The sequence below is a fragment of the Diadema antillarum genome, unplaced genomic scaffold (genome assembly GCF_040938485.1).
Source record: "Diadema antillarum isolate AM-2024a unplaced genomic scaffold, OU_Dant_1.0 scf00000083, whole genome shotgun sequence".
NCBI lineage: Eukaryota > Metazoa > Echinodermata > Echinoidea > Diadematoida > Diadematidae > Diadema > Diadema antillarum.
This window is the reverse complement of record NW_027270972.1, coordinates 1,110,636-1,391,959: the sequence shown is the minus strand read 5'-3', so window position 1 is coordinate 1,391,959 and position 281,324 is coordinate 1,110,636. Positions and strand designations below refer to the sequence as shown.

The 281,324-nt window shown below is 37.0% G+C and overlaps 1 protein-coding gene and 2 long non-coding RNA genes across 3 annotated transcripts; 1 reads left to right on the top strand and 2 right to left on the bottom strand.

The window, feature by feature from the left end:
- Window positions 1-42,411: 42,411 nt before the first annotated feature.
- LOC139717816 (uncharacterized) lies at window positions 42,412-203,592 on the bottom strand. Its single transcript, XM_071629314.1, has 23 exons — window positions 203,381-203,592; window positions 175,359-175,421; window positions 136,350-136,414; window positions 113,356-113,418; window positions 111,275-111,339; window positions 107,015-107,038; window positions 94,535-94,578; window positions 91,930-92,014; window positions 89,482-89,525; window positions 83,522-83,584; window positions 77,814-77,856; window positions 76,637-76,693; window positions 72,384-72,454; window positions 55,354-55,409; window positions 53,479-53,593; window positions 52,696-52,711; window positions 52,162-52,202; window positions 51,257-51,281; window positions 49,628-50,359; window positions 46,409-46,545; window positions 45,638-45,724; window positions 44,659-44,808; window positions 42,412-42,715 (listed from the first exon to the last, which is right to left on the bottom strand). Exons 1-23 carry the CDS (start codon window positions 203,441-203,443, stop codon window positions 42,608-42,610), a joined length of 2,217 nt encoding a protein of 738 aa, XP_071485415.1. The 5' UTR covers window positions 203,444-203,592; the 3' UTR covers window positions 42,412-42,607.
- Window positions 203,593-231,248: 27,656 nt separating this feature from the next.
- On the bottom strand, window positions 231,249-234,324 carry LOC139717837 (uncharacterized). The gene is made up of 4 exons (XR_011710003.1): window positions 234,240-234,324; window positions 233,414-233,526; window positions 232,117-232,245; window positions 231,249-231,284 (listed from the first exon to the last, which is right to left on the bottom strand). It is a non-coding gene; the product is annotated as an uncharacterized lncRNA (long non-coding RNA).
- Window positions 234,325-243,203: 8,879 nt separating this feature from the next.
- Window positions 243,204-280,948, top strand: LOC139717845 (uncharacterized). The gene is made up of 3 exons (XR_011710006.1): window positions 243,204-243,364; window positions 246,662-247,116; window positions 280,878-280,948. It is a non-coding gene; the product is annotated as an uncharacterized lncRNA (long non-coding RNA).
- The last annotated feature ends 376 nt before the right edge of the window (window positions 280,949-281,324 follow it).

Genomic DNA, 281,324 nt, shown 5'->3' with positions numbered 1-281,324 from the left:
ATTATTATTATTATTATTATTATTATTATTATTATTATTATTATTATTATTATTATTATCATCATCAATATTATTGCCCTCTCACCATAGGCACTGAGTGATCAATGCGACAAGCATAATCATCCTGTTCAGTTTGCAACGGTGTACATCGGCCGCCAAAATTCTGTGTGCCGTCTACTGCAAGAGGATCTTTACACACGGTACATCTTAAATGGCTCGGCATTCCAAAATACGACTCGGTTGATAGCAGAAATACTATGGCACGCTTCTTACAAATTGTCCTTTTCTGATCATGTTTGTAATGCGTGAAGTGCTAAAAGCTTGTTTACAACTGATCTCTACTTCCTCTGAGGATCAGCAATGGATTGGAAAAGAAAAAGAAACAGTATTAGTACCTCAGCGTAGAGGGAGCACTTGCAGATAATAATTGCAACATCTTTTGCTGAAGTTCACCAGGCACAACATTGCTACACTTCGATAAAGTGAATACCAAAATACGTTGCAAGTACAACTTATGCTGCTTTGTCAAAAAACGTTTGAATCGCTCTACTTTGTAGAAACAATAAATGGGGCCTAAATATATATGACTGAATAAAACAAAAATATTCATTTTACAATTATGCAGATGGCTGTATGTATATAATATACAAATGTGTTTAATGTATATATATATATATATATATATATATATATATATATATATACATATATATATATGGTAATTTGTAGTCTACGTGTTGGTAAAATAATACAAAAATAGACACACAAATTTTCTTGCTCCTCGACATGATAAAGGGCGAGGAGCGCGAAAATTTGTGTGTCAAGAAATAAGTTGTTGGTATTGACAGCATGAGCTTGAGTCCTATTCTGTTTTTGATACATTATATGAACATAATATATATGTATATATATATATATATATATATATATATATATGATTTTGTGTGTACATATAATTATATGTATATACGTGTATAATTATATATCATAATGTGTAAATGTTATCAATATAGTGGTGTGTGTGCATTATATTTATTTCTTTTCCAGACTACTATCAGTATACACGGCAGATGTGGTCGCATTTAATAAATCCTCACAAAGAAAAATGAACGCTAATCAGAACCAGATTGGTCAGACAAGATTTGTTTGGTTTATTTTTTCATTCTGCTTTTTTTTCCAACACAAACATACAAACAAAATTACACATGACACTCACTGGACACATAACTGAACGCAAAGTACAATGACGAAATAACATACCGATACAAAATCAAGAACGTTTTGATGAAATCGTGATATTGATCTCTTGGAAATGATAAATGAAAATACAGGAGACCCCCAGTCGCCTGATTTAGATGGCAATTTTGGGAAAACGAAGTATAGAGCTTTAAGATTTCTTTCTACTTCCTTCGTCCTTTAACGCTAACTCTGTGACACGACGAAATAGTGACAATTCAATATTGAAGTTTGATTTCAATGAAAAGTATAAAACTTAACAAACGCAACAGTAAAAAAAAAAAAATCCATATAAATCGCATTGTAAGTAACAAAAAAAGTTGCGGAAAAAAGAGAAGTTGCGCATTTCCTCGCAAAACAATGTTGCCTGTATCGGTTCTAAGCACGTGAGCAAATCTATATCTGTCTCACATTGCTTTCTTAAATAATTTGAAAATGGTAATTTTCATAAATAATTTAAGCATTCTAAAGGCTGCTGTTTTATGCAAACTTCATCACTGTTTATACCTTTATAATTAAGAACAACTTAAAGTATCAGTGAAGATTTGAGTGCAAATTAAAGGAAAACTTTTGAAGGCCACGTGACATTATCGTATTTACCAATGATTTGCATATTTGCTTCATTTTGACTGACGATTTTCTCCAGTCTCAATATGTTTACCTCATTCAACTTTATATTCAAGCAAAACTGTAGTTATCATTAAGCAGCACATACTTTTTGAATTTATTTCTTCTCATTTCCTTGTTGACTTTATTCTGATACAGTGTTACATTTTTATATTACTTTTTTTTTTACTGTACATGTTCAATGACCGGCATTGCACTATAAATTATCAAATATACATATATCATGTACACATAACATAGGCAGTTACTCTGAAGAAAGTATTTACATTTAAATTATAGATATTTACATGCACTTAGTGCTGTACAGTATAGACGCAAAGTTTACCATCTGATGTTAATTCATCAGTGGTTCAATGAAGACACAAATTGTGTTACGTTAAAATGCAAACTTAGGGTCCTTACGGTAAAGTAGGAACAAGTGTACTTTAAATATATTTCAGTAATGAAAAAAAAATTACCTGCCTGCAGATTCACGATAAACTTTTCAGAGTCTACATATAAAGATATAAAAAAGTGTGTGGCTTGGATCATGTTTTGGACACATTATATAACCTAGATAAATGAAGCAATTCGTCCTGATCTATATACTCATTTTGCGAGGGTATTCATGTGCAGCTCTATCGTGGAAAATTGACAATCTCAACGTTGTAGTAGTATATTGACACGGTTTTTTATCGTGTGCTGTTCGTTATTCCGAAGGTTCGCTATTCCGAAGGTTCGTTATTCCGAAGGTTAGTTATTCCGGAGATTTGTTAATCCGAAAATGAATTCGGAATAGTGAACCTTCGGAATAACGATCTTCGGACTAAAGAGCCTTCGGAATAACGAACCTACGGAATAACGAGCTGTCATCGTTTTATCGTTACTTAAAGTGAAACCGAAACTGAAACTGAAAACGTAAGGCGATGTGTAGGCAATTATGTCCATGATATCTTAACCTATAGGCCTACTTCTGAAAGATCATAAATTACTTGTACAATAACTAGTTTAATAAATCTCTGAAACTGTAACTTTCAAGTGTTGCAAAATGTGCGAAAACTATGATGTGAAAATGAACAACAGTTCGATTCCAAGTCCTTTGAACACGATCTCGAAACACCCTGCGTCAACTAATGCAGCTCTGCGTTCAAACACATCTCGTGGTATAATACGTGAAGATGAGCAGCTTCGAACGATGAGCAACAGCAGACATTTTAGAATGAATTAAGCTATTCATGGATTCCCGCGTTCCACTTGACTTTGTTTCTCTGATTTCCTTTGACAAAAGAGCACGGCATCAATTGTGATTAATATCAAACAATTGTTTGCATTCTTTACATGTACTTTTCTGTCTATACTACTGTTTTTACATTGTCATGAGTCATCCTAAAGGGATGGTATCAAGCTTGGATGGTATAGTATTGGTGGAGATGAGGATTGGGCTTTTAACTTTTTGTGAGATACCAAGAAACCACTTTTGAAATAGTGCAAAGCATACCATTTTAAGTGGAATTCAAACTTTATTTGATGAAATCAGTTTTGGAATGGCTGAGATATCCAAAAAGAAAGTAAAACAAAGTGATTGTAATAAAAAGTGGGTCTCACCTATTATTAGGATTGCTCTGTTTTGGATATCTCAGCCATTTCAAAACCTATTTTCATTAAATAAACGCTGATTTCCTCTAGGAATTACATGTTCTTTCAGATTTTATAAAAAGTTTATCATCATCTCACCCAAGATGTTAGAAACATGAAGTTAGACCTCAACCAAAACTATACGATCCCTTTAAGACTGTACACAATCTAGTACTGTAAATCTTTGAAGACCATGCATCCTGCCAACGTGATTTTTGGCAATGCATCACTAGAATAGGAGCACGTACGTGAGTCTCCTAACAATGTTGAATATTACTCAAGAATACCTTTCAGCAATTACTCTTAGTACTGTTTATGTCATATTCCTTTATCAAAATACGCAATCGACAAGAAAATAATATCTTTACCTGTTTTTCCTTCAAAAAAATTGAAACGGATTTGTTTCCGCTTTGGAATCAATTCATCATTGAATACAACTGGCGAGTGTATTGCCAGAATGTAGTTAAAAATATAATGTATTCACCCCACACTCCTTCAAAGAATAGTTCTACCTCTCCGATAGGCAAGGCACAAGCAATATTTCGTAGGGCTTGTCATTGTCATGAACAAGTTTACGTCACAAATCAACAACACAAAGCAGCCATTACGACACTTTCGTTTGTCAGTTGCACGACTGGTGTTTGGAGATCCTAAGGTGAACGGTGACACTTGGGATGGGCAGCTGCCGTCCTCACACAAGAAATGTTGTTGTTGTTGTTCTTCTTCTTCTTCTTATTTTCGTCCCTGCCGTGCTTGTATGTGGCGCGGGAAACGCGCACATACTTTTTTTTTCACACTTGTGTTATCGATGCCTGTGACGATGACTGCGATTGCGATAGTTTCAGCCGATCCTCCTCCGCCGATTCCCTCGATCGGATTTTGAAACAGACCACTAGGTTGATCACAATGACTATCACCATAGCAACGATGAGGACGGCCGCCAGGATGATAATGAGTGTTTCGAGTTGAAACACGGTTTGGGCGACGGCGGGTTCTAGAAGCCGATAAAAAGAAGAAGAAGGGAAAAATACATATTATGAGTAATGATCATAGTCACATTCATGTCATGAAAAGGGTAAAGACACTCAACAATTTTTACTGAAAGAATCTCAACACATCAGTATAATTGGGTCTCGTATCATCGTCTGTGTTCTTCCGGCATACCGGTAGAATGAAAAAGGATTTTTTGTCAACCAGATAATTATGTCTGTGACGTGAATTTCGTCGTCTTTAATTCAATCTGTAAAAATTGCATTCATTATTTCACATCGCTCCTGTCATAAGCACTGCTTCTGCGGCTCTGTTCAATATTGTCCAAGACATTATGTCCTCACATGAACGCCAACTTAGTTTTGGCAAGCGTTGAGGTATATGCCTATACATCTGAGTCTGACTTTGGGATTTCGTTTGAAGTTGGGTCTGAGCATGAGTCTTAGTGTTAGATTAAGTTTGAGTCTGAGTCTGATTTTGAGTCCGAGCTTGAATTTAATGTTCATTTTGGGTCTAAATCTTGGTCGTAGGCTGATTTTGAGATTGAAGCTGACGCTGAGAATCTGGGTTTACTCTCGCACTTTGAGTTTTGGTGTGAAGCTCAGTCTGAGTCTGATTTTGAGCTTGCGTTTGAGTTTGAGTATGCATTCATAAACACAATTCAAGGTAAAAATCAACTCTCTTTGTTTTTGTGGGGCAGCCATTCCACAATGGGGACCACCTTGAGACTTCCGCTTGTACAACTTTCAAATGCTTCAAATTTCATGAAAACATGAATATGAAATCATTGTTCAGTGTTGTCTACATTTCACCCATTATTACCCTCGATACAGTTTTCTTCTATGGAGAGGACCCCCTTTTCGTACCATATTCTAATACATCAGAAAAACTTACAGACATGCAAACAAACAACAACAAAAAATCAGGAGTTGCTTCACACCCAAAACTCCCAAAACTTTATCTAGATCACTATAAAACAGCATAAAGATTAAGTTTGAAATTGGCGTGAGGTTGTCAATAGGGATTCTAAATAGACGTAGCTTGGGTATCCGCCTTCGAAAATTCCAATACGTTTGCTTACATTTTGAGGGGGGTCATATTGGCATAAATGGGTCAAATGTTGGCAATGCTCGCAAAAGATGCAGAAAGCCTCCGTATCAGAAGATGGCTTACCTTTTGATGGCCGCCCATGTATCCTTTCCGTCGGGGACATGCCATTGGAAATCACTGAAGCGCCATCTGCATAGACAAAAGTGGATGGAATAGGCCTTGTATTATCGTATTAACATCATACAATAGTTTTGCTACGAGCGAAATCAGGCAGCAGAAACAATAACTATGAGGAGGTCGATGGGAAATGAAATGATACGCCCACATTATACTTTGGTCCCATGTTCTTGTATAAAGTAGTTTGACAAATATACTTTATTATGTTGCACACACACACACACACACGCACACAACAGTAATAAACACAAAATGGTGCGTGATTACATTATATATGTATGTGCTTATGAATGGGTGTAATAGTTAATCGTGATCTTACATAATCATTACAGTCTTAATTAAAGATAAATGTTATTTATCAAGTAGTGTTTTTATGTGAAAGGTCAATGACTTCTGACCTTTGACGTGGGTCAGATTTAATCCTCCAAACAAGACGTTTCAACATTTGGCTATGATGCAACAATTTTTTTTGTGTGTGTCAGATAATCAAAGAGGAAGACTTACTTCGTTCAGCTGTCGCTGGTCGGGATGAAGTGGCAGAGCCTGCATTTGGGTCGATGCAGGCCTTTCGGCCCATGTCAAAGATGTGTCGGGGGTTGCTGCAACGCGACGAGCACTGTGTGTCCTGAACTTGAGAACAGTTCGTCTTTGTGGCGATACCATCGGGGCACATGCTGCAAAAATTGCAGAAGTAGTACCTGCAGGGGTAGAAAGCACCGAAAAACAACGCCTTAAAAAGAAATGTAAAACACCAATATCAAGAACAATATACTCTTGTGACGTGTTATAAATAAACGCAACAAGATCAGCAAAGATCAGTTTGCCCTTCAGCAATCAATGGAATGGCGCCACCTATCGCTTCTGCCGAGGGATGTGGTCTTGCAGTATTTCAATATCATACTAGGACGGGTCCGATATACGGAATAGAAGAACAAAACAAAGAAACATACAAATACTCAGTGATAAACAACAAAAAACGAATCATACATTTCTTTAGCCTCATGTGCTCAGATGCAAGATTTAGACTTTCATTTGCATAGCAACCTGATTTCCGTGACGACAGCCGAATGTGCGTCAATTTCAAACAAACAGAAAGCAATCTTTGTTAAAAATACTCTGACGAGAATCTTTGGAGCATGCAAGTTCATTCATCGACTCTAACAATGATTAATGACGTCATCAGCATTCAGGAGTCTTTGAGGGTAGTCTAATATTTGTCTGTGCACATAGCTCCCTATTATCGTCGGTGAACAGGCGGGTGGAAAGAGAGGTGGCGGGGTGGGAAACTACTTTTTAAATATAGGCATGATTCCTATAGCAGCGCAATCCAAATATTGACATTGATACAAATGATATACAGCTTTTATGCAGTTTATAGGAATGATTATATACTTTTCAGGCAGGAGGAGCGTTATCATTCTTGGGTTCCCAAGGATACGCAACTCTCCCCCCCCCCCCCCCCCACACACACACACACTTAAAGTGGTCCTATCGACAATTTCAAACAAAACTTCAAAACTTATTAATTGTATATAGATAGCATATGTTTGTTAAATTTGAATCTATTTATGCAATTATGCCAGATGTATTAGCAACTTTGATCTATTATGTACTTTTATATATGATGATCATTGCAGAGTAAAATATTGTACTTGGGAGTGTAATGTTTGTTGGTATGTTTTGTATCATGGTATAATTTGTTCTGTAAAGCGCATTGAAATTCTTTTCAAGTCTGAAATGCGCCATGTAAAAACTTGCTATTATCTAAATAATCTTTCTCTTACCTTAACTTAAACAGTTGAATTTCTTTTAACTTACACTTCAAGTGTGAATTGCACGAATAAAAGTTTCTGCTTTCTGAAGCTATTGCTTAAAATCAAAATCAAAATGGGAAAGACGCATCTCTAAGCACGCAGTAGATTAGATAAGATAAAGTTTGCTGGCAGTGATAAAACATTATCATTCCCTATAGCAACTCTGTATGCCTCAGCAACAACAAGAAAACTCAAGTTGTAAAAAGTAACAACTTTCCTATACACATAAACACACACACACACACACACGCATGCATTTTCTAAGGAACATCCGGCTGAAGTGCTGAAACTGTATGCAGAATATTAGATATCAATGCAAGAGTTTACGCACGACCAAAACTTTCTGACGTCACTGATGTATTCTGCTATCGAATCTCTGAAGGGCGTTATTCATTCATGGGTGGACCATGAAAAAAACAAAACAAAAACTTGGGCACAATGACTGATGACGTCTTCAGCACAATGGCTTCTGGCGCATTTTGCTAACTTGGTGCTCATCGGTCCGTACTATATGTTTTGTCAGAGTGTTTTGGAGGGTTGGTGGGAAAAAACAAATGGAAAACACCTCAAACTTTTCCATTCATGGGAGCGTGATATGTGGAGTCCCAATAGAATCGCGTCACAATGTGGTCTCTCAACCATTTCAAAAAAAAAAAAAAAATTATGTTGTCAATCTGCAGCAGGCCCCTACATCGACGAGGAACTGTTCAGTCTTTTTTGTCACCAGGTTTACATTTTCTAACATGATTCGTGAGATAGAGTAGATACATACAAAAAGAATAGTAAAGTTATGTTATGTTTTTTTTTGTGAGGTAATGAGAAACTTTTTATGAAATATGAAAGAACATGTATTTTTAAGAGGAATTCAGCGTTTATTTGATGAAAATTGGTTTTGAAATGGCTGAGATATCCAAAAAAGAGCGATCCTAATAAAAGGTGGGACCCAGCTTTTGTTACGATCGCTTTGTTGTACTTTGTTTTTGGGTGCCTCAGCCATACCAAAAGCTATTTTCATCAAATAAACTTTGAATTCCTCCTAGAATGATATCCTCTGTACTATTTCATAAGTGGTTTCCTCTGGTATTTGGAAAAGGTTAAAAGCCAAATTCTCATCTCCACCAATACTAAACCATCCCTTTAAATATCCAGCGTCATTTTACTTGATGCCCTTTTGACCTTCTTTGAATAGACATTTAATTCGTTTGATATAAAGTTTTGGAAGTCAACGGCATATGGGCATATGAATGCATGACACAGTGATAAATAACGATTCACACGATCACACGTTACAGTACTTTGTATATGGGCACAACATTCACTGTGAATACTTTGTGACTCTGTTGCTTTATTTGATTTTGTTTAGTAGTATAATTTCATATCGCATTTCCTTCCTTTCACGTGCGCATAGACACTCCTCGGTCACCAGGAGCTATATTCTACTCTGCACACTCACTACAGTTCACACAAATCAGTGCTATATACATGAACTTTGCCCGCGACAGTCATGCACATTAACAAGAGGGGTTTATCAGAGTGCAAATACATTGTACACTATTCACACAGCATGGCATGATTTAGGCAACTTCTTTTGGGAGAAGTTCTATTGTTATGATAGTGCGAGGGGCTAAAAGAACGATCGAGGATACCAACATTGACGTCAATTGACGTCAAGTACATCAAACAAATCGTGCGATGATATATAGCGGTTATAAGTTTAGAACATTCTGTAATGGGAGATATTTTTAGCACATTGCGTATCTATTTAAGAGTATCATATCTAGGGGCCTACTAATCGACCAGTATATTAAGTCAATACATGAAAATGTGAGATTTACTTGTGCAGATAACATGTTTCAATTCCACAACACATGGTCATTGAATGAAAAAATATATATATATTTGATAACTATACGAAGCAATGGTTTTGTCAGGCTAATCATGGGCCTATATATCTTATTCGCAAAGTTTATAATCCGAATGAAACAAACATTAAGAAATCAATACCATAAACTATATGTTTGCTTTGTTATCTTATCTATTGTTTTGCTTTGTTTTGTTTCGCATTTTCGTTGAGGTAGCTGTCGCTGCTATTCTTGCAAGATCATGTCAAATCGCTAATTAGCGCTCACAGATAATGCTCGCCATAATAAAACGATATTATTTTCAAATAATGGCTTGCGTATAAAGTTCCCAGAGCTTGTCGCGAGGGTAAAGGAGGAGAGCGAGTTCGGGTGGAAGTTTGCAGAAATTGGTATGATAAACAAACGAAACTTACCTTAGTTTTACGGTCCTGTGCCTTGTGACAGTCATAACGTGGTACTCGTTCAGGTTTTCGAGCGGGATCTCAGACTTGGGCACGACCACGGCATATTCACCGCACCGACACTCGGGAAATCGCCGGTGCGGTCGGCCTATGTGACAATCAACGACTGATCTCAAGTAGTCTGGAATGGGCTCTTTCTGAGTTCTCTGGACTTCTTCTGCCAAGTGGTCGCTAAAAACGGCAGAAACGACGGCATTGGTCATAATCGTGACTAATAAAATTACGCATGTTGCTTCAGAAGAAAAACCCATGGTTGTATGACTAATAGATGACTGTACAATGTTGAAGATGATGACGAGTTCTTTCCAGTACCTCCGATCCCACTGATGCTCTTGCTGGAGACTGCTGAATTGAAGTACAGGTACTCACAATCGACAAGATCCAGCCCATTCAGTTTCGCGAACTTTACGCATGCGCCGTAGTATCGTCAAAAGTTTCCGCAACGGCGTCGTTACTCTTGTACAAGACGCTTCGTGTTTCTCCTTGACAAAATTTCCCGTGTGTTTAAAGTTTTATTCATAATGAATCATTATGGTTGAGCATGTTGAAGTGAGACATTGCCATCTAGTCTTTCCCAGCCTTTCAAAGTAAAGTATAGTGGGTCATATCTTTTGTTTTATTTGATACGATTGATTTTGATGTACATATATCTCCTTTTAGATTAACACTCACGGGCCACAATTGATAATAACACACAACTGCTATGAACAAAGATAATTTTTGTTAAAATAATCAGTATGGAATCACTATTGGTTGAGTTATATCGGTGAATTTCAACCGTTACTCGTAGTTATTAGGTAGCATGTTGGCAATTCACTTTTCCGGACAATAATTGAATTAGCAAACGCGGCTTGTACTAAGACTCGTGAGCTTACACTTCAGTGAACTCCAATAGATAGGAAAAAACTTAGACGTATTGTTATGCTCTAGGATTGGAAAACTACCGGTTTGCCATTGTCGAGGGGTGGGTTTCCATCACAGGTGTATTGTCAAATAAATCTCGAATGTAGGAAACCTACCAGCTACTACACATAACTGTCGTAGACCACACACACAAACAAATAAACAAACAAACACACACATACACACACACACACTCACACTCTCATTCACGTACACGCACGTACAGAGACAAGAGGGAGAAAGAATATTCAAAATCAAGAATACAATAAACACAAATAAAAAAATAAACACAATTTTGGTAACACATCATGGCATATCATGTTTACACACATATACACGCATATTCACACAAGTATGTTGCATATTTCAATACCAATTTCAATTTATTTTCATATTTCTCCATAGAAATACGTCAAATACAACCAAATAATATGATACGTGATATCCACCCAGGATGCACAACAAAATATTGCAAACATAATATAGAACATGGTGGTTGATCTGTTAAAGTTTGAATCTATGTATAAATGTTACAGAAATATGGTGGAACCTACTTAAAAGTAAGCTTGTTAAGCACAAAACCTAGCTTAGAGCAAACTTTTTAAGCGTTTATTGGCAGAATGTGTAATATAAATTCGATTACGCGATTTCTTTCGATTTATATATCGTACAAACTTTGCTTGTTAATGGGACCCTCCATTTCCATCCCCATTGTTATTTAACTGTTACTATGCAAAGTACTAAAAAAAGGTTATGTTTTCATCATTTTATTACTAATTTTCACATGTATTTTTTTAATTTACGCTTTTGCAATTATTACAAATATGTTCTGCTAATACATTGTATTTCATTTCTCTGTTTATTTGATGGAAATGAAATCAGATTTGAACTTTGAACCTTGAACTATTATGTTTTCTTCATTTTATTACTCATTTTCAAATGTATTTTGTTAATTTACGCTTTTGCAAATATTACAAATATGTTCTGCTTATACATTGTTTATAATTTCTATTTATTTGATGTAAATGAAATCAGATTTGAACTTTGAACTTTGAACTTTGAACTATTAATGAAGTTCGATAAAGATCGATACAGTTGGAAGGATAGGGGAATTGAGGAAATAATGTTGGCACATCATGTACGCCTCGACGTGGGCTTGGACCCGGTAAGTTAATAGTTTAGGCCTACTGTCGACATCTTTGTGATGGTTCGGCGGCCACCAGAAATAGATGTCAGCCCACCATAATCTAAGAAATGATATAGTTTGGTGGCCGATATGGCCATCAAATTTTGTGAGTGTATACACTCATCCAAAATAAGAGAGAACATTTCACGGCTCAGTGGTGGATCACATTCCTTGCGCCACTTTCAGCCTATACCGCAACAAGGGTTGCCAGCTCGCCGGTATAAATTCTTCACAGCCAAACGTGATGAACGTAGTCTATATCATTGTGGTCAATTCGGAAAAGGATTTTATTATTTTATTTTTCACAGCCATATTCTATCTATCTAGAAATAGAAGTGAGTTAATCGCTATGTTAAATATACAGTAATCATTATTTTAGGTATATGTGGTGTCATGGAAAAAAATCATGAGATGCCTCGATGAAATGTTGAATTTGCTAGACTTGGTGAACTTAGTCATATAGAAAGTGACATTTGAAGGCCGTTATCATACCTGCTGATTTCACATAATCATCATGGTTTATGATTATTCTAATGTTTTGTGAAATCATTAATCTAATTCTCACTCTTTTCTTTCTAACTTGTTGGTCACAGTACGTGGTATCTGAACCCCTTTATCATGTGTGTCAATTCATATTTAGCTACATTACCACGGTTCATTTCTATTATATTTCTATGTTTTTTTCATTTTATTTTTGGGGCCAACAGGTGTAATTGTCGGGCCACCAAAACAAGATTGAATGATTTGAGGCCACCTGGACTGCTCCAAGAAACAAAGACTAACTGTCTTTTTCTGTGTCTGAGTCCCATGATAGATTACATCTTATAGAGGGTTATGAGTTGTAGTAGCACATATTGAAATGTGAAGACGGTATAATATATCAGATAGGGTTATTTACGATAATTTTTTTTTTGATAGCAGACTTTGTTGGTCTACGTTTGTTTGTTAAGCCGTTCACATGTACTTATACTTTCTGAGCTCCTTCCCTTCTTTGCCCGTCCTTCATTTATCATCCTTTTTTTCTACTGCATTTTCCTTCTTCCTTCTTCTTCCTTCTCTGCAATATTCTTCTTCTTCTTTTTCTTCGTACCCCGCACATTTACAGCTAATGTATGACGATTGGAGTGACTTTGGGAGTAAGAAATTAGATAAGATCAGTATAATAATTGTGCATTGTCTTTTAATGAGCATTTAATATCTATTTCATTTTACTTATGGAAATTAATGTTTGATAATTTTAGAAAAGTATGAGTTATATAACGTACATTTTAATGATTATTATTATGTTCAAAGACATTTTAACTTTATTATTAATCAATGTGTAATTATTTCTTGAATCCATGTTTTGTCAGTTGCAGTTTTATCTCTAACCTTTTGCTTTTAAATGTTATGTATTGTATTTTTCATGTTTTTCCCCTTCTGCAAGGACCTCATTGAAAGCAAATTTATAACTGACGAGGATACCCTGATTAAATAAAACTGGTAATAAATAAATAAGTAAATTATTAACATGTGCTCTTTACATAAAGACATCAGCTAGATTTGCTTGGCATTTTCTTGTGAAGAATCTTTATCTTAACGAACAAACACACAACTCAAAATAGCCTCAGGGATTTCATTTTGCGTTATGTATATATATATATATATATATGAATTTTAATTAACATGCGTCAGAGAAATTTAGACATTCCACGCAAATCAGACTTAAAGTTTGGGACGCGTTATGCTACCGTATCAGAAGAAGAACGAAGTAAAACAGGAGGATTACAAGATTGTAAACGAGAATTTGTAAATGGATCAGGAATATTCCATTCATCAGGCTGACATTCCAAACGGGTATGAAAGCAAACACAGACGTCATGGTCCGTCGAGCTACCATTTCCTTAAAATAGGGTCTCTGTACTATGAAATGTTCTTTACAGACAGTTCCCATGGTGATAACTATTGACACTGACGTAATTTACTGAAAAGATCGCTTTGTCCTGGTTTGGACGAGTCGCTTGAGGCGGGTGTGGCAATTTTAACCCCTGTATTTATTAGGTCATGAGTTGAGCAACTTTCTTTTCTGCTTACCGTAGTTTTTATTTTTATGCTGATGACACCGTAATGGCGAAAAAAGAAAGAAAGAAAGAAAAAGAAATGAAGAGAGAACCCATTTCTTATGAACGTTCACCCTTGACGCTATTCATTATGGAATTCAGGTAATACATTCCTCTACAAGCCATTCTAACCATGTAAGTGAATCAGACATGTTTAGGAGAAAAAAAAAAGAATCTTGTAGAAACTTTCTACAAATATTTGATTCATTATTTTTTTTTTCCAAAAAGAACATGATTCGACGATTTTGATGTCATCTTCAACTTACAAATCCTGAACCCACAATAGGCCTAATAAGCAAATTTTCTTACAGCGGTATTTCATTTGGTCATTTGCAGACGACAATGACACATGCATGACACTATCCTGTTAGGATTTGGTATTTTACGAAAACGTGCACACTGTCATAAATATATGAATTGCTATTAATAGAAATGTAAATAAATGAAAAGATAGACATAAGATACAAGGTGCTGAATGGTATACTGACAACATTGTTGGCGGTGTTGATAGACATTTCGAAGAGTTAAATATTATTTAATGTTTTTTTATTCATTTTCGCGTAATTTTATCAACATTTAGAATTATACATAAAGCAGGAAAAGGACAAACGTATCATTAGGTCTGGTAACTCATATTCAGCTGCAACTGCTATTGGTACTGTATGTTCGTCTTACATTTGGGCCAGCAGTATACACAATGAGACATACATCATGCACGCACAGTCTTTCAATTGTGTTCCATATAGGGACTTTAAAAGAACTGCACTCAGAGTAATGACTAGTAGAGGAAGTCTAAGCGATAGTGATGTTTAAAAGCGCTCATATTTCACAGTCCGATCAGAATTCTATGATAATGTAAGAACAAAATATCATAGATCAGATTCTAGCAGTTGTCATGATAAATTCACGAATCGAGTCCTTTTCTGATACACATAATAATTAGTAAGCAAAAAGTATGATTATTACTTATTTCTGTACCATAGAGTCAAATGTGCACAAATCTCAAGTACAAACCTATGGACAGGTGATGTGGCACACAAACGGTTAAGTAAGAAAATGTACATGGGCAAGCAAATGCTTTCAGATACACAATGTAGATCCCCGGGAATACATCACCTAAACATGTTGTAACATCAGTCCCTTTTTTTTTTCCCGGCTGCTAACGTTAAGCTTATTCTTTTAAAATTTCCTTCTCTCATTTTCCTCTTTTCTCAGATGTGGCCTAGAAGGCACTCTCTGTACTACAGGCGATTAGAGGCTCTGACGCTTGGTGGAAAGCGCTGAAGTTCATGAAAAATGACGCACATGGCGCTTTCAGATAACTAGCGTGAACAGTACATAATACAACCATACGATAATCAAATACGACAAGTTATCGGAACAATGATGTACAAAAACAATCAAAATGCAACTTATACATAACGAAACTGATGTAAGAACATAAGCTTGAAAAACCGAACATACACTAATGTTGCAGTAATGTGTACAAAAGACATCATTGTAATGCTCATACTTCATTCACAATTAAGAATTGAACAGATATGTCTTTAGGAGTTGCTATAAGTAGTTGCTCGACACAGATGTTACAAAACACACACACACACACACACACACACACACACACACAAACACACACACACACACACACACACCAAAATACATGTACTTCTAACATGTCTAAAAGTTTTCTGGTGTTGCCAGACAAATTCAAACAAACTCGTAATGGTCACAGTTTTCGATGGGCATCCAGCTCGCCGTCAGCAGCGACTCCTCGTTGAATTTCTGACAGGTTCCCCTCGTCGTGGTGGAGAGAGTGCCCGACGATGCCGACATCGAGTGACGCAGGAAGTTGAAAGAGACACAGTGGGCATCCATGATACATGCGTTGGCACATCTGATCAAACTCCGTGCTTCGAAGCCGCTGACCTGTGAGTCGCCGGCCTCGACCAGGCAATGGCCGGCCGTACCGGGTTCTCGAACCACTTGCATTACCCTGGTGATTGATTCCAGACTGGTACCATCCCCTTGATGCAAAGTGAGACAAAAATGATTTAACTAAGTATAAGACAGGAAAGCTAAACCCAAAGATCAATATAGATTGAGTGAAAGCAGCAATATTGTTAGAATATTCACAAAAATTCCACAAACATTATTTTTTTTCAAGAAAAGTAGGGCCTACACATTCCAACGATTTGTCATGGACATAATTCATGTTAATGGTAATATTGTTTGCCCTGCTTTCTGAAAGTAAATCAAGTGCTCTTTCGTTGTGCTAGAAACGTGAAAATATGTTGAATTTTCTTTAAATTCTCTTTACTGTCCATAATCATATGACGCCATGAATTGTAGTAGTCTTCTTATCCAGGGATGACGGCACCGAAACGTTAAAGATTCATAACTTTTGAATCGATTGTCTGATTTTCCTGAAACTCTTACTGATGTGTTATACTAAAATTGCTGTTTTCATTCAATCCACATTTATATTTGGGTCTAGGTTTCCTTTAATTATCGAAGCAATTGTCCTTGATGTTGACAGTAACTCATTCTCTAGAATCATTTAGAATTGAACCATAAATCATAACGAAATGCAATCTCAATACGGTCATCAAATCAATGAAGTCGATCTAGCTAGGTCGTGTCAAACTGACCAGTTTGTCATCAAAAGTCACCTTCTGATTTGGTTGGAGAAGCAATCGTTTGTCATCATGGAATAAAGAACGAAAGAAGGAAAGGGAATTTAAGCAGTTCGAAGAATAAACAACGCGTTACTGTAGATTAGTAGGCTTTATAATATTATGGACTAGAAGTTTCCATAAAATGGCTGAAAAACACTTTCAACTGATAATCCCTCAGGAATAAAAAAACAACACAAAAGCAACAACAACAGATTTCTCCTCTGCCCTACAAAATGACCTATTGACGGGCATCCCGTTCTTGGAAAGTCAGTCGAATCCTTAAAGCGCTTTGATCGTTCAGCTCTAATTCCCTTTAATTCAATCTACTTTCCATTCCTTAGTCAGCAATGTCCCTCGTTTCGAGAACTGCAATGTTGCAATGAAGTGCTCGTAATAACACAAGAAAAAATACCCCAGTAACATCAAGCGAGGTCAACCTTCCAGTACGACGAATTGTTGTAAGGACATCTCTCGAAATCCATTGTCCAACTTTCTTGAAGCTTTTACTGATGTGTTCTACTATTATTGCTGCTTTCATTCAATCCACATCTACACTCATCAAAAAAAAAAAAGAGAAAAGAAAGTAAACGCTTTTTCAAGTTTATATTTCTCATAGAGCATTTGGCTAAATGTTAATGTACTATATACCATATTGAAGGTAATTTAGTTGGCTATATCGGTCTGGTAGATCGATAAAAAGGCAAATTTCATGCATGAGTGAACATTTTTGTTTTTCTCTTCCAAGGCACAAACGTAAAAATTGCAAAAATGAACAAGTTGTCATTCACACGTAAGTGCTCTTCCATAATATAACAATATGAACAAAAGACAAATATAACACAATTAGATAATAAACCTTTGATCTCTATTATATCTTTGAAGCCCAAATATCAATAAAGGTAAAAAATAAGGGAGAAAATGAAGAATCTTGGGTCAATTTCAAATTCAAATGAAATAAGAGAAGAAACAATATTAACAAAAATGGTAGAAATGGTAGGAATATTGTAAATAATATTCGGTTCCTAATATTTTCTGCAAAATCTTCTATGGAAAATATTAACTCGAGAAAGTGTTTACTTTTTTTTTTTGCTGAGTGTATATTTGGGTTTAGGTCTCCTTTTAAACTATCAAAGCACTTGCTCTTAATGTTGACTGTAACTCATTCTCTTAAATCATTTAGGATTGAATCATAAATCATAATGATGTGCAATTTCAGTATCTTGTTATCGAATCAACAAAGTCGACCTATGTATAAGTCGTGTCAAACTGACCTAGCTGTTTGTCATCATCAAAAGTCCTCATACGAGCCGTGTTTTGATTTGGTTGGAGAAGCGATCATTCCTCTTAACATGGAATGAAGAATGAAAAAATGAAAAGGAATTCAAGCAGTTCGAAGAATAAGCAACACCTTACTGCAGATGAGTAGGTTTTATATGGACAAGGAGCTCTCATTTAATGGCTGAAGAACATTTTCAACTGATAATCCCTCAGGAATAGAAAAACAACAATAGATTTCTCCTCTGCCCTACGAATGACCTATTGACGGGTATCCCGTTCTTGGAAAGTAAATCGCTTTGATCGTTCAGCTCTGATCCTCTTTTATTCAATCTATTAGTTTCCGTTAGTTCCTTTGTTAGCAATGTCCCTCGTTTCGAAAACTGTGTTGCAATGAAGTTCTCATAATAGCACAAGCAAAAATACCCCAATGACAGCAAGCGAGGCCAGCTTTCCAGAAGGAGGAATTGTTGTAAGGCCATCTATCGAAAAAGTCTTTCAAGAATAACGAAAGGAGATTACATTGCATGCAGGGATCAGTGATAGCAAGGGGAGAGAACTGAGTTTCTTGGCAATATGACCCCCAGCCAAAGAAAACAAACAAAAATCAACAACCTGCATTACCACTTTATTCAATTATGCACGCTAGGTTTCCAAATCATTATGTTACACCATGTTTTCTCCGGCGTCGTCTTAGCCTGCAGCTCATAGTTGCCATGGCAATAATCCAGACATGCTGGAGCAACATGGTCAAGATAATCCTAATAAAGTTGTCATTTTTATTACAGTGACTTTCATTGATATCTCTATTATCTTTTTATCATTTTGATTTTTCCTTGATAACTCTGTGTGTGTGTGTGTGTGTGTGTGTGTGTGTGTGTGTGTGCTTTTCCGAATAACGAATCTAATTTCAATTTCGGATTAACGAACCTTCATTCCGAGTAACAAACATCACCCGTTGTAGATACTGGGATCTACTGTTTGCACAATGACTATAGGACAAAACACAAACAAAATAAAAGTCACTGAGTTACGAGTAGGCCTATATGCTAACCTTCAGTAAATCGAAGGCAGGAGGACTAGTTCCTCGATACAGCTAATATTGATCTATCTCTTTGAATATCAGTCAAGGGCGAGTCAGTAATCAGCTGAAGATAGCGTTCTGGATTATAATGACCCCCTTTATGTATGGTTCGGTGTAAAAATGGCAGAGGTAAAAATGGCAGGGGTAAAAATGGCAGAGGTAAAAATGGCAGAGGTAAAAATGGCAGGGGTAAAAATGGCAGGGGTAAAAATGGCAGAGGTAAAAATGGCAGAGGTAAAAATGGCAGGGGTAAAAATGGCAGGGGTAAAAATGGCAGGGGTAAAAATGGCAGAGGTAAAAATGGCAGAGGTAAAAATGGCAGGGGTAAAAATGGCAGAGGTAAAAATGGCAGGGGTAAAAATGGCAGAGGTAAAAATGGCAGGGGTAAAAATGGCAGGGGTAAAAATGGCAGAGGTAAAAATGGCAGAGGTCAAAATGGCAGGGGTAAAAATGGCAGAGGTAAAAATGGCAGAAGTAAAAATGGCAGGGGTAAAAATGGCAGGGGTAAAAATGGCAGGGGTAAAAATGGCAGGGGTAAAAATGGCAGGGGTAAAAATGGCAGGGGTAGAAATGGCAGAGGTAAAAATGGCAGGGGTAAAAATGGCAGGGGTAAAAATGGCAGGGGTAAAAATGGCAGAGGTAAAAATGGCAGAGGTAAAAATGGCAGGGGTAAAAATGGCAGGGGTAAAAATGGCAGAGGTAAAAATGGCAGGGGTAAAAATGGCAGAGGTAAAAATGGCAGGGGTAATGTCAGAGGTAAATAATTATGTCAGTGGTAAAAATGTCAGAGGTAAAGTCGTCAGTGGTCGAAATGTCAATGGTCAAAATGCTAGAGATAAAAATGCCATTGATAAAAATTTAGTCGTTGAAATGCAAAAGGACGAGGTAAAAGTGACAGATTTTTTCTTCTTCATGTTTCTGACACCTTTCTCGCAATACGCGCTTTTCGTGTTTTCTGAAATAAAGCACGGGGGAGACCGGGGAGAAATGGGACACGAGAAATATGTGACACTCATGTAACTTGAAAAATGCTCGGCCAGTCAACAATCCAATTATATCAGTAAAAAGATGAGCCTCGGTACACCTGAAAATTGACATTAAAAAATATTAACCACTATACAGCTCTACAGGTATCTTGTCAGTAAAATATCAAACTTACTTTAGATCTGGTAGGTCCTATACTATTTTAATATAGGTATCTTAATATCAGTGTGCAAACTTCTGAAAATAAAATTGCTTGATAACAAACATGCAGGTATGAAAAATTGGCAGGGATCTTTTACTGTTTCTGTTACCACTGGGAGAAATTTAACAGGGCAGTGTTACAGTTATCCCCGCGGCACATGTAAATTCTACTTTGGTCATGATGGTTATCCAATTTCTTTCCAGGTTGTCTCATTTCTCCCCGCTTGATGTCCCGCTCCCCCCAAATTAGGGGTTAAAGAAATAATTAATGACACGAAAATGTTTTGGGGTATCACTATAAAATACTCTTAGTGGGGCAGCTTAGCAAACCTATCGTGCATTTTGGGATACAAGCACCAAATTTAGCACAAAATGTACATTAACATATTGCAAACATTTTCAGATATTGGGCCACTTGGAATTCTCTCTTTCCGCCATATTGAATTTCAAAATGGTCGCCATTTGAAATCTACAGTTGCGATTATCGCAGGGTCTAATGGTGCTATTGACCTGATTCTGGTGTGTTCCGGGAGATACGCCCATGCTTTGGGGCAACAGCTAAGTTTGAGAGGCATCAAACATTTACATTTTTTCGCCTGCGGATTCTTTCAACAATAGTTGAAAGAAATCCAATGGCAAACTATCGGTTTTTACTCTCACTAGAACAGTCTATTGCTAATGTTCCTCTCCAGTTTTAATAGGCATAAGTTTGTAAAATGACCACAAAGTGTTCATTAAACTTCGAGATATTTGTTTTTGCGTCATGTGATACTTGTAATAATGTAATAAAATGTTTTGCAAGAGCTTACTTATGTCTGCCGGTACATCTGCTATAGTTTTTTGGTTTTTTTTGCGTTTTGTATTTTTACTTGTACATTATGTCGCGATCAGGCCTTGTGAGATAAATAGACTCCTACGAAACATGAATGTGAGAAAATAACATATAGAACAGATGACAATTTAACGGTTTGCCTCGACTATGTCTCCTTCACTTCTTTACACTAAACAGTTCAAAAAATGAAAAATAATGACAATATATATTTATATATATATATATATATATAATGACAATAGCCTGGACGTGAGCGGAATTCGTTTGTGTAAGGGTGTGTATGTGAGAGTATGTACATGTGTATATCTGCGTATAGAAGTATATGTTTATACCAAAAGTGGGTTCGTGCGTGTGTGTGTGTGTGTGTGTGTGTGTGTGTGTGTGTGTGTGATAACTTCATTGGGCGAAACAATGTAGGATTATACTGTTTAAGGGCTTTGCAGCATTGTTGCAACCCCCTTATAATGATAGATAACATTAATAATAATAATGATAATAATAATACTGAATAATAAAAATAATTTCCCATAGGCCTACTAGGCTCTCAGCTGGTTTATCATTCCTCTGAACAGACAGATTACACCACTGCACTTGAATCAAACTCAAATACTCAATCAAACTCAATCAAATAGAGTGCTATAATCTTTTTAAAACATAATCCAATAAACTTTCTTCAAATCTGCAGTTTGGATTTGATAATTCGATAACAGTTTGATCTGGCTAGGTTATCATTCAAAACCTCTTCATACGCTTATCTCTGACGAAATCACTCTCATTACTTCTAACATTTTACCTCTGCCATTTTTACCTCTGCCATTTTTACCTCTGCCATTTTTACCCCTGCCATTTTTACCCCTGCCATTTTTAACCCTGCCATTTTTACCTCTGCCATTTTTACCTCTGCCATTTTTACCCCTGCCATTTTTACCCCTGCCATTTTTACCCCTGCCATTTTTACCTCTGCCATTTCTACCCCTGCCATTTTTACCCCTGCCATTTTTACCCCTGCCATTTTTACCTCTGCCATTTTTACCCCTGCCATTTTTACCCCTGCCATTTTTACTTCTGCCATTTTTACCTCTGCCATTTTTACCTCTGCCATTTTTACCTCTGCCATTTTTACCCCTGCCATTTTTACCTCTGCCATTTTTACCCCTGCCATTTTTACCTCTGCCATTTTTACCTCTGCCATTTTTACCTCTGCCATTTTTACCCCTGCCATTTTTACCTCTGCCATTTTTACCTCTGCCATTTTTACCTCTGCCATTTTTACCTCTGCCATTTTTACCCCTGCCATTTTTACCTCTGCCATTTTTACCTGGCACCTTATGTATATGCTTGCGTCTATTGTGATAACTCTTGGAATCCACAAGGAAAAAAAAAACATTCAATCGTTTGAACTCCTGTCACGCCTTTCCGATAACTAACTTTTAGATATAAAATAGTAGGTAACCGTGCTATTAATACTCGGTTCCATGGTAACCTGCTGACGTAAATGATTTTGGTAGTCTATTCGAGTGTGCAAATAGAGGACTTTTTATGGCGGATTGCTTTCTTCTATCTCTTTTGATAAATCGGTCGTAATGGTATGCTTTGTGATGGTTATCAGAGAGCGCGCCGCTATGTTTACTTTCGTTTCACTCTGGGCATGAGTGCGAAGCGTAGTCTCGTCACTATTGTCTGATTTCCGATTGCTGAACTCTGGAATGGGTTCACTTGGTCTTCTTTCAATTTGTCCACTTTCCAGTTCATCTAGCAACACTTCGGCTAAATTCACTTGGTCTACTACCAATTTCGTTTAATGCCCGTTTGGTCTACTTCACACTTGGTTTAATGCCCAGTTTGGCTACTTATCGTTTCGTCTAATGACCAGATGGTCTAATTGCAGGTTTGTGTCCTTGGACTTTTTCCAATTTTGTCTGATAAATTGTGGGTATTAGACGACGTGGGCATAGCCCATCAGGAAGTACAGACCAAATGGTAATGAGGCTAAGTGGCTATTGCACTGAATGGTCATTAGAAAAACTGGTTGTAGACGACACAGGATTAGACCATGTGGGTTGAGACTAAATTGCTATTAGACGAAGTGAGAGTAGACCAAGTGATAATTCACCCTGTGGAATATCCTGTCATCGTTCTTGTTCACCCAATAATGAAACGAGTTATGTCAACAGCAAAGTTAAGAACATGTGAAAAAAAAATACTTACCTCCAAATCAGACAGGATTGCAACTTAATATTAGAATTAATGCGTAAAGGGATGGTATAGTTTTGTTTGACATGGGGATTCAGATTTTAACTTTTTGCGAGATAATATAGAAATCACTTATAAAATAGTACGTAGCATACAATTCAAAAAGGAATTCAAATTTTATTTCATGAAATTCGGTTTTGAAATGGCTTAGAGATCTAAAAACAAAGTAAAACAAAGTGGTCCTAATAAAGGCTGGTCCCACCTTTTATGAGGACCTCTTTATGAGCGTGTTTATACAGAGAAGCAAAATAAGCGCTCATGCCGGCTCATGCCGGCTCACGCGAGAGGACCTCTCGAATTTTGCTCTGTATAAACACGGCGTATGCCGGCATACGCCGCCAAATGCAGGCTCATGCGAGAGGTTCCGTCTGCCACCTTTTGAGGTGGCCGATGCGAGAGGAGCCTCGCGTATTTTGCTGTGTGTTTATACAGACGACCGAAATTCGAGAGGTAACCGGAAAGCGTGTATTTTAATATCTGTCATGATCGAACCACGTCTTCTCCTTCTTACTGAAAAACTGGATTTCAATTGATCATTTGGCCGGGTGGTTGTCAAGAGGAACGTTACAAGAATGACCTTCAAGCTTGGTGGTCCTGATGACTTTGCCGGTGCCATCTTGATTTTTTTTTTCATTTTTTCCCATCATGCAATAAACTGCACTGCGAACGTGACCTATGCTTGACCCCCAAATTTGAGAGGTCCGGTTCAGCTGAGGTCCGGTCTCATCGGCTCGCATCGGCTCGCATGAGCCGGTATTTTGACTTCTGTATAAACACGAGAAATAAGCGCTCATTCGGGAGGTAAAATAACCGGCTCATGCGCGCCGATGCGAGAGGCTCCTGTATAAACACGCACTTTGTTTTTGGATATCTCAGACATGTCAAAACCGAATTTCATCAAATAAACTTTGAATTCGTCCTAGAATTGTATGCTCCTTAATATTTCATAAGAGGTTTGTCATCATCTCTCAAAATAAAAGTCGGAAACATGAAGCCTCATATAAACCAAAGCTATACCATCTCTTTAATTGTTAAGATTTCATTGATATCATTTGGCATTTTCGTGGGTTTTTTTTTCACATCTACAGTGGTATCTTGTTTTACAGTGTTCTATCTATGTTCAGATCTGAAGCAATTCTGAATCTTTATCAATTCCGGATTTGTCGTACCACACATTGTTTTGACTACATGGGCTAAGTAACACAAAAAGCGCCCCAAGTTATTGACGTAAGTATACTGTGGTTGCATGCGATGGAAAAAAAAAACAGAGGCATGAATGACTGGGTGAACTAATCGCAGATTCAGGGATGCTGAGTGGTGTTATAAAAACATTGATGACTGTAGTTTCAAGCTTAATGGCAGATCAAGGGATGCCAGGCACGGGGACCGGGGGGGGGGGGGGGGGAAGGGGGGGAGGGGGGAGGGGGGAGGGGGGAGTGGGGACACGGAGAGATGGATCATTTTTTTTAATAGCAATTTCAACTTCTCTCAAAAATCTTATGACAGACTTCCAGCAAACGTGGCAGAAAGCATCCCTGGAGTTTTTCTTTCTCTCTTTTTTTTATATTTTATTCGAAGGAATAACAATTAGGACCCGTGGGGTGGGGCAAAGTCTTTGATATTGGAGATTGTTTTTTAAAAAAAATCTACTATGGAACCAAAAGTGCTATAAATATCACACATTGTTATGACTATACGGGCTACATTGTTAGTAACACAAAGAGCGCCCCTGCATTGACGTAAGTACTGTGGATGCATACAATGGAAAAATAGAAGAACACACCCAAGAATAGCTCAGCGAACTTATTTGTTGTCTGCGACCGGGAAGATTTGATTCAGTACCCTCGGCACATCTATCTGAAGCAATTTTGAATCTTTCAGATTTCATATTCCTCCAGACTTATTGTATCACGTACTGTTTTGACTACACGGGTTAATCAACACAAAGGACCTCCCTGAATTGACGTAAATAAATTCAGGGTGAAAAAAAATAAAAGAACACACGCATGAATGACTGAGTAAACTTATTTGATAAGGAAGTTTCGATTTATTCGGGTCGAACTCTCATTATACATGTTGAAAACATGACAACAATGGCGTCTGCTCTACCCCCTTCCCACCACCACCAGTACCCCAAAAATCATAGACCAGTATTTCATCGAAAAACATCCAATCATACTCCTTACCAAAGAGCTAACAAAGTATGACTTTCGATTTGTATGTCCATCCATGGCATACCTTAACTAGAATGTGGAAATGAGAAGATATCACCACTTGTAGGACTGATTTGTTAACAAGTCAGAACCTTTCAAATTTAATATTGTCCCAGATCCAATTAATAATTATCCCCCCCCCCCCATTTTGTGGAATTTCATTGATGATATACACAGATACAGCTGAACGTTGTGTGTGTGCGTGTTTGCGCGCGTGTGTATGTGTGTGTGTGTGTGTGTGTGTGTATGTTGTGGGGGTGGGGTCAAGGGTCAATGTTACCTCACTCCCACTCCACCTCCCCCCCCCCCCCCCCCCCCGTTTCCATGGGAAGAATTTCGTGGTAGAACCCTGTGAAAGGTTTTCTTCGGTTGTCCCCCTTTTTGGCGCCCCGTATCATCCTCCCCGGTTCCGCGGCCCCGATTTAATGATAATGTAATAATTCATACACACATAGATAATAAGAATATATCAGGGTTCTACACTAACTTTTTTTGTCTGGTGGCCCGTTTAGGCCACTAAAATCTTAATATCTGAAATTTTGGTGGCCCGAAAAAGATTTGTAGTGGCCAGAAATAAAAAAAAAAACACAAAACAATCAAGTTTGAATTTTATAGTTTCCTGATGGGGCCACCAAAAGATAGATTTGGTAGCCGACACCAATTTTTAGTGGCCCCGGGCTACTGGACAACAATTTTCGAGCCCTGCATACATACATGTACACACGTGCATTCACATACTGATTTGTGCATATACATAATACACACATACAATACATCGTACTTTACTTTGTTTTGAGGATACTTTCGTTAGAAATGAAATAAAGTGAATGAAATGAACACGCGTACATACATACAACATTATTGTTATGGATTGAGCTGGCTCCCCCCCCCCCCCCACCCCTCCCTGACGGTCGCTATTATAGCTTCCCCGATACTCACTCTCACAGACTGTGTTCATTCCCGTGCCGCAATCCTTGTCGTTCCACTTCGTTTCTTTGGTCCTGTCGTCGGGAGACTTGGCCACGATCGTCATGCAGTCCTCGTCCAGCAGGTCATTCGGCTCACCGGGTACCCAGTCTGCCTCCAGTCACGGGAAAGTCGCCCATCAAAACAAACAAACAAACATAAACAAAAACAAAAAAACGAAGGTTTTGAAGGAGACCTCCAGATGACTTTCAGACTTCCTTTTTTTTTTTGAACAACTATAAATAAAACTGGTTAAACTGGGTACTCGGTTTCAGAATTTATAGTGATTGGGATGAGGAATACGAAATAGTTTTCACAATTTAAAGCAAATCACAATGAACGAGGATGATGACATGGCAGCTCCACCTAATGAGTGGAGCTCAATGAAGCAGAATACAAGAAGAAAGCATAGCCTGCATACATTTTATACAGATGAATGAATGAATTACATTGCTACATTTCTGAAATAATTACTAGTATGTGAGCCCCCTGTGTCATTATCCTCGTTCAGTGCAATTTGTTTGGGATTTTTCAGAGTCGACTGGTTTATCTGCTCAAGGACCTTAAACAAATAGGTAGATACATGTATTGTAATGAATTACATTGCTACATTTCTGAAATAATTATGTGAGCCCCCTGTGACATTATCCTCGTTCAGTGCAATTTGTTTGGGATATTTCAGAGTCGACTGGTTTATCTGCTCAAGGACCTTAAACAAATTCCACAAATCAATACATGAAGCTGTCGATTTATTTACTACATGATGTGAAATTATTAAAATTGTCTAGACTTCCGCTTTAATGTTAGAGTAGTGCGAAACAAATTCGATGCGATCTCTCACGATCTTCACCCAAATATCTTTCTATCACTTCGACCAATATATGGCCGACTTAATGGATCCCATTATGTAACATTATGTAATGCATCAATGTTACCTTACCTCATACAACGACAACAGTAACAGCCGCAACAACAACAACAACAACATCGGCATATATTGCTCATATATTCCTGCTAATGTACAGGGTTGTTACAAGTTGTTACGTCTCAACAAATTTTGATATAGAGCTTTGTTTGGCAAGTTTACATCATGGTATAATATCATCCAAAAAGTCTATAACACCATTCCTTGAGTTGGCAGTGGTGGGGTAAATCGATAATATTATTATTATACGAGCAATAGGCCTATTACATTGCGATGCAATGTCAGTAAAATTATCACAATCCTTTGTAAGACCTTGCATCAATGTACGAAGTTTCTAAGACTACCACATTTTAAAAGTATCGGCACCAATTAACCCTTCGCAAAAGCCGATATCTACCGGTACTTTTGCTACTTACAGGCACAAACCTATTATTGCAGACAAATGTATTGTATTCATGCCAAAAGCTATACATCATCGTTGCAATCAAATTTAGATTCAAATTTGCATCCCTTTGATATAGGAGACAGAAAATAGTTTTAATGCAAGTCAAGTCCGGCTACATGCAATAACATTTAGGCAGCTACAAATTATGTTTCTAAATTTGTTACTGCTCAGTAATTTGTTACTGTTCGGCTGCTGTCAGTAAGATATTCTAGTGCTAAAAAAATCAAAATAACTGATCAAATTCAAAAAATGCATTACGTAATTAATCTACTTATGTTGATCTCTCATATTATCTTAAACAATGCCATCATATTAGAAAAACCAAAAAAAAAGTATTTACATTCACATTTTACAATACAAACATAAAGCTATCATTTTCGATGGATTTAGCGCCTTTCGGAAGCAAGCCCTTCAAATATCCTTAATAGTGTGTGATTAATTTTGTTTTATTGTTGTTGTCTTTGTTTCTTTTTATTAGGAGGAAGTGTTACAGACAATGGTGGAAAAGTGGCGTCGTGAAATCTAGAAAGGCGTAATCGTCCTGAAAAATGTTTCAAAACGCTGTATGCAGTGTATGGTAACGCCTCACCTCGATAGCTGCTGTCTTTGTTGCAAACATAAGTTTTCTCCACGGCTCTGTCGTTACATCCCACCCAGATCTCGTCGGAGAGTGCCCCGTAGTCCTGCCTCGACTCCAGCTGCTCCAAGACGTGCGCCGACTCGTCGTGACTCGTGGGTACGAAGACGGCCCCGCCCAGCTCGGCGCATCTCTCCACGGCGCCATCCCAGTTCCGCTTGGTGTCATCCAGGTACCAGTAGCAGCGGGAGCGGAAGACATCCCACCCGGAGGGGCAGGCGTGGTCCGCTATGGTGCGAGTGATATTTTCAGCTGCAAACAGAAACAGCTGATTGGTCTAATTCTAGGGTCATCAATTAGCTCTGTATTTACTCTTTTCGAAGACATTCTTTACAAATCTCTGATGTATGGGAAATAGTCTTCCCCACGCTTATCATCACTGAAATTTTAATACAATGTTCCACCTTCATCTTTCCTTCAGACGCGCTAACGCTTTTACTAGATTCAAATCGTTGCATTATTTTATAACATTCCTTTACGAAGGCTCAAATTGATTATTCCTGGAAATTTGTTTCATAGAATATCACTAAACCTACATCCATCTAGTAAAAAAAAAAAAAAAATGAGTTGCTTTGTCGTGATTAATAGATTTGGTGAAGAAAGGCATACAAAGCATTAGATCTCCCTATATTATGCACTCATTCTGGTATTGAAAAGGTATTCTCTACAATTTATGTAAAAGGAAGGGATAAATATACAAATTCCACTTATATCGCTTATTTTCATGCTTCACTGTGATGTCATGATAATTATGTAATCAAAATACATACCAAACGATCGCGTTACCCAAGTGGGCACAGTGACCATCAGAAAGATGAAGTGGTAGATTTTCTCCATGGAGACAGTTAAAAGGAGGACAAGTTATAATGGAGGGGGAGTTTAAAATCCCTTGATCTCGGAGAGACAGAAGTGGAATGAATTTTCTCTACACCTACGAGTCTTTTTCCTTCAAACGAAGCAGGAGGAAAACGGCATTCAATGTTTAAGAAACATTCTCGATGTCATGTACACTCACAAAAGGGACAAAGAAAAAGAGAGATAGAGAGAGAGAGGGAGAGAGAGAGAGAGAGAGAGAGTGTGTGTGTGTGTGTGTGTGTGTGTGTGAAGGAGGAAGGCTGGAAAGCGAAATATGTTTATTACATAAGAATAATATTAGAAAAATGATTGACAGAGCAGGCTGACGCTACATTTTGTTAAGTGCGGGTGGATACGTGTCCGCACATAATTCATATATATATATATATATATATATATATATATATATATATACATATGTGTGTTTGTGTGTGTGCGTGCGTGTGTGTGTGTGTGCGTGTGTGTGTGTATGTATGTATTCCACACTTTTGTGCAGACTGAGAGATCTAAAAAAGGAAAAGAAAACTTTAATAAAAACAAGCAGCTAGAATTGTAATGGTCATGATGGTGTATGCAAAATGCAAGAAGTACTATCAGCATAGAGCTACTCCATGTTATCTGGAAACCAGCAAACGGTGAATCATTTGTGTACTTTGCAAACACATCCTAATCGAGTAAAGTCCTCAAAATGCGTCGCTCGATGGACAAAATTGATAGAATGATGGAAAAAAGAAAGAAATATGGCCGGTAATAGGTATGGGGCTAGGTAGGGCGTACGTCAAGTTCGCATAAATTTTAATCGATGAAACTATGTAAACATTTGTTTTTCTGTCCTTCGTCATATCCAGAAGTCATCAAAGAGAAGTGACTTGTTTGCTAGCCATTAAGGCCAGTCACCATTTTGTATCCCAAGCACGTTCTCCTAGCATGCTGTCTACGTTCAATATTATTTTCTTGACCATATGGGGGAGTTCTCACGTGCTCTGTAAACTGTAAGTTTTGTAATTTGAAATGCTATGAAACGTGGTAACAAAAGTCTCGTAACTCTTTTTTTGTTTTTTAATGAATGGGAATAATGCTTTTGGCAAAACCAACCAACCGACCAACCAACCAAACAAACGAACAGACTAACAAACAAGCTTTCCGTGAGATGATGTGTCAAGATAGCCGTTAGTTTCAGAATATGCCGGGTGTGTTCAACTTTTTGTGTGTTTTGACTATATCGACTGACACAGGAAACGCAATACCATTGTGCGCACTGTCCAAAGTCCCCAGCACAGAAAGGATCTAACGACAATGGTATATACAATGATCATCTTTCCTATTCTGACGTAGTTCCAGCATTGTCCCATTGTCTTCGACATTAAGCAAGAGTTCCCCATTTTTTTTTGTACAAATATTCATGGTCAATAACCAACTGTTGTGCTAGTCTGCCCGTGAACCCATTGGACCGGCTGACGTCGGAAAACCTCAAATATGCCTTGCATATCCGGGTTTCCCACATAATAATAGAGAGGTGTTTACATGTGGTACGTGATGGAGAAATGATATGAAAAGAACTTCGGTAGCCTACATACTTCTAAAGAGGGATTCTATATACTGCTGTTCTGCGATGGGCATGAATGCCCCGGTACCCCCTCCAGTTTGTAATGGCTTGGTATCCTGTTAACTTTGGGTCTGATTTCACATATTTACTTTAATCAAATCCATGATTCGTATTTAGTTCATTAAAACAAAATAAGCGCGGAATATTCACACCTTTAGCCTTTGCGTTTCGTAGCTCAGCGTGCAAAATTAAATGTTTGTTGATGCACAATGATGTCTCATGTAGATTTACGCATGTAGTTGAAATCTGTAGAGGTTCTAATCCATGAACTATCATTGTTAATTCTGGCCTTGGAGTCCTCCAGAAGAGGATTGCGAGATTATGCATAGTGAATTTTCCTTCCTCTTTGCTTATCATGTCACACATAATCAATTATGAATGGAAGCTGGTTACTGGCTTTACTTACTCTTTGTTACTTGGTTTTAGCATGAAGGCTCCCTGGCCGCTTTGACGTATGATAAGCTGTTACCTGGTAAATCTTATTATGGACGGGAAATAACGGGTCATGGAAAGGTAAAGTTGAAAACAGTAAGAGTGTTCGAGAAGAGATAGATACCGTAGTTAATGAGAATGCAAGGGGTCGAAAGTTTATCGGAGACGTTGCCTGGTCGTCGGCTGGGTGATAATGCGGGTGCACGTCACGAGACCGACACCCATGAGTCATACAGCCCACGAGTCATACAGCTCACAAGTCATACAGCCCATGAGTTATACAGCTCACGAGTCATACAGCCCACGAGTCATGCAGCTCACAAGTCATACAGCCCATGAGTTGTACAGCTCACGAGTCATACAGCCCATCAGTTCGACACTATAAGCTAGCAAGGCCCACGAGACCGACACATTAAGCCCCGTGTTGTATCTGTCGAACTCGTGGGCTGTTTTTAACCTAGTGTCGAACTCATGGGCTTTATTTGCCTAGTGTCGAACTCATGAGCTGTATGAATCGTGAGCTGTATGACTCGTGGACCTGTTTTCAATGTCGAACTCGTGCGCTGTATAACTCGTGGGTCTCGGTCTAGTGGAATGACCCCGATAATGCCTTTCTAGCACTGATGATGATGACACTTTGATGTCTCAGAAGGAGCTGCACACGGTTTCAGCATTTTACCCCCTTCTGGAGTAATGTCGTTCCATTCTTCTATCATTTTGCTTGTGATTGCTCCGATCATTCATCAGTGTGCACGATTCAATGATATAATATGGCAATTCATATAGTATAGCATTTGACTGTGATTTCATATACACGTAATTGTAATACTGTTGGCACGTATGAAATCTTATCCGAAATTATTATCGTTGTATTGTGAATCCATTGCCCCTACATACGAAATGAATTTGCCCAGTGGCCATACGATGCGATATATTATAGGCAACCCTAAAAGAAACTTGCCATGCGTCGCGGTTGAAAGAAAAAAACACACACACACCAAAAAAAAAAAAAAAAAAAAAAAAAAAAAAAAAAACATTTTGAAACTTTAACCAGACGGGAGGTTCTTAAAACGTAAAAATTTTGAATATCGTAAAATCGCTGTTTCAGTATTTCAATTTTTTGTTTTCTCCCACAGAAGATCGCTTTAACTCATTCTACTCGGCTTAAAACAGTCTGCGACTTCAACAGGCTAACCTGTTGAAAAATCACACAGACTTTTCCCTACTGAAAAGAACATAGTGTACCACGGTGTGAACACTTTGTGAACACAGTGTGAAATCTCTTCACATCGTTAAATTAGAGCGTTTCAATATTGTGAACACATTATTGTGAATCATCGATTCAGTGTGAAACAGAACGTTACTATGTGAACACTCTGTAAAAAACAAAACACACCACAGTGTGAAATCATCTACACACTGTAAAATTTGAGTATTTTCACACAGCCGATTATGTGGACACGTTGTGAACACACTGTGACACACAGTGTTCTTTCCAGCAGCGTTGCTTGGCTGGAATATCTGGGTGACGGTGGAATAATTTCACCCCGTGAGCATATACTGCATGTAATAACGTAGCAGAATAATATCATGATCATCTGGAATTTAAAAAGCGAAAAAGTATCCCACTTATTCAAAGGACATTGATAAGCTACAGTAACACAAAGAACACAATAAACAAACAAACGAACAAAGAAGCTCGATTCTGAGTACAGTTATATTTTATAGTTCCCTCAGAGCATTGAATAATTACAATCCATTTCAAAAGATTTACAGACATTTCTTTCAATTCATCATACATATTGACCAATGTGGATACCATGTGGGGAAAGGGGGTACCGTAAATATACTCTATAGAGATACTACAGAAAAAACATGTTGATATTCGCATAATTACAAATGGCTTTCGATCTATACAAACTGCATGTACCACTAGCAAATCCAGTGCTGCTATATCAAAATATTTTTTTTTTCTTCACGTAGTTTGAAAACATACAAAATGCTGCATATTAGGGCTTTCTTGCATGACATCACAACAAAATTTTGACCAAAAAAAAAAATAATCCCACATATATATTTAGAATTAAAGAAACCTAAGCACGCATATCGACATATCCAATTTATACTGTAATCAAATTGAGAGAAAGGACGACTACTCAAAATGATATCGCAAATTACACAAACATCTTACAAATTATATCCATCGCTTAGTCTATTCAAGGGGTGCTAGGATTTCTGATAGACACTGTGGCTTATGACAAAACGGTATGATGTTCATTGCAAACTTTTGCAAGATTTGATAATCACCTTGTCGTATTGTCAGTCAAGAATAAATCAGATATCTTTGTTGATAATAGACCTGCACCACACCCTATCATGGATTTATCCAAAGGGCAGATGAGAATTTAAAGGGGGACAAAATGCAAACGATTAACTGCCCATTGCAAGATTGCAGTATCATTTGGTAAGAAATTTGACACAAAGTGGCAAATACTGCGGTGCTTTTGTCAATCCACAGACAAAATCCAACCTCACAGATTTCTACTTTCTCCATCGACTCTCAGTCCTGTAAAATTCTTATCACCAGTTACAGAGTTTTGAGTTGTATTTAGCCTACTGCAAAGTTAATTTTTATACCCAAAGTTCTTAAATAATGTATTATACCTTTTTTACAATTGAATTAAAACATAATTGAAGTTGCACATACATTTTGTCTCATTTTGCACTTTGTATAACAAAAACAAAAACAGAACTTGCCTTAAATTTCATTTCTCTCACACATAACATGAGCAACTCTTTCATTCACAAGACAAATTTTAGCTTCAACATAGCAATATAACACAATGCTTATGTATGGTGTTGCGTTTACATCGTCAAAAAATGATCCAAGTCCAAATTGACCTACCCCAAAACAGTGAATATAACAATATACACCAGGCACTTCAATTAACCCTTCCTGTGCTAGGAATTTGGGGAATGTGTGCAACGCTATGGGGTTTTCAATGTCAGTTGCCACTCAGAGCATGCAAAAGGTTAACCTACATACAAGTTATTCCAATGGACACTTCTTGATCATTTGGAGGATCAGCCCTATACACAGTATTTCAAAACTTATGAACACGGTGTCATTCAAACCAGGTCTAATGTGATCTAAACTGTACAGTAAAATCTTCCCTCATGCCTACATGGCATCAGGAAGAACTATTAGTACTCCAATCACTTTTCTATAAAACTCATTCTTTAAACTGAATTAAAAGATACAAATATATCACTCTTGATAACACAAAATATATCAAAAGGAGTTCTAGTATCAAACGTATTGTAATGAAACATACCGATACTGCACCATTCTATCGATTCTATTAGTGTTTGTAATGTTACCCAGAAGAGAAGTAAAATACTCTCCCATTTCCCAGAAAAAGCTAACAAACCAAACGACAAAGTAAATGGATAAGGCAGAATATTGCCATGACAACAAACCAACACTTACATTTATGAACATGAACATTTAGTGAAGGAATATCTATACCGGTAGGCACAGCACCCTCAATTCCATGTCATCAAATGCACTAGTTTGATCTCAAGGCAAGAAGTAATCTATGGTCATAAATCTTAATCAATATGCACATTACCTTATCAATCAAGATACTTGGCAGGTTCACAAATGTACAGGTGATAATTCTCTATTCAGCAAAGTACCGCAGAATGCTTATTTGATGTTCCACATATCAATAAGATTGAATGAAAACAATGACAGCTTTGAAAGTCATTTAGACGCACCAATTTGATCCCTCAAAATGAACTTGTAGTACATTCCACTTTTAAATAGTCATTGCGTCAGCTGTTAAAACAAAAAAAAATAACTGAACATGCATTGCATTTGATTTGATTACGGAAGTGTTCAAGTGGTCACAGATACATGTAGTTTAAAGAGGAATCACAATTCATATTCATACACACGCACCATGCCATACAAACAACAAAACACCAACAAACAAAAAGTGCTACTGTTTCAGCAAATCATATCAAATCAGCCAAGAATCATCAGGAAAATTTCACAAAATTTTCCTAACAAGATAAAACAAAATACCTGATATACATCACAGAAAATCACACAGCAAAGAGCAAATCCTATGTCAGACAAGGATACCTCATTGCAATCATTTTTTGATTGCATCGTAACAGAAGAGCTGACTGGACCTGGTGAACTTGTGAAGGAGAAAGACACTGCTACACAGAAGTGGAATTCACGTTCATGAGTTGAATGCACAGTCACATGCAGAATTCACATTCACACATGGAATTCACATTCAGAAGTGGAATTCACATTCACAAGGGGAATTTACATTCACACATGGAATTCACATTTATACATGGAATTCACATTCACACAGAGAATTCACATTCATACTAGAATTTACATTCACAAGTGGAATTTACATTCACACATGGAATTCACATTCAAAAGTGGAATTCACCTTCACAAATATAACTCACATTCACACATGGAATTCACATTTACACGAGAAATTCACATTCACATGTGGAATTCTCATTCACACGGAGAATTCACATTCATACCTGGAATTCATATTCACACATGGAATTTACATTCACACATGGAATTCACATTCACACATGGAATTTACATTCACAAGTGGAATTCAAATTCACAAGTAGAATTCACATCCTTACGTGGAATTTACATTCACAAGTGGAATTCACATTCAAAATTAGAATTCACATTCATACATGGAATTCATCACTCATTGCAAGGCTTGAAAACTGAAATTCGAAAGTGAACATCTGGATTTGTATTATTTTACTACATATTTTCTTTTGAGAGATAAGTTACGAAAATTGCTTTTGCTGAATGAAAGGTCACCTACAAGTCAAAAGGGTATTTTGGGACACAATAATTTATAAAGTAAAAATGTGAAAAAGTAGACTGTGCTATTTCCATCGCTATTCATGTTCCTTCGTAAATGAGAGGCATGTTGCTGAAATAGATCAAATATTATGAAAGAGTTGAATCAAAATAATAAAAAAGACCTTCATTGATTAAGGCTGTAAAGTTTTGAAGTAAAAGAGAAAGTCCATAAGGATATACATAGTGTTAATAAGACATACAAACAAAGTTCCTCATTGAATTGAAAGAAAAACAAAACAAAATGAAACAAAATTCAACAATTGCAGCCTCAAAGTGGAAAGATTTTGAGCTGCCTAGAGGCAAAATTGTCATGGACTGGAAGACAGTGTAACAGCCATTATCAAATTTCAAAATTTGGTGAACATTTATTATCTAAACTTTCCTGAATCATTTTCTTCATCATGTTAAGCATGATCAATTTCTTAACTCTTACAACCAGTTTGAAATGAAATGGTTAATGAAGAATGCTTCTCCAAAGACAAACTGCTTTAGAAAATAGTTACAATATGGAAGTTTCAGACGTCAGGCAACACCTTTAAAGGGGAAGGCTAGTAACCGATCAGTGGGAATCAGTCGGAATGCTGAGGGATGATTGTTCCAATCCTTGTGGGATTCACTTAAGAGTACATTATATATCTACTGTTGTGTGAAAATTATTTGCTTCAGAACGGTCTCATATTCAAGTAATGTGCAGATTAATGCCCCGTCACTGACCAGGCACGCTAACCTGGAAACATTAAAACTGCACAGTACTTGAATATGAGACCATTCTGAAGCAAATAGTTTTCACACAACAATAGCTATAAAATGTACGCTTAAATGAATCCCACAAGGATTGGAACAATCATCCTCGAGCATTCCCACTGATTCCCACTGATCAGTTACTAGCCATCCCCTTTAAGAGACACATTAAAAACAAAAAAGAGGATCTTTTTCATTCTCTAAACAGCACAAGTTAATTAAAGTCACAAAGTTGCAGTACCTCTTGATACTTTGCCTTCTTTTCATTATGTCTAAACACTTAAAGGGGCTGTTGATGAAGAGGATATAAAAAGTGCTTCATATTCAAAGCGCCTCTTTGTATCTGACATACAGTGCAGCGTGAATGTACCCTGATTTGACTTTGCTCTTCACAAAACTCTACACACATGTCCGTGGAAAGCAATATCATGAAACAAATCAACTTTTCCACTGGTATCATTGGCCAAAAAAGAAGCTACATGCCACTTTATAAACATAATCATTGTGATAATGCATAAATATGTAAGCAGAATTAAATGTCAGTCAGTGCCTTCATAACTACTTGCAAGTTAATGCTGCACAAATGCTTCACAGCAGCAATTCAGTATATATTCTCATCATTTGGTCTGAAAGCAATTATATAACAGCCAAGAAGTTATTACTTGAAAGCATTAGCGTACAGCTGCTCTTTTAAAAATGACTGCCAACATAACATGGGGTTTACTCGTATGGCATGGCAAAATGCTATTTTGCCCCATACTATACATATATGATTTAATATCACATGGGATTTGAACAACTATACTTGTACTTTTTCATGGGCTTCTTGAAGCATTTTGCAGCTTAGCAGCATATGGTATAACATCATGATCTGCATTATCCCACAGCCACACAATACATTGTGGCTGCTTTGACAAGTCTTTCCACTATCACATCAGTAAGACAATATCATTCACAATTTCACTCACTTTACAAATCTGACATCATTGGTTAGTAAAAAGTTCACAATCACATTAATTTCCTATCATCGCCCCTGCCAGTAGGTACAAACTCTAATGGATATGTCAAAACTCAAAAGTATGGATCATATAATAAGCATTAAATAGCATGAAATCAGATATCAGAACATTGTGGTAATTTGTGGCCTGTGAATCAGAACACAAATAATGTTGGAACCTACCTACGGCCGACCAATCTTTTATTCGACTCACAATAATTAGCCTTACTTCAACAGCACTGTACAGCTTTGGCAAATATTTCATAGCTAGTTTGCAATGGAAACAGATTTATGGGCTTACGCATGACTTATCACATGATGTATGTGCCAGAACACTGACCAATTAACATCAGACTGCAACGTTCAAGGGATTTGGAGCTACCTGATGTGTTTCTAGGTATATCTGCAAGAACATGTTCTGAGAGAACACACTGCCGTCTAAAAGAGTATGCAGTGCATACCAGTACGTATCTGTAGATACAAGGCATTCATTTTGCTAAAATAAGGCACATGCATAAATGCTTGCAAAACAAGCTTTGGGTGTATGATCATGTACAGACCAATAATTTTACATTTATTGCATTTTTACTTTCATGCAAGAAAAATATACACTTAAAAGGCACAAATATACATTGTATAATTTGAAGTCTCTCACACTGGGCACAGCCCCAGAATTTTTAGAAAAATAGTTTTCCTCGTTGAATAGATAGGAAAATAAACATCCTCAATGTAGTTATTAGTGCTGATTCTGGTAGAGAACTTCAGTATGTGATCACTAATACTAACACCATTCTGGTACTGAATCATGGATAATACCTACTTTACCATCTTAACAAAATAAAGAGAAAAAACAAACACAAGGAGTCCCCTCTAAAACAAACAACCAAAAAACAATAAAACAAAAGAAGAGGGAAAACAAAAATGAAACTGAGACAGACAAACAGACAGACAAACAGACAGACAGACAGACAGACAGACAAAGAGATGATCCAGTAACTTAGAAATGATGATATGCTCACCAACTAACATTCACTATGGAAAACTAGCAGGAACCAGAAACAGTGTTTGAAATGACAGCATTTGGACAAATCTACATGACTACTCATCCAAGGTACAAATGCATCTATGTGAATTATACTTATTCCTCTTATCAAGAGAAGGCAGCAGTTATTTGGCAAAAACCAAACAAACAAAACTCCAACTTATTGGAAGGTCACGCTTGCAAGATTAGGGAGAATACATAAGGCACATAGAAATTGTATGAACAAAAGCAAATAGCCCCTCCTGAAAAGCAAATCTTTTAATACTCTTATTTCACATTAATGTTCATGCCACAAAGTATTAAGATAAAGAGAAAGCAATACAAGCCAGTATTGAACTTTATTTGTATAAGAAGTTGGTATCCTTAAAAAGGCAATCAATCAATTTGGGAGATCATAAGAACCTTTTTTTTTTTCCTACCGTATCACAAGGACTTTGCCTCTATTGAATCCTCTATGTAATGTGTGCTCTCTCGGCATATCAACAGATAACAGTTTGGAGTACTGCTGAGTGTCTAGGTTGATAAAAGTATATTCACAAATGACAAATGATATTCTTAAAGAGACTTCACACCTGATTCTTCACTTATAAAGCAAGAAGAATGAAGGCATTCCTTGAGCATTATGTCTGGTCGAGTTTTCAGAGCATCATTCTCTTGTTTTCAAGAGATAACGGAAACCGCGGATAAATGTTTGTTTGTTTTTTTCAGTAGTCTTAATATCTGATTCCATATCATACAGATGAAATTTACACAATCACTTTTCAAAATATATATTCAAAATTGATTATGCAATCTTTGAAAGCACAAAATATGACATGACTCAATTGCAAATGTCCAAATATCAATATTATACTACATCTGCTCTATAGAGCTGATAAGTAGGGTCATAACAAATAATGTGAGGGTGAAACTTCAAAGAAATCAAATGAAGATCCACAGAAAACGTGGGCATTATCTTTATGGAAAAAATGAAATAATTCCATGAACTTGTGAGTTTTCATTACTAAATCTGAACCATGAGGACATATAGGCCCTATCGCTGTGTCCAGCGCAGCACTGTTGGTACATTCCCAAACTACACCACTTGCACGTCTTAACGCAAGGGCCATTCTCACTTGCTAATATTGCCAAAGATAAGCATGCCACTTGAATAACTCTTTTGGTCACATTCGAAATACAAGCTGCAATTACGTTTGCTCTCAGAATTTCGCTGATGATCGCGAATTCACTGCACTTGCCCAAGACGCATTATTCTGCCTATTCTGGGAATGTTAAGTTCACACAGGAAATTTGTGAGCTGGACATGCACACTGATCAGTGGACAATGCGTGTCTTTGAAATGAAGATTACCAAAACTGGCACTAAGCATTGGATGTTGTGCTAACGAACCCTTGTTGGATAAGATTCACAAATGGCTTATACTTGCTGGAATTTAAAAACTTGTAAAATATTCCGTAGGTTTTCACTCATAGTATTGTACATGTACTTTCATGTCCAAAAAGGAAAAATCACAAACAAAACTTGATGAGGTTCCACATTGATGCAGTAGTGTAAAAGGCCCTTACTGTGACTACCTGCACATGTTGACATAGGCTCTGTGATAAGCGACTTATTAAGTCTCCTGGGTATCGATTGGGTGTCTATGTCAACATTTAAACATGCTTATCATTACCTTTAACTTTATTGATACTGTGACAGTATCTTGCTGATCAATGACGTAGGTACACAGTAGGTAGTGTGATGATGTAATGGCCTATTTTAAGCCCTATTAACCGTCAACGGAGTGATACTAGTTATGAGAAGTCAATGAGCACTCACCACCAACAATTAATGTCTGCTGCTTGAGCCCCATGTATTTGCAATTCTTACACACAAAAATTGAGAAAGAAAAGGAAGTTTCAGCAGTGAAATTCAACTCACATCAGAAAAAAGACTGTGGATACTAACATTTGAGCTACAGGTCTGTGCTCTTGCTCAAAAAATGTCACATCAAATCTAGATAATAAAATGATTCTGCGCCTTTTCTGTCAGAGAGGAACAAAATAGGATTGTATTTGAAAAGAGTCACTTGTCGCAATGTGATAAAATAATATATATCATAAATAGACTAGCGATAACATTCTATGCATTTGTTAAAACTCGGTTGTTGAAGAAAACTAAAATCATTGACAAAAATCTACCAGTAAGCTATTAAAATGTATGTGATAACATTCTATGCATCTGTCAAAACTCGGTTGTTGAAGGAAACTAAAATCATTGACAAAAATCTACTAGTAAGCTAAATGTATGTGATGACTACAGTATTTGATCTCTGATCTGAAAAGCAAACAATGTTAGATTAGCTGCCGTATCACTTTGAATCAGCTCATGATTTCTTTAGCGTTATTGATACATCTACACCATGTAACCACTCCTTGTATCTTTAAAAACAGATACCTGCTGGTCACAAGGCAAGGTGCAATAAATATCACAGTATATCTTGAGCCGCGACATCTTTTAGCTCATTAAGGATGACACTCATTTTAGACCAGCCTCCACACATCTGGCTTATTTCATCATCAAATTACCTACTGCCATCAAATTACTGCAGCAAAAAGGAACCATCTCTGACAGACATAGGAAATTTCATATTGGTAAATATGAATGTATGCTGTCTTAGTGGGTATACATTTTCATTTGTCAACACACAAACGGAAAAATTATGACATGATAATGGATATGCCTCAAATGAGTAAATCAAGAGTAAACATTGTGGTTTTTAGGCTACAAGTACATATTGGAAAGTAGTCATCATGGGGCTATGCTTTACTTTTCCAGTGCCTTGTTACAGAACAGCAAAGAAAAATAACTGATAGTTAAACCAAGAAGAGCTAGATCTTCTAATTTCATTTCTTTTTTTACCAGTGCACTACTCACAACACGCCTTACAGTTCACATGAAAATGAGAACAAACGAGTTACTGCAACAAGGAAACATGGACGCATACATGTTACTTTGTCAGGGCTAGCTTGGTGTGATCGTAATCAGCGCTGTAGCCATAGTAACTTCACAGCAAATGAAAGAGACAATGAGGTTATAGATGAAATGGTTACAATGTTCAAAACACAGCGCAATAAACAAATGTTTTCTGCAAAGCTTCATTGTCCATTATTCATCTTCACCTCTGTAGTAGCAAAGTTTCCCTTTTGTAGTCCTGTCAGAAATCTGGAAGCTATTGTGCAAGGCGATATTGCTGTCACAAACTCGCTTTGATCCACTGGACAAGGACTTCACGTTTTCATCACCAATACAGGCTCAACTCCTGTGCTGCTAGCAGGACTAGTCCCACACACAGCAATCCCTACAGGGGACCAGCCCTCCCCCACTGTCAATACACAGTATGGATATCTTCCACGAGCGGTACACTTATTAAAACAGAGTTGCCTGAGGGTTCGGAGTAGGCGACAAAAAGGAAAAATAGATCTGAGAGTCCGTCGGAAGGCAGGTGATCGGTTGTCAGAACCTGGGCGCCGGGATTGTCAACATCGTTCTTCCTTGGTCCTGCGCCAAGATGAGTGGGTTGGTCATGTGGTGCTGAATTAGCTGAACAGGTGTGTCAAATGCCTGCATACAAATTGAAGAGAGTGGAATTATGGGACATGCATGAGAACAACAAAAAATGTGAATGACTCCTCGTGGTTTCCCTGTGGTATTCTTTTAAAACTTAAAGGGGATGTTTCCCAAATATACATGAGAATTGAGTGAATGCAAAAATATTGATAGTTAAGACAATGCAAAGTTTGATAAAAATCAGAAAATCCATGCAATAGTTATGAATTTTTGAAGTTTTGGTAACACCGTCACTAGAGAAGAAGACGGCAAAAATTTGTGATGTCAAACACGAACATTGATATAAATGAAATATGAAGAAAATTCAACACAGTTTCATTTTTCTAGCATTATGAAAAGCACTTGGCTAACTTCTTTCATATATAAAGGCAGGTGGAACAATATTACCCTCAACATATGTCAGTAGCAAGTGGAAGGAATGTGTACTTTTCATACTACACAAAATTTTCACCACAAAGCCTGTAAGTACACATGTTGTCAGAAAAATTGTGATACTGGTTGCAGCCACATAATTATGCAAATAAGCTGAGGTGGTGATGTTATACCAGCTCACTACTGTCCCGCTGCTTTGTGGACAAAACTACCACTGAAATTTATATTTGTTCTTGGTTAATGACTTAATAGAAACTACAACACTTCCTCCTAAAGGCCTGTTTTCACAGAGCACACCAATGATTTGTAAAGGATGCGAATGTCAAAAAAATTGCAAAGTCCAACGTTTATATTTATGCTGCAAGATTTCTACCGAATGTTTCCAGCATTCCAGCTTGAGATATGTTCGCGATTGTTCTAAAAAGTGCATCAAGATTTTGTCAGTTGCACATAACCTACCCAAAGTGTGCATGGCAATGGCAGAATCTTTGTATAACCCTAACTTTGCCATTCTTTTTTTTTTTTTTTTTGCATTCTTCACAAATCAATTACTCGCTCACTACAAAAAGCCCTTAAGAACCAAGTTATTGCAGTATAATAAAAAAATTGAGGAAAACATGAACATTTTTCTCTCTGATTTCATGTCAAAATTAAAAATTTAGCTGCAATATGACGATGCCTCTGTATGACAATGAAAGCCATGCATGACCAAAACATTATCATCTCCTCTAATTTTGCATGTAGTTGCTACTAATATCACTATAATATTGTGAATATATGCAAAATTTCCATATTTCTAAATATTTCATTATTTCTCTTTCTTCAGGGAAGAAGCAACTATCATTATATCATCGGCTGAGAAGCAGAAGGACGCTATCACATATTTAAATTTGAGCGTAAATAAAAACGAAACGATAAATCTTCATGAAATAAAAGTTTATTTAATCAAAAGTGGGTAGATTTATAAGCACTGCTCCAAATATTTGGTAAAATAGCACCCTCGTGCTTTTGATTTTGAACATTTTACTGAAAATGAAAATAATTAAAATTTGACACCATAATGTAGAAGAGATCAAGCTCCACAATGTGATACCAATAATTCAATACCCCCAAAATTGCGATAACACCCTTCTGGTTGTCAACAGATGAATTTTTTTTTTTTAAATTCACCTCATCCATCAAATATTTATATACAGTTGTATCTTGTACATGGTGTGGGATTAAACATTGAATGGTTAAAGGTCTATAGAACTAGAGTTAATATAAACCTGTAAGCTACTTCACATGCATGCATTGCAGTGGACATTATGGCCCAAATTCACAAAGGTGGCTTGAACTTAGGCCACAGTACATATTTAGACCACAGTCTAAAATAAGCACGAAATAGGCGTACATGTACCTTTGACATGCGTGTATCAATGCGCGTTTGCTACTGGACGTCTGTTGGCGTATGCAATCTGTCACTTATATTAATTTACACAGAAGAAGTTTACATAAACCATGGTTTCAATTGTACCATCTTTGTGAATTTGGGCCTAACGTGTGTTTGTTTCCTGGGGTCTCACAATTTCGTGATCCTTCTGACTCCCGAGGGCGTACTTCCTATCCATCCTGTGCCTGATCTGGAGATTCCTCACCCGACCGTTGTACCACAGCGAGAGCGAGAACGGCTTGTTTTGCCTGTCTTTGCCCGGTCTCACAACAAATGCCCCGTTCTTGTTTGAGATATGGGAAGTAGAAGAGAGAGAAATGGGGGGGGGGGGGGAAGACAGAAAAATCATAACACTGGTAAAAAACAGATCACATCAAGTTTATTCCAAAGATAAAGCTTTTCTTAGGAATCAACGTGTTAGCACTCCAGGGGGTCACAAACTATGCACACAAGGCCAGAAAAAATATACACATATACGTATGCACCATCTGAATATACATATATTTATAACAGAAGTAATTAAGGAAACTCCGTAAAAGATGCTGTTTTAACCTGTTGAGGACGAGTCCCAAGTATACTCGAGCAAGCATCTATGGGAAATGTGTGTTGTAGCAAAATCAAACCATCCTCAACGGGTTAACGTTTCTTTCTGCTTGTTTGTTAAAACGTCTCTCACAGAGTTTCCTAATGACTACTGTTGTGAACCAATGTCTTCTTAGACTCCGAGCAGATATATTGATATATGTGTGTGTGTATCTTAAAGTGTCTTGAGTTTGACTACTGATTTAATTCTCTAGAAATAATTCTTTTATTGTGATTTATGCAAATTTGTTTTCAAATGGATGACGTTTGCATTGAAATTTTCATTTGCCTGTTTCATATATATTCAAGTGAAAGTTAGTTAATCATTTGAGCAATTAATACGTCTTAAATGAAAACAGACTACAGAAAGAAAAGTGTGTTTGGTCTCTATTCATTCATACAGCCATTTATTCTGAAACTAACCAAGCAGTGAAAAGCATGTATCTTTCAATGGAAGACACATTCTCCTATTGGAATTAATATTCCAATAGGAATATTAATTAAAGAGAGTGCAGCTGCATAATACTCACTCTCCTGCAATTTGTCAGAATTCTTTCCGACTCCACCCGATCGATGTCCGCGTGGTACCAGGGATATCCTTCTATGCCATCGTCAGGCTGAGAAAAGATATTCCATTTGATTCAATTCAATTTCAATTTTGCAACAACATTTTTTTCATTGAACAAAATATAAACAGAATAATCAAACAATGGCTTACTTTCTGTGCAAAGTGAACGCAATTCCATAATGTATAGATTTAATCTCAAATAAGAAGATAATTTAAAAACATCATTGAAAATATCCGCCTGATGATTCTTTCAAGTTTTTAAATACCCTGATAATCTCTTAACAGCAGCTATCAAGAAGATGTAAACCTCCTTTTGTGTGTATATAATTAAGAGTGAGTCAGGGTGCGTTCACTGGCCCTTAGTTTGAATAACAGGGCCCCATTTCTCCAAAGTAGGGGTCACTGAAAGTTGGATCTTCTGTCACTTACTTGTAAGGAACATCTCATTTTGAATAGCTGCAAATCATTTTAAAACTGGGAATCTCATCCATCAGAATATAACCTAAACTAGAAACTTTACACCGGTGGGGGCAACTTTTGGTTGGTATTGTGATACGCGACCCTCGATTGTCATGGAAGTGTAAACACAAAGCAACAATGTAAACATTTGATCTTTTCTAAATACAATATTGTTAAATGGGTCATAAACAAAATGTAGCATTCTCTATACAGAAAAAAATGATTGAGACATAAATAAAACAGCGACACCAGAAAAAGGTTGAAGCGCCCTAACCCCAGGATTCACAGGAGGTAATGGTCGGCTCGGCTCACTGGGAGGAGGCGGGGTGACTGCTCTAGGCACAGGTGGAATGTTCTTTCCGGCAATCTTCATCAGGGAGGATTTGTTTGGTTCCAGACCTGGTGCAGGAGCTGTGGCAGGGAAATATATGAGCGGAATGAGCCATAAAACAAATGCTTTGCCAGAATCGTATTGACAAGAATTACATATGACTATAACAATGTGACCATGCATCACAGTACCAACAAAAAGTCACATGCACTGATTTTATGTGAGGACTGAAAATAGGTGAACTGGGTCAACCTAGCCAATCTTGAGTTTTTCATATTTTCTGAAAGAGCAAGTCTTCTTCTACATTCTGCTAAAGATTGGGATCATAAAGCGAACAGGAAATTGTGCTTTCAGCTATTTTTCTCGGAACACTTTTTGTAGAATAGTGTGACTAGGTGTGATTTCAATATAGAGCCCCCTTTTCATTTCTTTAAAATCCCGTACATACTCTTCACTTTCAACTCTGATAACTTCAGAAAGGATAATGCTACTACTTTGAAATTTTATATCAATCATGGACAGCGTGAGTTAATATAGCATGCTCAATTTCAGCTTAATTTTGATAATTCCTTCATTGTTGTTGCTCTGGTCTTTAACATCCTGTTTTTTGTTCCATTCATCGCACAGCTGGCACGGCTTAGTAAAGATTAATCGCTTGTACAGACCCTGTACTTCAGATCCTATTTTCTCAGTTCACACTTCTCCGGAGCATGTGCTTTCGTTCCAATATTGGGGTAGGTTTGGAGAGTCCATTCAAATTGAGTTATACATCATTTTAAAGCTGAAAGTCTGCTCTTTTAGAATCTGCTCTCAACAAAAAATCCATGCCTGGTGACTTTTTGTTGGTTTTATGATGCAGGGTCACATATGACTATTTGTGAATACATAATGATTTTGAAATCATGTTACAGCCTGTGCCCGTGCTCTTCTGATGGAGCAACCAGTATAATATTTTGTTCAACAATAGTACCTGCATCAAAGAAGAATATTAAAGACTGCAAATCACAATGACTACCACAATGTGAATTTACGCACTGCAAAGGTCGACAAATTTACTTCACTGCAATAAGCTTCGCGTTTATCACTGGTTCCACTAATCTCCAGCACAATTGTACACGGTACGTATATCACAACTCCAGGAAGAAATATTACCAATAACTGCAGATAGAAAAATATAACAAAGATAATAAAGTCTTCTCTAAATTCAAACAAACTGACAAGGCTCACTTAGTCAAATTAGTTTTCTTCCCCTACCAAGATCAAAGAATAAAAATGATAAGGAAAAAAGCCGGGAAAATATATATATAATATTGGTGTGACCACACACTAAAAAAACAAACAAAAACAAAAACGACACTTCGATGTTCACTACTGGAACAGCTGCATAATTTCTCTACTCATTACTGCCAATTTAAGATATCTCACAGATTCAGCCACTCAGTTACACTCGAATAACCAATTTACCTGTAACTTTATTTCATCGCACTCACACAGCTCTAAAAACACATTCCAAACTGAACAAAGTATAACTTTCAATGTCATATAACCTGTTAAGTTCCTGGGTAATTTTGCTGCTGAAAAATTTTAATTATTAAAAAATTTATCAAAAACTATCCTGTCGCAATCAAATTGGCAACTCTAGATATTAACTAGAAATATCACTGAAGGTGATTAATACCCCCGCCCCGTGACGACAGTCTTACCCAAGGAATGATCTTTACTTGATCTTCCGCCATTAATATGCCGTTACCATGGCAACGCAGCTTCCGACACGTCCAAAAAATATGTCTTGCACATCTTCCCACCAAGACCAATGTGTGTGCCACATTTCATGAGCTTCAGTCGAATACAGAGGAAGTAGTTCAATCCGCAAGATCTTTCCTTGATCTTCTGCCATTTATATGCCGTTACCATGGCAACGCAGCTTCCGACACGTCCGAAAAATATGTCTTCCACATCTTCCCACCAAGATCAAGGTGTGTGCCACATTTCATAAGCTTTGGTCAAAAAACTGAGGAAGTAGTTAAATCCGCAAGATCTTTCCTTGATCTTCTGCCATTAATATGCCGTTACCATGGCAACATACTTTCGGGTACTGTCAAAAAATGCGTCTTGCACATCTACAACCAAAGGCACACATCTGTACCAAGTTTCATGGAAATTGGGCAAAAACTGAGGAAGTAGTTTGCAACACAAAATTTTCCATCATTTTGGCTCATAATATGTGAGCTGTTACCATGGCAACATACTTTTTGTCACTGTCAAGAAATGTGTCATGCTGACCTATATCCCAAGACAAACATTCAATATGAATTCCATGAGAATTGGAAGAACACTGATGAAGCAGTTTTGCCATGAAGCATTTTGCCCTATATTTTACCAATAACATGCCGTTACCATGGCAACGCACTTTTTGCCACTGCGGAAATATGTGTCTTGCACATTAACATATTCAGATGAACATCTGTCCCTAATTTCATAAAAATTTATCAAAAACTGTGGGAGGAGTTCGCGACGCAAGATTTGTGCCCATTTTTGCCCATAATATGCCGTTACCATGGCAACGTACTTTTGGGTACTGTCAAAAAATACGTCTTGCACATCTACAACCCAAGGCACACATCTGTGCCAAGTTTTATGGGAATCGGTTGAAAACTGAGGAAGTAGTTCGCGACGCAAGATTTGCAACGGACCGACCGCCCGACCGCCCGACCGCCCGACCGCCCGACCGCCCAACCGCCCAACCGACCGCCCGACCGACCGCCCGACCGCCCGACCGTCCGCTGATTCCTATATACCCCCTTCAAACTTCGTTTGGCGGGGGTATAATTATGCCATCCCTTTGAGTCATTAGATGGAATTGGCTACGTTCTGGAAATTTGTACAAAATTAGGAAAATATGAAGAAAATTTTCCAGTTATGGACAGAAACATTAACATAAATCATGAAAAAGTGGTGCATATTCTAGGATAAGTTTAGAGAAGAAGCAATTTTGAGGATCTTGCTCAATTCTGCAACCAAACTTAATAACGGTAATATGATCTAAATAGGACTCAAATGAAAGTTCCACACACAGCACAAAACCAAAGAATTGGGACTTGACGGATCAAAACAAACAAATTGACCGATATAACCTGGGAGATTTAAGAGTACAAAACTTACGTGTAGGTCGGTTGGGTTGAGCAGGTAGAGGGGGCTGGGTGGGGATGGGAGATGGGAGGGGAGGTTGCGTTGGAAGTGTTGGTAGGGGTGGCATGTCGGACCAGGTTGCTTCGACGCCGGGCTTTCCGAATTTCCTCGGCGGTGGTGGCGCGCCGTCGCTTCCGCTCGAACTGGTGCTACCAATGGATGAGGCAGAGGTGGTGGATATCGTAGACGCTGGCATGCCCGTCCTCCTTGGGCTGCTAGTAGGAGGTGTTACTCTCTGTATTAAATTACTGCTTGAATTGTTTGACCTCTCTGGCTTTTGCCATGGAGTCTTTGCAAACGGCCTGTCTGAGTTGTTATTGTCAGTGCCCTCAAATCTGTTCAATAGATTGTTCACTCGGCTTGACACGGAAGGTCCCGAAGAGAAGTTGCCGTTTTCCTTGTCACTGTCGCTCATTTGCGTCGTCTTGGGCAGTTCCGGTATCCTTGGGTTTGGTGGTGATCGCGGCCTGTCTCCGTTGGGCATGCCGGGCAGGAGATTCGAGTTGGACGTTTTTGATTCCGGGGCGTTCCAGCGGTTAACTACCGGGGAGGGGCGCTGGGGAATGGGCGGTGCATTTCCCTGGGTGGGGGAAAGGGATCCAGGCTTTGATGGACGTGGTGGGAGTTTTGCCCCTATGCTCATAGCAGGTACACAGGGGAGTTCCCTTCTCTGAATGCTTGGTTTCTGTGGTGGTGGTGATTGTACTGCAAATCAAGACAAACATTCAGAGAACCTGTTTAAATCTAAGTTTTACTTACCCCCACCCTTTAAATCAATATCTTGACATGTTGCTCCTTTAAAGAATGCTTCCAGTTTAATAAAACAAATCTATCCTACAATAATAGTGAAAAAAATTGTGCCCAATATACAAAGCCAACATCCCAATATCAATATATAGGCGTCTATCCATTTCATTGCACTCAATGAACTAGTAACATGTATACACTGTAAGTCAACAAAAGAAAGCCTGATGAAATTGCTAAGCACCAAATCTTCTACTCTGAAATTACAAGATTCCCAAGACTCTGAGCTTGTCAATAATTTGTCCCATTTATTTCCAAAAACATATCACAGAAACAGAAAGAAACTAGCCACGAAGTGTACACAGCTTTGAGAAAATTAGATTTGAAGAGTGGGTACACTTAAGCATGCAGGAATGAGGCATAAAAATACATCGGGCCCATAGAAAAATTGTGCTAACAAGCTCCATAAAAAATGAAAAATATCAAAATTCATAGACAATCTCGCTCTATAAAATTTGGAGAGGATGCAGTTGAAATATCAAAGTGTCAAATTATTGATCGAATTTGTTATTTTTTTCAGCTAAATCAGCCTAGAAAACTGACAAAAAGACAAATTTATCTCACAGTGCTTGGGGTATACTTATACTCTTTATTATTACTACTCTTCTGGTAACGCAAATTAAATAACTATGCCTGATGAATTTCAAACAATCTCATTGGTGAGGATTTATTCTTTGAAATAAGATATCCCATCTTTTGGATATTTTGACTTGTTTGCTCTATAAAATCCTACATGATTTTGTGTGTGTGAGTGTGTGTCCATCTGTCTGTATATGTTCAATACAGTGTGATTCTCACCTCCTGGCTCCAAATAATTTTCATCCTGGAATGGAAGAGAAAGAAAGAAATAGAATGTAAGTAACTATTTGGATAAACAACAATTTCTTAACCAGTAGAAGACCAGTTTCGAGTATACTCAGGGAAGTGTCTGTGGGAAATGCGTGTTGTAGCAAAATCAGTTCGTCCTCAACAGGTTGATACTGATGAAAAGTGTACGGTACTACCACAATGATAAGCACATGTCACCCTCCTAATCCCTCTTGTGTAAATACCCAATGTTGCTTTCATTGTCACTCAAAGTTGGCTTTAGATATCATCCAACATGGATCAAATTATAGCTGTATGCTATGCACTGATCCAGATATCAATTTGTGTATATCATCACTATGGTATCCTGCAGGCTGGCCGCAACATGTTGCGATATCTTTTGTGCATTCTGATTCAATATAGGCGTGGGACATGGCAGTCACAGTGGATCGTGCTACCAAGGCGGATTGGTGAATAAACAGGCTTGGTGAAAAGGAGTGAAAGTGCCTCTTATATTCACATTATTTCTTACATGCTGATAATGTCCTGCATTCATCATGCATGCAACCCCATTCACCAACAAGAGTCTGGATGCAAAAGTCGACAGGACTTCTAGTATTTATCATCTCCTCATCATCATCATCAATATTATCATTATCATCATCAACATCATCATCATCATCATCACCATCATCATCTCATCATCATCATCTCCTCCTCATCATCATCATCATCATCATCATCATCATCATCATCATCTCATCATCATCATCATCATCATCATCATTGTCAGCGCCATCATCATCTCATCATCATCATCATCATCAACATCACCATCATCATCATCATCATCATCACCACCATCATCACAGGGATCAATTCTGCTCAGTACTTACTTCGTCTGGTTCGATGTAATTCTCTGCTTCATCATCTTCTACTGTGAAAGATCAGAAAATAAAGAAGGTTGGCATGGAGACACAAATGCAAGAAATACTGACATACTCTTTATCACCCAGTCACCATCACTGCAACATATTATAACGTAATCATTACATAGTATGATGGCAGAAAAATTTATGCACATTAAAGATATGATATTCATGTGACAATACCGATAACCTTGATATAGGCAGAAAGCAATTTACAAACATTTGAAAGGAATTCTCAAGCACACCATTTAGGCCATGTCTGTGTGCTTCTGATTGAATCACACACCTGCCAACCCTACAATTCAGTTAAATATGAATATCTGGGAGAAAATGATGCAAAAATAGGAGTTTTCACCATTCTCCCATACATCAACATTAGCGGGTGTGCACAAAAATGAGAACCCAAGGTGGTATGAAGCTTCTTCTTTAAAAACTAATTAGAAATGTTCCTAATTATTAAATGGGAAAAGTTGGCATGTGTGCAGTCATGGATTGGCTTACCTGGTACAGCATATTCCTGATTGCAGAGGAAAGAAAGAGAGAAAAATGATACAGTCAGACAGTCAATTACGGGTCATATGTCCTTTAATAAAGCAAAACTCTATCACACACACCTATCTAAGAAATAGCTAGAAATGTGCACCACTAAATGACTTTTAAAAATATATGATTATCAAGTGTAAATTCAGGATGATGTGACTCTTTGGAGGAATACAAATAACAACCCCAAGATACTGATGATAATGACAATAACGATGATGATAATAGTAATGATGGCACTACTGCTACAACTACTTCAACAACAACAATGACAACTACTGCTACTACTACTACTACTATTACTACTACTACTACTTCTACTACTACTACCTATTAGTAGCAATTATACTACTGTTATCATTATTATTATCATCATTATCATTATTATCATTATTATCATTATTGTTACTATTATCATCACCATAATTGTTATCATGATGATTATCAGTATCATTGGTCAGAAATACAGCAACACTCACTGAGTTAAAGCGATCTAATTTGATAGGTGTCCTCATCAGTATGGTGTCGTACTGACCCTTTACACATTATATTCTGTATACCCTGATACTGTATCTACACCGTACCTGAATTTGTCATGTGAACGTAAGATGGTCAGAGGTTTCAAGATATAAAGCACTAACATATCATAATCATGCTATGCTGTGTCCAATTTGATGATAGAGGGAGAAGGGGAGACGTAGGGGAGACCTTTCTCTCCATCTCAAAGGGCCTAGTGACACCAACCTCTTCTGTCTCTATGGGCTCCACCGGCTTTCTGCTGGGGATGGGCGGGGCCGGAGGCTCGCTACTCACTGGGATGTTGATCCGGTTGATGGGAGGACGCACCCTGTTCTTGGGTCTTTGGGAGTGGAGATGGAGGGAGTGAAAGAAAAGAGGTACAAAATCATCTTTTATATAACAAGAGTGATCTAGGGAGGAGCAGATGATATACTGCATGTCCTTCTCTCCCCCCCCAAAAAAAAAAAAATAATAATAATAAATAAATAAATAAATAAAAAATACAAATAAAAAATTACAACAGGACCCCTCTGCAATGATAACTTTGAAAATAGTTGATCAATCCAAATACAATTTCAGGGTATGAAACTTTAACTTACTACCCACATCTTACAGAAAACCCCATCTGATTTGCTTTAGTGGTCACAGAAAAATGAGGATTTTTGTAGAGCATGTAAGGAATCCCTTCCCTCCAAGTTCTGTCCATTGTGTTCACACATTAATATGCAGTTCCAAGAGCATGCAAGTGCTAAACTTGGAAGAATCAGACCCATGACATGCAGCACAACCATCCATATTTCTCTGTGATCACTTAACTAAATTGAACAGGGTCTTTTGCAAAATATAGGTAGAGATGTTTTATATTTTTAGACCATGAAACAGCATTCAGACAGTTTAATTGTATTGGAAGTTATCAATGTAAAAATCTCATTGTATTTTTTTTTGACATAATGTCTACATTTATCTTTTTGTTGTTGTTTCTTTGAAGCAATTTGTGCCTCAAGGAAATATCTACCATGAATAAATGTGGTGAAATACAGGACCACCTAAAGAAAACTATACAGAAATTTAGGAAAAACATTATTTGAATGTGAGGAACAGGTCCATATTAATATCTAGTCAATGAATCAGCTGACAGTATTTTTTTTCTGCAAAGCAAAATAAGGCTCCAAGAAATATGAAACTTTGTATTTCAATAAACAATTGTTTTAGTTTTTGTGTCTTTGGCAATTATCTTTTTTCATGTGGGGGGGGGGGGGGGGTGGGGGGTTGGATACTGTTTGAATTGATTATAATACAAGACTGAACTTATAATTATGAAATGTAAAAGTGTGTGCCCGTCAATGCTGCTTTGAGTAGAATTCATCCTAAAAACTTGAACAGCTTAAGGAAGTCTTGTATCTCTGGGAAACAGTTCAACCAGAAATTCATTGTCTGTCTAAATATGTCAATATCTTTGATAATCCCATTAGATCCACTTGCTAATGCTGGCAATGAAACTATTCCATTAGTCAGTATTACAGTAAGAGTAGCTCTGATTGGTGGGAAGGTTGGGATTAGGCAGGATTAAGATCAGGGTTGGGCCGTCACAAATTCCACTCTTTGCTACGTCTTAATTAGCTATTAGAACACTGGAGAAGGTTTAATCACTATCTTTAGGCATTATCTACCACTTGCAGATGAAACAAAAACCCAGCTTTAGTGCTTTAAAATAGTGCTAAAATGTGAGTTAGGATAGAAACAACCAATTTAATAATTTTAATCAGTTAATCAATGATAAGTATTGTTAAATATACAAAATGTGAACAATACTTATAATAAAACTGTTTATAGAATAAACCATCCACAGTAATGGTTTATTGTGAAAAATAGTGATATCTCCTGACATATTTTAGGCTTTATTTCAAGATCTTTATATGATAGGATGTTTTGTGATACAACTGACTGACACATTTTTTAAATCACTGCTCCCAATGGTAAACAATACCACATCCTCCACAGACACAGGTTCAAGTACATGTACGTTGGAACAATCCTAAACTGGTTCAGACTGGTAAATACCAAAGTTTTTTTTTCTTTCTTTGTTGTAAAGCTACATACATTTCAGGCATTCTTGGTCCTGGAGCATTGGTTACCAGTCTGTTGCGCTGCTGGCTCTGTGGAAACAGAAGAAAGATGAGAAAGAAAGAAGACAAATTAGGGTGTGTTTATCTAAAAATTTTCTGAGGCAGAATCATGATCCTGAATGTGTTTGAGGCATGGGGCTTAAACAAACAAACATGGAACCAGCAGCTTTGAAGTCCCAACCAAAGGGCTAGGCAAGGAGGGTGAAGTAGGTGCCCTACACTGTACAGTTGCTGCAGCCATGGTGGTTGCTTCACACACTGGGTGCCACACACAATCCCTACTGGATACACTGGAATGTATGTATGTAAATCATTGATAATATGATTTGACACTCTCTAGACTTGGTATCATTCAGCATTAGATGAGGTAGTGGAATAAGGACGTATGTAGCATCAGGAATCACAGAGCAGAAACGACTAGGATTCAAAGGGCAGGGTGGAGGTAATAAGGACCTATTATGTCACTCCATATTCTTTCAATATTTTTTTCTTTCAGCATACTATCTACTCAGCACAGACATTCAGCTCCATTTGAAATTTATTTATAGTGACATAAACAATCTTTCAGTGGACAAATATGATTTGATTTTTAATATGCCAGACATATAGAGGTCAGGGAGGGTTTCCCCTCAGAACAATACGGAGCAAAAGGGGGGCTCACCAAACACCCCACCAAGGGGTGAGCTGAGAGGAGTTCGGCTTAATTACCACCCACTGAAATTAGCGCCCTCCGGAGGGGCAAGTCCGAGGCCCAAATGTCAGAATAATTACCGGCTTCCGAGAGAGCTTGCCGGGAGAGGAAGCCACGGGCTAACTTGGCCTTGTCTGCGCTCCGGCCACAATTGGAGATGTCTCCCTATTTTAAGGGATAAGTCTATCTCTTCCTCGTCCTCCTTCACCTCCTAACCAATTTCCCCTCCCCCCTCCCCCACAAAGAATTACACAAAAAAAATGGGGATAGCTGTCACAGGCCTTCCTGGGCAATTCTGGGCAATTTAGCTTGCAGACATGAAATCCAAATGCTGTCAAAGAATTGGTGAATTCCTTATCTCATCAAAGGGACTTTTTTTTAGAAGAAGCATGCTGTTGGATGTGAATTCATACACTATCCTCTTTATCTTTCTATCTATCTACTGTAAAACGAGGAATTATGTTCACGTTCCATTTAATTTTGCGAGAGCCAAGATATGCGAGATTAAAATGCATGTGAAAGTTCTTGTCTACACTATATGCACTGAGTGGAAACTCACGAAAATTTCATGCCACAAAAATATCGTGTTTTACAGTATCTATCTATCTATCTAATATACAGTGTATACAAAGCTCGGTGGCCATTAAACCTGTCGAAATCTATGGCTACATCAACTGCTCCTTCCAATTTCTCATTATACAAATATATATAATATATATGTTACCATTATTCCTTTGTATCACATACGATGTATTATATATTACAATTGCGCTACCTATTCTGTAAAAGAAATAGCAGGGAAAGTATTCTTCATTCATAATGTTTTTGCTTTTATCTCACAAGTCAGACCACAAATGCAATGACATCAAGAAGTCACAACCTGTACCGGCCGAGTCACCATTGATTCATACCACTTGTATGATATATACACACAGATGTCGAGTTCAAGCTTGTAGCAAAAAGAAAAACGCTGTTGATAGCACTCAATGTGTGTATTCGAGAGAGAGAGTGATACAGCATGTAACAGGACCAAAACTGAACTGCGCAGACTGAAGAGCTTCACGACCTCCAACCAGGCTTTCCAAATATTCTATTTCCTGCAGGCACTTAGCACTTCTCAACCCAAGTGTCTCTGAAGACTCTCAGTCGCACTGTCGTCACATTGCATCACGTCGTGACATCCAATTATGCAACAATCACCACACCTTTCAATCACCACTGACAGCGCTCGACAGAGCCCTAACTAAAAATGTACTCGCCGGGAAAACTGTGGCGCGATATTTTTAGAGAGTGCCGGCAGGCTGGGCAAAAGAACAGCAGCTGATTAATCCGAGGGCACGGATTTATTCCTGACATCACTCAGCTGCCTTGTTGAAGAATTGCAGCAACTTTTTTTTTTCACTGCTTGCGGCTGCTCCGTCCAAGTCGAATAATGAGCGAAGGATATCCACATAATTTGTGGGCATTTGCAACGAATGCCAATCTTACGACATAGTAATTGCTCTACGTTAGTGAATAACACAGGCGAATGCTGGTGTTTTGACAGGAAACCTTACACTGAACAGAATATTGGGTCACCTTTTTAGGGTAGAATTTCTCACTAAACTCTGTGCATTTCAGTTGCAGATGCAGATTAATCTGACGGATGAGGAGTTGCATTAAAGATATGTGCAAATACAGTGACGGGGGTTTAAGAGTGCTTGTATATAGCAATGTAATCACTTAATCAACAGCTAGTGTATTGATAATTCTTTTAAGTTGAAACAAAATATAAATCACTTGACCTCATCCCCCCCCCCCCCCCCCCGTCTCTCTCACACTTCTTCATCACATATCTTTTTACCACAAGGACTCATATCGCATTTCTGCTAAATAAAACATACATATGCATACCTGCAAGAATGATCAAACTTTTAAAGAGTAGCCACTCCCTATCCCAGGGGTGGAAAAACCACTACCTTGCCTTAGCACGGAAGGAAGCACAGGCTTGTCGGGATTAAGTCTGGATTTTCACAATTAGGTAACCCTCCCTCTATGTCAATATGACTGGACCTATTTAACACTGGGACCTTGGCATTGCCATGTTCCAACCTATTAATCAACATTTGTCAATTCAGTTGATGGCATGGTAAACAACCGGAACTCTTTTTTCTCCCCCCCCCCCTCCAAAAAAAAAAAAGGGGGGCGGCGGGATGGGAAGGGAGGGGTTATCATTAGTCATAAAAGTTACAAGTCTCTTCCCCTCGATTGTGTTTTCCTTTCGAGATGAAATATTTTTAGAAGGAATGGGAAGAACAACATAGTCACTGAATAAAAGATTACCTTCCAACTTTAGCAGTAATTAAAAGAAATATCTAAATAAATGGTGGCTGAAAAGAACACACTCAATATTTTCTTTTATCTTTCCATCTTGCATACAGATGTATCTGCTCCCAAGAGATATCTGCATACTATTAAGCTAAACATAGACTACCCACAAACATAACCCTAACCCTACTCCTACTATGTAGTCCTCACATCAAACTATTAACTTAAGACTCTATCACAACCCTAACCCTAACCCTAAGTCCTTGGAGAAAATAAGACCGGAGCAATTGCCGCAGGAGCAAATGTTGTGTCACCATCTGAATTCACGAACATGTTACAACTGCAAGCTTGTACAGTGGACAAGTGTGCTCCACTGAAAACAAACTACAAGTCATCTACTGGCAGGTGGCCAAGTCTGGTGGAAGTCAAAATCTTGTTAGTTTCATATCTTCTGATGATTATCCTTTAGCTGTGTGCTATCCAAAGTGTATTTTGGCTCTATATGTCCAAGGAAGGAGTGTCCTCTCACACTTAACCCATAGAGGATGAGTCTGGAGTATACTCGGGCAAGTATCTATGGGAAATGCATGTTGTGGCAAAATCAGCCAGTTCTCAGTGGGTTAATAGGGTAGAATGGCTCTTTTCTTCATATATCGCAGAGATTGCAATGATCAATGAACTTGAAGAGCACATTTAAGATTTGAATATCTGCCATCTCTTTTGACAGAGGAGAGATCTGGTCTAACCTGATGTATTGGTCACCTGGATGTAAAGACCACTTGTCCACTGCAGTCACTATTAAAATAGAATTCCTTTACAGGTGGACTGTATGTGGTCTAAAGGACATGTAAAGAGTACCTGGTACCTGGTCTCAATGATACTGTTTTCAAAATTCTTTTGGGGGCCCTTTGAGCTAAATTTGACTACATCATGACAAATTATAGATATGCTACCCACTCAAAATGTGTTGGTGTCTTTCAAAACACTACAAGAACACAAAAGTGACATCTTGGGAACAATAATCTATGTTGATATAAAATAAATTCTATGATTAAAAACTGAACAAACAATGCCCGTCACCCTTTAGATGGAGACTGATAAACACAATCTTGTTCATACATAAACAAATACAACTAAATGGGTACCGGTACCATTTTCTCTTACACAGAGTAGGTAGAATGGGTTTTGGAACAAGTCAACATGACACGGGTATGTTAGCTTTCTTGCATTTGTTAAAGATGAGTAGCTAACAGCCTAACAAAACTTGGAGTTCAATAGTTGAATGTAACCTGCATGAAAATGAGCGCATTATTCTAATTACTGTGCCACTTTAACCAGGACTCTGCAGTCTTGGTAAGCCCTTTGTGTGATTTGAGTACTGATTGGCACAGACAGCCCCATGTCATTGTGCGGACTGTCCAAAGTCCCTGGAACAGAAGAATCAAAGGTGATCTTGCTACATGCATGAGGTCACAGATGTCATTGGAACCAGTGCAAGAAAATGTGAATATTGGCTAGAAATAGACAGCGTGTTCAGACGCAAAAAAAAAAAAAAACTAAAACAGTATAGCTGTATCAAAACGGTATAGCTATGCGATGAATTTACATGCCTGAACACTGACTAATAAAACATTGTATAACGAAACGACGTATAATGAAACGACGGTCAGAGCATCGTTTCGAACTAGAACTCGATAACGAATCAGCATTCCATCATGTCCATATGCATCTTAACATATGGCAACCAAAGAACGGTATAACTGGGCAGGACTTAATGTGAGCTTGCTCGAAAGGTGACCCTATTCTTCTCACTGGCGGTGATGTCATGACCATAACAGGCGCAGTGGGAAACTGCACATCTATTCGACGTTTTCCAGAATGGTCAAGATTAGCGTCTGACAAGCTACACGATGATTCTTTATACGTTGTTTCGTTACCAAGTTTTGGCATAAACTCGCTTGCGTCTGAACAGGGGGAAAGTAATGATGCAGAGATTTTTTTTCATCGTCTGGATGCCATCTTGATGTTCCTCTACCCTTGAAACCTCTTCCTACCCCCAGAGGGCAGCAGACCTTTTTAAGACTCCTGTTTACCCACATAATTGATCCCCAAAGCAGCTCCCGTCCTCACCTCCTAAAAACTTCCCTCCTCCCAAATATACCTGACACAGATTCCGGCAAATGTATCCAGTCTCTACAGAGGAAATTCTTGGAGACATTTCTAAGTGCAACGTTAGGTCATCGACACAAAATAAACTGACTCCACTGAACTTTGCTAATCGTCAAAGTCCACTGCGAATCACCACTGCAGAAAAGCAAACCCTTCTCCCCCTCCCAAATCATTAACATTCTTCATCCTCCCTCCCCACACTGGCACACACCCATCCTCTCCTAACACAGACACTAACACATGACACTAACACAAGACTACACTAACACATGACATGGATCCTAACTTATCTGCTGCATTCATTTTGCATTTCCAATCAAGAGTTTAACTGAGTGCAGATATAACTAATCTGCAGATATAACTAATCTACAATTATTGGAAAATCATACAACAGTGGGTTTTGTTTTTTCCTATTTTGTTTTTGACAGCGTGGAGAAGGGTGCTACGTAACTTTCACCAAAGCTGTGTACCCTCTTTTTACTGAGAATCAGTGCAAATGATTAATTCTATCTTGCAAAAGGAAATGGTTCCCTTGTTAAAGCAAACACCATAAAAAGTGTCACAGCTCAACATTACTCACTGATATTCTGATTTTGTGTGTATGTGTATTTTTTTTCCATCTTTTAGTGGCCCACTCTGGGCTAGTTTACTTCATTGCACTCTGAAATAATGACCAAAATATAAATGACTTTCAACAGCTCTATGCCTTTGCAGAGACTTCAACCCAAAGCACCTTCTGATCTGGAGATTCTCCCGCCTGATACCCCTAGCAAACGGGAGACTCCAAGTTGATGTGTGCGAAGTTCCTAGGGTTCTAGATGCTCTCTGGTGCTATCTAAGGCTTATTTTTTTCAACATACAATAGCAATAAGTAAGAAATCCTTTCTAACGGGAGACACAGAGCCAGGGCGGGAGAATTTAGATCTCAAGCGGGAGAACGGGAGATTTTGCAAAAATGGGTTTTCAGCGGGAGATCTCCCGTCGAAAACGGGAGAGTTGGAGTCTCTGCCTTTGGTCTATGGAGGACTCAGAAAGAAAGGCACACCATGGCACATTTAGCAAAATGGAGGGAAGGCTTTCTAAAGCACAGAACTAACACATAGGACAGTCTATGACATTTAGGTCATCACAACAATGCTAGTTGAATAAGATATTAACCCTTTTCACCCTACATCTATGTTAATCCAAACCATTTTCATACCTGCTGTCAATGTTAAATTCATTTAGGTGAAATCTCCAAGTCTCAAACATTATCATTCACTCCCCAAAACTATGTATTTAGTAGTAGAAGGCTTCATGGAACACCACATATTCTTTCTTGGGTATGTGTGTGGCTCCAGAGAGAAAACGATAAGAACCCAAACCTTGAGAATGGGTAGGCCCGGTTCAGGGCCACATACAGACCCAAGAAAGAATTATGTGGTGTACAATGAAGCCTTCTACTACGAAACATTCTACTGCCATGGAAACCTTCAAAGATTTTATCCAAAAAATGGTCATACAAACATACATTACGTATACTTTGTAAGAAGCAGCATCTATGCCTTTGTGAATGACCCTAAAACACATTTGGTTTCTTTAAAAAAAAGGGAAACCAGCAAAGAGGCAATCTTTACTTATTATTTTCAGCAAAGGTGGTTGTTATTGGCGTTTTGTCCCCCATCAATGGTGGACTTCAGACTTCTCTGTTTTTTCCTATTTACTTTACTTTTAACCCATTGAGGATGGACTGATTTTGCTTCAACATGCATTTCCCATAGAAACTTGCCCGAGTATACTCGGGCTCGTCCTCAACAGGTTAAGGTTTGTCAGCATGTGACGAGAACTGTAAAGGTGTCTCTCTATGAAACATCAGACAAGTTTAAACAATGATTTTGTCAGCAGTTTCAGAAAGACTAACTATTTTGATAACTTGGCCATCAATGTGTTTACGGCATTTTTCATCCTTTCATCAAATTTCATCCTTGGCATGTTGTCATGAAGTACCAAAATTTCACTTAAATACCGAGTCTACTGCTGCCAACTGGCTCTCTGCAGCTCTTTGCCCTTTTCTGTGATAGGAATGACAGTTTTTACCTTCTATTTTTTTTAAATGATAAACACAAGCAGATGACACGAGGAGGAGCTGTAATTATCCCTATATCAAATCATCACATAATGGTTATTGACAGTGGGACACTCCAAGGTGCCAAAATACATGAAGTCAATCAAGATGTTGTTTGATAACACTACCTGGTAATGATGGTGATAAAAATAATGATATGATAACCTGGTATAAACTTCCTCATAGCTTCTGAAGAAAACCAAAAGCACATTATAAATGTGGATTCCATTGAGTGAAAGCAGCAATATTGGTAGGAACACATTCGTGAAAGTTTGAGGAAAATTGGACAATCAAGTTAAAAGTTATGATTTTTTTTAAATTTATTTTTGGAGCCGCCACTGCTGGATGAGCAGATCACCACAATCTTGACATCATTAGGGACAACTTTCGATGGTAAAAACAAGTTTCCCTCGTGGAATGAATTGGAATTAAATGGTTCATCATTTCTAGGCCATTTCTAAGGTCACATCTATCCCTACTGTCCTTTTATTGTAAATTTCAATTTTTTGCAAAGCTAATGAGAGGAAACTACACAATGAATAAGGTCAGCTCTATCTAGCCAGGTTAATTGAAACCAACTCTAACTGGCACCAAATGTATGGACACTTCCAAATAGCCCAAAGTCATCTTATTTACTCCAGTCGACAAATCCTGGCAACATAAAATGCCAAGTCCAGTAACTTTTGATGAAGTAGTCACATATTTTGCTGGGACAGCAAGCCCGGAAAAAGCTAGACTGCTCATAACATGGGGTAAAAAAGCAACATCATGGAATTGAATCCTTTTTTGCTTTGATAGCTACATGTAACTATATGGATTATGAGCAAATACAAATTTCTGGTGAGTCTTAAATGATGTGTTTACTGTACTATCAAGCTCTCCGTGACATATCTTGCATTGATCTTACTGCTGAACATCATGAGCTCACACATGTCATCCATTTTACACCCATACATGTATGCCTTGTTTGGACTGTATTCAGGTAATACTTCACTCTCACTCAAGTTTATACATGACTAGAATGCTGACTAATGCTGATCAAAACTTGACATTTTTCAAACAGCAGTCTCATACTTTACACGTCACGCAAAGACAGGACCTCAGCACACTCTGTCCTGCTTTTACCATGACTTGCAATCTTGTCCGTGGAGCTTCATGAATAATTTCTCTTCATTTTATGCTCAAGATTTTAATCCAACTGACATCTGGCATTTGAAGTAGACTCTTTCCAGGATGTTAATCTTATTGCCAGTATCCACATGCCGAATTCTGTCAGTGTGCTTTTAGCACATGTTGAAAATTAGAAAGAAATCTATTGGACAATAAAAACCCATAGGTCCTGGAAGAAGGCTAAGGTGTGTTACCAGAAGGTGGACTGTCCAGATTAAGTACTTCCCACTGGTCATTCCTGTCTTTGTTTGACCGGTAAATGATTACATCCCCCTCTCATTAAATCAGTGTTGCTATTTAGATGACAAACGGCGCAGAGCTTGCGCCCCTGCCCTCCAAGGCAATTCACACCCTCACTGGATATATGTGATATGATTTGCCTTTGTCAAAAATGCTTGCTCCAGACTTTCACATGAATGTTACTATCACATAATTGTAGATGATACTACATCAAGAGCAGAGGTGATAGCATTTACTTCTACAGTATATACATGGAACTGATTGAAAAATAAACTTAATAACAAATAATGAAATTATCATTATTTTGACAGAAACTAATGATAATGATGAGGGTAATAATAAAATATACTAATATAATGACGATGACAATAATGATGAATGACAATTATAAAAACAAGAAGAAAATGAAGATAATGATAATACTAATAATGATAATGATAATGATTACAACAATAAGAATACATAATTTGATAATGACACCTTGTACAAGATGCGGAGAAATCTGAAAGTAAATGGTGAAGCTTTTGCAAACAGCAAAAGGGTTTCCTGTTTCTGTTCTCCATACAAAAAAAAAATGACACCATTCTTGAGAACTAATCTTGGATGCCTGCATGGAAAGACTTCATGCTTGGTTTTGACAGATGAACAGTGTGTGTATACTTCAAGCTATCGACACAAGGTGAACTAACAGAAGGCTAATACATTGTACTTTGGTCTCCACTGACTCACACATTCTAATTTTCACTTTACAGTGTGTGACTTCCTGTATGGCCTTCGGAAAAAAGAAGAAGAAAACAGGCCATGACGAATGAAACCATTTTAGCTCAGGCCAGCTCGTAGACACTAAAGAACAGCAGGGCAATGTCATGGATAGGAAGTGGTGATGATGCAAAGGGCTTTAAGTGTCTTTCCTATATGGAAGGTCAGAGGTTCAAATCTCATGGGGACTCTCCTGATTTGCCATTGGCTTTCTCTACATCTATTCTTGGATGCACTTACATAAAATGTAGAAGCCTTAGAATTTTTAGTGCCTTTTTTTGTCTTTTCAAATACCTTGAGAAATTGCAATCTCGCAAATACAGACAATTGCTTTTATAATACAAAGTTCCAGGAAGATACCTTAACAGATTTAGCAAAAAAAAAAAAAAAAAAAAAGTTTTATTTATGTATTTGAGGATCTGTAAGAAGCACAAATTATCGCTAATTGGACAACTAAAAAATAGCAGGGTCCCATTGTGATTACTATAGCTATACCTAAGCATGGATAAGAGAGCACACTTTTCAACTGAGAAATGTGAAGAAACTCTGGTTAAAATGCACAATGGCATATCTCTACAAGAATATGAATACACAGAAAATAGGGGAAAAATGAACAAAAATGGAAAAAATAGTCACACTGACAAATATCAATAAGATGTACAAGCATATTCTTCTGCAGAAATTAAAACTGCCTACTGAATGAGGACAAATTCGGAACATGAATCTACATTCAGCAAACCTCTCCTCACAATATTCTCACCACCATGCAAGCCTACAAAGATCATTATGAATCTATATGTTAACCCATCCAGGGCTACTCACTTTAAAGGGGAAGTCACCTTCAAATTAAGTTTGTTTGAAAAGAACCAAAAAAAAGTACAAAAAACAATGATAGGATAGAAGCAGGATAGTTTGACCAAATTCTGATGAAAAACAAGATGTTATGAAATTTGGATGGTATGACCAATCAAACAGAAATTGATGACTCTGTGATGTAGCATGTGAGCTCACTTTTCCCTTGCTCTGAGCAAAAAATGCCATAAAATTCCTGTTTATTTTTAATAAAGATGATGGAATATCTTTTGTCCATGTGGGCTTGTATGTGTACAATGAATGTATTACGGGCGCATTTACCCCTGGAAATTTACTTGATGGGGCAAAGCAAATTTCTTATATCACAATATAGAGGAAATAGGGCATAGGCTCATGAGTGACATCACAAAACTGCCAATTTGTGTTTGATAAAGCACAACTTCAAAATATCAAAACTTTCATACTTTTAATTTGCTCAAACTTTGCTCAAACTTTCACAGTCCTGTTCCTCTAATTTTTCTGCTTCTAGTCACACAAATTAATATCAAGGGTAAACTTCCCCTTGAAGACCAGCCACTAAACCCAATTAAGCTTTCAGTGCCATTGAATTGCGCAGAAGGGTGACTCAAGTGTGGACAATATGAACTAGGCAAAGAAACAATAAACTTTTTTAACATTCCCATGTTCCACAAACAGACAGACAAACACATACATACACACACGCACACAAAAATATGCACAATCTCAGCTGCAGTGGTTCAGTAATTTTCAACGGAGGACAAACCCGGTCACTTCAGTTGATAAAGGGTCAATCGAAGACAAAAGGAGGCAAGGTGTAAAATAATCTGAATAACTAAATGAACAACTTACCATGAAACATCTCATCAGTGAATTAACTGTTGAGATGAACAAGTGACTAAAGTGCACAGTACCAAATGTAACAACAAAAATGGAGCACACTTCACGCAACAGCCAGTACATTTACTGTAAAACATGATATATTCGCGGCATGAAATTTTCGTGAATTGGAGCCGACAGCCTTTTTCGTGGCATGAAATTTTCGCGAATTGCTACTGGCATTCAATGCATGTAGTGTAGACAAAAGCTTTCGCGTGCATTTTAATTTCGCGAATTTTGGCGCTCGCGAAATTCGCGAAATTAAAGTGCACGCGAAAATTCCTCATTTTACAGTACATCTGCTGGCAAAACGATAAATTCCTCAGAGCAAGGGAAAAAAGAATGCATACAGATATACACTCATTCACAATATCTCTCATACACATGCAGGAACAAAATATGTATGTCTGAAATTTTCTGCCTACCATGGCCAGAAGCTGAAAGAATTTGAAACTCTGGGCAACTGCCGACTCGGCCGAGTACATTCCTGACTGCATTTTCATGATGCTGAAAGATCAGGGTATCTCCACACCGAAGAAAGGAGGAGAAAAAAAGTAGGAGAAAAAGAAGCTGCTCTCAAGGTGGAAAGCTCAAGAAAGCCAGGTGATCCCTATCAGTCAGGGCAAGAGGACTGCTTTCGCAGGAACCCTCAGAGTGCTTCCGAACCTGTCCTCCCACACACTTGAAAAAAGGCCGAGGCAAAAGAGGCTGCTGGGGAACAGTAGATTAGCCCCTGGTACGCCCTGTCCAAGAGTGACTTCCAACAGGATAGCCGCAGAATCAAATCCAATGAACGCTACCAGCCTGAATGAACAATCTGCACACCTCTACTAGTGCTAGGGTTCTCTTGAGGTGTGGGGTGGGGGGAGGGGGGAGAACCCTTCACTATATTCTGATGCTCCTCAGTGGGATGGGAACCTAAACACTTCACAGGAAGCTCCCATAGAGTGGCAACACATCCTCCTTCAATTAAAACAAGCCGCAGCCTCCGCGTGTTGATTAATCCCACCGTAAGATGGGAGGAAAGGCCACGGAACCAATGAGAGCGGCCGCTAAGTGGGGCTGCAATCTAGTCTGCCTTGACCAGACATTCCCTGGGATGAAATGCGACAATTACAAAACACAAGTTGACCCAGCCCATAAACAATGGAGCAACAGACAGAATCAACACATCCACAGAAATGCCCCAAATGATGTAGAATTCACAATTTAGTCGAAAAAAGGGTACATACAATGTAAATTCCTTTACTTACCCATGGTGATGGGTGGAGCCAAACATTTATACACATACGTTACTCTGATACACCATACCTTGTATGCATGCTCCGTCTGCACACACAGGGACATTTACCTTGTAACAGTTGCCTTGTACAAGTCCCTGATACAAATAATAACAAACCAACATCATTTCACATTGATGTCACTGCCAACAACTACTTGCAGAGAACACAGAATAAAGCTTACATGAAATCGCCAGCGGGCAGTCTCACGGAGAGAGCGCCTGAGCGCGTATTCGCTGGGCGTCCAAACGTCGAAGGCAGCCATGTCAACACCGAACTCAAAACTGCATCCCCTTTGACAATGTGTGCACGGCTGGTGCGGTGCACTCTTCACGGACTCCTGCAAGCACAGTGATCCGTACACGACATGTGGTTTTCTTGGCACGATGTGTGATGCTGACTATATCTGGTCCAAACCGCTGCTTCAGTCCGTAGCTCTGAGTCACTCCAGAAAAATCCCCACTCAAACACTCTGTGCAGTTGCCCTCGCCTCGTCCTTTGACATCAGGGTGTGGGCGTGCAGAACTAATGGGATTTCGGACACCATTGGCAGGGGGGACAGGAATTTGGGTGAGTGGGAGTATCATCCATGGGAGGAACTGCAACACACTTATGTGTGTCGTCATAGCAACTCTATGACAGGTGGCAGATGGACTCGTCAAGTGTTCATCATCCAAAGGTTATGAAAAAGTAAACTGTTATCATCCTCCCCTCTACAGCAAAATCCTTCCGAAACCCCCTTCTCCTCTATAGAAAGATTAAATACGCCATTACTGGCTATGAAAAAAACAAACAAATTCAAAATCATTGCCAAGTTTTGCGAGGTCTCAATTTTGGGCCAGTCATGACCTCTCTGCCAGTCATACAAAAAAAAAAAAAAAAAAAAAAAAAATTCTTGGCCGTATCTGTATGCTCCATTTGTACTGGACAGGAAGTTGGACAGGAAGCTGTAGTGGGCATACAACAAATTTAACTCTCTAAATATTTTGGGTTTGAATAAATTCAATTAAGTTTTTGGAAACCGTACAGCATGTTCTTATCATCAGGTGGCAAGATAAAGCTCACTGCAAACTCATAAAGCAAAGTAATAATTGCATCAAAATTGTCAAGCAAACTTGGATTACTTGTCAGAAAGGAACACTGATTTCTCAGAGGTGACTTTATACAAGAACATTTTGGGGAGCTTTTTGTATTAATTTTTTATTGTCAAGCTCAGTCCTAATAACTGAAATATTTTGTGCTCAATTTCACCAGCTGCCAAATTTTTCAAAGAAAAATTATGCATGTCTTGGGCAAATAACTCTAAGCAAATTTGTCAGGTACAAGGCTAGGTGCTTCCCTCTAGAGAATGCTGGAAAACACATTTAGAAAAGCATGCATGGCTAAAAATGGATGTGATACTATCTATAAACTATTCTAAGCTTTAATTCCAATAAAGCTGTAAAGAACACAACTTTAAGATTTTACTTCATATGTCACACAAACTGAAAAATTAGAGCATTGTACATTACAAATAATTCCAAAGTTAATCAACATACATTTCATTTACCAAAGAGGTAATACTACATAAAGAAAGAGTGATAACTTCACTGCTGCAGAGTGCCATATGTGTTCATTGACAATCACATGTCACTGATTTAGTGATTCCTTTTATTGTCTTCAACATGTGAAACTTGTCTGCTGACGGCTCTTATTGAAATTTCCTCCTTGCAACGGAAAAAAAACAAAACTTGTTCGTGGCTACTCGATCACTCCCGAGGCAAAATCCTGATGAACTTTATCGGGCTTCCACGCTGCCCTAAACATAGACATCCATCCCGTATCACTCGAAGACAAACATGAGTGTTTTCCAGGATAACCTCTAATGCCTTCTATCACCAGACAATGGTTCTTTCAACATCACAGAATACAAGTCGGCAGCGAAACCTGCAAAAGGGCGTCTGGATGCATCCAAAACAGAATCTAGAATTCCCCCGGGTGCTTTGTCTATCTTTCCACGGCTGTGTCCTGGCCCTGAAACTTCCATGCAAGTTCTAGTCAAAAACATTGGGGGTTTTCAGACTGTAAGATGTTGCTCCTTTGTAATCATATCATGAAACATATTCTCTCTTTTCAAGTTTAGAATCATGACCTGTTCAGACAAGACACAGACCTGCTGATCATCCCCTGCAATGCAGCAGCAGTATTTTTGCAAACCCTGTGGGATGCAAATCAAACATGCCACTCTTGACATGTTTTCTGGAAGAGTATGTACAATCAACCTTGCCTACAGGTAAGTTGAATCTATTTTGGACTAAAGAAATAGCTTCAACTTGGAGAAAATTTGACTCATGCAGGATCAAAATAAATAGAATGTAAACAGAAGAGGACTCAGAAAGACCTTTGACTTAGGCGATTATTCGACTAATGCGAGGTCAACTTAAGCAAGGTTGACTGTATGTGCATGCCAACACCATGGCAGTTATTCTCCACCTCAGTCCTATTATAGCCACCTTACAGTTTTACCTGTCAACACGCATTCGTAATAGAGCAAATTTTGAATGGCAATCACCTCCAGACTGTGACTGGCCATGAACATGATTCAAGATTGCTTTCAGACTATAGATAACCTAGAATCAAGTAACAAGTTTCTAGACACGTTTTACCAATGGAAGTCTTTGAGAAGTCTGAAACCCCTCATAGTCTGATATGTGTTTACATCCTAAGCAAGACTTGAACTTTTCCCTCCAGCAAAAAGAAGACTCATCCGTAGATTTGTCTGTGACTGATGACAGCAGTCGGAGATGGACCACTTTGGTCACCATCCTCTGGAGAGTCTGTGCTTGCTTTGCGACAACATCAAGACCCATTTCTGAAATTGAAGACGTCCGTGTCATCCTTTGAGGAAACAAAAATTTCGGTCTCCAACATGCATGTACGTGACTGCATTTCCTGTTGTGTTGATTCGTGATTCCATTGGTTCATTGTTCTTTCTGTCCCTTTTGGCTTTCCATAGTGAACATCTCTCTCTCTCTCTTTTCTCTTTTTCTCAGAATGCTTTCTCAGTTAATTAAGCATTGGTATTACTATGTCTGAAATGTTCAGACTAGTCATGACTTCACCAGTGGATGAGACCTCGTTTGACAATTAGCCGGACATCAGAAGGCTTCCCCTTCACCATGTCTGCCAATGTGCCCACATCCAAATCAGGGAGATTTTACACAGCAATCAGGAAGATATCTGTGTGTTACATGCATTTCAATGGGCAAAAATAATTCCCAAATCAGGGAGATTTTAATATTCTCTTATTCACACATGAACAGATTTTGACGTTTTCAGGGAGACTCGTGCAGAATCAGGGAGACTTGGCAGCTCCCCTTCACTAATGACCTTGACACTGATCCCAACTTGCCATGGCTCCTTCTCTCTCCATGATTTCGAGTCAGACATTTACTGTCCTCTCTCATTTACCACCTTCATTCTCTCTCCCTCTGTCTATGTGTCTATCTTTCTTCCTACAAGTACAAAATGACCCTCCCTCTAGATCCTTGCTTGACATTTCAAGCCTTTAATCACTTGGAAATGACCTTAATTTCCGACAAAATTTTCACCTGAAAGTACTCATAGTCACCTTTGTCACCTTTACCATGAACTCACAATGAATATCCCTTCAAGAAAATGCTTTTCCCGTTTAAAGCTGCCCACTCTTTTAATCCCTTAGTGAAGAAATAAAGTTTTAATTTGCTATTGTTATGGATTTTCCAAAAATTTATCAAAATAGGACGTACTTGTGAGTAACTTCATTTCGTGTTATTCTTCTCAGAACTAGGATTCTAGACTATCATTGACATTGTGTGTTTAGCTTGTCAGCAAAGGGATTGAAATAGTTCAGCACAATTTTCTTTTCCAAACCAGTATGTAATCTTCTCATTTGATGTTTTCTTTCCATGGTTAATATCTGTAAAAAAAAAAATGATCTTCAAAAAGGCTAAATCTATTCCCCTGGGGGTAATGCAGCAACACAAGTGTATTCAAGACAACTTTTAATACCCGATATGAACAATACTCAAGAAGGCAACACATGCCTACTTCATTCTTCCATATCACAGTGATGTTGCTTTGCAGCTGATAATGCATACTTCTTGTCCTCCCTTGAACAATATCCTTTTTTTTCAGCCTACTCAACAAACAAAACATAAGTTCTCCACAAGGGCAGTTCTTCCTGTGTAAATTACAAGGCTGCATTATCAATTCTAAGGAAGTATTTAGTTGGTAACAACATTCGCCTATTATAAGAAGGTCTTCTTTTTCCAGGGTAGCCTCTTCAGTGTTGCCACTGCTCTACCAGAGGGCCCTGCCATTATCATTACCCTAGCATTGCCACATACCCATTTAAACATCTGGGTACAGAGGGACATGGTGGGAAAAACACCTTGCCCAAGGACGTCAGCACTTGGCGGAAATTGAACTGGTGTTCTTTGACTGGGAGTCAGGAGTCTTATCCACTATGCCACAGTGTCCCCCCCACATAAGCACAATAAAGTGAGGATCATAATGTTGCCATGTTTGTTGCAATCATGTCAAGTTTCACTCACCGGTGGTGGTTGTCGAGGAGGTGGTGCTGATTGATGGGTATCCGGTACATCATCTGGAATGTCATAGATATCTGTGAGAAAGAAAGAAAGAAAACAGAGACTTCAATATCAAGAACCATATTTTGTTCAATGTAATAAACAAAAACAAAAAAAAATGATAGCTAAAGTCTCCGTTTCCCACACAGTACCTTCTGAACAGTTTAATAAAACTTTGACTAGGTTTTATTTCTAAAGCAAGGGTGACTGGAGTCTTACAATGGCTACTAAGGAACTCACACTGTTAAAGTGGATATATTCGTGTGAGTATTTTTTTTTTTTGCTCTCAGGTAAGATAAATTTCGCATGTTTTCAATTCTGCAGAATCAAGACACCAACTACAGAGACACATGGCTAGCAAAAATATTTGCGTGCTTTTAATTTAGGCTAGTTTCTGGTCGGGTGAAATGCACGAAAATTTCAACACCGCAAAATGTCCACTTTTACAATTCTAAATCAGGCAGCAAGGATATAGGCAACTTTTTGGATTATTTGGAATAATCACATTAAACCTTAAAGCAAGTTATCTCTTTGAAACAAAACACAGATAGGAGTGTATTTCTAAAAAAAAGTTATGTACACAGTAATTTGTATGGTGTTTAAAATCTGTATTTTTTTTTTTTTGCGCATTAAAATGCACCATAGTGTATTATGTTAACCTGATATTCTGCTCTGGATATACATCTGTACAGTGTGTAGTAATTAACATTGAAGTCTCGAGAGTTTTCTGGTTTGATCTCTGTGATTATCCTCTAACACTGCCAGAAGTGTAATTACCACCAAGGGTATTTCTCAGTATGAGTACTAAAAGTACTATAATTACTGTAGGAACAACTACTACTACTACTAGTGCTGCTGCTGCTGCTGCTGCTACTTCTATTTCTAGCATTATCACAACAACAACAACAACAACAACAACAACAACAACAACAGCAACGGCTTCTTCTATTACTACTGCTACTATTACTACTACTACTACTACTACTACTACTACTACTACTACTACCACTACTACTGCTTCGGCTGTAACTATTATTAATATTTCATGTCAGCCTGAGATGCTTCTCCATCTGTTTGGATTGCTTCAGAGTACTGAACTCCCTACAGGTCCCTCCATAACACAGGGGTGTCTCCTAGTATGTACACCACAAGTGCTTGTTTGCAGGAATATTCACCACTCACTCTCACATTCCTTTCCCCACCAAAACTTGCCATCTGCTTGTCAAGAATGCTCCAAGGTCTTCAGTATGATGCACATTGTTATCAAATCATGTCTTGTACTGCCTCTACATACAGTCTAATATCTCTCAGCATCCACGTATGCCAAGATGGTTCTCCAAGATGTGCATTACAAGTGCTGCATTTCAGAGCAAATCCATACTACAACACCTACAAGTAACTCAAGGTAATGTGTGACCTCAGCAGCATGATGATCACATCATGATTGTGGCTAGCAGTCTAGATATGTCCTCTAAAACTGACCTACCAGTAATTTTGGAAAACTCTTTCCATGTCCCTCCATTACACAAGGGTACTACCTGTAAAACCAGAATTGTTCACGTGTATTTTTATTTCCCGTATTTTGTGAGAACCAAGATTCATAAAATGAAAATGCACACAAAAAGTTCTTGCCTAAACTACAGTATATGCATTGAATGCCAGTAGCAATTCTAGCAAATTTCATGCTGTGAAAAAGGCCCAAGAAAAAAGATTGGAGAATCCGGTCCAGTTAAGTAACAATATTGCATTTGTGCAGCAAGAACCAGTCTACTCTCATCAGTTGTACTAGGGCCCTGTTTTATGAAGAGTTAAAATTGATTATAGTTGATTTCAACTGTAAGTCTATGGCAGCCTGTGTGGTAAGGAAATTTAAAATTGATTTTACCTTTTGATAAAACGGGGCCCTGGTAATAAGAATGATAATGCAGACGATGACTGCATGCTTCAGCTTTGTGTACAATGGTGCACCTGTGCTCAGTGTTTGACACTGATTAACCCGTTGAGGATGGACTTATTTTGCTACAACACGCATTTCCCATAGACCACTGCCCGAGTATACTCGGGACTCGTCCTCAACAGGTTGATTATGTCTTCTCTAGTTTTGTTTGTATGACAGTGTAGCAAGAAGTCTAGCAGTGATAATTAAGTAATTAGACTGGAATGAATAGCACAGCTGGCAATGAAAAGCACTCTATTTATTCATTTATTCATAAATTTATGTTAGGTTGGCTTTACATTCCTCTATGATTTCAAGTTGCCAACACACAAGAATCCCCTTGTCATACAAATGTCCATTAAAAAACTGCTAACTGATTTTAACTTTAAATCATATCGTCATCACGTTGTAGAGCTCGATCTCCTCTATCTTATGGAGTCAATTTGCAATTATTTCACTTTTCAGCAAAATGTTATAAATCAAAACCACAAGGGCACTATTTTACCCAACATTTGGAACAAAGCATATAAATCAACCCACTTTTAATTGAATAAACTTTTTATTTCATGAAAATTGATTGTTTTGTTTTTATTTACGTTCAAATCTTAGAATATGATAGCGCCTTCTGGTTCTCAGTCGACGATATGGCAGCATGATATCTTATCTAATTAGTGAATACAAATACAATCAATCCTTCTTTAGCAACCACCTGTATATACATGTAATAACCACTTGCCCATTAAAGATCGCTATATTTCCCTCTCGAGCATTAAACATTCATATGTAAATGAAACTGTTTATAAAGACATTTTTTTGTCTCCCTTTGGGCAACATGCATGCCCAGGTTTCAATGTATAATATTTCTTCTTCCTCTCCTGTAAGCAATCTGTCAATTTTAGCACCGCATCTACACACATCATTGTTTGGTGTTGTTGCCACATGATATACCTGTAACTAACAAATTAAAGACCAAAAAGCGAGATTGGCTCACGTCTCACATTAGCTACCAGTAGGTGCCAAAAAAAGCCTCACTACCAAAAGATATAAATGTATACAGTAAATTGCCCAGATTTATTGGGTAAACAAAGCTCCCAACGAGTGCCAAGTTCAGAGTGCTAATTTTGTAGTCTTCTTATTTTTTCCTCCAAACTTGAAAGAGCCATACTGTTTCAATTACTCAGAAAGCATCCTCTCTTTGTCAGCATTTATTTCCGCAAAGGCCTATTCACACAAAGAGGACAGCTCTCCTTTTCCTTTCGGCATTAGTCCAAAACCAGAAACTTGGCTCACTCATAAGGCTTGGTAACCCACAACTTGGTGCAAATACCACATGTTCATGCCCTTTCTCTCTGAATAGTAGAAACCCAGAGTATGCAAGTCAATTACATCATCTTTGGCAGCAAAATCAATGTGCCAAATCACAGAGCGGCACTCTTATTCTTGCAAATTGATGCAATCCTCCCCTCCCCCTCCCCCTCCCCCTCCCAATGAATCCTGAAAATTTGGTGATGTCCCAGTACATGAGGGATGAGATCAGTCAATGAGAGAACTATGATGGTAGCCACTTTAACACTACGCAGACGTAGTTCAAAGGACATGTGATATCTCTAATACCAGTATCATTTGTAGTCAATCTTTGACTTTTCTTTACGATCTTCATTACTAGTATCTTAAGGGTGACAATTTAAGATTCAAGATCAAAAAAGTACAATATTGAGCAAAAAAAAAAAAGACAGGACATTGGAAAGATGTAGGACAATGGACTTTACCAAAGCCTACATGTATCTCTTGTCTGAAAAAAGAGAGAAAAGAGAAAAAAGCTGTGAATGAAAGCACATGACTTCCTCCTCATGAAATGTCAGCAAACTTCAGATGACATCTACCTCTCCTGTTAACCCTTTATGTGCTTTGAATGCCAACTGACACAGAAAATCCTATAGCATTGTACACACTGGACAAAGTCCCTGGCACAGAAGAGGTTAAGAAAGCATCTGGGGGCATTTCGCTAAGTGTTTTGACTGACAAACTTGTCAGACAAATTTACTCTCAGCCATTCAGATGCGAGGATTTCACTTGATAGTAGCCTATACCAGTTTGTTAGAAAAAAATATTTGAAAAAAACACTTCATGAAATGCCCTCCTGGTTTCAACTGACCAGTTGTGGCTTAGGAAATTGTGATCTGACTATCAGGAGTCCACCACATCAACCTTCAGACCCCTAAAACTTTCTTAAAATGCACCGAGAATGAAGTACGGTCACACTAGCACATGAAGGACTTACCATCCCCATCCCCTTCTGACGCATCAGGAATATCGTACACATCATCAGCATCCTCTTCTACACAGAACGTGAAAAACAAAGCAGAGGAAGGTTATGAGTTTACATGATTAAGATGTCACTGGGCACCTTAAGAGCCAAATGTTGGCTTTGGATGAACAGCAAACTAGACCTGTCATTCAAAAGCAGCACAATATTCATAGCTATCCAATGCTGTGAGCCATTGGCTATGATTTTTTGTTAAATGAATTAAAAAAAAAAACACACACCAACACATAATCTTAATTGACACAAATATATTCAATGGATAGTTTGTAACATCATAGACTGCTCAATTCACCAAACATTTGCATGGCATATATATCAGACAGGCGAGATTGCCCCCTTAAAAATGTTTGAATAGGGATGAATAGGGGTTTGTCAGGCTCCTGTTTCACATAGAATTGGTAATTGGGAGGCATTGTTGAATCCCAAAGCTTGATTGCATTTGGAATTGAAAAGTAAGAATCCAGTCAAAATAGTGCAGTAGTTACGCAAAGTTGTTTGAAATGAACCGTACTGTGTCGTATTTAAAATTGCTTAAAAGGGACTGTACAGTACTGGTTGAGGTGGGGATTCATGTTTTGAACATTCCTAAGTGAGATAACGAAAAGCATCTTATGAAATATGAAAGAGCATACAATTTTAAGAAGGATTCAATGTTTATTTGATGAAAATTGGTTTTCAAATGGCTGAGATATCCAAAAAAGTGCTAATAATAAAAGGCGACATGCCACAACTTTATTAGGATCTCTTTGTTTCACCTTGTTTTTGGATATCTCAGCCATTTCAAGACCGGTTTTCATCGAATAAACTTTTGATACCCCTTAGAACGGCATGCTCTTTGACATCTCATAGAGTGGTTTCTGAATATCTCGCAAAACGTTAAAAGCTAAATCCTCACCTCACCAGAACTGAACACTCCCTTTAAAGCCATATGAGATTTAAACAGTTTGAATAGGTATATGATATTGATATTAGCATGTGTTGTCAAATTCACGAGCAAGTGAGAAATCATGAAATGTTTCAAAAAACTGACCTTGCGAAAATAATGGTTTTATACAGTATGCCATACCCAAAAGAAATTGTTGTAGACCAGATATGCTAAACATTGTAAAATTGATTAAAAACATGAGCATACCTGTTGGAGCCAAGTACAGATCATCCTGATTGCATGCTCCCGACTGAAAGAAATATTGAAGCAATTGGAAAATATACATTTATACAGAAATTGAATAAGCTGCAGGTCAAGAAAATTCATGAGAAACTCAAGGAGAACATGACACGGACATGGCCTGCAGAGTAAAATATTCATCATTACTCTCTTTGTCTCTGGCACATGTATAATCATCATGATAAAATCACAGGGTGAAACAAAAGAGAATCATGACAGCATTTATCTTTCTTTAATAAATCAAAAAAGACAACTCTGAATGACTGCCAAATATAACAGAATTAGAAGAATACCATTCAAATGTTCTTGCTACAAAAGAAAAATAGGTGTAGTGTTATCATGCTTTACATGTTTAGACAGCAGTGTCTATAACAATTTTGTTGTGCCATAGATATGCAATGTATGAATTGATTTCAATGTTTATTCTATACATCACTGAAATGAAGGCATGCAGTTTTGACAAGGAATCAGAGGTATTGCAACATTAGATATCACATCAATAAGACTCTGTTCTATCATTTCATCTCTTGCACATGAGTTAGGCAAGAGTCTTGTAAAAGCATATTAAAGTGCCCCAGCTACTCATGTTCATGTGTTACAGCTGCACATGTTATACTTTGCAGAGTTTTGTAAGTTTGTATATACACTTAAGCAGTATTACGGAATGACTTCATTCTTCTTTCAATGATCATCGCATCCTTTGGATGATTTGATATCATAAAAATGAAATGTGAATAATATCAACAACAAAAAAAATACATGTGCATGCCTGTGCATATGTGTGTGTGTGTACATACATGTGACCACTGTACAGAGCTAGAGGCCTGAAAATAGCATATGAAATGCCTTACAGTACAACAGATGCAAAAAGTCAGATCATTTTTTTTACTTTAATTGCAATGAGAAATTAAATGTCCTTCGAAATCCCTTTTGATTAAATTTGCCATTCCCCTGAGGCATCTCTCAAAGTGGATTTTGGTTTTTACAGCAACAACAAATAGAGAAAACCTTTTCCTTTAATTACCTTTGCAAGTAATAAAAGTTTCCTTTCATTATCTTTGCAAGACAGCACATCATAAAGTAATTTATGGCTTCATACTATTTGATTATGTGACAAAGAATAAATATTAGATCTATGCCATTCATTTTTATTCATCGGTGATACTGTAAAGCTTTAAGAACCAAGCTGTACAAAGACTATCTAGAATGATATCACACACACTTAGTATGTTTTACATTGCCAACATATTAGTGCTGCAGTACATTCACTGTAAATTTCATAATCATAGATGTAAGACCACAATATTAAATGTATCATTTAATTTAGCATCTGATAAGATCACCTGACAACTTCAGCAAGAACCTAAAGCATGCTTCCATCATCCATACTTAACCCCCCCCCCCCAAAAAAAAAAAAAGAACTACTGTGTTGCTACCCATTTCTCCCAATAAAAAGCAGGTTATGTGACTTAATCAAATATTTGCATGCTTAACTCATTTGTATAACACATAAAATTCACACCAGTAGCATTATACCTACAAGCACACTGTATTGATTTGATTGACTGATTGCAAGCAAAATTGATAAGCATGAGAGAGGATCAACTTGTTAGTGCAGTATGTGAATATATACCTTCCATATATACAAAATAATAGGTAAATTAGTAGATAAGACTGCGAATGTACCTTACATACAATTGAACAGGTGATTAGTAGATAAGACTTTGCATGCAGAGGAGCAATACTTGAAAAATACTTAATTAGGATGGTTACATGGTAACCAATACACCTCACATCCACAGCAAAATGAATGTCCATCTAGCATCAGTGGCTCACTTTCAATTATTGCACTTCTTAACAGTACACTCTCATCACATTCACTTTCAGGAAGTGTCATTTTTTTTTTTTAATTTACACATAAGATCACAACTAAATTTGAAATCAGTTTTGTGATCACAGAGGTAAGAACATAATTCTGCGATGTCATGAAAGAAAGTTTGCATCAGCATTTTTTTTTTCAGTGGTTGACAAAAGACTGGGTGAATTGACTGGCTCTCAACCTTGTGCAAGTTCAGCTTTTTAAAAAATGTGGTTTTCATAACCTTGGGCAACTGCCCTGCATCAGTTTACCAATAGATACTGACTTAGGAAAAAAAATATCAAAACATGGGACAGTGCTTAAAAGAAACGTCATAGATTATGCCAGTCAATCTCAGTTTAAATTCACAAGAAGACCAAGACACAATTTTTGAAATTCATTTCCAAAACTTATCACAAACTATATATTGTTATCATTAACAACTGAACAAAACTGTGAAAAAATCCAAGTTTTTAGCTCTAAATCTATGAGCTGATTATCACAGATAGATATTGCCACATGATTCCCAACCAAGAACAGCAAGTATGATTTCTACAGACTGGTTGGCAAACTACTTGCAAAAGTGATATACTGCCCTCTTTTGTCAAAGGACTGGTAGATGAGGCAGCAGCTTTGCCTTGCTTTAACCTACAGATCATGTTTTTTTCTCATCTTCTTCTTCTTTTTTCAAAGCCAAAATTGAACATCAGGATAAAGCAAGCTTTAAGCATCTATCAAATAGCAATCAGGAACATCAACAGAAAAAAAGCAAAAGCTGAAATATTAGTTCTCAGTGGTACTACAAAAATGTACATCATTTTACATGTCACAGCAGAAGTAAAGCATAAGATGCAAAAATAAGACAACTGATGCTCAGACATAGGCTCTTATTATCTTTCTGTTCCAATGCTAAATTTTCTTGTCTACTTGCAGAAAGCAGAAGAACATATGGAGAAGACAGAAGTTAAAACCTAATTTAGGATCAGTGGAATATTTGGTCCATCACAGTATTATTCACTGTGCAATAAGCTGTGCTTATTTGCGACAAAAATGCATAAACACCAAGTACTTAATTAGTTTGTCTAATCTTTACAAAATTAGCATTAACACACTATGGAGAAAATGCAGAAAAACAGCAAGATTTAAGAGGTAAATGGCAATATAAAGCACAGCATGACAGAAAAAAATGGTATCTTAAGTTGTTCAAAGAAAATAAATAACATATTTAGACCTTTAAAAAAATCATGTCAGTTTCTACAAGCTATTATTGTCCATCTTATAAAAGAGGTGTCAAATTTATCACATCATCCTTTGGGAAATATCTCCTAGATACAGTTGAAAATTGAAAAATGAACTTCATATTGCAATACTTTCTCTCATTTCGTGCTGTTGTGTGAAACCTTAAAGGGCTCGTACAGTTTTGGTTGAGACCTAACTTCAGGTTTTTAACATTTTTGGGTGAGATAATGAGACACCTCTTATGAAATATAAAAGAGCAAGTAATTCCATGAAGAATTCAACGTTTATTTGATGAAAATTGTTTTTGAAATGGCTTAGATATCCAAAACAGAGCAATTCTAATAAGTGTGGGACCCACACTTTATTACAATTACTTTGTTTTACTTTGTTTTTGGATGTTTCAGTCATTCCAAACCCGATTTTCATCAAATAAACTTTGAATTCCTCTTAAAATGGTATGCTCTGTACTATATCATAAGTGTTTTCTTATTATCTCGCAAAAAGTTAAAAGCCCAATTCTCATCTCCACCAATACTGTACTATCCCTTTAACAGATTAAATTATTACAAGTTCTCATCAATAAACCATGGTCTGGTATTATCATGATCCCTCCAGTACTGGGCACAATTCCTGAAGCAGGTTGTGATACACTTGGTCCTTTTCCAGAAATGAAACTGGTTATATGATTCCATGTCAAACAAACAAAATGTTGCAATAAGGAAAAATGTAGTTTGGTAAACAATGGGAAGAGTGTAGCATGACATGGCAAAACAAATTGAAGCAATGATGTCTCAAGAGAAAGGAAAAAACTGAAAGAAACTGACTCCATCATGCTAACAGAGAACAGATGATGATTACAACAGACATATTATCCATATGGAGTGTCACTGGTGGATGGAAAGTATACTGCCCATGTTATCATAAAAATTGAAAACTACAGAGGGCAACTGAGAGAAGTAGTTTATGGCAACTGAATGCCATAACAGTGAATTCATACATAAAATACTAGGTATTTGATCAAGTACGAAATCAAATGTGGCACAAGTTATTGGTATATTTTGATGTTTTAGATGACAGCTTTGATATTCAAGACTTGACGTGCAGCATTCCAGCAGCTCCTATTGCTGCCAAAGTTTTTATTAGAGAGGACAGTTTTTGAGACATGCAAGGTGAATGTAACTTTCTCAGAGTATCAGTTTTACAAATCAGGTATCATCAGATGACATAACTGAAACCAGTCTAACATATCGTGACAGTATCATTAACGTCAAGATAAAAATGCTACTAAATGTTCTAGTCTTACTTTTATTTGATTGACAGTTAAAGCTTATTATGCCGATTTTCATATTCTACTTTGAAAAATATCTTGTACACCTGTTGAAATTTGTTGATCTGAAACAGAGTCATATGTCTGAAATTCTCTGTACAGAAGTACTTTTGACACTACAGGATGGGCTATCCAGAATTTCTTTACAGATATCAAAGATATGTCTGCTGCTAAAATAGCATTAGAAAGGAGCTATACTTCATACCTCAAAGACAATGATGAGTACAGACAGCAATTTCACTTGAACAGTATTTGGAATATTTCTATTATCTTTTCAGCCAATAAAAAAGAATCCAAAAATGCATTTATCTGTGGCTATACCTCAACTGATAAATTTCAACATCTAACATCATGTCCATTTGGGTATTGACTGATCACAGGTGAATTCAAAATTGATTTGATATGATCCATTGATTCATCACGGTTTCATCCAACACCGCACTGGAAATATTTTCCCATAAGCATGCACAGTAAATTTGGAAACTTTGTTTGCAAGTTTTAAGAAAAAATAATAAATCGTTCACCAAAAATTAACAACAACAACAACAACAAAGAATTTCAAGCTAAGGCCTCCTCTGTGATGTCAATCAAAAGATTTTGTTTAAAAGTTTCTTCAACCTCAAGGAACACATGTGCAACTATACATGACAACCCACTCCCCCCCCCCAAAAAAAAGGCATAAAGTGCAGAAACTAGGTATCAGCAAAATGTAATAAATAAGGAGAATGAAATGACAGCCATAGGTGCCTGAATTTATTCAAATAGAATGGTACTAGTCAGTAAATGATGGTACATACTGTAAAAGTGGATATTTTTGCGTGAGTAAGATTTTGCATTCTTGCAGGTAAGATGAGTTTCACACGTTTTTAATTCCACAGAATCAAGACATCAATTACTGGAACATATGGCAAGCAAAAATATTTGCATGCTTCTATTTTTGTGCTCATTTCTGGTTGCGCAAAATGTGCAAAAATGTTAACACCACAAAAATTTCCACTCTTACAGTATAAGAAATCAAATACTTATAGTTAAAGCCAGCCTCTTCTCTGTAAACATTCTATCATTTATGTGGGATGAGAGTAGGATGCGAGAAAGTAAGCTGTTAGAAAGCTATCCACAGTGTTAGCAGCATTGCAGTGCGACTATATTTCATATGATACATAGTGAGCAGAACATATGAGTGTTTAAACATCACGGCGCATGTTGTGATGATCCCATAATCCCTTTGACGGGAGGAAGCAATGTCATCACCTGGTCTTGTGGCGGGACTCTACCAACGCCCCTTTCGCTCATTTTGCGCATGAGGCCCCTTTGCTGGATTACCATGCAAAAAACAACAACAAACAAACAAACGAAAGGGAGAAAACAGACAATAAACGATAAAAGCAGAACAATGGTAGACAGCTGCTTTTGCAGTACACGACTGTACTTTTGCAGTACACGACTGTACAGGCTCAGGTGGTGCCCACCTCATTTTTGTTTGACTATACAAGCGGAATACTTTTCAAAGACCCACTGCCTAGTTTGATATAAACGTCTCACAAATCTCGGTGACAGCATAAAAGTGACGAGAAAATGTCCATTACTAAGCACAAGAAGCAGGCATGGTTGGTCCGCATATTTTTCCCCACAGTTATGTGTGCACAGATTTAACTTATGAGTGTACTGACCTGCAATCTACAAGTGAAGGTTATGTACTTCAAAAAATGCACGTACATGCACAAAAGCCGTGCACCACTACACTATCACAAGACTTGGTATTATTTGATGAAAATAAAACCTTGATGAAAATACAACCTACTGCCGACTATGAAATCAAATCCACTACATATATTATAATAAAAATATATTATATTACAGGGTCTACAAAGCATTATAAAACAAAGAAGAGAGAAAATATCTGTAGATCTATGTACAACAAAAGAGAATGATTCTTATGATTCATGCCATCTCATGTTCTATTGCATACATGCCAGACATATGCATGATTGCTGACTGCTTTATGAATCAGTGCATTGAGCATGACATGAATGCATAACTCTATGACACAACAGAAAACCATGCCTTTCATACAATTTGATTCTTTAGTCACATTCAGACAGTGATCCTTAACCTCGAGGATAGCTATCTTCGAGGATAGGCTCGTATATTAAGCACAGTGTAGACGCACTCTTTGATAGCTAACTTTAAGGTTAACTCAAAGATAGCTATCCGCAAGATATCTCAGGGTTAGCACTGTATCAACGAGCCGTGGGGGTGTCCCCACTTGTACTTAAGCATCGCATGGACAGAATTTAAAATCTCATCCTCAAAAAAAAAATATTGATATCATAAATTACGTGTATATTCCTTGCATCTTGCATGGATGAATTTAGTAACATCCATCTATCTTACTTGATACTTCATTTACACTTTTTCTGTCATTCTTTGAACATTGGGGACTGTCAAATTCTGTCAATCAATTTCACGTAAATGACATTCATCATTTTGATTCTTCATTAGTATCAGCTACTAAAAAAAACCCAACACATTGATATGTACAGAAATCCATGTGCATTGTGAAATATATCATCATGAGTGTAAGTTAAAATTCTACGCTGTCATCACCAGACAGCTCAGCTGTATCCTTCTCTGAAACCTATTTCATCAATCATGAACTACCAACCCATTTTATCAATCATGAACTATCAACTCATTTTATCAATCATGATCTATCAACTCATTTTATCAATCATGAACTACCAACCCATTTTATCAATCATGATCTATCAACTCATTTTATCAATCATGAACTACCAACCCATTTTATCAATCATGATCTATCAACTCATTTTATCAACCATGAACTATCAACCCATTTTATCAATCATGAACTACCAACCCATTTTATCAATTATGAACTATCAACCCATTTTATTAATCATGAACTACCAACCCATTTTATCAATTATGAACTATCAGCCCATTTTATCAATCATGAATTACTATGCAAACATTACACTTCAACAGTGAAACTCTACAAGTATCACAGAAACCTTGTGTATTCTTGCTGTTCAGTAAAATACACAGTCAGATAAACAGCTTGTATCTCAGCTATATATATAAGACTTAGGCTGCATTTATCTAACTCGAGAGAGAGAGAATCACATTTCAGATGTTTCAGATGGCGTTTATAAACATGGTTTTAAAACCCAATTCTTGGGGTGCCGCGTTTATCTAACTATCTTATAATTGCGATTTGAGTATTGTCACTGTGGAGCTGCTTAGCGTCGTTTGACCCAGGAAGGAGAGGTCAACTGAGGCACACACTTTTTTGTATTAATTACCGATGGCATGTATATCATAAGTAGACCTTGACAGCTCAGAGATATACAGTATATGCATTTCAAAATAGCAATGCATTTATCTACTCCCAGAAAGATGATCATGGTCTCAAACGCGTTTCAAATCGCCCTTTGAATGACGTTTCAAATTGGTGTTTCTAAACTGCATTAACCTATCACCAAAAATGCCGCAAATGCATTTAGCATGGTGATTCTGCCTCAGACATTATTTTGTTTTTAGATACCGTAAAGTTCCGTGTATAAGACGCACCCGTGTATAAGACGCACCCCTAATTTCGGACCTAAAATTATAAAAAAAACAAAACACGAAAATGTCCACGCAAATATTGCGTGTGTCCTACATATTATTTCAGCTCAATATTTCCCTAGAATGCAGCATGTATTTGCTCTATTTTTCGTTTCCTTTTATATTTTCTTTTAACGGTATTCATCGGATATCAACAAAATATGGAAGACGCAAAATGCGAGACTTGTCTCGGTACTCACTAGCTATTTGTTTCGCCTTTCAATCGTGGTATATGTGTCATGCATATCATACTCATGAGTAACAGTACGATCTTTGCTGTCATACATAGCAGAGGGTGTCTCGCATATTGACGCATGTCAGAGTGGAAGGTTCATTACGAAAAATAAGAAAAACATCAACAAGTGTAGCAGAGGGATCATACGGCAAGACGTACGGTGCGTACGGTAATTACACTCATGCACTGTTACCAGTAACATGTGTGTCTCTTGTACCATGCTTGTATGCACAGTGCTAGCCTTTTGCAAAAGGCAGCTCGCTATGATTTCAGCACAAGCACACAGAGAGCAATGGACTTGCACACACAGCGCGCAACGGGCAAGCGCGCTTCGATCCGATCGCTGTGTGCACGCGAGTCCATTGCAAAAGCCTCTCTGCATAACATGCAGCTGCTGCCTTTGCCAAAGGCTTGCTAGCTAGCTAGCTAGCTAGCTACAGCACAGTGTAGCTATGCTATCCTAGCTGGTCTTGCACTCGTGAAATGAAGAGCAAACGAACGACATGGATATGCATGCATGCTTCACACATCGTTCATATTTACGGTGACATAGTGTCGATCCTACTCCGTATTTTACAGCTTTTGTCTATGGCCATATTGATACTAGTACATTGATAAGTTTTACGGTATCGGTAATTTAGTAATGATACCTGTACATCGCGTATTCCAGCTACTAGGTTGGCTGTTGGTAGCTTGGTAGACTGACATCGGTAGCATACAGCAGTGCTGTATAGTGTTACAGCTGTTGTCTATGGCCAGATTGATACATCGTTACTGCACAAGGCCGATGTAAGTTTATCTCGTATTTGCAGCTTTTGTGTGTGTCCAGATTGAAAGATCGCTCTTTTATCCGTAAGTTCTAGTGATTGCTTACCTTCCAAACGTCGATGGGCATACATGGCCCCAAGTTGGCCTTATAAAATTGGGTGTACATGACGGATTTTTTTTCCGTGATTCGACTGTACCCGTGTATATGACGCACCCCCGATTTTCAACGTTTTCCGACGAAAAAATAGTGCGTCTTATACACGGAACTTTACGGTAAACGCACCCAAACTCTAGGGTCTACTTTTTTCCCTCGGAGTGAGATATCTTTACATGTTTTCAACATCAAAATTCAGATCTACAAGGCTGATCCATGTTGAGATCACTGATGATTATGTACAGAATCCTACAAACCACTGGCTTTCTCATTTCTCTCTACAATCTGGAAAGTCTGAAAGGTAGACTCATATCAGAGCAGAGAAACCCTCTAAAGCTTGCTCTCATATTCGACACTTCATACTTAATACCCAACTGAAGGGGAAATCCGGACGATGTTTACATTGACTTTGATTAGAAAAAAAAAGGATATGTCAAACTAACATAACAACAAAAACTTCATTAAAGGACAAGTCCACCTTCATACACCTACATGTGGATTTAGTGAATGCAGCAATATCAGTAGAAAACATCAGTGAAGATTTGGGGGAAATCGGACAATCCGTTCAAAAGTTATAAATTTTTACATTATTTGTGCAGTCACTGCTGGATGAGAAGACTACTACAGTGTATGATGTCACATGCTTAGAACGATATAAGGAGAAAATAAAAAGAATTCCACAAAAGTTTACTTTTTGAAAAAAGTGCACATTTCCTTGACTTGTCATATTATTCCTCCTGCCTTCTGAAAGAGGGAAGTCAAGTGTTATTTTATTATGCAAGAAAAGTGAAAATATGTTGAATTTCCTTTTATTTTCTTTCTATCGTTGTAGACATGTGACATCACAAGCTGCAGTAGTCTTCTCATCCAGCAGTGATGGAGCAGAAACTTTAAAAATTCTTATTTTTTTGAATGGATTGTCTGATTTTCCTCAAACTCTCACGGATGTGGTCTAGTAATATTGCTGCATTCACTCAATCCACATGTCTATGAAGGTGGACTTGTCCTTTAACACAATAACACAATTGCTCTGTATAATGACTTTTGCAGCAATAATATTTGTCTTTGTGTTGATAAATAGATAAGCATAATTCTTGATTACTATTTGCATTTACTATCATCTACTCATCCATTTCCTTGCTTCCAATCTTTTTTTTCCCATTTTTTTTTAACTCTGCATACTAGCTGGATACTGTAAAAGTGGACATTTTTGGGCGACTAATTCTTTGCACTCTGCCAGGTAAGAAGAGTTTTGCACACATTTAAATCAAGACATCAACCACTGGAAGATGTGGCAAGCAAAAATATTTGTGTGTTTTTATTTTCGCACTAGTTTCTGGTTGTGCCAAATGCACGAAAAATTTCAACACCACAAAAATTTCCACCTTTACAGTAAACCAAAAATGAAATTCCACCGGTAACTAAAATGTAACAGCATGTAATAACACTCTCCTTTAGTCAAGGAATACAAAAGATAGTTTAAGCCATAAGACCAGTGAACGGAGGTCAAAAGGTAGCAAAAGGTCACGATGGGATTGCTAAATTGTGCACAAGATTTCACAAGGGAGGTTAACTTTTTATGTGCCACGTTCGCACGCCCAACTCAGTCGATGGGGTGCCAAGTTTGCATATTTTGCTCAAACGCCTAATCCCACCCAAACCAATCAATAAATTGCCAAATGCCTATACCTACACTTTCACACACAATTCCATTCTTCAAACAGGTAGCTTGCATTGCCTGTTGTTTGAATATGTAGCAGTGTTCCATAAGTTTGTTTTTTCTTCTTCTTTTTAGTGAATTCTAATTTTTTTCTTGCTGTTTTGTCTGCAAAAGCCATGCCTTCCAGACCTTGAAAAGAGCATAGCATAGTAGCAGCTACTGCTGTGCTCATCATTTACAAAAAAAAAAAAAAATATTCATAGCTTTGTCACAAAATCCACCTTGCTGCAAAGCTTGGAACTTTCTTGGTTCTCCTTGACTTTGCTCAATGCATATGTAGAATGAACTTTTCTATAAGAAAGTTACATGGCTTTGGAAAACAGAGCATTTTCCAAAAGTGCTTGTGCAATGCAGTCTCAGAATAATGTGGTACACAGGGGGTTACCACTGTGACACTGGAAGATTTAAAAGGATATTAACTACCTTGCAAAATGGAGTTCATTAATAGAGTAGAAGCTTATCTGTACTGGAAATTCAACTGAAATTGGTGTCAAACTTTTGATCTCAATACAAGATGTGCTCATCATATTGTATTGTGATCAAAAGTTTAACACCAATTTCAGCTGAATTCATAAAGTGTGCCATTTTTGCAAATAGTTTACATCACGAAAGGAGAATGGTTTTTTTATATACTTCTCATGGAAGGATTGGGGATGACAGAGATTTTAGGAGGAAATGAGGCCTTGGGGGAGTATTCAACTCACCAGTTCCGTCAACTGTGAAGATGTCTGTGATCCGCCCCAGGAGGCTGAACAAGGTAAAAGAAAGAAAAAACACAGAGTAGAGAGAGGGGAAACAAAATTAACATCAGAGAAGAATCATTGCAATATGCCGCCCTCTGTTGGGCATTCTCAGACAACTGCACAAGAATTCCAATGACTTCCGGAGGAATTCTTGTCCAGGAGTTCATCTGAGTACATCCAGAGACAGGAAATATTATCTGTGTGCTGAGGGTCGCTTCAATGCATTTGACGTCATGACGCTACCTGCCTTGAGTGATTGCTATGATGACACTGGCTAAAACATTGATGCCGCTTCTTTCTCAAAAATCAAGGATTCAGGAGTGTAGTTGGTGGCTAATAGAAATCATAACTTGTCCAAGCTCATGCACATCACATTTCATACAACAGGCACTTGATCTTGTTATGGCATCACTTTAAACAAATGCAAAATCTGTTCATGCAGAAACCTGAATATGATAAGGAATTGAATACTTTATTTTGTACATTTATTTCACTTGCCCCTCTCGTAGTAGCTCCCTTAGCACAATATCCCATGATAACAAAACTCTCACTATGATAGGCCACAACATTTCAAATCACCTGTAGTGAGTATTTGAATGACTATGGGTGATGATGATTACTGTCATAATGACAATGATGATTATGGTAATCATAATTATGATCGCACAGGAAGGCAATATGATTGTAATGATGACAGTACTATTGATGCTTTACTTTCAACAGAAGTATGAACAAAAGATACATAAAGTACCAAGTAATGTGCAAGAAATCGTAGCAGAAGGAATGTAAAGACAACCATTGGTGAAAAGGAAAGAAAAAAGAGGACAAAAGTGACATCATGAGATGGTACACAGACAGAAAACATTACAGAGAAAAGGGGTATATTTGAAATATGAGGAAGAGGAGAACAAAGAGGAGGAGAGGGGGATAAGAGAGGAAGGAGAAGGGGGCATGAAGAAGAAAGAGCATGAGATGGAGATGGAGGAGGAGAAGGAAAAGGGATAAAAAGGTAGGAGAATGGAACATGGAGAGAGAGGAAGAAGGGAAGGATAAAGAGATGAGTAGGAGATGGAAGCAGAGGAAGAAGGCATCAGACAGGATAAAAAATAGGCAATGGATTGACAGAAGTGGAGGTATGAGTGAGGACAGAGATGAGGTGGAGAAGATAAGAGAGGATGAAGAGAAAAAGAAGAAAAAAGAGCATAAGATGGATGATGATGATGATGATGAAAGGTTGATGAAGGGACGGATGAAGAAACAAGAGCAGGAGATGGAGACAAAGGAGGAAGTTGTTAGAAAGGACGAAATGTTGGAAATGGATCGACAGAAGAAGATAAGGGGTGGGTTAGGAGAGAGAGAAGGTGGAAGTGGAGTGGAGGAGGAGGACAAGAAGAAGAAGAAGACAGTGTTGGGGAGGCTGTGGCTTCAAAGGACGAAGAATGGTACGCAAAGGAGGTACGGACAAACAAAGAAAAAGGAGGATGGAAGGAATGAGTTGACTGCAAAGAAGGAAATTATAAAGGATGAATGAGAGGGGAGAGAGAGAGAGTAAAAAAAAAAATAAGGAAGAAAAGAAAGGAAATGATGGAGCTTGCCACATGAGAATATTGCAAAATTATGAATCTCAAGGTGTTTGCATGTGGCTGAGAGCCAGAGGTCTTGAAACTGTGTAAACATTGGACATCTTCCCTAGTCAACATTATGCTTTCTTGAGGCTCTATGTTCTCAGTAAATTTCCAAAGCATACAGGGATCCACATCATATTTCAGTCAGCATCCTATCTTTATCACAGTTTTGTTTTGTTATTTGTTGATACAGTGTTTTCAATGCCCACACGTGGTGAGCTGTGTGATACAGTTTAATCACAGTTTCTCATAGTCTTGGTGAACCACATTTTCACACAGAATATGACAGCTAATATCTGCAAAGGCTGTATGCTCTTAGAATCATGTCACTTCTCACAAGTAATGTCTACAAATCTTATTCACACACAACACTCTGCTTAAAATTCCAAGATTCTTTCCTTGTAACTTTGGCTCTGATCCCAGAATTGACTTTGGAACTCTTGAAATTTCCACTATTAAGGGAGAGAACAGACTCCACTTCAACAATGTTCCAAAAGTTTTCTTTCCTTTCAATGGCAAGTAAAGAAGCAATATACTTCCCTATCCTATGCTGCTTTGCTGTGTCTATAAATCTTTACGATTATAGGGATATACAGATACATCTGCAATGCTTTGCCTTGAGAATAACTTCTGGTTAAAACTATAGGCAGAGGTGACTCCAAAAGAGTATTATTCATGTGAAGCTCTTTCAACCAATCACTAGAGGATAAATTTTGATCCCAAATATATAGATATGTATTAAAATACACACATACATCTACATAGGCCCATATGGGCCCATTACCGTTCAAGTTTTGTCCCGGCCGACTCGGGATTGGGGGACCTCTTGCCGGCTCTTCACTCGGCTCCATGTAGTTTGAGTCGTCACTCTGCAGAGAAAGATGGACGAGAAAAGATGAATGGATGAGGTGTGAGTATACCCACATGAGCAGACAAAAAACAAAAACAAACAAATCTTAAACAATTCAAAACAAGGGGAGAGAGCAGTTCTACATGTACCTTGTGATGACACTAACCAGAACAATTCTCCAAGTTCCAAAATCTACACTGAAAATAAATCCACAGACTTAGCAGCCCCAACTCTGCCCCCAAATGTGGTCAACTCTAATCCAAAAATAGCACTCTTTCATTTCTTAAAGGTAAATGTACATTCTCCATATTATATATTTTGTAATATCTCTGATGGAAGGTTCAAGAGAAACTCTTGCTATTGAAAAACAATAGCGATGTTCATCATTATAGTCCAAATGCTTGATAACAAATACTTACCACAGTGACAGTCCGAATACAGAAGCGCAATGGCTACTGCATACTAGTAATCAACTCACTTTGAGCAATGTGGAAGTTGTAGCTAAAGTTTTTAGGGGCTGTCCTTTTTTGACAGTGCACATACGTTTTACTGTCAGGATTGATGTTATCAGCTCGGAGACAAATTCATCACCATGTTACTATCTGCTGATTTGTTTACTCTTCCCAGACAAAGTCCATGGACAGTAACATAGCAAAGTGTCACAAACTCCACATTTTTCTCAACAATTCAGTACAGAGTATCACAAAGTTGGCAATGGCTGCTGGCTGTTACAAATCAGCCACAATTATTATGAAGATTTGATGTAACAGTTGGTAACCAATATCAAGTAATACACCTGAAACATTTTAATGTTACCATGACACTGATGCAGTATAACTGGAATATTAGATCTCCAATTTAAAGGGGACTGATGCAATAATAAAACAAATGTGACTTATTTCATTTCATTCAATCAAACATTCAGTTTTTTTTTTGTATATCTTAATTTCCAGAGCAATAAAACAGTCTTCTTTTTGGGGAAAAATATAAATAAAAAAGGAAACATTATTTTTGTGAGAGAAAATCTGACTTGACATCAACCACTGTCACAGCTAGAAATGCTGGATCATTTTGTCGTTACTCAAGGAATTATGCGTAATACCAGGACACCTGATGATGTAATGACAGATTCAATTCATTTCAATTCAAATGAAATTTTATTTCCAATAGTCACATCTTTCCAAGATGAGGTGAGGAGGACCAAATTAATGATACAAGTTTCATGTCTGTTTGATGTTGGAATGTTTCAATTTGAACTGATGAATGTAGATATTAGTCACTTTCAAGTATTCACTTCGAAAATGCACATATCTAGGTATTAGTACTGACTTTAATACTGTGTTCAAACCACACATTTTCATGAGTTTGAAACTTTCGTGAATTTTGAGGGGAGCCAAGATTCACGAAAGCAAAATGCCCATGAAAGTTTAACAAAAATCCCTGTATTACTAGTACATGAAAGATACTCATAATTGTTTTCATGCCGGCAATTAGCAAAAGTTTCATGCCATGAATGTTTCTAGTTTTACAGTACTTTGAATTGAAATTTCTGTGATGTCAGGCACATGTTGATAACTTAAAGGCACATGGTCCCGGTGGTTTAGTCAAATGCGTACGCGGGTGCACGGCGCAATTTTCCTATAGAGACCTATGCTATCGACTCCTCTTTAGCGGTTACGCTGTGGCCCACTTCCCCGAGTCTGAAGAAGTCCGATTCACTGTAGTCAGTGGTCCGATCACAGTTCGGCTCACGATTCGGCTGAGGGGGATGACAGCTTTAGCAAACTTCTTTTGTGATGTCATAATAAGAAGCACATATGCACGCACCCTGGCATTAATGCACACACCCTGGCATTACTACAGACTGCGCGATGTGCATAGAAGATAACAAAGGCAACGTTACTTAGCAACACCTACACACTTTATTCTTGATGACAGCTCAACTTCGGTAATCTTTGTATCAATGCTAACGGTGATCGGCAGTATCATCAACAGCGCCCTCTACACTATCGGGACTATGCACCTTTAACCCAATGAAAACTTGTCCCTAGAACACTCGGTCTGGTGTCTAAAAGATATTTGCGGTAAAGCACAGTCCACTCTTCCTCAATGGGTTAATACTGCAGGGATAATGTTCACATAAGGATATCTAATCCCTGGGCCTGTTAGGAGAAGTAAACAATTGAGAAGGAGACTGTTTCTTATCGACTCCAAAAATATGCATTTATGACGGATATGCCAAACCATAAATTTTCAGCAAAGCGTCAATCTGTGTTTCATCCTTCATGAAAAGTTTGTGAAGAAATTTATGTCATCTTGCAATGCTTGTGTTATATTTGCACATTGAAAATAAACCAAATGTTAAAGTTCTTCCGGAGAAAAGTTTAATGATGCTAACATCAAAAATTCAAAGGCAGGAAGATGTTTTAATTACTAGCAGGTAAACAATGCTTCCGTCTAATGTCCCCATTGGCATTATGATACATACAAAAAAGAAAAGAAAAAAAAAAAGAAACTCAAGTGATTAAAAAGAACTTACTTGTACATCATCTTCATCATCCGTGAAACAGTCAATGTCATCGTCTGAAAGAAACCACAAACAAACATAATGTGAAAGAGACATGTCCATTTGATTCAAGACCCAAAGCTGTGAAGTGCTTTTCTCCAGAGAAAACCAAAACCAGCCATGCTCACTTAATCCTGAACATATTCTGTTTGTCAATTAAAAAGAGAACTGGACATTAGCAGGTCTTTTCCCCTCTCATATGAGTTGTACTCTATGGAGAAAGAAAGAGGGCAGATTGTTCAACTCTTAGGAAAGACACATTGGTTCTTTTATGTATGACTACACGTACATATGCATACATGTGTATATGAAGAGTTTGTTCGCAAAAACCGATAAGTCCACTTTTGAAGTTTTTGAAGTACGGTATCTGTCATAAAGTGCAAAATAATACCTTTTAAATGATATATTGGTCACTATATACAAAGGTACATTTTTTGAAGTTATGGCCAAAAGAAGCAAAAATTTTCTTATTATTCTCTTTATTTTTCTTGACCTTTAATCACAAATATCTCCATTTGGCAAATATGAACTTATCGGTTTTTGCGAACAAACTCTTCATATGTAAATGAATATGTGTAATGCACTACAAAATCTTTGGGTTATTCAAAACCTATTTCTATCCATATGTGCTACTACCCCATTGTAATATGTTGATACAGTACTAAATATTTTGCTCCTTCTAAGTTGTCACTCACACTTGGGTGACATTTGCAAAATATCATCTTTTTGGCATGAACGCAGATATTTGGTATCTCATCAGAATCAGGTGCATGACTGCCAAAAGTGATCTATTTTGGAAACCAGTGGGCTATGATTTCTAACCTTTGCATCCATCCCATTGATATTCACCAAAACATCAAAGACATTCTGTAAAAGGGCATTTGCCATCAATTCATCTTGTCATCTACAGGTCTGTATCCAATAACATGAAAATAGTTGCTTCCATGTTCATTTCTACATGACATGAAATAACACAACTAATCACTTTGAAATTGATGAAGCTTTCAACCCTACAGGACTGCACCACATTATTTTGAATATTATACTGGTAGTTATGATGCTAATGTGTGATGCCAAGACCTGGTTAAATAGTACTCTTAAATGTGATGATTGACATCCATTTTCCAATGATATATCTCATTACGTTATATTGTTTTAGAATTACCTCAATCCCAGAATGAGTTAGCAATATTCTTATTCTGATCTAGCACACAAATGGCTTTCAAAAAATCTCATAGATGTAAGTTCTCACAACTAAGAGGCATACAGGAGCTATAAACTCTGAAGTGTTGTGTTTTGTCAACAAATAATAAGAATGTTTTTGATGATATGTTCAGCTCAATCTTTTTTAATGGAATTACTAAACAAACTGCTGGTCCATATGTAAAGCAAGAATATAAATATGTATCACACATATATAGTATGAACACAATGACCCATCAAGCTACATGTATATGTACAGCAAACTAGGAGCTTGAAGAAAAGAAAAATGAAAGCTTATGTGTAGAAGGAATACAGTATCAAAAAATAGCAATGACAATGACTTTCTTTTTGCTGTGTGGTTTACTGTCTACGCTTTTTGAACAGCAATGACAAAAAAAAACTCTTACAGCATTTTCACTTCATTTCCTGAAATTCAAAAAATAAAGTTAAATGAGTATTATTGACACCTTATATATATGCAAAAGACACTGTGACAAGACAAAAACATTAGAATAGCTCTAGAGAGAAGACATTTAACAAGGAAGGGGTAGACGAACCAGTTACCAAACATAAAGATGCGATATACACAAACAGGAATGATACCTGAAGATAGACATATGATAACACATAAATGCACTCACATGAGTATATTTGCGGTAGTGTGCACTTGAATATTGAAAGCAATTACTTCACTGTAGCAACCATTCACGACTCCTCCTGAGTCATGAAAATAGTGCATTTCATAACAGTTGACATCTACAGACTCGTATTATTCTTTTTATGACATGTTGCATTCACGACATCTGAGAAAAAAATGAAGAATATTGCACATATACCAAATCTTTAAAAACTGAAATAACACCATGTCAGTGTAAAGGGAACTGCACACCTTCAAAATACAAGGAAGTTAAGTGAGAAAACACAAGATCAGCATGTGTTATTGCTCTCTCATATGACCTCAGGCTGCTCAAGGTCCAAATTTCAGATATGACTTTATGCTATGACAGGAGTACATGCAACCATTTGTCCCGGCTTTTAAAGTCAGTGAGTGCCAGGGGTGAAAAAGACAGACCAGTGCACAGACATCCGCTGCTGCACAGACTTCTTATTGGAGTGCACATATGCTATAGATGGGAGTGGTTAAAACAGTGTTGAATGAAGCATGCACATGGAGATAAGCTGTGGAATGAAGCTGTGAGAAAATGACACAGAAATGTGCAGGATTAACATGCTGGAATGTCTGCCATTGATAATTCCTCGCAAAAACTGTATTTCCACAAAAAACTTCTGCTTGTGATAAGTCCCACCTCTTCAAGTGCAGCAAAAAAAAAAAAAACAAGTTTCTGTAACATGACATGTAAAGAAAATGTCGGCCAACTTGTGACCTACCAGGGGCACAATTTAATTGGTGGTTCCCTGTGTGTCTGTTTGTGTGTGTGTTCAAGCGTAATGATGATGATGATGATGATGATGATGATAATAATAATAATAATAATCATAATCATAATCATGACCATAATAATCATAATAATAATAAGATAATAATTATCATAACAATAATAATAATAATAATAATAATAATAATAATAATAATAATAATAATAATAATGATAATGATAATAATAATAATAATAATGTAATCATAATAATTCATATTCATATAGCTCATGATATATGTAATTATCATAAAGTCTCTATGCGCTTGATACAAAATATACAATCATGAATACCTGAACAGCATTTGACACTTAACTCTCTGTATCAGCCTTGTAACAGTAACACAGTGCTCCAAAATCAAGACATTATTCTCCTCAAGACAATATGAACAGGGAGGTGGGACCTCCCTGATATGAAGTAGAGAGATGAAATTGTCAAATATAACTCAGCATCAATAGTCTCACACCAGTTTAGTCCTGATCACAAGGTGATGATATATAAACCAGGGTAACCAGATACCTTGATAAATGCATTGATAACCAGTCTTCTACTTCCAAAAAACAACTTATAAGTGAATTTTTATCAGTGACAGTGGTCATAACAACATTAATGATGACCATATTTATGGCAATGTTGTAGAAAGAATGATAAGCAGGGGTTAAGTGTTTGAAATTTGTATCATTGAAGAAATATTGATAAAAAATGTTATTTTATAAGTCTTTGTAGTTAATGAGAGTTATCATAACTTTGACATAGATGAAAATTAATCATTTCATAACATGAATATTATACATGTATGATCACTAATATACCTACTATCTTCATCATTATATAACACTTGTCATATTCCATTTTCTAATATTATGCACATAACATACTTAATGTTGTTATTAGAACTGTTACTAAACTAAAAATAGTTTCTGAAAGACAAGCACATACAACTACAAACAAATGTGATAGAAAGACATCAACATACTACAACTTAATGAAAAAAAAAAGATTTCAATGATGCTGGTATGTTTATTCCAAAATCTTAGTGGAAATAAGAATTTGGTTATATGATCTTCAACTTCTCAGTATGAACTTACAGCAGGATATTGTACATTCTATGTTAAACAATCCTTTAATTTATCTGTTGATATAATTCTGGTAATATCTTGAAATTATTGTAAACTTACTTTACAGAAAGGCATTTACACTTCTACCACTAGTGCAGAGAAATAAACAACAAAGAGAAAACTACTTTATATACTTGTGTATCATGCAGAATCAAAAATATATTTTGAAGTCTCGGACCTGACCACTGGTGTACTGAGGAAACACTCCTAAATTATCTAAAAGATCAAATCTCACTAAGCTTATAAAAGTCTTCTCAGTGAATTATACATTTTCATCACTAAGTTCTAGTGAGAGGAACTTAGAGCTAGGTTTGATTGCATGAGATCAAGGTGGGTTAATCAAGTAGGGTGGAAGAAGCCTAGCGGATGGGACTGGATGCTCTTCCAAGGTCACAGGGAGGGAGAAAGTTGGACCAATGAAAAAGGAGGGAGAGTTACAAGCTACTGAAGTGAGGAGTTTTTTTTTTTTCTACAAGACATTCCCAACATGGAAATCTGATTTGTTGTACTTATGGTAATATGCACTTCAAAGGACTGAACATTATCATTCTTAGTAAAAGATATGCAGTAAAATTTAGAGTTGCTAACTCAATGACAAGATAAAATTTCTGCAGTAAAATCCTCCCCCCCCCCTCCACACTTATGGGTCAAGGTACTACCAAAAATAATGGTTTCAACAGAAGTCATGGAGGTTTGACAAAACTAATTCAAATGGTGACTGTTCTGTTATCACTACAACAAAATTCCTGCTAACAAGGAAGACATGTTTTTTTTTCCTATGAGGTGGTCTTGTAGGGATCAGTCAAGTGGAAAATACATTGTAGTTCCTTTTCTTATCTTTTTCCAACTTTGTTAAAGATTGGATTATGACAAACTACATTCAGAGAGGAACTCTTTAGTAAATTAGGTTTATGCCACATTTTATTTTGATATGAATTGATTCTATTTTATTTGACTTTATTTCTGCATTCCTTTTCCATACATGACTATGACACAAAGTCAATAGAACAAAATTATTGAGTGATATTTGAATTTGATGGTGAAAATACTTGGGAACAAGTAAATGGTCGACTTACATGTACAGCACTATTTCATGATAATACAAAATGAAGAGGACCTGGGGGGCGTTTCATCAACGAGTTCGTCGGAGTTTTCACCGACAAATTTGCTATCAGCCAATCAGACCAAGGATTTCATTAGCTTTTGACAGTTGTCAGTATAAATCCTTGCGTCTGATTGGCTGATAGCAAATTCGTCGGTGAAAACTCCGACGAACTCGTTGATGAAATGCCCCCCAGGTGTCATTTTATGCACATTCAAAGATATTAGATAACTTAAGATATTTTGTTTTTCAACTTAAATTAATTAAGCATAATTAGTTTTGAAGTGATATTTTGATAATGTCAACAATTCTTGAAATGAACAAAAGTGCCTTTTTGGACCACTCTTCACGAAGGCTGGTCCATAAAAAAAAAATTACCACTATAATGTGGAATTGGAAAATCTGTGAAATGTCTTATCTATGCAAAATACAACTAGAGCATTTCTGTAGTTAGGTACTGTTATCTTTTTATCACAAATTTTACTCTTCATTGTTACTGTTTGATATGTTTGAATAAAAATATGTCTTTCATCTGAGCTCTATTATGATCATATACCATTATATAATTATTTCAGTTGCAGATATATCAAACACCTCCGATAAAATTGCTAAATTACTAATCCTTAAATTGGCAGTACATTTACGATAATTAAAGTTAAAGTGTTTCCCTCTCAAATTTAGATTTTCAGGATTGTTCTGATTTGGTGCAGATTGAATTAATGCAACCAGTTACACCATTTTTTTTTCTCTCTCAAATATAAGATGTGCTGTAAAATTCGGGGTTGCCAATTTAATAATGGGAAGAAGATTAATTCTGCAGTTGAAATTCCCCCAGGAGTTTAGGGATTAGCAGAAATATGTACAATGTCAAATAAAAACTTTGCCTTTCACTGCACCCCAGATCCTCTGAGGGGCAGGCATGAAACAAAGTTTCAACTTCATCAAGTTTGGTATGATGTCACTAATTGCTGCCAGGGACAGTGACAATAATAATGTTTTCACATCTGGGCCAGATTAATCAGCGTGTGCATGGCCTCAATGTCCTAAAACATCTCAGTATGGTGTGATTTCTCCTGATTCAGTCACTTTAGGGACAGTGTTATTGTCATACTGATACTTGATCACTGACTTGGTATAATCAGTCATTCATATATACATATAGAACATTCACTGCAAAATTTGAGTATAGGTCAAAGCATTTTGCTACAGGCAGGACACAAATTACAGCCCTTTAAAAGTGGGCCATGCTGACCTGGTACAATAATGTGATCATATTCGGTGACTAAAAGCCTCTGGACATTTTTTTCTTTCCAAAATGTTATCAAGTAAACAATAATATCCACCATAGCAATCACTTCAATACTGTAAAGCAGGCATGCACCCGCAAGAGTGAAAAACACTTAAGCTGGCATTCTACAGTAAGCTCTCGAGAGAAGCACAGCATCTTCTGCATAAGTAACAAAGCCAGTGCTTTAAGTAAAATGGGGCAACTTCTTTGAATTTCATAGCAGAGTTAAGTCAGAAACTTAGCAATTGTTAAGAGAATGTGCAAAAAGGACTATAATTAGGATTATGAAGATTAAAGAGCAGAAGGGAGGGTGCTAACTTAAAGGCAATGTCATCAGCTCATGCTCATGCAGTTTGGTACAGCAGGAATTAGTCTTCCTTTTTAACCTTCTTAATGTTAGCATGTGGGTATCATTAACAAAATTTAGTGTTTTCCTTTTCACAGTTTGTTAAAGATAGTAGAGTTCTTCTGTCTGTGGAAGCTTGAAGCAACTGCAGAAAGTGTCATGGAACAGAGCCCTGGAAGAAGGCTATTGTCCCAAGACCTGCAGAAAATCTTACTTAACAAAAGTCTGGACAAAGGCAACTTGCCTCTTGCTATACCAGCAGCTGGCACCTTGTTACAGTGTAAAGAAGAAATAAAAAATAAAAATGACCTAGATTCTTATGTGTGGTGCTGCTGTCATCAGGAACAGTCAAAATTAGTACAGAATAACTGTGTGAGTAAGTTCTGAATCCTTTTTCGATGAAGTCGCATCTACCAAATAATCTTTGCGAGAACACGTCAAGTTTGCAAGCACTCCAAAAATATCATCCAACTGAAATTCTTTTTAAAAAAGAGAAAAAGATTACAATGTGCTGCTCTCTGCAAGCGGAAGCGTAGCAAGTGAGATCTTTAGAAAAGCTCTGTCTCACCTTCAAACTCATCAGTTTCATTGTCCTCTCCCTCTCCTACTTGAGAAGTTGCAAAATATTTGAGAAAGTCAACAAAAAAATCAAATGCTATTATGACAACTGTCATTAGCACCTTGCCACACACACACACACACACACACACAAACACACACACAGATGCAAATTCTACAGTTTGCTCAAGTTAATAGTCAAAGCAGTAGTTCATATATTATGTTATTGGTAATTCTACTTTCTTTATTAACGAGAGCCATTTGGCTGCTCCTATTCCTAATTTGTGGAGTGGAGTGACTTCGGGTACAGAAAGTGCAAATTTGCAGTCTGTATAGCACAACTATGATCTGTACGATAAATGCAAAGGAACAAGTGGGAGTTCTCTTTCCTTTTTCTTCTTTTTTTTTGTTAATGGCATATTTCATTCAATTATTAATTGGTAGGCAAATCATAATGGGATAACCTTGTATAGCAATGCATAATCATCCGTGATGATTTGTAATTTTAGGGAGATGGTACACATAATTACATCAATGCACATGCACATGGCAAACCCGGTGCTTAAGTGTGAGGACTGCGGTGTTTGTTTTAAAGGGATCGTATAGTTTTGGTTGAGACCTAATTTCAGGTTTCTAACATTTTTTTGGTGAGATAATGAGAAACCTCTTATGAAATATGAAAGAGCATGTAATTCTATGAGGAATTCTACGTTTATTTGATGAAAATTGGTTTTGAAATGGCCGAGATATCCAAAAAAGAGCGATTCTAATAAAGTGTGGGACCCACACTTTATTACGATCGCTTCGTTTTACTTTGTTTTTGGATGTTTCAGTCATTCCAAACCCGATTTTCATCTAATAAACTTTGAATTCCTCTTAAAATGGTATGCTCTGTACTATATCATACGTGTTTTCTTGGTATCTCGCAAAAAGTTGAAAGCCCAATTCTCATCTCCACCAATACTGTACTATCCCTTTAAAGTGTACCAATACCCTGGAAATCAAACTTGTAAACAGCTAGAATACACCTAACAAGTCATAATTCACCTGTGATAGCCCCCAAAGTATACACATTTCGATAAATCAGATCATATCTCTATAACAATTTGGCACTTGTGCTCCACGCGTTTAAGTTCTGCTCCATGAGGGCCGGTACTGATGGGTGCGCATTCTAGCTTTACGCGTACATTTTTACAAATTCACTCAAGATAACTGCATGGGCCAGAGGCAGCTGGTCATGCACATGCATTGCATATCGTTGGTTGAGAATGATAAAGGCGCTAAGTTGCCACTAAAGCCACTGTATTCAAGGCACCTGAAATGCCCTTATAATTCTCACCCAACAATATAACTATCGTTTGAGATGTATTTGGAAAAAAAAATATCGATTGCGCAATTACTGAATTGAAAAAATCAGGTAATCACCGAGTCTATTTCAAGTTGTTTTCGTTCTTGTATACCCTTTAAAACTTACATTTAACCCCCAATAAATAAAACTGGGAGTGACAAAAAATTCCAATATTTTGCAGAAGGCATGTCTCAAGCATATATTCTACAAATATAGCAAACATAATAACTTAGGGTATTGGTACATTTAAGCTCAGTCGAAGCAGAAATAGGATATCAACTACAAGCGCTCCACTGCAGGCATTAAGTACTGATACAAGTACAAACACATGTGCAAGCACAGTTTTCAAACGATAGAATGGTAGTGTACTTGGGAATGTTAGAGAAAACTTTATGATACTATTCTTCTAAATAACACAATAGAATTAACACATGTAACGAGCAATTTAGGTATAATTTTGTTTTTAGACTAAGCCAATTTTTCGACTTGTGCAAGGTCGACTAAGGCATGGTTGACTATTGTACATGTATATCATCATTTGTATGTACATGTATGATATGTCATTTGTTTCTTATGTGGTACTGTATTTCATTTAAAGACAAAGTCATGCAAAGGGACAATAAATATAAAATAAAATCATAACAAAGACAGCTTTCCCAGCAGGTTTTGTTTCTATTCATTACGTCTTGCACTTTTTACTCTTTCCAGCAACTTTACACATTCATATCACTTTGATGTTAATTATGTCTGCCATCTGTAGCAAATCAAAGCACTTTAACTTCGAGGAATCTATTGTCAGCTTTGCTGTTGTTGAAGGTTATGTACAAGCACCAAGATGAAAACTGATAATTAAAGGAAAGGACTATTCTTTCAGAAGTGATTGCAACTCAAGTAGGTTCCATGTCCGTATCTGAATAGACATGTGAATGGCCTCATTTTTTAATGACATCAAAACTTTGGCAACTATAAGTAACACTGTATTGTTATTTCAAAGCATAACCATTAGGGGAATTTCTGCTTGAAAAACATGATACCAGAACAACAGCAGAGTATCTATACCTCTATCAGTATTGAAGTTATGAAAGAGTCTAGAGAAGGCTTAAGACTATCTTTCAAAACTACTCTTCCTCTATTACATGTACATCATAAAAGGATTACAAACTTAAACTGGATAACTGCGAGATCTTGACATCAAGATAATTGCATGAGGAACAAACACTTACAACAGTCAATAGGACTAAAGATAACTGACATCCAATACAATTAATGATGAAAACAACACTAATGCTAAGATCACATGACATATGGTCCTGTGGCAGAAAACAAAGACACATTAGTTACTTATAATTGCTTTTGACAATTGTATTTTTGATCATGCTGCCGGTAGAGAGCGAAAGCACATTTGCTTTTTGAGGTGAGGTACACATCAATGTATTTGTTTTCATGACATGGCCATTCAGTATAGAGCTGAGCGAAGCCATTTAGTGAAATATTAGGAGGTACACGATAGACATAGTGGCAGTATTTGGGTGTTAGTTTCAGTGCAGGCTTCCAAGCCAGAAATGGTGAGCTTTTCTGAGTGGTGCAATGTTAGCAGTGAGAAAATTACTGTACTACTTTATCTGGCTGGTTTTTGTCAGACTTGCAGTTCAGGGTAATTTGTGGGGACATGTGGTACAAGAAGTGTACAAAACACTGCCTGTTAGTCATCTGATAGTTGCATCAGGACTAGTAGTAATTGTATCATTCTTTTTTGAGGTTGCTGTGATTTTCTAGTGATACATACCATACCAACATTTCTAATCATTTGGGGGCTTCCACTAACTTAAACAAATTATGATGATATCAAGATCTTCTGAAATCTGGTAAAATAGTCCAACCTCAAATAATCTCAAACAAAAATATTTCAAACACTTCTCTTACCCCCCCCCCCCCCCCCCCCCCGGGGGGGGGGGGGGGGGGGGGAGAAAAGAAAGTCTGTGTAAATAGTAACAGAAGAACTAGGATAACAACTATGACTAATAACTTAAAGGTGGTATATCCCATTCGCAACAAAATTTTGCATGGTTGAAGAATACTGGCTCCAAACATTGCATATGAAATCTTATAGTAATACACCTTACAGTTTTCTAAAAAGAAATGAAAAACTTACTCCATGTTATTTCAGAATTTGCTCCCTTTTGTACCAAGAATAACAGTTGGAATATTTTTTTTTAGGTCCAAATACATTCACCGAAGAATGATAGTATTGTTTGCCCTCCATCATAAAGAAGCTTCCAACTTTATTATTTTGAAGAAAGGCCTGAATTACCGACCTTCCAGGTTGCAAAAAAGGGACACATGAACTTTACGCAATAAGTGCAATTTCAAGTACTGCATTGAAATGTGCATGCTAACACTTAAAATTTACTTTCTACACAGAAAGAGAACATATTTCTCCTGCACAAAGACAAAAACCAAAACTGATGAATTAAACAATAAGTGCAAGTCCAAGTACAGCACTAAAGAGTGAATGACAGCACTTTGGATTCAATTTCTACATGAAATAGAATGCGATATTCCTCCACGACAAGTAAAATGATAATGCATTGTCAAGGCACACTGTCAAAGCATGTTTTGATGAAATGACTATATGCACTTTGTATCCAAAGGTTTTGGTCTCAGTTTGAACTCTTGAGGAGTGACCATAGCTGTATATGCAGTCTAAATGATTTTACTTTCGCAAGTATAATCACTACGTGCACAAAGACAAAATCAATGATATGAGAAGTGTTTGCTAATGATTTGATGTGCCATGTACGCATATCGATCAAATTTGGTTGTATCTTTTTTCTGCTGTGTTTATGTAGAGCTTGTGCTACATGCTGCAAAGAGATGTAGATGGTATTAATTCATTGATGGTATTTTATGGATTCAAAATGGATGAAAACTAGGCACTGAAAATTGGTACTTTCCATTTTTGCATTAATATTTCTTTCATACATTTGCACCTAAATTCCCTCTTTTGAAAACAAACATGCTACCAACACATACGTACAGTGCAGTGTGATTTCAAGCAGAGGGGAAACAGTGAAACATGTAGCAGCACTTCAAACACAAAGATTATGTGCACAAAGAAAACTTGTAAAGGTCGCCCACTGATAGACATAAATGTCAGGGCCTTGAATACCAAATTCACACATAGAAGGCAAAGATGGCCAGTGGGTATCTAGGACAGAAACTTTGTGCTGAAAATGATATAAGAAACCTTAAAAAGGGGAATTTCCATCCTGATATTATTTTGCTTTGTATGAAAACAGAACAATTAGTAAACAAGATCAGTGAAAATTTGGGGGAGAAAGCCATACACAGCCATAAGTAAAAGTTACAAAGTGTAAAAGTTCAGAGAGTAGAACAAATTTGCAACTCTGTATGGAATAGCTTTGAATTTAATTTAAAGTACACAATATTTTCCCATTTTTCTCCCATGATAAACTTTCTCTTGACCTGTTCTAGGTATGAAATAACAATAATATGTTTTAACATGTCCTCCTCAATGGATAAGTTCTGTCAGTGCTCAAATTTTTAGAAATATGAGAATTAGTGAAATCTGAGGGGGGAAAAAAACAGAGAGCTGTTCACCACCTAGATCACACAGTTGCAAAAATTTGTCTTAATCTCCAAAATCTTATAATTCGTATTTTTTTTTTTTTTTATAATTCATAACTTTTTTTATTTTGCAAGTCCAAGTTTTTCCCAAGATTTCACTGATTTACTCCCCTGATTTTTTGGTTGTCATTCACAGCAACATAATCCCAGGATGGACTTTCCCTCTCTAAGGGCATCAGGCCAACATAGAGGGTGCAAGAGAAATGTGGGTGTGGCAGGTTGACAGGCGATAGTGACAGATTGAGGATAGCAGCTTTTTGGATAGACAGAAAACTCGGAGGCAAGGGGGGTCATGTATAGGTGCATTGCAAGACAACAGTCAATGACAAGGTGAACTTTTGATTGATGGGAGTAAACACATTTAAATGAAGAAACGCTCAAAGAAGATATAAACTGTCTTCTCACCCTCTTCATTGTCTGCGGGATCTTCTTGCGTACATTACAAAGAAAACAAAAATGAAGGAGATGCAAATCAAATTGATAGTCAAACACAACTGAAATACATAGATTCGTATTTTAGATTCAGCAGTTTGCACAAAACATTACCATCGCACAGAGGAGAGCACACACGTTTGTCTTTACTATTAATTGCATCATCAAACTATACACGCTTTTGTGTTGATTGATGATTTACTTGCGGCAGCAATTTTATTTGTTGGCAATCAATTGGTAAATCCATGGCCATGGATTGCACACCAATATGTCACTGGTTCATTTGCTGGTTTTGGAGCTCCTCAGTTTTTTCCTCTGTTTTTGTGTGCCAGTCTTATTACCCTAATCCCTCCCCTAATAACCTTGACAGTGAACTTGGTGAAGGTGACAATTTCAGCTGCTACACATTTTATGAATAATGAAGGTCAACATAAGACCAGTTGCTTGTACAGTAGATTCTACCCATGTAGAAGAGTAACCAAACACTCACCTGGGAATTATCTGACGCAGTGACAGTATAAACTGGGGGTAGGCCTACCTGATCAACTGGTGTTTTCATGATATAGACCCAGCTAGTTTGTTTAAAGCCCTTCTATTCACCCTCCCACAAACCCTGTCCTTGTAAACCTTTGTTTTTCATTTGTCACACCCCCGCCTGCTCTTGGCGACATACGTGGCTGTCCACCCTCTGGCTAACAGGAAGGGTCAAGTAATGAGCATCACCGTATTTCCCCTTCATCAGTAGCTCGTTTCCACAGTGATTGATATCAAATTAGACAGGCCACTTCGTAACACATGTTCCGCAGAAAAGTTCCTACGTGTGTCTTCTGTTTGAACTCTGAGTGCTTGTCCAGGACCGATTGCGTCACCCATTTCTCATGAAACACCTTACAATATCTTTTTTCTTTCAGGAGACGATAGGGCCCTGGGAAACTGAAAGGGGCTGTGATGGTACATCAAGTGTCAAGACTTCGCCCGAACTTGGCGCTAATACTTTCTGGAGGACCTCCAGTGCAAATCCGAAACGTTTCAATCAAAGCAAGGCTCATAAAATGGTTAGAGCAAGCAATGTAACTCTGCCCAATCTATATTCCAGGAGTGAAGGTCCAAAAAATGGCTCTAATTTGCCCCATATAATGTCCACAAACCTACCACAGACACGGCACAGTGAGGCCTGCCATCAAACAGCATAAACATAATGCCACTTTCACATAGACCCGAAATTAAAACTTTTTTTTTTTAATTTTGCATTTTGCTATATAGATGCAATGCAAAATCTGATCATTTTTGTGCATGAGATAAGAAATCATTGATTATTGAAATTTACATCGTGATGCAAAAATCAGTCTTATGTGATTTACAAATATATATATATATATATATATATATATACATTTTGTATCATGATAATTTCCTTGCGTAGAGTGTGTGAATGGCATGGGGAGATTTCATCAAAATCCAATAATGCAACTCGCCACAGTAGGTTTGCTCACTTGGATGCCAAAGGTCACATTCTGGTCACTGTCGATTTTTTCTTTTTTTTAAACTCTAATTTGCCCTGCAAAGCATGCATATTGAACAGTAGCAAATAAAATCACTTTTAGCATCACAATGCAGAAATCATTCAATCATGTGTGTGAATGCAGCTACTGTTTTGAGAAAATCAAAGGATTCAAATACTACAGTACATATCAATTTTAAGCACTATGGCAACACAGCCCTAGACCTTAGAATTGACAAAGGAATTTCAAATATCGAATTTCCGATATTTGAAAAAATCTGATATTCTTCATGTTCAGCCAAATCAACTGCAAATCCTCGTACAGTTTCATGGCTTTAACAAACATTATCACTGTATTGAGATAACGGGTTAAACTGACTATCATAACAATGTGCTCAATTATTTCGGCACTCTCCTATCATTCAGTGGTTATATCAGTCACCTTCTGTTTTCTTGTCAAAATTAGAATTATATCCACTTTGATACATTTTGTCGAGACCGCCAAGATGTAGGAGGAAAAGCAGACATAAAAACTTGTTGAAATTGCCATAATTTCCTTTTCATTTATCTTTATAGACAGCGCCCTCCCTTGACAGGCTGTTGCGATTGACAGACAAACTTTCGAGTCCCTCACACCACTTGACATGTGACTCGTTTGAAGACGACTCTTTCGATGCAGCTCCCCTTGTGTTTGCAAACACACCATCACTCACGTGCCTTTTCCTCCTTCACGCACTCTTACAGCAGTTCTTGCCTCCCGGCCATAATTGAATTTGCAGATACCAAACAGTGGCCTGTCAAATTCAATCAGTTGTCAAAATGGAGGAAATTCTGGGCTCTTTGGTGCCAATCTGTTAGGTGTGCGCTTTCACATGGTTTCATTCATGCCATGCATCATCAGATGTTAACGGCACTGAAGGTCTCTTTAAAGCTTTCATAGGATGCTGGATCACTTATCAGCTTGAATTGAAAATTAAACACTTTGCTTGACTGACTGATATGCTTTGATTTTGATATGGAAATCACAATACCAACATTCAAATCATAGCCCAAATATACCTGAATCCGGATGAAAAAAATATTGGAGAATACTTTCACTGCCTTTTATCAAAACTGTTCAAAAAGCTTGACATCAGAAATGGCAAGAAGTTGGGTTCTGCAGTTAAAGGGACTGTACAGTACTGGTTGAGGTGGGGATTCATGTTTTGAACATTCCTAAGTGAGATAATGACAAACCTCTCATGAAATATGAAAGACCATATAGTTTTAAGAAGAATTCATCATTTATTTGATGAAAATTGGTTTTCAAATGGCTGAGATATCCAAAAGAGTGATAATAATAAAAGGCGACAGGCCACGCCTTTTATTAGGATCTCTTTGTTTCACCTTGTTTTTGGTTATCTCAGCCATTTCAAAACCGATTTTCATCAAATAAACTTTTGATACCCCTTAGAATTGCATGCTCTTTGACATCTCATAGAGTGGTGTCTGAATATCTCGCAAAATGTTAAAAGCTAAATCCTCACCTCAACCACAGCTGTACACACCCTTTAAGTGTATGGATGGGTCAAAGAATGTGTTGTGTGTCTATATTCTTGACCTTTTAGAAAACAAACATAGATATTATGTACAAACTGTAATGTCAGCTCAAGCCTGTCTATTGACCAGGCAAACACATCATAAGAATGAATGAATGAAAAAAAGACAGGAACATGCAGAAATGAATATGAAACCAGACATTAGTCCTTGATTTTTTATTATATTTGTTTGTTTGTTTGTCTCTGCTAAAAAATGTTCCATTTGATTCTGTGATGCCATTCACTACAAGTCCTCCTTTTTTTTTTCAAAAACAAAACAACCAACACACTTGTGCTACAAGACGCCATATTGAAAATTAATTGATTGATTCTTTTATTCCAGTGGGTATTAACATATTTTATGTACATTATTGATAGCATTGTATATTGTATAATGTGGTGCTTGGAAGACTTAAAAATATTTTCCAAGATGAGCAAAATTAACACATAAAGAGATAAAGAGATTATCATGACTGGAGTTTTGACCAATGATCTTTCTGCCCATTACATCTTTTTTATCCTGATAAAAACAAAGTGTTTGGTTAGCATGCAATATATCAGTCATGAACTGAGAAGCAGGCAGCATAGTAGAAATAACATCCATCATATTTTGAAAAAACAAACAAAAAACAAAAAAGGACATGTTCATGTAACTGTAAACCATTCTGAGTAGAATCCCAGGGTCTATTTACAGTTTCACTTCAATTAAAGCATTGTCCGACCTGCCTCTTTTAAATGTGATAGAAGTATTAATATTCCAAAGAGCTTTACTCAGAAGAACAAGCAGGAAGAATCCCAGTGCAATGTGTCTGACACACTAAAACAGATCTATAGGCAAAATTTGTAAGAAGACACAACAGAGTCACGTAATTCACTTCCATCCTTCTATCTTCACAAAATTTTGTGGGAATATATCTGAGGCTTCCTTGAGAATTGTTTATACATTTCAGGGAACACATTTTGATAGTACTGCACTGTAACAACACACAGAAAGCACATCCAAGTGTACAGTTACCAATGTCCTAACAAGGATAATTCTTAACTGTGACCAACACTGACATTACAAATACATGAGTAAAGTTAACCCTTAATCTTGGCCCCAATGTGTTTTGGCTATGAGCAAGGGAAGGATCTGGGAAGAAATGAGTTAATTACCTTTCTGTGGGAAGTAGTCTCTAGGTGGGGTCTGTGGTGGACCTGGCTGCATTGGAGGCGGTTTTCTGTTTTATGGGGAAGGAAGCAAAAGTATGAATCCGCATCAGCAAAGGTAGAAACAAAAATCAAAACACAAATAAATAACCCCTCACCTCTACAACACAAGCTCTGTAATTCAATTGATAGGCAATTCTATGATTTCAAAAAGTATTATTCAGGTAATATATAGGGTATTTTACACTAGCAACCGATAAAGTACATTACAAACAGTTTTGCATCTAGATCACTTCCAGGTCTGCCATGCAACATACACCGTACTTTGAAATCAACAACAACATTCAGATGAAAGTTTACAGTATATGAGAATCAGGTAGTTAGGAACATCCAGCCTAAACAAAATTTGATTTCAGAGAAGATGTAATGCAATTCATGCTTCCCATTGCACAATGCAAACTTTCTAATATTGTCCTTTCTAATATTTGTCCATTGTCAACAACATCAACAACAACAACAATGAAGAAGACAACAACAACAACAACGACAACAACCAACAACGATGACGACAACAACAACAGCAACAACAACATCTGCCCCTGGATTGGCCAGACATGGCTCCAAAGACATTGAATATTTCTACCATCATTTTATGTAGTAACCAGAATGGACATATGTATGTGTGATGTGAGGATTAGTACTATTTGTAAAATTGAGCTGTTTTAGAAAATTGTGCAATCACACATTATTTCAAACCTTACAATGACTATGGGTATTTATTCATTTATTCATTCAGTTTTATTTGTCAGTTTCATTTGACAAAAAGGTAATTAAAAAACATATTTTATTCACTGGTTGCATAGTTAACTTTTATGGCAAATAAACAAGGTTCTCAACATAATGCCAATATGCTATGCTTTGATAGTTGGAACATTTGGCTTCCTGGATTACATGAATATTTAGAGTTCATACCCACTCTCTGCTTACTACATAAAAAACTTTACCTTTTTAAGTGGAATCTCTCGGTTTATTGTATGATACAACTCAGACTTTAATTCTAATATTTTTACAATGGAATAAAACAGCAAGTGAACTTTTCCCTCATTCTTATTCATATTCCATCTTTTCACTCTGGAAAATATAACTATGCACTGGTAACTGTAGCAAGATTTCTACATGAGCCTACCAAGCTGCGGTATAGTGGATTACTATTTCTAAGATATGTAAGAAGAGTAATCAAAGCCCTTTTTTCAGTCCACATTTTTACCCATAAAGGCCAAGTTCTATTAAAGGAGTGTCATCATATCATAGAAGAACATGTGATGTTCAGTCTTTATGCCTTTGTTATATGAGACATTAAACTTAAATTTGCACTAGCTAATACTGGGAAACATTTTCTTGGAAGGAATGTATCAAATGCTGTATGATGTGAATCTCAGTCCACAGTCCATTATCTATTGGAAAATATCTTATGTCCCCCTCCAAATATCAATTTGTTCCGATACCAGGATACATTTCTCAGGAAACAATACAAGGAAAAATATCCTCCAGCAATAAATGCCCAGTTCTATGAAATACCAAAATTGGGAATTCCGCACAATGTTAAGAGTTGTATTACCCTTTGCAAAGTGTCCTACGTCATGTAGTGAACGTCTCCTTTTAAAACTAGTTATGCACAGGTGCTTATTGTTCAATTTTTAAGGTATGAATGAATGGATATACATCCTCAAGTAAAATCGCTAATATCATTGTTCAATTTTCATTCTTTCTCATCCAAAACTGCACTCTTAGACACAATTTAGTAACATGCATTGTTCACGTAGCATGGCTGTGCACTAACCCATTTTTTTACTGGTCCAACCTGTATGGCGGACCAGTAGGTACCCAGTGTTTCCATTTTTTACTGGTCCATTCCTGAAAAAGTTACTGGTCCAACAGTGATTTTTACTGGTCAGGGACCATCGGACCGATGCCAGTGTGCAGCATTGCAATTAGCATATTCTTCATCTTATGCTTAAAACAAATGTACCACCACACAATGCTTATTCAAATGTACTTCTAAATTAAACACAAATTTGGAATCTTACCTTTTCTGTAATCGGTTGCTTTTTGCTCTTGACTTGATGATGTTGATATTCCTCCATAGCATACTGTGTAAAAAAAAAAAGAAGATTATCACAAATTAACTTCTATAACAAATATATATATTCAACATACAAAATATATATATTCAACATACAAAATATATATATTCAACATACAAAATAAATCAATGACTTCTTATATCATTGAGAAAAAATACTTATCACAAGGTTGAATAAAGACATAACAGTTCATTCTTCTTCCACGAGTGAAAAGGGTGCAGACATAAGCAATGATCCAATCACATGATACTTTTGCTTCAAATTAACAATATTCAAAACTTTACAGCAACCACTAAATAAAAAAAGTTTATTTTTTCCACTAAAATATATTTCTGGCTTAATAGACATTAATACTGGGATGCAAAAGACTGCAGTGGTAAAAACAGATGTAGTTCTTGTTTTTCTAGCATGTACTATACTCAGAAATATAGTACAATAAGATATGGAAGCAAAATTCCGAACTACAAAATAGGCGCTGAACAGATGGATGAGCCTGAATCTGATATTTACTGTGTAGAGTTGACTGCAAAGATAAAATTTTCTCCTGCATAAGTCCCATGATCTTCTACAAGCATAAAGATTCTAGCTGCAGAACAGAGCAGGGAATTATGTTGGAACTTCACTTTTAACGCTAACCGGACTATCCTCATTTTTTTATCAACAATGCATACAGTACTCAACTTCATCTCATGATATTATCTCAAGCCAGAATCTACACGTATTCTCAGAACTCTTAAATGGTACCGTATGTGATATCGTAGTCACACTTAAATCTCTGAAGAATAAAGTAGATGGAAATACACGTGTTTCAGAGTTCCATTCACACATAATATGTTTCCTTTTCTCCGTCTTCCTATCTTTCTTATCCCCATCTCCCCCCACCCCCCATCTCTTCCAATAAAAATGCTTACAGCTGCATTGCATTATGCGAAGGGTCTCTTCAGGCACAAAGGAAACGGTACCCATGAAAAATCTTATTCTCAGAGGCAACCACGTTCTTAGATAAAGTGTTTCACATCCTCTGAAGCATGACATGCTTCTAGAAAATCATCCACATGGTAGATATCTTCCATGAAAATGGTGCATCATAAGTGTGGCTCACTGACTTGATGGCCCCAGATGGGTACTAGAAAAGTTATCTTGCCAGAAAGTGGCCACATTTGACTAAAACTGGCAGCTTTGTTACATTAATTGTCCTGTAACTATGAAGCCTGATAAAATCACAGGCATTTACAAAAAGCAGATTGGTATGATTGAAAACTGAAGGAAAAAAAAAACACACACACAAAAAAGGACATTTGATCAGCTAAAATCTCAAAAGACTGATACAGCAAACTACCATTTCACAGTTTAACAATGTTTTAAAACGTGAAACTTATGATTTCTCACATAATATGCAAAGACAGTGTTCTGAATTTTACCTTTTGTGTTTGTGCATCTAACCTCCTATTCCTTGTGCATCTAAAGCTTTAGTGCTGATCACCAGATCAAGCACAAAGCAAATTTATTTATTCCTCTAGATCAGATTTTAACCTTAATTAAAGTTTTAAGAGTAATTCAAAGTGTTGGATGATATAAAGCTTTCATGCATTACTCTTCACCCGTTGAGGGCAAGTCCCAAATATACTCAGGCAGTGTCTATGGGAAATGCATGTTGTAGCAAAATCAGCTCATAGACTCAACGGGTTAAAAAGAAATACCATATAGATTTCAAAGTGGAAGTGAATAATCTATAAAAAAAAAAGGTGTGAGTCTAATCCTGAATATTGAGAAAGATAGTACATTTCACACATATCCACCATATAGGGTCACCAAACTTTATTTTAAAAAATAAGGAAATTAACATAAAGAAGAGAAAACATCCCAATATCAAAAGTTCAGCATGACCCTAGAATGCCCACTGAAGTTACATGTATAATCTTAAATATCCCTCCCCTATCATGCAAATCCAAGGCCTCAGGAAGATATCAGAAATTTGGCTCAAAATAACATTATTATCTGTGTTCAGGCTCTGTGCTGACAACCATGCTTTTCTTCTGAGGTAAATTATTACTTCAAGGCCAGCATGTTGAACATCAGATATGAGCAACACAACATTTTTTACAACAGGCACAAAAGGCAATACCAATGAATTATTGCATACTTCTCATTTTTACTTTAAAAAAAATGTTTACCATATTTAAAGATTTGACATGTAGCTGACAACAGTATACTTTGGAATTATTCCCAAATATTCCTAGGAATATGTAGGAATGGAAAGAATATATGTTCATGTACTCCTAGGAATACATAGGAATGATATGAATATATATCCCTATATGTTTGGGGTTTTATAATCTTCAAACTAAGACATCATTCCATCTATACAAGATTTACAACTTTTATATTTCCATGCTGTGAAGACATCCAATTAATCAATATTTTACAGTCTGATGGTTATTACAATCACTGACACTTTTACAAATTGTAAATCAAGACCTAGCACACACAAAAAGTTTGAACTGTAATCATATTTCTTACACCTACAGCATAGTTGGTCATATTGTCATCAAAAAATTATGTTGACTACCTGTTATAAACCTTTTCTGATACGTTTTATACTTTATTAATACATCTTAAAGCAAGACAGGAAACATCGACCATAAATATTTTGGGGATTTGGCGAAAATCTTTTTATAAATGTCCAAAATGAATGAATCCATGGCAAGAACTTTAATCCTTCTGGGCAACATGTTGACAGAATGCTAAAGCCAACCAAAATCTCCCCAGATCGTAAACACCCATATCAGGCTGCATGCGTGGGACAGCGGGGTACAAGAGTAGCAGACTGCAAGACTAACAGTTGCCGAAGGCTATGAGGGGCCGTGTTCTCTGCCGAACTGACTTGTCATTTTGCTGAAGGGCATTTTGGCACATCTGCAGCTCTTAAAGGTTACCATAACCTGCCTTCAGCACTGGCAAACACAGGCAAAAACTCCTAATTTGGTGTAAGTTTTATCAGCAAGCAAAATTTGGCACAAGTATTCTGATTTAGTATACTCCCAAGTTTTCTGATTTAGTATACTCCCAAGTTGTATCAGTTCTGAATCAATCGATGAGAAATCAAAACTGATGAAAGATTTGTATAGCTCTAGGAGTTACTCAATTAGATGTAATGCTGCTTAGTGTATCTATAGGTCGTCAGTTATTGTATCTGGATGTTGCGAGAAAGAATTGGTAACAGAACAGAGGAAGAGGCATTGTAAGTGTGAACTCAACATTTCTGGGTCAAGTGACGTATAATAGAAGAGATTGATTTCACCTCTTATTTCAGTGACTCTGTTCACACTAGGAATCATTTTGGTGCTAGGTCAGACAAATGATGGGTTACCTTTGAAATGGCTTTAGGGTTTATGGAAAATGATAGACAATATTGATGATAATGATTGATTTTAACAAGTGTAACAAAATTGCAAAAAAAAAGTCTCTGAGTGCCAGTGAGTATGGCATAAAGATTCTGTGTATCCTCGAAGGGCTAGGTGTCCAGTCCCAAAATACCCATAGATTTGAATGATTTGGACTTTCTTGTATTAACACAGCTCTATCAATTGTTGGTTCAGGTAAAATGCCCTTAAATTTTATGTGCCACTGATGCTAAGGCAAGAGTCCTTTAAGTTTTTCCAAGATCACAAAGCTTTGAATGAGGGAGAGGGAAGTTGCAATAAAAGGCGGTTGTTGGAACAAGGAGGCAAAAAATAATACAATGTAAATGTACACAGAAAAAGGAAAAGGTGCCATGACTGTTCTTTGGAGAATTCTACCTGTTAGCATGACTCACAGTCTACACATAGCATGTAGGTTTTTATGCTGGGAAAAGCATCTCGGACCCTCACCTCAAACACGCGTTCCACTGTGCAGAACAAACGTAATTCTAACAAGTCCCACTCCCTCTGCGGATCGGAGTCGTTGGTGTCACAAAAGTGCAATTAACGTGATGGTAATCTCTCACCTAATTCCCTATGACCACACTGCGGGTTCCTTCTACGAAAAGAGATCCGCAATGGAGTTTCCTATGAACAGATGTAGGTCTAACTTCGACTATCTTATGTCACTGCTATGATATAAAAGACCTGGTTACTCATTCAAGACTTTGAATTTTAACCCGTCGCAGACGAGTCCCAAGTATACTCTGGCAGGTGTCTATGGGAAATGCATGTTGTAGCCACATTGGCTCATTCTCAATGGGTTAACTTCTGTCCACATGACATCTTAGACCCTTAAAGGGACATTTGACCAAACATATATTTGGATTCAATGAATGCAGAAATAGTAGAAAAACACATCAAGTAAGTTTGACAAAATTGGACAATCTGTTCAAAAGTTAAGAAATTGTTAAGTGAAGTGAAGTGAGCGTCCCATTGTGAAAAAAAAGTGTTGATGATGATATACAATACCTTCATCCAGAATAAAGATTGATTGTCAGTCTTTTGCATAGTGGGACACTCGAGTTCGTATCTGTACAAAGCTAGCTCGCAGAAAACAATGCGTCCACATGAATTTCACGTGCCAATATACAGTACATGTAATACAATCGTAGGAAAAACATACAAAGCAAAGACACAATGCGATGTCATATTGAGGGTACATTAATAGAGCAAACACTTTGACAAAAAATTGAGAAACTACTTGAAATTCAGGGGACAATCTTCATAAGCAGAGCTTGACTAGGAAGATGGCCCCAGGTAATGTTGCAACATAAAATAGACTATCATAAAGTAAATCTTGCCACTCACTCTATGTTTGAGTTTGAGTTTGAGTTTGAGTATACATGTATATATATTTTTTTCACCATGGGTCACTCATTTCAGCCAATGGCTATTCTTCTGTGAGTCTATGTAGTTTACCTCTTTATGTGTCATGGTGAAAACCCCCTGTGTGCCATGTTATTCTGAGACACCAATGTAGTCATGTTTCAGTAAAACATTCTGTTTTTTAAATCTAAATAACTTTTATAGATTTTTTGTTAACCTTGACATGTAATGAGCAATGTTGTAGAGAAAATGCCAAGCTTTGCTTTCGTGTAAATTATATGACAAATCCATGTTTGTTTTTCAGCCAAATGACCAGTAGCTGTATCACATTATTGTACAGGCATTTCCACTTTTGCACACAAACCGTGACATAAACTTAAAATTTACTCGCAAATCCAATCAGGAACACAACTTGATAGTCAATTGCCTGATAAAATGCAAGCTACATGTGACAGGAACTGAATCGTGAGCAACGCTTTCATTGTACTGTGGCGTTTGGCGATTCATTGATACGTTAAGGCAAGATGTGTTTGAGTAGAATATGCGAACTTGGCATGCCGTCGACCAAGTAGGGCATGAGAACGTGGCACATAAAGAGTTAGATAGTACAGTTACAGAATACAACATTTTATACATAGTATAGGAATTATAGAGTGTATGTGTGTGAGTGTGTGTTTACAAACATAGTTCCAATACTAGGCTTCTCTAAACCAGTAAACTGCATGCAAGATTAATAAAGAAAAGAAATGATATTGAGTAAAAAAAAATCACTCACACAAATACTGTTATGTGTTATGTGGATGATGTCAACTGATTTGTTTGTTTTTTCCTTAGAAAAAAAAAACACCTCAAAATACAATGCAATGTAAGGCATCTTCTTTAATCATATGGCATGTGAAAGAAGCCATCATTAAGGATGAATACATATCAAGTCTAAACAGAGGAAACTGTTTTAATGCTGAACAACTGAATAAAAAATTACAAACACGATGGTATGTGTGTGTACATTGTGTGTGTGTGTGTGTGTGTGTGTGTGTGTGTGTGTGTGTGTGTGTGTGTGGTTACAGCTCTGCTTCATTATGCAGAATCCTCAAAAGCATTTACTATTGTATAGATATATATGCCATATATTTAGGGAGTCTAATTTCTCATGAAATGGAAGTTCATGACAATTTCACAAGTGGTTAAATTCAAAATCATAGAGTAACATACTGAAGGGAGAAATGTACATGTATGTGTGCATATCACATTCATATCAAGGTCTGACTTAATAACTTTGCATGCTGTTAAATTAGGGAATGGCACCTAACTTGTGAAATTCACGAAAATAAAAAAATTGAGAAATCTAATGTACATTATCTGAAATAACTAAGAAAACTGTGTGTCAGATAATGCTGTGCTTCGCCATGTGCAATTGTTCCATGATCACAGAGCTTGCCAAAATACCAATACACATTCTGTTGTCACTCAAACTCACACAGTGGCCAGTGTAGGCTGCATGCAGCAACTTCAATGCTTGCAAAAGGTTGTGGGAAAAAAAAAATTGTACACATTGGTCTGATTTGAGAATAAACTTGCAACATGATTCACTGCCACACAGCTAATTGCAGCCATGAAGATTACGGGAGATAAATATAGAGTCGTGCACATTGCCTCCGTCTGCGGGCACCAGGGTTACGAGAGGAAGCAGTTCACAGTGTGGTGGGAATATTCGGTTGACTTCTGGAGATTTTAATAAAGTTTTGTGTGTCCCTATTTGCAACCCTGAGAATTAGATTCCTTTCATAAGTTGGTATATTATACAAGTAGGTAATTCAGACCTTTCCTAATAATAACAGAACTGGAAACATCCTTATGAATATTCAAATGAGCGAGTTGATGATGTCATCAGCGATGTCATTCCCTCACGATTTTTCATGTAATTCAGAATATTACTATTTTCAGCTAAAACAAGCAAAAGCATAATTATTCCCATACCATGTATATCAGAGATAACATTTTACCCCCTTTTTCGAGGGTGGTTTTAAGGTAAGTTTTACATCTGGACAGCTGAAATATGAGATTTTTGTCATTTCTGTATATGAAATGAATAAGAAATTGTGAGAGCATGACATCAACACCTTGCTGATTTCAATATTCATATTGGTTGGTGAAGAAGTATTTTCCCAAAAAAAATTGAAATTTCAAAATGTCAGAACTTCCTTATTTCTTATTTGCTCTTAATCATTTTCAGCACTGTTCTGCAGGGATTTTTTTTTCTTCCTTATGGAAGTGATAAAATATTGGAGTGGATTTCTTTTTAAGGTCACCAGATGATGAGTGAAATAAGATAATTGAAAATTTTTAATGGTCACTTGTCTGTCAAGGTGTTAACTAGAATGGCCACCTCTTGTGAATTATACTCCTCACCTGATAAGTTGATAAAATTTCCTTTATTTGACATTTCCCTTGAAAAAAACCTTAATTATTCAATGACTACAAAAACAGCAATATTTTTGGCATATCTTCTGAAACAGAAGTCAATACTTTCAGAAAAATTTAGACATATCAAACATGGTCAATCTATATTTCTATATAAAGTGGAAGAACCTTTTGTAAGAGGTATCAAGACATAATGGTATGATAGATGATATGATCACTTGTGAATAAGCCCCAACTAATGTCCATTTTTCTCATTCTACTTGGATTTTTGTAGATTGGTGAGAGTAACACCAAGCATTCTGTATGTAACAATTATGTGTTTTACGATTATTTTCCTTCTCAATGTTTATGTGATGAATGAAAATACAGAATTCACACAATCAACTCTACCAATCTTATTGTGTTATTTAATCACTCCATAGGCATATCTGGGATAGATACAATGTATGTACTACCGGCCAACAATATTATAACTCTAGGGTGCTCCAAATATTTGGGGGAGTTGCTTGTTATAATTTTTTTAGAGGGCATTAAGTTATGACTGATACATTATTTTCACAATCATTTGTTATTGGTTGCATCATTGATATAATTGACATTCGAAAGATCAAAATTTTCCTTTAAATTCTTTGAAGTGTCTATTCTAGTTGCTATACTCTCTTGTTCTTATTTCGCTGCATTGTCATTCAAAACACTATGCTTTTCCAGGATGAATCTTTATTCAACCTATCAAATCCTGGGGAATTTTGCTGCAGAAATCATCATTTGCCATCATTAAATTGGCAACATTAGATAAAGCTGGTTAATTTTTTTAAGGATCTGCACAAAATCAGAAGGAAAATCAGAACAGAAATTTGTCAAGATGAAAATCTGAAGTTGAAATTCAATCTTTTACAATGCATTGCCAATTTAATAATCAGTTACAAAATTTAGCAATTTGAATTTGGGAAATGAACTAAGCAATTATAGACAATGAATGACAAAAATGCTAAAATGAAAAATGATTTTTTTTTTTACTCTACCTTATGAACATCATCAATTAAATATAATACAATATTATACTAGAAAGAAACAGCACTAAATCACAGAAATATAGTTCCTGAGAGGTGATGGGTTAAACACTGATGATATCTCTAATACATCAGGGAGGAGGACTAATTGAGGGGCATGGTGCATGGAATGAGAATTTCCCATCCTCACAGCAGTGGGTAATTGTCTCATCACTGTCAAGCAAAATGCAAACCATTTCTCGGCAAATGTGCTAACTACCTATCGATGGCGGTATAATAGCAGTGCTCGATCTGGGCCATAACACCGTGCTCAGTGACCATGTTCCATGATGTGACACATCCTACTCAGTAATTGATGATGCCAATTCAATTTGCATCGCCTGAACACTAATTAGAGGTGTGATGTATTGCCTTGTATAGTGCATGCTAGTTTGGGGATGACCAGACCTAACATTCCACTGTACTAACTTCAAGAGTCAGTGGCGGATCCAGAGGGGGGCGCAACCGGCGCACACACCCCCCCCCCTTTATTTTTCGTTTAAAACAAAAGAAATAAAAAGAAAAAAAATGAAATCCGGAAGTGGCACCAGAAATATTAGTCACGCCCCCCCCCCCCCCCACCCCCCCTTACAGAATTCCTGGATCCGCCCCTGAGAGTATTCATTAACACTCTAGTGTGTATGATACATGTATGTACTTGCCATAAATTCTTTTGGGCCATTTGATGTTTGCATGTATCAAAGGTTAGGTACACACCTGTGTTCACCAAAATAATTACTGTAAATGTCAATATTTTCATGTGATTAATTTTTCGCGCTACACGGCTCCAAAACATATTTGCGGGTTGTTGAATTCACGTCGCACAATTGTCAATCCATTCACAATGTGCAGAAAAATTTGTGAAGATATTTTTGCAGGCTTTAGAATTCCCGCTTGCCAGAAGTAGTGTGCAACAAGCGAAAATTAATGTACCTCGAAAATGTCTGCGTTTACAGTACTACATGAGGTTTGATTTACTTTGGCTCAATTATCAAATTCATTCTATAATCTTAACCCGTTTAAGGATGGACTGGTTTTGTTACGACATGCATTTCCCACAGACACCTGCCCGAGTATACTTGGGACTTGTCAACGGGTTAAAAACATTTATGAGTTTATGATATAATTAGGGAGCTTTAGATTTTAGACGCGCGGACGTTCAGAGGGAAAAAACATGTTCTGAGCATGCGCAGAAGCGCGCGTCAAGTCGATCTATTTTTAGCTTGCGTCGCCTGAGTGTTTCACAACACGTACTGGGCTATTTTTACGTCCGCACAGTTTGCGACGTAGAGAGCTACTTCATGCACCGATCATATGGGGGCGCAATTTTATTTTTTATACGTTGCGTCCCAGCGTAATCTAAAGCTACTTTTCTACACGACGCAGGAGAGAGTAGAACATCCAGCGCACTCGTCGTCTCAAACGTCTGCGCGTCAAAATCTAAAGCTCCTTAATATCAATTAAATTCAACAGATGTGATGCCTGCTAAAGGTACAAAGAAACTGGCTCTGAAAATAGTGCAGATACTGTGGCAGTTTCACACCTCAGGGTGCACATACTAAGTGAGCTGAAACATAGCAATTTTCCTGCTTGAGATCAATGAGTATGCAATAGTGCATGAATTTTTTCTAAATATACCTGGTAGAGCCAATATTTATCAATTGTTCAAGAGTGACCCCCCAAAACAACATCTTGTGACATTATGATTCAATGTAATGTTTATAAACAAGACTATATAAAATAAGATCAAATAATATTGAGGCCACACATCCCGGTCTATGTGGTGTTTCTTTTTCCTTACCCATAATGCACTCCATCACTTTGTATTCACTACTTCTTAGTTTCTTGATATCATTCTACTATAGTGACATTACAAATTGCTGTAGCTTTCTTATGATAGTTATGGTGACACATGAATTTAACCATAATATGAATTTATAAAGTTGATCGTCTGACTTTCCCCCAACTCCACTGATGTGTTCAACTGATAATTCTGTATTCACTGAACAAGATATTTCAGCGACAGGAAATTTTTGAGAATTGCTACTGGCATTCAATGCATATAGTGTAAACAAGAACTTTTGTATGCATTTTAATTTCACGAATCTTGGTTCTCGCGAAATTTGCGAAATTAAAATGCACGCAAACATTTCCGGTTTTACAGTATTTTATGTTTGGGGGTAAATATTCCTCTTTAACCACGAGGGACTACATGATCACTATGCAACAGGGAATGTGATACAATTACACTCTTATGGCAGCATCTACCTCAGTGACATTGAGACACATGATAATATGGATATTATCACACCAAGGAACAATTTCTGATGATCTTTATGGCATATTCTTTGTCTTTAAAAGGTCATGTTTACCTTTGGGAGCAGTGATTTAAAAAATGTTCAAGATATCACATTTGATGCATATGTGTAGATTTGTTGTATTACAAAACATCCTACCATATAAAATTTTTGCAATAAAGCCTAAAATATAAAGAGATAAATAAGCATTTTTCTCAGTAAACCATAACTGTAGACGGTTTAGTCTGGAAACATTTTTATCATAACTATTGTTCACGTTTTGTATATTTAGCAAAAGTAACGATCATACTGATTCAAATTTTTACAGTCATTGTTTCTATCCCTTACTCACATTTTAGAACTATTCTAAAGCACCAATGCTGGATTTTTGTTTCATCTGCAAATGGTAAATTATGCCTTTACACACACAAATCAACAAACTGTAAACACTGAATATGCCTACAAACTCATCAGATTTAAATGCATAAAACATCTGTTTGGAAAACCACACTTTTGTCATGTTAGTTTCTTTCCCACCAAGTCCTTCTACCGTACTTCTAAACAGCACTCAAAGACTTAAAATAGAAGGAGGTTGCAGACTTTTCTGTTTTGCCATATTCAGGGGCTACGTGTATACATCCCTTTTTAATGTGTTTAGAGCAAGACACAAGAAATGACTCATTCCAGGGTTGGTGGGACATGACAATATGAGAAGATTTGTAGAACACACTGTTTACACTGCGGACATTCTATTTTGACATCCTATGGGACGCCTTTCAGACGTTGCCTTCCTGCACTCCGACAATGGTGCAAGATCTATCTATACATTAAAGAGTCATCGGACACACCCTGAATGCACACACCTACAGCACACATGTACAAACATGAACATGCATACATGCGCATAACCAGGCACATTGATTATAAGCACACACAAGCAAACACAGTTGTCATGAATTTTTTAAACAGGGTTGAAAAAATATGAATTGAATTTCAACACCAGTACGTGTTCCATATAATATGCCAAATGCTCTTGTTACCAATCAGTGCTGTAACTTCCCTGAAAAAAACAAAAAACAAAACTAACATCTATTTTCATTTCAAACACTGAGGCACCATCTCTTAGGGATAAGGTAGGGAAACTTAATTGTCAATTTTATATATGTATACATGGGAGGAGAAACTCCATTAAATGTGTAATGTTTATTATTCTGAAGGTTTGTTTATCTGAAAATGAAATAAAATTTGTCATTCGGAAACAGGTATACATGTAGTCCATATACCAAGATGGTCATTAATCCGAACATGAAAAAGGGTTTGATAATGCAAACATTTGTGATACTATTCTAAAGATTCTTTATTCTGATGTTTCATAATTCCAAAAATGAATAAGGTTTATCTTAAAGTCTAGTTTATCCAAAACTGAAATAAGGTTCTTTATTCCAAAATGAAAAATGGCTCATTTTTCTGAAGGTTCATTAATCTGAAAATGAAATAAGGTTTGTTCATCCGAAAAAGAAAAGAAGGTGTATACTAACAACCTTTGAAATTATGAACTTAATTTTGTTTTCAGATTAACAAACCTTCAGAATTACTAACCTTTTTTCAAGTGTGGATTCGACAAACCTTTGGAATTATGAAGCTTATTTCATTTTCAGATTAATGAACCCTAAGAATAATGTATTTCACTATTCGAACTGCAAACCTTCAGAGTAATGGATCTTTTTGATTTTTGAATTAATCTGACCTTCAGAATAACAAACCTTTAAATAGGGATAACAAACCGTAACTCACTTACTGTGCTTATTTTCAGATCACTGTTCACTAAGTTATGGATCACTATAGCATATCAAATGGCAAGCAAATATTTTTAAAAATGAATAAATTGGGGTGGAAAGAAAGAAAACACAAATTGGGTGGGGAAAATGAATAAAATGAGTGGGAATTGAGGTAGGCTACAACCTTCTGGCCCTGGTCAGGCACTACTTAGTAGTTCATGAATAGTTATGAATATTCATGATACATGTGATCAATGATGACATCATAACAGGTACAGAGATATGACTGTCTGTGCTTATGGCATTGATTGAAGCTGCACTTCATGTGGTCATTTGTACGTAACTCTTCATTTTGAGTGCTCTATGGAGAGCTGGTTGACATCTGGAGTAGACAGCCTCTTGATAGACAGTCAATCAATCAAGAATCAGTGTCACTTCAAATTGATTTTATGTCAGCCATGAATTACTTGATAAATGAATTATCAAAGAGTTCAAGTCCAAGAGTCTCATACAGCATATAAGCACCTATGAATCTTCAGACTGATATATGCAAACAGTTCTTAATTTGATTTCAAACTGTCTTGCTGTACGGAAAATAAAACCCATCATTTGTATATGTAGACTGAGAGAATTAATGCAGACATGTTAGTGGAACACGTACATCAGCAAAGTTTAAAGGAGACCTCCGGATGATTTTCAGATTTTTACATTTGAAACAGAGTTTCTGAATTCATGATAATTGGGATGAAGAACAAGAATATTTTCGAAATTTATAACAAATTGCAATGAACAAGGATGATGACATGGCAGGGTCACCGTAAGAATGCCTGAGTTGGGGCTCAAGGAAGCAGAACAAAAGAAGAAGGCATGCATAGATTATACACAAGTGAACTCGCAAGCAAGCGGTTTTGTAATGGAATTACACTGCTACATTTCTGAATATGTGAGCCTCCAATATCATCATCCTTGTTCAGTGTAATTTGTTTAAAGGTTTTTCAAAGTATTGTTTCTCTGCTTAAGAACCGTAATAAATTCCAAAAATTTATACATGGAGCTGTTGATTTATGTACCACATGATGTGAAATTATGAAAGTCGTCTGGAATGGCCCTTTAAGGAAAACCAAACAATCTGTATAAAAGTTATGAATTTGTTAAGTTTTGGTATGTACTGCCACTGGTAGATAAAACATTACAATTCATGGTGTCACAGTCTGACAATGATATAAAGAAAGTATGAACAAAATTCAATAAATTTTGCATTTTTCAAGTGTACTGAAAGAGCGCTTGGTTTTCTAAATGCCTCTTTCAGAAGTTGGGGGTCCAATATTACCCTAGACATATATCAGTAACAAGTAGAAAGAACAACATGTACTTTTCATGAAAAATGGAATTTTTCAAAATGCATGATAGCTTTTGAACAGATCTATAGGCCAATTTTCCTAAAACTTCACTGCCGTGTTCTATTAATACAAGTAGTGATGCATCCAACCATATATTGGGGTTTCATTCCCCATTTATAATTTGCTGCATTTATTCCTTGGTGAAATCCAGGCAGGAAACTGTAACAGGCCACATGAGACAATTAAAGTTTTCAGCACATTCCAATTTGTGCGATTTTGACAACAATCAGTTGTAGATGATGTTTTACATGTTGCAAATAGTACAGACCATATGCCTTCTCACTTTGAAGTGCTTATCAATATTACACCCCATAAGCTGAATGGGTGCTTTCAACCTGACCTGCCAACATGACGAAAAGCTCCTCAACCTCTCAATTATACCTCAATTATTTAAATTACCGTATCCTAACAGAGAGGATTAGCGCAACCCAAATATCTACCACTTTGGCTGCCTATGAATTGAAAACAACATTTGCTATTTTAACTATGCAATTGTACAAGGGTGGTTTGATCTAAACTTGATTTACAAACTTTTCTGTCTTAAAAAGAGCTATGAGCACTGCTTCCTATATGCTTGAACATATTTCACCTTTCCCGGGCCACATTGTCCTAATACTGTTAACTGTAAACTCTGCATGACACGCATATGCACCATTACTCACATCCAAATTTAAGTGTTTCAGTATAAAAAAAAAAAAATCCCTTGGTGGATCCAAGTGCTACTATGTCTCCATTCCTTTTGTTTTTGTTTTGATGGGGTACTCATTCTAGATGGTTAGCTGAGAACTTAAAGGTAGTGTTTACCATTGGGGGCAGTGATTTAAAAAATGTTCGAGTAATCACATTTGATGCATATGTACAGTCAGTTATATCACAAAACATCCTATCATTAAAAAAAAAATGCAATAAAGCTTAGAATATGTAACAAGATATCACTATAGGCGTGTCTTCATCAGCCCGAAGTTTCAAAATAGCGCGCTATCTTGCGGTTACCAAACTAGTCCTATGTCAAAATAGCGCGCTATCTGTGTAGTGAAGACGCAAATAGCGCGCTATTTGATCAGGAAAATTTCCCCCCAAATCTTGGTCTAGTTCGTCAACTAGAGCGCTAATTCGTGAAATAGCGCCCTATTTTGGGTGCGTCTCCATCAGTCCGAAATTTTCTCGATCCCTCACCGCTTCTGGTTAGCCAGCTGGCAATGGAAAGCGCATGTACAAGCTAGTGACTGTGTATAGTACATTACACGCACGGTGTATTCAAGGATCACATGTGTGTACTATAGGCCTACTGTTGTTGTCATCTTTAAAAACAGGGAGGTGATTTCTCTCACCTCCCTATTAAAAGTCAGTGCCATGCATGCTAGCTGTTTTTTTGTAAACTTCTTCTTCTGGTCCACTCTACCTTAGCTGAAGATTCTTGCAGATTGTGTGCATTTTGGATTTGTTTAAGCATTGCAATTTTGTTAATTTTGTTAATTTCACATAAGATGCCTCACCGGCCAGAAGAAATGGTAGCGTTATTAATATCCCTTTGGAGAGAATTTACTGTACTGCTCACCTCCCTGGTTGTAGAATCGTACATACGGTGATATAGGAGATTTTGAGCGGGGAAATCCACTTTCGAACCGCGAGCCAGGCAGAGTAATATTGCAAAGTGCGCATGCGTCAATTTTCGGACTAATTTCCTGAAGCAGGTTGTTCGAGCTGATGAAGACGCACATTCCCTGTATCGGGCTATTTTCTAAGACCGCAAGATGTCCCGCTAGTTTGAACTTCGGGCTGATGAAGACACGCCTTATTTCTCTCAATAAACCGTAACTGTAGATGGTTTATTCTAGAAACAATTTTATCATAATTATTGTTCACATTTTGTATATTTAACAATACTTGACATTGACTATACTGATTAACATTTTTACATTGGTTGCTTCTATCCCTAACTCACATTTTAGAACTATTTTGAAGCACCAAAGCTGTTTTTTTTTTCATTTAAAAATGGTAAATAATGTCTTTAAAGGGTTCCTATGAATGCAACAAATATTTCCACCTCTTAATTACATAATATACTCCCATTAACTTTGGTAAAACCTGGTCTCACCTCAAAAGGTTAACATGCAACTTCAGAGCACAGTATCCATTTTAACATCATTTAAGAAAGTATGTTGTACTGCACTTTAATACTCCAATAGACCTTACATTTGATTACTGCTACAATATCATTATAGCCAATGGTTCATATTATCCATCATTTAGTTACCCTAGAGTGTATTAAATATCTCATCTCCCAAAAATTCTGAAGTTTTGGATTTTTAAGAAGACACACAGTGCTAATAACAAGCATGGAAAAAAGTTTCACATATGGCATGCTGGAAGTCTGACAAGTCCCTATATCTCATACCAGTACTCTATGCAAGGACATGGAAATGTAAGCCACACTACATACCATAGTGCAACCAACATTATTCAAATAAATGAAACTGAAAGAAACTGTGTTCTGACGGCACAAAACAATTGATATCACACATTACTGTATGTTGTTCAATTGTATATGTTTTGTATCCAATATGAACATGCTCCTATTACAATGAGGTACTGTGCCAAGCTGACACATGAAGGCACTGTATACAACAACAATATAATGTTTTAAAGGGATCGTATAGTTTTGGTTGAGACCTAATTTCAGGTTTCTAATATTTTTTTGTGAGATAATGAGAAACCTCTTACAAAATATGAATGAGCATGTAATTCCATGAGGAATTCAAAGTTATTTGATGAAATTTGGTTTTGAAATGGCTGAGATATCCCAAACAGAGCCATTCAAATAAAGTGTGGGACCCACACTTCATTACGATCGCTTTGTTTTACTTTGTTTTTGGATGTTTAAGTCATCCCAAACCCGATTTTCATCAAATAAACTTTGAATTCCTCTTAAAATGGTATGCTCTGTACTATTTCATAAGTGTTTTCTTGGTATCTCGCAAAAAGTTAAAGCCCAATTCTCATCTCCACCAATACTGTAGGCCTACCATCCCTTAAGTACTGTAAAACCAGAAACATTCACAGCATGAACTTTCATGAATTGCAATGCATTGTCTAGACAAAAGCTTTTGCAGGCATATCATTTTTGTGAATCTTGGCTCCTCACGAAATTTGCAGAAGTTTCATGCATGCAAAAATTTCTGGAGTTATGCAGTACATAGTGAAAGCTTCCTCTTGACAGTCTTCACATGTTGAAGAGGGTTACAGTTGGTTCTTCCAAAGGTTCCCTATTCGGAAAGTTTGTAATTCCAAAAATGAAGTGAGGTTTATTATTCCAAAAGTTCATTATTCCAAAGGTTCCTAATTCTGAAAATGAAACAAAGTTAGTTATTCCAAAGGTTTGTTAAACCAAAAATTAAATAAGGTCTGTTATTCCAAGGGTCTATACATCTGAAAACAAATATGAAAAAAGGTTCATTATTACCAAAGTTCAGTATCCAAAAATGAAATAAGGTTTGTAATTCCAAATTTCATTTAAAAGTATGCACCATCTCTTCATTTTGGGAATAATGAACTTTATTTCATTTTTGGAATAACAAACTTTTTTTAAAATTCAGACTAATGAATCTTCAGAATAATTAATTTCTAATAACTAACAACTAATTTCATTTTCAGGTAAATGGACCTTTGGAATAAGACGCCTTATTTAATTTTCGGAATAATGAGCCTATTGATAATGCTTTAAATGCTGGGATTTACAAACATTTCTTTTTTTCAATTCTGGATTGGTGAACATAAAGTATACAGAATTTGTGTATTTTGGAATGATGAACCTTATTTCACCTTTTAATTTAAAACAAATCCTAGTGGGGCAGATATGTGAAAAAAATGTTCACATCCGGCGGAAAGTATGAAATTTTGCACATAGGGGTATTTTGGGGTGCTGATTTCAAAAATTGCCGGATCCAAGAGATCTGGCCTCGGGGTCGGCCGCCATTTTGAATTCCAATATGGCCGCCGTCAGAGATCCCTATCTTCAGTTCTGAATGACATAAGCCATTGGAATTTGATACGTAAAAGCATGGTGATATGGTAACTTCAATAACAGACTTATTTGACATGTCTGACAAGCTGCACGGCAGCTAATTTGAATTTTCTTACATAGTTACCATGTTGGAATGCTGAAAATCTCTATCTTGGCTTTGTAAATTAGGCTACCAGATTAAGCGCGCGTTTGTAACTGATTGAGTGCGCAGTGCTGTATTTACATTGTGACGTCAGTGACAGGCGCATTATGCTTCATTTTTGCTGCACTTTTTGGCATGCCCGTGAATGTTAGTCGTGATATTTGTCTTCGCAACCATATTTGGAATTCAAAATAGCGGGCATTGCGTTTGTCAGACACATCACATTAGTCAATTCTTAAACTCAGTATGTTGATATACTTGTTTGCACCTAATTTCAGCGCCACTCACCACTTAGAACTCGAGATAATGATTTTGAACATTTCATCGAGGCGGCCATATTGGAATTCAAAACGGCGGCTATTTGATGTTTGTCAGACATTTCAAATTAATCTATCATCAAATTCAATATGTCAAAACGCTCTTGTGTACCAAGTTTTGGTACCACAGGTCATTCAGAACTGAAAATAGGGATCTTTAAATTTGTTTTGTGATGGCGGCCATATTGGAATTCAAAATGGCTGCCGACCCCGTGGTCAGATTCCTTGGATCCGGTAATTTCTGAAATCAGCGCCCCAAAATACCCCTTTATGGCAAATTTCATACTTTCCGCCGGATGTGAGCATCTCGACCAATTTTTGTTACATATCTGCCCTACTATTCAGAATATATAATGAACAGCACCCATTCAAGAGAATAGCAACTCTTCTATTAACAGGACAGAGTGAATGGTCATGGTTAAAGAAATTGTGCCATATTACAGGACATAATTTTACCTCATAGTAAAGTTTACCTCAACAGTGAATTTATAATGGTGATAATTTTACCATTTTACCAATCTTAGAAGAGCAAAATCAATATCAACTCACTTGATTTTTTTTTTGCAACAAAATCTAATGTGAAGGGATGTTGATGAATACTGAGCATACAAATCCTGCTCACTATAAATGAGTCCACATAAACATAATATTAGTTTTAAAGGGGTAGATGTGACGATCATAGCCAGAGAAAAAAGTTGTTCCTGCATGTAGAGTTTGTCTGGCATGCGACCATGTGACTTCCTTGTGATGACTGCTTTACGAACGCTCGGCACTTCCAGCGAAGACGGACACATCAGCCTGTGCAATGTAGTCAGCTGTTTTGTGACAAGCCACTGTGTACGATGAACCCCTGATTTGCCCCTGTTTGATATTGACAAATTATCTAAGTCTCAGGAGTAAGTGACTGTCAAGTTTTCCAGTATTCAGAGCATGGATGCAAATTATGATCACTTACAATATTCAAAAAAGTATATAAAAGGGGATGTACATTGGACATAAGTCTCAATGAGTTTACATTAGTCTGGCACTCCACAAATATTCTCAAATCATTGTACACTTTTTAAAATGTATGTAAATCTCTCTTTCATCTTGTACATATATTTTGGATGTGAACTATGCATGATCACAGATTTAAAACTTTTCATTTCTCAGAACCCAGAGGAACATTTAAGACTTCTTCTTGTCTGAGTGTTACCAAGTCTCTTTTTACAGGCTCTCCTCACAGAACATAAGAGAAACCCATAAAGTTGAGTAACACTTTGTATAAACTATAATATCATGCTGATTATCGTGAGATCATAGAAACAAAGGAAGCTGCTACTTTCTAAACCAGACATAGGCACCCTTCAGTGCATGTGTGTGTGTGTATTTATATGTGTGTGTGTGTGTGTGTGTGTGTGTGTACTGATATGCACGCATGTGCGTGTGTGTGCATATTGTGTGTGTATATATGTGTGTTCGGTTGCCAGGTTCATATCATCCTTGCAATTTAGCCCTATTTTTTGTATTTACCAGACATAACTTTTGACATGCTTGTCCTGGTTATTTGCTAGTTTTCTGTTTGAAAAATATATTTCAATAACTGCACAACAAGAGTGTCTTGTTTTTCAAATGTGCACACTTGAGATATCGAGATATTGAGATACCACTATTATTATCGCAAGTATTATTGCTACTGTACTCTTATTATGTCAACATTATCATCAGAATTGCTGTTCCTATCTCTACTACTACTATCATCATTATTATTATTTGCAGCATTTTTTATGTCACCATCATAATTACCACACTCTACAAATTTATATGTTGTTGGTATTTTGACAAACATTTACACACTAACAGGTTGTAAGGCAGCATTTCACCACTGCTAAGTGCAGTGCTAACACACATGCATGCCTCTGGCACCTTCAAATAGTACCGAAACTACGACAGCACTTTGACTCAGGGCACACAGGCACACAAGGATGACACGATAAATAACACATTCTCCATTGTTTTCCTCGGTGCTAACGGCGAACAATGGGAAGTCGAGGGCAAGAGACGAGCAATCAGCCAGGAACACATGAGCTGTCTTCTCTCTCATGTCTATCCTTGATGAGTGATAGGCTTGCTTGCAATCCCAAAAATTACAATCACTTCTGTTAAACTGCTATCTAACATAAAATAAATCAAACTTCCTCACAACCATAGAGGTCCATAAACCCAAAATTCTTGCCTTAAAATCCCTTTAATCAAAATCTTACAATATCAAGAACTGTATTTGACTTTGCACAATAAATGATTATGCCACAAAACATAAGATTTAAAAAGAATGATAACCAAATATTTTGGAACAAATTTGATGATGCTCTCAAAAAGCATTGAAATTGCCTTTCTTTACATCACACCTCAACAGTTCTTGTATCATCCTCGGCAAATGATTATTGTAATTAGTAAAGATATATATACATATATATATTTTATTTTTTTTCCAATCGACAAATTTGGTCCACCAACTTTCATATCCTCTTCCAAGGAGGTTATGTTTTTGCCAGTGATGGTTTTTGTTTGTCTTCTTGTTTGCAAAATAGCTCAAAAAGTTATGACTGGATTTGGATGAAATTTTCAGGAAAAGTTGATAACGACACAAGAAAGAGATGACCGAATTTTCGTAGTGATCAGGATCACTGTCTAGATCCAGGAATTATTTTGAATTTTAAAAAGATTCTTCATTGTGGGGACATCACAATGTGGGTGGAAATGAGCTGCTTGGTAGAGGCTTGGCACTCTCTGAGTGCTTTTGCAATTATTTGCTTCTTGTAAACCCCACATTTACGGCACTGATGCAATTTACTCTTTTTTCATACTCTCATTTGTCTCATCTTGTTATGTCTAGTCTTATTGTTTCTTCTTGTTGAATTTATCGTATTGTGTCTGCTGTCACTTCTTCCAATACTTGATTTGATAGTCTAGAAAAATTTGATCAACACATAGAGACCAAGTATGATGATAATCTATTGAATGTTTGTTTGTTTTTTCACCAATTCCAATAATTATATCAGGATATGGGATGGACAAATGAACATCCAAAAACATGAACTGAGCACCCTACATGATGAGGAATGAGTATCAAAGGTACTTTAAAAAACTGAACTGTACCCTTTTATTAAGCATAGTGTGACCACTGCATCATGTTGTCTGAACATGTAATCTATCTTTTCATTTTTTTTGAAGCACCATGAGCACCGAAAGGTGGACCTGTGCGCTGTACAAGTAGCCACTATTATCATTATTATCATTATTATTATTGTTGTTGTTGTTATTGTTATCATTATCATTATCATTATTTCTATTATCATTGTCATTATCTTGGAGTAGCCCATACCTGGCAAACACAAGTATATGGAAAGATTATGATAAACAAATGATATACAAGTTTGTCAAAGGATTTGACAAGCTACATTTGAAGAAAATACAAGGCAAGACTTGAAGGGATGCACAGTTTCCAACCATTTTCCATACATTAAGTGTCCATTCCTTCATTTATTTATTTTCTTTTTCAGAATATAATTGTATTACTAAATGAAAGCAAGTACAGAGGGAGACAAATTGAAGAAAACTCATACCCCATAATATACTGTCTAACTGACATAAGGATTGAAATATTATTGCATAGGCCTAACATTCAGATTGCAGGTTGTCAGCAAAGTATTGTATTCATAAAATGAAAATAACTTGAATAGATTCGAACTGAAACTTTAATAAAAAAAGAAAAGAAGTTGACTTTGCTATGGGTTTCATTCTAATGGAAACTATGGTGACACACGGGACTTAAAGTAATCAATCCAAACATTCAAAACAGTAATGAATTCAAGAATAAACTTTGAACATCAGGTGGTACAAAAAGTTAATCACAATTCAAGGCTCTCTGAAGGTAAGAGCTCAAAATTTCATACTATCTCCTTTATTCTTCTCTTGAGGCATATATTCATAAAGTTCAACCATGCGCCGTCTGGCTCTGCTGAAGTTAGTGTCTTCGTTTTGACTTTGATGGCTTCCCTTGGAAACCCCAACGTCCCTGCCACAGTTCCTGCCGGGCACTGACGTCTTACAGGACTCCAGGGCCCGTCAAGACTAGCAGAGATTGATTGATAAGATTGCCTGTCGTGGACGGCCAACGGGGCGCAAAGAGCCATTTCCAGCCCGTACCCCACCAACAGGAAATGCATTACCGTAAACACAAGAGTATGCACGCGTTGCCTGGCCTGCCAGGCGACTTTTGCACAACAAACCATGTTGTTGGCATCTGCATGTGCAGTGCAGAGTGCACAGAAATTGTTAAAAACTACAAGTAAATGGCGATGAATAAAACCATCACCCTTTAAGGTATAATTGAGGCAAACCCATTCTACAATCTGACCTCTCAGAACACTCACTGTGACTCACCATGATGAAACATATCAAACATTTCCTGCAATTTCCAGAAATACTCTAAACATTGTCCACAGCACTCCGTTTGCTCATAACTTCTTGCTACGTGAATCAACTTTGATACAGTAATATATATGAGCAGGACGATACTATAGTTGTGGATGATTGCTTTACAAGATACAAACAATTATGGTATCAATTCACAGAGTAGAAAGAAGGAAAGACTCAGGAAACAAGGACGAGTCTTTTGATGCAACAGAATACCGAAAAATTGACGTAAAATAATGAATTTGATGATCAAAAACTTACCTCGCTCTGTCGTCTCTACCCATAGATGACCGGGTCAGGGAGTCGAATTTTTCCTTTTGTAATTCCTGAGAGGGGAGATGATAAAAGAGGACACAATTGTCATGTCTCATCCACAGTAAGCATGGAGACGTACCCGGTCACTGCACGTACGGGTGAGAGCGGGGACAACCTTTCAGCGATCGGCCTTAAAAGGCAAAGTCTGCACGCCTCGGACAGACAGTAAATTACATGGGAGTTTGCCACGGTCGGCAATTGGGTTATGTGGCTACATTTACGGCACAACGTGCAACATCCTGGCGATAGTAATTGCCCTGTACATGCAAAAGCCGTTATGGTACATTGCTGTTCCTTTTGCCGTCTCAGCCGAAAATATCCCTTCAGTTCTAGCGCAGGGGGACGTTGTGCTTGGAAGAGATATGAATAGGACAAGTCAGGGTGTGTAGCACTGGGGGAGATCTGTTAACGTACGAGTCACACTTTGTTGTCTACCCCCCCCCCCCTCCCCTTGTGCGTGTGCGATTCACAAACTTACCCCAACACACAAACACACATACACACACACACACAGACACACGATTTTACACACTTAAAGAGACGAGCGTGTTACAAAATCAGCCAGATCCACAGGAGCATGCGTGGGCGCCAATTCTTGAACAAGAAGAGAGGAGCTGGAATGATGGGGGGAGAGTTGCTAAGATTATGGGTTAGCCCGGGAGGAAGGTGTCTAGGAACTATGACGTGGATGGCAAGGGTTGAGTCTAATAAAGGCCTTTCCTCTTCAGCTTCCCCCTTCTGTAATGGCTTGGTCTGCGCCATCGACTGGCCTTGAATACAAGGGGTGGGGGTGAATCTTGCCAACATCAGGGGGTCTGGGGAAAAACATCTGAGATATCTGTCGCTTTAGCCCAAAGAAGGCTGTTTCTATCCATCATCTCATGAATATCACTCAGCCTTTGATATAGATACCCGTGGCAAAATATTTGGAGATCACCTCATATTGGAACTATATCTGTTAAGTTACCAGAGGTATCAAACTTTGAAATGTAATTCTGTAATCTTTCACACTCAAATTTTCCTTGACAGTTCTTCCCCCTTTGTCTTTGTGTGAAAACAAGGAAGAAAGATCATATCGCAAACTATGCCTTACCTAGTGTTACCTTGGTTGAGAATCATTTTTCCTACAAAATATTAGCCCATCTTGAACAAGTCCAAAGCATGCTCCCACTATTCAATAATCTAGACAAGGTACTTTCAAAAATCAAACTTTCCATGACTGTACTTTGATATTTTTTTTTAAAGTTGCTCTTGAATAAAAATGGCTGCCACAGAATGATACAGATCTATGAGAAAGCTAGCAAGGTACCATAAAGTATCAAATGTCAAATCCGAAGGCCAAAATATCTAAGATATGTAATATCAATGGTATGACCCAAAATTTCATCACACTCCTTACAACATAAACCCTGACTCACAAATTTAAAAAATAAGTTGCTAAAGCTCACAGAATGTAAACCCACTGCACACAGAACAAGTAAATGATAATGGTTTAATAAAAATAGAACTACTGAGCACAAATGAATTGATGAGAGCTCTTGAATTAGTTCACTTGCAAATAATTAGTTCACTTGCAAATAATGTGGAAATTAGAGGAAAGAGAGAGAAAAAATGATAATCATATCAAAAGGTTTATGGTACCTGAGAACTAATTAATGGACTGATGGTAAAGATGGTTAATGTTGAAAGCATGAAAAAAGCATTTACAAATTTTTCCCCCATGATTGATATTCAAACATGCATTTATCATATGTAATAAGTAACTTTTCCTTCACTTTGTGCAGTGTGTAATCCTTTCTTAATGAAACATAGTCCAAATTAACAAATTACCATTACATCAAGCCTAGAAGCAGCCAGAACTTAGGCCTATCTGCAAACTTTAAATGCAGTTTCATCAATTGTTTTTCATTGTCATAGTTCTGCTGTGTATTATACAGATACATAAACATTTGCCGATTAGATGTTTTTGCAACCATTATGAAATTTGTCTTACTGAGAATGTTTGTGGGCTCATGGGGGAAAAAAAGCAATGACAGTCTTTTTCCATTGTGACAGTAATAAACAGTCATCACAAGGCCAAGTCACTCCACACCTGACCACTTTCCATTGACTACAGTTTTGATTACCTATTAAACAGCTTAACACAATGATAACTTTAGCTCTATACCAACAGAGCACTGATTTCCTCATACATAATACATCATACACCAAAGGAAGCTGCTGACAGAGGGGGAGTCCCAACCAAGTTCCATGCTTTTTATCAATCTTTTTTTCTTTGAAACAGGATGACTTCGGGGCAAATTTTCCTCTCCACATCCCGAACAGGATGTTCATTACCCTAAACCACCAGCAATTCACCTACAACTATAGAGTTCTACAACAAGTGATACAAAACAAGTACATTTATCGAAAAGATTAATCCTAAGGAAGATAGATATATATATCTAAATTGTGAAGGTACGAATGGAAAAGATACAGTTGTGGGGATATCCCAGTGAAATTTGACAGATCAAAACTTTTTACAATTTGTGTACCAATCAATCTACAAAAAAGATTACCTGCTATGTGCTTTCAAAACGACTGTCTTAATAAAAAAAAAAAATGGCCTAGCAGTTGCATTAAAAGAATATTGTAGATTACCTTTTATGGAAAAGTATGCTCTTGACAAAAATATTACAAGTAATGTTTGAGATGTTAAAAGTAAATATCAAAGAAAATACACAGTGCTTCTCATCAGTCCACATGTAAACAGTGTCCGTGGAATCATTGGCAACAGCTCTGCCCATCTCAATAATTGTCTGTGTTTTGCTTGATATTCTTATAAGTTTTGGCCTTGACTGGATTAAATCACACCTTCTCTCTCCATATAGGGAAAGCCTCCTTTAAATGTCATGGGAAGGTCCCAACAAAGATACACAGAGGCTAACAGGAAGGCTGAAGCCTGTCATGTCATGACCCATTTCCCAACCACATTGTGTGGTTGCTTTCTAGGTAGAGGACTGCGGGGGACGTTAGTATACTGTGAACATTTTCATAGTGATCATCAACCTGGAGAATGAATTCAAATTATAGCATTTCGGCTGAATCTCATTATTAAAACATGTATACAAAATATTGTCATTCAACCTCGCAAGTCCTGGGGCTATTGTGCTGCAGAAATCATTACTTTGCCCTCATCAAATTGGCAACAATGAATTTTACTGACTGCTGTCCCACACTGAAGAAAATTAAGTAGAACTGCCTTTATTTACCAAATATGCACAAAATCATAATAAAAACGTTAAAATTTGACAATTTAGACAGACACATTAATGTTATTCTTCAAAAATATGTTGTCAAATTAAAAATTCTTAGCAATATTTTTGATAAAATTTTGTAACCAACATAAACAATAGAATAAGACCAAAAATAGGACTCATAAGAAAAATGAAATGGTAGCAAAAATTAAACTTACAATAAATGATAAACATCAAATCACAGATATGTGGTTTCTGGGTATCAATTAATGGGTTTAAAAAGAGTAAATTGTATTTCCAGCTGTGAAATTATTAAAGCAAAATCATAGTTCTCTTATGCCTGCAGAACTGTCAATTATTGCTCTTAAATGTACACGTCTGCATAAGAAATGTGTGAAATAACACTGTAATAACACAATTTCAGTTGGGTAATCACAAAAATGTGAAATATTAGCTGAAAAGGTTCGCTAGAAGTCCGCAATCTCAGAGATTACCCGATTGTGATTGCTACATAATTTCTATAATCGATTGTTGATAATTGACAAATCGTGAATTGCATGCAGCCTGTAAGAAAATGTGATTGCAAGGGCAATATCTATATCACGCAATATTCTACAGTCCAACAATGCTGAATGGGGAGGGCTATTCTGGAATAAAAATTGTGAACTACGATCAAACTTATTTTGCACTTTTGATCTAAAAAATGAATACTCCAACACAACTCATCATCCTGGCAAATTGTGTTAGCCATGTAAAATTTCTTGGTAGAACCTTTGCAAGCAAATTCCAAATGGCAGAAGATGAATTTTGAAAGCCCTTAATTCTGACAACAATGTTCTAGCTTTAAAGAGGGTATATTCACTCACCAAACGTGTGAGAAACACAATTACACAGTCGGAGAAAAAAATGCAGAGAAAGATACCAGTGAATATTATTGTCTCTGCCATTTGTCATCCCATATCAATGTATTTGTACATGTGTGGTTTGCGTGACATGTAGTGTGCGGTGTGTGGTGTACATGTCAAGGCTACCAACTCTCACGCATTGAGCGTGAGACTCACACATTTTGGTCCTTTCTCACTCTAAAACTTTATTTCATTTGCATGCATTTCTATTGATTTCACTCATTTTGACTCCTAAATTATAGCATTGGCCTATGGGAGTCTCACTCTCAACTAGTTTCCAGTGTTGGCAGCCCTGACATGTTGCATGTGTGCGTGTGTGTGTATGTGTGATGCATGAGTGGTGTGTGTGGTTTGTATAGATGTGGTGTGTGTGGTATGAGCAATGTGTGTGTTGAGTGAGTGTTTAATGTGTGGTGTGTACTTGTGTGCGAAATGATGTATGTGTGTGTCAGCATTCGTTGACAAGGAATGGTGAATGGACTTGCCTTGAACTTTTATTGTTGTACCATGATTCAAAAAAGCGGAGAGGATCACAGGCAAAATTGCTTGGCGGAAATATTGCGATGGAAATATTTTGAAATATTTGTAAATAATACAGCATCATATTCAGAAAATATTGCAAAAGTTGCTGTACCCGTCCCTGAGACCAGGCGTCCACTAGGGCGCGGACAAGACGCGGACAAGCCCCGGAATGCAAATTTGGTATTCCGCACTCCTTCGGGAACCTGTCCGCACGTTCCTGAACGTGTCCGCTCACTGTCCTAAACATGTCCGGGCGTTTCCGCACCTTCGGGAGAGAGAAAAATTTCCGCGTCCAAATTTTGATCGAGACCAAAATTTGGACGCGGAAATGAACTTCCTGACACCTTCGGCGACTTGTCCTGACGATGTCCTGAGGATGTCCCGCTTGTCCGGAACCCTTCCGCTCCTTCCGCACACGCTCCGGAAAGAATCCCGCGGTGTGGGGAAGCTTCCCGAATGAAAGCGGAAGACACCAGGAATGTTTTAGGACAGCGCGGAGCCGATGCGGATCTATATATGCAAGTGTCCGGAACCTATGCGGAAATTTTGTGATCCAGACACGAAAATGTCGACACTTTCCGCGAGCGTCATGCCAATGAAACGCAAAATTAGCAAGAAGGGAGGCGAGGCCCCCATGCAAATATCTCCATCACAGGCACACCTTTCGTCTAGTGATGAAGAACAGGTAAATCTAAGGAATTTCCGGTCCCAGAAGGCAAAGAAGAAGGTAGTAGAGACTGTGCCAAAAGCAACCAGAAAGAAGTAAAATCAGCCCCCTAACTTCCTAGTAAGTTTGTTTTGATTTGATCTTTTCAGAAATTATTTTTCATCTGAGTGACTTTCCTGGTTCCTATTACTTACTATAATACATTTTCCTTTATGTTGTTTTCGTATTTTATTTGCAAACAAACTATGTTGTCCCATGTGACAGCCCAGCTGAAAAATCACAAAAGTAGGTGGAAGTACACTCAGAAAAAAAAGCATAGAATTTTTGGCTAAATGTTAATGTATTATATAAACATGAACGCATGAACAAGTTGTTATTCATACGTAAATGCTTTCTATAATGATACAACATATTAGAACAAAAGACAAATTCATCACACTAAAAAGCATGAATTCAATTGCAAAGATATACTTGTGGTCTCATTACAATGTAATATAACAATGAAAGCTAAAGATGATGGAGGAAAATGAAGAATTTTCTGTCACTTCAAAATTCAAGTGAAATGAGAGAAATAGCAATAAATCAGTGTTAAATTTCTGTCTTTCTTTTGTTTTGTTTTTTTGCTGAGTGTTAAAAGTACACATTAAGCATCACAAATCATTTCAGAAATATTCTTTACCTGAATGATTTTCGTAGTTGTTATTACCTAATAATTTTTTCTTCTCTTTTTGTTTTGGTTGCAAATAAACTCGATTGTCCAATTTGACAGCCCAGCTGAACCCCCCCCCCCAAAAAAAAAAAGTAAATTAAAGTAGGTTAAAAATGTTTCCCCATTTTTACACTTCATTGACAATAGGCTAGTAAGCTCTAAGCATGAAAAAAAAAATCTCGGACTTGAAAATGTTCAAAAGTGATCAAAATAAGAGAGGGTTGGAGATGCACAAGGGTAAAAATCAGAGAAAGAAAAACAAATTTAATAATTAGGATCATTTTGGCATGCTCTACAGAAGTATCAGACAAAACATGTATATACTTCACGATGGATAAAGCACAGTTCTAAAAAAAGGGAATAAAGAATATATATATATATATATACACATAAGTAACAAAACTGCAACAAAGTTCATGCTGTATTCACCAACGGTTTATTTCTTGTGAAGAAATAAACCGTTGGTGAATACAGAATGAACTTTGTTGCAGTTTCGGTACTTATCTTTTTACCTTGCCCAAACGTGGACTACCTTATCAAAATGATGATATATACATATATATATGTATATACATTTACATTTTTATGTATATGATATATATATATATATATATATATATATATGGTTCAAAAAGTTTGCGAATATCATCCATGTGACTGTAGGCAGAGAAAAAATTGTTCTCCCAGATGAGACAAATCCAAAAAAAAACTAGAGATTGTAATTTGTCATCACTGACAAATTAAGGTGATCCGATTTTTTTTTATCAATGATTCGAGTCCTGATCGCAATAGGCATGACCATACAAGTTTCATCTGTGTTTAGAGACATTGGCCGTGTGATGTTTGCATTCTCATTTAGAAAAGGGAGTCATATCTGCCATCTTTGGTACCAAATTCTGTATACACTGAATAACGAAGATACAGCAATGAATACATATGACCTTTGACCCACCTTTGCACTCCCAAGATTGCATCTGATGAAATAGTGGTTATTTTGTGAAATGATTCTCGCGACATCGTCTATACGTGTGGAAAATATGGGAAAGATAGGACAGGTATTCACTAAGATACAAGATGAAACATTTATGACCTTTGACCCTAATTTACATACCCAAGATGTTGTCCGATCTAGTAGTTGTTATTTTATGAAATAATGTACGAGACATGAACTAAACATGTGCAAAATATGGGGGTGATAGGGCATGTTTTTCTTGAGTTATTGCAAAGAAAGTTGCAGAAAGAAAGAAATATCTCAATACATAGAAGATAAGCTTTAATTTCAACCAATTTTTTATCGTAATTCCGACATCGTATGAAAAAACGAAGGAAATGAAACGATAGCGCAAAGTCTCAGCTACAATATATTAAAATCTGGGAGAAATTCACCGAAGGGTAAGTGAGCTAGTGCTCGATAAAGACAATCATGTCAATTTTCACATTAAAGAAAATTCCCTCCCATAGAGATAACACGTCATAACGAAGATACAAAAAGAAGTACATATGACCTTTGACCTCAATTTGCACAGACAAGATGGCATCTGAGTAAAAAGTGATTATTTTGTGAAATGATCCTTGTAACATGGTCTTTGCGTGTGCAAAATATGGGAAAGATAAGACATGTATTCACTAAGATACAGGGTGAAACACCTATGACCTTTGACCCTAATTTACATACCCAAGATGGTGTCCGATCAAGTAGCTGTTATTTTATGAAATAATTCACGTGACATGAACTAAACATGTGCAAAATATAGAAGTGATAGAGGCCGTTTTTCTTGAGTTATTGCAAAGAAAGTTGCAGAAAGAAAGAAATATCTCAATACATCGAAGATAAGCCTGAATTTCAACCCAATTTTTTGACGTGATTTTGACATCGTATGAAAAAACGAAGGGCACACTTACGGTAGCGTAAAGTCTCAGCTACAACATATTAAAATCTGGGAGAAATTTACCGAAGCTTAAGTGAGCTAGTGCTCGATAAAGATAGTCATGTCAATTTTCATTTCCAGAAAAACTGCACTCCCATAGAGATAACACGTAAACTGGTCAAATTTGACAAGATTACTTTTAATCCATTTTTACGAGGTGATACCGTTATCCAATCAAAATATTGTAATTCTATGTTTGAAAGAACATTAAATAAGCTACATCATACTGAAATCTGGGTGAAAATTGACTAAGGACTAGTGAGATATGCTCGAATGAACTTGAAATTTGATGACGTCATTTTGAAAATTTACTTTTTTTACTTTATTAAGAAATTTGATATCTTTTAATCATTTTGTCAGCATTGCCACCCCATGAAATGACATGTACAACTCATCAGCTTTCAAAATATGTACAGAAAATGGGGGGTCACCGTCCATCCTGACGAGTAAAATCGGATTTAAAATTGGCAGTTTTTTGGCATAGTTGCACTGTATATCGCCATTGACGCGCGCGCGGAATTTCAACTTTGACGGGCCCGTATGACGTCATATTGAGTCGGATTGATTTGAAACTTGGTATAAATATTCCTTAACATTTCAGACATCCGATCAAAGTGAAAAAACTGGAAATTTCAATTGCACATGAGCTGTGCGTGCGTATATGCGCGCGCGCGTACGCGTCCGTCCGATTTTTTCAATTTTTCAAAAAATGCTCCAAATGGTCTGAAACGTGTGCAAAAAAATTTTGAGCTCGATTGGAGCATACAAATATTTCAACGCGCGCGTACGCGCACGTTTTAAGAGAAAATATGAATTTTGAGAACATGAGTAGAATGCGCATAATTTGAAATATATGTGACGTAAATTTCATTGAAAAATTTCATTCCATTAATGAGATATGATTGAGAATGTGTTTTCATATAATGACGTCATAGTGACGTCACGGTCCACTGATCACAATGATACATTAGATTTGTCGTCTTTGGGACATGATGCATACATGGTATAATTTTGAAATTGATAGGCAGCGGACTTTCTGAGCTAACCTCTGCACAACTTTTGCGGAGAAATAAAGAAAGAAAGAAGAAGAAAGAATCCGTACAGATACAGAAGGTGATCCGAAGGATACTCGGATCACCTAAAAAAAATGAGTCGTCAGCCGACATGCAGACAATCCTATTCTTCGACTTTTGGTGGTCACATTCTATTATATCAAATAATATTAACCAATCATATCAATATAATGTCAGCCGCTACTGCGGAAGCACAACAAGGAGCATCAATGACGGCTAGCAGTCAAATGAGGAAAAGTCAAAGTCAGCGCCAAATTTATACCTTTCCATTTTCCTGGTATTGTCCGCAGTTTGTCCGCATGCCTAACTTGTGTTGTCCGGAAGGCATCCTGATTGTCCGCGTTCATTCCTGGTGTAATCCTAGATGTTTCCGCGCTGCCCGGATACGATTAGCATATTTCGAGGTATTTCGCGCTCTTCCGGAGTGATTCCTAGGTTTGTCCGCAGTCAGTCCGCGGACAGTCCGCGGACAGTCCTAGGAATGTCCCAGGACAAGCCGATTCACAAAGTTATTCCGCGTCTGTCGCGGACAGGATGCCGAAATAACAAAATTTGCTTCCGCAACCCTTCCGGGGCTTGTCCGCGCCCAAGTGGACGTCCGCCCTGAGGAAACAAACTTTAGGTAACGTCATAAGAACAGATGATGGGTACTGTACACAGTCGTGTGGCTCACAGACAAAATGTGACCCGCTAACTAGCGCTGGCGAGTACGAACCAGGGAATCGTACATATACCAGCTGGTAAGTGTGTGTATGGGTTAATCAGCGATGGCACATAAGGACATGACATCCTCGACAGACGTTCACATATAAAACAGACAACAATACGCTCCATCTGTTCGCAGCAAGGACACTGTGACGGAATTGTGATTCGACGACGCGAACAGCTCAAAGCGGAAGATCTGGCCTCACGGATTACAATGCCCTCATCCCGTAATTTTGAGGCACCATGCTAGCTATGCAAGTCGAAAGTACCTTCCGCATACATGTATATTGACATATATTCTTGCAGTGAGGAGACGCATGAGCCGTTCTCGGATGCCATCATTGCATACGTCTTGCACAACTTGCTGTCAATGACACCCTAGATGTTGTCTGCTGGACAGAAGTCCAGAAACAGCTGGCAAATAAAATAAAAAAGGAAGATAATCTGCAAGTGTCACAACCATGGTGTGAATTAAGGCCAGTTAGTGTCAGATGGCCATTATTGCCAGTTGAGTAGACCAGAAAGGAAGTCAACATTAACATGGCAGCCGGATTTTCAGCAACCTTTCCACAAAGAGGACAAAATTTGGTCCCGACTTTTCTTGAATCATCTCAGCAAACGTGATAAAAAGACATGTCTGAATATTGGGCACCCCAGCAGTCTTTTCCTCACACAGATAATAATCATTTTTTTTTTTGGGGGGGGGGGGTGAGAGTGGGAGTAAAGGACTGTCTAAGTATTTTTTTCCTGTTGAGACCTTAACCATGCCCGCTGGTGAAAATGGGTCAACCTCTGTATGATAGTGTACGGTAGCACTAGTCACGGCTATTAATTGACTGCTGAGTCACACGTGAGAAGGGATTTTTTTTCTTCTTTTTTTTTTTTACCTGCGAGACACAGTAACTGCACGATAGTTACATAATGATCAAAGCACGAGTTTGGTCATCTGCCCATAGCGAGTAACTTCATAACAAACCCAGGTTATGTCATTGCTGCAAATCTATCATAAAGGGATAATTTACCATTTGCAGATAACAATGAAACAAAAACCCAGCATAAGTGCTTTAAAATAGTTCTAAAATGTGAGTTAGGGATAGAAACAACCAATATACACATTTAAACCCGTATAATCAATGTTCAGTATTGTTAAATATACAAAATGTGAACAATAGTTATGATAAAAATGTTTCCAGAATAAACCGTTAATGGTGATATCTCCTTATATATTAGACTTTAGTGCAAAAAAATTATATGGTAGGATGTTTTGCGATACAACTGATGAACTACACGTATGCATCAAAAGTGATATCTTGAACATTTGTTAAATCACTGCTGCCAAAGGTAAACAGGACCTTAGATGAGGCCACTAATAGATTAAAAAGTGTTTGAATGATTAAGGTGTGTATATGTGATGGAAGAAATAAGTCTTCTCCTCTGTTCCCTCTCTTGTGAACTTGAAACTGCCTCTCATCCGTGTACCAGAAGACAGAGGATTTAACATGGTATTCTAAAACCAAATATTAAAATTAACTTATTCGGTACAAGACCCAAGAACAGCCACGCAGGCATTGAAGGAGATTATATGTTATAACATCATGAAATCACCTACAAAGAATTAGAGATGGGACATCTCATTCCTAAAAACTCCATGGGTGTTTTCTAGGGAAGTCAAACAAACAACTAGCAGGAATAACTGATGCAAGAATGACAGCTCTGTGCCACAGGAAACTCTTCATGCAGCCAGTAGCACTTACATTATTGTCATAGAACTGCTAATTCTGGCTCCTAATAATCACAAATTATTGATCAAAAGACTTCAAGAGCATTCAAATAGAATGATTTGAATAAAATATTTCAACACTGATAATTTGTACATGTTGTAGTTGTTGTTGTAATTTCCAGCAGGAATTGAACACATAATCTGTTACTAACAGCTACCATCTGTATGAAACATCATTTTTTTTTTTTTGGCAACCCCCTCCCCCTTCCCCAGCTTCCAGAAGAGCAACCTTATTCTGACACTTTGTATAGCACATCAAACAGCCAATTGTGGAAAATAATTCAAACCTGTACGGAGGTGTGTTTTTAACATAATCCCCATATAAACCATTTTAAGTTGTCAATGCAAATAAAACGGTAGTGAAAACTAATGACATACAAAATTGTATTTCAGTAATTACCAACCCTACACAAATGACAACTGGCTTAAAAACCTCAAAACACAACTCAGGTGGAAATTGGATTTGTATAGGGACTGTCACATGACAAATGACCTTCGTCGCTGGGGTGACAAGACCTCGTATCTGAAATTTTGGTGAAAATGCCTTTCTTGGATTAATGGTCAGATAATCTGTTAAAGGCGTATAGTCCCGGTAGTGTAGAGGGCGCTGTTAAATGATGGTGCCGATCACCGTTAGCATTGATACGAAGATTGCCGAAGTTGAGCTGTCATCAAGTATAAAGCGCGTAGATGTTGCTAGGTAACGTTGCCTTCGTTGTCTTCTCTGCGCATCACGCAGTCTGCAGTAATGCCAAGGTGCATGCATATGACATCAAAAAAGAAGTTTGCTAAAGCTGTCATCCCCCTAAGCCAAATCATGAGTTGAACTGTGATCGGACCACTGTCTACAGTGGATCAAACTTCTTCGGACTCGGGGAAATGGGTCACAGCGCAAGCACTAAAGAGGAGTCGATAGCGTAGTTCTCTATAGGAAACTTGTGCCGTGCGCCCGCGTACGCATTCGACTAAACCACCGGGACCATGTGCCTTTAAGTGATGTCCTGTCCAAATCCGAGCTGTCTTACCCCCAAAATAAAGCCACTACGGCATGTCAAAGGAAAGTCTCTCCCATTTGATGTAGTGCTTTGGCTGCCATGTTTTTTTGCTCTCCTGAACATTTGACATTTTGTAGATACAAGGTCTTGTCGCCCCAGCATTGCCTTCTTTATCATGAAAATTGGAACACGGTGTAGAGAGAGCAATATCATACACATGAATGTCCATGCTTCTTCAACAGTGAAAAAAAAAAATGTGCCTAGTTTGCTCTGACATCCGTTCAAAGAGCATGTCATTTATAATTCAAAAGAACTTGGAATTCAAAAGAAAGGGGAAGCAATTTCAATTTAAAAACTACTTCGTCAATGTGAAAAATGTACCAGGCAATTACATTTAGAGAGTTGAATTAAATATATACATGTGATCTCAAGAATTAGTCAAACCCTCAAGAACCCTCAGGAACAGAATTTTCAAACAGACAGAACAAACATTTATATCTTTTATCATAAACATGCGAGAATTGTAATTCTACAAAGAGTAATTCTCAAGTTCGTTTGGGGAATAACAATATATCTGCACAGAGAAGAAAACCATTCCGAAACACTAACATTCAGTATGTACAAACACTTACTCTAACATCCACAGTATATTTCCGCAGCTAGAATTTCCATATCACATCCTGTATCAATTACAAAACATGTACACACAGGGAACTCACACATTCTTTCTCTCAATCTCTCCCTCTCTTTCTCTATCTATCTATCTATCTATCTATCTATCTCTTGCTCTATTTTCCTGTGTGACCATAACTTTAACTTCCTCATACATGATGTACCGTAGCCAACGTCACCGACACAGACATAGTCAACAACAAATATTGCATTGTATTGTATTGTATTGTATTGTATTGTATGGCATGGAGCTGATGTGTCCCTTGAAAATGAGTGTCTTATGAGTGGGGGTTAGAAACCAGTTTGCTTGTGGAGGACGTGCAAGTGAAAAATTCTACGCATGAGTCATGGCAGCTAAAATACTCAACCCTCAATTAAATCACCCAGTCTACACTTAATCCCTTCTTGGAAACAAGGCACAAGTTTTACTTTCTCTCTTTTTATTTTGCCATTGAAAAGAAAAGGATGATTGAATTCATCCATCACGACTTTGCAAATGCTGAACAACTGCTCACCCTCTGACATAAATCTGTATCAAACGATCAACGGTGTTCAAATCTTTCTGTGTCAGGCGCACAGACAAGCTCAAGACAACTGGTATCAGCTACAATACAGAACTTGAAACTTACCGCCGTATCTAACTCATTTGATAACATAGCAAAGCTTGTACTGAACAGAAATTCTACATATAAGTCTTTAATATGTATACATTTTTTTTTCAAAATTGGAATTTATAAGTAAGCAAAAAAAAATTATTTGTTAATTGCATCATATGATTCTAGCATTGCAACAATTTTGCAACAATGATTTGTTGGGTAGAGTGACAGTAATAGTTAAGAAAATACTAGTAATAATAATTGTCATAAAAATAGCATGTAAATACAACAAAGCATACATCAATGCATGTATTAAGGTAAAGATAGTATGCAGAAAACCAGAAGAGAATTGAAAAAACAGCAACAACAACGTACATAGGTCAAGTAGAGACTGAAACGTTGAACCTGTTAGAGTACAATGCTGTAGTACGTGAACGGGCATTTACGGCTAATGACGTATTGTGTCCTAATGGTTTGAATGCTTTCATGGTTACTCATCATGGTCCGTACCATGTACAATCAAGAAGTGTTAGTTTAGGAAGCACCTGGGCCACTATTGAATGAATGTACAGGTGTCTATGGTTACACATAGATAAATATAAAACCAATTACTCTCACACTCTGTTAAGAACCAAAAGATGTATGATCGGTTTTGGACCACTTCAACAAGACATTCTTGTTTCAACAAACAGTCCTTTGTTCCCTTCTTTTGACTGACACAATACGATTTTGTAATATTTATATCGCATTAGTTTCGTCCTCTTGCTATGGTTAAAAGATGTAGTGGAAGGCTATTCAGGCTGACATTGAAAAATTGTGATGGTAAAATAATCAAGACCTTCTGGACGATCACCCCAAAGGCAGTCCAAAACATTGCCAGAAAAACTGTGCAATGGAGTGTAATTTTGCAATGAGGAGGTTGAGCTGCATATCGCGACTGGCAAACTTTATGCGAAATTTGTAAGAATTAACCCATATATGCTGAAGTCTGGGCAAGGTTTATAAAATCGTCATGATTTGCAGTGCAAACAGCAAATTCCACACCCACATGGAAGAATAGCAGAGCGCAATGCTTCAAATCTGCATGTGAAGCTTACTGCCACAGTTAGCAGTGTGAACCCTCACCACAAACAACTCATAATTTCCATATTGAGCAAAATCCCCACTGTCATATACGTGTATGATATGCAAAATATGCAGCTAGCCAGCAATGCTATGTCATAGCTGTAGTTGCACACAGGAAACATGGGAACAATGGGATAAAACTTCTGATTTTTTCTTCAAGTGCCAAAAAATCATGATTTTTTTGTTGTTGCAGAGTGAATGGAAAGGCCAAACACTGCAATTTTTAAACCTGTTGAAGACTAGCTCATTTTGCTATATCACACATTTGCCATAGACACCTGCCCCAGTTTACTCGAGCTAGTCTTCAACAGGTTAAAGGGGAAGGCTAGTAACTGGTCAGTGGGAATCAGTGGAAATGCTGAGAGATGATTGTTCCAATCCTTATGGGATTCATTCAAGAGTTCATTGTATATCTATTGTTGTGTGAAAATGATTTGCTTCAGAATGGTCTCATATTCAAGTAATGTGCAGTTTAATGCTTCCAGGTTAGCGTCCCTGGTCAGTGACGGAGCATTAATCTGCACATTACTTGAATATGAGACCGTTCTGAAGCAAATCATTTTCACACAACAATAGATATACAATGAACTCTTGAATGAATCCCATAAGGATTGGAACAATCATCTCCCAGCATTTCCACTGATTCCCACTGATCAGTTACTAGCCTTCCCCTTTAATATCACTATGTTTCTCAATGCAAATAGGTCCTACAGTGTAATTACGATAAATGCTTCAGTCCGCTTTTTTAAATACAACATTATTATCATTACCATTGCTATTACCAGTCACCATATGGCAACTGCTGCAGGCAGATGTCATGACAAAATGGTATAAAAATGTTTGAATGTTTATTTAGTTCTTTGTTCAAACAGTGTTATTTTGGCAGGCCATTTAACCCTGGATTTTTTTACTGTCTTTATTCAAACTTCCTGGCAAAAGGTCAGTAAGGGAGGCCTGTCCTAGAATCATCATTCTACAATGATAAGAAACAGTTTTTAGCACTCATGTTTACATGAAAAAAAAATGTCTGTTTTGTAAAAAAAACCAAAACAAACAAACAAACAATGTCAATGTAAAATTTGAAATTTCCATAACTATATGATATCGACTTTTTGGCTGATCAAATCAAAATTGCTCTGTTCTGATTGATTGATTTGGCATTGCTTTTATTGAATATAGAGTGGATTTTCACTTTTAACTGTCATTCCCTGCAACTACCATTGTTGATCCTCCTCCCCAACTACGCGCTGCCATGAGTAATATCACCATGGAGACTAATTCCCCCGCACACAGTGTCTGTACCGGAGGTCACACTGGCAAGACTTTGACAAGTTTAACCTCAAGAACACTTTGAGAAGTTTGCTCATCCATTCACCACGGTGGCCAAGCTTCTCAAAGTTTCTTTTCTCGATAAATTCTTGCAGTTTGGGTCGCTGGTGCTCATGGGCAACGAAGAAGAAAGTTCGCTCCGTCCGACAGCCCTAGAGGTACCACAGACAGGAAGTGGACTGGTCACATGACAAACTTCGCAAAGTTTCAGCTGCGTGTGTGCAGACTGCACAAATTTCGAGAAGATCTGCAAGGGGTTCCAGAAATTTCCCTATAGTTTCAGTGGGACGTTTCACGAGAAGTGTTCAGGAAGTTTGAATTCAGACTGGCCAAACTTTGAGAATGTCAAATTTGCGGAGTTTTGCCAGTGTGGCAAGAGGTTGTAATTTATACACCATATGCCTCCAGTTATTTGCAGTCACCTTCAACAAAGAAATGAGAATGTGAGGACATTCTAAAACACTAACAATATGTGGATTTAGCATAGAATAATGATCGAGTCCAAGAAACTGCATATTATTTTTGGTTTCAACTGCATACATCTCTTTATTCATATAATTTTTATATTCATTGTTAATGTTATGTTTCATATAAAAGTAGAGTCAAAAATTCTCTTTTAATTACTATAAGCCCCATGTTGAATTTTCAAAAACCTCACAATCGCTAAGTTTACGACAGATGCTTAAATTGGCTGAAACACATTTGTATAAGATTAAAGTTTGTGTTTTTCCTCTCTAGTTGAATCTTTGTTAGATTATTTCTAATTTTGTGCAGATTAAATGAATTTCACAAGTTCCATTTAATTTTTGCCCAATAATAAGATATGAAGTGAATTTTGAAGATATATGCCAATTTGATAAAATAATATTGATGATATGATAAGATGATAACTTATGAAGCAAATTTTCCCTAGAGAGTGCTGTTCCACTCAAATATCACATTGACTTCCATAAAGAAGAAAAAACTAAAATACAATCATAAGTGCTCCACCCAAAGAAGACCCCCCCCCCCCCAAAAAAAAAAAATGAAAATGAAAATAAAGTAAATAAATAAATAAATAAAAAATACAACTAAAAATCAGAAAATTATAGCAATGTAAAATGACAGTGTGACATTGAGGACAAGCAAGCAAATTTTCCTATAACATGTATCCCACAGACACCTGCTCGAGTATACTCAGGACTTACTTATCTTCAATGGGCTACAGTAAAAGTGGAAATTTTCGCAGCGTTGATGTCTTGATTCCGCGGAATTAAAAACACGCGAAATTCTTCTTACCCGGCCGAGCGCGAAAATAAAAGCATAAAAATATTTTTGCTTGCCATATGCTCCAGTAGTTGATTTCTTGATTCCGCAGAATTAAAAACACATGGAACTCTTATTACCCGGCCGAGCACGAAAAATTTGTGGCGCGAATATATCCACTTTTACAGTAATCACCAAACAAGATACAAAGCAGTTGAGGTGATGACATCGCCACCTCACGAGTCTCCTGGTCATGTGAGCTACCTATAAATCTTCAAATTTTCCTCCATGATATGAAATCTCATGTGTCTTACATCACAAAATTATTCTTGTGTTGGAATAACAAATAGTAACAATGAAATTTTGGGTGATGTTTGTTATTCAGAAGGTACGTTAATTGGAAAATAAAAAGAAGGTGCATACTGACAAACCGTCGGAATTACAAACCCTATTTTGTTCTCGGCTTAAAAAAACCTTCAGAATTACAAACCTTTTATCATTTTCAGACTAACGAAGCTTGGGAACAAAGAACCTTACTCCATTTTTGGAACAATGAACCTTTGGAATAAAGAACCTGATTTCATTTTTAGATGAATGAACCTTTGGAATAACAGAATTGGTCATTTCATTTTCAAATTAAAGAACCTTTGGAATCATGAACTGTTGCTTAAATTCTAGATGGGATGGGGTGTAGTTACTACATTATCCCACAAAAAAAAAAAAAAACCCTTGATGCTTCTATGTTTTTGTCTATACTAAGTCATGGGAGAGTTTGATTATAATATATCATCATCCCATATTATTTGCAGATATGGTTGTCTGTGAAAAGATAAAGCTGAATGATTTCCTCCTTTATTATTCATATTTAATGGAACTTCTGCTATCTTGTATGTACGATTGTGCTTTGTTAATCAAAATAAACTTGAATGTGCTGCGACATTGCCTCTTAACAACCTTAAGGTTTTTAAAACATATCTTATCTTTTCTCTGTTATTAAATGCTTCAAATATGTTTTTACTTTTGCATCCTGTCAATAATAACATCATAATACCATGCATTAAATTTCAGCTCTAGACAATAAAAAAAAATTCAAGCATAGCATTTATTATGAATATATCTTTTTTTAGACTACTAGGGTAGGTTGGATTATGGCAAGAACATCTTGAAGATCATTAATTGCTGATACTGAAGAAACTGGTCCCTGGGCAATTTTGGCCATATCATCATTGGCACTATCATTATCATTTATCATTATCATTATCATCATCATTATCATTATATCATGGAAGGGAGGAAAGTATTGGTGGCACATGTCACACATTCTGACAACCAAAAAAAAATCACCCTCAACATGATATCAAACTTAAAGTAACAAGAAAACTTTATTCCTCCCCTCGCCCCGAGCGCCATCCTCCTCCGTCTTGATCCATCCTCTTCTCCAATGTAGGCCGAACAGGCCACTCCCACTTTGCACAAATGCATATTCATGACAATTATCATTATCATTATGATTATCACTTTCACTATTATTTTCATTATCATTTCTTGACGGCATGAATTTTGAGTGCGTGTTCTTTTTACACCCAGAACATAATATATGAAGATAACAATTTCAATTTCATGTCCTGGTTGCAACATGAGTTGATAGTACGGGCTACACAGGATCTAACTGGACAGTTTACAAATTATGTAAATACATCTATGGACATATGGACAATAATACCTCCATACATATTTCTGCAGTGGGTTGGAATGTCAAATGAGGTCAATGTTCTAAGGAGATATGATTTTAGCACTCATTTACTGAAAACATGATAAAAGTTAGAATATGCATCGGAGCAGTAATCCACTGATAAAACCCAAATCCAACAAGTGAATACATTGCAGGTTCATCGATAGCGACGACAGTAGAATACTTAAGTTTCACAAGTGGTGTCAGTTCCCTCCTTTCCCAATTCTGATTGAGTAATAACAGACCTAGATCAATTGCACCAAATCAAGCATGGGATAATCAGAATAAACCCAGATTAACGCATTAGACTACTATTGATACTATTTGATTCATCCTATTACTTGATAGTTCCTAGATATCTTGAAACAGCTTAAGATATCATTTACAGTATATAGAGCAGGGATTATAAAGACTGACATCCAGAAAGTACAAGCTGAACATGTCACAGCTTTAAGGAAATTTTGTCCTTCAAGGTGAGTCTACCTAAAGTCATGAGAATTACAGTAAAGAGATCAGAAAAAAAAAATTAACTAAACTTGGCTCTCCAGTAGCAAGAAATGTATCAGTCATCTAGTGTCAGTCAATGTGGTGTTCAATGCACGTAGGTATTAAATTTCTTCACACAAATTCATTACCTTATATACAACAGCACAATTCTTTCTTTTTTTTAATGAAAATTTGTGCCAAGACCGCTATTTCATCGGTGTAGAAGGATGCTACATATCTTAGCTATTAATGTCAGTCTTAATACACATTGCAGTTAGTTAATAAAAGCTAAACTAATCTCTTTCAGTTTATGTTGTTGTTTTTGTGTCCTGAAAATGTTCATAAGTAGTCAAGTTAAAAAAAGAGGAAATACAGATAAATCATCATTTACTCTTAGAGATTTCAATATCAACCTGTATCTAATTAGAACAAAACAAAACAAAAAGAAACACAAAACTGATGCCTGCAGTATATTCTTCTTAATATAATTCTGTCAAGGGGTCTTGTTTTATTCTCGAGTGAAGAACTTAATATTGATATTCAACATTTCTCTAAATACTCCTGTGAAAATGTGTCACCAAAATAAATTATGTTCGTCAAAACAATGAAAATAAAACTCACATCTGATTGGTTATGGCAATTCTGTTGCCATGGCAAATGAAGACCCTGAAAAGCGTTATTAACCTTTTCACAAAGACCACAAGATGAACTAATAACTCTATCATCAAAGATAGCACAGATAGAGTTTACATAATTCTGTAAACAAAGCAAAAAAGCTCTCATACCACAAAAAAAAAACATTTAAAATGATTGTAATGGACACAGATAAGGTATACACATAACGAGGTATGAAGATAAACCAAGGAATCGATCACTACCTCTGTACATGAAACTCGTGACTGGCGACGCTGCCTTTGTTCGTGCTTCCTTGAGTTGCTCTTGGAAAAGATCAGCGTGAGTTTCCTGGCCTTCCCCATCTCAGGTTCACCCTGTCTTTCCTCCTTTGAGCAGAACAAGTAACGATCCAGCGTCTCGTCCCAGAGTTATCGGATTCCAATGGGTCCTGAAGGACTGCCACTAGCAGTAAAACTTTCCAGCAAAGCCAGCGACCAAATTCAGTGAAAGTCTGTCAGATAGCCGCGCTTAAACAACGATTAATAGTGCAGACCGTAGAATCCGAGGTGAAAATCCATCACTTTGTTTCCATGGTGTGGGAAGCCATACTAACAGTCATCACGTTCGTCGTTAACGTGCCAGTGCGTGTGGCTTTTCTCTTTCAATATGATTTCAGAATACGGACTAATCTCAGTAGTCTCAATCAATGCACTCCTTTAGGAAGGGACTCATATATTTGACTTATATCACAATGCAGCGGAAATCACACACGCCTTCAAGTTTGTCCGTGTCTCTATGAGAGAGAGATGCCCTTGAAATAATTATGCAGACATGGTGGACAGTTACATCACAGAAATTGGCCACGCATTACCACATTTTCTCAAAGTGACTAGACAATGAACTCGACACGAGAAGTTTTGCACTCTGTAAAATGTCACGGATATTCCGTCAGCATTGCCCCCACTTTTGTGCAGAGGAGCGAGGGGGAGGGGGCTTGCTTGGCATTTGGTGAGGCGAGGAGGTCTCGTGATTTTGACGCTCCCAGCTAGGGGGTTGTGACCACTTGGTCCCAGTTGAGGTTTGCGTTGCATTGCTTTGAAATCCTACCGAGGAGTGGAACACCTATCACACTACGTCAAATGTCAGGATTCTCTCTCCTTCTCTCTCTCTCTCTCTCTGTTATAAATAATACATATCCAACCACCACGGTTATTTTCTCAGCGGAGAGTAATCCTCGAAGTGAGGAACTTTGCAATTTGCCAGACACGTCCTAAGCAAGGCTGACCGCTACGCAAAATTTGGTTCTGTTTTTCTTACGTCATTCATTGCAGCTTCCTCCAGAACCAACCTCCCTGCAAATATGTTGTCTGCTTTATTTCTTTGAAAGAGAGATGTTTAATCTCGTATGGTGACTGTTAACGACGTTTGATTATGCTATTTTCTTGTGCACATGGAAATTACTTTATCCATAACAGACCTCCCAAATCCCGAGCAGCACAAATGCATATATCTGATGACTTAATCCCTGCTGTGCTCATAAATGCTCCTTTACATAACAGCAGCAGCACCATGCCAAAAGCTTTTGCTGGCCTTTGTTTCATTTCCCAGTAAAACTTGGCAGCTTTGTATTAACATTACACAATTCCTATTAGGTTTAACAAATCATGGACCTACTCGATCAACACCACTCTGATGCAATACGAACTAATAAGACTACATAATCCCCGTTTGTTTCGGGTCTAGGATATCTACGCTGATTGGCAAACAAGGCATCTATATTTATAAAGCAGATGTGCTGAACAGAAGACAAATAACTTCAAATTATGTTTACACTCACTTATGGGAGATTCTGTTCCTTTGTTAGTTTCAGTCTATAGCATTATAAACCTTTTGGGTCATATTCTTTGTTTTACTTCTAATGTAATCAGGAAATGGAAATGTCGGACTGAGAAAGAAGAAATGATGTTTATTAGAGAAAGTAAAGTTTGTGGAAGAGGTTTTGAGCCCTGATTGATGATGATATGATGCAAGGTATGGTCTGAAAGTGACTACCCTGAAATAATGATGGGGGCAAAGCTTGAGATATATGCAGGGTCAAAGGGATCAACTAAAGAGGGTCCAAGGTGAATTTCCCCAAACATATTTATATTCATCAAAAACAGAGAAATCAGAAAACACTTGAAAGTTGAGGAAAACTATTTAAAAAATCTGTTTGAAAGTTATGAAATTTTAATCTATTTGTTAATTCCATGCCCCATCCTCTTTTGAAGGGAAGTGCATAACCAATGTGTGATGTCACAGTATGTACAGTAAGAGAGGAATTTCAGAAACATTCATTTTGTTTAAGGACACAAAAAGGCACTCCAACTAGTTCATCAAAAAGGTATGGAAAGTAATATTTACCTGTCATAATAATCCCAGTATCAAGTGAAGGGAATGTGTACTTCTCACTCAGAAAAAAGGCAAGATTTTTGACAGTTTTTTTTTTCATATACAATTCTTTAAATTGTTCTGCACCTGTGATATCACAAATTAATAATAGAGCTCCCATTGCATGGAATTGCAAACTTGCCAAGTCAAAACTTTAAAACAAATTACCCACTTACCTTCATACTTTCACCTAGTGTTTCAAACCCCAATTTTTGTCTTTTTGCTGAATCAATATGTTATGGGAAATTCCCTTTTAACAGGGTCTATACTACAAATTACTGCTAATCTTGCCTACTTTTACTTATCACATGAAAACAATTAAAAGGGAAAATCCTGCTGTGACCTACTAAATGTTTGACCTCAGAGGAAAGGGAAATTTGAAAACAGATTTTTAGGGATCACAAGAAAAACTTTATCGTATCTGACCATATTGTTATTGAAAGGAAATTACAAAAATAGGAAAAAATGATGCCAACTTCAGAATTGCAAAACCACTTTTCCCATATTTTGGACCAGCTGTCCACAATAGAAAGAGAGTGCAGATGAGCAATGCAATGAAGTGACTGCTCAAAGATCATAGGCCTACAGTCACTATAGACCAGCACCATAGACACTTACCATGAGGTTATTACGTACCCTGCAAACTTTTAAGGAAGTTCCCTATTAGTATTATGAAGGTTACAAAAGTTGAGGTGGTTGTTCAGAATAAAAAGAATCTCATACAAACACCAGATCCATACTAGAGCAAAACCTGACTACCCATGGAAAAGTTAGAACTGTTAAAATGTCAGCTAATTGAATCCTAAAATCTATAAGCAACTGAAATATACATTTTACCACATTGGCCACATGACTATAATGTCGTTTATGCATTGTTTGTCTTTGGTGTTTATGATGTGCTTATCATTTATAGCTATGAGAACACTAGGACTTTTATTTTTTAATTTCTTGCATCTTCATGGTACAATTATAATTGACAATGAGAATAGTTAACAGCGTCACATAATCCAGAGCACAGATTACAACTCTACCTCATTTGGCGGGAAGTGTCCCACTTTGAAGCCATTTCTTAAAAATCTCTTGCTCTTCTGGTTGAGTTTGAAATCCTCCCACTCAGGCTGTGTGTCTCCTGGTTAAGATGTATTTTTCCCCTTCCAACTTTAAGTTTGTCACGTTCAAAACTAACCCCTTGAAGATCAGTCGCGAGTATACTCGGGCAAGAGTCAATGGGAAATGCATGTTGTAGCCAAATCAACCCATCTTCAACGGGTTAAGGCTAAGATAGCGTTCGAGTAAGCATGTTTATGTCCCTACAGCTTCCCAGAGCTCCAAGCTGCTAGGGATATTGCGCTTCCCACTCGTGACGTGTGCTAATAAGTGCACATAATGTTGTGAGCATTTTCATGTCATCAGAGTCTCAAGTTAGCTAGGGGATCCAGGTGGGCAAACCTCCAAGTCCACCTTCATATACATAAGGATTGAGAGAATGCAGCAATATTAGTAGAACACATCAGTGAGAGTTTGAGGAAAATTGGATAATGCGTTCAAAAGTTAGGAATATTTTAAGTACCGGTATCTGCACAGTCACTGCTGGAAACAACTACAGTGTATGATGTCACATGCGTACAACTATACAAGGAAAATAAAAAGAGAATTTCAGAAAACTTTACTTTTTGAATAAAGAGTACATTTCTTTGACTTGTTACTGACGTATGTTAAGGGTAATACTATTCCCCCTGCCTTCTGAAAGAGAGAAGTGGAATGTTCTTTTGTTATGCGAGAAATATGGAAATATGTTGAATTTTCTTTATTCTTTCTTTATATCATTGTACTCATGTGACATCACAAGCTATAGCAGTCTTTTCATCCAGCAGTGACTGAGCAGAAACTTTAAAAATTCATAACTTTTGAACGGATTGTCCGATTTTCCTCATAATCCTACTGATGTGTTCTACTATTTTATTGCTGCATTCGCTCAACCTACATGTCTATGAAGGTGAACTTGTCCTTTAACTCACAGAAGACTAATCCCAAGTATACTCGTGCAGATGTCAATGAGAATTATGTGTTACAGCAAAATCAGCTCGTCCTCAATGGGATTAAGAGATGCTTGAGATTGGAGTCTCTGACAGGGTGCACACACTGATTGAGTGAATACTCATTCCAAGAAGTTAGAAGTCACCAAAATTTCTTATGACACCAATAATTGGAAGAGTACGCAATCTGTTTCAGTCACATGAGATCATCAGTACTAGTGTCCATGGTACACCACCTTGAGTGGCTTCGGCTGGAACGTTTGTGTTGCATGCTGCAAGATCGCTGACTTACTAACAAAATTTACTTTTTTACTTATACAAATAATGTTTCCACTAATCTCTCTATGTAAGAAAAAAAAAGCATTGAACTGATTACTTTGGGACCATATGTGACCCTGCACCTCAAAACAAACAAAAAGTCGCCAGACATGAATTTTTAGGTAAGATCATATTCTGAAAGAATAGACTTTAAGCTTTAAAATGATGTATAACTCAAATCAAATGGACTCTCCTAACCTGTCTAAATATTGGAAAGAAAGCACACACTCAGGAAAAGTGTGAACTGAGAAAAGAGGCTCTGAAGTACTGTGTCTATTCAAGCGCTTAATCTTTACCAAACCGTGCTGGCTGTGCGATGAATGGGACAAAAAACAGGAAGTAAACCTCCAGAGCAACAACAATAAAGGGATTATCAGATTAAACTGAAATTAAGCATGCCTCATTAACACACTCTGTCCATAATTAATACCAACTTTCAAAGCAGTAGCACTATCCTTTCAAAAGTTATTAGAGTTGAAAGTGAAGAGTGTGGAAAAGGTTTTTCAGAAATGAAAAAGGGATTCTAAAGACACAACTAATCACACTATTCTACCAAAAATGTTAGAGATAAACTGCTTAAAAAAAGACACTTTCCTGCCCGTTTTATGATACCAAATTTCAGCATAATGTAAAAGAAGACCCGCTCTTTCAGAAAATATAAAAAAGTCAAGTTTGGCTAAGGTGAACCATTTCACTTATTTTCAGTCCTCACGCAAAATCAGTGTGTGCGACTTTATGTTCGTTTTGAGGTGCACGGTCACATATAGTCATTATATGTGTTCCACTTTGGGCAAATTTGTATGTTTAATCCACCTTACTTTTTTCTTCATGCTACATTTTTTGTCCTTGACATTGGTTTAGAAAGACACACGGACAAACAAACAGACAAACTAATCCATTGGAGACAGCTAGGGATATGTTTCATAGTTCCTTGTATACTATAACTCGTGAAACAAATAGCAGAGACAACATCATTGACAGAATATTATTCTGTGATTATGTGCAGACAATATTTTATTGGCATTTCGGGCATGGGCAAATATGTCTTGGCTCTGCGGTCATGGCTAACACACCAGGATATACAGACCAACTTCCTGAAAAATTTTCCTTGGCTAGACCTTGAGAACATCAGAGTGTGTCATCCGAGCCAATCAAACCAAGAAGTGGGCCAGTTTACTCGCAACGCACCACCCGCTATCATGTAGGACTACAATTGTATCTGCTGGAGCTGACTAGGATGATACAAGTTTTGAAGCGAGAGATTTCATTTTAACCCGTTGAGGATGGTTTGATTTTGCTACAACACATATTTCCCATAGAGATAGACACCTGCCCAAGTATACTCAGGAATTGTCCTCAATGGGTTATATCAGGATTCTTTTTTTCGTTTGTTGTTGTTCTTCTTCTTATTTTTCTTCTTGCATTGCAAGGGGAGGGGGAGCTGAGAACATTTATTCTGATTAATTAATCAGTTCTGATTACATGGATTTCAATTACTGTTACAAGGTTTGTATGCATTTGATGGTACTATGTCAGGCAAGCCTTTGAACAGCTTCTTGGTTGCCAAGAGAATCTGTTATTCATAAGGCACATGCAAAGTTGCAATTCTGAAAACTTACTGCTAATGCTTTTCCTCTTCCCTGCCACATCCCATCCATGATCCATGTTTGAATGTAAGGCATTAAGTAAGAGAAACCAATCGCAAATGTGCATTTTAACAGTGATATACAGAAAAAAAAAAGGTCTTCTTTTTTTTGAGAGAAACTCCCCAGTGACAGGGTCATCATGCACACACACACACACTCACACACACACATACAAACACTGGTAATGTCCTATAACTTTGCCCCTAGCTTTGCGCGTCATAGTTGGTCGGGAAGTCACCTACTTGTATTTCATTCCCGACTTCCTCCGAACAACGGCGAGATTCTGATGAACTTCTACCCATCACACAGGGATCCTTGGTCTGTGTGCGTGTTTTATCACCCATTCACAGAATCATGGAGATGTTGTCTGAGATGCCATAACATGATAATGGTGTGTTCATATCCATGGTATACAGTATCTATGTCCTCAAAGCTCCACCATGAAAGTAGTGTTCACATTCATACACAGAATTACATTGATATTAAAGATACTACTCCTAATAATAATAGTACTAAAAGTATTGTCATAAGTAATATTATCATTATTATTATTATTATCATCATCATCATTATTGGTAACATCATATTATCATTACAATTTCATTCGTTATCTTTATTACCTCCGCCAAGGGAGGAGGTCATGTTTTTGTTACCATTGGTTTGTTTGTTGGTTAGTTAGTTTGTTAGTTTGTTAGTTTGTTTGTTTGTCCGTGTGTAAAATAACTCAAAAAGTTGGGCACGGATTTGGATGAAACTTGCAGGCAAGATTGAGAATGACACAAGGAACAGATGATTAAATTTTGGTAGTGATCCGGAAATTTTTATGGATTTTATGAAGGATTTTCGACATTTTGGCAGGAAGGGTCAATGAACTTGGGCATTCCAGCTGCGCATTTTTGAGGTTTTCATATGCGCACTAAAGTGCGTGCTCTAGTTTCTGCTAGGGTGAAGCGCCGCCCAGCTGAGGGTTTACGACATAACAAAGGCTTCTCCGTGTTATTGGGAAATCGGACAATTTTTCAGCACGCATATGTATGGGTAAAAATCACTGATCTCTATGGAAGAGCAAGATCACCATTGGAAAGTAGCTGCTTGGCGGAGGTCTGCGCTCTCAGAGTGCTTTTCTAGTAAAGTCCGTTCAATATTTTAAAGCTCTTATCAGCCCCAAAAAGAGCTTGTATTTTTCTGGAAAACAATCTAATTATATCCCTTTCATTTGGGTCATCCTCCCTTCATTCCATAAATTGCCATAGAAAGGGAGATGGTCTGTAACTTCAATTATGCTCGTAAAGAGGCACAAACTTTACTGCAGCTGATGAAAGACAGTCAAAAGTTATTCAACTGCACAAACTCCCTATCAGCAAAGTTGGACATCTTTCAAAAAAGGCAGCATGTCAAGATTATCTTTAATTTCCTCATTTTTCTTCTTTGGGGCACTTGCGCATGTCTCCACGATGACTTTGTTTGTGTTGGAATCACTGACCAAACAAGAGACCCGCGGGTCTAGCGCTCACCTGAGTATCGCAAGTTCACCTTTCACGCAATCACTAATCTAAATTATTCACAGCTCTACCAAAATTTGACCAGGCATTCTCAAGTAGAAGATGAAAATGTACAATAAGGGCCCAAATTTTTACAGATTCCTTAATTTGGGGGGATTGGAGCCCCCTGGGGCCCTCTGGGTGGGGCATGGTGCTCATTTTGATAAATTGAGATCCTGACCCCCTCGGGATGCTACCTGCCAAGTTTGATGAAAATCCGTCACGAGGTGTTCAGGAAGAGAAGATGAAAATGTACAATTCAGGCCCCCATTTGGACCTTCCCAACCACCCCCCCCCCCCCCCACCCCTGCCCCCAAGAGGGGCACCCCTGGATCTCCTATGAACAAACTTGAAACTACAGTCATTAATGTACTCACTCGTAGTATTATCTTAGCTCTATAACTTCTGATTCTAGAGAAGATTTTTAAAGATTCCTTCATTTTGGGGGTGTGGGCCCCCCTGGGGCCCCCTGGGTGGGGCATGGTGCCCATTTTAACAAATTGAGATCCTAACCCCTTAGGGATGCTACCTGCCAAGTTTGGTGAAAATGGGTCATGGGGTTCTCAAGAAGAAGATAAAAATGTACAATTTAGGCCCCATTAGGACCCCTCCTCACCCCCCTCCCCTGGGTCCCGGGGGGGGGGGGGGGGGGCACCCCTGATTCTGCCATGAACAAACTTGAAACTACAGTCATTAATGTACTCACTCATAGTATTAACTTAGCTCTATCACTTCTGGTTCTAGAGAAGAAGATTTTTACAGATTCCTTAATTTTGGGGGGTTTGGGCCCCATGGGGGCCCCCTGGGTGGGGCATGGTGCCCATTTTAAGAAATTGAGTTCCTAACCCCCTACAGATGCTACCTGCCAAGTTTGGTGAAAATGGGTCATGGGGTTCTTAAGAAGAAGATGAAAATGTACAATTTAGGCCCCATTAGAACCCCTCCCCACCCCCCTCCCCTGGGTCCCAAGGGGGGCACCCCTGATTCTGCCATGAACAAACTTGAAACTACAGTCATCAATGTACTAACCCATAGTATTAACTTAGCTCTATCACTTCTGGTTCTAGAGAAGAAGATTTTTACAGATTCCTTAATTTTGGGGGTTTGGGCCCCATGGGGGCCCCCTGGGTGGGGCATGGCACCCATTTTAACAAATTGAGATCCTAACCCCTTAGGGATGCTACCTGCCAAGTTTGGTGAAAATGGGTCATGGGGTTCTCAAGAAGAAGATAAAAATGTACAATTTAGGCCCCATTAGGACCCCTCCTCACCCCCCTCCCCTGGGTCCCAGGGGGGGGGGGCACCCCTGATTCTGCCATGAACAAACTTGAAACTACAGTCATTAATGTACTCACTCATAGTATTAACTTAGCTCTATCACTTCTGGTTCTAGAGAAGAAGATTTTTACAGATTCCTTAATTTTGGGGGGTTTGGGCCCCATGGGGGCCCCCTGGGTGGGGCATGGTGCCCATTTTAAGAAATTGAGTTCCTAACCCCCTACAGATGCTACCTGCCAAGTTTGGTGAAAATGGGTCATGGGGTTCTTAAGAAGAAGATGAGAAAATGTACAATTTAGGCCCCATTAGAACCCCTCCCCACCCCCCTCCCCTGGGTCCCAAGGGGGGCACCCCTGATTCTGCCATGAACAAACTTGAAACTACAGTCATCAATGTACTAACCCATAGTATTAACTTAGCTCTATCACTTCTGGTTCTAGAGAAGAAGATTTTTACAGATTCCTTAATTTTGGGGGGTTTGGGCCCCCTGGGGGCCCCCTGGGTGGGGCATGGTGCCCATTTTAACAAATTGAGTTCCTAACCCCCTAGGGATGCTACCTGCCAAGTTTGATGAAAATCGGTCTTGGGGTTTTCAAGAAGAAGATGAAAATGTAAAAAGTTTACGCACGACGCACGACGGACGACGCACGACGGACGACGGACGACGGACGACGCACGACGCACGACGCACGACGGACGCCGGACGAAGGGCGATCGCAATAGCTCACTTGAGCCTTTGGCTCAGGTGAGCTAAAAAAGCAGAAGCCGGTTAAGAGTTAAAAAGTTGAATTGAATTAGCAATTAAAGTTTCCTTTTGGAGTGGATATGACAGATATCCTTCCTGTATGTGACAGAATACAGCAGCTACCATAGCACGATATGACAAATTTTCCTGTTTTTTTTCTCTCCAAATCCCACTTTGTCTCATGAAACAAATTTCTTCAAGATTACATTATTTCTTAAAGTAAGAGTTCCAGTCAAAACGAGGATAGTGTAACACTGGCTGGCTGTAAGTGGCTGACACTTCTCCCTCTGGCCCCATCTACTTGCAAGAATGGATTCTTGGTCCAAAGGTACCATCTAGCATGGCTACAAGTGAACAATAGAGGGCACTCTTAATATCACTACTGACTGCTCTGTTATTTTTCTTTAGCATGTTGAGGATGAGCTGATTTTGCTGTAACACACATTTCCCATAGACACCTGTCTGAGTATTCTCAGGACTATTCTAGTAGTTATTAAAGGGGTTAAATGCTGATTCAAGGATCATGTCTGTGAGTAAAATAATTATTTGCTCATGCATTCAGAAACTAAAATCATTATTTCACAGAAATTTTTCCCAAACAAATACATGTACATTATACTATACATTATAATAGTTAATATAGAAAGATCAGTGAAAGTTTGAAGAAAATCTACAATCCAATCTAGAAGAGATGAATTTTCAGAATTTTGGCAAAACATGTCATGCTTACAAAAGATTAGAATCATACACCTGTAGGAGATTTCAGAATAATGCAACATATCAAGAAAATATAAAGAGAATTTCACAAATGGTCATATTTTGGTAAAAAGAACACATTCCTTAGACTTGTTACTATGAAGTGATATCAAAGCAAACATCATTTTCTATGCCCTCTGGAGAAGCCATGTCATGTGTTGTTTCAAAGTCCTATAAAATGAATATTTGTGAAATTCCTTTTATTCTCTTAATATCACTGAAAAGGGAAAAGAAGTTTAGTTGCCTAAACTAAATGCAAACACTTCAAATACCTATCAACATCTAAATAAAAAGGCATGTTCTATTTCTACAAGATATATTCATCTTCCTTCAATCATTTAAAGGTTTAAACAAATATACAAGGTATAAAACAGAGAGAATGGAAGAGATCTGATAGCCTACAGTTGTATAATGCAGAGATCGCATTGATCACATTATAATCCAACTTCACCGAAGTATTCAACCACGTACATGTCTACCACTGTATGTGCATTACACAGTGTCCTCTTACATCTGAAGTGTAAGACAATTGAATGTCAGTCCCAGAAAAGCTACAGTGTATGCATTCTTCCCTCCAGTTGTGATTTTAACCACATGAAGAGACCATTAATAGTCTCTGCTCCAGATCATTTCATTCAAAATGAAAGAAATAATGACTGCCTCATCAGTCGACAAAACAAGCACAGGAAAGTTAAAATCCATGTGTCTGCCAAAATTTGTTGTGAATGCTGCGTGCTACATTTGTTGACCTGTATGTGGGTGATCCGAAACAATGAGGTACTCAAAACTGGCTTCTCGAAACATCCTTATGAATGTTATGAATATTGTTATGAATATTGAGTCTTGTCATAAGCTACTAAAGCTATCAAAAGAACTGAAAGTGTTCTGTCTTTGGATATGATTTCACCATGGTTAAGATATCTCAAGGGGTATTCAGATTTAAACAATCCATCCATTTTCTTTTTACTCCCACGTAGTAGAAAAATATCTTCAGTTTCTTCTTTTTTCTGCCACCCACAACTTTAACCATTTTAAAACTATTTGTGTAATGAACACACTAATTACAAAGAGAGTCTCATTAACTGGTACACGGTCCATTTCACAACAACAAAATGAAATAGAATCTTTGTGAATCAATGCATTCTACATGATGCTTTTCCTTGTTCAAGAGAGTTTATTGTCATTATAAACTGGTTCTGATGAAAACCTTTTCGTATTAATGCCATTTTTTCGCAGTGGTATTACAGTTGTCTCCACTTTATCGGGTAGTGTTGGGCAGATCATTTTTACCCGATTAACCCGTTGAGGACGAGTCCCGGGTATACTCGGGCAGGGGTGTATGGGAAATGCATGTTGTGGCAAAATCAGTCCGTTCTCAAAGGGTTCAGCAGTGTGCCCACTTAGACCGGATGACACGTTTCATTCAAGTCACAGATATACCAAACACTATGTATGCACCTATGTATATCATAATACACAGTGCTCAAGGTATGTCACTACAGCCACAGCTTGTCTGAAGTGGCACATGAGCATTCACAGAAACCCCAAGTTCTCATAATCCTTTCAAGGAAATGACATACAAACCCAACAAATTTATCATGTTTGAAAACCGTGCATGACTCACTACAAAGGATAGTCAATAATCAATGCCAAGGCCTTGCTTGAATGAGTGCAGACTTGTCATTCATGAATGTTGAATGTACTTTGGACAAGTCACATTAACACAACATTGTAAAGCACACACAAACAAAATGCAATCGTTGTCATATGCCACTTGTATGTTGGTGCAGTTTTGAAAGTCTAATCGAAAAAACAAAACAAAAAAAAATAAAAACTGATGAACCGATTTTTTTTGCCCTAATTTCACAAATTTGCATTCGACTGTGAGTTTTATGTTGCAGGACATTTATACCTCCTGTTCAGACGCAAGCCAGTTTATACCAAAATTCGATAAAGAAACGTCGCATAAGGAATCACCGTATAGCCGACAGACCGTTCGGATGCTAATCTCGACTGCTCTGGAAAACGTTATATAGATGCGCAATTTCCCACTGCGTGGGTTGTTATGGTCATGACGTCACCGCTAGTGAGAGGAATAGGGTCACCTTTCATGCACGCTCACATAAGCCCTGCCCATAATTATACTGTTCTATGGTACATCGCCATCCGTTCAGACATACACAGAATGCTGATTCGTCATCGAGCCCTAGTTCGAAACGATCTATGCTCTGACCTTCGTTTTGTTATACGTCATTTCGTTAGTCAGCATTCAGACATACAAATTCAATGTACCGTTTTTGCGTCTGAACACCCTCTATGTAATATGACTTGTCAACAAGATTTTCCTCTCTCCCAAACTTTTATTCTTCTGCAGCATAGTTACCTCCACCAAAAAGGTTGTTTTTGCCAGTAGGCCCTATTGGTTTGTTTGTTTGTGTACAAAATAACTCAAAAAGTTAAGAATGGATTTGCAGGAAAAGTTGATAATGACACAAAAAACGGATATGATTAAATTTTCATAGAATGTGTGGTACTGCTGCAAAGGTTTGTAAACAGGATGCATAAATGCATACTTGTAGCGATCACGTTTAACATGTTAAAACACAAACCTTTTAAAGCACTCTAACAAACTAAAAAGTAATTCTGATAAACTGGGTACTAGCAATTTCCTAAGAGGCCCTTCACTCTATTTATAACAGTTATATTGCACGTAGATGGATAAAACCTGACATCCACTAGGGAGCGGACAAAACAGGGAATGCAAATTTAGTAATTCCACAATCATTTCGCAACCTCTCCATGTGTTCTTTAAAGATTTCATTCATTGTCTTAATCATTCCTAAACACTTCAAAGCGTTTCCACACTTTCGGAGAGGGCAAATTTCCATTTCCAAATTTATGATCGAGACCAAAATTTGAAAGCGGAAATGGACTTCCTTACACCTTTGGCGACTAGCTTGTCTGCATTGTCGTCAAGACATCGTCAGGACATCCCTCCTCTCTGTAACACTTCCTCTTCTTCCGCTCAAACGCTCCCTGAAAGCCTCCACGGTCGTGCGGACAGTTTCGCGAAGGCAAGCGATAGTCATTCGGAATGTTACAGGAAAGCCCAGACCCGATACAGATCTAAATATTATAATTTATATCAGGACAATGTGTCTGAATGGTCTCATCAATATGTATGCTGGCTTTCTGTATGACTCAAGTAGAAGGCAGTCATTTCCTGGTGCATCGTACATTCAGTCACAAAGAATAAAACGTCTCCTTGTAGGTCAATGAGAGAGTTTCAGCTTGAACACTTTTAGACCCAAAGTTTTATGCGCTGAAGAGGTCTCATACCTGAGAGTGTGCTTCTCTCGTTTCAAAAGGAATGAAGGCACCTACATCTGCATAGTCTACTTCTTAATATTGATACAACAAAAAGAAATTATCACATTTTCTCTCTTTAAATGGTGTCTAACTCCAAGCATTTCACTACCTAGTCAGGTAGCACTGCTATCAAACACACTGAGTTTTTGCTGATTTTTGTACATACAATGTAGTTGGGCCGTGACGAGTGAAAAGGGCCATTAGGACATAAAATACCGAAAATGAAATTTTATCGCCACATTGTGGAATGAAGTTATTTAGATACATGCAGACAGTTTCCTGAAATTCCACTCCTAAATGCCCCAATTATGACATTTTAAAAAGAGCATGTTTTGTCCAAATCCTGCCTCTTTTCAATTTGTCTATGAATGTGCGTGCAGAGCTACAATAGCTAGCTGATCTTTAGTTTGCATGCATTGGTTTGTCAAACTTTCACAGCATTTTACGGCATTTATGTGCAACAGGGCTAAGGGCCCTCTTCTCACGTCAAGGCTCATTTGTATGTGAACTATAATTCAAACACAACGTCCTATCGTATAATCACTGTATGGCAGCTAGCATCAGACCTCCTGCACTAGCTGTCACGTTTCATCAGCAGCTCTTGTTGAGTCTCTCCTGTGTGTATTACAAACTTTAGTGGGCTTTGTGCATTGTGTTTTTATCACATTGCGTTGTATTCATCTGGTTGTTCATTCTAGCCATAGAGCACATCATGAACAAGCTCTACCTACTTTATGACGTATCGATTCGAGAGCACTGAGACACTTAAAGAAGTCTCATATCCACATGTCATACACATGTAAATCTTTGAATTGTATACTAGAATACTCTTGTCTGAAAGGAGGTGAAAGTTGAGCACCTTTCTTCAAACAATAAGTCACAAAAGATGACACTTACAGAAATGATTTAATGTTATACTTTATCATTTGGCCTTCAAGATATTCCCTGAATATTCAGAATTTGTCCAAGTAAATCTTCTGCATGCACATGTCCTACCCCATTGACATTGCCAAAGAGAATGACATTCTAACCAGAGCCAGAAATAACTCCCTGTCAAGATAATATCTATAGAGGGCACTCCAACTAAATTTTTCCGACAGCTGTTAGATATCGGTGCCTTGATCAGCGAGCGAGGGCATGATTTTCCAGTTGAATTTTAAGGCGGGAAAGTAGAGAAACTACCCCAACCTCCCATCAAAATGATTTAATCATCATAATGTTTATTAAACCAAGAAGGCTGCTTGAACGCAATAATGCAAGTTTAAATCAACCACACATACTGACTACCCAATAACGCATAACAATTTTCCTACTTTAAAGGGTGGATGTTCCTGATTCAGAATACTAATACAGTTGATAGCCTTCTCTAGTATTGGGTGAGGGTATCTCCTTTTTTCAACATGTTGTTTTACTTACTTGTATCCCCAACCCCCCCCCCACCCCCACCCCCCCCCCCCCAAAAAAAAAAAAAAAATAGCATGATGGTTGGGGAAGTATTCTAGAGATCTCCAAAATCATTATAGATGATTCTCAATGACTGCAGTGCAGAGTAGATGGTACAATGTATGTTTGATGCTTTTAGATTTGTGTGTTTGACATAGTCAGTTGATCCACCACTGAAGCTGGGAAATACAGAAACCTGTGTAAAATGTATATATGTTTCTGTTGGAAATGGAAAAATAAATTGATGAAATGAATGAATGAAAACTCTCCACTCATGTAGAGCTTTTCTCAGGCACACAACAGAATGCTGGAATGTTTGTGATTGGATATACTTGTACATGCTATGAGATGACCTCAATGGCTGGGGTCAGACCCAACTATGCTCCAGAAGAAAAACAGCAGTTTACAAGTGAGAGTGGCGAGAGGCGGAACCCCCACTGATCTTTGCATTTAAGTAGGGGAAATCCCAACGCGTCAGATTGTCATAAGATGAGGTCACAAGCACAGATCTCGAGGTCTACATGTAGCTCACTGGTAGCATTCACACGCAGGATTTAATGGTTTTTGCATCACAATGCAAAAATCAGTCTTATTTGCCACTCTTCACACACACACACTGCTCACGACGATCTATTGTGAGGTCATTTTAAAAACATTACATCAGTGCTTGAAACGAGACCCATGGCATCCGAGTGTGCAGACCTACTGTGTTGAGTTGCATTATGGGATCAGGAAAAAAGCTAGAATGCCTCTGTGTGCCTTTCACCAATGTCATGCCAGGCATATTATTGTGATAATTTCCAAAACAAAATAAGGCGAGACTGATTTTTGAATCGTGATGTGCATCGCGATGATTACAATTTTCTTTGTGTGTGTCCACACACACGAAATGTGACCCTGTACCTCAAAACAAACAAAAAGTTGCCAGACATGAATTTTTAGTTAAGACCATATTCTGAAAGAGCAGACTTTAAAGGGATAGTACAGTTTTGGTTGAGATGAGAAATAGGCTTTCAAATTTTTGCAAGATACCAAGAAAACACTTATGATATAGCACAGAGTATACCATTTTAAGAGGAATTCAAAGTTCATTTGATGAAAATCTGGTTTGGAATAACTGAAACATCCAAAAACAAAGTAAAACAAAGCGATCGTTACAAAGTGTGGGTCCCACACTTTATTAGAATCGTTCTTTTTTGGATATCTCAGCCATTTCAAAACCAATTTTTATCAAATAAACGTTGAATTCCTCAAAAAATTGCATGCTCTTTTATATTTCATATGAGATTTCTCATTATCCCACCTAAAAATGTTAGAAACCTGAAATTAGGTCTCAACCAGAACTGTACGATCCCTTTAAGCTTTAAAATGATATATAACTCAAATCAAATGGACTCTCCTAGCCTACATCTAAATATTGGAAAGAAAGCACAAACTCAGGAAAAGTGTGAACTGAGAAAAGAGGCTCTGAAGTACAATGTCCATTCAAGCGCTTAATCTTTACCAAACCGTGCTGGCTGTGCGATGAATGGGACAAAAAACATGAAGTAAACCACCAGAGTAACAACAATGAAGGGATTATCAGATTAAACTGAAATTAAGCACACCTCATTAACACATTCTGTCCCTAATTAATGCGAACTTTCAAAGCAGTAGCACTATCCTTTCAAAAGTTATTAGAGTTGAAAGTGAAGAGTGTGGACAAGGTTTTTCAGAAATGAAAAAGGGATTCTAAAGACACACCTAATCACACTATTCCACCAAAAATGTTCGAGATAAACTGCTAAAAAAAGACACTTTCCTGCCCGTTTTATGATACCAAGTTTTAACATAATGTAAAAGAAGACCCGCTCTTTCAGAAAATATGAAAAAGTCAAGTTCGGCTAGGTTGACCCATTTCACTTATTTTCAGTCCTCACGCAAAATCAGTGTGTGCGACTTCATGTTCGTTTTGAGGTGCACAGTCACAAATAATAGTTTTTTGTATCATGTCGCAAAACTAAACTTTAATCTTAAGAGCATACAAATGCGGGTACTGTGGCACTTGGAAGAAGTATATCTGGACGAAAGAAGTAATTTATGCCATAGATGCCTATAAAACATTCCTACATCAAAATGAGGGAGATTAAAGGGATTGTATAGTATTGGTTGAGGTGAGGATTCAGCTTTTAACTTTTTGCGAGATACTGAAAAACCACTCGATGGAATGTTACAAAGCATGCAATTCTACCAGGAATTCACAGTTCATTTGATGAAAATTGGTTTTGAAATGGTTGAGATATCTGAAACCAAAGTAAACAAAGTGATCCTGGTACAAAGGTGGGTCCCATTTTTTATCAGGTTCCTTTCCTCCTTTTTTTTTTTTTTTTTGATATCTAAGCTATTTCAGAAACAATTTTCATGCAATAAACTTTGAATTCCTCTAATGGGATAATATGCTCTTTCATATTTCATAAGAGGTTTCTCATTATCTCACAAAAAGTGGGAAACCTGACGCACCATCTCAATTAAAACTACACCATCCCTTTAAACAGCTACTGAGAGAAATGCTTACATGTAGCTGTATTTCATGAATTTTGATGGCCACAATAGTTTTTAAATTAAGGAGAATGTTGTGTTCTTCGCCAAGAAAAAAACATGAAGTCACAGAAACTTGTCACTTAAACAACTTTTACGTGCTGCACATCACTGTGTTAAAATGTGTTTTTTCCCCAAAAAGTATTAAATCTACAAAATCCACCCAAATTGTCGATACTTTATAAAAATCAGTGTAGACAAGGAGCTTAATCAATAACCAAGGTCCGTTTTCTTTTATGGGACATGGAGTCATTGTATGGACACACTTAGAAGCATGTGAAATAAAAATCCAGGTTCTCCTTACCATCAAAAGTGGATTTAGCACCTTTTGTACATTGTACGTACATTGTACCTTTGCATCAGCATCCCATTCACAAGAAGAACAAACGTGTCATATTATATCCTTTTTCTAAGAACTGTAATATCCTGTATCATACAACAGGAAAGACATGTACAAATGTGTACTTGGATACTAATTTATTCAGAATATACTTACATATAATGCTATTCCATCCACTCGCACCTGTCTGAAGGATTCCACAAATTCACTGAAGCGTTCCTGAAATATGATGCACAAGACAATAATAACGATGATGATGATAATAATAATAATAATAATAATAATAATAATAATAATGATAATAATAATAATGATAAAAATAATAATAATGACAATAATAGTAGTAGTAGTAATAATAACAATAATAATAATAAAAATAATACATTTATGTAACACATTTTCCATAAATGTACATGTTCAGTAAATGTGCTTTTTATACCTTTGGACTTTGAAACAAGCGAGTTTGTAGATACTGTAACACATGATATATTCGCGGCATGAATTTTCGCGAATTGGAGCCAACAGCCTTTTTCGTGGCATGAAATTTTCGCGAAGTACCACTGGCGTTCAATGCATATAATGTAAACATGGACTTTCGCGTGCATTTTAATTTCGCGAATCTTGGCGCTCGCGAAATTCGCGAAATTAAAGTGCAAACGAAAATTCCTTGTTTTACAGTACACATTTGAGGAAATGTAAACACACTAATCAAAATGGCAAACTTGTGAGGTGTACAAACAATTGAAAAAGGCAGGTTATGCATTTAGGTGCAAAATTTAACTACCTGTAGTTATGCATAAAAATTTATATTGGGTAAACAGCTTCCACAAGTTCTTAAGATAAAGAGGGACTTCAAAAGCCAGCTCTAAAAGGTACAATGCATTTCTCAAGCTCTTTAGATGGATTTTTGCATGATTGATTTGTTCATTCTGGGAATAATTTGTTTTCCAACAAAAATTTGATTAGCAATATCAGCTGATGAACAGTATTTTGGTATCCTGTACACTTCTATGGTAGCAAACTACTACACAAACATAGTTTGTGTAGCAAAGTGGAATGAACAAGAGACCCGCGGGTCTAGCGCTCACCTGAGTATCGCAAGTTCACCTTTCACGCAGTCACTAATCTAAATTATTCACAGCTCTACCAAAATTTGACGAGGCATTCTCAAGTGGAAGATGAAAATGTACAATAAGGGCCCAATTTTTTCAAGATTCCTTAATTTGGGGGAATTGGGGTCCCCTGGGGCCCTCTGGGTGGGGCATGGTGCCCAGTTTGATAAATTGAGATCCTGACCACCTAGGGATGCTACCTGCCAAGTTTGACAAAAATCCATCATGAGGTTTTCAGGAAGAAGATGAAAATGTACAATTCAGGCCCCTATTCGGACCCTTCCAACCACCCCCCCCCCCTACCCCCAAGAGGGGCACCCCTGGATCTCCTATGAACAAACTTGAAACTACAGTCATTAATGTACTCACTCATAGTATTATCTCAGCTCTATAACTTCTGATTCTAGAGAAGATTTTTAAAGATTCCTTCATTTGGGGGTTTGGGCCCCCTGGGGGCCCCCTGGGCGGGGCATGGTGCCCATTTTAACAAATTGAGATCCTAACCCCCTAGGGATGCTACCTGCCAAGTTTGGTGAAAATGGGTCATGGGGTTCTCAAGAAGAAGATAAAAATGTACAATTTAGGCCCCATTAGGACCCCTCCTCACCCCCCCCCCCCCCCTGGGTCCCAAGGGGGGCACCCCTGATTCTGCCATGAACAAACTTGAAACTACAGTCATCAATGTGCTAACTCATAGTATTAACCTAGCTCTATCACTTCTGGTTCTAGAGAAGAAGATTTTTGCGGATTCCTTAATTTTGGGGGGTTTGGGCCCCCTGGGGGCCCCCTGGGTGGGTCATGGTGCCCATTTTAACAAATGGAGTTCCTAACCCCCTAGGGATGCTACCTGCCAAGTTTGGTGAAAATGGGTCATGGAGTTCTCAAGAAGAAGATGAAAATGTACAATTTAGGCCCCATTAGAACCCTTTCCCACCCCCCTTCCCTGGGTCCCAAGGGGGGCACCCCTGATTCTGCCATGAACAAACTTGAAACTACAGTCATCAATGTACTAACTCATAGTATTAACTTAGCTCTATCACTTCTGGTTCTAGAGAAGAAGATTTTTACAGATTCCTTAATTTTGGGGGGTTTGGGCCCCCCTGGGGGCCCCCTGGGTGGGGCATGGTGCCCATTTTAACAAATTGAGTTCCTAACCCCCTAGGGATGCTACCTGCCAAGTTTGATGAAAATCGGTCATGGGGTTTTTAAGAAGAAGATGAAAATGTAAAAAGTTTACGCACGACGCACGACGGACGACGGACGACGGACGACGGACGACGGACGACGGACGACGGACGACGGACGACGGACGACGCACGACGCACGACGCACGACGGACGCCGGACGAAGGGCGATCGCAATAGCTCACTTGAGCCTTTGGCTCAGGTGAGCTAAAAATGCAGAGCAAATTGTAATGCGATACCAGGGAAATTATTTCCTGCATAACCGCACACTTCTGGCATGATGCAGTCAGTGTTCACATGACTGGCCTCGGAGCTCCAAAACCTTGTCATCACATTTAATGCAGTTCGTCTCTGAATGTAACCCTTTTATGTCCACCATGTCATGAATGCTCCTGTTGTTGTACACATCAAACAGATTATTAGTGGCAGTAAAAGAGTTAATTCATTTTGCATAGATGGATATCCTTAGCTACTATAAAATGAGGAATGTTTGTGTGCATTTTAATTTCGTGAATTTTGCGAGAGCCGAGTTTCACGAAATTAAAATGCACGCTAAAGATCTTGTCTACACTATTATGCATTGAATGTTACAGGCAATTCGCAAACATTTAATATGCAGCCAACAAGGCTGTCGGCTCCCATTTGCGAAAATTTCATGCTGCAAAAGTAGAATATTTTACAGTATGTATGATTCAAACAATTGTCCCATTTCTTGTGCACAGCACTAGAGAACTAGGAAATAAGTGCCACAAATCAATTTGTTGGTACACTGGTTTCTCTTGGAACAGAGTAGGTTTCATCTGGATTATATTTGCTTCACAATTCATATAACCCGACAATCAAGCTACCAACCTCTACTAGATGGTCCCATGCACCTGAATTCAAGCTAGGAGCTTACATAGAACACAAAAATGTCAGTTTTTCATAGGATCTTTAGATGTTTGGTTCATAAACTTCATATTTAAAATATGAACCATTGCATTCACTGCAATCATTCACAACATTTTTTATATGGTTTGTTTTCACAGAGATAATTTCACTTTAATCAGAAAGATACTTTACATTTGTGTGTAACCTGGCACTAGATGCCTTATACTCTTGGCAGAATTGTTCCTTGTTCGTATGATATAATGTTTCTATTTAATGCAACACTGGGAAGACCACATGATATTCCAACATCAATAAATCTCGTAAAGCGTAAATGAAAACAAGATATACAAACAAGCAAACATAGCTGTCACATCGTCTCAATTTACATGTGGGGCAATGTCTGTATATTTCTAGCATTCAATGCAATGTACATGTATCACCACTTATACATGCACAAACCTACAATTGGGGCCAAAGACAACAAACGTCGATATTTTTGTAAGATTTTTGTAAGAGCAGGATTCATAGTTGCCATAATATGGCTCCACTTCTTTTGGGGTTCTACAGGGCAATGTAGACTTTGGACTCACCAAATAATACCAAACACGGAAATAGCACCATAACACAACCAGATTTTATTCTTTTTTCTCTCATTGATTTCATATCTGCTTGTATGCCCTATGCTTTGAATCGTTCCACAGTTTGCTGTCTCATAGAGATATGATTGAATACAATTTTCTGAAACAGAGGTCTATTGAGACAGATTCATTTCAATTCAATTCAATTGTGCTTTATTTCCATCCAACATAAGGAAATACAAATACAAAGTATACCTGTTATAAATCATACTCTGAACAATTTGTAAGAAATACAAATCATAAAGTTTAATACAATGTATGAATGACTGAATAGAAATAATGCACACTTTGCAATGGTGACAAAAAGTAAATACTGCCTAGATAGCAACGGAAAAGTGTGATATCAGATATCAGATCAATAGCAGTCTGAGAAATGTTAAATCAATATGTTGTGCACAGCATCAGTGGAATATTCATCCCACTCACGTTCAAACTGTCTAGCCCCGCCCCACACATACAAAGGACCAATGAACATCAACATGGTATTCTTTTCTTTCTTCAGTTACTTATCTTCACAAAATTCAGTCCTGAAATAGATATAGCAAATTCAAGTCATACCACTGTGAGGACAGTTTGTACCAAACCATTCTCCAGTGTCTCAGGAATGAACTAACACAATCTTAAATTTTTCATAATAGGATAATTGGATATGGTTCATTATTCAAAAAGTTCATTAATCTGAAATTTCTTATTTAAAAAAAAACTAAATCAAGTTCACTGTTCTGAAGGTTCTTTGGTCCAAAAATGAAATATGGTTAGTTATTCCGAAAGTTCAGTTACTCTGAAATTAATAAAGGTTCATTATTCTGAATAGAGACCATTTGTTTTTCCAAAGGTTTGTTAATCCAAAAATGGAATGAGTTTGTTATTCTGAAGGTTCACTATCTGGCATTTCTAAAAAGAAATAATGTTTGTCATTCCAAAGGTTCATTAATCTGAAAATGGAAAGAAGGTGTGCGCTAATGAACCTCTGGAATTGTGAACCTTATTTCATTTCCCCCTTTTGAGCAGGGCAGAAAGGAACTGAGTGGAAACAAGGAGCAAGATAACATGATGAGGTCAAACCATTTTATCGTTAATAAATTATGCAACAAGGTGGTCACTTCTGACCAGGTGATTTACCTTGCTAAAGCTATACAAATACAATTTTTAACAAGAGCACTGTTAAATGCGGAAACTATTCATGTACAACGCCTTTTTACAGTCACTTGAAAAAAAAAATGATAACGGTACAATGTATTTGTTAGAAGAGTCACATTTGGTACTTAAAATGAAGAAATCTAATGACAACATTTTCAAGCCTACAAGTTACATTGTCTCTCGTATTGATGGCTGCAAAGCCTGAAGCTCGTGTGAAAATGAAACCACGGGACACTTCTTGAAGTGGACAAGCTACACAAAGACACCTTTCCCTGAAAAATGCCACAGCGTTTAAGGAAACCGAAGCCCAAATTTAAATTTGGATCGAGTGAAAGTGGTAATATCAGTAGAACACATCAGTGAAAGTTTGAGGAAAATCGGACAATAATTGATTCAAAAGTTTTGGCACTGTCATTGCTGGACAAGAAGACCACTACATTTCATGACTTCACTATCATAAGGAAAATATAAGGGGACTTCCATAAAATCTCATTATTTATTAAAAGTACACATTCCATCAACTTGTTACTGACATACGTTATGGGTAATATTATCCCCCTACTTTCTGAGAAGGTAGTCAAGTGCTCTTTCCTCATGGTAGAAAAGTGAAAATATGTTGAATTTTCTTTATATTGTTGTCTATAATGACATCATAATGTATTGTAGTCTCCCTATCCCGTGATAACGGCACCAAAACTTGAAAATTCATAACTTTTGAATTGATTGTCCAATTTCCAAAAACTTTCACAGATATGTGTTCTACTACTATTGCTGCTTTGACTTAATCCACATTTATTATACTTGAGCTAAAGGAAGAGTTTGTGATAGGTACATCACTTAGAGATCCTTGTATGAGTGAAGGATAGGAATAAATTTATGTATCCTGCTCATAATTTACACCATATTTATTCATAAGGTGACACATCTATTACAAAGTATGTCACTTTCCAGCATGAATGATACACTATTACATGTGCACACATTGTGCATTCAATAATACATCACATTTTATGTGACAGTGGACGAGAATAAATCATATCTGAAACTGACAGCAGTAAATGACATTTATAAACACAGTCTGATTTGAGCAGCACTGAATTTGTATGACTGTACTACTTTAACTGTTCATTGCTAGGCACTGTTCAATTGCAATTTGATTCCACTATTCAATTCAATAGTGGACGATACCACATACAATGTTGGTACATGTAGTACCAAGGCCATTAAAAACAAAGAAAAGAAAAAAATGTATCTATTGTCTTTGGGGCTTTGTATGTAATATGTTTAGTATTTCTAATATAGTGTGTATTATCAATACTTTATGGACAAACAGTGTCACACACTGAATAACAGAATGCATTGTAACCATACAGTGTAGTATGTATCATGTTCTGCACTAGATAACCATTTCCTTCCATTGAGTAAGTGTATACTTTAATGGCATTATTTACCATTTGCAGATGAAACAAAAACCTAGCTTTAGTGCTTCAAAATAGTTCTAGAATGTGAGTCAGGGATAGAAACAATCAATGTAAAAAATTTAATCATTATAATCAACGTTAATTATTGTCTAATATACAAAATGTGAACAATAGTTATGATAAAATTGTTTCTAATTAAACCATCTACAGTTATGGTTTATTGAGAAAAATAGTGATATCTTCTTATATTGTAGGTTGTATTGCAAAATTTTTATATGGTAAGATTTTTTGTGATACAACTGACCTACACGTATGCATCAATTGTGATAATTTTTTAAATCTCTGCTTCCAATAGTACGCAATGCCTTTAAAACCAAGTCAACAGCCATGCACAGACTGGAAGAGTTGGATGTTATATTAGTAGCCCGAAATTGAATTAAAAGTTGCATTTTTGAATCTTTAAATTTACAGCCCATTGAATCCTTGTGTCATTCCCTACAAAAATTATCATCCTGTCACTGAATTGGCAAATCTGAATTTATTGCATTTCAACATATTCTGAAGAAAGATTAGATAGAATGGGTTGAAATTCATTTAATCTGCCCAAAATCAGAACAGACTAGAAATGTCGCTATGGCGACTGGTATGCCTCCGCCATAATGCATGATTCTCCTAATAGGTCTATAGTACATGTGGACAATGTGTGATTACATTTTCACAAAATTGGCAAAATATTAAAATGACATGTTTGTCACAAATGTATCGAATGTTCACCTTCCTTGACCTATGTTTAATTGGATGAATAGGAGAGCATGTATTTGGGGATTTAAGAACTTTAATTTCGACTTTGACCCTTTCATAAGTTTACGCACTTGAGTAATTGTCAAGGTATAAATCGTATGGAGAAAAAGTGCAATTTCTGTATTGAACAGTAAATTGTTATCATTTTCATCTGGCCTTTGATTCATAAGAGAATCAATGTCAGGCAGAACATACATAAATATGTACTAAGTTTAAAGATAACTTGAGCCACTTCAGAGATATGGAGAAAGAAGTAAGTTCAGCACTTTCACTTGATCTTTGACCTTTTGACCTTTGACCTTATTGGCAAAAAAAAAAGAAAATCCCAGAGAATCTCTAGTGGGTTACACATGCATACATCAAGTTTAAAAAAAAATAATCCTGCTGGCATTGCATAAATATAAGGAAAACAGCAAAATTTTGAAGTATTGCCCTTGACCTTTGACCCCTGACCTTTGACCACATGAACCCCAAATTCCCTAGATAACCACTGCCAGTCAGTACATGCATATGTGACCGTGCACCTCAAAACGAACATAAAGTCGCACACACTGATTTTGCATGAGGACTGAAAATAAGTGAAATGGGTCAACCTAGCCGAACTTGACTTTTTTATATTTTCTGAAAGAGCGGTCCTTCTTTTACATTATGCTAAAATTTGGTATCATAAAACGGGCAGGAAATTGTGTTTTTTAGCAGTTTATCTCGAACATTTTTGGTAGAATAGTGTGATTAGGTGTGTCTGTAGAATCTCTTTTTCATTTCTGAAAAACCTTGTCCACACTCTTCACTTTCAACTCTTATAACTTTTGAAAGAATAGTGCTACTGCTTTTAAAGTTGGCATTGATTATGGACAGAATGTGTTAATGAGGCATGCTTAATTTCAGTTTAATCTGATAATCCCTTCATTGTTGTTACTCTGTTGGTTTACTTCCTGTTTTTTGTCCCATTCATCGCACAGCCAGCACGGTTTGGTAAAGATTAAAGGACAAGTTCACCTTCATAAACATAAGGATTGAGAAAATGCAACAATATTAGTAGAACACATCAGTGAAAGTTTGAGGAAAATTGGACAATCGATGCAAAAGTTATGAATTGTTTTAATTTTTGTGTTGGAACCGCTGGATGAGGAGACTACTACAGCTTGTGAGTCATATGCGTACAACAGTATAAAGAAAATATAAAAGAAAATTCAACATATTATTACTTTTTTCGCATAATAAAAGAGCAATTGACTTGCCTCTTTCTAAGGGCAGGGGGAATAATATTACCCATAACATGTATCGGTAATGAGTCAGGGGAATGTGTACTTTTTTTCAAAAGATGGAATTTTGTGAAATTCTCTTTATATTTTCCTTATATTGTTGTACGCATGTGACATCTAAGTTATTCATACACTGCAGCATAGTCTTCTCATCCAGCGGGTACTGCACAAAAACTTCAAAAAATCATAACTTTTGAATGGATTGTCTGATTTTCCTCAAACTTTCAATGATGTGTTCTACTAATATTGCTACATTCTCTCAATCCTTATGTTTATGAAGGTGAACTTGTCCTTTAAGCGCATGAATAGACACTGTTCTTCAGAGCCTCTTTTCTCAGTTCACACTTTTCCTGAGTTTGTGCTTTCTTTCCAATATTTAGATAGGTTAGGAGAGTCCATTTGATTTGAGTTATACATCATTTTAAAGCTTAAAGTCTGCTCTTTCAGAATATGGTCTTAACTAAAAATTCATGTCTGGCGACTTTTTGTTTGTTTTGAGGTGCAGTGTCACATATATACTTTGTTCCACGAAGATACCTTGAACAATTTCCCAAGATACAGAGAAAAAAGTGAAATTTTAACATTTTACTTGACCTTTTGACCTTTGACCTTTTGACCTCATGACCCCAAACTTTCACCAGAGAATCTTAATCGGGTAATACATGTATACACTAAGTTTCAAGAAAATATCTTCAGGCATTGCATAGATATGGGGGAAAAAGTGAAATTTTAAGCATTTGACCTTGACCTTTTGACCTTTGACCTTGAGCATGTGCACCCAAAAGTTGATAGGCACAACTTCACCTCCTAATACACATACATGCCAGGTTTCATTAGGATACCTCAAAAGGTTTTGATAGTTACCCTGTCCACAAAATTCATTACGGACGGACGGAAGGACGGACGGACGGGCGGACGGACGGACGGACGGACGGACAACCCGAAAACATAATGCCTCCGGCACCACTTCGTGGCGGAGGCATAAAAAATTCTTATTTGTCACATTTACAGCTGTCACATAGAAACATGAACTTTGACCAGGTTCTAAAATGTGTTGCTGATTCAGAGTTCAGTTACATAAAATTGAAACATTTTGAGGTTATATAAAATTTCAGCAACCATAACAAATCAATGACACATGACTGAAATAAAGCTCAATATGAAGAAAATGTGATTTTTTTTTATGTACCCTCTGAAATACTACCAAAGAATGTTGAAAAAAGTTTGCAAAGTTGCAGCATGAAATCACATAAATGTGGTTCTAGGAGCTGATCAGTTAATATTTATCAGCAGAAAACACTTGTCGTGCTAGAAGGATTTCATTAACGAGCCTGTCAAATGACGGTAACTATGTGGTATGTCATCAACTGAGAACCAATGGGGCATTAACCCTTTTCAAATTAGTTCATGGAGTTTAATGTGCTTCTGGTTTCCTAGCTTTTATGTTTTTCCCCACTGAGGAAGAGGAACTGGGTGAAATTGAGACCAGGCTAACACCTTCATTATTACAATGAGATTCCCTTGTATGCAACTCATTCCTTGTTGTTATTATTGCTTTTTGGGGTTGACTCTTGCCTCTTAATTTCGATCCCAAGATCCCTGCAAAACTTTGTGTGAACTTTGAAAACATTGATAATGATTAGTAAAACTACTATCATCAATAATTATGACTATCATAGTAATAACAATCATATTCACGATTACTAATATAGTAAGGTGAATCATTATCATCTGTACTATTTCTATCACTTTCTTATCAACATTTTGCCATATTTACAAGAATAAAACATCATGGATATGCTTACAAGCAAAAGTATAAGAAAGTGTTGGTGTATTGTTATTGGGTAAACTTTGTGTCTGGCTCTAAGCAGTCAATACTAGGATGATTTAACAATCCTCCAACATCGAATTTCGGAGGTCATATCAATCTGACATGATCCCAAAGTTTAAATCAATGAGATCACCTTCTTGACGTGTTGCTCCTTCTTGACGTGTTATAAGTTGTTTCAAGCTTTCTGGCCAAACATTCAAATATCGGTTTATTCCTTGACATTCCGTTCAGCTCTTCTTAACACTTCTGCCTCTGCCCAAGCAGGGAGCAAGGTCAATAGCTTGTCATCCATATGATTAGAACCATTGATGTTTGTCAGTATCAAAAGACCTCTATCTCTATCAAGTAACAAATTGATACAACATAGTTGTGGACAACTGTTGAAAAATAATGGACCCCTATGACAGCAAGCTATTTGAGCATAATATGTCTACAAACAGCACCAATAGAGCAAGAAAGTCGAAGCTAGAAAGCACATTGTGCAATATTCCACAGGGCCGGCTGGCTGGACACCCACATTGTATGTGAACTGGAACGGGATAGAGATGACCTCACATTCAACATCTCTGGATGTGGTTTTGCTTATAGGCTTCCCCAAGAACCACATTATGGGAGAATTGCCCATCATAAACCCACCTTTTTGTGCATTTTGAATCAGCACATTGAAACAGTATTCATATCAAAATGAGTTGGGACTCGATCGCATTTTGAACAAAATGCATTTCAAAAGCCTGATTATGGCCCAAAGGAGTTATGTGGTAAGCATAAATAATCCTATGTCCTGTTCAGACACACACAATGCGAACATAAACTCTTGGTGTGAATGGGCCAACAGAAAATGGGAGCTACAAATCTCTTTCACTGTATGTGAGGGATGCGTGCATGCACATGTGACAGCAACCACTATTAACCACAAGCAAAGCTTACTACAGCACAGAGAGCTTTAGTTATGAGACAGGGATCACTATGACTTCCTTGATGGAAAAAAAAAAAAAACTACACTTGCACTCCAGATTGCAATTGTTGAGAGAAACTTCCTCTTGCGACGAGCATCAACCAGCCACAGGGTATCGCGCTGTTTGCTAGCAACTTCTGCCTGACAATCTATGGTTAGCATTCGCACTGTAATCATGAGGTAACATACCAATGATATCATTTAAGATGTCAATACAGGGGTCCGTTTCATGATGTCATCACTCGAAAGTCTTAACATAGATCTCAGTCTCAGAATTGGCCCAGATTGCTCATACGTGTATGTAGCTATGAGAGACTTTCAAGAGGAGAAGAAAAATCCATTTCATGTAGTCTCTTGCAAGAGTGTCTTATGCATAAAATGTCTTTCATGAGACTTTCATGAAACGGGACACCAGGTCAGATTTGTGCAGTGATGGGTGTATCATGCATGAAAAATTATAAAGAATTGTAAGTTCTTACAAAGGCATTCAATGGAACACAGAAATATCATGCTGATACAGCGCGATACTGAGAATCGATCCCATAGCTAACTTCTTAAACTCATTGAGGAAGAGTCCTGAGTACTGTACAACGAGGAATGTTCGCATGCATTTTAATTTCGTGAATTTCGCGAGAGCAAGATTCACAAAATTAAAATGCACATGAAAGTTCTTGTCTACACTATACGCATTGAATGTTAGAGGCAACTCGCGAAAATTTCATGCCGCAAAAAAGGCCGTCGGCTCCAATTCGCGAAAATTTCATGTCGTGAAAATATATTCTTTTACAGTATACTTGGACAGGTGGCTATGGGAAATACGTGTTGTAGCAAAATCAATCCGTCCTCAACAGGTTAATACATCAACTAACAGTAACAATATACAGCTTGACTGGCACTTGGCAGCTGATTCATGGCTACCATTTTACAATCACCTTTCTCAGGTCATTGTCAGCCACACTTACTAGCATGGTACAGCTTTTGTTGAGACGGATAATCAGGTCTTAACTTTTTGAAAAAATGATTAAAAAATGCTTATATGAGATATCACAGAGAATAAGCTTTCATAGTTGTACATAAATGCATCTTTGCTCCAGATTCTTAATGGCTCCTCTAAAATCCAATCTCAAAGTGATTCGAAACTTCTCTCTGACTCATTACAGGATCCAGTGTAGGTTCCTGTCATGACTTAAAGACCCAGTAGCATGTGGAGAGAAGGCTGACCTGATTGAACTGACCTTCATTCATTCCCTGCCCACTGGGGTACATCTGAAAACCACAACTAAAGCATCCCTCACAGAATCGAATTGCCCATCAGCGAATATGTATACAATTTGTTACGGGGATTCTCGAATATACATTGTATACCAAAATCAGGCTAGCCTTTCCATTTCACGAATCCCTACACTACCATGTTTTTGAATGTCGGAAGTTAGCCACGGACGAAACCCACACAGGCTTTTGTGCATTGCACAGGTTTAAAAGTACTCTTGAAACCCATTAATCACAATTTGTCAATTCCGACGATGGGGCAATAAATCCCTCTTTCAAAAGCTTAATACGTGTGGTCTTTTAGATACCAATACATTCAGATTTGACTGGCAGAAAGTGCAAAATCTTTATTTTGTGTGATAAGGAATACAAAAGATTTCTACAAAATTTCATTTTTTTTGGGGGGGGGGAGGTATACATTCCTTTGACCTGTTACAAACGCATATTATGGGTAATATTATTCTAAAAACAAAACAAAAAAGCGTTCTGTTCTAATGCAAAAAAGTGTAAATATGTTGAATTTTCTTCATATTTTCCTTTTATTGTTCTGTGCATGCAACACCACAAGCTGCAGTAGTCTTCTCATCCAGTGATGGCGGCGCTGAAACTTCAAAAATTCACAACTTCTGAATGGATTGTCCCATTTTCCTCAAACTTTCATCAATGTGTTCTACTATATAGCTGCAGTCTCTCAATCTACATGCTTATTAAAGTGAACTTGTCCTTTAATTGTGACGACCCTGGAGTAAAACCTCTGTCCATAATCAAGCAACTGTCCCGATCCTAAGAAAGACACAGTTAGACATTATTGAGTTATTTGAATTCTATGTAAAGTTCGATACATTATAAGTCAAGGCATGTGTACATCAAAACTGTAACTGGCACACTCTTGTATATCATAATTATAATTGACAAGAGCAGATTCCATATTCATCCACAAGTACTTTTTCTATCAGTTATTTGAAGGTGAATTTTGATGGACCCTACAAGTTTTGGTGGACTACATCATGCTTTGTCATGTACAAATGTCCTGAGCTACTGAAGGATATCCTTCAAACATGTAGTCTATATGACTACCAAATGATTCCAAAATATGTCATGGCTACATAAATTACATTGTGCATTAATTTCATTTCTTCCCTTGCATATATATACAAATGTCATAAATTTCATTTCATAAGAATATCTGATCAAAAATTTGCCCAAATTAACCACTGTCTTGTCTTGGTAAAGCAGCAAAATTGATATGCCTTTGAAATGTTGCCGTGATGGTGTCCCTGATGTTGTCCCATACATGTGCCTTTTTCCCCCCAGTCCTGATTAAATGGCAGCTACCTATCAAAGGACAAATTCACCTTCACAGATGAAAGGATTAAATAAAATATGCAGCAATATTAATAGAACACATCAGTGAGAATTTGAGGAAAATCAGACAATCCGATCAAAAGATATTAATTTTTGAAGTTTCAGCTCAGTCACTGCTGGATGAGAAGACTACTTCAGCTTTATGATGTCATATGTGTAGAACAATATTAAGAAAACATAAAGAAAATTCAACATATTTTTACTTTTCTCACACAATGAAAGCACATTTGACTTGCCTCTTTCAGAAGATAGGGGGAATTATATTACAGTTAACATATGTCGGTGGCAAGTTGAGGAAATGTGCGCTTTTTTCAAAAAATACAATATTGTGAAATTCTCTCATTTCTTTTATATAGTTCTATGCATGTGACGTCATACACTGTAGTAGTCTACTCATCCAGCAGTGACTGCGCAGAAATTTCAGAACTTAAAAATTCATAACTTTTGAACGGATTGTCCGATTTTCCCCAAACTTTCATTGATGTATACTGATATGGCTTCATTCACTCATTCTACATGTATATGAAGGTGGACTTGTCCTTTAAGTGACTGTTACATCATGGTTCTAGATACCTCTAGCCCTTTTTTTTTTTGTTTTTTTGTTTTGACACTACACTGCATGACAAGCAACTTAACAGTATTACTGAGCTTGAGAGAAACTATCTTTCTCCAGCTCTTTATTGTCTTCGGCTTGGGCATAGGCAATTTCCGGCTAATTGTGTTACTGAAGGTTATGAACATCAATAGAGTAACTGGCTCTAGGCATCGAAAGGAAGAAATCTGATCATCAAGAGGATAACCCTCGCTACTTTAATGATGTTTTAAACTGAAGTTAATGCATCTAATGGATTTTCCATCTATAACACAATACTCTGAACTACCTCATAAAAGAGAACCACTGAAAGCACAGTCTCCACTAATTCAAACCAAGGCTGCATTTTTCAACTTCCCCATATTTGAAACATGTTTCAATACAAACTATCAAAGATCCCATTTCTCGAGTTGTTGCGTTCATAAACTCTGTCGTGAGTTGACTAGGAGGCCTTGTCACTGCGCAACTCCTTTGCACAGTTTGACCCAAGAAGTGTAGTTGGCAGTGGTAGGCATGGGAGGTCCAAGCTAGAAATGCATTTCAAAATGACTTTGCATTTTAATAATCAACTCTACAGAAATGCATTTCTGGCTCAAACACAGTGTGTGATCACACTTTTTACTACATTTTAGAGACGCATTTCCGACCCCATAATCAAAACAACTTTGCGTTTTGAATGAATCAACTGCCAAAAACTCCCTGAAAGTTGTTTGGAAACCTTAATTCTGCACCAGAAGTGAGTTGAGAAATGTACCCTTTCACACAAAAGGAATGCATGATGTGCATTCCTCTCTATTCTACTCTTTCTCCTCCTTCTTCTTTTTCTCTTTCTTTCCATTTTCTTATCATCGCACCAGCCAGCAGAGCATGTGAAATAGTGATTCTGAAATGTGCAGTTCCCTAGGCCAGAATTAATCAATCACCTAAATCTGGGCTCATCCTTTTCCCACATCATAAAATGTGACCCACCACAACAAAAGGATCCAAAAGTCGCTGAAGGCTGAGCTGAGGAAATCAAGTTCGAAGTCAGATCATCAAAATCGGTCAAAACCATCAAATTTCTGCATTTGGCATAATCTTGTAGTCAAATGCTTTGTCTATCATCTGCCAAAATTTTGAAGCTAAATGGCCAAAGGAAAGCCAAGAAATTTGCATTTTTCTGGGCCATGATTTTCCAACTTTCAACAGAACAGGAACATGTCCGAAGATTTGGATTTAGTGCCGCATACAGACACTGCCCCTGGCAATGAGGGAGCAATCTCATTGGTCTGTGCATGGCATCCTGGTTAATGATTGGTAGTGTGTAGACCGCAGGCGCTAAGCTTGAATGAACATCGCAGAGGTTGCCAGGAGCATACCTTCTATTGTCAAGAGGTGGAAACTGTCTTGCCTCCCCTTGATCATAACAGCGTCAGAAGGAAAACTTTGAAGGTGGATTTCTCGAAACGCTGATTTCCAAAACCACTTGAAATGTGCTAATAACATCATCCATATCTCCACATCCAAGCACTTTTATGAGTTGTTTTATATATGAAATTAAAGAGGAAGGGTAAGGGAATAATGTCATGTCATTTTCAGAAAACTATCCTCCCCCGACTTTTGGATCCTTTTGTTGTAGCGGGTCACATAGACTTAACAAGATATCTCCTCTCTATATGCATTTCTACCATCTGCATTGATTTGTATAGTTTGTAGATATATATATCTAGAGCTGAATGAAAAGCGAAACAGATAAAGAACAGATATAAACACACAAAGCAATTATCTCAATAAAACTATCTTTGCTGTACAGAAAGTGTATGCTTCACAATGCACACAGCTGAAGGCTACAGCTCTATCCATTTAATCTTAAATTACTCAGAGAAGACCGTCCATGACTTTCAAACAATAGGTTGGCTTTGACCTCAATATCCTGCCAGCACCGTGAACTGTTGGCCTAGGTGAGTTTCTTTCTTTTTCCTCTTCTTTGTTTCCGTTTTTGTGTTTCCTGGCTGTATTTACATGTCTCTCATTTGTGAAAAAAAAATCAAACGGATAGTTTGTACATTTGTAGCATTAGCCTCAAATTTGAATGTTATTCCTGAAATAGCTTGACTCTCCCAGTATTTCATTTCATAATTTTCTTATATTTCATTCATAGGAACTTTTTACTTAAAAGCTCTACACAAAGTACAAAATCCAGATATCAATACTCAGGTTACAAATTGCACGATTCCAGAGATGCCAACTCCTTTGACATGAAAAAACAAAACAAAACAAAACAAAACAAAACAAAAGCACACTCACACACACATGGAATATCCTTAAAAAATCAGATTTTCTTTTTTTTTTTTTTTTTTTTTGGGGGGGGGGGTAAGAACGGAGAGGAAAATTCAGATTTTCAAGAAATCTTGACACCACCACTAACCCATTGGCCTTGGGCCAGTGAAATATCAGAAAAAATATTTCCCTGGTAAGAACGGGCAAGTAGAATGTTGCTCCTTTATCAATATTGATGAGAAAATTATAAAGCATCTGCATATTTCCCGCCCATTTAGGCTCGGTGTTCAATGTTCTTGTAGGGGTTGCAGGAATTTAGTAGTACATCTTTTATGCTGCTGCAATTTTCTGCAGTTTTCTGGGGTTTATATTGGCTTCATTTTTTTTCATAAGCTGAAAAGTCACTGTAATGTATTTCACTATGCTTTTGAACTAAATTCTACAAAATCATATTGGTTGGCATCTCTGCTATTCCCCCTCTGTTAATACCCTCCATAAATGCTCAATTTAGAGTGAGAATGATGTCATATTTAACAATTTTCCACGATGAATTTGGTTGTTTGTTTGCTTGTTTGTGTGTTAGTTGTGTCTAAGGTTGGCACTGTATGCAATTCAATGAGTCCCATCACTTGCATTCATTGTTGGGACCCCAAGGTTATCACAAAATAACCATGATGAATACGTCAAAGCCTCTTATTACCTGGCAACGTCACAAATAGATTATACGGCAGGATTTTCTCACATACAGTACGTTTAATTCAAACCTATGCAGCCTGCACTGTGTTGCTGTTGACTTTACATTACAGTCAAGATCTCAGGCAACACGCAAGTAACATACATTATGGGTACCATGAAAAAACTGTTTTTGATTTTCTGTGACAATTGTAGTAAAAGACCTGTTTGTCAGCTGTACCCTGTAGCATGCTATGCATATTTTGTTCTTCTGATAATTATTTGTATTTCTTGTATGTAACACTAAAGGAAAGTATACTTCCACAGCTTTGTTTGTGGACAATGAAATATTTCATCAAATTCAATATATACTTAGCATTATTCTCAATGATCCATTCCTATAAGAAATGCGGCAACTTTGATGTGAACTATGATCCTTTGTTTTTTACCGATTTCCATGATTTTACAAGAAAGTTCATGCCTAACAACATATCAGTCATATACTTATACTATTTCAATGAAAAGATGTTGAAAAAATAATAAACTACCATAACTTCATGATACCTTCAACATTATAAGGACTATGTACAATTTGTATCTCATTAAAGACTCTCAACCTACCAGGTAGTTATTCTAAGAAATATACCAAAATAACGGGGGGAAAACAACAAATTTGACTTCAAATCATCATGACTGAGCTAGCGGACACTTTCAACAATTTATAAATTTAAGCCGCCATGCAAACCTTTTTTTTTTCTTGGAATCAATCATTTTTCCGGCATACCTGGATATTGTCCTTTGTTTCTTTTTATTATCATGATCATCATAATACATCATACAGTAATACACAGACTGAAGACAATGGACACACAATGAAGGCGTTACAAAAACACGAAGGCACACTTAACTTAAGTAGTCGCCACAAAAATCGTGCTTTGCTGTTTAATGTTCATGAGATGCACGATGCTGCCATTGTTCGCAAATTCCTCTTAACACCGCCCATTTCTCATGCGACATTCAAATGCAATGGCAATGTATTAAATGGATGATTTGCACAAATCGTGCTTCACGCATTGTTTGCAACACTATAAAGGGGAAGAGTTCTCCTCCTATTCCTATGTACGGGGTGATCACTCTTAGACAAACACGATACCGAGTCGCGTCCAAACACCTAAGAAATGAACCCAAAATGGTGTATACGGTACATCAAATTTGTACCCCAAAAATGGATTCATCAGGAAGGACACAGACCCTATATGGTGTATTTTGTTACAGTACCAAATTCACAACCCAATTACAAGGCATATTTCATTACTGTATTTTCATGAAGTACAAATTACCCTTATTGTCATTTTTACTAATTGAATGCTGTCTATGCTTTAAACCGGCAAGGGAATTAAGTTAAGCACGTGTCATTAGTGTATGACAATCCATAACACTTCATGTGGTAGCAAATGACAATTTTTTTTTTTTTTTGTTTAATAGACCCCTAAATGGTGACATAAAGAAAAAAAAAACAAAAAAACAAAAAACTCTTTTTCAAGAAAACGTCAATGATTAAAGAATATCTAAAAACAGACCCTTTAAACACTTTTTTTATGCGGGTGCAATGCAAGTCAGATATATGGAGAATGACCCCCATGGTCATACATGCAGCACAATATCATTATTACTAACTGGAGGTTGGACAACCCACTCAGGTATACATGTATATAATGTCACTGGCCTATATGTAGGTCAAGAGAAAAGGGGATCACTTAACATCCCTACTCAGTTATTCAAAATTCAGTGAATTTCTATTGAACACTGAATAAATTGCAGAAAGAGACAAGAATGATAATGACATAAAAATACTTATAATGACAATAATAACGTTCTATCTCTTGTTGGGAACATTGTATCTTTGTACCATATCATGTGTGATGTATGCTGCATATAAACGGATACTTTGGTATACTGACTCTCTGAAAAACAGTCCTGAGGCTGATAGTGGTTTTTTTTACCATATTGATATATTGAAATGAATAAAACAAAAGATTAATAGAAATAACATAAATTCAACTCAATAATAGCAATGATAATGATAAAAACAATACATCCCTATAATGCGGTACTAATGAAGAACATGCTTGGAACAACTATTTCAGAAAAATAGCAAGATTGTAAATCAAAATCCAAGCAATTCCAACTTTCTTCATTAACACGTTTTCTTCTTTGATTCACATGACAACAAGCTGTGCTCTCTGTAACCCAAAAGATGTATTTCATCAGTTTTTTTTTTTATTCCAAACAACTGTGAAAACACTTTCACAAATTTGACGCTATTCAAGTGTAACAACATAACACTTGTAGTGTGATTGTTAACCTAGCAGGCAATTACCCAAGTTAGGAAGCTGATGAGCGAATCTAATGAAATCCAATTGGTATCTTAATAATCAATTATCGGTCCCATTCACACACAAGAGTAATTGGTTTTTGGACCTTACTGCTATAAAAAATTAATTTTATTTGCTATCATTCACACATGGCAAAAAAAAAAAAAAAAAAAACACTCAGCTGCAAGCAAAGTACTTTCAATCTCCACTCTGTACATGCCTATTATAAACAATCACCAGACCTTGGGGTGACAAATTGCATCCTGGGAATTAAACACTCTGTTTTTTAAATAAAGGTGCCATTCACGCACACTTTATAAGGTTGTCTATTGCAAGGATTTTTGCTATGAAAAAAAGAAAAAAATAAGATGAAGTGATACTTGTATGACAGGGATCGCAACAGTTACCGGTAGTGATTTTTTTCTTGTGTCCACTCACGAGAATCAACAGATTTTGCTTCTTCCTTCTTTTTTTTCTCAAATGTGACCATGCATCACAAAACAAACAAAAAGTCGCACACACTGATTTTGTGTGACATCTGAAAATAGCTGAAATGGGTCAACCTAGCCGATCTTGACTTTTTCATATTTTCTGAAAGAGCAAGTCTTCTTCTACATTGTGCAAAACTTTGGCGTCATGAAACGGGCAGGAAGGTATGGTTTTTTTTTCCCGCAGTTTATATCGAACATTTTTTTGTAGAATAGTGCGATTAAGTGTATCTGTAGAGTCCCCTTTTTCATTTCTTAAAAACCTTCTACACGCTCCTCACTTTCAACTCTAATAACTTTTGAAAGGATGATGCTACTGCTTTGAAAGTTGGAATTAATTATGGACAGAATGTGTTAATAAGGCATGCTTAATTTCAGTTTCATCTGATAATCCCTTCATTGTTGTTACTCCGGTGGTTTACATCCTGCTTTCCCCCCCCCCCCCCCCATTCATTGCATAGCCAGCAAGGCTTGGTAAAGATTTAGCGCTTGAATAGACACTGTACTTCAGAGCCTCTTTTCTCGATCAGTTCACGCTTTTCCAGAGTGTGTGCTTTCTTTCCAATATTCATATAGGTTAGGAGAGTCCATTTGATTTGAGTTATACATCACTTTAAAGCTTAAAGTCTGCTCTTTCAGAATATGCTCTTAACTAAAATTTCATGTCTGGCAACTTTCTGTTCGTTTTGTGATGCAGGGTCACAAATGATGACAGTAGGTAGTAGTCTGTTTTAACCCTTTTTGTGCCAGGGACTTTTGATAGTGTGTCAAATGCTATGGGGTTTTCTGTGTCAATCAGCACTGGAAACATACAAGGGATTAATCATGATGTAAGTGTGGGATAAACTGCCACTCTGAACTACATTCAAGTTGGCTTTCAGTGAAGTGATATCAAAAAAACAAAATGGTAGCTGTATAGGCTTTCATTAAAATCAGACATGAATAAAGAGCATGATGGAATGTCACAATATCACATGTTTTCATGAAAGAGTAATATCAGCAGCAACTAAGCAAATTAGGTGAGGTCATAAGGTCATGGCTTCACAAGTCTCCAGATGATTTACATAGATGCCTTTTCTTTTAATACCTTTTTTACCTCTGCCAAGGGAGGAGGTTATGTTTTCATTGGCGTTTGTTTGTTTGTGTGCAAAATAACTCAAAAAGTTGTGAACAGATTTTGCAAAAAGTCAGATACATGAAAGATTGAGAATGACATGAGGAATAGATGATTAAATTTTGGTAGTGATCCGGGAATCTTTATGGATTTTATGAAGGATTTTTTATATTTTGGCAGGTAGAGTCAATGAACTCGGAAGTTCAAGCTGCGCATTTCTGAGGTTACGTGCACTAAAGTGTGTGCTTTGCATGAGCGAGGCACCACACAGCTGGAAGTTGATGACATAACAAAAGGCTTAGATTGTAAAATCAGGCAATTTTCAGCATCAATGAGTAAAAATCATTGATCTCACTTGCAGGACAAGATCAGTGGTGGAAATGAGGCGTTTGGCAGAGGTCTGTGCTCTCAGAATGTTTCTCTAGTTTTACAGAGATATATATGTATCCTGCACATAAAATCTCTGTACTGCTGCCAATAAATTTACTGAAAGACCCACTCTCAAAATACCCATTCAGATTTTCTTAAGTGTGTACTATGAAATCAAAACTGTCCTTTGTGCAGGAAGTCAGTATATCCTGGATAATTTGTTTTCTCAAGGCTGGCGGTAATTCAGATTTTAATTTGGCATTATGAAAATTCTTTCTATTTCAAGGCTCTCAGTGTAAATTCCCTCAGTCTCAGTTCAAAGTGCAATTCCACTCTGTAGAGTAAAATCAAATGACAGACTGGTAGTGGTACAAGTTCCATCGAAATCCGTCATAAAATGAAAGAGTTATAAACTTTCATGGTTTCCCATGTGTTAACCTAACACTGGTTTAAACCACACACACTATGCCAATCGGATGTGGTCACAATGTATCCCTCATACATGTAGCTCCTCCACAAGAAGTGTGTACATACACTGTATGTGCGTATAAAAGATATTACAAATAATGCTTTCCTCAACAATTTAGAAACTATAACAACCACTCAGCCCTAGAAGCTCATTATTGTTAGATTGTTACACTTGAACTATAAGTTGCTGCACATGCTAAAGTATTTTGTCATTGTCAGAGTATATTTTGAAGAAGAAATCAAGTAGAGACTTGTGTAGTCTCATGATGGGATACGTCACTTCCAGTATTATGCAGTGCATGCGTGCAAGCATGCAGTGCACGAATCTAATTGATACAGGCGACATGGCATTTGTATTCAAAATCCTCAATCTTCCATTCTTTTACAAAATTTGTCGATGACATTTCTTGTGGCTATCAGTAATGTTAAGATGTACCATATCTGACAGTTTTGTGGAATTTCAAGGCCAATAATGGAAGAAAAGCAGATAATTTTGTCTCACAAAATACCAATTGTGGGCTTGTTTTCACTCTAGCAGCCACTAAGTACCCAGATGTCTAGCCATGAGAATAGGTCAAAAGGAAAACTGTGAGGTAATGACATCATCACCTCACAGTTTGAAGGACAAATCCACTTTCATATATACAGTATACATAAGGATTGAGAGAATGCAGCAATATCAGGAGAGCATGCACATCAGTGAAAGTTTGAGGAAAATCAGACAACCAGTTCAAAAGTTATGAAATATTTGAATTTTCTGCACAGTCACTGCTGGATGAGAAGACCTACTATACTATAAAACTGTGTCTGCTCACACGCATAGAACGATACAAGGAAAATATAAAGAAAATTCAACAAAATTTCATTTTTTGAAAAAAAGACATATTCCCTTGACTCGCTACTGGCATATGTTAAGGGTAATATTATTCCCTCTGCCTTCTGAAAGAGGCAAGTCAAGTGCTCTATTATCATGCGAGAAAAGGGAAAATATGTTGCATTTTCTTCATAGCTTCCTTATTTCGTTCTATGCACGTGACATCACAAGCTGTAGTATGTTGTAGTCTTCTCATGTTGTAGTCTTCACGATGGCAGCATTGAAACTTCAAAAATTCATAACTTTTAAATGGATTATCCAATTTTCCTAAAACTTCCACTGATGTGTTTTACTGATACGGCTGCATTCTCTCAATCCTTATGCATATGAAGGTGGACTTATTTATCCTTTGCATACCGTATTCGCCAGCAATACCGCCATACTATTTTTACATAAATAAAGCAGTAATGTCGGGGTGAGCCTATAGATACACCAACACAAGCAAATTGTTGTCTTTCTAATGCAGAGAATCACCAGCCTAACTATCATCACACACAATCATGTAAGAACCATATATGCCAATGAGCAACGCAATATCAACCACTGAATTCATTAATCTTACAGGCAATGTTATGTTCTGTAATAGTGACAACATGTTTTTCTTGATCATAATTTGGAAAAGAAAGTCTGAAAAAGAAAACACAGTCAGATTGTAAGTTGCGTTGTGCATAGCCATAGCGGTAATTGCAATCCTGCACACATCACACAATAGCACTATCTCCCGCAATACTTGGCTATTGACTATTGCAGTGTGAATAAAGACACACCAGTACTTGACTATTGAATAGTGTGTGTGAGTGCACACACGCTCAGTCATTCTTCAAGTTAGAGCCCTACACACAGAAATATATTCAAAATCCTGACACACAGTTTGCATCAACCGGGAAAAAAACGTTGAGATAAAACAAACATAAATTATCGTTAGGAAACATGAGGAATTATGTAGAAACAACAAAGTTTGTCATCAAAAATAGCACAGAAAATAATGAAATTTCTTTCAGAACAAAAATTCCCTAAGAATTTTTCTTTCTCTTTTTCATCATCAAAGTCGGGATACCGCTTAAATCCGCCGATGCGGCCATATCGCGGGCGAATATGATAAATATGTGGTTGTGACCAATATCAGCATTTTATAAAAATATGTAAAACTTTAAAATACCACAATTTTCTTATTTTATGTCTGGACCCACATAATTTTTTTACCATTCATTTGTCCGATTTCACTCTAAATATGATTTTATATTCAAAGTTTAATGGAGTCTGGACTTCTGTAATTTCAGGATTAAGCTGTATGAAGGTGCTATGCAACACAATTACTATTCTGATGCAATACGTACATCAAATTAAATGTGATTAAGAGTGAAAGATCCTGCAAAAAGGAGCCACTAACACTGTATCTTTAAAGGTAGGGGATACCTTTTACAGACCTCCCAAAATGCAGCAAAACATTAAATATGAACCTCAGGGGACTTGTTTAGGCCACCGCTGAGAATTTGGAAGTCAACAGTTATCTACAATTTGAATAATGCACAAAACTCAACTACTCAGTAGTTCTGTGTGTCAACCACACTTAAGCCTTTTTGTTGCAGTCTTCTGTATTTTTTATCTATAAACACAAATCTAAAAGTATAAGAGCTGATGTAATAACATATAGAGTGTGTGGCAAGAATGTATATAGAAATGTTGGTAAGTTTTGATGAACTTTCTTCACAAAATATACATGATGGACACACATGCAGTGCATGGGTCTGCAAAGGTAGCCTAGTAATGTACTGGAATTTACGGTGAGCCCCGAAAAAAATTCAATTCAAAATCTAACGGTCAAAAAAGTGTACTAAATGTTACCTTCCACTTTCAATACTTTATGGGAGTTTCTAAAATGATACTCTCTTCAACATACCACTATATTTATACAACTCTTCATTTAAGGCATGCAAATGGGATTCCCTACCTTTAAAGGGAAACATCACTCCATGTTTACATTGATAATAATTTAAAGAGTAATGAAGTCACACAATCAAATCAGTCAAGTTTCAGCCAAATCAGCAGTTTAAGAAAAGGTGGTCACTGAATTTTAAAGGCTCATACTTTTTGCTGAAACAGTTAGTTGCTCATAATCACTTCATATTGCACCATAAGTGATGAAGTCATACCGGTAATTCTCCCATTAAGATATCAAAGCAAATCTATGAGCCAAACTAGTATCATAAAAACCCACAAGGTTTTTATCACATCTTGTTAACGAGATTTCCAACATGCAGACAGATAAACAGACAGACAACGACAGTACAAAACATTATGGCTCCAGCATCCCGCAAGATGAGGCATGCAATAAAAATTATGATCGTATAATGATGAGAAACTTATTAACCCTGTGGAAAGCTATAAGTACTAACAGTAGTGTCAACTAAATCTAAACAAGTGCCTTACTGTATATGGCAAACCAATTGACTCAATGAGCCTGTTGTCATCAGAGCTAATGAATGTAACAGGCACATTTTATTATCTCTGATATCATTCATACTTTTATGCTCTCAAAAGTGCGTTGTAACAGGAACTTTTAATGTGATAGTGATTTGTGCTTTACAAGCAATATTAGTGTAATAGCAGAAATTTGCTGAAGTATTAAACTTCTCATGCTCAGCTGGAGATGAATTTTGCATCTTTTTAATTCCATGGAATTTAAACATAATTTTAATAGTGTTAAACCTAAAAGCAAGAAAATATGCATGTTTAAAGATTTGCATTAGTTTCTTATCGCGCAAAATGCAACAAATAAATGGTATACGATGAGAAGTAATAGTTTGTAGATGCTTTATAGTTTGTAGTAGTTTGCACAAATTTTAGTAGCAGTGGCAGAATTTGTATGTCAGCTTTGAAAAGAAAGCTTTGAGACAAAAGCCAATGAAAAATATACTAAATTATGATGTATGGCATACTGGCAAACAGCACACTCATTGAGTCTCTCTAGTTCCTGTGCAACCACTGACAAAGCCTGGCTATCTCCTGATGACAAACACAGTTGCCATTTTGGAATCGGTACAACTTTGAATTTCAGCTGTTCGAGAGTACACCCCATGGCGGCAGACTTTGTACTCTCTGCCTCGGTCAGGATCATGACAAACAAACTGACAAACAGAACAAGCTAAAATAACAACAAGCAAAGCAAATACTGTGAGTACACAGGAGTCACAGTTTCTATCAGTGACTGACAGGGTGCAAACTCCAAGGAATGAATAATTATATATAGACGTGTCAGATATATATGACTGCTCATAGTGCATTTACATTTGTACCTGCATTGTCCAACCACCTGACTCATTGCAGTGCATGATTAATGAAATGGATTTTGTTGTGTGCCTCATTGAATTTGTGTTACACAAGTATTTTGATCTAATCAGTAGATGTGCAGAACCCATCACCGACACAAACGACATGATCAAAATGTACAAGAACGCAATATGAAACATGCATACTTTTAAGAACAGAAATGTTTGCATGTAGGCTTACATTGTGTACATACCGCGTATGAATTTCTCAAATTTCGCAAGGGCCAATATTCGCGAAATCAAAATGCACATGAAAGCTCTTATCTACAGGACAATGCATTGGATGCTACTGGCAATTTGTGAAAATTCCATGCTGCAAAAAAGGCTGTCGGCCCCAATTCATGACAATTTCATGCCGTGAATATTTCTCATTTGACAGTAGGAGTGTGTGTGTATGTGTGTGTGTGTGTGTGTGTGAATGGGATTTGCATGATTTGCAACCGAAAAAGGGGGGAGGGTAAAAGTCACCCTTGAGGACAAAAGGTTAAAAGAAATACTAAAAAGGAGATCACTGTAGAATACAATAATGTTTTCATGCTATATCTCATTATCTTCCTATCACAAACATAAAATAATTAAGCCCAGAAAAATAAACAAAAAAACGTTATCACTACTAATCAAATGAAAATACAAAGCATGTGATAAAATATTCCGCATTGGATGACCTTTTACAGCATCCTGCATTTGACCCGACTGATGATAAGAAGATCTGCTAAGCAGATCAACAATCGCACACTTCTATTGTGAAATTGTCAGAAATAAACATAAAATATCTATTTGTGAAGCGTATTTTTGTATTCGATGATTATTATCATTATCATGAATGAACAATTTTTCAGCACATGCTGTTAAAGAGTGGATGTTTTCTTGCAATGTTTATCCCTCTTTGCTCTTCAATTTGCAACCTTTTATTGTCTTTCTTATTTACAATCAAACATCCATGAATGGTGTTTACATCAGCCATCTTTCAGCACTGACGCCCCGGCTGATAATTTCTTATTTCCACAAAAAATGACCATCGATATAATGTGATCTGCAACACTACTGTTACCACTTTAATATGTTGATTTTGTAGTTAGTGATAAACTAACATTCCTAACGTGGAGATAATCTTATGCCAATTAAACTTCCTCTTTTTCTTACAAGCTGTTGTTTTAACCCGTTGAGGACGAGTCCCAAGTATACTCGGGCAATGGTCTATATACAAATGGGAAATGCATGTTGTAGCAAAATCAGCCCATCCTCAACGGGTTATACACGAGTATCACCGTATTTAAATTTTAATTTAATGATGTTCATGAAGAAAAAGAGGTCTAAATGGTAAGCACTAATATCCGTAAAGGTCAACGCCAATGGCAATAACGGCAATGAAGGATTCAAATTCAACATCTTTACTTCGGCCTTGAGTGGCCATATCCCCTTCCACTGGACCTTGAAATACATATGTAAGCCTAGACTAAAGGGCCGACTAAAGTAATTCACAGAATCATGTCACAAGAGTGTATTTACACTGTGCCTTTCCCTGATTTTAGTCCCAGTTGCTCAGTTGACCTATCTTTCTACAAAGTGGCATGCACTATGACTGCATTCGGCATTCTAATTCCTTCTACCCGAGAAGTTCACGCACGTCAAGCAGCAAAGCACGCCCAAAAAACTGCACTTGTCTTCATCTACTCGACGTATTTAAGTAACTGGCTAAGCTAGTTATCACATGATTGACAACCTGCTACACCGCATCGCGGTATTTCATGGACGGGAAAGTCCCGGGCAGCTAGTGAGGTTCTTACCCGCCGAAGCCAGTCGCTGACATCGTCCACACTCCAGCTGTATGGATCTTCCATACTCGCCATGATTTTGTAAAGACTGTAATTTTCGAGTATTCCTGATACCTTCCGCAATCAAACAGCGTCTATCAGCGTAGTGACACACATAAGGAGTTACATTAGTCACTTTAATATGTTACTAGTTACTGACACACATTCCCTTCAACTCGGCTCGCGCAGCCATCGAATTGACAGCTTCCGTAGCGTAGCAATGTGTAGTTTTCGTACGGAAATAGCTCTGCACTTCCTCGTTTCTTTTTCGGACTTGTGCGCATGTCTACGCGCATAAAAAGTTGACGAAGACAAAAGTTTGAAAACTATTTTTTACAACGATTGTATTTCCAGTTTCTGCGTTCTTCGTTTGTTTTGATTTTTGTTTTCTCTTGTTGTTTTCTTGAACCCATTTTCATTATAGGGTGTTAAAGGAATGCACTATTATCATAAGATATCTTCTCTATTTTTCAACCATGTGTAATCCTTTAAAAAAAGTCAAGCTGATTTCAAGGAGATAGCGCCTACTCTTAATTGACAAAGGGGAGAGATTCTTGCAAAATAGGAGGGGGAAGGTGAGGGGATGAATTCTCTCATGACTTGACGATCCTAATTTCAACATTCGTTTCACCTACTTATCCCTTGTAACTAATACACAGGTTACAAACGCCTGTTTGATTCATACTGTATTCCGTTTCTCAAAATGACTTGGAATATCCATTCAATAAGCCAGTTCGGAGTTAGCTCATCGGGGCACATAGTAAGAATGAGCTTCTCTTTTTTCTCAGTCGGTTAGGGGCACTGCACTCGTTTTCAGCGCATAAGCTTTACATAACAATATGGGATTCATCAATCCTGTTCAAACAAAGAATGAAATTTTGTAGACCAGATGGTCAGAATGATCCGTCAAATAAGACTTGGAAAAGCATCCTGTCATATTTTGCACTGAATGTATAATAACAATCTCTTTCTATTGAGATTGCCAAATACCATTTTTTTTTTTCTGTCAGGTGGATGTGCTGGCAAGCACCATTTATAAGGATTGCATTAATAATCATTCCATCACAAATGCTTATCCCAGTGAATGTTGGTAAGCCTGTTGGTACGAATGACCTTTTTTCTGTTCATGCGCAAAGTGGAACTGTGAACTGGCTTATTAAGTTTCTTCTCATGTGTGATTTGTGCCCGACTTACACGGACTTACAGATTGACTATTGAGGAAGCGTGTACAACTCAATGAAGAAAAATGAAGATCACGAGCAAAATCTGCTTTGCTTTATTTTTTTCTTTTCTTTATCAGTGTTGTCACTCGGTTGCGATTTTCGGGTTCTTTATCAGTTCTATTGCATTAATTGCAATCTCTGTAACAATGATTTACTTACCTTTCATATGCAAAATCAGCCAAAAATGATTATGAACTATGTGTATATTTCCGAAAGTGATCACAGTTGATTACTTGTACCATGCAGAAACAATAAAATGAAGTGAAATTGATTGCTTTTCTTCAATTCCATTATTTGACTGCTATGTCGTAAAGAATAGCTGATAAAAGTTCTGCCGACGCGCCGGCAGATTTTCATACCAAATGTCCAAGAAAGATATCTCTTATGTTTGTGTCTACATGCTCTAGTTTCTTCAGTTTTTGATATGATATTCTCTTCTCTTCTATCTAGACGGTAGCGTTGCTTTAAAAAAAAATGATTATTTGATATATATATATATATATATATATATATATATATATATATTCACAATTCTGTTTATCAATATCTGTATATTTGTAGGGAGCGCTGTGGCATAGTGAATTAGACTTCCGACTCCCAGTCGGAGCACCCGAGTTCGATTCCCGCCCAGTACTTTACATCCTTGGACAAGATATTTTTACCCACAATGTCCCTCTCGACCCAGCTGTATATAGTAAATGGTACCTGGTAACGCTGGGGTAATTATAATGGCAGGGCCCTCTGCGTAGAGCAGTGGCAACACTGAAGAGACTACCCTGGAAAAAGAAGACGTTGCCATTATTATATTTATCTATCTAATTATTAATCTATCTTGCCATAATTATGTTTGACTGTAGTTCCTCATCAACACATCGTCCTTCTCTATCATTTATTAGTGTATTTTAGTCTCCACTGTGCACGAACAGTTGGTCTAGAGCAGCGAATAAACCACAGACTTAGTCATTTCTTTGATCGGCGACACGGAGGCCGCAACCACCACCAAGACCACGAATAGGACCAAGACTTAACCAAAATTATTACTATGAATAAATCAAACTTACAAACAAACTATGGTTGATAAAGAAAAAATATAAATGTTCTACAAAGTAATGTACAAGTGCTTGTTTAACACAATGGTAGTACAATTGTATATATACCTAATGCAGAGAAATAAAAGGACGAGTATATCTGTATGACTCGATGATTATAATAAACACATGAATGTGATTGCCATCTCTAACAACTGCAGATCCGATTCAAATTTCACCTCAGATGAGAACTGTCTTAACCCTCAAATATGGCATCAGATCGGATTTTATGAATTCACTTTAAAACAAACAGAACTTTCAATTGCACCTGATTGCAATTTCTGAAATGTTCTCGTGTATCAAACTTTTCAGAATAGTCGATATTTTTGAACTCCAAAGTGACTGCTATGATGCCATCGTTTACTCTATTGTATTATAACAGTGATCGCATGCAAGTCCTATAGTATAGTCAACAGCGTTTGTTTGTTTGTTTGTTTGTTTGTTTGTTTGTTTGTTTTTGCTGTTGTTCTGCGTAGCCTGTACTTGCTTTATCATGATTATGACATGATAATGAATCTAAATCTATAAATAACTTCGTTGGCACGCTGGTCTCTTCTCGTTGACGCCTGAATATCTTGCGGGTTTGTAACATTTAATTTCATTTAGTCGCATGACAAAATATTGAATGTAATGATGTATAGTGGTAAAAGTGCTGTGTTATTATGGATAATCCCTCCCCATATATCCCCCATTCCTCCATTAGGCCTGTAGCACACTGAACGTGATTGTCCTGTCATTCAAGTTTTCTTCTGCATTATCGGGCATTGGGTTCGGTTAAAATGTTTGTTACTTCGAAATTTTGCTAATCCGAAAATGAAATAAGTAACACAGTGATTTCGTAAATCTATAGACGTTCGTTTATCTGAAAATGAAATAAGCCTAAGGTTCGTTAATGGGGGGGGGGGGGGCGGGGGTGCAGACTGAAGAACCTTCCAAATTACGAATCTTATTCCGTTTTCGGATTAACGAACCTGTGGAATGATTAACCTTCGGAACCGTGTATTTCATTTTCGGAATTACGAATTTCGGAATAACGAACCTTTGGAATACTTAAAGGGATGGTACAGTATTGGTGGAGATGAGAATTGGGCTTTTAACTTTTTGCAAGATACCAAGAAAACACTTATGATATAGTACAGAGCATACCATTTTAAGAGGAATTCAAAGTTTATTTGGTGAAAATCGGGTTTGGAATGACTGAAACATCCAAAAGCAAAGTAAAACAAAGCGATCTTAATAAAGTGTGGGTCCCACACTTTATTAGAATCGCTCTTTTTTGGATATCTCAGCCATTTCAAAACCAATTTTCATCAAATAAACGTTGAATTCCTCATAGAATTACATGCTCTTTCATGTTTCATAAGAGGTTTCTCATTATCTCACCAAAAAATGTTAGAAACCTGATATTAGGTCTCAACCAAAACTATACGATCCCTTTAAACGAAACTTCGGAATAACGAATCTTCGGAATAACGAACCTTCAGAATAACGTACTGTAACCATGAATTCATTACTGTTTACATAACCAGGGATAAGAAACTGGTCTCAGATGAGGCAGAGAGCATACTAGTAACTGGACAAAGCTTGGAAAACAGAAAACTGCATCATGCTGTGCCGTACATTATTTTGTTGTGTTAATATCTCAAACACAAGGTCGTTTGAAAAGTGAATATTATATTAAAATAACAAGTAGCGCCTATACTTCTCTTCATTTTTTTTTTTTGGGGGGGTCAATATTGCTATGAAACTGATAATACACGCCTGTTGCTGGGTGTGAGCCACTTTCTTATGAATAAAAAGCTCATAAAGTATCATGGAGCCATCGAAAGTAATTAGACAACATAATGGGATTGACTTAGGACGGCATAATAATGAAGGCATATTCGAAATTATCTGCAGTATATCCACCAATTGGAATTAAATTGGAGAAAAGGCAGTAGAGTTATATTGAAAGATGAACAAGAAGGGGGCGAAAAAAAAGAAAGAAGAAAAATACTGAGACGAAACAAAAGAGGGAAGGTAAGAAAACGAGGCAATAAAGATTATAAGAAGATACAAGATGTTATAATGATTTGAAGTGGAAGATGACGCGGATATTAATGCATGGAATACAATATATACAGAAAAAATGCTGCAGTTGGTCCTTCTGCAGATGATGATATTAGTGACATGGCCAAAACGAGGAGTAGCATGTGACCAACACGCATTTCCATTACATTGGACATCGCGGACAGAGTACATTTTTGTATTGAATATGGCGTGAAATGAAGATCAGTAGTCGATGCATGCAGGCGCACTCCTGTCGGTCAGTCATTTCCGAAAGACATGGGCGTTTTAATAGCCCTTAATAGCCCTAATGTGACGGAGCAGCTGTCGGTATGTTCCTACTTCTTATAGTTTTCCCGTCAGACACACCCTTCAAGCGGCGTCAGAGCTTGCTTAGATATCGACAACTGGACAATTATATTGTTGACAGTTCATCGACCTACGCGTCCTGAACCACCCGACGAAAAGATGTCCTAGGAATCCAAACCAAAAGGCAGTCAGTTCCTGATAAAGAAAACTGGTGAACCACACACACACACAAACACATTACACACAGCAACATAAACACAAACATTAACGTAAACATAAACATATAAGATATAGACAAAGTAGACTTTGGTTAAGACAACGGGGATGTGTTCTGTTTATAGAAAAACACTTTTCTTTATTATTTTCACGATGCCTCTTCTTCTTAAGGTATGTTATTTTTTTATTTACTATAAAACATTAATTGTACAGCAAAATTTCTCACATCAGTGATTTATTGTTCTTCGTCTTTGTTATGTTTTATGTAATCTAAGTTTCTCTATAGTATGGAAGGTGTAAAGTGAACGAAAAGAAATAGCATGAAATTAAAATGTAAAAGTTACTTTTATTTTATGATCTTTGTATTATGCTCCTTTCAATTTTAATCTAAATTCGTTTTTATATTGAAATGACTTGATTCCTCCTTTCCCCATCAGGAAACGATTACGGCTGACTAACATGAGGATAAAGCGATGAGCCAACTTAGTCACCTCCAAAATTCTGCCTTGAGTGAGTATTGGTCCTTGATGTGGAGAACAGCAATATTAGTCAATAGACCAGCCAACTTTGAGCTGGCGGTAAACCACTGATCTCTGTTGCGGCAGGCCGAAAGAGAAAGAAGTTGACGTAGGGTCAACGTAGATGGCAGCCGATCACAGATATTATATTGGTACTTTAATGTTTAATCAATATCAGAAGACCTACACTCGAGACATTACAATCTTCGTGTAAATTTTCCTTTTATTTGATTTCTTAAGAGTATCGCAGGAAACATGGCAACATGCAGTTGAAAAAGCAGACATGGAAACAAATATCAGTTCCTCTTTTTATGGGATATTGAGATATTAATGGAGAAATCATGCGTCGAATCTCACGAGACGAGTAAGATATTTTATTGTTTTTTACAGCACTGTGTAGATAAATGAATTCTTAGATGATTTATTGACTTAATCAACCGACCACGAACCAACCAATCAACTGATTGATAAGAGGTGTGTGAATTATAACATAGATTGGATGAGGAACCAATAAGTTGATTATTCCATAGCTGATTAACTGACGGGCAAACAATGATACAAAATTAAGTGAATCATTGTTCAGAGTTTGTTTTTCATTGCATTGTTGTGTTATTGTATGTAAAATGTTATAATCTGTGTTGGGAAGTGACATAAAACGAAATGAAATGATTAATCAGACTATTTGTGTTGACTCGGTGTGAACAGAAACACATGTAGGTCTGTGTCCTACAACTTGATCAATCGGGTATGCAACATACATTAAAATGCGAAGCATGAGTGCGTGTGAAAATTTTCGGATTGGCAGACAATCGAGAAATTTATTTCTTGAATATCGGCCTATACGTTTCCAGAATGCTACACAAAAAAAAAAAACTAACTTGACGCTAAGCGGGACGAAGTCATGTTTAAAGTGCAATCTAATTTCATTATCATATTGATTTGAACAAATTAAAGAATAAAGACAGACGAACAGACTAAACAGAAGTGTCATCATAATTGGATACATCTACATAAAAACAAAGTGATAGAATTTTGTAATTTTATGATAAAAAACAACAACCAACAAATCAGATTAGGTGATTATGACGGTCATTACTTCATATTATCTTCCTATTAGATTTTACACAGAATTACTCTCAATTGCTATTGCTTTCAAATACTATCATGTTTTTTACGTCGATGACGTAACGTTAAAAGTTAAAACTTCATTTCAATACGAGTCAATCTTGCACTTAATGCAGAGGATTTTTGTATTTCGATTAATTTTGTGTTAACAAAGAAAATTTAGAGAAGATTACTTTTTGGATAGTTTGATGGAACGTGAATTGTTAGGTGATGCATTACATCATCATTAATTTTCTGCCAATTTGAATTTGAGGCTAAGTTATTACTGATTGAACGTAAAATCCCACGACTTTCGATTTGCACAAAAAAAAAAATGTTCACCTGACTTTCAAAAACAACGGGGAAATGTCACTAAAGTGCCGTACTCTTTATTCCTCACAACATCGGCACATTCTCGTCAAAACATGAATACACTGATATTGCTTTTATAAAGTAATCTGCAGTGAATGAAGGGTAGATAGAATTTATGCTAATTGTTTTATCATGGCAGAACCCATGATATACGTAATGATAAGAGATAGTGTCCAAATATCAGCAAAAAGAGCCAACATAATAATTATACTGAATTTACGGGACATACGGAATTATACCAAGCAGAAATTGTCTCGTCGTTGCTCAATAATGTTTATCACATCAGCAGGCGAAAATTGCCAGACAAAGACATTGCAGTCGAACACGATCAACTTGCTATTAAACTAGATAAAAAATGACGCCGCACTTTACGGTTTTTTGACAGACTTTTCGAAGTGCAACTGGTGGCTGCCCGCTGCCCGCACTGCACTAGACTGGTATTCCTGATAGCGTGATACTCAACAGCGCCATCTCTTGACAACAACTTGTCAGTGTATTGTGCAGTTCAAAGAGGTACGTGATATAATACGTCTTCATAATACTGTTGTTAAAATCAATTATTCTGCTATTTGATTTCAAGAGCAGGGTAGGCGTCTTTCTTGAGTGATGCATGATTACGAAATTAAATTCGGATCAATGTTTCAGATAATGAACCGAAGCAAATAGTATATGTGACCGTGCACCACAAAACGAACATAAAGTCGCACACACTGATTTTGCGTGAGGACTGAAAATAAGTGAAATGGGTCAACCTAGCCGATCTTGACTTTTTCATATTTTCTGAAAGAGCAGGTCTTCTTTTACATTATGCTAAACTTTGGGATCATAAAACGGGCGGGAAAGTGTGTTTTTAAGCAGTTTATCTCGAACATTTTTGGTAGAATAGTGTAATTAGGTGTGTCATTAGAGTCCCTTTTTCATTTCTGAAAAAACCTTGTACACACTCTTCACTTTCAACTATAATAACTTTTGAAAGGATAGTGCTACTGCTTTGAAAGTTGGTATTTGTTTTTGACAGAATGTGTTAATGAGGCATGCTTAATTTCAGTTTAATTTGATAATCCCTTCATTGTTGTTACTGTGGCGGTTTGCTTCCTGTTTTTGTCCCATTCATCGCACAGCCAGCACGGTTTGGTATGAATAGACACTATATAGTCTAGCAGCCAGAAAGGGTCCCCGTGCGCCCCCCCCCCCCCCCCCCCCTAAAACAAAATTCTACGATATGTTCGAAGATCGTCAGAACCTGTATTTTCCGAATCCGGTTGTCGCCAGCGGAAGGGTTGCGCGCGCGTCTTATTTGCATATTTCTAAGATGGTCGCCGCCCGTTGCTAGGAGACGGATTATTTTTGAATAACTTTAGTTAGGAATAACAAATTACCATAAAAATGGTATCATTTTGAAGAGAATTAAATTTCCTACAAGCTGATACCCCATTTGATGGGATAAATAGTTGTTGTCATGAAATATTAAGGAAGGAATTATGTTTTTTAGCATTTTTCTAAAAAGATACGGAATTTGGTTATAATGTTCTTTTCCATACATTTAATATGCATTTACAAATAACATTTGAAATTTCCTAAAATTATCCCCCAGTCATAGCTATTATCATGTGAAAACGGCTTTCCAATACATCAATTCCTTTAAAAGTTACACGACATTAAAGGGGATAAGGTTCAATAGGTTTTACAGCAATATTATTTTAAGGGTTATAATGTCTCCGCGCGCAATTGCGTAGGTTCTGTATCTGGGGTTTGTTGTAGATCACTGCTATCTATTGATCAAATCTCATCGAAATCGGCGAAGAAAGAAAGAAAAATTACACTTTCTATTCCTTATATGAAATAAAAATGTTTTTTTTTCTATTCTGTGTTACCAAACTCAATCCATTCAGCTTCCCATATGAACAGTTTCTTGTCTTTTTGGATTCCCTCCAAAATCACAACTTATCTGATATTAAAAGTTAAAGAAAAAAAATTACGTGACAGTTTCCTCTTATTGTAAGATTAAAGTGAAAAAAAAGAAGAATCTTATGCTAAAAGCCCTAAGAAATAAAGAACTTGTTAAATGGCCTTTCAGAGTTTAAAATGAAACATGGCTATCTTATTTTTTCATAACAAAATGAAGGGAAGTATCTGTGTAGTTCATGTCGGCCCATACTGGGTTACTATTCTTCAGAAATGGTCCCCGTGCACCCCCCCCCCCCCCAAAAAAAAAAATCTACGATGTGTTCGAAGATCGTCAGAACCTGTATTTTGCGAATCTGCTTGTCGCCAGCGGAAAAAGGGTTGCGCGTGCGTCTAATTTGCATACTTCTAAGATGGCCGCCGCCCGTTGCTAGGATACGGATTATTTTTGAATAACTTTAGTTAAGAATATCAAATTACCATAAAAATGGTATCATATTAAAGAGAATTAGATTTCCTACAAGTTGATACCCCGTTTTATGTAATAAATAGTTGTTGTTATGAAATACTAAGGAAGGATTTTTTTTTTTACATTTTTCCCAAGAAATACAGATTTCAGTAATGTTTTTTCCATACATTTAATTTCTGTTTACAAATAACATCGGAATTTTCCTTAAGTTAAACCCCATAAATAAGTATTATTATGTGAAAGCGGCTATTCAATACACCAATTCCTTTAAAAGTTACACGACATTAAAGGGAAAAGGTTCAATACGGTTATACAGAAATTTAAGGGTAATGTCGACGGCCGCACTTGCGTAACGCGTGTAATACTATAATAATCATTGCAAGTATGAGACCCTATCACTTCTTACATCCAAATTATTGATTAAATATCATTAAATCTTGTGGAATATGAAAGCAAATTAAATTTTTTATTCGCTATCACCTTTGATCTACTCAGCTTCACTTTTAGTTTACGTCTTTTTTCATCAAATAGAATGAAGGCCTTACGAGAGGTGTAATTTCATGACGGCCGAAACGGGCTTACCTGGATAGGGGTTTCCAACATATCGATATTAATCAAACTTCTCTTCATCAACTCTCATTCTTCTGATCATCTTCACACACATACTCACACCTCCAATATCACACACAGGCATTCATGCAGGGGAAATGAGCTCAGTCGTGAATTTCGTGAATTTATTCAATACGCCATTAATGCATTCATGGAACATCAAACTCGAATGCTTTATTTAGATGTCGAAATAAGAGTTACATGTATACCGCACAAGCGAAATATTTCTCACCATGCTCTAGCAGGAAATCAATTTATTTTTTAAAGATAAGATCGCACATACGTGTTCTCATTCTTTGGTGGTTCGCCTGATGGTTTTTAAACATATTGCTCACACGTTTATTATTGCCAAGAAACTAATAGATAGATTACAAATACCAAGGAATGGCATTGATAAAAACGAATAGTTCCAAGTCAAATCCAGTCGCTTTCAAATTCTGTTTTTTTTTATAAAAAATGATTTCATGCACTTAACTTTATCACATGGGTTGATTTAAATGCAATACAACGTAAACTTGGTTGTTAAATCCGTTAGGAGTGACTAATAATCAATATTATACAAAAATGAGAGAGAGAGAAAAAAAATGTTATGGTTAAGTAGACCATGGATCTATAAAACATGAGGGAAATGTCTGAGGGAACATTAACCATGCATGCGTGTATGTATGTATGTGTGCATGTATATATAATATATCTATATCTATATATAAATATATAAATATATATATATATATATATATATATACAAATATATATATATATATATATATATATATATATATATATATATCAATCACGTTTATATTTATGCAGGTTTGTATACTTTTGTGTTGTGTGTGTTTGTGTTCAAGGATGTTTGTGTATGACTAATGTGTTAAACATTAGACATATTCAGAGTGTAAATGTTTAACCACAACGAATACAATATTTTCATGTTTTCCACAGAAATTAGACATCTATTATAATTAGATAAATTTGCTAAAATGATTTGAAGTGTATCTGCTATAGGCGCATCTGACGTGCAATCCACTTTATAGAGCGCATGTAAGTTCCGCTGGAATAACAACTCATGCATGAGTTAAATACACCATCCAATGTTTTCAGATATCCATGCCCTACTCGTCCGCCGGTCCTTTTTAGATAGAGTAACTATAAATGTGCATGATCGATACCCAAAAGATTATTGACATTGCACGTTAAACACTTTCACTAGGTTGCCATTGTCGCGAGTCTCGATATGCTAATACATGTATACTATCTACCACAAATCGATTTTTAGTCTACGAGTGACCGTGGTGATCTTATCATGGCTTATCACATCTTGAGGTCTATGGTGGTAATCGTGTTGATCGTAGAAGAATTATTGGACTGTTCGAAAAATTACTACGATCAACACAATGTCTTTGACAGACATCAAGGTTTGATTATCTGATGATCAGCACGATTAGTCCGCGAGTAAGACCACGATTTCGGGCGAATCGAGAAAGTGGACCCAGCTTAGTGAATTCCACGAGAGTGGTAACGTACCATAAGGATAATCAACACGACAGTTTCAATACCGTACATATCAATATTTACATATCTTCCAAGATTACTTCACCTATGTAATCTAGATTCTTTTGTATGCCTCCGCCAAGAAGTGGTGCCGGAGGCATTATGTTTTCGGGTTGTCCGTCCTTCCGTCCGTCCTTCTCTCCGTCCGTAATGAATTTTGTGGACAGCGTAACAAACAAAAAAAAAAAAAAAAAAAAAAAACCCTGAAATTTGGCATGTATGTGTATTGGGGGTGAAATTCTGCCTATCAACTTTTGGGTGCACATGCTCAAGGTCAAAAGTCAAAAGGTCGAGGTCAAATGCTTAAAATTTCACTATTTCCCTCATATCTCTGCAATGCCTAAAGATATTTTCTTGAAACTTAGTGTATACAGGTATTACCCAATTAAAATTCACTGGTAAAAAGTTTGGGGTCACAAGGTTAAGGTCAAATGTGAAAAGGTCAAGTGAAAATGTTAAAATTTTACTTTTTTTCTCTGTATCTTGGATATTGTTCAAGGTATCTTCATGTCAGGTCAGGATGATCTGCTACTGGTACCCTGTAGCCCAGTACAACCTGTTTCAGGGTCGGATTGTCGGCGACTAAACCGGCAAACCCACCAGTCTCCAACTGGAGAATGGTGAGGAGGGTGGCTGGACACCCTGGTGGAACTAAAAACAAGATCTATCTTAAGGGCATCGACTGTGGAGAGTCAACGATGGCCATCCAGCAATGCAGAAGGACCCGGCCACCCACTGCATTTTCTTGGCCACGATAGTTCTTATGAGAGTTCGTAAACATTGTGGAAAACCGGCATCTGATGGTGGGACCCGCAGGCCAGATGATGCGTCAATGGCTACTGGGGAAGAGGAGCGTGTTGCACCGACTAGGCACAGCTGTAAGGACGCAGAATATACTGCCGATAATCCTGTGCATGAAAGGAGCAGCACAAACCTGAGAAAACCTAGAATTATAGGGACATGGAATGTTCAAGGAATGAATGCTGACAAGATGGAGATCATCATAACCCGAATGGGAGAACAAAATATCAGTGTGCTTGGTATTTCAGAGACTTGGTGGCTCAACCAAGGTCGTTTCACTACCGAAGATGGCTGCGCAGTTGTGTATTCAGGCAAAGACGGCGGAAAGAGGGAACACAGAGTAGGCTTCATCCTGGACAAAAACTCGGCTAAGTCTTTCTTGGGTTTCAACCCAATAAGCAAAAGAATTATTACTCTCAGACTGGAAGGTCACCCATTTAAATCTCCGTCATCCAGGTCTATGCGCCAACATCTACTGCATCTGATGAAGCCATGGAAGACTTATGATCAGCTCCAAGATACTCTTGACAAGATTCCGAACAAAGATGTTCTTGTGATAATGGGAGACTGGAATGCAAAAATTGGCAAATCAGTGACCAAGTCTAAGATCGTCGGAAAATATGGATTGGGAGAAAGAAATGAACGTGGAGATAGTTTGGAAGATTTCTGCCAAGCTAATGACCTGATTGTTGGAAACACTTTCTTCCAGCAGCACCCCCGAAGACTATGGACATGGAAGAGCCCCGGGGACAATGTAAGAAACCGGATTGACTATATTCTCGTTAAAAGAAGATGGCGCTCTTCACTGCTCAGTGTTCGGACAAGACCAGGTGCAGACTGTGAGAGTGACCACCAGCTTCTGGTTGCACAGCTGAAACTAAAGCTCAAAGTAAAGAAGAAAGAGACACCACCATTAAGGTTTGATGTAGACAACATACCGGAACAGTACACTGTTAGTGTGAGCAATAGATTTCAGGCACTTCTTCAGATTGATGATGAAGAGCTGTCTCCCAATGAACTGTGGGAAGGAATGAAAGAAGCAGTGTTAAGCACAGTTAAGGAGATCATCCCAAAGAAGAAGAAGAAGAAGCAACCATGGTTATCCAGAACAACATTAGAACTGACTTGCTGACAAGAGACAGGATGCGAGGAAGAGAGGGGATATGGCTGAGTGGCGAAGACAACACAAAGAAGTGTCAAAAGCAGTTAGAGCTGATCAACGTGCCTTCGTTGAGAGAAAATGTGAGGAGATAGAAAGAGCAGGGAGTGATTCTAAGAGGGTGTATGCTCTGGTCAAAGAAATCACTCAAAAACCATCAGCAAGGTCAGATGTCATCAATGACAGAAATGGTACCACCTTAACAGAGGGCACAGACATAAAGAACAGATGGGCCTAGTACTGCAAGGAGCTCTACGAGCAGAAGACCCAGGCAGACTCTGCCAACAGCAACCTAGGGGAACAAGAGTTAGAACCACCCCCGTTATTGGAGGAAGTGCGCCAAGCAATGAGAGAAATTAGGAACGGGAAATCACCAGGCTGGGATGATATCCCAGGCGAGTTATGGAAAGCCTCTGGTGAGGAAGGCATAAACATCACGTGGAAACTATGTGACAGAATCTGGAGGAATGTAGAATGGCCCGAGGACTGGGGAAGAGCGGTCTTTATCCCGATACCTAAAAAAGGAAATGTAAAGGAGTGCTCAAACCATCGCACCATTAGTTTGATAAGCCATGCCAGCAAAATACTACTCAAGATCATCAACAACAGAATGAAACGGCAGATGGAAAATGAGATATCTGAAGAGCAGGCTGGTTTTAGAGCAGGAAGAGGCACGAGAGACCATATCATCAACATCAGAAACATCATTGAGAATTGCCGAGGACACTCTGTACCACTCTACCTGTGCTTTATAGATTACAGCAAAGCCTTTGATTGTGTCTGTCATGCAAAATTATGGAACACTATGAGAGAAATGGGTTTTCCTAGCCATATAGTGAAGCTCATTAGCAAGCTATATAAAGATCAAGAGTCTACAGTACGAACAAGCAGAGGTGACACAGAATGGTTCAAGATTGGTAGAGGTGTCAGACAGGGATGCATACTTTTCAACATCTATGCTGAACGGATTATGAGAGATGCCCTGGGAGATTTCCTTGGTGGAGTGACAATAGGTGGCCAACGGGTAACAAATCTCAGGTATGCGGATGACACCACCCTGGTTTGCAACAACAGAAGAGAATTGATGGATCTACTCAGAGCAGTAAAAATAGCAAGTGAAGAGAGGGGGCTAATGCTGCATACTGGAAAGACTAAGATCATGGTTGTAGATGGAGAACGGAGTTTTGCAGATGGTGTCTTTTCTCTAGATGGTGATGCCATTGAAGAGGTGGAAAGCTTCGAGTTCCTGGGTTCCATCATAAACACCAAAGGGGACTGCTCACAGGAGATTAAACGAAGACTAGCAATGGCCCGGAATGTGGTACAAAGTATGACAAAGCTCTGGAAAAGTAAACTCCCTTCCTCCCTCAAGGTCCGGCTACTAAGATTTACAGCCTTTGCCGTGGCATCATATGGCTCAGAATCCTGGACAATGAAGTCAGCAGACAAGAAGAGACTGGATTCGTTTGAGATGTGGTGCTATCGTAGGATACTGAGGATACCATGGAAAGAAAGAAGAACAAATACATGGGTGCTAGAGGAGCTTGGAGTGGAAAAGAAACTACGGGCTGATATTGTGGCCAGAAAATTGACATATTTTGGCCATGCTACCAGACATCACTGCCTGCAGAAAACAATCATCCAGGGAATGGTTGAGGGAAAACGTAAAAGAGGAAGACCCGCAGCAAGCTGGCTTGATGACATCAAACAGGTGACTGGAGCAAGCATTACAGAGGCTACCAGAGCTGCCGCTGACCGCAGACAATGGCGTTCTCTCATCCGAACCACACCTGCATATTTGTATGCTACGTGACTAGAGAGAGAGAGATCTTCATGGAACATAGTATATATTATGCATGTACTGACTGGAAGTGATTATCTAGGGAATTTGGGGTTCATGGGGTCAAAGGTCAAGGGCAACACTTCAAAATTTTACTATTTCCCTCATATTTATGCAATGCCAGCAGGACTTAAACTTGGTGTATGCATGTACAATGTTATAACCCAAAATAGAGATTCTCTGGCAATTTCTTTTTTTTTTTTTGCCAAAAAGGTCAAAGATCAAGGATCAAGAGAAAGTGCTGAACTTGCTTCTTCCTCCATGTCTCGGAAGTGGCTCATGGTATCTTGAAACTTAGTACATATTTATGCATGTTCTGCCTGACAGTGATTCTCTTATGAATTTCAGGGTCAAAGGCCAGATGAAAATGGTAACAATTTTCTACTCAATACAAAAATTGCACTTTTTCTCCATACCTTGAAAATTACTTAATGCATAAACTTATGAAAGGGCCAAAGTCAAGTTAAAGTCCTAAAATTCCCAAATACATGCTCTCCTATTCATCCAATTAGACCTAGGTCAAGGAAGGTGACCATTTTGAATTTTGAATGGAAACAATGTCATTATCGTTTTCAAATTCCCAGTAACAGGGCATTTAATCTTGTTGCTTTCGCGTGGCCTTTCTTTCTATGATATACAAGAAGTAAATTTGTTATTGCTTTCAGCAATAACAAATTGGGGCCCGTTTATCTATATCATGACGAACCTCCGGAATAACGAACCTTTGGGGGAAAAAATGAACCTTCGGAATAATAAACTATAACTACTATTGTTATATTGTACAAGCTTTAACGCCGACATCTATTAACCTACTATATTACTACTTTCACTCTTTGAAAGGAAACACGCCAACAACCAACGACACAACAGGAATGGAAACAATGTCATTATCGTTTTCAAATTCCCAGTAACAGGGCATTTAATCTTGTTGCTTTCGCGTGGCCTTTCTTTCTATAATATACAAGAAGTAAATTTGTTATTGCTTTCAGCAATAACTAATTTGGGCCCGTTTATCTATATCATGACGAATCTCCGGAATAATGAACCTTTGGGGGAAAAAATGAACCTTCGGAATAATAAACTGTGACCAATATTGTTATATTGTACAAACTTTAACGCCGACATCTATTAACCTACTACTACTTTCACTCTTTGAAAGGAAACACGCCAACAACCAACGACACAACAGGAATGGAAACAATGTCATTATTGTTTTCAAATTCCCAGTAACAGAGCATTAATCTTGTTACTTTTGCGTGGCCATTCTTTCTATAATATACAATAAGTAAATTTGTTATTGCTTTCAGCCGGCAGCATAGCTTTCGATGGTTTGTGATATCATTAGAATTAAAACATTGAGCTCTCCATAGCTGACAATTGTAAAGTAGTAGCCCGCCAAAGTTGGATTACCTTTTTTTGATACGCACTGTATAACCTGAAAAAAAACCCCAGATTTATTGGGTTTTTATCAATTGTACATTATAGCCACTCAAATAATGATGTATTGTTTGAGTTAGTCTTCGTACACCACTTAATTACCAACTGCTAATAGTAGTCGTAATCTTCGTTGTAATATTAAACTAGAAATGTTGCTATGACGACTGGTATGCCTCCGCCATAATGCATGATTCTCCTAATAGGTCTATAGTACATGTGGACAATGTGTGATTACATTTTCACAAAATTGGCAAAATATTATAATGGCATGTTTGTCACAAATGTGTTGAATGGTCACCTTCCTTGACCTAGGTTTAATCGGATGAATAGGAGAGCATGTATTTCACTTGATCTTTGACCTTTGACCTATCGTAGATTTTTTTGGGGGGGGGGGTGCACGGGGACCATTTCTGAAGAATTTATGATGTAACCCAGTATGGGCCGACATGAACTACACAGATAATTCCCTTCATTTTGTTATGAAAAAATAAGATAGCCATGTTTCATTTTAAACTCTGAAAGGCCATTTAACAAGTTCTTTATTTCTTAGGGCTTTTAGCATAAGATTCTTCTTTTTTTTTCACTTTAATCTTACAATAAGAGGAAACTGTCACGTAATTTATTTTCTTTAACTTTTTAATATCAGATAAGTTGTGATTAATTTCACGTTCTTGGAGGGAATCCAAAAAGACAAGAAACTGTTCATATGGGAAGCTGAATGGATTGAGTTTGGTAACACAGAATAGAAAAAAAAAACATTTTTATTTCATATAAGGAATAGAAAGTGTAATTTTTCTTTCTTTCTTCGCCGATTTCGATGAGATTTGATCAATAGATAGCAGTGATCTACAACAAACCCCACATACAGAACCTACGCAATTGCGCGCGGAGACATTGTAACCCTTCAATATTGCTGTAAAACCTATTGAACCATATCCCCTTTAATGTCGTGTAACTTTTAAAGGAATTGATGTATTGGAAAGCCGTTTTCACATGATAATAGCTATGACTGGGGATAATTATAGGAAAATTCAAATGTTATTCGTAAATGCATATTAAATGTATGGAAAAGAACATTATAACCAAATTCCCTATCTTTTTAGAAAAATGCTAAAAAACATAATTCCTTCCTTAATATTTCATGACAACATTTATCTATCCCATCAAATGGGGTATCAGCTTGTAGGAAATTTAATTCTCTTCAAAATGATACCATTTTTATGGTAATTTGTTATTCCTAACTAAAGTTATTCAAAAATAATCCGTCTCCTAGCAACGGGCGGCGCCCATCTTAGAAATATGCAAATTAGACGCGCGCGCAACCTTTTTTTCCGCTGGTGACAACCGGATTCGGAAAATACAGGTTCTGACGATCTCCGAACATATCGTAGAATTTTGTTTTAAGGGGGGTGCACGGGGACCCTTTCTGGCTGCTAGACTAATACTTCAGAGCCTCTTTTCTCAGTTCACACTTTTCCTGAGTTTGTGCTTTCTTTCCAATATTTAGATAGGTTAGGAGAGTCCATTTGATTTGAGTTACACATCATTTTAAAGCTTAAAGTCTGCTCTTTTAGAATATGGTCTTAACTAAAAATTCATGTCTGGCGACTTTTTGTTTCTTTTGTGGTGCAGGGTCACATACGGAATTTATTACATCAATTTTGTCGCAATCATCTTCATTATCGTCACCATCATCATCTATCATTATGGTCGTTATCATTGGTATCTTTAGTATCACTATCAGTCTTCTACTATGGAATATATGATGTTGATGATGATATCATTGATAGCAAACAGATTATATAAATTAATCTGCCAGTTCAGCTGAATGGAGTGACAGGGGACGATGGATTGTGCGCCCGTATCTCGTGGGGCTGCATCACTTAAGCATCATGAAAGTCCTCTTTCGCCGTCCAGTGGTCTCCGCATGACTAAAGTACACGCGATAATTAAGTGATCTAACCCACTCAGATCCAAGTAAAGCATCGTTGATATTGCACGCACAGTAATATATACTGAATGGTTGCAATATTGACAAGGAAAACAGGAACCTTGACTTCTCGCGAACGTGAATGGAGGGAAACCGCCAGCTGCACCTGTTACGCCGTGCGGATGAACATTATCGATCGATGAAGTGTTATACTTCATGCAACTTTCTTGGGGGCAAGGCAGGATAAAGTGCTGGTTGAGAACTACTTATATCGACTTAATATATCGTCGTCAAAGGTTGAAGTCAGTCTACATCAGACGAAAAAAAGAACTCCCCACACACACACACAAAACAAAACAAAAAACAACTTCCCAGAAAATAAAGCCCGAGTCATCATGATCGTTAAGATCTCTACAATAACTCATTAACCTCTCTGCAGGCAAAGCAAATTAGCGATTTCTCCTATACACTGCTCTGCGTATTCATGTGGAAAAGGATAGTAAAACTTCATAACAGGCTAACCAACATCATTATTATCATATATCATCATCATTCATTTTCCCCCATTTTTACCAGAAGACTCAGTAACATATAAAGCTGTAGAACCGTTTATCCACATACAAATTATACAGTTCTTGGAATCCAGACTGATATGCTGTATAATAGTCATTGCTATGTTAGGCAGTCCATCTGGTTGTCAGGAATACCTTTCGTTTATGTTTTTATATCAAGGTGAGTATTCATAGTGTCCAATATGTTCAGAGTTCATGATATACTCACGAATTTCTTTCTCTAAAGACTGGAATCACACGTCCTTATATCCTCTTTAGCGGCCATAGTCTCTGTCACAGGAGTTGTTTAGAATATAAACAGGTCGATTTGATCATTAGTGAATTGACTATAGGCATAAAATAGCACTGTTATCTCGATTCTAACACGGCATCTATTCAAAAGACCTGTCTATTGTACTGACAAGCCCACACGAGGCAAAAAAACAAACAAACAATAAACAAAATTACAGACAAGAAAAAAAGACTCGGAAGAAAAAAGCTAAATGTCTTCTCAAGAACAAAAACTACTAGTATATAGCTCTTATATGCCGTCCAGAAACAACATGTTTAGCACTACATCTGTTTTTGTTTCTAAAATGACACATCGTGTAATATCATGATGCACAATTATTATGAGTGTGTTCTATATGTTCTGCTTGATGTCATTTTGAAAAACGATCCGAGCGGTAAATGGTTCTATAGTTCTTGAGACTGCCAGAAATGAAACAACACTGTAAAAACATCGGTGTTAGATTTAACACCACGGGTGTTAAATCTAACACCGATCAAACTTCAATAAAGGACCACACCCACAGGTGTTAAAAATGCACTGTGATGGTGTTGAAAAGTGTTCACCTGACACTTCGTGGTGTTAATTTGACACTGTACCTGGTGTTATTTTGACACTGTACTGGTGTTAATTCAAAAATGACACCACATGGTGTTGATTTGATATTTGTTGGTGTTAATATCAATGGTTTAACACCCGTCCAGCTTCAATAAGAGACCACACCAGCTGGTGTTACTTTGGTATAAATTTATTTTCACATTTTTTCAAAAATCTAGTATTTTAATGTAAAATTCTTGATCGTCATGTTTAAATTAAAAATCAACAAGAAGTGCAGTTACTAAGAAACTCTTCAAAAAACAGTTTAAAATTAGGAAATGACACCCGGAGGTGTTAATTTAACACCATAAATGAGCACCGAAAATTTAACACCAGCTCGGTGTTCACTATTTAACACCGGACTTTTTGCAGTTAACCGTTTCAATATTTCTTCACTCGTCGCGATCATTGTAACACTGGGTCACACATTTTGACACTCTAAAGTGGTTTTACTTTTTCCACATGCGAGGTAAGATTATGAAAGAAACACGACAATTATTAGAAAATATGTCCGACATAATAGATAGGGTCTACTAGTAGCAGCAACAGAACGAATCCTTTCGAAATATTAGCATCCATATATATATATATATATATATATATATATATATATATTGTGACGAACTCGCCTTCTCGTCGTGAATTAAGAGAGTGTATTTGACTGTTTGTGCAAATGTCTCCGCGAGCCGTGTCAGGATGGCCGAGTAGGCGGGGTTCGTTTTGTTGCAGTTTACAACGATCCCTTTAAATTATTAAAACTACTAGTCTGTATGCTACCATATATTATGTTGTGTCAGAAGCAGCTCACCAACACAAGCGGCACACATACCAAGTTCAGCATCACTTAAAGTATGCCACTCCCAAACGTCACTTGTAGAGGATGTTAAGTTGGTACACTTATTTGTTATCAACTTTTACTACCAACTCTTGCTACCAAGTTCTGCTACCAAGTGTTGTTACCAACTCTTGCTACCAAGTTCTGCTATCAAGTGTTGCTACCAATTCAGTCACGCTAACGTGGAACACCTTTCACAATCATTATGGTGGCACAGGTATCGTTGGTGGCACGGGGCATATGCGACAAGTCACATTACCACTATTCCCGAAATCCAACGGCGACGCGACGACTGGAACTCGGATTGGGCACGGACTATGCGACAAGTCGCATTACCAATATACCCGAAATCCAACGGCGACGACTGGAGCTTGGATTGGGCACGGACTATGCGACAAGTCACATTACCATTATGCCCGAATTCCAATGACTTGCTAGTTGGTCTTCTCAGGAACATGTACCACCACCCTCCAAGCTGTCGTATTGTGGTAGAACACTCAAGAAGACACAGTGAAGACAGCAATTCAGGAACACATGTACAGTTTATTATACATAGAAGTGAACATTAACAACACATTGGAAATGTATCATACATGGGCTGCTTGTTGCGGACTATGTCACACAACGGCCACTTTATATGCCTCCCCTCCTATCGCGGATAAAGGAGGCAATCCCGCACGGCCGTGAGCAACGTTGAAATTACCCACAGTAGTCTTTCAAATTATTTACAATGTTGGCGTGGTTACAAAATTCGTACAAGGATTATACATTTTAACAGTATTTCTTGTACATGGTTACTATAATTCGGCATGTATCATCGGTCTAAAGCGGAGTTGGTATTAAAATAATCCAAACTTGCCCATGACAAACAAGTAACCACATATGTAATAATAAATGTTAAAACTCATAATAATGCACTACCACATTAAAGCGTTTACCCAACGTTCCGATAATGCGCCCATTTCTATACTACAGGCACAATCGATTATGACAAATTATAATCGAACGATTAAATCGAATTTTGTTACAATACATATATATATATATATATACAGCGCATGCGATGTATTGGGGATTTGAGGCCACGATAAACTTTCCTCCAAACTGATCCGAGGTGAATGGAACTCAGAAATACATTACTTATGTATTTCTATACTAGAATGTTAAGAATAACATTTATGATGGAAAATAAATTATGTTTTTTTTTATTAACAATATTCAGCATTGAATTGTATTACTAAATGCTTGTGAGATATGAAATTTATGTTTGTATAAAATAAAAGGAATAATTCCTCGTTTTGATTTATGTTAAGATAGTATATGGGAATATTATGGTAAGGAAAATTTTATTGCAAGAAATAATCATAAGCTACAAGTGTTTCAGAAAATATGGTGGTGTATTTAGACACCTGTTCTCTTGATATGTATGTATGATGGTCTATTTCATTGCTTGTTTTACAAATCACTTTATTTGAAATATTATTGTGTATTATGTGTTTTGATGAATATATTTATTTTTGATGTAGAATGATAAGTACCCCAGTGGGAAAAAACAACGATATTTACGCCAACGACAATATGATTTCATGACAAAAGATGAAAGTTATGGAAAATGGAGGCACAGGAGGGGGAGCGTGAAGATAACGATTTATACACCTCCATGTTTGCAGTGTGTAAAGCTCCATGTTTTGAGCACATTTTGAAGAAGCGGATGTGGTTTCGTTGTAATATATTATTCATCCTTTGCGGTAACACGTTCGATCGTTTGTAAGGTTTTAAGGATATATCACTCAATCGCGCCTCATTTCTAACCAATAATACTGAAATCGTGCGCAGTGTAACATGTTGTTCTCTGAAAAGCAGCCACCCCACTGCACCAAAAATAATAAACTTCTGATTCTCTGTGAGCTGATAGCTGGACATTTCTTGATACACCGTGCCTACTTTGTACCGTAGGTGGCGGCAGAAAACTTTTATTACCGGGGGTCCGTTTCATGAAAGTCTTAGGAGAGACTTTCTCTCTCCTAAGTCATACTTAGGAGAGACTTTGCTAAAAACCGTTTCATGAAAAAGCTATCGCATAAAGCTATCACATAAACTCAGACTTAGGAGAGACTTTTTCTAGAAACCATTTCATGAACAAAGCTAGCACATAAAGTCTCTCCTAACTTGGCAAAGCTATCACATAAATCTAGGAGTGGTCAGGAGCACTCCTAAGTTTATGTGATAGCTTTTTGAGAGAGCCATTGTATCAAACTTTTTTCTCATTTTGGAGTAATTGACCCTAAATTTGGCATGTGTGACCACTGTCAAAGGTAGATATGCAAGATATCTTTCGTTGATATCGCGTAATACGTTGTCATGAATGGCAATGGCAAATTTTCACAAAAACATACAAATTGTTGTGGATTGAACTACTGCCCTCAGTTTTAAAGCAATGCTGTTGAAATTCTGCATAGAATCAGATAAATGTAATATGTAGTTGTGCAAAACACTTTTTTCATGTGTGGTGTGAAAAAATCTGTTGCCATGGCAACAAGTTTTTCTATACCAATCACACAAAGAAATATGTGAATTGACCTAACTTCCTTAAAATTCTTTTAACATTTGACCAAAAATTTGGCACATGACCATTACAGTATGTAGACGTGCAAAACTAATATTTGGTTGATGTCGAACAATCTGTTGCCATGGTAACAACATTTTTTCACTTAAAAGCATACAAAAATTGTGAATTCGCTAAATTTGTCAATCTTTGTGCATATGACATGAAATTTGGCACACATGTGACCGGCAGAGTACGTAGATGTGCAAACTTCATCTTTCGCCATTGTTGAACAATGCGTTGCCATGGTAACAGCAGACTTTGAATGAAAATCATACAAAAATATTGTGGATTCTGCTATCTCTCAGCTTTTGAGCATTTTGCTTGAAATTTGGTACATGTGACCACCATGATGTATGTATAGTTGTGCAAACTTCATCTTTCACCGATATAGAACATTGTGTTGCTATGGTAACAGCATTTTCAATGAATATAATAAAAAAGGTGTAGATTCAGTTTACTCCTTCAATATTTGAGCATTTTACTTGAAATCTGGCCCATGAGACTGCTAAAGTACAGAGACTGATGTGCAAATTTCTTCTTTGTTCTTTTTCACACAATGTGTTGCCATGGTAACAGATTATTTTGAATGAAAATCATTCAAAAATACTGTGGATTCAGCTAACTTCCTAAGCTTTTGAGCATTTGACTTGAAATTTGAAACATGTGAAAGTTATACTATGTACTTGTGTATATTCATCTTTCGTTAATACTGAACAGTGTGTTGCCATGGTAACATCATTTGTGAAAATCATAGGACTTTCCAGTTTATTCATTTAATTTACTCAGTTTTTGAGCACTTGACTTGCAATACATATATGACACATGTGACAAACAGATTTTTTGAATTAACAAAACACTTTATTCAATGTTGAACAACGCATTGCCATGGTACAGCTTTTTTCTTTTTTTGATAAAACCATATAAAGTTAGCGCTGGTTGAACGAACTCCCTCAGTTGGAGGTGGGAGTAAAAATCACAATGATACTTCTAATTTCAGCAGGTATTCTTTGTTTCGTACTTGGATTTGATTTCACTCATCAATTGCCACAATGGGAAAACATTTCATTGAAAGACGCAGTGTAGGCCGACAATGATTCAATTACACTGTATTCAATTCATTCACTGCTATCAATTTCATACTCATTAATATCAATTCCTCACAATTTAACTACATGTCATGTGACAGATTATGTAACTGCACAAACTATTTCATGTATTTCATTCTAGTTGCCTGATTCATTAGAAAATCTGATCCTGAAAACATTATTTCATTATTCAATGTCATCATAATCACAGCACAATTATCACAACCACATTGGTGATACTGGTAAGAGTCCTTGTGAAATTATTATCACTCACAGTATTTTCTGGTATTACATTCTACTTGATTTCTACATTATAAGCTATGCTTGATTTTATCTTTCTAATCAAATAATAATTGCCCGCATAGACATAATTTCTAACTGGGTTACATAAATATTGCCTTCACATGCCTGGAAATAATAACAACTAGAAATGTCGCTATGGCGACTGGTATGCCTCCGCCATGATGCATGATTCTCCTAATAGGTCTAGATAGTGCATGTGGACAATGTGTGATTACATTTTCACAAAAATGGCTAAATATTAAAATGACAAGTTTGTCACAAATGTGTTGAATGTTCACCTTCCTTGACCTAGGTTTAATTGGATGAATAGGAGAGCATGTATTTGGGATTTAAGGACTTTAACTTGACTTTGACCAATTCATACGTTTATGCATTGAGTAATTTCCAAGGTATGGAGAAAAAGTTCAATTTCTGTATTGAATAGTAAATTGTTACCATTTTCATCTGGCCTTTGACCCTAAAATTCATAAGATAATCCCTGTCAGGCAGAACATGCATAAATATGTAGAAAGTTTAAAAATAACATGAGCCACTTCCGAGACATGGAGGAAAAACTTAGTTCAGCAGTTTCACTTGATCTTTGACCTTTTGACCTTTGAGGCAAAAAAAAAGAAAAAAAGATCTTTCCAGAGAAGCTCTATTAGGTTATACATGCATACACCAAGTGTAAAAAAATAATCCTGCTGGCATTGCATAAACATGAGGGAAAAAGTAAAATTTTGAAGTGTTGCCCTTGACCTTTTGACTCCTGACCCTTGACCCCATGAACCCAAGATTGTCTAGATAATCACTGCCAGTCAGTACATGTATGTTCCATGAAGATACCTTGAACAATTTCCAAGGTACGGAGAAAAAAGTGAAGTTTTGATATTTTTGATTGACCTTTTGACCTTTGACCTTTGACCTTTGACCTCATGACCACAGACTTTCACCAGAGAATCTTAATTGGGTAATACATGAATACAGTAAGTTTCCAGAAAATATCTTCAGGCATTGCAGAGATGTGGTGGAAATAGTTAAATTTTATGTATTTGACCTTGAACTTTTGACCTTTGACCTTGAGCATGTGCACCCAAAAGTTGATAGGCACAACTTCACCCCCTAATACACATACATGCTAAGTTTCATTAGGATACCTCAAAATGTTTTTTAGTTACGCTTGCCACAAAATTCATTACGGACGGACAACCCGAAAACATAATGCCTCCGGCACCACTTCGTGGCGGAGGCATAAAAACAATGCACTGCAATGTTCACTGATGTATTTATGTTTGGATCACTTATACATCGACAGATCTTTCATAATCATTTGTATTATTTTCATGGTTTATTAATCAAATTATGAAAGCAGCTGAACTTCACACAATGCTATCATTGCAAATATTTTGTAAGCATAAAATAATATGTGTTGCAATCCACCTTCTTTGCACTCTAAGGTTCCCTATATCAGAATATTAATTATGATATTAATACTAATAATAATGACCTTGTCTACTGCACAATAGCTTTTAATCATCAAAGATCAGAAATCAGACTCTTATGTGCTGACTGATACAGAATTTGCATTTATCCATTTTAAAATGCTTTCTTACACTTTACAAGGCCTATAAATCTTTTTTTTTCAGAGTGCTTCAATTCACCCATTTGCTTTTCACTGAATCGTTTGCACGCTTAATTGTTCTGTTCTGTTTTGTATTGTAATGTTTTTGCTTTTTCTTTTGAAGGGGGATTTTTCTCATTTCTGGTTTGGTTAATACATGTACCTGGCAAAGCACTTATGCCATCACCTATGGACTCGTCTATGACAAAACTCAGTGAAGTTCAGCAGTCAGACTGCAATAGTCTGATTGCAGCTTCATATCTAACACTGCAATTGTGACTCTGTATCACAATATCAACAGAAAGTCACCAAACATGGATTTCTGGTTAAAGGGCTGGTAAAGTTTTGGTTGAGACCTGGTTTCAGATTGATAACATTTCTTCTCTTTTTTTTTTTTTGGGGGGGGGGGGGGGAGGAGGGGTGATATAATAAGAAACCTCTTATGAAATATGAAAGACCATTAATTCAAAGAAGAATTCAATGTTTATTTGATGAAAATTGGTTTTGAAATGTTTGAGATATCCAAAATAAAGGAATTCTAATAAAAGGTGGAACCAACCTTTTACTAGAATCGCTTTGTTTTACTCTGCTTTTGGATATCTCAACCATTTCAAAACTAATTTTCGTCAAATAAACATTGAATTCTTCTTTGAATTAATGCTCTGTAGCACTTCAATAGTGGTTTCTTAGTATCTTGCAAAAAAAAAAAGGGCCAATCCTGTTTCTGAAAGAGCACACTCTCAGTTTTAAAATGATGTACAACTGAATTCAGATGGACTCTCCTATGTATTTGAATATTAGAAAGAAAGCACACACTCTGCAAAAGCATAGCTAGCAAATAGGTTCTGAAGTATGTGGTCTATCTTACCTAGCTATGTTCTGTGCAATAAATGGGACAAAAACCAGGATATAAAACTCTAGAGCAACAATAATGAAGGAATTATCAGATAAAGTTGAAATTGAACATGCCAATTATGTGAACACAAAATAGAAAAGCAGACAGAAAACAATCAAGATGTTGTTAGGTTCTGTAACATTACTCATGTCATTTGCAGCAAGTGCATAAAATTTGAAAATCTATCATGTGTGTATGTCTAGCGACAATAGACCTATTCTTATTTTCCAAATGATGTCCTGAAAGACATAATATTCGCACTCCATTTTAGGAATTTTTGTTGTGCAAGAAGCTTTTGTCATAAGGATCTATTACAAAATCACCATGACATTTGCATTCATGACTTTCATTACAGTGCTTCAGGTACATGTCAGATCCTCACATCTAATGCAGCCACCCCCCCCCCCCCAAAAAAAAAATGTATACATTGTATACCATTAATTTTTGAAGGATTGAATCCACAGCGGTCAAAACCAACATATGTTATATTCAACCTGTCTGCATCACCTTTGGCAAGCTCCATGCCTTGAGAATCTATATGAAAGAAAATAGAAAGAAAGGACAAAAGAAATAGAATATGGAAAAATAAACAATACTGGTTACATACTGAAATATTGTGACATGCAAATCACATCCCCTCACCCTGACATTATACAGAGTGGTAACATGTGGGTGTACAGTTGAATGAATACACACACGACTACCACACATATCATTACACAGAGCTGCTTGTCAGCAATTTCATATACAGTATATTAGCAACAGTTTAACAGCATCAAGGAAAAAAAAAAAGAAAATCGTCTGGGTTGTCATACACAAGAATTAGTGTATCGGATTCTTCCTGATGAACAAAAAAGGTGTGACACAGACTCAAAATGAAAATGTGATTGTGACTTAAAACACTCATCTGACATAATGTCATTCATTCATGTCAGTAGAGACTTATTTGACTTTTTTTTTAGAAAGGATTGTAATTTATGTCAGGCAAGCTGGGAATTCCAAAATAAACAGAAAGATGATTCAATGGGTTATGCAACAAGTCAGCTGCATTGCTATGTCAGTGCATTAATCAACTCTTGTGAGCCGTACTGAATTCCCAATTGTGGCTGATATAGACATAAACATTAAATCAACTCCCAACTGGGGTGTATGAATGCACTAATTTCTTCATTTCTTGTGTGGAACAGTTCACATATAGAGGTGACATTGTTTGTCCACCAAGTCTACAATAATTCCTAAAATAAGAAAGACCGAATTACCTGTAACTGATATGTCATCAACAGAGGTTGCCTTTTTTCAACTGTTACTCAAGTTGTTTATTTTGTAAAATCTTTATACTTTCAAGTTTAATTTGAGAAATGCATACCTGTGTTCTGTCGTAGATAAGATGCTGCTATACAGTTCGTAGTCCAATTGCAGTCTGACTCTGACCTGGGTGAAGTTCAGCTGCAGTTGTCAGTCCCAAGGGCTTGGTGAGGTTCAGCTCTCTTCAGGCCTTTGGGTGTGCAAATATAAGAACAGTTAAATACCATACAAACAGAAACATCGGATGCACAAATGGGATAGTTGGAAAATATTTGAGATGAGTGTACATCTTTATTAAAACAAGCAATAACAACAAAATGTTCATTAATGAATATCAATTTTGTAAGATATATTATGTGAACGACAAGTTGTAATTGCCAGTCTTCAAAGTTTGAATCACTATGTAATGAGCCCCTGTTAGCAAATTGTAAGAGTATGAGGTAATTTTAGTAATGAATGAGAGGGGAAATTAATAACAAGCATTCACTTTATTCAGTTGGCAGCAGAATTATGAACCCCCCTTGCATTATGGACACTATGGCAAAATAAATAACATTACAATTACTAAATCATATACAAATGGTGAACAGATAGTTTATGACAAATGCCTACCTGATCAATAATCTTTGATTTGCATATAGTTAGAAACTTTGATCATTCATGCATGAAGAGATAAGGTCAAATGAGTGCATTATGGTCATTTCAGACCTTTCTGTGATCACTGAAGCATGACATGTTATGGTCTGATGATAACGATTAATTTCTTTTGTTCTTATGGAATTTTAAATAGTATCTTGCCATTCTATACATAACTCTTAGCATTTCATTGGGTTATATTCATTTTGACATGACTTAAACTTTGAATTATTAATATCATGGCTAAACCTCTGTACAAACTCTATGGTGGCAACTTTCACTAGAAATTAGTTCATTTAAATATTTTTGTACAATGAAAAATGCCAAATGAAATATTAAGAATCCTACATCAAATTCCATCATATTGTGTCACCTATCAAAAGATTGAGTGAAACCATATTCAACAAAGCATTTCAGTGATCACTGAAAGGACTGAAAATGACCATAAATGTGCCCACTGGACCATATCTCTTTATACATGAATGATCAAAGTTTGTAACTATATGCAAATCAAAGGCTACTGATCTGTTTTTTACTTGTAGCAAACTATCTGATCACCACTTGTATGATTTAGAAATAATCTCAGTTATAATGTAATTCATTATGCCAGAGTGTCCAACATGCAAGAGAGGGGTTGAATAATTTTGCTGCCAACTGTAGATGATCAAGATAACATGATTTCTCAACTTGCTTCAATAGCTAAAAATAATCATTTAACACACCAGATGAAGATGGTGGAATATCCATGACACTGTCACTTGACTTTTCCATTTGCATCTTGCCCCCAGTCCTTAACTCTGAAGTGGATGAAGTTCACATGTTGTCTGGTCCTTGGCTGTTTGGAGTTTATTCAATATACAAGAACAGTTAACATCTTACAAACAAAACAATAGTGCAGGACATGGGACATTAGAAAGTATGTTAGAGATGGGTGCTTTGCCTTTGCTATAACAAGCTATAGCAATCAAATTGAAAAGCCCTACCATTGATTTTGAAACACTAAATTCACTAGTATCTACTGATCCATAAGCTGTAAATAGGACTTTTCACAGTTTAAAATGATTAGCTATGTCGAATATTCTTGTTTCAAACATTGTAAGAGCATGAGGTTGTTTTGATACTAGAAAAGGGAGAGGGTAAATAAACAATCATAGTAGGGCCTACAATATTAAGATAACGTGACTGCTAAAGTTTGTTTCAGGAGCTTGATACGTGTAGACATGCAGGTACCCCCCCCCCCCCCTTCCATGAATTATCTCTTTTCAATTGGATCAGTATGTAATATTCTACAGATAGTGAAATAAAAAAAAAATGCAAAAAACAGTTGTTTCTAGAAGGGTCACTATTCACTGGATAAGAATGTTTGTTTTCAATTACCAAGATGGACATTACAGCAAACATTGTTTTCAATATTTCCTGTCTAACACTATTCAACTAAAAATCCAGAGACAATTTGATGTCCAAATGTAAATAATGTTGCAATTGTAGTATTTGAAAATATACAGATATGTTGTCTGCTAAAATAGTATTATAAGCTAAAATACTTGCATTCTGTTGAAGGTGACCATGCTGGTAGATAAGTCTCGACGAAGTTCAGTAGCAGTCTAGCTGTGGAGAAGATGGAAGTTCAGCAGTTTGGTTCTGAGTTCAGTGAAGTTCAGCAACTGACTCTGGGCTTTATGAGATGCAGAAGTCTGATTGTAGCAGTCTGACTGATGTTCCATATCTAACATTATAATTAAAAATGTGAATACAAAATAGAAAGTGTGTTTTCAAACTGTTGTTTGATTATACAAGATTTTACACACAATATCTAGAATCTGCATGAAATTTGAAATCAGTTCACATGTTTTTGCAGTTTAAATATATAAAGGACCTTATATTATTATTTTTTGGGGGGATGATTAAAAGACATACTACTAGTATTTGAGTTGTCTCAATTCAACATGTGTAAGCCTATAGTTTGGGGTATTATGACATCTTGAGGTTCTAGATCTTGTCGATAGGCATCCACATTGCAAGGTCTACATCTACCTAAGATCTGGTAGGACCAGCTGTACTGTGGCTTCACATTCGGGTTGATCACAGTTACAGCCTGAGATGCAGCCACAGTCTGACTCTGATCATCAACTGTTGTCATGTCATCATCATCAATTAAATTGCTAAAAGAAGTTGTGTAAGCGATACTAGCATCGGAGTATGGACCTATAGAATCTACTAACTGCCTAGATAGATAGTGCCACTATTTAGAAGACCTATTAACTTCCTTACTGATGAGTGATAGGCCTACTTATGTTAATGATAATATGTTTAAGAATACCAAGGCTATAAAAGGGTCTAGTCTGGTTATACTTTTGGTATACACTGGTTAAGTAGTATCTAGGTCAGTAGGTGCTACTCAGGATCACTATACCACTGGATTCTAGATCTATAGACACCTGGTAGTATAGCAGTAGAATTCTAGAGGTTCCATGCCAATGAATTTAGGTAAGCATCATTCTCTATCTTTTGTGACACATGCATTGCGATTACAGTGCTGTATGCATTTAGAATTGTGGAAGATAGCTTTCAAGTCTGAACCAAGATCTGAACCATGGTTTCCAATTCATATTCTGTGTAGACCTGGATCTACGTACTACTACTAGGCCCTACTACTACTACTAGATCTAGTTAGTCTAATCACTGTCGGACTCTCCAGATAGTACTACCTGCCCTAACCCCAGGGCACTCCCTGTTATTGTTGTACAAAGTGCTTCGCGTTCGGGCTGGTCGCTGTTATTATAACCCCTAACCCCTAGTATTTTACAAGTTTTTGTTGTAGACCTATAGTAACGTTAGATAGTAACATTAGGACTTGTAAACGTGACAATGACACAGGTAACGTACAGCTGGTTCTCTGTAGTGTAAATGCTAACGCTATAAGTTCACGTTAGGGCCTAAAAAACATTAGGCTTAGGCTAGGCCCATGATTCTGTTGGACAAAATAACCTAGATTTTCTAGACTGAAAAAAAAAAAAACAGATTTTTCCTGTCGATTTGACACAAAACGGAAAATTTGTATCACTTCTGAATACTATCCACACAGCTAGTGACAGTGTAATTATTCAATGTTAGACACGTCTTCAAAAATATAGGCCTAATAATATTAATAATAAAATGCAGACCAATTCTTATGAAATTTCCGGTTTCTTCTTCGCTCCCTTCACTATTCAGGCCTTGGTAAGTTACCTGCAATTGACCCACACATGAACAAATCGGGCAATTGCTCTCATGAAATATCTGCACGCTAAATATATCATAAAAATCAACCCACAAACATTTCACTATTTAATACTTGTACAGTTGTAGAAGTTGTAGTAGACCCTATGCCCTACCATGCTAAGTAACAAACTACCTATTGTAAACTCAGCTGGCCATTTGGTCATTCAAACAAACGGCGATGTGCCTACGTGGGACTATTGTGATAACGCTACTACCGGTAAGATTAGATCTACATCTAGCTAGCCCTTGGAGAATTGTAGACGATTCGAACAAAAATATATCCAAATAATATCACATTATGAATCCACATGCATTACTCTTCAATTGTAGACAGCTTTAAATATACTCACTGATAGAAATATGTACTGGTAGCGGTGTAGAATGCAACTTAGCCTCTAGAATCCTGCCTCCGTCGTAGATCTGTTGCCTCTGCGCTGTATACACTGTGTGTATACGTGCTAGCGCTAGCGAGTGCTCAACGCATGTACTAAGGGAGAAAAAGTTAATGATATGCTAATGATATGTTAATTAGTATTACCCTCGAACATGACGATTGAAAAAATTAAATAATAATAATAATAGTGAGACTCTTGTAGAGCGCACATTTCTACCTAAAAAAGATACTCAAGGCGCTATAGAACAGAGTACATATTGTGTCATGTTACAACAGTATCACAGAAAATAATAAGACAATAAACCAACAAACAATATATACGTACACATACATTACATACAGGCATACAATATTGTCAATTCAAATTAAAAATATACGTCTTGAGATTCTTTTTGAAACTATCAATGGAAGATGCTTCTCTAAGAGATTTTGGTAGGCCATTCCATAGTTTTGGGCCCATATATGAAAAAGCCCGATCCCCCCAATTATGCTTGATTCGAGGTACCTGTAATTTTAGCGAGTTTGATGAACGTAGATTACGTGGTGGTTGGTGAAGATGAAGAGTATTTTGAAGGTAGACAGGGGCAAATTTGCGCAATGTACGGTAAACAAGAAGAAGAATCTTGAAGTTAATACGTTTTTCTACAGGAAGCCAGTGTAGGGACCGAAGTATTGGGGTAGTATGCACAGTTTTCTTCTTGAAAGTAAGTAATCTAGCGGCACAATTCTGAAGACGTTGCAGTTTACTGAGTTCTTTTTGTGGAAGACTGCAAAACAGAGAATTGCAGAAATCTAGACGAGACGAAATAAGAGCATGCATCAGTTTTTCTGCTGCTGATCTAGTTAAATATCTCCGAATTGAGCCCAGGTTACGCAAATGAAATCTTACAGATTGGGATACATATGAAATGTGGTCTTTGAATGTCAGATTCTCATAGCTTAGGAGAGACTTCGTGAAATGGTTTTTACTTCTCTGTGAAAGTCTCTCCTAGCTTAGGAGCGGCTTGGCCATTCTAAGATTTATGTGATAGCTTTTATGTGATAGCTTCATGAAACGGACCCCGGTACGCGTATTTTTTGTTTACACGCAAGCCTGTGGCTTTTCGCAATTAAATTCAATGAAACCGCTAGTAATGCGTCTATGCTTACTCCGCTCGTGCCTCCGCTCGCGACGATTTGATTCGTACACGTTCGTCATTGAGTGTGTTCACGGGCTGTGAAAGTTTTGCCTGTAGTGGTAGACCCTCATCGAATAGTACATGTGTAAATTAATAAGTATGTAAACGAGTGCGAAAAACAAAACAATACAAAACAAAAAATCTGACAAGGAGGAGAGGGGAAGAGAGAGAATCATATTCACAGGAAAGCGATAAAAAAGCAATGAATATTCTGTGATATCTCATCAGTCATGCGCAACAGTGATCAATGTTATTGCGGGTTCCATATGGAAGACCGGATGCACAACTGTATTGGTGTAGGCTACCTATATAAAATGATGGGGATGTATTTATTTCTCAGCCCCCAACCCCCTCTGTTATATTACTTTTGTTGCTATTAAAGGCCCCTAAATTTATCTTCAGACTGATGGTATACTGTAAAACATGATATATTCGCGGCATGAAATTTTCGCGAATTGGAGCCGACAGCCCTTTTCGTGGCATGAAATTTTCGCGAATTGCCACTGGTGTTCAATGCATGTAGTGTAGACAAAAACTTTCGCGTGCATTTTAATTTTGCGAATTTTGGCGCTCGCGAAATTCGCGAAATTAAAATGCACGCGAAAATTTCTCGTTCTTCTGGTTTCTCAAACCTGTCCCTCTTTTCTTCATACTAGTTTCAAAGACTCACTGTGCATATGCATTTTCCGACCTCTCTCGACCCCTTCCTTTTTCAAATGCATGACTCGTGTATTTCTTCCCTTCCTCGATCACTGCTTGAATTATCATACAATTTATTTGTTTCTTACGACTTTCTCTGCCTCTCCCCTCCTCTCTTTCTCATTTCAAAACTTTACAATGTTTGTTAACAAGACTACTTTCTACTTTCTACATGTTTGCCCAGCTATATCATAACTGTCACATGTGCCAAATCTCAAGTCAAACGCTCAAAACTGCGGGAATAGGGGAATTCACGATGTCATTGTATGATTTTCATTCAAAATAAAATTATGCTGTCACCATATTGTGTCGAGCCCACTAATGTCAATAATATTCGACCGCTAATGTGGCTGTCGTATCTTTAAGCATTAACACTCCCACTACAATGTGCCATAATTCAGTCAGATCATTTGATTGTCTTTATTCCGAGTGGTTCCCAATCGACGTGTTCTCTTACTCTTTTCTTTAATCTGTATACACGCCCAACAATCTCAGTTTTATATTCGAAAAGACACACTGTATGTACCATTCTCTTGCAAAACAAAAAGAAATGACTGTATTTCATTTTTGTAACATATGATCGATGCAGAAAATTCCGGATAAATTCATTTGAATTTTGATCGTGTAATGTAATAACAACCACTAATGTCATAAGACGACGACAAATGTTATAACGACTACTAATGCCATGACACGTCAACGACAAATGTCACAATGACCACTTTAATGTCATAATACGTCGACGACAAATCTCATGATGACCACTAATGTCATAACACGTCGACGACAAATGTCATAGCGACCAATAATGTCATAACGTCGACGACAAATGTCAAAATTTCCATTTTTGCTGCAAATGTCATAAGACGTCGACGACAATGTCATAACCATAATCTCATAACACGTCGACGACAAATGTCATAACGACCACTAACACGACTAATGTCATAACACGTCGACGACAAATTTCATAATGACCACTAATGTCATAACACGTCGACGAGAAATGTCATAACGACCAATAATGTCGACGACAAATGTCGCAATTTCCATTTTTACTACAAATGTCAAAACACGTCGACGACAAATATCAAAATCGAATTAACCACAAATGTCATAACACGTCGACGGCAAATGTCAAAATTTCAGTTTTTACTGCAAATATCATATGATGTCGACGACAAATGTCATAACGACCACTAATGTCATAACACGTCGACGACAAATTTCATAATGACCGATAATGTCATAAGACGTCGACGACAAATGTCATAACCACTCATCTCATAACACGTCGACGACAAAATAAATGTGAAAATTTCTTTTTTACGGTAAATGTCATAACGACCACTAATGTCATAACACGTCGACGACAAATTTCATAATGACCAATAATGTCATAAGACGTCGACGACAAATGTCATAACCACTAATCTCATAACACGTCGGCGACATAATGTCAAAATTTCTGTTTTTACTGCAAATGTCACAACACGTCAATGACATAATGTTAAAATCGAATTAACCACAAATTTCATAACGTGTCGACCACAAATGTCATAGGACCTAATGCATCACAGGGGAGGATCCAGGAATTCTGTAAAGGGGAGGCACCTTAACAAAATCAAAGGTTGATGCAACCTCCTCCCTTTTTGAATTGTATTTCTTTTATTTTAACAAAAATAGAGACGGGGAGGGGGCCGCGCCTCCTCTAGATCCGCGACTGCTTCAGCCACAGGTTAATGGTAAAACCCGACGCTTGCATTACAGGGAGGCGACTTTTCAAAACTACAAGCTGGCGCAACCCCCTATTTTTTTCTTTTTATTTCTGTTGTTTTAACAAAAACAGAAAGGGGGCATCAGAGGGAGATGCACCCGTCTCGATCCGCTATTGCGTCATCCACAAATGTCAAAACTCATTGCTTGCATTTCATGGGCGGATCAAGGAATTCCGTAAAGGGGAGACACTTTTTCAAAATGAAAGGCTGGCGCAACTCCATCCCCCTAATTATGTTCTTCTTATTAAATTTGTTTAAACGAAAAAAAGAAAAAGAAAATGGAGGGGTGCGGCAGTCTTTACTTTTGTAAAGGCGCCTCCCCTTTACGGAATTCCGTGATCCGCCCCTGTGACGCATTCTGAAATTTGTGATAAATTTGGAAAATTTGACATTCATGGTCGACGCGTTATGAAATTTGTGGTTAGTTCGATTTTAACATTTGTCATCGACGTGTTATAACATTTGCGGATAATCAGACTTTGATATTTGTCCGATGTTACTTTTGTCGTCGACGTGTTATGACATTAGTAGTCGTTATGAAATTTGTCGTCAACGTGATGACATTTGCAGTAAAAATGGAAATTTTGATATTTGTCGTTGACGTGTTATGACATTTGTGGTTAATCCGATTTTGACATTTGTCGTCGACGTGTTAATCCGATCTTGACATTTATCGTAGACGTGTCATGACATTACAGTGGTCATTATGACATTGTCGTCGACGTGTCATGACATTAGTGGTCGTTATGACATTTGTCGTCGTCATCTTATGACATTAGGGAGCTTTAGATTTTAGACGCGCGGACGTTCAAAGGGGAAAAAAATGTTCTGAGCGTGCGCAGAAGCGTACGTCAAGTTGACGTGCGCTTCTGCGCACGCTCAGACCATGTTTTTTTTTCCCTTCCGCGCGTCTAAAATCTAAAGCTTCCTGTTAGTGGTTGTTATGACATTACACGATCCAAATTCAAATGAATTTATCCGGAATTTTCTGCATCTATCATATGTTACAAAAATGAAATACAGTCATTTCTTTTTTGTTTTGCAAGAGAATGGAACATACAGTGTGTACATTCGAATATAAAACTGAGATTACGTGTTATACAGATTAAAGAAAAGAGTAAGAGAACACGTCGATTGGGAACCACTCGGAATAAAGACAATCAAAATCTGACTGAATTATGGCACATTGTATTGGGAGTGTAAATGCTTAAAGATACGACAGCCACATTAGTGGTCGAATATTATTGACTTTAGTGGGCTCGACACAATATGGTGACAGCCTAATTTTATTTTGAATGAAAATCATAATACAATGACATCATGAATTCACTTAACTCCCGCAGTTTTGAGCATTTGACTTGAGATTTGGCACATCGCAGTGACAGTTATGATATTTAGCTGGGCAAACTTTATTTTTTCTTAATGTCAAACATTGTATTGCTATGGTAACAGTATTTCTAATGAAAATCATAGAAATTGTTGATTTATTTACTTTACTCACTCAGGTTTTGAGCACTTGACGTGAGATATGGCAAATGTCAGTTACTTTGTTAGTAGGGGGTATAAATCACATTGAGTGATAGTTCTAGTTTGTATTACAATACTTCTTGGATATTGGAGGATCAGATTATCTCTGTATAAACCTTAATGAAAAAAAGTGTTTGAAGAAAAAGAAGTGAATAAAGTGATAATAAATTCATGCAATAGTGGTGTAATTTTCCTTCATACTATAATTTGCACGTGACTGTACAGTGTTTCTAGACAAACTGATCAATGTAGAAAGTATAGAAAGCAATCTTGTTAACAAACATTGTAAAGTTTTGAAATGAGAAAGAGAGGAGGGGAGAGGCAGAGAAAGTCGTAAGAAACAAATAAATTGTATGATAATTCAAGCAGTGATCGAGGAAGGGAAGAAATACACGAGTCATGCATTTGAAAAAAGGAAGGGGTCGAGAGAGGTCGGAAAATGCATATGCACAGTGAGTCTTTGAAACTAGCATGAAGAAAAGAGGGGCAGGTTTGAGAAACAAAATAATATACCATCAGTCTGAAGATAAATTTAGGGGCCTTTAATAGCAACAAATATAACAGAGGGGGTTGGGAGCTGAGAAATAAATACATCCCCATCATTTTATATAGTAGCCTACACCAATACAGTTGTGCATCCGGTCTTCCATATGGAACCCGCAATAACATTGATCACTGTTGCGCATGACTGATGAGATATCACAGAATATTCATTGCTTTTTCATCTCTTTCCTGTGAATATGATTCTCTCTCTTCCCCCTTTCCTCCTTGTCAGATTTTTTTTTTTTTGCATTGTTTTGTTTTTCGCACTCGTTTACATACTTATTAATTTACACATGTACTATTCGAAGAGGGTCTACCACTGCAGGCAAAACTTTCACAGCCCGTGCACACACTCAATGACGAACGTGTACGAATCGAATCGTCGCGAGCAGAGGCACTCACACAACTCTTCGCAACGAACCCGAGCGGAGTAAGCATAGACGTATTACTAGCGGTTTCATTGAATTTAATTGCGAAAAGCCACAGGCTTGCGTGTAAATAAAAAATACGCCCCCGGTACACTTTGCACAACTTGCGGCACTGTACCTCTCGAGCTCGCGTCCAATCGATTTTTCAGTAATACAGTAACATAAGTAGAGATCTCTCGTTCGTCGCTCAATCCTCGCACTGCTGCAGTGTTGCCAGATGGTGATTTCGGGAACCAAAAAGGGTGAAATTTGGTGATTTTTGAAGTTGTTTGGTGACAAAATTTTAGCCTGGTAACCAAATCAAAATTTGGTGATTTTTGGTAACTTTTTGGTGATTTTTAGACCGATGAAAAATAATCACACTAATTGAAAAGGAAAATGCATTTTGCCCAAAGTTTTCCCCTTATTTCCTGCAGAAACATAACATGTGCCCCTTTTTTTGTCACAGCGACACACACAAACACTCATAGTCATATGTCCATACACATCGTACACATTTTGCACTTAGTGTGTGTGACTACGGCGCGCCGAAAATTGCACCGAGACTCGCGCAGTGTTTGATAAAGGTTTATTGATACAATTTTGTCTTGAAATTAAAGCCTTACCTACGCTCTTCCAAATTTGGTGATTTTTGATGGCTTTTGGTGATTTTTTGCAAGCCTTTTGGTGATTTTACTCTGTTGGGACCTGGCAACGCTGCACTGCTGAGCTATCGCTACGTGCCTGCGAGTACTCCTTTCTCTTGATTTGGGAATTTGGAGAACATAAAACCTGGAACGATATCAACCCAATCGTGTCCTTTTCTTATGAACGGATCTACGGCTTATCTGGGAAATTTTAATTGGATTGTCTAACCACCAATTTCGTAAGTTGTCACATCTTGACTCATTCAAAATTATCACGTTTTTCTCACTATCTCTCTCGGTCATCAAACTGTTGGCTGACCCGTAACACTACTTCGTACTTTTGAAAGTGTTTGGTATATCGTGCGTGAAGGAGTAAGCTGTGTGTGAGTGAGGGAAGGTTAGAGCTAGTCGGGGCCCCTCCCAGGCCGGGTGTCTCCTCGGCAACACATCCGTCGATGTCTGCCTGGCCTACGCCGTAGGCCTTTGGACTTCAAGCAAGTGTCGCTGAGTTCTAGAATCTACTTCTGCATCAGATTAATGCAGTACAAATTTGCTCTGCACTCTAGTTTATAGTGAAAGTAACCAAAAAAAAAAAAAAAAGACTCTCATACTAAGTAAATGTAGAAAGAGTAATTATATCTAACGTTAGATCTAGCTTCCTTAGTACGATAGTAGTAGTATTAGCAGTGCATGAGTGTAGCCATCATAATTAAAAACCATAGTGCTCACAGCTTCAAAAGAGGAGTGCGGAAGATTCTGCCACTGCTTTTAATAGTCTAGTGTGTTTGATTTCATTTCGGGGTAAATAAACCTAAAGGGCAAAGGACCAAGGCTTGTGATTGTGTGCCTGACAAAAAGTCTAGCATCTTATGAGGCATCTATTCCTATTCTCTGGTTTTGATATTGATGACTTCATATTCCTCTTCTCTGGTTTTGATATTGATGAACCTTCATATTCCTAGTTTTTAATCGCAATGCTGGACCCATAGAGTCTAATCAAGTTTTTAATTTTAATATTATAATTATAGACCTACTGGAAGTCGGGAGAACTTAGAAGTCTTTTTTTTTCATGTTTCTGTCAGATAATTTTTGTACCTTGCCATGCATATCATATCAACTCAGAGTTGTTGGAAAATAAAAAGAGAAAAATCTCCTAGGTATCATATAACACTGATGCAATGGAAGTGTAACCTTCAATTTATTGAACCATTTAAATGTAAAATTAGACAGAAAGATCCGTCTGTCCAGAGGACTCTTTTATATTTTGCCATTAACGCTGTCCTCCGTAGGGGATCCGTGAAGCCAGAGGCAGTCTCCGCTGAACATTCCCCGACGGACAGATACAGACCGATCTTTCAGTCAAATGTAAAATGAGCTTCTTTTGTGATTAAAATGCAAAAACTTCAGAGAATAATCAAACCAAACATCACAGAACAGTTATCATCATGTGATGTATGACATCTTGAATTTTACCAATGCCATCTTCTGGCAATCACCTTTATATCATTTATTCAAATCCACTAGCTGCTAATTTAATTGATGCAGTTTAGTCACAGATTACACTGGCTAAAATGATATTTTAATGAGTTGGTGAAATGCGTAGGGCCTACACATTGTATCCATGTCATTCTAGTAGCTATAGGCTCCTAATGATCCTCAAAAAAAAAGAAGGAAAGAAAAAAAAAGAAGAAATAGAAACCACACCCAAACTCAAAACCCCTCTGTTTCCTTCCTTTCATTTTGAAGATACTGCTGAAAGGATAGTTGCTTTGCAACAGAATTAGGTCTACAATGCAGCAATAGTTTTTTTTTTTTTTTTTTTATTTGATTGGTCTTAGTGTCAAATACTAGTTGTCCAAGAGAGGAGAAAAAAGTACTTCATTTTTATAATACCATACATGTATACTGTATCATGTGTGTTAGCAAAAAAAAAAAAAAAAATAGATAAATAAAAATGTTTGCTTGAAGTGAAAGAGCAAGAAGTCATTTAAACAGTTGTTGGAGCAGGATATGAGATGAAAAAGAAAGTAATTGTTTGATGTTTTAGATACATTGTGTAGGCCTGCATGTATAATGTTTCTCAAGTCTCCAGAGAAATGACCCATTAGTCTTAAGTTGACGAGCATGATGATATAACACGTCTTATGATGTTTGACATACATGTAAAATACATTTTGCAAGTTTTTGAGTCATGACCTTTCAAAACTTGATCCAAACATAAAAAACTTGAAATGTTACAGGAAGAACCAACAGACTGTAATCTCTGCTAATTCATCTCTTGACTTTTTTTTTTCTATTTTAGAATCCCATTTAGCAGAGTTAGGCCTTAGTATACAAAAAAGTTTATCCCGCTTTAATTTACATACATTGTACGAATCAGTATCTGTAGGCTGCTATTGATAAAAGGAAGTTGTACAAATAGTACTGTGACCTTCAAGGAAGTGATAAATTCACGAGATTAACAAAGGTTTGCATTATCTCTTCAACCATTTAAGGAATGTTGGCTTAAAAAACTGTAGACTTCTTTTCCTTTAAAAATGCTTAGACCTGTAACTTTGTCCTGACTAACTTCCTGAAAATTCCTCCTCCTCTGGAATTTGTAGTGTAGAATCACACAGTGGTTGCCTTATTCCAGGTTACAACTGAATTATTGGTTTGAATGGAAGATGAATGATTCTATGTGATAATATTGGATTTTTGATACCGAGAAGAAGTAGTCTATAATTGTTGGAAATCTGACAACCCTTGCTAGACTATAGAGGCATCACAGTCACCATACCATGAAAAATACATGGGTTTACTTTTATCGCGGAAACTTGCTTTGATGTTATTCAGGTTTGAGAAAGCAAAAGTCAAACAGCTTGCCACTGAAAAACCCTCTTGATCATAATACACATTTATGTATGATATGAAATATTTACAGAAGTACGGTAGTGAAAGTTCTGTGGCAGATTTCACTTGGGCTGTAATTGGTATTTGACACCACTATCTGTTTCGTGCATGTGTGAAAATTATTTCACTTTGCTACAAACAATTCTACTACATTGTAAGTATCAAATTTCCTAAGAAATGAAAGATCCTAGTAAGAGGCCTTCTGAACTTGTACAATTGGATATCATCCCTGAACTTGCCTTGGAACACGATTCTTGGAATCATGTACTTGTAATTCATTTTGTGTGTTTGGTTTACTACAGTAGATAGAAATTAATCATTTAGGGAATGAGGAATGATATGAATTGTACAAGGGTCACTTGTATACAAACTTCTTGTTTTACCTCTGCTATCTTTAACACCATGCCTCAAGTAGAATAGATTTATTGAAGAATTCTTAAATGATGACAAGAGACTCGTTTTTATTTCAGTCGACTCGTTATGCTTATGATTAAATGCTGAATGCTGTTTACATTTTTGTATCAAACCATTGTTTTTGCATCAGTTGGTATTGTTTGTATCACCATCATTGTCTAGAGGCTAACATCTCTCTGCTCACATTTCCCCATTTTTCCTTTGCTTTTGCTTTTTTTTTTTGAATGTAGGTCAAGAAGAGACTGAATACTGCATGAGGACGACTTTATACCAAGAAGCTATGTTTTGCTGCAGGTAGTATTTTGAATTCCTCTGCCACACCTGTGTTTGGACAGGCAGCCTTCTTCTGCAAGAGAAATATCACAACACGTTTTATAGCTTTGCCTTGAAACGCAACCAAGATATCAAAAACAGTAACTCCTAGTCAATTCAGAGAGGATGGAGTTCCATTTAAGAACTTCTGAAAGTGGCCTTTGGCTACTGGTTCTTGTGGCTGGTGTTCTAGTGATGAATGTGAATGCAGCCAATGTCAATAACGATGGGAACGTCACCTACGGGCCATTGCCAGCAGGTGAGGGCTACTCCACACCGGCAACCTTTGACGAAGGGTCTTTCCCTCTGCCAACCACGTGGGATTTCATAGGAAATTTTCTACAAACTGTATCACCTGGTTCTCCACCATATGGTAAGTATTCCTGTAGTATGCAGTTCAAGCTTGCATGTTTATTGAAACTAGATTCATTGTACTAACTTGTCTTTTTGATCAAAAACCCATTTAAAGTGATATGTACCGGTAATAATTCATTGTTGTTGTTTTTGTCATTCAGTCTTGTGAAAAAATATACAAAGTAGTCTGGTTCAAAGCTGAGGGGCCTGCTGTACAAAGGAAACCTTGTGACATTAAATTACTTTCCACAATTGTAAATAGTAATAGCAGTAGCATGTCAAAGACTATTGAACAGATGGAAGCATTGAAATGTATAAAGTACTGAAACAATGAATAAAGCATTTACTGTAACTGAGATTGGAAGTTAGAAGTGTTATAAGAATAAAACCATTGAAAACCATTAATAGTAAAAAGGAATTAAGGTTAAAGGTTTTGCCAGTTACAAACTAGCTTTTAAATGAAAATGAGTATAATGACAAATAAAAGAAAAACAAGCAGATTAAGATTGCTTTTTTCAGCTTGAATCATGGACAAGAAGTTTATACAGGTTGCATTGGACATTTTTCTTGCCATGTTTCGTAAGCGATGTGTAAAACTTGACTTAGCAGTCCACTCTTTTAACCATTAACTTGTGACTTCTACACACAGCAACCATTTTGAGCAAGAACCTACATTAATTCTCTCCAAGTGATCTGGTTCATGAACTAACAAGTTTTAGACACTCATTTTGAACTGTCTGTAATGGAAAAAAAAAATTGTGTGATTCCATAGTGCTCTGCATCAAGTGCTCTTTGGTGGCCAAATGTGCATCTAGGGATAAAAATCAACAGCTCACTCAATTGGAAATGATGCCATTTGTGCATGCTCCAACTTTAGGCCAATTTCTGGAGTGTACCACTTTCATGCTGTTGGAGTCATATATTGTATATATCTGGTGTAGTAAGTTTGTAAAATCAGGCTAATTTCCCCAGCCTTGAAAAAAGTTAGCTCGCTGAAAGTACACTGTATGCTCTCTGTTCAGAAAGATCTGGGGCTTGTTTTGTTAGGGATTCTTGTGGTTGAGATAATGTACACATGAGAGATACGTACAGGCTTGTAACTTTATAAGTGTCCTTGACATCAAGCTACACTGTAGCAAGTTTGAATTAAGATCATTCTCCAAGGATGAGCCTTGAGATGTGCATACAGAATACATGAATCTGAAACCCTAGAAACATGATGCCTTTGGATGCAGCACATCACAAACTGCTGACGTCAAAGGAATCATGTCACGAGACTGCACTGTTCTGTCTGGTGGTCTGGTTCTGTGTACACAGCCATGCAATAATAGCAATGCATTTCCACTTTCCCCAAGTGTGTCAATAAGTGATCTCATATCTGTGTCTTGGTACTCTTTCCTTATTTGTATTTTTGAGGATATCATGCAATAAGAAGAGTTTGATTTCTTCCACTTACAGCACTTACATGTAATCTTAGGAACTAAAGGATATGTTTCTTTTTTATAGTGATAGAGCAGTATCTACACGTAATTCCTGTGAGCTCTCATGAACCACACTCCAACCTTAACCCAGTTCTTAAGCAGGTCAACTCAGGAAAAACAATTACCGGTACCAGCAAAAACGAGGGGAAAAAATGCACAAGTGTTTTGTAGTACAGTACTCTCCGCGTAATCGGGTATCGCTTAAACAGGTACTCCGTTTAATTGGGTAGTAATGTCAAAATCAGTTCTAATGCACATTAAAATTACCTGATAGTCGGGTTGCCTCTCTACATAAATGGGTAAATAATTTTCCTCTTATCTAACTTCTACCCACATTTTATCGCAGATAAAAACTTTAAGAAAACATGAATGTCAAATTTTCTACAGCTAATCGCATTCTCTGCTTGATTTGCAAAGAAGAATGATCATTTGGGGAGTGATTAAACATGAAAACACATGTACCAGTAGCGACTTGCCACACGTAAACGAACATTTAATACACATGTAGCTGGCACTCACAACTGCATAGACAGACAGGAGTTGAACACACTTGCGCTCCTCCCTTGCTCTGCAACAACATTCACAATACGAGAAGTTTGCAACGAAAATTAGGCCATTCACCAGCTCCATAATTTTGCTTTTCCCCAGTCACTTCTCGAAAAGTAACCCGAGGTTCTATGTGACTAGTGCACGCAAAGAGATGTGTTCATTTCAGAAAACGCCTACATGTACGTGTTAGCAAGGAGTCTATAGTCAAACGACAAAGTTTTCTGAAGACATGTTTATCCATAATATTGCTCGTGACTGAGCAAGTGTAAGGTATGTAAAATGTGCATGGCAAGCACGCGTGTTAAGCATACGATGCATAATGTACGTACATACACATTGTGTGTGTCGATTGTGAGTGAGACGTGTTCTTCTGTTAATCGGGTACTTCGCTTAATCGGGTACATGTAAGAAACGCTCTGCCTGAGCCTACCCGATTATGCGGAGAGTACAGTACTGTATTTAGAAAATGCTAGCCTCTTCTGTCAGTGCAGTTGCACTCAGATAAGGATCAGATTGATTTTCTTTCATCTTTATTCTCGGATCATGATTGTCATTGTAAAGCTTTTGATCAATAGAGATATGATAGATATTGATCAAAAGTTGTATGATATCCATGATCCAAGGATAGTGAGTGAAGATAAAGGAAAATCAATTTTATAGTGTTTCATTTAGAAATCATTCTTTTGCCTTGTACTACGACACGTGCATTCTTGTGATCACGATCTACAGTAGTTATGTACAATGTATGAAAAAAAGTCTGTCTAAGACTACAACACTAGACGATAAAGGACAGACAGGATTGTCTAGTGAGGAGACCTATTTTGATACACACAATGTGCATGAGTGTACTATTAATAAAGATGACTGGATTTCATGTTTTATTTATCGCTACTCTCTGATATTAATCCATTAGGCCTATGCATTGGAATTTGATACACAATGTGCCAAAGTGCCATACATTATATTCTGTTACAATTCTCAGCTATTTTTCTTCAGAATGCTTGGATCTGCCCCCCCCCCCAAAAAAAAAGTTTCAAAACCAAGATTCCACAAACGACATCAGCTGTAAATCATTAATTAGAAACTTCATTAACAAAAGACACAGGAATGCACCTACCCTAAAACTGAACATACAATAATGATGTACATAACTTGCATGTTTCTGTACAATGTCTTTTGTTATGCATTTGCATTGTGTAGGCCCTTGAATGTAACTCACTGAGATTGAGATCTTTAAACAAAACACACTGATATCAAGATCTTTAACAATTCTATATTCTTCTGATCTGTGGGTGGGTCACAATAGCTGGCGTACTTATTAAAGCAGCCAAGTTGCTGCAGATCGTGCCCAAGGATTGTACATGAATGTTTAACCATTAATGTACAGCGTGACACTATTGAATGCTATGCAGAGTACAATAGGGGTTTGTCGACTGTGGTCTGACTGGTCCCTTACAGAAACTGTATGGAAATTGATGAATCCCAAAGGGGAACAAGTTAAAAGTCTAAATTTTTTAAGACATACAATGAAGTCATAAAGCAAGGGTACTTTGTCACTCACAAGGAGGTTTTAAGTTAAACTCCAATATTCAGGTACCCCATGTTATTTTCTGTCATGGTTATCAATATAAAATTCCAAATACATACATAAAAATAGTTGATGCCTCACACTGTGAAAGATTCTATGCAATAGGAAAAGCTGAAATTGTGCCCAGTAATTATAATTCTGAAAGTAACATTTAGATTCTTACTGTCAATTTCTGTTTAATATGAAATGACAGATGTGTGCTTGAAATTTCAAGAAAATGATCCAGAAAAGTAGTAAATGAGTGATTATCCAAAAATATCAACTACATATTTTTACTGGAGAGAAAAAGACAAACTGTTCTCAGAAGTGATGAATGTTGTTGAGAGGGAGGTAAAATCAAACATATCTAGTCACCTGTCTTCATTCATCTACAGTATATGGTGCAGACCTACGAACCATTCTGAATTTAAAGGAAAGAATCTGATCCAAGTTTTGACTATTCCCAGCTCTTGTTTCTAATTCTATAGGAGTTTCCTATTTTTTTCACTGCACACTCCTATGGGAACTGCTCTTTCTTTCCTACTTTTGAGCCAAACCATCTGTCTTTTTCAGTCAAAAACATTAAAAGGTTTGTTAAAGGCATATTATACATTTAAAGGCTTTTTCCCAACAATTCCAAAGATTTGGAAGAACTTAATTGCTCAAGAAGTGCAGCTGAACTAATCCATTGGAACAGTTGAAAATTCCTGCATGATTTGAGATATGAAACAAGGAAATTTGTGACAATACCCCTAGATATTTTAGGAGAGAGATGTTTGTAAAAGTTCAGTTATGCATGAAGCAGTTACAATGTATTTGCCCATCAGCAAGGGCTGGCTTCATTTGCTCTTTTATCAGTTTCCTTACAAATTAAATCATTCATTTATTGATTTGTTTTAAGGTTAGTGATTTCTTTACCTGAAACCAATTAAAAAGATCTCTGTTTTTTCTTTTAATCTTCTGTACCCACCAAGAAAAGATTTGCACAACACTATTGTCATATGGCTGACACAGACTTTGTGAGCTTCCCATAGGACAGTACCTGATCTACAATAATTGTACTGTCATTCATTTGGTGAAGTGTTTTTAGAACTGCCAATGTATCACTGGTACATGGTACATTGTATTCTTTATCTCACACATCTGTACACACAGTTTTTATTCTTTGTCTTGCTTTTTTTTTTTGGGGGGGGGGGGGGTTGTGGTATTGTTCATTTGCATTGCTAAAGGCACTGTATGGTCTGTATGATGAATATCTATTTCACTCTGACAAATAGTTATTCAAGTCATTATATGTTTAAGCAAAGTTCTTGTCCAGTAAAAGTGACTACTCTTGCAATTATTACTATTTTTTTCTCCCAATTATTTGACTTAAATTTGTATGAGAAAATTGTAGAGGTTTCAGAAGTTACAAATTGTACATTGTGTGTAATTTTATCTCAGTGAATATTCCCATAATATGATGTATACAAATGTTCGCTATGGTTTTTTTTTATCCAGCATACTTTTGCATTTTTTGTGTTTCATTTCTATGTCTTTTCATGTCCAAAACTAACCTTCATATATTGTCTTCAAAGATGCTTAAAATCTCTTGAGCACTAGGATGGTTCTATTGCAGCCCATCTTAAAGATGTCAGATTTCTATTGCAAAGACATATTCACAAGGATGTATGGGATTACCATAAGTGCCATAGGATACAAACTTGACCAAATTCTCAAGATGCAGCTGTATAGAAGACGAAGAAGAAGAAGAAGGAGAAAAGAAATGCAATGTGTAATATCTACAAAATGTAGATCAACCCCTGAACAGTTTTCAGGAACAGGGTGTGGTTTACAGATGTACGTACCCCAGTATGTACATCCTACTCTGAAGCTTATGGCTTCTCAAAATAATTGACCTTAAAGGGTGTGTACAGTTCTGGTCGAGGTGAGGATTTAGCTTTTAACGTTTTGCGAGATATTCAGAAATCACTCTATGAGATGTCAAAGAGCATGCAGTTCTAAGAGGTATCAAAAGTTTATTCGATGAAAGTCGGTTTGGAAATGGCTGAGATATATCCAAAAACAAGGTGAAACAAAGAGATTAAAGTTGTGGCATGTCGCCTTTTATTATTAGCTTTTCTTTGGATATCTCAGCCATTTGAAAACCAATTTTCATCAAATAAACATTGAATCCTTCTTAAAACTAGAAAAGCACTCTGAGAGCGCAGACCTCGGCCAAACATGAAGCTTATCTCCACCACTACACTGATCTTGTTCTTCCATAGAAATATCATACGTACACACAACATCGGTGCTAAAAGTCGCCAGATTTCCACATAGAAGCCTTTGTTACGTCATAAGCTCTCAGCTGCACGGCGCACCCCGCCCCAGCAGAAACTAGAGCACACACTTTAGTGCGCGCAGGCAAACCTCAAATACGCGCAGCCTGAACTCCCAAGTTCATTGACCCTACCTGCCAAAACATAAAAAATCCTTCATAAACTCCCCAAAAATTCTCGGATCATTACCAAAAGTTAATCGTTTGTTACTTGTGTCATTCTCAACCTTTCCTGCAACTTTCATCCCAATCCGTTCACTACTACATTGTATTTGAGTTATTTTGCACACGGACAAACTAACGAACGAACGAACACACAAACCAACGGTAACGAAAACACAACCTCCTCCCTTGGCGGAGGTAATTACATGCTCTTTCATATTTCATTAGAGGTTTTTCATTATCTCACTTAATAGGAATGTTCAAAACATGAATCCCCACCTCAACCAGTACTGTACAGTCCCTTTAAAGATGTGCCCTACCCCTTCTTGTTTCCTATTGCTACACTTAAGGCTGTTGGAGATGATAAAATTGTACAAAGCCTGCATCTAGTACAGACCTTAATAAAGGGATCATATAGTTTTGGTTGAGACCTAATTTCTGGTTTCTAACATTTTTTTTGTGAAATAATGAGAAACCACTTATGAAATATGAAAGAGCATGTATTTCCATGAGGAATTCAACGTTTATTTGATGAAAATTGGTTTTGAAATGGCTGAGATATATCCAAAACAGAGTGATTCTAATAAAGTGTGGGACCCACATTACAATCGCTTTGTTTTACTTTGTTTTTGGATGTTTCCGTCATTCCAAACTCAATTTTCATCAAATAAACTTTGAATTCCTTTTAAAATGGTATGCTCTGTACTATTTCATAAGTGTTTTCTTGGTACACTGTATCTCGCAAAAAGTTAAAAGCCCAAATCTCATCTCCACCAATACTGTACCATCCCTTTAAAGGACAAGTTCACCTTCATAAACATAAGGATTGAGAGAATATAGCAATATTAGTAGAACACATCATTGAAAGTTTGAGGAAAATCGGACAATCCGTTCAAAAGTTATGCATTTTTGATGTTTTTGTGCAGTAACCGCTGGATGAGAAGACTACTGCAATGTGTGAATAACTTAGATGTCACATGCGTACAACAATATACGGAAAATATAAAGAGAATTTCACAAAATTTCATCTTTTGAAAAAAGTACACATTCCCCCGACTCGTTATCGACAAATGTTATGGGTAATATTATTCCCCCTGCCTTTAGAAAGAGGCAAGTCAAGTGCTCTTTTATTATGCGAAAAAAGTGAAAATATGTTGAATTTTCTTTACATTTTCTTTATACTGTTGTACGCATATGACTCACAAGCTGTAGTAGTCTCCTCATCCAGCGGTTCCAATACAAAAATTTTAAAAATTCATAACTTTTGCGTAGATTGTCCAATTTTCCTCAAACTTTCACTGATGTGTTCTACTAATATTGTTGCATTCTCTCAATCCTTATGTTTATGAAGGTGAACTTGTCCTTTAACACTGTGTTCAGCAAGTCTGGAAGGCAACATGAAATTGTTCTGACATGTTTTTTTTCCCTCAAACTCTGATGAACAAGATGGACAATGTATTTCCATTTACAGCACTAGGAAGTACAATATCTACAACAATAGATAGGACTTATGAGAGACATCAATACTCTATAGTTTTGGAGTTTAAACATACTGATCATAATTACATTGTACATAGGAAAGCATGAAATTGGGATATATTTCTTGGGTTAATCTGTCGTGGTTCTTTTGTGAAAGCAGCTGCGCAGTTGAAAAAAAAAAAACTCTTACATATTGTAATAGATAAAGGAAAATGTGTTTCAAACGGGACAAACACAGTGCATAGATTAGCCTACAGATTTCACATTAATCGTACCCAAATTTGTGTCAATACTAGAATTTGTACATGTTTGACAAATAATCATTACACCATTTTTCTGTCACATTGTGGTAAAATCACTACAATGTAGCTGTTCAACATACTGTATACGCTATAATTTTCGCGTACATAAATTTTCGCGAATTGCCCCTGTCACACATTTTCGCGAGTGGTTAAATTCGCGATTGGGGGACCAGACAAAATATGAAATGGCAAAGAAAGTGTGAATTTTCAACTTACATTGTACTAGCAAATAAGAATGAAACTAGTTATACACTGCATGAAAAAACTTACCAAACTCTGCGAACTAGTAAGTTAGAATTCGACATTTTTGAAGTGGTTAAGTCAATCGCGCTAGATTTCTGACGAGTGGTCCCCTTGCGATAATGGATTGGCTCTCTACAGTATTCGTAAGTAGACGTGGATGTGCTATATACGTAAACAAGCTTAGCCAGTGAGTATGGTCTGTTCGGTAAGCCGTGACATGGTATACTAGTACTGAAAAGTTTGTATCATCAAGGCAAGGGATTCATTTTGGAAGGTAATATTTTCGCGTGTTGTTAATTTCGCGAATAGCTCCCGACTCGCGAAATTCGCGAAAATAAAACCCCCGCAAAATATATAGCGTAAGCAGTATTATGTTACATTTTGTTAGTTGCTTCCTTTCTATTTTTGAATAAAATTATTACGACCGATCCCAATTAAATTTGTAATCGGTTCTGTAACTATGGTAGTGAACATCCTGTTCTTGTCGAATGAGGGTTACTTTGAACGGCATATTATTAAAATAAAAGCTGTTTGATCCATTTAATCCTCTCACATATTTGCTGTTTTTCCGGTAACACTGTAAATAATACATTCAGTGCATTGCCGTCCCAGATTCCATAAGCCATGAAACTTGGCATGATGTTCAGTGTATTGGACTGATGGCTTGTAAGTGGGCCAAACATTTCAACATACTACAGAAAGCTATTAAAATGAATAATTGCAATATGATTCTGGTTTACTTGTAGTTACTGAAGATTTTGTCTCTTCTAGTAAGCTCTGACTTCATAAAATATTGCACTGTCGTTTACATTATTTTATGTTGACGTACGTGTAGTTTGTGTAGTTACATGGCACTTGATACAGCGCGTACATTTGTAGCCTGGTAGTTGCAGATATGAAGAATGTGTTTCGTAGTGTTGGCCCATCGCGCTGTCTGGAAACCTTTGGCGTAATTAGTGTTCACCCCCCTTTCCTGGGCTGATGGTGACTCACTACCTTGGCAGCCCCTGTAAGAAGTCGGATTTACATCATAACTCTTTTGAGTTGTGCCTTGTGGCAGGGGGAATTATGAACTTTGGTTGCTGTTGTTGTTGTTGTGTTGTTCTCGTTTGAATAAGGCCAGAAAGATACATCGTATGAGTTTCTCAGACACTCTGTAGATAGGAGAAGAGATAAAGAGTGAATCCCTTTCACTGTGTCAGTTACAAGTAGTGTACCTGCAGATGGCACATCATCAGCATGTTATGTTATACTTTTTTTGTTGAGACACAAGTTACAAGTAGATGGAACATCAGCATGTTTTATACTTTTTTCTTTTTGTTGAGACCTTTCATTCAAATCTTTTCTCAGGGCCCGCAGAATATCACATGAAATATGCTCAATAGGAAACTACATGCAGTACACAAATTGTACATCTTTGCACTCCGTTGTAGGTTCTCCCAGAAAATTATAATTATGTACATTGTGATTCTGTGTTACTGTTTTTAGTATAGATCTCTGCATTCCTTCATGTATTTTGTGAGCAATCCTTTTGTAGTTAAACATTGCAGATTATAGCAAAAGAAAAGAAAGTGATCCATTCTGTTACTCTAAACATATGCCAGAGAAGTACATAGATGTACCCTTTTGTATAGCAAATTCTTTCATCATTGTAGAAGTTCCTTATTATCTTCATTTGCTCATTTGTAGCCCCAACACTTGTCCTCTGTTCTCAATGTAGTTTATACAGCTTAATGCAAAGGATACTGTATAGTTTGCATTGATCAAAGTCATGACTGGTAAAAATTCCACTCCCACATGGCATTCAATTTGACTGTATTTACACGGTATATTCAAGTAGCTCAGAAAAATGATACAAACAGAGTTGTATAGGAGTTTAATCATAATTTAAGAGAAAATGGAAAGTTGTGGAGCTTGAAAGTTTGACTTAATTTTATGAAATATACACGTATGGGTACAGTCTCGCAATCACATAATTGCAAATTTATAAGATGATATGTTGTCTCCTTTTCGATGAGCCAAACTTGATTCCTAAGCATTAGACTACTTTTAATATTGTATCAATTGCAATACTCCAAAATTTATGACTTACAGGGGGAAAGACTTGTGCTGCATTACCAACTAAACCAAATGGTGTCACGTTTCTTTTTGATATTCTTTATACCTGTTACACGTGTAGCATTCCTTTCAAACATACAGTCTGTATAGCTTTGATGTTTGATGATGATGGTGCCACTTTTTAAATCTCATATTTGATCAGCTGGTAAGCTTTACATTGTATTCGATATCCTTTGGATTACATCTAGTCTAAAAACAAAATTGCAGTTTGCTTGTCTGTTTGATACATGAGGCATGTCTAATTGAAAAGATCTGGGAGAAAGATTACATTAATTAGGACTATTGCAGCATTTGAATGGAAATAAGTAGGCTTTTTAGAAGCCTTGTCTGGCCCAGGGAATTTCAATACCCTGGACAATTTTTCACACAAAGCCATCAGGTGATCTGTGTATCTACACATTGTACATCCTGTGTCCTCACTGTAAATGAAATAAGAATATTGTAGAAATTAAAATTTTCACACTATTCTACTCATCAAAAAACTCGCATGAAAATAAAAGCACGCTATTTTCTTTTTTGCTTGTTCATATGAAATACTACTTCATGTTCTGATATAATAGTTGAATAAAAAACAGGTGGAAATCATGCTACGTGTACCTGGCTGAGCACGAAAAAAAATTGCATGTGTGAAAATTTCCACTTTTAGCATGCATAATAAAGATAGAAAGGAAAGTCATGCCCGGTACTGAATACGTTGAGTTCATGCAGTGTCTGCTGGGGAATTCTGTTACATGTACATGCTCTTGTCATGCTGATTTTGTGATGCTCCAATGACATCGAGATGTCACTTTTAAGCTGGATTGCAATCACACTTTCTTTAGATCAACACACTGATATGCCACCAAACTGTCTATTCAGTGTTTATCATAAATAGAACCCTGCTTCACAGTTTGGCTACGTAAGCTCAAGTGATGACTTTTATCAGTAATTCAGTTTACAAATGGTTCTCTCACTGACTGTGAGGTACTAGGGACCAAGCAAGTTCGGTACTAGAACTGGAGCAGTTTCAGTAAATGTACCTACAATGTGTGTGAGTGTGCATGTGAACACATACAAGTGTGTCATACTGTGTGCGTGTGAACACATACAAGCGTGTCATACTGTGTGTGCGTAAGTGAGTGTGTGTGTGTGTGTGTATGTCCAGAGACATAATGACCAAAAAAGAACCGAAAATTGATGCCACACCTGCTCGTGTTTGTTCCTCTGCTGATGTTTGAAATGTTATAGGCAACTACAGTGTAAGGGTACCATTTGCCTGAAGGCCTATCGTGTCTTGTCATTAAACAGCTGACTCTTGTTATGAAGAAAATTGATTTAACAAACTCTTGTTGCACCGCAGTAAATTTTATTGGCCTATAGTTTAATATCTATTTTAGTGCTTCTTCGATTTTGTTGTTTACACAATTTTGGATCACTGACAAAGTAATTTCACCAGTATCAGGGATTTTGAATGAGAGCCCACTGTGTCATGCACTTGAACAAATTCTTGACACGCAAGATGTTTGTAAGCGTTCATTTCCATGACTCAATGGTGCTCATGTAAGTTCTCTCTGAAAAGGAAACTTTGACACTGGCCAAAAAAATATTTTATGACAGTAACAGAATTTATTTTGCCAATGCAGTAAAAAACAACAACAAAGAAACAAATGTGAGAACTCCAAGCCAGGACTATTTTATTTTAAGATGTGGAGTTGATGTGCATGTTATAAATTCTCACTTTATTTTCATCAAGCAAACTTGATGTACAAGCTTGTATTGATGCATTGTTGTGAATATGATGATGATGATGATGATGAACATCTTTATCAGAGTGCCATTTATCTGTAAAGAACATTCAAAGGTGCCTGGCTCCCACAGTGTAAAATATTATTCACAAAGTTACTGAAAAAAGATTAGGTCTTTAGTTCAGATCTAAAGGTTTCAAGGTTGTCATGATTCCAAAGAACCACTTGGGTTGGTAAACAGTTCCACAGACGGGGAGCAAATGAAGAGAAGGCTCTATCCCCGTATATGTTTTTAGGCACGTACATTTACAGTAAATATCACACAACACCTCCTCTTTTGACTTTGAAAAAGCTTTATACAGGATATAATGTATGCCACATTCCATTAGTGATTCCTCAATTGCTCCCACTCAGTGTTATTTATTTTGCAGTTTTACAGTATCCAGGGTCCTCTTTTGTACTTGACACTGAATGCAGCCATTAAAGGCGGTGCTTCATTGTCGAAATAATACAATACTGTAAGTGTGAAATATATCTTTCTTTTTTTTTGGGGGGGGGGTATTTTGCAAACTTTATCGTTTGTCTAGACTGTGACATGGATAGTAGGGCCTACATGTCTACAATGTTCGTGATTAACTGTATGTAGTCGCAATGTTAAGTTGAGAAGTGACATGATTTACGATATGTACATGTATGATTCATTGATGTTCAAGTATTTTTTGCAGCTCTCGTCATCACAGCATGAAATGTTACATACAACTGTAGAAGAGGGTTTTGATAACATGGTCATTCAGCTTTAAATCATGTACTGGTTTAACTATTTATATGATACTATACCCTCGAAACTATGAATACAGTAACACAATGACTAGTCACAGCTACATTACTGACAAAGAAAAAACAAGAAGGGATATAAGTAATCTTGTGCACTTTCTTCATTCTACAATGTACTGGCAGATGAAGAAATGGTGCCGCTTTCTTCATCCTTATACAGGATGAAGAAAGTGCACAAGATGAAATTCTTCAAGAGAAGCTGCTTATAAAAGTGCAGTCAGAGCATGACAAATTGTATGTTTTGTGGATCAATTCCAGACGAATGCTACCACCACAAGGTGCTGAAAATGCTTGACCGGTGCGCTGCGCCATCCTTTCATTGATTGTATAGTGCAGTGAGCTCTTGGCAACGTCACCTTTTGTTGACACATGTTATTGGTTACTTATACTGCCATCGCTTGGTAGAAGTGGTCAAGGCATGGCCAGCTATTCAGAAAGTGCACTGAAGCCTTCCTCCTCTCAGTTTAGTTGTGTACTCTGACCTGAATTCTTACAAGTGTTTCAGGATGTGAATGACCAATTTATTCTCAATGATATTTATCTAAAGTTGTTGAAGAGTGAGCTACACATCTACTTTACCTAGCGCAATATTCCTCAAGTATGCCATTTGTATTTTACCAGAAACTTTTTGTCAGTATTCCTGTCGGAACAGGTTGCCCTTTTCTAGAAAAAAGAAAATACACCTGTTTAAGCTCAATGAATTTGTAGTATAAAAGCTTCTTTATCAATGGTGTCAAATGCTGTTAAAGATGTCAATATCTAGTAGCCAAGTGTCCAGAAGGATGTTTTCTTTAGTGCCATATTTTGTGTGTGTGTGTGTGTGTGTGTGTGTGTGTGTGTGTGTGTGTGTGTGTGTGTAGCTCTTTCAAGCTGATAGCTACTTGTACCTGTACATTAAAAGTGTGGGAAATATTTGTAGGGGACATACAAAATCAATAGATTTAATGGGATATTAAAAAGCTTTGCTCTATCCTTTTGCCATTTTAATTTTTTTCTTATTCATTTTTTAAACTAATGATGTGCATATTTGATGACATGACATGTGAATGACAGGGAATGTGCCTGCTTTTGGAAGTACTCTCATATTTTAGAGATACATGTAAAACATTACATGTTTAACAGTATCTAAAGACTGATCTATTTGATAAATTTTACTCGGTGCCACATTTGTAGAATATTGAAACATGTTAAAACCACAAATGCTCATTGAACTATAGTTGATGTCTCCTCATATTGTGTAGTATTTCACCATTTTTTGTTTTTGTTTTTGTTTTGTGTTAAAATCAACTATAGTATACATTGTATGTATACCATGTGCATAATTCTTTGGTGTTCAGGGCACTGTAACTGAAGACGTTGATAACGAATGCACAGAGTATTCCCGGTGGAAATCACTTAGCGTCTAATTATTGATTTTCTGCAGGGCGTTTTCAGTGGAGCATTCAGATTCTGATATTGGCATGTAAAGTGTGTAGCTCTGAGAATGAGTGGTCGAAACCAGCAGACATGGACCTGCGAGTCTAAAGTCAGTAAAATTAGTCACATGTGAGTTGTCTTCTGCTGGCCTGATTGAGTACATGTATAGTCTACAATCTATTCAAGTAAATGAGATTCAGTCATGCGTTGTACTACATTGATACAAATTGTATGTCGCAGAGTGTACATTTGTAGTGATACACTTCACTTCCATTCCATTACTCAAGAATGGCAGAAGTCATATAAATGCCACAGGGGAGCAGTTAGCATAAGAGCGGAACAAGCTTTAGTGTATTTGCTGTATCTATGTGCCTGCTTTTCATACTCGTTCATCCAGCAATGCACGCACCAGTCAGTTTGAGAACAGTACATACATGTAGTAATGCCTTTTTCTACACCAATGAGTTTTAAAGGACAAGTCCACCTTCATAGACATGTGGTTTGAGTGAATGCAGCAATATTAGTAGAACACATCAGTGAGAGTTTGAGGAAAATCGGACAATCCGTTCAAAAGTTATGAATTTTTGAAGTTTCTGCTCAGTCACGGCTGGATGAAAAGAATACTATAGTTTGTGATGTCACATGAGTACAACGATATAAAGAAAGAATAAAGAAAATTCAACATATTTCCATTTTTCTCGCATAACAAAAGAACACTTAGATTGTTGTAACTTCTCTCTTTCAGAAGGCAGGGGGAAAGATATTACCCTTAACATACGTCGGTAGCAAGTCGAAAAAATGTGTACTTTATTCAAAAAGTAATGTTATGTGAAATCCTCTTTTTATTTTCCTTATATAGTTGTACGCATGTGACATCATACACTGTAGTAGTCTTCTCTTCCAGCAGTGACTGCGCAGATACTTAAGATATTCGTAACTTTTGAATGGATTGTCTAATTTTCCTCGAACTTTCACTGATGTGTTCTACTAATATTGCTGCATTCTCTCAATCCTTATGTACATATGAAGGTGGACTTGTCCTTTAAGGAGAATGAGGAACTCGTGAAGTGAGAGAATGCAGCGATACTAGATCACATTGATCAGCGAAGTTTGAGGAAAATCAGACAAACCGTTCACAAGTCATAAATTTTTAAAGTTTCGGTTAAAAATATACATTGTATGTGTTATCCCTGCTGGATATGAAGACTGCAACACTTTGTGATGTCACAGCTGGGCAATGATACAAAAAAAAAACATACAGAATTCAACAAAATTACATTTTCAATGATGCACATTTATAGGTAGATTCCTTCAGCTTATAAAATGACTGACATACAATGCTATCTTAAGGATGATACGTTGATACCCCGCGCCTTATGAAATACATGTTGGTACAATGTAAGTTAACCCCTTGAAGACGAGTCCCGAGTATACTCGGGCAGGTGTCTCTGGGAGATGTGTGTAGTAGCAAAATTAGTCCATCTTCAATGGTTTAAGTACTCTGTCATGATGCAAAACACATACACACACATACACAAACAAAGAAATGTATAACTTGAGAATAAATTGCATGACAGTCCTCAAACTTCACTGAAGTGTACTGCTACTATGTTTGAATTTGAACACTTAATCTTTGTAGAGAAAAATATTCTATGCCAATCACTGTATATATGGAAATGTGTACTTGAAATACAATTTGTTTTATCATCAATCAATACATATCATAATCTGAAGGGAATTTAGTGAGGATTTTGTCCATTTTCTCCTACGGGGGAGAAACAAATCATATTTGAGATAAAATAATACATAAGATCCTTGAGAGTGCAATTTAGATATTTGTGTGTCAAGGAATACAATGCTGTGGTGTAATATGGCCTTTGTGTACTGTATGTCCTCGAAAGAAGCAAATACTGGGCAGTTAATTGTCCCCCATCCTTGTTAGTTGGAAGCGATGGAAGCCATGGTTGTCAGCTCAAACTAGCTCAACTGCCAAAAACAGGATGAGGGGTTAAATAGGGAGGTATTTGTTCGCTTGTAAACCACCAGATACAAAATACATTTACACATTGTACTCATAAACATGGTTATGGCAAGTTTACAAGTTATCCAGGATATACACGTAATGTTACACACCACTAGAAAAAATACAGTGACGCATACTGTACACACACTTTTGTATAAAAGAGAAAGATCAAATTCAATCGTTGTGTAATATTGCTTCATACCCACTTAACATGTCCCTTTTTGAAATTTTTATGATGGAAAAATTCAAAAATTAAAAGCTTGATTATGTTGGCAAACATGTGTGATACCCTTCAGGTATCTTGATTAAAAAAAAAGGTCATGATAAAGAAACTAAGATTTTATAATCTCAATAAAATGTTGCATTTCCATGAAGCCTCAAGTTACAATGATTCCATTTTACTTAAATTATCATATTATGCAGGCTGATGATACTGTATGGTCGATTTGCTCTGTAATTTGTGAGCACTTGGAATCATTTGCAAAGCAATAAAGATATCTGGTTTAATTGTGATGACAGGTCCAGTAGGCCTCTTGAGTCATTTTTACAACATCACCCTATCATGTTGATATAAGATGTGTTTATTTAGGCTATATGTTGTAAAATTCTAAAACAGATTTTCTTCTATTTCCCTGTGTGTTGTCTATTTTATTGCTTTTCTGAGAAGAAATACAAATGTATATCATTGTTACTCTGGTACAGGCATTGAACTCAGAAATTAACAAGTGGACAGGTCTCTGTATAGTGTGTGTTCGTAATGAGACTTTGTTAATTTGATGTGTGAACTGACATTTAAATGACAGAGGGGCGTGGTTCGGTAAACCCCTGCACAGATGCACTGTAATATAACGAGATGGTAACAATCGCTCTGATGTCGTTCAGTTTGAGATGGAACAATAACTGTCACATACCGAAGGTTTACAATACATGCACCAGTGAACGCATTCTCGTCAAGTTTGTGTGTTGGGTGACGGAGGAGCGACGAGGCTCTCAGCCTATCCCATACGAACAAGTGTATCATGGGTTCACTGGCAACTTTCATCCAGTGCTCTTACTTACTGTACTCACAAAAAGAATTGTAAATGCATTATTCGGAGTCTATCTTGCCTGACCAGTTTTGACATACTTTTCTCGGGGAGGGGGGGGGGGGGGGGGGGGGCAGGGAGAGCAATGTCTGGGTTTAGCCTTTCGGAAATGTACCTTAGTCATGATTCGATAGGTATGTGTTTTTTGTGGTGTTTGTCTTGTTTTTGTCTACTGTTTGTCCTTTGCTCTCTTGTAATTCTCCGGTATTTACGTTTTCTTTCTTATTTCTACTTCTACCACTTTTTCTGTTCCTTCCTCCTCCTTCTCGTCCCCTTACATTCTTTTATGCTCTCTCTTATCTCATCCTCCTGGGGTCTCTGCCATGCATTGCTCGAACGCACATTGGCGCTCGATGGCACCGAGTACGTCCTATTTCTTTCTGACTCCTAGATGATGCGAGTCGAAGACTTTGCCTTTCATTCATTAAACAGTGATGAGTTCTTTGAAATGTTCAGTAATAACACGGAAACACAGGCAAATAATGACCCCTCTAGTAAAGATTATCAGTTACCTTTTAATTTTTATGAGGATAGTGTTAATTTTTGTCAGAATAACAATGAACAATATCCAAGTTCAGAATATTTCACTATTAACAATATCAAATCTTTCGTTGAAGGTAATGATTGTGACAATAATTTGTCTTTAATGCATCTGAATATAAGGAGTTTGAATCATAATTTTGATAATTTTCGCTTATTTATGGATGGCACTCATGGATCCTTAATACAATGTAATAGGTCTTAGTGAAACATGGACCACTCAGGGTTCCACTTCTATGTTCTCACTCCCAGGTTATGATTTCATACATAATAGCAGAAATCAGAGAATGGGCGGAGGCGTTGCTTTTTATGTAAAACAAAATCTGGATTATGTTATTCATGATGAATTGAATTGTATGAGTGAAATTGTTGAATCACTTGTTATTGAAATTAAGGTCCCTTATTCAAAGAATATAATTGTGTCAGTATTATATAAACCTCCTAATTCTAATATTTATGATTTTTTTGAATATGTACAATCCTTATTATCAAACCGAACTTTTAATAATAAAGATTGTTTTATTATGGGAGATTTTAATGTTGATTTGTTAAAGTTTCAGACTTTAAACACTGCCCAAAATTTTTTGGATATAATGACTTCTTCGTCTTTTTTACCGCTTATAACAAAACCAACTCGTGTTACCAATCATTCTGCAACACTTATCGACAATATATTCTGTAACATCAGCCCTTTACCTGCCTCCGGAATTATTTTATCAGATTTATCTGACCATTATCCCATCTTTTCTTGTATTCCCATTAACCGTAGAATTTCTTTAAAGCCTCCTATGGTAAGTTTCCGGAAAATGACACCTGACAATATAGTTAGGTTACAAGACGAGTTAAACAGAGTGGACTGGACCGATGTATATGATAATGAGGATCCCACTGTAGCTTATGATTTGTTCATGCAAACGTTAATTTCTGTTTTGGATAAGCATGTTCCCATTATTAGAAAAAAATGTAACAATTACAAAAGATATCCTAGGTTGCCTTGGATATCTAAATCTTTGTTGCGATCGATTAACCGTAAGAATAACTTGTATTATGTTGATAAAATTAAACGCACCCAGCAATCTCATCATAAATATACTTCATATAAGAATGTTCTTACGCAAGTAATACGGTGTGAGAAACGTAAATATTTTATTAATCAGTTATTTTTGTTTAAACATGATATTCAAAATACGTGGAAAACTATTAATACAGCTATTAATAAAAATACGGAGAAACCACGTGTTACCACAATCAAACATAATAATTTGATCATTAATGATGCCACATCCATTTCAAACATTTTTAATCAGTATTTCTCACAAATTGGCAATAATCTTGCTCGCAATATTCCGGATAGTCAAAAGAATTTTTCTGATTTTTTACAAACTCGAAATCCTAACTCATTGTTTTTTGTTCCTTTAGAGAGAAATGAATTGTTAGATATTGCTCAGAATTTGAAAAACAAGAAAAGTGCCGGGCACGACAGTATTGACAATGTTCTTTTGAAAAATATTATCAATTTTATTGTTGATCCATTGGTACACGTTTTTAATTTGTCTTTGTGTAATGGAGTTGTCCCTGAGGATATGAAAATTTCTAAAGTAATTCCCATTTATAAAAATGGGGATAGGGAAGATGTTCGTAACTATCGACCTATATCTTTGTTGACTTCTATATCGAAATTACTTGAAAAAGTTGTTCATTCTAGATTATTAAAGTTTTTGGATATTCATAAAATAATTTCTGATTATCAGTTTGGTTTTCGACAAAACCACAATACATCCCATGCAATACTTACCTTTCTAGATAAAGTTTCAAAAGCTATTGATCAATTTCATCATACAATCGGCGTTTTCCTGGACTACTCCAAGGCCTTTGATACCATTGACCATAATATACTCCTTTATAAGTTATCACATTATGGTATCCGAGGAAAGGCCTTGGAGTGGTTCAGGAGTTACCTTTCTAGCCGAAAGCAATTTGTGTATGTTAACGGACATACATCAGTCATGCAAAATGTCAATTGTGGAGTGCCTCAAGGAAGTTTGCTTGGCCCTCTTTTATTTATCCTTTATATTAACGACATGCCGAATTCATCAAGTATTCTTTCTTTTCTATTATTTGCTGATGATTCTAATGTTTTTTTTATCACATTCTGATCCTAATATGTTAATTGATGTTTTAAATGTTGAATTGGATAAATTACTTCAATGGATAAGAGCAAATAAATTGTCAATAAATATAAAAAAAACTAAATGTATGATTTTTAGTAACTCTTTGGAAAATGTGCCAAGGAATGTTTATCTGAATGACACAGTTATTGAAGAAGTTTTTTCAATCAAATTTTTAGGCTTGACTATTGACCGTAAACTCACTTGGAATTTACATATTGATTCCATAAGCCGTATTATTTCAAGAAATATAGGTGTTATAAATAAAGTTAAATTTTATTTACCCAAAAACGCTCTTTTAATATTATATTCATCTTTGATTTTACCTTATTTGAATTATGGTATACTCGCCTGGGGAAACACACATTCTTCTCATTTGGAAAGACTACTTTTGTTACAGAAGAAAGCTCTTCGTATTATTTGCAATGAATCGTGGAGAAGTCACACTGATGTGTTATTTCAAGAAAACAAAATCTTAAAGGTAAAGGATTTGTATTTTCTACACCTCGGACAATTCATGTACAAATTTATCAATAATTCTCTCCCATTTGTGTTTGAGTCCATGTTCACTAAAAATAGAACTGTTCATCTGTATCCTACCCGGCAATCCAACTCACTTCATTTGCCATTAACTAGAACTATGTTTGCTAAATCTATATTTTCTTTTACTGGCCCCAAATTCTGGAACTCTCTCGATGATAGTATGAAACAAGTTCTAAGTTTAAATACATTTACATTCAAATTGAAGAAGTTGTTCATAAATTCCTATAGTTGAATGAGTTATATCTTAGTTACCCTTAATTTTGAGCTTCCTTTTTTATTCGTTATACTCATTCTTTTCTTTAATCTATTCCTTCCTACATTATGTACATATACCTCGGTGATCCATCGCACCATGTACCTCGCGTGTGCTGGTATAGACCCTTCATCTCTTCTCCTTTCTCGCCTTTTCCTGTCCTCTTGTCTCTTTCTGTTTCTTCCTTCAAAATAATTTCCTCTTCTCCTCCTTTTCCTTCACTGTGTTTTTGTTTTTCTCTCTCTATCTTTCTCTTTACAAGAGAGGTTGCTTGTGTTTGTTTGTCCGTCTGTTTGTTTGTTTGTTTGTTGTTTGTTTATTTGTATAGGACTGTATGTGTTGCGCACCGTTTATGTCCAGCTAATTGCCTTTCGATGTTATTTAGTCTTTTTGTCCACGAGGAGACTGCAAAATACAAGCTTAGCTTTTTAGCATGTCTCCTCCATTTCCTGCAACTTTAGTTTTGATTCAATATTCTCTTGCTTTTTTTCATGCGTATTATTGTTAACTTCATGTATTTTTCTTTGTTACGACATTGTATTGATGTTGTGTTATTTTGTGTATGAAAATGTTGTTGGAAATGAAATAAATGAAATGAAATGAAATGAAGAATGAATGAGCAAATGATCCTTCCGTCAAAGAAAATTTTCCCTTTGCTTCACAGAGATATTTTGTGAGACAGCATAGGTATAGTCAAGGAGAAGAGTACTCACACAACGCTATTAAATCGTCCATTTATAGTATTTTAATGTATCTCCAGAGTATGTTCTAGTATGGACTATTAGATGCATTATGAGACAAGAAATGTACATTGTGCTCGTTACTCTAGGGTTATCAATTACACTGACAATGATAGGGGTTTCAGAATGCACCTGTTCCTGGCACAATATGATCTTTAATAGTACCAGTACCGGTAATATAATTTTTATTACTCTTTTCATATTGCCATATGTTGCCAGGCATTATGCCATATGAGGAGGTAAAACCCCTTGGGTGCACATCCGATATAAATTCCTTCTTTTTTTCTTTTCTTTTTTCAATATCAGGTTGATTTTTTTTCCCTGTTAAATTTGTTTTCTTTTTTTCTTAGTTTGATTTCCAATGCGTGTAGTAATGCAGTCAAAATATCCTGTAATGACGACGTATGCATAGAGGCGCCTTGTTAAAGGACAAGTCCACCTTCATATACATAAGGATTTAGAAAATGCAGCATTTTTATAGTAGAACACATCAGTGAAAGTTTGAGGAAAATTGGACAATCCGTTCAAAAGTTACGAATATTCTAAGTACTGTACAAATGTATCTGCGCAGTCACTGCTGGAAGAGAAGACTACTACAGTGTATGATGTCACATGCGTACAACTATATAAGGAAAATAAAAAGAGAATTTCACAAAACTTTACTTTTTGAATAAAGTGCACATTTCTTCGACTTGCTACTGAGGTATGTTAAGGGTGATGTTATACCCCCTGCCTTCCGAAAGAGAGAAGTCGAGTGTTCTTTTGTTATTCGAGAAAAATAGAAATATGTTGAATTTTCTTTATTCTTTCTTTTATATATCGTTGTACTCATGTGACATCACAAGCTATATTAGTCTTTTCATCCAGCTGTGACTGAGCAGAAACTTCAAAAATTCATAACTTTTTAACGGATTGTCCGATTTTGCTTAAACTCTCACTGATGTGTTCTACTAATATTGCTGCATTCACTCAACCCACATGTCTATGAAGGTGAGCTTGTCCTTTTCTGTGGTGTATTTATACAACATTTCATTGTACATTTTGTGAATCTTAATCAATAATAAAGATCACTTGCCAAAGAAGACTGCTTTGTTTCTCACCCTGGATAAGGTTTTGTACAACAGGTTTCAGTGTTAAGAATTTTTACCTCAAAATGTCCAGACTGAAGATTTTAAGTTTTGCTCATATTATTGTTAAACTTATGCCATTTGCTCTGCATCTAAAAGAAAACAATAAGAAGGAAAAAGATGAAAGAATGAAATCAGATTAAAGGGATAGTAAATATACAGTTGCATACATCATGTTTTAACAATGACCAGAAATTTGAACTGCCGTGCAAGGAAATGAGGTGATCTCATCAGGAATGCAGAATATGCAGATTTTTATTTCACGCACGACCTGAATTTCATCAAGCAGAGTGTACCACTCTGGCCATTGTACATGTGAAACTGCCTACACCTGCCCCAGTGTCAAGTCTTACAATACGTACTGTCTCCGTTTTGAATCCCCATCTAACCTCAGGCAGACTTTGTAATGAAATCGCTTCTCTCTATGTGTGTCTCTCTCTCTCGCTCGACACAAGCCTTGTGAGAGTCTTCCCACAGCAAACTAATTAAGAAACGATTCTCTCCTTTTGTGGCACGTTGCGCAAATATGACAATATTATCAGAGATGACGTCTATTTTCAGCTGCACCTGGACAAATTTTGCACAAGATATGGAGTCATCCTGTAATTTAGTACCGGTAGTCTTTCTTGTTGATACAGTAATATATTTTTATGTCACTGATGGACAAATATATATCATTTGCTGAACAGTTTAAACATGTACTACAGTTGTAGTTTGTCTATCCAATAATGATTTGAGTCAACCGTTGTTGAAGCTCATATTATATCCCCCCAAAAGGATTTTTTTAGACCCTTGTCAGTATTTAGCTTTTCTTCTACACACTGTATCTATAATGCAAGTCAGCTCAGATACATGTAGAAACCATGCGATTTTACAGCATGACTAGATGTTCTTGTCAAGGGGCTAAAGCATATGTGACCCTGCACCACAAAACAAACAAAAAGTTGCATCCCTTGATTTTAAGTGAGGACTCAAAAAAGGTGAAATGGTTCATCCAAGTCAATATTGAGTTTTTCTTATTTTCTGAAAGAGCTATCCTTCTTCTACGTTATTCTTCAGTTTGGTATCATAACATGAATGGGAAAGTGTGTTTTTAGCAGTTTTTCTACAACCCTTTTTTAAGGAAGAGTAGAATGATCAGGCTTGTCTTAAAGGCCGCTTTTCATGTCTTGAAATCCTTTGCTCACTCTTCACTTTCAAGTCTAATAACTTTTGAAAGGATGACGCTACTGCTTTGAAAGTTAGCGTTAATCATGGGCAGAATGTGCTGATAGAACATGCTTAATTTCAGCTTAATCTGATAATTCCTTCATTGATGTTGCCCCAGTGGTTTACACTCTGTGTTTTGTCCCTTTCAAGGCACAGCTAGCACGGCTTGGTAAAGATTAAGCGCATGAATAGACTGTGTACTTCAGCGCCTCTTTTCTCAGTTCACACTTTTCCAGAGCGCTTGCTTTCTTCCTAGTATTTAGGTAGGTTTATAGGGGAGTCCATTTGTATTGAGTTATACATCATTTTAAAGCTCAGAGTCTGCTCTTTCAGAATCTGCCCTTAAAGGACAAGTTCACCTTCATAGACATGTGGGTTGAGTGAATGCAGCAATATTAGTAGAACACATCAGTGAGAGTTTGAGGAAAATCGGACAATCCGTTCAAAAGTTATGAATTTTTGAAGTTTCTGCTCAGTCACGGCTGGATGTAAAGACTAAGTAAGCTTGTGATGTCACATGAGTACAACGATATAAAGAAAGAATAAAGAAAATTCAACATATTTCCATTTTTCTTGCATAACAAAAGAACTCTTGACTTCTCTCTTTCAGAAGGCAGGAGGAATAATATTACCCTTAACATAACGTCAGTAGCAAGTCGAAGAAATGTGCACTTTATTCAAAAAGTAAGGTTTTGTGAAATTCTCTTTTTATTTTCCTTATGTGTTCACTGATGTGTTCTACTAATATTGCTGCATTCTCTCAAACCTAATATATATGAAGGTGGACTTGTCCTTGAACTGAAAATCCATGTCTGGCGACTTTTTGTTGGTTTTGTGGTGCAGGGTCACATATTATACTAATTTTCTACAGATTTACTTGACTTAAACAGTTTAAACTATTTTTTCATCAAATAGGATTTACACATGAAGTTCAGAATTGGCCCTTTTGATGAGGACATGGTGATAATACTTTGTATCTTCAGCAAACTTGCAAACCCGAGAGCTTGATGGGATAGTGTGGATAGTAGGTTCTGTTCCTTGAATCTGTTGACAATTTGCTTGCTTGTGTGAATGAAAACAGATGGGGGAGAAATATGATAGTGATCTATACGTTCAGGTTCCACTACATTTTTTCTGTGCCTTGTATAGACCACTCTATGATATTCCAAAATGATAATAACCATCATAAATTGTGTTCGAATTTACTCAAACCATTGCTAGTATGTTATCTGTGTTTCTTCACCTTTCTTTCAATGGATCTCATTATCCTTATCAAGGTAGTGAACTCTGATGGTGTACTCTCTAAAAAAAATCAAGTGAAAATATTCACTCCTAAAAGAGTGAAAAAAAGAGTGAATTTAGAGTGAAATTGGAGTGAATTTTGAGTGAAAATGTTCACTCTCACTCGTTTTAAAGTGACAACAGGGATCACTCCAAAGTCTTCGAGTGATCCCTGAGGTCACTCCAAAATGAATGAAAATAACATTTTCACTCAAAATTCACTCCAATCTCACTCTAAATTCACTCTTTTTTATATTCACTCTTTTAAGAGTGAATATTTTCACTCGATTCTTTTTAGAGAGTACTCTGATGGTGTGTTGTCCTTTTAATACAGTAGTCACAGCATCACTCTACTGAGAAATAGAAATGACATCTTCCATGAAACATTTCAGGATGTCAGACCACGGAAGACATTTGAATCTCAAAGGCAGCAGGTTATTTTATTGACATGCTTTGCCTTCTCTATGGAATCTAGTATTTGTGTGTGTGTGTGCGTGTGTGCGTGTGTGCGTGTGCGTGTGTGTGTGTGTGTGTGTGTATGTGTGTGTGTGTGTGTGTGTGAGGGGGTGTGTGTGTTTGTGTGACATGACAACAAGCAACCTGTTCGGTCAAGGTAAGTTTGCATATCAGACATAATGTAGTTTCCCCTGCCTCTTCACTCTTTCTCTCTCTTTCCCCGTACATTAATTTATGGGATTCATGAGTTCAACTTTTATTGTGTGCAAAGGTCCTTCAGGGTGATTTCATGTTCCTATGGTAACTAGATGACTCTGGGTCTAGTCATTGAACCCCGCTGTTACATTGGATTTATGTATTTTTTGTTGTTGAGGAGGGAAAAGGATTCAGTCTAGTGGTACAGTACAGGACTGTGTAGCAAGTACCCCGTACAAGACATTGTACTTCTTTTCATAGCACAGACTCTACTCTTTAATAGTGCTTTAATAGTCAAACAACATTGTATTGTCGCTCTTCCTTTACTATGGTTTGATTTATGGGGTTGAAATACATGTGTGTGTGTCTGGCTATTAGCATTCTGCCTGAATTACAGATGATTCTTCCAGTAAAAACATATGCTGTACTTGATAACCTGTTCTAATATGAATCAAGGCATGCAAGGATAGAAATTAAACATGATATAGTCCGACGTGATTCCATTATCGTGTCATTCTAAGAGATAAAACATAGGTTCTTTTCACGTGGGTCGAGAAAAATAAATTGGCAATACTATTACTAAGGAGGTTCTAGAGAATAGAGTCACAACCGTCTTATTTCCTTTGCTAGATGTTCGAAGCCGCCGCTCAAAAATATTTGAAGCATGTGGCAAACCGGATCTGCCGCTCAGATAGGAAGACAATTGACTCGTGTCTCATTGCATAATCATCAGCCACTTTCAAAGGAAGATATGTCTTTGTGATGGTAATTACTTTTCGCTATCCCTTCTTATAAAAGCTAGGTGGTACAGACACAAGGATGCGTGAACAGAAATTGAGGAAAAAATGCTGAAATGAAAATGAAAATTACTCGACTGGGCATACCTGGGCACTAATCTGATAGATCTATCAATAAAGAATTATACTTGAAGATTATTCTATTACACTTGTAGTTTGATTTGTGGAAATTAAGCGGAAAAGTGATAAAAGCAGCTTTCCAGGATGGTACAGTTTTAAACATTTTCACATGATACAGCTCTGATTTACATTTTTGCGCAAATTTCTGGACGGAATTGACTTTTGTTTTACATGCTTTATCATTATGTAAAATTTCACTTCATTTAATAAATAGATAAGCATAATATGGCCAACATTATGATAACGTTCGAAATGAATCTTCAGATTGCACAGCAAGACGGCGGCTTGGAACATCGATCATCAAAGGCACAAGTGCACCTGTGGAATTCTTTTGTACATCAATAGAAATCTGACAACTGTTTAGATAATTGCAGCCAGTTAGAACTCCAATGAATTAAACCTCCTTGGCAATACTGAATTACAAGTACAATATGCATAGAATCATCAGCTGTACAGGACTGAGGAAGGCTTCACTGGATTCTACAATTTTGAATTTCAGAGTGAGGAGAGGAGGTGTGGTTTCTTTCCAAGTTCTAATCAATCACTCTTGAGTGGCAAGAAGCATTTTTTTTTTCTTCAGAAGAAGCTGAAAGGTCGCTGTAACCTTTGCCCCCTAAAAACATGATTTGGAGGTCAATCCAGACACATGACTGATTCATCTGCAATTCTGGAGAAACGTCATCGGAGAACACAGCCGACTGTCATTTGAAGTACAGTTGTATGATTTGAATTACTACTCAAATCACCCTCTGAGATTCAAGATTGAATACACACGGCCAAAATGTATCATTTGAATTATGATCGTGATGAGAATCGTGATTCAAATTACACACTCTCCGTTTGTGTGAAATCAGCCATTGCGAGTTTCTAATAGAGACTTTATGATCTTTCACTTTTATGATATTTGCAAATGAGTCTACTGTAGTCAAACTTTTTATGCCTCCGCCACGAAGTGGTGCCGGAGGCATTATGTTTTCGGGTTGTCCGTCCGTCCGTCCGTCCTTCCGTCCGTCCGTCCGTCCGTCTTTCCGTCCGTCCGTAATGAATTTTGTGGACAAGGTAACTATCAAAACCTGTTGAGGTATCCTAATGAAACTTGGCATGTATGTGTATTAGGGGGTGAAGTTGTGCCTATCAACTTTTGGGTGCACATGCTCAAGGTCAAAGGTCAAAAGGTCAAGGTCAAATACATAAAATTTCACTATTTCTACTATATCTATGCAATGCCAGAAGATATTTTCTTGAAACTTAGTGTATACATGTATTACCCAATTTAGATTCTCTGGTGAAAGTTTGGGTCATGAGGTCAAAGGTCAAAGGTCAAAAGGTCAAGTAAAAGTATTAAAACTTCTTTTTTTTTCTCTGTAAATTGGAAAATTGTTCAAGGTATCTTCATGGAACATAGTATGTACATGTACTGACTGGCAGTGATTATCTAGAGAATGTAGGGTTCATGGGGTCAAAGGTCAGGGGTCAAAGGTCAAGTGCAACACTTCAAAATTTTACTATTTCCCTCATGTTCATGCAATGCCAGCAGGATTATTATTTTTTTTTTACACTTGGTGTATGCATGTGTAACCTAATAGAAATTCTCTGGAGAATTTTTTTTTCTTTTTCTTTTTTTTTTGCCTCAAAGGTCAAAAGGTCAAAGATCAAGTGAAAGTGCTGAACTAACTTTTCCTCCATATCTCAGAAGTGGCTCAATTTATTGTGAAACTTACTGCATATTTATGCATGTTCTGCCTGAAAGTGATTACTAGTATCTTATGAATTTTAGGGTCAAAGGCCAGATGAACATGTAACAATTTACTATTCAGTACAGAAATTGCACTTTTTCTCCATACCGGTACCATGAAAATTACTCAATGCATCGAAATGTATGAATGGGTCAAAGTCAAGTTAAAGTCCTTAAATCCCCAATTACATGCTCTCCTATTCATCCACTTAAACCAAGGTCAAGGAAGGTGAACATTCAACACATTTGTGACAAACTTGTCATTTCAATATTTTGCCAGTTTTGTGAAAATGTAATCACACATTGTCCACATGTACTATCTAGACCTATTAGGAAAATCATGCATTATGGCGGAGGCATACCAGTCGCCATAGCGACATTTCTAGTTTTTTTTTTGCATTCATTTCCTGGTATGTTTGTTTCTTCAATCATTTCCTGTTGTTTTTAGGAGAACAGAAGAGGAATCATGTTGCTTCAACATTAAAAACAGCACTTGGTATTCATTTTCCTGTCAGCTTCTTTCAAGTGTATCTTTCTTGGTTTTGAAGTTCTCACAAATTTCACTTTTGCTTCCAATACATACAATGTGTACAATGTCTGTGCTTACATTGCATTTCATATCAACGAGATGTCTAATGAAAAACATTCTCTTTCCTCGTCAGTCAAGGAAAAGATAATTACTGAACTGTCTGAATGAATTTGTTGATTCATGCAACTCAGTCCAATATATATGCATTTAAGAAAGTCTCGCCCCCCGCAAAAAAAAAAGTCATATTAAAGGGGAAAATCCAGTCCAAATATAGGTTAGTCTGATAAGAAAGAGTAAAATATTACAAGTTCAATGGTATAATTTTGATCAAAATCGGATGAAAAATAAGGAAGTTATGACATTTTGAAGTTAAGATATTTTTTGGGGAAATAGTTCTTGAACAGTCAATATGAATATGCAAATGGCTACTTGAGCATGAGGTACATTGTCCCTTCACAACTTATCATATAGTTTGTACATAAAATGTTGAAATTTCTAGTTTTTCATTCAAACACAATTATGCCAGAGGCTCAAATCCTCGCTATATCTAACTGATCAATATTCTGAAGTTATTCAATCAGGAATAACATATTTCAGACTTCAATGACAGAAACATTGAATTTTCATCATTTTTTTTTTTTGTACACGATCAATGGAAAATTGTGAGGGTATGACACAGTTACAACCGTAGCTCACTCATTTGCATATTCATATCCACTGTACAAGAACTGTTTTGCCCAAATTAGCAAAACTTCAAAAATGTCATAACTTCCTAATTTTTCATCCGATTTCAATCAAATTTTTACCATTTAACTCATAAAATTTTACTCTTTTCTATCAGACTAGTTATATTTGGACTGGATTTCCCCTTTAACCCACTGAGGACGGGCTGATTTTTGCTATTACGCGCATTTCTCGTAGACACCTGCTCGAGTCTACTCAGGACTAGTCTTCAACGGGTTGAATTTGTATGAAATGATAATGAAATTCTAACTTTCTAAAGGATCATGCAAATTTTCTCTCTAGCCACAGGTTGAACATGACATGTATTGTCTTCTACTTTTCATGATGTTTCCTTTTGATGTGCTCATTTTTGTCCGACTTGTCCAATTAATCAGCAAAGATTTGCATTGGGCAAATACCTATTCTGGAAGACATAATGTTTGAGATGGTTGCCATAACAAGCAGCAGCCAGTGTGCAGTGTACTGTGGAGATAGAAACAAGATTAATTGAATGATTGGAGAAAGGGTTGTTGAGGGGAAAGCCTCTGATGCCCATCAACTTGTTTGAGTGGTTACCAGGGTAACCACATGCTTTTTATATGCCTTTGTTGTGTGTGCGCAGTGCCAGCCGAGTAATTTTCACAGTGAATAGGCTTTTGTGATTTCGTGCCGTAGCTGAGGTCAATTTCCACCTGCCGGAGTGCTTGTTTGTACGTGGGAGGTCTCCTTTTTTTATTTTCAATTTTCCTTTGAAATTTCAGAAGTGGATTTCACACTAATGTGAATTTAATGGGAGGCAAATCTCGAGATTTGCATTATGATCTTAATAGTACAATTTTTGCTAACTTGGACCTTCAGAAATCTCACTGAATAGTGCGATCAGCATCGTGATCTTAATCCAAAGAAATCAAATTGTGATTATGTCAGAATTATTCCAGTAATTTGACAAATTATGTAATGATTCTGCATGTGTATGGATGCTGGAGCAAATAATATTGATTTTTTTTTTTAATCCCTTCATTCAAAACACACGTCACAACAGCGTAGAACACAGGGGCAAGGATCACCATTTTGGTAAATTTTGAGCATGCGCAGTTTGAGTGACAAATTATTGCAACTGGTATATGTACAAAATGTTTAGCAGGATACTGTAAAGCAAGATACATGTTATACTTTCACAGCATGAAATTTTCATGTATTGGAGCCGACAGCCTTTTTCGTGGCATAGAAATTTTGCGAATTGCCACTGGCATTCAGTACATAGTGTAGACAAAAACTTTTATGTGCATTTTGATTTTGCAAATCTTGGCTCTCACTAAGTTTGACAAATCAAAATGCTTGCAAACATTTCTGGTTTTACAGCATTTCTGTCCACCTGAGTGGTTAAAAAAAAATCTAGGTATTTGGATAGCAATTGACATCCTGCTTTTTTTTTTGGTATATGTATAACATGAGTATATTAGTAGCTAGCTCATACTGGTTTGGACATTCAAGTAATGCCAAAATGAAATTACACATAATACCCCCCCCCCCCCCTGCATCATTTTAATCCTGGAGGTATTACGATAGATTGAAGACACCTCATCTCGGTGATTTTTCATCACGAGTAGTGCATCGATACAATGCTGTTGTGTTAAAGTACAACTGCTTTTAAACTACCCTCAACGCCCCCATACCGGACATCAAAAATGGCTTTCTGACTCCTGATGTTGTGAATAATGTATTGTTTTTAAAGAAATTGGACCTCCCCAGACTGTATATATAATTCAGGTACATATTGTGGCTATTTGAAAAGAGACACTAAAGTTGATAGGAATTAGGACAAAATGGGAGTACGTACAATGTAGGTTAGATCTGGGTTGTTCAGGGTGGCATGGCACTGAGCACGAGTGACGAGGAATTAGAGCAACAGTTGTCCATAGCAACCAGTGTAGAAGGCTCATATCTATTAAATTGCAATTCCTTACATTATTCAAGTTGGTTTTAAGGAAAATTATAAAAATCAGATGATCAGAAGGGTAGAAACACAAACAAAACAACCAGAATACTACACTGTAGAAGAACAAACTGCCAAATACCCAACAAGGGAACATTTTGAAGATAATCAAACCAGCTGTTGTGACCAACTGCCACTGATAAAACTGCACAACTTTCACACTTTTGCTCTCAATCAAATTTGTGGTTTTAAATGTCAGAAATTCATATAAAGCTCACCCCCTGTATGAACAGGTTATATAAGTAGAGGGAGCATGAGGGAGTTTTCATCCGTCATATCTTACTTTTAGAAGAAGTAGTAACCTTAAAGAAAAAAGAATTCTTATGAATGAATGCAATAACCCAAAATATGTGTTTATGAATGTGTGACAAAACCAATTTTCCATGCCACGTTTTTATGCCTCCGCCACAAAGTGGTGTTTTCGGGTTGTCCGTCCGTCCGTCCATCCGTCCGTACGTACGTCTGTCTGCTTACGTTTACGCGATAACTTGAGTAATATTTACTGGAATTTTACAAAACTTGGTCCAAGTATGAAGTATGATAGGGCAATGATTTGATTAGATTTTGGGTGAAATCGGCTAAAGGTCAAAGGTCAAGGTCAAGGTCAAATCATGAAATTGCATCCGTTTACGCGATAACTCAAGACTGGATGGAGCAAATTTCACCAAACTTTGTTGGAGGATCATGTATGATGGGACAATTACTTGATTAGTTATTTAGTGAAATCGGACAGAGGTCAAAGGTCAAAGATCAAGGTCAAATCCTAAAATTTATCTGTTTACATGATAACTCAAAACTGGATGAAGCAGCTTTCACCAAACTTGGTCCAAGGATGATGTATGATGGGACAATTAGTTGAGTAGATTTTAGTGACACTGGCAAGAGGTCAAAAGTCAAAAGGTCAAGGTCAAATGCTAAAAATGTTGCTATTTCCCCCATGTCTATGCAATGCCCGCAGTTATTTTCTTGAAACTTAGTGTAGACATGTACTACTGCATAAAGATTCTCCAAAAAGAGTTTCATGTCATAAGGTCAAAGGTTAGGTGAAAATGTTGCAATATCACTTTTCTCGCAAATGGTTCGATGTATCTTAATGGAACTTGGTACATATGCATGTACTGACTGGCAGGGATTATCTAGGGAATTTAGGGGTCATGGGTCAATAGTCAGGGGTCAAAGGTCAAGGTCAATTCCTCAAAATGTTACTATTTCCCTCATATACTAGTTTATGCAATGATTGCATTATTAGTTTTAAAATTCAATATATGTATATGTATTAATTAATGGAGATTCTCTTGGAAATTTCCAGCCAGAAGGTGAAAGGTCAAAGGTTATGGGTCAAAGGTCAGGTTTAAATGAAAAAAAAGATATATTTTGTACTGTAATTACACTCTTTCTTCATACCTTGAAAATTATACTCAATGCATAAACTTATAATAAGGTCGGTCAGAAGTCAAGTAAAAACTTTCAATTCCCCAAAAATGTGTACCTGCACTCTTAATAGACAATTATAGCAAACCCAGATCATGGAAAGTGAACATTCAAGATATTTCTGACAAACCTGTCATTTCGATATTTTGCCAGTTATGTGAAACTGTCATCACACATTGTGAAGACATTGTACTATACACCTATTGGGAGAATCATGCATTATGGCGGAGGCATCAGTCGCCATAGCGACATTTCTAGTTTTTTTTTTATACATAATTTGGACAAATAAAGAAATGAAATGAAATGAAAATGAATAGCATCATGTTATTAAAATTTGATTACATTGTGCTAATATAAAGAATGTTGTCACCGTTTGAACATGAACAAATCAGCCAGGGTCTTCACATTGACTAGTTTTGTCCTGTGTGATATGTAATTCACAATGAAAACATCATGATATAAAGTTGAAGGCGTATGCACTCTCACTTAGCTCAAATGTAATCTTATGATATAGTTTCCTTTTCAGTCTCGCTATCATCATTTTTCCATTGTAAAAAAGATGGAAAAGGATTTTGTGTGCAGATGTTTGAAATATCACTTTTTTCACCAACCTTATATCTTGCTGTGTTTACAGATATCATTAATGGACTGCTTGGAAACACCTTGGCAATTGGTGTGGGCTTGATCACCAACAATGTCTTGCAAGTAAGTCATATTTTAAAAACTTCTTGCCTGGAGGAGTGCCTTTAATATTTCTTCTTCTTTTCTTTGATGATTTTTTTTTCTTTTAGATTTTGAGGATGATGTTGTTGGACAATGCTTTAAAGGGGAAATCCAGTCCAAGTATAAGATAGTCTGATAAAAAAAGAGTAAAATCTTACGAGTTCAATGGTAAAAAATTGACTGAAATTGGATGAAAAATAAGGCAGTTATGACATTTTGAAGTTTTGCTAATTTCTGCAAAACAGTTCTTGTACAGTGGATATATGAATATTTTACAAATGAGTGAGCTAAAGATGTCATAATCTTACAATTTTCCATTGATCGTGTAGAAAAAAATGATTAAAATTCAATGTTTCTG

Excerpts from the sequence above, each read along its gene's own strand:
- LOC139717816 (XM_071629314.1), bottom strand. The coding sequence starts at position 203,443 with ATGGCGAGTATGGAAGATCCATACAGCTGGAGTGTGGACGATGTCAGC. Across the intron at positions 72,455-76,636 it reads GTCAGAAGGGGATGGGGATG|ATATCTATGACATTCCAGAT; the intron begins GTAAGTCCTTCA and ends TCTTTCTCACAG. Across the intron at positions 42,716-44,658 it reads GTCAGAAGGATCACGAAATT|GCATTTGACACACCTGTTCA; the intron begins GTGAGACCCCAG and ends ATTTGTATGCAG.